The sequence below is a fragment of the Camarhynchus parvulus genome, chromosome 9 (assembly GCF_901933205.1).
Source record: "Camarhynchus parvulus chromosome 9, STF_HiC, whole genome shotgun sequence".
Lineage (NCBI taxonomy): Eukaryota > Metazoa > Chordata > Aves > Passeriformes > Thraupidae > Camarhynchus > Camarhynchus parvulus.
Genome location: NC_044579.1, coordinates 19,477,217 through 19,762,901, shown reverse-complemented (window position 1 = coordinate 19,762,901; position 285,685 = coordinate 19,477,217). Strand labels below are relative to the sequence as shown.

General features: G+C 49.1%; 7 protein-coding genes across 15 annotated transcripts; 4 read left to right on the top strand and 3 right to left on the bottom strand.

Annotated features, from left to right (window-relative positions):
* Positions 1 to 45,933: 45,933 nt before the first annotated feature.
* Positions 45,934 to 115,898, bottom strand: EPHB1 (EPH receptor B1). Its single transcript, XM_030954205.1, is given in 18 exon segments — positions 45,934 to 46,302; positions 46,915 to 47,070; positions 47,531 to 47,724; positions 48,255 to 48,404; positions 50,500 to 50,715; positions 50,962 to 51,209; positions 52,292 to 52,414; positions 56,200 to 56,264; positions 56,483 to 56,591; positions 59,037 to 59,199; positions 60,823 to 61,004; positions 63,247 to 63,379; positions 63,381 to 63,508; positions 63,511 to 63,582; positions 67,245 to 67,400; positions 86,426 to 87,107; positions 90,530 to 90,594; positions 115,718 to 115,898. Coding segments are annotated over 18 exon segments (3,009 nt in total). The 5' UTR covers positions 115,776 to 115,898; the 3' UTR covers positions 45,934 to 46,193.
* A 31,658-nt stretch (positions 115,899 to 147,556) lies between these two features.
* KY (kyphoscoliosis peptidase) lies at positions 147,557 to 165,235 on the top strand. The gene is made up of 12 exons (XM_030954622.1): positions 147,557 to 147,689; positions 148,645 to 148,707; positions 150,687 to 150,749; positions 152,735 to 152,809; positions 152,933 to 152,965; positions 153,545 to 153,595; positions 154,668 to 154,750; positions 155,113 to 155,221; positions 157,830 to 157,947; positions 162,143 to 162,331; positions 163,269 to 163,459; positions 164,325 to 165,235. Exons 1-12 carry the CDS (start codon positions 147,557 to 147,559, stop codon positions 165,233 to 165,235), a joined length of 2,019 nt encoding a protein of 672 aa, XP_030810482.1.
* A 4,349-nt stretch (positions 165,236 to 169,584) lies between these two features.
* Positions 169,585 to 193,765, bottom strand: CEP63 (centrosomal protein 63). 4 transcript variants are annotated; one of them, XM_030954750.1, is made up of 17 exons: positions 193,727 to 193,765; positions 193,495 to 193,602; positions 188,054 to 188,188; positions 186,319 to 186,499; positions 185,017 to 185,112; positions 182,759 to 182,878; positions 181,818 to 181,931; positions 179,995 to 180,042; positions 179,223 to 179,456; positions 178,837 to 178,982; positions 177,973 to 178,107; positions 177,082 to 177,196; positions 175,032 to 175,229; positions 174,762 to 174,848; positions 173,034 to 173,233; positions 172,221 to 172,509; positions 169,585 to 170,102 (listed from the first exon to the last, which is right to left on the bottom strand). In XM_030954750.1, the coding sequence occupies exons 3-17, from the start codon at positions 188,095 to 188,097 to the stop codon at positions 169,944 to 169,946; spliced, it is 2,166 nt and encodes a 721-aa protein (XP_030810610.1). In that variant the 5' UTR covers positions 188,098 to 188,188; positions 193,495 to 193,602; positions 193,727 to 193,765; the 3' UTR covers positions 169,585 to 169,943. The 4 variants fall into 4 exon arrangements, with proteins under 4 accessions (XP_030810610.1, XP_030810611.1, XP_030810609.1 ...); XM_030954751.1 differs by lacking the exons at positions 193,495 to 193,602; positions 193,727 to 193,765 and adding an exon at positions 190,675 to 190,862; XM_030954749.1 differs by lacking the exons at positions 193,495 to 193,602; positions 193,727 to 193,765 and adding an exon at positions 190,691 to 190,862.
* Positions 190,899 to 194,489, top strand: ANAPC13 (anaphase promoting complex subunit 13). Of its 3 annotated transcripts, none has more exons than XM_030954753.1 (3): positions 190,899 to 190,976; positions 191,803 to 191,928; positions 194,029 to 194,489. In XM_030954753.1, the coding sequence occupies exons 2-3, from the start codon at positions 191,830 to 191,832 to the stop codon at positions 194,152 to 194,154; spliced, it is 225 nt and encodes a 74-aa protein (XP_030810613.1). In that variant the 5' UTR covers positions 190,899 to 190,976; positions 191,803 to 191,829; the 3' UTR covers positions 194,155 to 194,489. The 3 variants fall into 3 exon arrangements, with proteins under 3 accessions (XP_030810613.1, XP_030810614.1, XP_030810615.1); XM_030954754.1 differs by lacking the exon at positions 190,899 to 190,976 and adding an exon at positions 190,991 to 191,154; XM_030954755.1 differs by lacking the exon at positions 190,899 to 190,976 and adding an exon at positions 191,322 to 191,422.
* A 2,132-nt stretch (positions 194,490 to 196,621) lies between these two features.
* LIPH (lipase H) lies at positions 196,622 to 209,265 on the top strand. The gene is made up of 10 exons (XM_030954566.1): positions 196,622 to 196,673; positions 201,054 to 201,421; positions 202,092 to 202,200; positions 202,279 to 202,380; positions 203,322 to 203,411; positions 204,474 to 204,641; positions 205,428 to 205,523; positions 206,422 to 206,533; positions 207,483 to 207,656; positions 209,193 to 209,265. Exons 1-10 carry the CDS (start codon positions 196,622 to 196,624, stop codon positions 209,263 to 209,265), a joined length of 1,344 nt encoding a protein of 447 aa, XP_030810426.1.
* A 388-nt stretch (positions 209,266 to 209,653) lies between these two features.
* TMEM41A (transmembrane protein 41A) lies at positions 209,654 to 213,039 on the top strand. The gene is made up of 5 exons (XM_030954384.1): positions 209,654 to 209,839; positions 209,916 to 210,069; positions 210,851 to 211,012; positions 211,521 to 211,659; positions 212,187 to 213,039. Exons 1-5 carry the CDS (start codon positions 209,742 to 209,744, stop codon positions 212,405 to 212,407), a joined length of 774 nt encoding a protein of 257 aa, XP_030810244.1. The 5' UTR covers positions 209,654 to 209,741; the 3' UTR covers positions 212,408 to 213,039.
* Positions 213,040 to 213,469: 430 nt separating this feature from the next.
* Positions 213,470 to 285,391, bottom strand: MAP3K13 (mitogen-activated protein kinase kinase kinase 13). 4 transcript variants are annotated; one of them, XM_030954380.1, is made up of 16 exons: positions 285,334 to 285,391; positions 276,614 to 276,728; positions 259,118 to 259,263; positions 237,984 to 238,558; positions 231,589 to 231,772; positions 231,227 to 231,418; positions 230,234 to 230,392; positions 227,313 to 227,471; positions 225,930 to 226,038; positions 225,236 to 225,345; positions 223,955 to 224,071; positions 223,359 to 223,496; positions 221,651 to 222,374; positions 220,427 to 220,497; positions 217,797 to 218,094; positions 213,470 to 217,130 (listed from the first exon to the last, which is right to left on the bottom strand). In XM_030954380.1, exons 4-16 carry the CDS (start codon positions 238,483 to 238,485, stop codon positions 217,029 to 217,031), a joined length of 2,865 nt encoding a protein of 954 aa, XP_030810240.1. In that variant the 5' UTR covers positions 238,486 to 238,558; positions 259,118 to 259,263; positions 276,614 to 276,728; positions 285,334 to 285,391; the 3' UTR covers positions 213,470 to 217,028. The 4 variants fall into 4 exon arrangements, with proteins under 4 accessions (XP_030810240.1, XP_030810241.1, XP_030810242.1 ...); XM_030954381.1 differs by lacking the exon at positions 285,334 to 285,391 and adding an exon at positions 285,285 to 285,311; XM_030954383.1 differs by lacking the exon at positions 213,470 to 217,130 and having other exon boundaries at positions 217,987 to 218,094; positions 220,420 to 220,497.
* Positions 285,392 to 285,685: the final 294 nt, after the last annotated feature.

Genomic DNA, 285,685 nt, shown 5'->3' with positions numbered 1-285,685 from the left:
GAGCTGGGCCTAGGGACGCTTCACAGTCTAACTCCCACCTGCAGTTAGCAAGAAGCTGGAGCCAGGGGTTTTCCAGCAAGAGGGAGATGGGAGACAAAAGGTCTAAGCAGAAACAAGCAGATATAAACACTGGGTATAACAGCAGGTGGGGAAACATGGTACAGGTTGTCCAGAGAGCTTGTGCAGTCTCCATCCTTGGAGGCTTTCAAACCCTGCTCTGAGCCCCAAAACTAATGCTGGTTCAAGATGTTGGACAAAAGGCTTCCCGAGTCCCTTCCCACCCAAACCACTGGAGTCTGTGATCCTGGGAAACCCTGTACAAGTACAGCTCAAGCTAACAGAAATGAAGGTTACAAAGAGTTGGAGGGATGTAACATCATACCTTGGCTAAGGTTTAATTCTAGGATTGCCTGTTTATAGCAAGATTTGGGGGGAAATAATAATAACATCCAGTTTTGGTCCAAACTGGACCAGAACCAACACTTGAAGAAATGCTGAGGAACAAACATCTGCATTTCAGCAAACTCAGCTACAAAGACTCATCATTTCAGACCTAGGGAAAATCAGTTTCCAGGTCTCATGATTACAAAGAGTAACTCAAGAGCTTGAAGAGTTCAACCAGAAACAGAAGGCAAATAAAAAGAAATCACAATTCATTATTCATCAAAATCTTCACCAATCTGTTTTAAGACCATGTCAGGATATTTTAGCACTGCAGGTATCAATAGTGCTAAAAAACCTGCAAATGTGACTTTGAAATTTGCTTTTTTTTTTGTTTTGTTTTCTGCCAGCGAAAATCTCATTGCTTGAATGTTCTTGGAAAGTCACCAGGGAAAGGTTGGGAATATCGCCCAAGCAAATTCACTTAAGAATTCAAACAAACACATCAGGACACAATTTTGCTTTTGTCACCCAGCTCTGAGGGAAAGCTTTCAAAACCCAGTTAAGGAGAGGGCAGTAAAAGAACAAATGCTTCATTAAACCTGGTTTTGGGCAGAGGAACAACAGACATCCCATTACTGGAACAGCCTCTCCTGCTCTCCAGTCAACCAGGAGCCTTTGAACACAACACTGAGCTGGACAGCAGCTCTTCATATCCCAATTATTTATTCTGCCACTCGGAGGGATGCAGCCAGGACAGCCCATCCTTCTAAGCTGTGCACCACTGTGGAAGAGGGAGGAATTTCATATTCTCATTCCACAAACTCCCACTCACTGCCAAGAGCAGCAAATGACACATGAGTACACCAAGCAGGCAGACAAAGAGAATCAAACAGGCTTTCAGAGACATCAGGAATTCTTTCTCTTACCCCTGGGACACTTTTTGCATCCAGAAAAACCAAAAAGGGCAGCAGGTGGTGCCTCTGGAAGGGCATTTTTCGGGGTTGCGCTGGTTTTTTAACCTTCATATCAGCCACGTTCATAGCACTGGGTAAGGGGAAAGATGAGGTGAGGCATTGGGGTTTCCATTCAGAGCTCCATGGCCAGGGCTCAATTTTGGATGCAAATCCATGTTCCTTCCTTGCCTTGAGGGGAGACTAAGCACCAGCAACCTTGCTGCAAGAACCACAGAGTTTCTCTAGGCTGAGCTGTCCAAAAGTTTTCCTACAGAAAGCTGTGTTGTCAGCCAGGCATGGAACAGAACCACTCCTCCACCAAGCACCCAGACCTTCAGCTAAGGGCTCCTCACCTCCTGGGGGATGTGAAAATGCCTCCCACCAGCCCATCTCTGGCCTCACAGAGCTAAAATAATTGGGATCTACAGCCTGAAATGAGATTTTTCCAACTCTCCATCCCTGGGAATTTAGTTTTTGTTAGGTGCCTTGGAGAAGTCATGCTTAGTTCCAAGGGGCTGCAATTGCTCCTGGATGTCCTCTAATCCCTGGCTCCATCTCTGCCTCAGCCTCTCCTGAACACTCCATAATGGACTGGCTCACTCTGGCTACATCCTTTATATCTCTTTAGCTCTGTGAGCAGATGGAGTCCAGGGACAGCAGAATTTATGCTTCTTGCTCAAGTTGCAGCTTGGCTGGGTGGAAATAAAAAACGGGAAAGGACAAGGAAATGGCATCGTAACAGCATTTACCTCCTGGGCTTTGGAGCCTCTGTCTTTACCCAGGTAGTGCTTGTATTGTCAGCATTAATCCTGCGCCTTCCTCCCCAGCTGAGGAGGAGCAGGCCCAAGGGATGGTTCTCCTCCCTCGCCCATGAGATGGATGGAAGGAGCTTCCAGAAGTGTGGAATACTCTGCTGACAGAGCCTGTGCATCAGTGCTGGTTTATACCGGCAGATAATCCAGCCCAGACCGTTTCCTTCAGGGCATGCAAAGGAAAACCAGGAAATGTTTCTGACCTCTGAGGGCTTTTAAGGGAGAGAAAAGGAGGCAGAGGTATGAAAGCAAGCAGGGAGATTGACAGGGGCTCAGGAAGGAGCAGCATTATAGGCCCCTAAACTCTTTACCTTTCTCCACGTTTCGTACAATCGAAGGGGAGAAACAAAACGAGGAGAGGGAGGGAATTATAATGAACGTGAAAGCTTCCCAGATTAATTAATTACCCCTTTTAGTTTGTGAAAAAGGAGGCTAGAAATATCCACGTCTGCTCCTCTTGGAAGGCAACCCTGGCTCTTGCTCCGAACCCCCCCCAGCCCGCCTGTGCGCGGGGATAATTAATCCATGACGGGATGGATCCTGCCGTGCTGCCGTAAAAAAGAGATCTATTTCTCCTCTGCTCTCCCCTCCTCCCAAAGAGACATCTGAAACGGATCATGTAATAAATGTTTCTTGGATGGAAGGAGAGGTATTGTTCTCTTGCCGTGGAAACAATCCCGGCAGCGGGGCCAGCCAGGAGGGAGCGGGGCCGGATACTTCACTCGGCAGCTCTTATATGACATCCTGTACGGCAGGGCGGCCTCCAGGGGACACGTTTTGTGATGTCCCCTCTGCAAAGCAGCGCTCAGGAAGGCAGGGTGAGCTAGTTCTGACCAAGGGGGACAAGCCCAGACTGCCCACCAAGGGCTGGAGGTGGCTTCCCTCTGTGGAGACATCCAGGCGGGCAATGGGACGCTCTGGAGACAGGGAGGGGCCCAGACTCCATCACAACGCACCCAAAAGAACACCTGGGACCACACCCTGCAAACCCTCCATCACAGCACCCCCAAAAGAACACCTCTGACCACACCCTTCCAGCCCTGCATCACAACACACCCAAAAGAACACCTCTGACCACACCCTGCCAGCCCTGCATCCATCCCTCTCCATCATGCCCAGGTTGGGAGCAGCTGTCCTGAACAGCTCCCGGCAGAGATCAGCCTTTCCACAGGCACCTCTCCTCCAGTCAGAGGCTTCCCTTTTGTCCAAAGGACCTGGAAACAAGCTGCAGTGGACTCGCTGTGTCCAGCTTGAATAGAACAGGTCCTCCTCCACCAAGTGTTTGTTATTCCTGGCCCACCATGCTGGAATAACTATCCAAGGTGAGATGTTTCACTCACCTTTGTCACCCCCTGCCCCACACTCGGAAGGGCAGGAGCTCTCCTTTGCTGCACACACAGCACAAAGGCTGCTGCAGCAGCATATGGATTTCCCCACCCTCTCTAATTAACAAAATCCATGTGCCATGCTCTTCATTCCCTTGGCTGGTGTTTGTGTGGACCAAAACCAGTGATTCCCTGAAGGGTTTCCCAAGGAGGATGGGGTGGGCTGCCCATTACCTGCCCAAGACCCTTTGCTCTGCAGGAGTTGGGTACCCTCAAAGCGTGGAAATTGCATGAGATCAGAGCTCCCCAGCACTGATCCCAGCATCCCATTCACATCAGTTTATCAGAAACATTGCCTCTTGCTGCTGACATCCAAATATTCCTTGCATGGAGGAGCTGCTGACATTTATTCCTGAACTGCCACATTGCAGGAGCTTTGGCTAAGACTCCTGTTACATGGGAAGAGAGAAGGGACCTTGTTACTTGCTGAAGATAAGTCTTCTGCAGCCTATCAGTCTAGATTAGATTTGGGTCACTTCCTTTATTCATTTCCCTGGATGATTTTTTTAAGGCTCTTTCAAAGAAACACTTGAGCTCAGTACAATGTTCTTGATTGCAACCAGAACTGCCTGAAAAATGCTGAACTAATTGAAAGAAATGTTCATTTTCATTCCTTCCTCAAAACATTTCCAGAGTTTCTGGTCAGTACTTGGAACTGTGAAAAACCCCCCTGGGCTCTGCTGTACAACAGCAAAAGCTTTTTCCACTGCATCAGCAGCATTTCAAAATCCTGTGAGCTGATCTTAGGGCAGCAAAGTGACTTCTCTGTCTATCAAAGACACAGGGATGTCATGACACCTGTGTGTTCTCATCACAACACCCCTCAAACAGACACCCAGGTCATGGAGAAAAGTTCCCCCTCCAGTTCTCCATCACCACATGCTCTGAGCTTACCCTGAAGTCTTCTAAGAGCAGTTGGCATCATTAATCCTCTGTTTCATGGGGAAACTGAGGCATGGGGTGGCAGCAGCTCCCACAGCATGGAATCATTGAATCATTCACGTTGGAAAAGGCAAGACCATCAAGTCCAAGTTTTGACTGAATTCCTCTTTGCCCACTAAGCCACATCACAAAGTGCCACATCTCATTTTTCAAATGCTTCCAGGAATGGTGGCACCACCACCTCCCTGGGGACCTTGTTCCAGTGCCTGGCTGCTCTTTCAGTGAAGAACTTTTTCCTAATATCCAGCCTGGACCTTTTCTGGAGGCAGAGATCTGTCACCTCCCAATCCCCCATGGGGATCTCCACATGCCATGGCAGGGGGGCCCTACCACACACAAACCTCCATGTCTCCCCCAAAGCCACAACAACACAGACCTGGCGAGACCACGTGTGCCTCCACCCCATGGCTTCCTCCTGGGGCTCTCACTGGCCCATTTCTCCTTCTCTGTGGCTCCCAGGAAGATGGCAAATTTCATCTCCAACAAGAAGCAAACCAAACAACTCCCACTCACAACACCCAGACTCTCTGGCAGAGGGGAGAGGTTTCTGCATTGCTCATTTTCTGTCAAGTTAACACCAGCTGAACAATCTCCTTTCCTCCCCTGGTGGTTCCTCCTCCCCTTCCTTTCTTTCCCCATTTCAACCACCTCAAGCAGAAGGCCCTCCGAGGCACTGGTGACTTCAAAGACACCAGGTCCAATGTGCAGCAAGAGATAAAAACCTACACAGCAAGCACTGGGCAAATTAATATCCCCTCCAGAGCCACCAGCTCTCCAGTCCCAGGAGCCCCATAATGAGATGCTGTACTGAAGGGGAGGGGGAGCTCGGTGCAGAAGGGGAGATGTATTTAATGTATGCAAATTGACTCGCATGCAAATTGCCACTAAGTTAAAAATAACGCATTGCATGAGGAGTCGGGTCTTTTAAAACATTTGTTTATTCATTAGGGTAATCTCTGTTATCAGTCACCTCTTTCCTTGCACATTAAGTGCTCAGTTTGAGGGAAGTTTGTGTATTACAGGTCTGGGAGGTAGCTGTGATTTCCTGCTGATCCCAACCACCACACAACAACTCCCATTTTCCTCCCCTTCCTCTCATAGACTACAGGGGTTAAAATCACCTTTCCTCAGAGGGGAGACACTCAAAGTGATCAGCTTCAAGGATAAAAGTTGTCAGAGCCACCCAGAGCAGCTCTTGACATCCTGAGCCTTCCCCAGGGACAGACCAGAGCATCTGTCCCAGCTGGCTCAAGGTGACCAAGCTGGATGGAAGGGGCAACATCAACCTTGCAGCCTCCCTTCCCTCTGCTGACCAGGGATGGGACCCCAGGGATGGCTGGAGCTGTGTCAGGGGGGGTTAGGTTGGAGATCAGGGAAAGGTTTTTCCCCCAGAGGGTGCTGGGGCACTGCCCAGGCTCCCCAGGGAATGAGCACAGCCCCAAGGCTGCCAGAGCTCCAGAAGCATTTGAACAATGCACTCAGACCCAGAGTGGGATTGTTGGGGTGTCCTGGGCAAGGCCAGGAGCTGCATTGATGATCCCTGTGGGTCCCTTCCTCCTCAGGACATTCTGTGGCTCCATAAAACCAGAGTGTAGATGCTTCCTCCCAGGCTGAGCTCTGCAGGGCAGCTGATCCTCCCCACACCCAGCACAACTAATTAATATTAGATCCTGCCAGTGATTCTAAGCACTGGGGTAGCTGCTGCCAGAGGCCAGCACATCCAACTGATCCTGGCTGATGGATCTCATGGCAAATGCACTGCTGCTCCTGCCTGGCATTAGAAAGGAGCCACAGGGTTTGAACAGTGCATGGGCAGTGGAGTGGGAATGGGTGGTGGATGCCACTTCAGGATGATGGGTGCAGTCCTACTGCCAGGGGAGTATTCAGAGACCAAGAGCATGTGGTTGTTCCATAGTTTGGTACTGAGCCTTTGCTGCAGGCTTAGGAAGGGTCTCAGGTGGGATCTACATGGAGAGCAGTTCTCCATCCAGCCATGCTGGAGTGTGTAAACACTTTGCAGTCTTTAGACATCCAAAGCCTTGGGAGATGGCAGGGAGGGAGGGGAATCCTCTGGACTGAAGCACAGAAGGAGCCCTGGTGTTCTGCTTTCACTGGGATAGAGTTAATTTTTTCCTGGTAGTTAATACATTCACCACCAATTGCAAAGGTCTTGATGGTGCAGAAGAGGAGTGGCTCTAAACAGAAGCTCCAGCCATCCCAAGCAAGAGAACAATCCAGACAAAACTCTGTTTCAGCTGTACCAAATTGTCATGGCCAGAGCTGCTGCAGCTGGACCATCTCCAGGTCCCAGAGAAGCTTGTTCTGACATTCCTGTTTTGATAATTTCATATTACTCAGCCCAACACTGATGAAGTTACAGTGTTAGCACAACCCTCCAGCACCTGCCAATGATCAGGAAGTTTCTTACTTCATTAGCTAACTCTGCTCCTCTTGGGAACCTTGTTCTTCTGTCCTGTGCATGTCAAGAGCTGTAAAAACAAACAGACTAAAGGCAGTCTAAGGACAGCAATAAGCATTACTCATTTTCCTTCAGCTGGAATTCTAAATCAACATACAAACAGAGATCCACCCTGCCAAGAACCAGGACTCCCGCTCTGGGCAAAGAGGAGCAGCAGGGCGGAGCTCCCTCTCCAAGCACTGCCCACTGGGAGCAGCCTGCTCCTCCTCTGCCTCACCAAGGGACAGACCTGAGCAGGGATGTTGATGGAAATCCCTCCTCACAAAAGCAAGGGCAGGTTTAAAGGGATTGGATTAAACTGCATTAACCTCTGTGTGGACATGGTCACTCCAGATTTAAGTGGCCATTGCTCAGTTTAACAGGAGCCACTTCAATGTGACCTAATTCACCCCCTGAGTAAATAAGGCAAACCAAATAAAGGTCAATGACTGTGAAGAAGTGGCTACCCAGAGGAGAGTGACCCTCTCAGAGCCTACCTATCAACACAGATTAACAGCAGACACCATCTCTCATCCCTCTGCCTGGAGCTCCAGCTTGGAAGAGCCACTGAGTCCTGGGTGGGAGCAGGACACCCAGAGTCAGGGGGTCACCCTTAATTCAGGCAGGAGCAAAGATCACAAGTCTTGTCAGCAAGAACAAACTCTCATTTCCAGGAGCTCAGCCCTTGCCTCAGCCAAGGAGTTACAGCTTGCCAAGAGATGGGAACAGAGAGGAGATATTCCCACACACCAGGATGTGGCAGAGCACCACACTGAGCTGCTCCCTCCAGGTGCCAGGTTATGGCCATCCCAGCTTAAGCTGGAGGAAGCTGAAGTTTGTGACCTGTCACAAAGATGCAGGTGATGATGAAATGGTGGGACCACCCTGCAACACTTCCAACCTTCCCAATCTCCTTCACCAAGGAAGGGTGGGAGAGGGAGGCTCCTGGACCCTCGTACAGAGGTGATGGCACAACACCAAAATCAGCTGGGGTGTGGGGAACGGGAAATCAGCATCAAAGCACAGGGTCAGCAGGCAGCAAAATGGGATTATACAGATTCATGCACTGGAGATTTTAAAAAAAATTACAAAAAAAAGAGATTACAGGGACAAGACAGAGATACTTTCTACTACCCCCTTCCAGTGACTGGGGATTCTGGGCACAACTGGAATGGATGCTAAGAGAGACCATTCCTGTGTGTTCTCTTCACAGAGCACCCACTGCTGCTGCTGGAGGCAGGGACCTGGGCTAGTAACCCACTGCTCTGTCCCAACCAGGCATTTCTGTCCCAAATGGCCCAGCTTGCAGGCTGCTCCTCCCCACACCACTCCATGTCCACAGCTCCTGGCCCCCAGGCAGCACATCCCCACTGCTGTTGTGGGCAGGAGTCTCTTGTCTGCTTGTCCGGAAGAGGATGGACAACAGTAATTATTCATGCAACAGCAGCTGCTCTTTCAGCTTTCACTGAGCTCAGCCAAGTCAGATGTTTCTTCTCCTTGTGCCATCCCCCCTCTCTCCACCCTGTGCTCCTTCCCCCCAGTTTGTCATTCCCAGTGACGTGCCCCACTGGTGACCAGAGCTGGTGGCCATCCCTTTCTGTCACCAAGGGTCAAGGTGAGTGATCCTGCCAGGTGCTGCATTTTCCAGAGGATGAAGAGCGACTGAGCCTGAATCCTAATGAGCTGCCACCCCTCCACTGGGGTTCAGTGATGCTTTCCCAGTGTCAATCAAGCATAAACAGATTATCCTGCCCAGCCTGAAGTGCAGGGACCACCTCCCTTTCCCATTTGTGAAGCCCCAGCAGCTGCTGGTGAAAAAACAGAATAATTGCTCTCCAGAACCACCTAAAAGGAGGTGGTAGCCAGCTGAGGGTTGGTCTTTTCTCCCAAATAACAACCAAAAGGGTAAGAAGAAATGGCCTCAAGCTGTGCTAGTGGACATTTAGGCTGGATATTCTGGAAAATTTCTTCACAGAAAGGGTGGCTGAGCACTGGCACAGGCAGCCAAGGCAGCAGGGGAGTCCCCATCCCTGGAGGGATTTCACAGACACACAGGTGTGGCACCTGGGGACGTGGGTGGCCTTGGCAGTGCTGGGTTAATGGTTGGACTCAATGGCCTGAGAGGGCTTTTCCAGCCTAAAGGATCCTGTGATTCTCTAAGGAGCACCACTGGACCATGTGTGGTGCTACACCTGCTGCCCTCACAGCACACTCAGGGCAGGGGCATCTTCTGAGTGTGGGAGCTTCTCCCAGAGCTCCAGGGCAGTGCCCAGTCCCACCACAGAGCTCACCTGACCCCAAAGGACAGGTCTGCTCTCTGCCATACCCAACTGATCTGTTTCCCCACAGCTCCCGGTAAGAGCTGCTGCTGCCCTGTTGTGCGGAGACCACTCAGAATTGGTGAGGAATTTGGGAATTTGTTTCCCCCTGAACCCAGCATCCTCCATCTTGCTCTGAGTCCTTGATGGAACACACAGCCAGCAATGCCTGGCCAAGGACAGACCAACACCTCCACTCTCAGATGATTCTTTCTTTTCTGTTCCCTGGTGCCAGTGATCACAGGAGGGTCTGCAATCGAGACTGAAAGGTTAGAGTATGGTGAATTTGAGCTCATCCCAAATCAGGGAGAGGTGTCAAGAATTCCTGCTTTCCCTGCAGGGTCTGTTCTCTCCTAGCATTGCTGAACAGCCTGGATATGCTCCCCACCACACGGCACAAACTGGAATGCTTCCTAATTAACTGCATGGGAGAGGATAAAAATTCCCTGCTCTTCCCAACCCTGCAGAAGTCAGGGATGTGAGGAAAGACACCAGAGCAGCAGAGATGGAGTGGCTGTGGTGGAACACATACCCATCAGCATGGAAACTACAGCTTAATCACCTACATTAGGTGTCCATTTCCATGAGATGGAGCACATACACAGGGCCAAATAGCAGGGCCTGAAAATTGGAAACATCACAGCTCAGGGCACAGGGATGTGCTCTGTGAAACTCTAATTGCAGGATGTTGGGCAGGACTGTCAAACAGCTGGCACAGCCACCCTGTCACCTCCAGACCTGCTGCTACCTGACCCGAGCCTGCAACCACAGCATCCCTTTCCAGACCCATTAATTCCTGCCAAACACTGCAGCTCTGAAGCAAGGCACAGAGGAAGGAAGGCAGCTTGCTAATGCTCATCACATCCCCAGCCCAAAGCAGCAGCAGAGCTCTCCACCAGCCCCACACCCAATTCTCAGCTGCTGGAGAGGATCTGATGTTTGAAAGGCTCTGCCCCTGCCCAACCTTTGGCTCAGGATCACAAGGTCACAGTTAAGGAGGCTCTGGGCTCCTCGTGGCTGTCACTGCTCCTCGCTGAAGCTGTTTCATCCCAGCTGCTCTGGTTGCAGGGGCTGTTGCTGGGTTCAGCTCCCAGTTTTCCTTCCCTCTGTCCAGGCACAGCACATCCCTCTCTGGCAGGGAAATCAAGGCGCCGCAGCAGCCATGAATTATTGCTCACAAAAAGGGCCTGGTGCCCTGCAGCTCCAGGGTGCAGTGACCTCCATGAATACCTGTGCACACACCCCCTTTGAGGATTTGGTGTGTGAGCACCAAGGCTGCACAGTAAACCAGAGATTAATACACAGCTGAGCAGAGCATTCCTAGGCAGGAATACAAAGCAGAACAAAGGCCTTGTCATGCCTTCAGTTTCTTCCCCATGGTTTCATTTATTTATTTCATTCACTTTGGAAAAAACTTCCTGTGCACAACTTCCAGCTTACAGCCCTGGCTTTGCAAAACTCCAGTGTGCAATAGGAGCCTCCTTCCACTGCAGAAAGCAAACCTCCTGAAAAGTCAGGTCCCCAGCAGACTTTTCAGGCAGTCAACACATTTTGGAAGCCTCATGCTGCTTCCAGGGGGTCTGTCCAGGCAGAGCCCCTAGGGAAATCTACCCCTTAAAGCCAGTGATCTGCACCAGGGAGGTCTAGAGAGCACCTGGTCATTCAGCAAAACCCATTAAATTCTTGGACCCTTGGCAGGGGCCAGAGAAGTTATTTTGGGATCACTCTTCCACCTGGCTTCAAAGCATGGCAAAGCAGAGCCAAGAGCAAGAGGGAGAGCACAGCTGAGTCTGGGGCTTCACATCACACCTTAGCAGAAGGAGATAGTCAGAATCACTGAGTCACTGAGGTTGGAAAAGCCCTCTAAGATCATCATTACCCCAACACTGCCAGGCCCACCAATGACCCGTGTCCCACACCGATGCTTATTTTGCCCTTCTCAGAACAACCTCCTCCATGCCTTACTCTACTTACAGAACACTCTGAATGCAGTTGCTACAGAGGTTTTCCTCTCAGAAGAAGGTTCTCAAGATCTTCTCCTTGCATCCAAGCAGCACAGAATCACAGGATGGTTTAGGCTGGAAAAGCCCTTTAAGACCATTGAGTCTGACTATTCCCCCAGCACTGCCAAGGCCAGCACTGACCCATGTCCCCAAGTGCCACATTCATGTGTCTGTTAAATCCCTCCAGAAATGGGAATTCCACCACTGCCCTGACCAACATTTTCTAATGCCTGACAACTATTTCAGTGAAGAAATTTTCCAGAATATCCAGTATAAATATGATTGCAAGGCAGGTTTCGGGATGGCAGCTCTCTGCAGAACAGGTTGGGTGCTGGCAGATAATCCTCTGAGAGGGGCACAGAGATACAAACACTTGTGACTCTTTTCCAAACAACAACACAGGGGGGAAAGCACTCTGCTGGATTTGGATGGTGGAGGAGCTTGATGCCAACACAACTGGGCCTGACCTATTGACATTTCTGCAGGCTCCCGATTCCTGCATGGGGGCTGTCACTTTAAATCTGAATTGCCTGAGTATTTTCTATCACAACAGCCTGATATTTTTTCCTCATGAAGAATAAATATTTACAAACCTTCACTCTCGCCAACAAAAGCATTCTGTTCCAGAATTTTCTTGGGGTTTTGTTCTGTTTTTTAACAGTTTCAGAAATCATTGCTCAATAATTTAATTTCTCTTACTAAAAGAAGAAAGACAGAAAAAAGATGCACAAACCAAGGGAAGGATCATGGCAACTCTGACTCACATTCAAGGGTTTTCAGTGATGTGTTGAAAAATGGCTGAGAGCATCTGTAGGAAATGCAAAGGATAACAGCACAGTAACTCCAGCCAAGGACAGGTCACCAGGCTGTAGGAAATGTGTTTTCTTGGTGAACTAATGAGGGTTCAACCACTTCATACAACATGAGGCTGTAAACAGATGAAACAAAATGCAGCAGCACTACTCCTCCAGCCAGAGGAAACAACTCCACTTTCCTCAAACATCTCAAGAGCTTGCAAACAAAAGCAGAGCCCAGCAAAACGGTGACCAGCTCACTCTTTATCCACCCCAAAGTCTGTCATCCCTAAGGAGCTGGCAGCCCACCCACATGCAATGTCCCTGCCAGTGCAGCTCATTTCAGTGGGACACGAGGGGGCTCAGCGAGGGAAGGTCAGGGTGGACACCTGGCTGAACATGAGCTTCCAGCACCAAGCTGAGCCACCCACACCCCCGGCCCAGTGGAGTACAAAGGGAATCATGTTTCACATCACTACCTGGGGCTGGTAGGAACATTGTGCCCAGCTTTTGTATTCACACCTACCAAAAAAAGTACTGTCAGAAACAGCGAGTTCAGACAATAGCTACAATAATAAATTTTGGGTGTGAAAAACCAGCCTCGAGGTGAGAACCTGAAAGAGTTCAGTCAATTCAGTTTGCTAAGGAGAAGGTTAAAAAGCAACTTGACTCCAGTCCAGGCACTGCTACCCAAAACAATGCTAGTGGCTCTTTGTTCTTGCTCACTGCAATCCAACAGCCGCAGGCTGGAGTTGCAATGTCCAAATCCAGACCTGAGGTGAAAATTGCTGCCATATGGGTCCATGAGACTCAGATGTCTTTCCAGAGGAGAGGTTCCTACTCAGTTGACCACACAACCAAAATTTGGTGATGTATCCTCCTGCCTGTGTGATGCTGAAGCCAAGACAGCTCTTCCTGATTTCCCCAGAGTCCCATCCCTCATCCATCCTGGCTCCAGAGGTGATGCTGGAGAGCAGCTCAGAGCCTCCATGGGCTGCAAAGCCCAGGGTGGGGAGGTTACCCAGACCTGGCTCCAGAGGTGATGCTGGAGAGCAGCTCAGAGCCTCCATGGGCTGCAAAGCCCAGGGCGAGGAGGCCACCCCACCCAGACCACACAGCCCCAGGACCCTTTCTGTGAGTTTGTTATAGGGTAACCCATGGACAAGCAGTGACATGGCCATGGCTGAGCTGCTGGGGGACAGCCAAGGGACACCCAGAACCAGAGCAGAACTCCAGCACTTTTCCATTACTGTCACTGCCAGAAGGCAGCAGCCAGAATGGGCAACCAGGCAGCTCTTGTGGACAGAGAGATGGAGAGCCCAGGCTGGGAGCGATGAGATAAATTCTGGAGATAGATGATTTATTGCATAACCCCCACAATATGGAGCTGCTTGACTCTATTAGGTGGATGGATGGCAGGGAATTTAAGAAGAGAAATAGATTTTTTACTCAGCTAATTAGCTAAAAAGGCTTGTCTGGAAACACGGGCCCCATTGTGTCTGAAGTCTGCTGACACACGGCTCAGAGCCACATTTTTCTTCCCTGTTATTACTCTACCTCCCAGAACATCCCTCAGAGACACAGAGAGTGGGGTGGGATCCCTGCAGCAAACCACTGGCACCCAAGACCCCCAAAAAATGTTAAAGTGACATAATAAATACATGAGTTTATGTGTCTATACATAAATAGCTGCATACACTTCCAGGTATATTCATGCACCTACAGATATAAACAAACATATTACTTATTAATACATTCTATACATGAAAATATCAGTACCCTAAAAAAAAATAAAGTCCATAAAAGAGCCAAGTTTGCCATCAAAACCAGTTTGCTGCCTCACATTAGCCTTCCCCATAATTTAAAAGCAAACTGGGGGCACCTGATGAAACAAAAGGGCTGTAGATTGAAGAGAAATAAAAGAAAAATATGACTTGACCCAGCACAGTCACTCCTGGAATCCACTACCCCAGGAAGTCATGGAGACGCACACCAGTGGAACAGACATTTTAAGGGACTGGATAATTTTATGAGCATTAATAACATTTGCAGCTATGCAAGCTAATAAAATGTTACAAGGGTAATCAAACTTCATGCTTCAATGTGTAAGTTGATCACCTGTGAGCGCTGGGAAGGAATTTCCTCTCTGGTGCTGTTGCACTGAGCAAGTAGCCAGCTGCGCCACAGGGGTGCACTTTTAATAAAAAAATTAAAATATTTAAAAAAAAAATAAGAATCAGTGTCACTGCTATATCTTTGCTTTGGTTTTCTCCTTCTGCAATAGCTAGCACTCACCAGAGACTCTGAATATCAGTGAGAGCTTTGATGTCAACTTCCTAAAGTTTCCTGGTGCAGTTTTGGGGCAGCATATCCAACACAATCCAACAATAATATCACTTTACTCCTGGAGGGTTGTTCCTATAAGCTGGCAGCAGGAATTACACCAAGCTTAACCTGTCATCCCCCACACCATGGATCCCACACTGACTCTTTATATCTCCATACTGGACAAGTTGTGTTGGCCAGCTGAGTACAGGCTCTTCCAGTAACTCTGAGCCCCATCACAGAGGAGCTCCAGGTATTCCCAGGAAAACCTGGCAGCTTTTGGAGTCTCTACCAATTTAAAACTATCCAACGAGTTATTTATAACATCCAAGCAGGGACCTTGGTGTTTCCAGTGTTTTCTAGCCTCGGAAGTTAATGCCCTTGTAATTAATGAACTGACAGCAAACACTGCAATCTGCTGCCACAAGCTTTGCAAAAGAAAGACAGACTTTGCTCCTGTGCCTACCCTTCTGTTCCAGGGAATCCAGGCTCAGTTCAGCCAGCTGGGGAGGAGGCTGAAGGGAGGATGGGACATAGCAGAAGCATCAAAATAAACCTTTCACTACAAAACAACAAGCACAGTGGGGTTATCAATACAAATTCAAAGGGTTGGAGGGGACAAGGGTGTGCTCAAACAAGGGAGCAGCTCCTGGAGCCTGTTCTCTCCAAAACAAAAAGAGAAAATTGGTATTGCATAGAAGGAATATTGGTAGAACACATGCTCTGGGCTCTCCACAACAGCGTCTGGTGAGCTCTCCTGTGAAGCACAGCCATTGGGAACACAGGGTTACAGCTCCCTGCCCCACCCCCTCCATGCACCATGATCAAAACCTGTCACAGTACATGTCACAGTTGAGATAACCACCACACACAGAGTATCACCACACAATTTCAGAAAGCTTTAAGCATTTCCCCATACAGAGTAACACCTTACCTCACCAGAAGGCTTCAGGCATCTGCCCATAAACACTACCACATCACCTCAGAAGACTGCAAGCTTTGGCCCTCCTTGTTCTTTAGCCCAGCCTTTTATCCTCTCCTGTATGCACTGCACCTGTGTGCCCTCTGTTCCCTTTGGTGGTTGGTCAGTGCCCCTGGGCACTCCATGGCTCATTGCTGTCAGTGCTGCTCACCTGCTGCTCACAGCTGTAACCAATTGGGGATGAGGCCCAGCCCCACTCCCGACCACCACAAACTGTGTGCCTCCAAAAACCCAGGTGTGTCACCATGGTAACCATACCTGAACCATTCCCCAAATCCAAGCAGCCAACACCCAGGCCTGGCTTTGCTGCTTGTGCTCCTCCTGCCCTTGGGAGCACCTTTCCCTGGGTCCCAGAGCCAGGGGTTGGAAGAGGCAAAACACACCTTCCTGGGACAGGAGGAAAATGCATCTCATCAGAACCAAGGGGTCCACCACTTATCGCCTGGGGAGGGTTATTCACAAATTCCTCTTTTGAGCACAAGGTGTGTTTGAAGGAGAACATGAGGATCCATTAACCAGCTGGCCATGCATGAGTCCATATTTCCTCTCCTTTCCATTTGTCCTTAGAGGAAAGCTGTTCCATATTCCTTTGGGAGAGAGGAGGCAAAGGACACAAAGATTACATGTGTCAGTCACCCTTTCATTCCCAAACAATCATTCTCACTGTGACAGTGTCCTCCAGGCCACAAAACCCATATTTTTCTGAATACACAGCACTGAGAATTGCACTCACTGCCCTCCAAAGACCTTTCCAAATGACATTCCCTCCTCAGCCTGGACAGCATTTGGCCTGGAACACGATATACCCCAGGAAAGCCATAACTTTTCCATCAGGACAGGAAAGCTCTTTAAATCACAGTTAGAAGAGCGCCGTCATCAGAGCCCGGAGCTGAAACCCCATGTGATGTCACACACGTGAACTCAGCATGCTGACAACAGCCATGGGGTTTAGAGTTACAGGCAATAAAGTATGACATCATGATGACATCATGGAAGGAGAAATTCAATTCCCAGCCCAGGGGCTATCAGTTACTGCTTTATTCAAAAACCTGTCACTGTGTGCGTGAGCAATGAGCAGAATCCATCATTTCCATGGGTTTTTATGGCCACCATAAATTTGGAACACTTAGGCCTCAGCCACCTCCCCATGTCTCTCCAAGCCCATCTGTCGGTTCCTGCAATGCTCACTCCAGATCCCAGCACTACAAATCCCATTTCTGGGAAAACCAAAGCAGCTCAGGGCTGCTATGAGATCACACAGGTTGGGCTTTGGGGTGAGCAGGTACCTGTCAGCTCTGCACGTGGTTTCCCTCACTGCTGGGCTGACACAGCTGGATGGTCCATGGACAAACCCTCTGACACTTGCACGACCACTAAAAGCCATTTTAAAACCTGTTTTGATGAGCACTCCCAGGCAGATGCTTCCAGAACATCTCCTGGGGCAGGCTGCCCATCTCACCCCTGCCAAGGCACTCACCAATGTATGTTAATAAAGGATTAATTTCACAGATATTTAGCAGGTCACAGAGGCAGAGGTGAGCGTGCTCTCCAGTGAGGCAGGTGGAATATTTTGGGGTGTTTTTTATGATTAGATGATATCAATCTGTCTACTCTCACAAATATGATCTGGCTCATGTGGTCATACACACATTTAACTCAGTCTTCATAACACCTCAGGCAGCGATAAGGGATGGATTTCTCATAAGATTCCTGACACAGAAGAGGTGTCCTTTGTCTTTGCCTCCTTTTATTGCTTTTATTTCACCTGTTCCTGCAAAAAACAAAGCAGTGCCATGACCCAACAGATATTTCCTGGAGTATATCAGAGACTCTTGCTTGTATCATTTCCAGTCATGAGCTGGGAAACTTCTCCAGTGCAATGAGCCCCTACTTCCAATTTCCTGACCTCCACAGCATTAGATTAGACCAGCCTGATCTCTACCAGATACCTTGAAAATACAGAAATGTCCTCTGCTTGCTCCCACCCAGGACACAATTTCCCAGAGTATTAAAATAAATTTTAAATTACCCATTTCCATCCACTGCAGCTGCATTTGTCCTACTCACCTCTCACAGGTCCCCTGCAAAAATGTCATCCCATGTAAAAGTGACCCCCCTGCATTATCAGTGTCCCTTGGGACCTTCTAGATATCCTTGACTCAACCCAAAATCCCTGCCCAGGATGCTTAAAGGTGGTGCCTTTAAGGGAGTTCAGCTGATAGACATCAAACACTATATCGAGTTATGACACATTTTTAACTGTTGTTGGTGCCCAGAATAACCTTGTTGATGCCCAGAACAACCTTGTTGATGCATAATCCCTGGGGAAAAAAAGTCACAGTGACAGCTGGGCACAAAATATTCAACTTCTGCTAAGGATCTGGCAATATCAGCTGATTCATAACCCAGAGCAGAGTTCACTTCATTTTCAAGACATTTCATGAGACAGTCTTTACACTATCTCAGTTCATTACTTCTGTGGAAAGATCAAGGATAACACTGGGGTTTGGAGATGAAAGAACTTGGCAAGTCACCTTCTCTTTTCTCACAAGCAGTGAATAACCAAAGAACAAAGCCACCTCGTTTAAGAAGGGCTGTTGGACAAGTCACTTTTGAGGGAGTCTGTTGGTACTTAGGGAGGGCAAAGAGCTGCTAAAATTCCTCACATAACCACCCCCTTCAGTTCCCAGGTCTTGCAGTCCCAAAATCCACTGTATCATTTCAGCTCTGCACCTCTGATTACTTGAAGCTTTTCCTGAAGTGTGAGTGTGCACTAATACCCAGCACTGAGAAGGATTTTAAAATGCCAGTGAGTTTTTCTTAACCCAATTTCCACGGTCCCCATCAGTTACACACAATTAACAGGTAATTACAGGCAGGTTCTGAGACAGCAGCCTGTGTGCAACACTCCCCCTGCCCAACGTGCCTAACACGCCGTGCAGCTCCACCTTCACCAGCCAGGAGACAGGAAAAATGGGAAAGGGATTGACTCAATAACCTGAGACTTGCTGCAAAAATGTATCTCTGAGTTAAACATTCAGAGCATACACGACCAGAGCACCAGCAATTACTGGATTTGTTACTGCCTCAACTATCATGACAGGCATTGAAATAAATCTCATTTATATGACATACAGTCATCTAGAAATGCTTCTTTTTTTTTTTTTAAAGAAATTCTTTTAAGATGTCAATGCACTACACATGGCTCCGCTTTGAGACCTCTCCAGACTGGAGATCAGACAAGATATACAAGCCTTTCAGCCTGCCAAGTTTCATACTTGTTAGGAGAAGCCTGAATTCGGAATTTTCTACACAGTGCCTCCGTGAATGTGATTAAGGAAGACCTCTTGCCACTAAATGTTGGCTGTGGGGATCCAGCTCCCCCTCTCCCACCATCCTGCAGTGTTCCCTAAAGGCAGGCTCATCCAGACGTTCGTGTTGCATTTCTCTCTCTAGCTCAGGCCTGGGATGTTTCCCTGGAACCTGAAGCACAGCCCAGATGTTTCTCCTGGCCCTCCAGGCATCCCCACCACATGTGGTACCCCCCATGCCCTTGCTCACTGCACTGGTACAACCACAGCAGGCAGAAGACAGAGCAGCCTGGGGAGTCTCTCAGTTGTTCTGGTCCGTGGATGCCAAGATCTGAGCAGTAGGTCACTGATGCCCAAACCTGTGCCAGGGAAGGGTTAGGCTGGATAGCAGGAAAAGGTTCTTCCCCCAGAGGGTTTGAACAGGCTCCCCAGGGAATGGGCACAGCCCCAAGGCTGCCACAGCTCCAGGAGCTTTTGGACAACGCTCTCAGGGATGCACAGGGTGGGATTGTTGGGGTGTTCTGGGCAGGGTTAGGGGTTGGACTTTGATCCTTGTGGATTCCTTCCAGCTCAGCCTATTCCATGGTTCTGTGAACCTCAAGAGCATCTCCCTCAAGAGGTCCTGCCTGCACTGGCATTCCTAAAAAACATGGTCCTAAGGCAACAGCTTCACCTTCACATCACTCTTTCCTTAAACGCTTTGGAAAGGGTCACTGGGGCAGATGCTGTAGCTTGGAATCATCACACCCACCCACCGAGCAGCAAAGAAAACCACTTGTTACCTTCCTCCACTTACATATCCTGCTCCCACAAATTACAGCTCAATTAGGCTCCTCTAGAATCCATCACACAGCTCCAGGAGAATGTGGTCCCAGCAACTGCCTCTACAGGCAAGCTGAGGCAGTAAATAGAAAGGGCTAATTGGGGAAGGGGGGAGACGCTGTTTCCTGATGTAAAAATAACTGACACTTCCAGGAAATAATGGTATAAATAGAAACTTAAGCCATTCCTCCTCCAAAAATATTTCATAATTATGTGTCATAAAAATAATTAGGTTATGGTGAATTAGTACAAATGTTTACAACAAAATTGCCATGCAAAACATTATGGGTAATAACATGCTAATTGCTGTAGAAGCAAAAGCTGATTATGTTTCAGCAATATTAAAAGTTGCCAACTCAGCGCTACCATCCAAGCTCCGACATCTCTGAGCAGCACTGAGGACACAGGGAGAGCTGGTGAGGAGAGAAGGACATGGCAGGAGGGCAGTCTGAGCCCGGCCCTGCCAAGCTCCTCCCGTGCTGGGTGGAAATTCCCAGAAAGCTCACACCAGGTAATCCTCAGGGAGCACCCTCAGAGGATGAGGCATCGCCCTGGCTCCCTGGTGAGACTGAGGGAACCTGGAACAGCCAGGAGGGGACTGGCTGGGGCTGCCCAAGGGGTGGCTGAAGTCTGGTCCTGCACAGCCAGCTCCCAGCCAGAGCCAGATGGGATCTGGATCCTGCTCTGTGCAGATCTGTTCCGGGCAGAGCAGCTGCTCTGCCCCCCAGCAGCCAGCCAGGCCTGCAGGACCCCATCCCTGAGCCTGGGCGGGACAGTGTGAGGCTGAGCTGATGTGGAATTTTCACCCCAAAGCCCTGCAGGGTGGATCACTCTGTCTCTGCACCTGCTCACTGCCTGGCACATCCCGGATCTTACCATCACTTCTGGTGTAGGGACATTCCTCCTGCTCCTGCCACACAAGTGTCCCAGAGGGGTCAGGTCCTGCCACCAAAGGATGATTTCAGCCCTGGCCAGTCCCAGGGCAACACCTGCCCTGCTCTGCCCTCAGTTTCCTCTGCCCAGCAGGTTCCACAGGTGTCTGAGGATGAGCTGCTTGTGCCAGGAGCCTGCCCCAGGATCTGTGGGATCTGCAGCAGCAGCAAACCCTGCTTGAAGATGGCTTTTGACAGCATCAGTGGCCTCCTGTGTGGCCAAGCCACTACTCACCCAAGCCAATGTTTTTTGGGTTGGATCCCCTTGATCCAAGATGTCTCAGGAGAATTGGGGTCTGAGTATTTCTAGAGCATGGGCAGAGGTTTTTCACACATGCCCATAAATCTGTTTGGTTCCTTGTCCCCTTGTCAGCAGATGTGGCAAGCTGCTCACGGGGAGCACTGGGTAAAGTTAAAGGTGTGAATTTAAAGCACATTTCTTTAAAGTTAGGAAATCCCTGCGGACTGTTCTCACTCAGAACTGAAGTGACACTAATTGGGTTTACCAAGCTCATTTCCAACACAAATGCTGATAAACCGGATTACATTTCAGTGGGGGTGTTCACACAGAACTTCAACATATTTTAGCTAATCCTCTTTCTGAGTAAATTTCCCTTAAACCCTCTAAGTGTCCCATATTACAGTTTCTACTCCAGGGGAGCTGCTGAGTTTTACCATTGAAAAGTTCATCATCTTTGTCCTTGTTGCATTAGGTTGGAAACAAGTGTCTTTCCAAAAGGTAGAAATTCCTCATTCCTCTTCTAGCAGTGCCTGGAGCCAAGGAGGTTCTCAGACTATTACAGACCTGGGAAAATTGTCCCAAGGGCAAGCAAAGCCCATCCCTAGTGGTAGATGTCTCTGCCTACGACTCAGGGGCTGGAACAGGATGATCTCTCAGGTCCTTCCAACCCAAACCACCCTGTGATTCTTTGTGTGGACCCCTGACACCTCTCCAAACCCCGCACATCTCCGCAGGCTCCAGCGATGACCGTCGTGTGACACCGCGGGCATTGATGCCGCTCCCGAGTTTGCAAATACTGGATGAAAGGCGCCATGGAAATGGTGGGGGTTATTTTTTTTTCTTTTCTTTTTTTTTCAACAAAGCGTCGTTTGAGATGTTAATTGGGACGCTGTTTAATGAGAGGCTGTGCGGTGAATGGGCTGGGAGCCGCTCGCTCGGCGCGGTGAGGCGCGCTCGGAGCCGGCCGTGCGCTGCGCCGCGCTCATTATGCACCGAGTCACACCGGGCAGCTCCCGGCAGAACGCCGAGACAGAGGTAAACCACTGTTTGGAAACAAAGGAGGGCTCTCTCCATCCTAATTAGCGGCAGGTTGCAGGGAGCAGCGGCGGAAGGCGAAGGTCACTTCCCACAAGGCTCGGCTCGGGATGCCAAAACACCCACTTAATTCAGGCGGCTCAGCGGGCAGAGTCAGACCAGAGCAATTACACTGCCTGGATTTCCCCACGGAAGGGTTTAACAATGCAACTCTTGGAAAGAAAGGTGACTGCAGGAGCTCTTTATTCTGCCACCTCGGAGCAGGGGGAAGCGCAGCCCACCGCGCTGCCGCCCCGGCACCGGCACGGCTGTGTCTTTGTGCCTCGGCACCGGGAGCCGAGCTGGGAGGGCCGCCTTTCTCTCCGTTTGCTTTCTCTCTATTTTTAACTTGAGACATGAATAAGAGCAGATTTTAACATTTAAAAACCAAAGACAAAAAGAACCACAAACGTGAAGACCCTCTGGAGTGGGTTGAGTTCCCTCTGAGTAGTCCCAGTTTTCTTCCAGAATGCTGCCGGTGAGAATTAACCTTTAAAGGAACCATCTGAGCATGAGCCCTGGGAGCCTTCTCGGGAGCAGCAGCTCCTCTGCTGGGGTCGTCCTTGTGTGGCTCAGCCCAGGGATTCAGCTGTTCTGTTAAATGGCTCACTGCGCCCCAGCCACCTCACACAGACAGCTCTTCCAAAAGGTCAGAGCGTCTTTTCTGCCCTCAGCTGATATTTCCTCCCTGCACACACCGCGGATGATGTGTGACCACATCTGCCCTCCTATCGCACCTCTCACAGCTCCCTCACACATCAACTCCCCCTCAAAGCAGCTGCACTGCCCTTGGCACCTTCTGCTGATGGCAGGAGCATCTCCTGGGGGGCTGTGCAGGAACAAAACCACCTTCATCCCTTCCAAGGTCTCCAGAACAGGGAATCTTCAGTGGGAAAGGAAGACTGAGATTTTTCTAAAGTTTTTATTTTTAGCCTGATAAACAAGGGATGCAGACACCATCTGGAAACCCCCTCAAAGGCTTCAGATCCAACATGTTGTCCAGACCCCTGTTCCAGCTAACGGCAAGCAATCACCAGCACACACTGGATAGGATCCACCCCAATCCATCCTTGGGTGGGAAACAGCTCCAGCCAGCAGCTCAGCAGGAGGCAGAGCAGCCATGGGGTTAGTGCAGCTTTCTTTGACTCATTTGTGAAGTACTTTTCAGATCACAACCTAGAATCCTAGCTCTTCTTTCCCTCCAACATGCTCCACACTGTTCACAATCATCCCCCAGCATGGAGGAGTCCAGCAGACCTTCTGCTTCCCACTGCTGAGCCACAGCTGCCTTCTGCTCCACAATCCCACCCCTGATGTTGGACCAGAGATGCCCAAAACATCTTTCAGAGCAGCAATCCCTCCTTATTTCCTCTCCCAGCTGCATCAGCAGTAACTAATACTGAGCACTGGCATTACAGGGCTTTCCAACTGTTTCCAAGCAGCCCATAAAACAGCTGGCAGTGCTTGAGAGAGCTCTGTGTCTGTGTCACAGCCATGCCCACTGTTCCCAGCACAAGGAGCAAGCTGGCCCTGGCACAGGGCTGGGGACACACTGGGTGGATCTCAACAACGTGCCAGTCCTGCTTGGTCACAGGCTGGCACCTATCCTGGCACATCTCTTGGCATCAGGCTGACTTTGCAGATCTGGGTGGCTGGAGATGAAAGTTGGAGTTTTCTTGCTCAGGGGATGTTTCCAGGTCCTTTCAGAGAGTGCTGAGACTGTTTTAGGTGCAGATCTGCCAGGAACAGAGATGCTCAGCGGGGAAGGGAGGTTTTCCAGCAGGGGTGTATGCCTCTCCACCAAGCTGGAGACCCCATCATGCCTCCCTCATTCCTGTTAAAATGCTGTTTGTCCTCTGGCTGCACTCCCAGTGCCCCTTGGCCACAGCACTGGCCACTGTTCCCACAGGGATCCCATGGGGATGTCAACAGCTGCCTCTGCTTCTGGAGGTCAGGTTTGCTCCTCAAACCTCTCCCAAGTGATAAAACCCTCAGTCAGGTGAAAGCACATCAGTACCACCACCATCCCCACCCCCAGCACACAGGGAAAAACACACCTTTGCTTCCAGGTCTCCCTGACTCCAGGTGAGATTTGGTTATGGCAAATCAACCAACACTCACAACTACCAAACTGCAGCCAGGGCCCCCTGTTTGCCTCTTCTGCCTGTTAAAAGCTAACTCAAAAAGTCACCAAGTACCTCACAACCAGCAATTCACAGAATTGGCCTCCTGCAGCTTCCTTCCCCTTGACATTCATTGCCAGCAGAGCCCAGATGAAGAGCTGTTTATCGCTCCTCCTCCTCCTCCACACCTCCAGAGCCTCTGCTCCAAGAAGTTTGAGCTGCTCCCTTTTTCTGGGCAGCACTGGTGCTTCTTCACCCGTGTTCTCCCCATCCCCACACGCTGCTGGGAGATCACTCAAGAGACAAGAAGCTGCTCTATTCACCAAACATCCTCCAAGCATTGCACAGGACATCTGCTGAGCACAACACCCCATCCCAGCTCCACTCATGCCCATTTTTTAGTGTATCTCTTGCCCCTGTCTTGAGGAGAGGGGACATTTGCAGCCCAGCTCCCTCCCTTTGCAGAGCACCAGAGCCAGGGAAAGCCCCTGGTGGATTTTTTCCAAGGACAGTGTTGGTAGGACACGAGCACCAGCAAGGAGCATCCCACAGTGGGCCAACATTTCCAGGGATATTCCTACACACCTGATCCACAGCTGCTGGAAACCACCTGGGACTTCCACCTGCTCTCCTGATGGAAAACACTCTGCCTGCTGTCTCCAGCCCTGCAGGTGGGAGGAGATGCCCATGCTCAGTGCTCTGCTGGCCAATACAGCCCTCCATGCTGATGGACCTCAGGAACGCCCCTTCTCCACCGCCCACTCCTGCTCCTGAGCAATTAAACCCTGTCTGCCAGGGCTGGGCAAGATAAATGGTGTTTATTGGGATGGCTTTCCTGTGTGCCAAACATAAAACAAAATGCCAATCAATAGAGCTGCCTCACCTGATGGTTTTATTTCTCTTCTCCTCCCGCCCCCACTTTTAACTTTGCAGTGCTCTGGAGCTCTCAGCGGGGTTTGCACCGTGGTGATAAACCAACAGATCCTCATTAACCCATGGGCAAGAGCAAGAATTTGCCTTTTCTCTCTCTTTCCCTTTTCCCTTTTTTATTTTTTTTTAAACTCTCCCTCTATCAATATTTGATGAGGGTAATTTCAAAGACTTGTTTAGTATGATCTCCACATAAGGAGTCCTTGGGAGTGTTTATCACGTTCGAGGTATAATTACATTCAAATGCTGAGACACAGTTGCCAGGGTTACAGCTGCTGGTGGTTCCTCCAGCTTTTGTGTGTCTGGGGTTTCTCACCGCCCCCCGTGCACTCCCACACCCCACGCGCTCCCCTCCTCTGGGGAAGCAGGGGAGGGGGATGGATGGATGGGAAGCTCAAGGAGTGGCCAGGGCAGGTCACCCCAGCACTCCCAGCCTGAAGGAAAGGCAGCATTCCCTTCAGGGTGTACCCAGTGCAGGGGTTTGGGGTCAGGGATGGGGTAGAGTTGAGCAGGGAGTTCAATGTTGCTGGCAAAAATATTGCAGTAAATCACTCCAGCCATTCCCTTGGGTCCCATCACTGGGGGAGGAGGGAGGTTTAGCTTGGATATCAGGAAAAGGTTCTTCTTCCATAGGGTGCTGGGGCACTGCCCAGACTCCCCAGGGAATGGGCACAGCCCCAAGGCTGCCAGAGCTCCAGGAGCCTTTGGACAATGCTCTCAGGGATGCACAGGGTGGGATTGTTGGGGTGTCTGCAGGGCCAGGAGCTGCATTGATGATCCCTGTGGGTCCCTTCCAGTTCAGAATGTTCTATTGAACCTCAGTGGCTGCAAAAGCTCCATGGAAGGAGAGGCAGCAATGCCTCTCCTTCATCCCTAGAATCCCCAGGAGCCAAGGCATGAATTGCCAGTGGCAGAGGCCTGCAGAATCCCAAGGGAGAGGTCCAATGGTGCCAGGACTGGGACCTCCTTGCACTCTCAGCTTTCTCCACCCTGCCACAAGCTCCTCTGTTCTCACCAGCCCAGGAGAATCTTCCCAAGAGGTGCGTGGTGCTCGAGGACACCAACTCTGTGTGCCAAAGTGGGGACACAAACTGCAGCTGAGACAATATTCCAGCTCAAACCTGGCTTAAAGCAGATACACACAGAGATGGGATGGCTGGATGGGTGATCAGGGCTGTCTGCTGGAGATCTGGTCTCACACTGCTGGCCATGCAGAGAGGGAAGGAGCTGCCAGCTCGAGCTCTTTGCTGTCACTTAACCAAAGCCCAGCCACAGCCCAGTGCTGTGTGTGTGAAGCCACCTTACCACCAGAGCTGGGAGCAGCCCCTGCCCCAGTCCCTGCTGCCAGTGTGGAGCTACTGGAATGTCCCCAAGACTCTGCTGTACTGGGAAAAAATTAAGACCTGAGCATTTCCACCCCAACACCACATCCCATCCCTGCTGCAGCAGCAACTTGGAGATCTCCAGGCCAGGGGCAGTGCTCAAGGAGACACTAACACCAACCCTCGGGGAAGGGGCACCCAAGGACAAGCCATTCCCTGCTCCTGGCCAGGCTCTGGGGCTGGACTCAGCCTGCCCAGCCAGATTCACCTCCCTTCCCCAGCCTGCACCCAGGCAGAGGCTCAGCTCCTACCTGGCACTTCCTGGACAGCGTCAGTAAATGCAGTTTCAGTCAGTAAATGGCAGCAAGGAACTGGGATTGAATTGCCTTTGTTCTAGTTCCAATTTTAAATAATATGAACCTTCCTACAATAGGCAGTGTTATCACTAATCCCCACAGTTGAGCCTGAAATAAGCTTACAAACCATGCAGTAGCACTGTGGGAAGAACAATTATTCCAACAAAGGATGGAGAAGGGAGGAAACAACCATGAGCTCCTTGGATTAGATGGAGGGTGAACACAATTGTTGTCAATTCACAATAAATAAATAATTGTATTTTTTTAAAGCCACCAAAACACAAAACAAACAAACACCAAGAACAAATGCAGCGTGAAGGCCTGGTAAAATATTCACAATTATTTCAATGGGAAAAAAGGTACCTGCTACAGTCAATAGGTTGTAAAACAAATTCAGATGGAAGCTATTGCTTACCCCTAAATCAGCTCTAATGCACTGGCAAATGTGATTATCAGCCTTCTGTGGGGAGCAGCAGCATCAGCATTCATTCCAGGTGTGCTCAGTGAAGGCTCTCTTGGCCACAGGTTCATTTGTAATTATTAAAATGCACCTTGTTAGCCATGCAGCAAGTCCCAAATTTCTGGGCAGCGGCACATGCAGTGTTTGCTTTAATTTATTCTGTGCAATTTCTGCATTATTTTACTGTGTCAATGCCACAGTGCAAATGAGAAACTCCATCTCAAAGGCTCCAAAGGGAAGAGAGCTGAGCACTCCCTGTTGCTGGCGACTTGGAGCTGGCACGTCCTTTGTTCCTGGGGAAAGCTTTTCATCAAGGACAAACAGCCACAGAGCTGGCAGCCACCGTGGCTGTTCCCACTGCCATGGGTGGGAAAGGGACCAGCTCAGTGCCTGGGCGCACACCAAGGGGAAGGCAGTAATGTAGGGAAGGGAAAGACTGGGTATCACCCAAAGGGCTCACAGCAGTGTGCTGCTGGGCCAGCCTGCTACCCAAAATTACAGCAAATACACAGACGTGACAGAAAAATGGGGAAAGAAGACTTAAGATAGCTTGCAGCATGAGATGTGAGAGATTACTAAATGCTTTGGGTCAGAAGGGACCTTAAAACTCATCCAGTTCCATCTCCAAGGACACCAGTTCCAGTTCCATCTCCATCTTCAAGGGACACCTTGCACTATGCCAGGTTGCTCCAAGTCATGACCAGCCTGGCCTTGGACACTTCCAGGAATGGGGCAGCCACAGCTTCCCCAGGCAATCTGTACCACAACCTCACCACCCTCACAGGGTAAAATGTCTTCCTAATGTCCCATCTGAATCTTGCTCTGGCAGTTCAAAGCCTTTCCCTCTTGTCCAGCAAACAGCCCCAAGCCCTTTTCCTCAGGGCTGCTCTCCATCCTGTCCCCACCCAGCCTGTGTTTGTGCCTGGGAGTGCCCCAACCCAGGTGCAGGACCTTGCACTTAGCCGTGTTGAACTTCACCAGAGGAATGCAAAATGCCTCACCTCACTTGTCCAAGAGGAGAGCAATGGCAAATCCAGGGAGTAGCCTGGAGCAGGTCTGCCTCAGCTGGAACCAGGAGCTTTTGAGGAGAGGAGCACCTGGGCACAGCTGCAAAGGAAAATTGGCTCTGTTTGTTAAAGGGTTTTGCATGGGGAGATAGAGAGTCATGGGATCCAAAATCCCCCAAAATGCCCATTACCATCCCCAAAGAGAGGGCCAGGTGGAGATCTGGTCCTAAGGGTTTTTAAATATGAGGTTGGGAGGATGAAAACGTTGGCCTGAGGGTCCAGAGTGGTGTGAAGAGCACTGCTTGGTGGCCTCACCTCCCAAGGCAGTGGCACCAGGCATGCCACTTATCAGGGGAAGGGAAGGGGATTGAGGTGAGCACGGAGCATGTCTGAGCATTCAAATTACAAGCAGGGCTTGTAAGGGACAGGATCTGACATTTAATGCCTCTGTTTGCAAAGTGCTTGACATTCACGATAACAGGAGCAGCACAGGCAGGCGGGGAGGGCTCTGCATTCCCGGGAAAGCGAGTGAAAAACAGCCTGGTTTTCCCTCTCCACCGGCTGGGAACATCCCTGGGAGAGGCAAAGGCAGGGAGCTGTGTGCCTCACACAAACACCTGCAGCACCCCTGGGATGGGCTGCCTGCAGACTCCTGGAAAAGTCACCTCATCCCCTGGTGCCTGAGCTTCCCTCCTCAGCAGATGGATCATCCATCCCTCTCACCAGATCCACAGGAGATGTGCCACATGTGTGGAGCACACACCCAAAGCAGGCAAGCTTTGTTTGATCTTATCTGGGGCTCTGAGGAGCCATTAGAAGAGAAATAAAGTTCAACACTCAGTCTTCTCTTGGAAAGCTGAAGACTGGATGGAAATAACTTACTTTAAGGTGCCTCTCCTGACAGCAGTTCAGGGAGGGAAGAGGGGAAATCAGAGTTACAGCTCATGCTTGGCAGGAGCTGGAGGCTTGGAACGAGTTTTAATGCAGGGCTCAGCCTAGAGGTGCCACCACTGGTGTGGGCAGCTGGGTCCTCAGCAAGAGGTGCCCAAATCCTGGGAGATGCCCAGATCGTCTGGACAGGGCTTGGAGCAAGCTGGGGATAGTGGAAGGTGGGACTGGATGAGCTCTGAAGCCCCTTCCAGCCCAAACCATTCCATGATTTCCTTCCCCAGGACAGCTCTTATCCCACATTGGCTTCCAGAGGTTCTCCTGGCATGGCTGGAGAGTGGCCTGCAAGAGCAGATCGGTCTCAGGCTGTCACCCTCCAATAGTCCCAGGTTTTATAGGGCAGGGCCTGGCAAAGCTGAGCTCAGGAAGGCTGATGACAAAACTACTCAGTGTTGACACAAAACACTGTTATCACCACATGTGCACACTTAATTCCACTCTGGTGTTCATGGACTGTCCAGCACAGAGACAGGGCTTGTGTGGTGGCAGGGGAGGGGACAGAGCCCAAGGTCCCCAGAGCACAGCACAGATCCTGCTCTCTCAGCCATCCATCCAGCCATGTCTGCTCTTAATTACATTAAAATAACACTCTCCCACCTCATTTTTTATTATTAGAAATGAACAGATTTAAAGCATTTCCTCTCAAATTGTGGTTCACCTGAGTAGATAATTAAAGGAGATACACTTTTATGTGTAATTACGCCTACTTCTGCTGCTGTATCAGGGCTTCAAAAATATTTGCAAAACAACTCAAAACTTTTATTTTGTCAGTGCAATAATTGCTGCTTGTCAGGGCTATCGGTGCCAGCGTCTGCTCAAACAGGAGCAGCATCTCACAGGCAGCCTTGCTGGGAGAGGGAGGAGTGTGGAGCTGCAAAGCATCCCAGGAGATCTGCTGGCAGAACAGCTGTGCACACCCTGCCACGGAGCCTGCACTGAGCTCACCCAGGGAACAGCTCCTGGAAAGGAGAACGATGTTTGTTTGAGTTCTGAGAGGAGCCAGGAGGCTGGAGGGAGGATGTTCAGGCTCCTGGCCTGAGCAGTGCAAGGTTTGTTTCCCATCCATCAGGTTGTGGAGACCCACAGGGACAAATCTCCACACACTGCTGGATGCATCTGGATTGGTTTGGCACACTGAAGGCTCAGCACAGAATCAGAATTCCAGGATGGTTTGCATTGGAAGTAAGCGTAAAGCTCACCCATTGCCACCCCACACCACAAGCAGGGACATCTTCCACTATCCCAGGTTGCTCCAAGCCCTGGAATGCTTCCAGGGATGGAGCAGCCACAGCTTCTCTGGGCAACCAGGTGCCAGGGCCTCCCCACCCTCACAGCCAAGAATCTCTTCCCAAAAATCTCACCTCAGCCATTCCCTCTTGTCCAAAGTCCCTCTCCAGCTCTCTTGCCCAGATCTCCCAACCCTATTTATTCTCTCCCTGCATTTGGTGCTCCTGCAGAGGAGCTGCACCTGTGTGCAGTGGCAGCAGCCACACCTGGGTGCAGGAGCAGAGGTGTGTCCATCCTCCTGACAGGGACAGGGAAAGGCTGTTTCTGCTCCTTGGGAGGCTCCCTGTGCCCCGAGGATGGAGCACTGGCCACCTCTTCCAGCAGAGAGGAGTCCTGGGCACTGGCGGCCAGTCCAGTGTTGGATTAACATTCTCTGAACCTGAGAGAAGCAGTGAGAGAAGCAGAGAAAACAATGATCAAAATAATTCTTATCTCATTCGCTGCTCCTGTGTTGTGTCAAGTAGAATGCAATGTGGAGATTGTTTACCCAGAGTGATGGTGTTTTGTTTCCTTGGCCTGTCAGGGCCAAGCGTGTGTGTGTGTCGGGACTGTTGGGTGACAGCCACGAGATTCAGTGCAGCGGAGTTGGGTCAGGTTCTTGTGCACATTCAGTTTAGATGTAGTGTAATATAATATAGAATAATAGAGTATAATAAAGTAATTAATTAGCTTTCTGATATCAATGGAGTCCTCCTCATCATTTCGCCCTGCCACTGGGGTTGCATTGAATCCTACAGGCCAGGGAGGGCACCGATCCCTCCGGGCACCCTGAGGGTGACACCACACACCCAGCCCGGCCGGGCTCATTAATTGAGGCCCATTAATTAATCCTTAGCACAGCTCAATGAGCAGGGCAGCGCTCGGCACTGCCAGCCCAGCCCGTCCCAGCTGTGCCTCACACCCCACTGCAGTCACCGAGCCAATCCTCCCTGAGGGCAGAGCAGGCCCGACACTCCCCCAGCTGCCCTCACGCCCCCGGCAGGGCCGCCTGGGCTCGGCAGGGGATGAAACCTAAAGGAAAGGGGTCCAGAAGAGGCTCTGGGGACACACAAAGGAAGCAAACGGGGACAGAGCATAGAAAAACGTTGCTGACTCAGCACAGCGAGGCCACCTGAAGAGCGAGGGAAGGTGGGCAGTGGGCAGGATGGGGAGCTTGGAGGTCCCAGGGGCTCTGCAGGGCAGACAGGTCCAAGAGAGCAGCAAGGAAACGCCTGGGGCCCCTGGTGCAACTGCAGGGGAGCAAAGCTTCTCCCCTGACTTATAATTACAGAATCATGGAATAGGCTGAGTTGGAAAGGACCCACAGGATCAGAGTGCAACTCCTGGCCCTGCACAGACACCCCAACAATCCCACCCTGAGAGCATTGTCCAAATTCTCCTGGAGCTCTGGCAGCCTTGGGGCTGTGCCCATTCCCTGGGGAGCCTGGGCAGTGCCCAGCACCCTCTGGGGGAAGAACCTTTTCCTGATCTCCAACCTGAACATCCACTGAGTTGTCCTGGGGGAAAGCCCCCAGTGGTGGATGAGGATGCTGAGGTGATTTTTTGCTGCCCCTGGTTACTCTTGTTTTAAGGTACTGCCTGGTGAGCCTCACTGATCAAACCAGGAGCCACGGCAAGAACCAGCCCTGCACAATCTCCAGCTGCACCCCAGCTCGGGGCCTGGTTGCCTTCCCAGAGCACACACACCGCAGTCCCCTGGAGGATAACCCACTGCCACCCACGGCATTGGAGCCAGGCAGTGCTTTCAGAGCCAAGTGACCAAACAGACACTGAACAGAGAAGGGAAGGTGGCTTCCCTGGGAGGATGGAGCTGCTGGGATGAAGGCTGAGCAGGGACCAGTAGCATGGGGCCAGCACCAGGCTGGACAGCCCCCCACCCTCTGTGCAGGGACACCCAGAACCAGCTGATGCCCGTGGCCCCTGCTGGGTGCCAAACACCCCTGGCTGTGGAACCCCAGCTCTGCAGGCCTCCCAGGGCTCCCCTGGCTGTGGAACCCCAGCTCTGCAGGCCTCCCAGGCTGCCAATGTGCTTTGAAGTCCCCAAATCCACACTTGAGCTCGCTGTGTATAAAGAAGATAAAATACCCCATCTCCCTCATAAGGGCATGGAGAAATAAATTCATTAGTGTTTATAAGGAGCTAAGAAACTCTCATTAGAGAGCCAGGGAAAGGGCCCACGAGGGAAATGAATAATTTGGCGTGCAGGAAGAGGGTGGTAAATAATGCATGGGCTGCCTTGGCATCGGGGGAGGAAGGGCTGGGGAGCAGCTCCGGGTGGGGCACAGGGCCAGGCAGGGAACACATCCCCTTGGCAGGGGTGGGGAATGCACCTCCAGCCCTGCCTGAGACTTGAACGAGGGGATGTGGGCAGGTGGGCATGACTGCTGAGCCTGCATGGGTCTTGAGCCCGGATATTGTGGAGTTTTGGGGAGCTTTTCACGTCCCATGTTCCTTTAGAGGGGCACAGCATCTCCAGTTGGGTCCACAAACAGCAGAAACAATCCTCAAAGCTGGGCTGACAGCAGAGACATTTTCCCACTCAGGTTAATGCCAGGGCACCTTACAGCGAAGCATTCCCACTCCTCCAGGGCCAGGGGGGTGTGAGGTGTTTCTGAGGGGCAGGTCCTGCAGGAAAGCATCCTGAACCCTCCCCATTGCTGAGGGCAGGGGCAGAGGAGCCCAGCTCAGAGCATAGGAGCAGCTCAAACATGTCCTCCATCCTGCCCAAATCCCAGGAGGTGGGATTTGCTCAGCCAGCTGGGTGTGAGTGTGTTAATCTTGGAGCTCCATGGAATCCTAGGATGGTTTGGTTTGGAAAGGACGTCGAAGCTCATCCAGTCCAAGCTCCCACTGTCCCAGGTTACTCCAAGCCCTGTCCAACCTGGCCTTGGACACTGCCAGGGATCCAGGGACAGCCACAGCTGCTCTGGGCACCCTGTGCCAGGGCCTCAGCATCCTCACAGGGAAGGTTTCCTTCCTCATATCACATCTAACCCTGCCCTCTATCAGTGTGCAGCCATTCCCCTTTGTCCTGTCCCTCCATCCCTTGTCTCCAGTCCCTCTCCAGCTCTCCTGGAGCCCCTTTAGGCACTGGCAGGGCCTCCAAGGTATCCCTGAAACCTTCCCTTCTCCAGGTGAACACCCTCAGCTCTCCCATCCTGGCTCCAGAGCAGAAGGGCTCCTTTGGGAGCATCTCCATGTCCTCCTCTGGACTCATTCCAACAGCTCCACCTCCTTCTTATGCTGGAGGCCCCAGAGCTGGATGCAGCACTGCAGATGGGGTCTCACCTGAGCAGAGCAGAGGGGCAGAACCCCCTCCCTGGGTGCTGCTGGTGGCTTTGGGGCAGCAAAGGGGGCTGCTGTGCAGGTTGAATCAGGGTAGTACCTGAAATCCAGCTAAAAGAACTGCCTGGAGTAAATCCTGCCCTGTCCCCATCACCCTGGAGCAGAGAGAGGATGTGATGTCACTTAGGGGGGTTTGTGGGGCGACCACAGAAACAGGAATGAGCCCCTTGGCTGGCAAGAGGAGGTGACTTTCTTGAGAGCATCCCCCAGAACCTCTCCAGAAGGCCTGGAGGAGATTTCAACACTGCAGCAGCCTCAGACCGGCTCGTTCCAAGCCCTCCTGGCTCTCCAGCACTGCTGAGCCTCCCTGGCTTGTCCTCCAGGAAAATCCCAGCACTCTTAATAGGCTATGAGGCATCTCCAATAATTCCAGCAGATGCTGCCAGTTAATGTGGGTTGGCACAGAACTTTATCATCGGCCCATATTGCTCCAATTACAATTTAGCCTATGGTCCTCTTGGGCTCATCTTTTATTTGTCTTTCACTGCCAAGTGTGGGAGGGAGGGGAGGTGGGAGAGGCCAGGGGATGTGTGTCTGACCTCTCCCTCCTTCCCTGCCACATCTCTGCACAGCCAATACATTCCCAGCCACTCTCTTCCCACGGGAAGGGCTGTCCTTGGGCCAGAGCTGTGCATTGGAACAAGAGCAAGAGTCTCTCACCAGAGCGCCCAGGGAAGCCCCTCATTGCACCCCATGGAGCTGAGCACAGTCCTGGCTCAGTTTGCTCCTTCCAGGGGAGGTAAATAATGATTTATTCCAGCACCAGGGCTGGAGTTAGGCTGGCATCACTCTGCTGTGCTGGAGCACCGGGTGCGTTGGGATTTCTGGGAGCTGCTGCGGGGCAATCGGAGCCAACACGCTGCTTCCATTTTTCAAACCTGAGTGCCATGAAGGAGATTTTTCATTCTGAGGGTTAGGCTCTGTTCTGGCAGTGACAGTTGCCTGTGTCTGTATTGAAAGCTCCGGGAAAGTTTCTTTGGATGCTGTGTGGCCTCATAAATGACATCTCGCTCCAGCTGGGACGCAGGCGGAGATGGAGACTGGTAATCCCCTGGGGGAAATCCAACACAGCTTCCAGAGCCTGCAGCTGCATAAACCTGTGTCAGGGAGTGAGGGCTTGTCAGGGACTGCCTGGCCATGTCCAGGCTCTGTCAAGGGGCTTTCAGCTCCCCAGGGTCCTTCAGAGCCCCATTAACCACCAACACTGAGAGCAGGGCTCCCCCAGACCCTGTTAAAAGGCTCTCCCAAGGCAAACTACTTTGGGAACATCAAGCACTGGCTGTAAATGTCTGTTGGTTACTTAAGGGGAAAACCTCAGACTGACCTGTGTGAAGGATACATCCTCCCAGCATCCCAAATCCCAGAGGATTCAACAAACAGGAACACTCATTTAAACCACACCAGAAGCCCATTAAATCAAGTGCCTACTCAATTAAGGACACAAACAACTTCACTCTGCCCTCCATCAGCTGCTGCCTATTTGCAGCTTGCATATCCAAAGATGGCAGAGACTCTCTGCTTTCATTTGTCGAGATGGGCTTGGCAAAAAAGCATGCAAAACACCCAAAATACAGTTGTATCCCTGTGTAAAGTGTGAGGCAAACCTCACTGTGGTATGTGAGTCTGGGGCAGTGGAGTCCTGCCTGCAGGGACCTGGAGCAATCCCCATCAGCACACGGAACTCACTCACTCAAAAATCCCTGTAAGGAAAACATCCCAGCTATAATGGCCCTGGAGAAGCAGAAAGGACTTGGAAATCTCCTGACAGGAGCCGGGAGAACACCTCATATCAACACCACCACTGGTGGGACAATTTACAGGATGCCAGGGCTCTCCCCACCTACAGCTAAAGCACTGCTTGCCTCCCTCCCCACAGCTCACCCCAAAACTCCAGCCTCGGGAACCCCTAACCCCACCTCCAGAGCTCTCCCAGTAGCAGCTCCCCTTTCTGAACCCCAAATAGCTCATTGGTGGCTGCTTATTTTTAATTTACAAAACCTTTAGCCCCGGTTTCAGCCCCTGTTGTCAGCTGGAGGATATTCCCAGTGCTAGCAGGACCAGCTGCTCTCAGCATCACCTGGATCAGAAAATCAGAATATCCTGAGGTGGAAGGGACCCACAAGGGTCATGGAGTCCACCTCCTGAGCCTGCACAGGACCACCCCAAGAGCATGTGTGACAGAGCTGGATGGGTTGTGTGATTGATCCCAGCAGGACAAAATGCCCAAGTGCAGCCAATGCACGAGGAAGAATCCATTTTCCAGCCATCAATTACAGTAATCCTTAAGGAAAGCAGGTTCAGGACGAGGTGCATGGACAGGCTCCAGCGGGACTCGGGAAGCTCGGAGCCAGCAGCAGGGACGGCACTTTGATCCCAGGCAGCACTTCCAGCGCGGCTTCCCTGAGCCATCGCCCAGCAGGGCTCTGAGAGGCGCTCCGCACAAACAGCCGCGCCAGGAAAACGCCTTCTCCCGGCTTTTTTGCTGCGAGCAAGCTCCGATAGGGATCGCCGAGAATAAAGTCACTTCATTTACAAACCGGGGAGCCAAATCTGATAGACATCAACATTCGAGGTAAAGTCAAGGAGCGGTGGAGCGCAGCCAGCTCCCCAAATGAATATTCATGGCAAACACTCCCCCAGCTCCGAGCTGAAGAGAAGCCGGCAGCAGGAAGGCTGCCCCTGGGAAGGGGAAGGCGAGGGACCAGGCTTATTTCATCCTTTTTATTGAGTGCAATTTTCTCTTTAGTACAATATTCTCTGAAAGATACTGTTACAAACTCCGACAATTTCAACACAATCAACAAATTGGGGAAGAAAGGGAGGGGGACGGGGGAGCAAAAAAAAAAATTCCAAGGGTTGAAATCTTTTACAGACATCTCACTGGTTATGTACAGGACAGGGTAGGGCTGGCCCGGGACATGCCGCGGCTCGGGGGGACAGGGACCGGGGCGCTGCAGGACCTCCCGGAGCATCCTGGGCTGGGGAGCGGCCCCTGGGGCCCCCTGTCCGACGCTGCTGCCCCGCTGCAATGCTGCACTCGACGCCCTGCAAGGCAAGAGGAAGACGAGGAGAGGGTGAGAATATGCAGGTCCAGAGCTCAGAGAGCTACGCGTCCTTCCCTGCACCCAGAGAAACCCAAAGGCTTCTTACAGCACATCCAGCCTCAAAAAAAAAAAAAAAAAAAAAAAAGAGAAGAAGAAGAGCAGGGATTAATTAATATGCTGTCAGAAAAGTGATGATTTCACTGAAAGCTCTCCATTTCTCTTCAGGGGGAAAAGAGATGGAATTCTTTGTGAAGCTGAGTCGCTTTAGGGAGCGGAGGCTGGGATGTGATTTTGGGGGTGGGAGGGTATCTGTGTCCCCCCTCAGCCAAGATGCCTTTCCACCCCCTCCCACTGCAAAATGAGCCCCCACGGGTGTAAAGCAGGAGCAAACCACCAGGCACCATCAAATTGCTTTTTCCAATGTAACAAAAAAAAAAAAAAATCCCCATTTTCTCTGCTGCCAGGGGGAAACCAAAAGGTCTGGGAACCAGAGGAGCAGCCCCAGGAGCACCTTCTCCACACCCTATAACCAACAAGTACCACACAGCAGCAAAATCCCATTATTTAGCCACTTTGGAGAGGCAAAGATGCTTTTAATATACAATTGCACCTTGGAAACATAAAGGCAGCACATTAAATAACAAAGCAATTGACTGCTGGGTCCTTTTGCTGGGTCACAAAAAAAGGGGGCTCACTGGCTAATTATTGCTGGGCATCTCTGTGCCTCTCCAAAATACCAATGCTTTCAGAAACCCACCCCAGCTGTGCCTGACATTTCACTCCTATTAAAATTCATCATTCTCTTGAATGGAAATAATTTTTTTCTTTAGCAAACCCAGGTAGTAATGAAAGTTTTATTTAGTAATGTAGTGTTTCATGGGAAAAGGGGCAGAGAAAAGGGAAGAGAAATTGAGATTATCTTTTTAAAAAGGGAACTTGAGCTGGGGGAAAAGATATTGCTGGATATTTCTTGGGCGCAGGGGGCCACTTTTGGTGCCATGCTTAGTTTGGTCTCACAGCTCTCATTAACGTTAGTGGGATCAGAACAGCGAAACACCTGGAAAAAAACGCTGTAACAGAAACACGACTGATGTAAGGATGCTGAACTCGCTGCTAGAGCCGGGCGGGTCCAGGGGCTGGGTGCACGTCGGCAGTGATTTCTATCGGCTCCGGATGCTGCCACATTAAAGCCGGACTCGAGCATGCCTCCGGCCCCGGGCGCCGCTCCCGGCCTCGCCACCGCCTTCCCCCGCGGCATTCCCGGCTCAGCCCTCCTTCCAACCCGCCCGGCAGAGCAGGGCTGCCCAAGGGTTTGGGGTTTATTTTCCCTGGGGAACCCGCGCCCTGCCGGGGGTGGTGGCTGCAGGCTCGGCTCTCCCACAGCAGCTGCAGCCCTTCTCTTTGTCGGGCAAAAATGATCCAGGGACAGCCAAGGATGATTTGAGCCGACCCCAAAGGATGGATCTCAAGAGACCCGAGGGACAGGCCATGAACAGCTGGATGAGGACTGGGGGGGCTGGAGGCAGCGCAGCTCATCCTCAGATACGCAGCCACCGAGTCACCCCCTCATCCTTCATCCCTCATCCCACCTCCTCCTCCTCCTCCCGGCGTGGGAACCCCTGCGAGGCGGGCAGGGCTTTGATCTCAGCCTCTGAGAGCTGGCGTGACACAAATAGCAATGAAAGGGCCACGTCTGTGCGGTGAGAAGGCGTTCCAAGAGGGAAGGAGCTGTCGAGCAGCGTGGCTGGGATGCAGGCACCGTGTCACCCCCCGGGCCTCTCCCTTTCCACACTCCTGGAAGGGGCAGAATTGCAAATACCCAAAATAATCAAGGATGGGTGGCTCTGCAAATGCAGCCGCTGTGCCTGTGTGATGCCATGGAAAAAGGTGGGAATGAGGAAGGATGGAGGCAATTCTGGGGGTGACCCAAAGCTGTCCCTGTATCCTGCAAGCCCCCCCTGAGCACCAGCCCATTTCCAGACCCTCTGCAAAAGGAGTCTCATCTCACCCCCTTTTCCCTGGGGCCTCCCAGAGCCCCATCCCCATCCAGGCACCATCAGGGACATGACATGGCACTGCCACACAGGCACTAACCCCAGCCTGAGTGCCTGACCACGGCAGCCTCTGGCTGGCTCCCAAATATTTAGGCTGTGGAATCTGAAGAGTTCAGCCAAAGCATGGTGGGGAAAAACAAGTAAACCAAGCAATATGTGCACATTCCACATCTGCCTGTCCATGGAAGCCCCACAAGGATGTGATGTGAGGCTCACCTGGCTCCTCAGACAACACTTGCCATGGGCTGCACCTCCAGCTGTCAGTCCTTCTTGGCACTAATTAGCATTGATAATTGCACTGATGGTGACCATAATTTTCCTGTCCTCTCTCCCTACCTTCACACAAGGGTTCAATGGCCTAATGAGGGCCCTGAGGATAATCAGAGAGAAGCAGGTTCCCCCACCATGATGGCAGCTCCTGCACAACATGAGGGGATGGGAGGGCAGAGAAGGGAAAGGCACAGCCCAGCTGCTGGATGGAGAAAGCTCTGAGTCTTGTTTACTTGGGGACACAGAGAAAAGTTCACTCCAATTAATTTTTTTAAGTGGACGGGCGTTAATCTCCTTACACTTATCTAGAATTAACGCAGCCTTAAGGAGATTTTTGCCTAATCCACTTCCACATGCGCCCCAAAAGGGCACTGTCTGCTTTGGGAAGGAGCAGAGTTCAGCTAATCCACTTAAAATTCACAGGGCTGGTTTGTTCAGATTAACCTCCTCCAGCATTAATCCTCCAGAGGCAGGCCAGGAGACCTCAACGCCATCCTGCCTCTGCCACTGACGGGGCCACCCCCTCCATGGCTGTGTCACCTGCAATGCAGCTGATCACGTGTTGGGTTCCACAAGAGATGTCCCCAAAACTGCCACTACAGCAGAGCAATGCAGCAGGGCGGGACAGCCAGGGGCTTTGGGGCTGTTTGAATTCCAATGGCCAGAGGAAGGAGAGCAGGAGCAGCAGTGATGCTCGCACACAGACGGGGAGAAGGGGGCAGCTGTGCCCAGGGTGGAGGGGTGCTCACAGTGCTGGTCCATGGAGGACAGCCAGCCAAAAGTGACAGCCCTGGGATACCACCCAAGTGCCAGCAGCTCTGACAACCCCAAAAGGCACAGGTGAAGGGCACCATGGTCACTGAGACAGGTGCACTTCCCTCCCCAGCACTGATCTGCTGCTCTGACAGGAACCAAGACACCACACTGATTGCCATGGATGCTCATGATTCCCACCTCACATCTCTTCCTGCCAGGTAAAGCAGAGGAGGTCCTCTCCTGATTGGAGCAGCTCCCCTTTCCATGTCAAACTCTGGGAAGGCAACACAGCCCATCAGGGCCCAGTGATGGACAGGAGCAAGCATATCTCCCCTGAGACACAGAGCCAAACCCTGAGGACATCAAAAGTGGGAGAGCACAACCCAACGGCAGTTCTCACACCTCCCAGACAGGCTTTGGAGGAGATTGAGCTCAGCTGGGACAGACAGAACCATTCCATCATGGCAGGAGGGTTGATGATCCAAGATGATCCCAAAGAACCCCTCCAACACCCCAAAAATAGGAAAAATATAAAACAGGAGCAGCAAAGAAATCACTAATGGCATGAAACAACCTGCCACAGGAGTCCTGTCATTGTAAAGCTAGCTTCTCCCCATCATCACTCAAGAAGCTTCTGGAACTTCCAAAATTCTGAGGAGACTCACTGGGAATGATCCAAGTACTGGATCACTATCCACCCTGGCAGGATCCTTCACAGAAGAGGCACCACAGCAGAAAATGACCTGAACACTAAATCCCCCTGCAGCTCCTCATGCAGTGGGGACACTGGGGCAGCAGGGACAAGCAGCACCTGGATGAGTGTTGGAGCTGGATGTGACTCCTAGGGCCCCCACCCTTTCCACCAGCAGCTCAAGGAGGACAGGTGGCCTTGGAGCTACAGAACATTTCTGAGTCTGTAAATCCATTCCTTGTCTCAGCAGTTGATTGATCCTTTTTTTTTTTAACTCAGATTCAATGTTTAAGAGTAATGATTACCAAGTGAACACAGAGTGGCTCAGATATATCGGCAGTTTTTATGGATCAGAGGCAAAAGCCTTAATTCAGACCTTAACAAAGGGAAACATGTCTGTCCCCATCTCAGAACAACGGCAGGGGCTGATGGCAGTGCAAAAAACCTTTCATAGGTGATGCCCAACGATTTATCCCAGACCATGGGCCAACCGGAATGTTCCAACAGAGATGTCCTTGGGATGCAGGCAAACTTATTGCTGAGATTCTGCAACCCAACCCCAACCCAGCCCTTCCCTCTCTCTGAATCAAACACCTGGAAAAGCAGAAAGCAGAAGAGATCCCATGGGACTCAGGCAAGGGGGGAGGGATGGCCCTGTTTTCTCCTTGGCAAAGGAGCATTAGAGGCACCAAGAGCTGACAGGCTCAGAAATAATGGTTTGAGATCACTCTTATTTAAAAACCGGCTGCCTGCTGTTTTCATTGCAAACCCTGCTCTGACTTGCAGAAATATTTAAAATTAAATATACATAAGTGCTTTCAAAGAACTGTTAATTTGAAGGTCATTAAATGGCATAAAATACATTCCTTTTTTTTATCTGGAAAGAGGCACGTAATTATACCATTAATACACGCTCTTCTTCCACACTCAAGCCTCAGAGATGCGAGGGGCTTGGGTTCACCTTCCCTGGCAGAGGCACCACATCTCCTTTTAATTACTGGTGTTGAGAAGCCTGCTGCTCCTCCATCACACCCAGGGATGGGTGGTGGAAAAAGCATGGAAAAGCCCCAGGGAAGAACAATGCAGCTGAATTGCAAATGGGGATTTTTGGGGGATGAGGGAAGTAACAGCAGGGCTGGAAATGTGGAGCCACTTGGCAATACCCAGTCCAGTTGTGAGGATCTTGCCACTGATTCTCACACAAGACCTTGGGCCAAGCTCAGAGCAGGGGTTTGGTAGCCAAAAGTCCCTTTTTTGATTTAACGCTCTATGCAAAAAGGACAAAGCCAACCCAGACACACACACAAAAAATCCCCTAAAAACACACAAAAGGGTTGAGGTTTTTACAGTTGCCATAGAAATGGAGAGAAGGAGCTGATGACTGCAGAGCACAAAGTGAAAGGCCAGGATCAGGGGTGAGGGTGAGGTGGGCTCACCCAGGCACGCAGCCACATCCATGCATGGATATTCACGTGGGCTGCAGCCAAAGGAGCAAGGCACTGTGACTGAGCTTCACTCAGGAGCAGTGGCAGGGGTCAGGATCCAACCCAGTGGGGCTTACCAGCAACGGGCCCCTCCCAGCACTTCCACATGGCACAAGAACCCATCAGGACCCTGTGTGATGGATAGAGCCCAGCTCAGAGGAAAAGCCTGTGCAGTTGGTCCTCTTTGATCCAAAACTCCTTTTTCTTCCCTTTAAACCATAACTCTGCAGGCAGAAAACAGCTTCTGAGCCATCCCTTCTCCTCTTTGATCAAAGAAAGGAAGTCCAACACCAACCAGTGTGGATCAGAAGATGTGAAACTGGAGTGTTCATCTTTACACCAAGGAAGAGGCTCTCACCAAAGTAGGAGCAACAGAGCAGCATCAAAGCGGTGCCACCCAAGTCAAGGTGAGAGCCTCTTCCTTGGCATCTGGAAAAGGAAAAGGAGGAGCAGGTCAAACACAACACTCCTGCCATGGCCAGGCAGGGATAGCAGTGTCACTTCCACACAGAAAGGCTTCACAGTTTGAAAAACTGATTTTATGTGGAAGAAAGGCCTCTAAAGTAACAAAATGATCTGTCAGAAATCATCTGAAATTTGTATACTGTTTTTTTTTTTTCTTCAATAAAAAGAATAAAAACCAAACATGGCTATTTTGGACTTCCCCTTTGTTTTCCACTAACAAACTGATGGCCTTTCATGAAATCTCCTGGTTGAGATGAAACAACTTTCAATGAAAGGCAAGAGAACAGGTGGCCCATGGTGACCCTCCCTCAAGTATCACCTAGACTGCAACTCCCTTGGCCCATGATGGCTTTTCACTGCAGGGATTTGTTTGAGCCCACCTGCATACTCTTTGCTCAGCCTGGAGCACCACCAGTCTGCTGCTGGGCTCGCATCACCCTGGAGGGGACACATACAGGTCCCAGAACAAGGCCAAGATGTGGGGACAGCTGGTGAGGAGTGATGGCATATGGGAATCATCTGCTCTAATGCAGCTCAGGAGACATCAGATGTTAGATAGCTGGGAAAGGGCAACAGAATGGAAAGGCCACCAGCCCTGGCAATGCCCAGGAGCACTGCTAGTGGCCCAGAGCCAAGGAGCATCATCCCTGGGAAACTGAACCAAGAGGGTCTTGGCATCTCTGATGGCACCTGAGCACCCTGACAGCCTGTTTGATCCCTCAGGGGTACTTGGCCCGCTGGGTGGGATGAGCAGGACTGATTCCCATTTCATATTCACCACAAAATGGCCTCAAGCTGTGCCAGGGAAGGTTCAAGTTGGACACCAGGAAGAATTTCTTCACTGAAGGAGTGATTAAACATTGGAATGGGAGGTGGTGGAATGCCCATCCTTTGAGGTGTTGAAGGAATGGCGCACATGGCACTCAGTTCTCAGGACTGGCTGACAGGGTGGGAATCAGTCACAGGCTGGGCTCGATGGTCTCAGAGACCCATTCTCACCCTGTGACATTGTGGTTCTGCATTAAAGGGTTTACACTAAACCAGGGTTGCTGTGGTGTGCTGGGGGCAGGGACAGCACCAAGCAGGCTGCAGCAGCTGCCTCGCAGGTGCTTGCAGGGCTGGCAACAGCGGCAGGGGAGCCATAAAGGTGCAGTATTGATATTTAGCCTGTGTGGCTGTCACTCGTTCCTTTAAACACCTTTAGCTTCCTTCTAATAAAAGAGAAATCATAAAAAAAATCCACAAAGGACCCTTTAGTGCCAGCGAATACCAATGTGGCGGGGCGGCGCATTAGCATGCGCGGCGCCTGCTCCATCTGCATGTTGTGTTCCGTGTGACAACATCCCAGAATACAGATTTGGGCCGCCAGCATCCCGAGAGGTATTAGCAATCGCCTATCACACAGGAAGAGGAGCAGTTCCTGCTGTTGTAAACAAGGGGGGTTTTTCTCTGCCTCTTTCTCTGGGGGGAGTTCAGTGAATTGAAACAAGCTCATTCCTGCATCTTGTTAGTTCCATTCTTCAGCAGAGCACGGGTCACCTGCCTTGGGCAATAGAAGTAAAAAAAACTGGAGGTGTAGAGAGCACCCCAAAGAGCTCCAAAGAGCACTGGAGGTGTAGAGAGCATCCTTCACCTGCTGGTGGTGATGAACCACGAGCACAAACGTGTTCCTCATGAACCACCATGAAATGAGCATGTGCTCCTCACGGGATACACAGGGGTCCACCCAGCCACAGAGGACCCTGACAGCCCCAACACAGGAGGGACAGTGCTCCCACTCAGGAGATGTGGACGGGTGCTAGCAGCAAGCAGAGCACAGGCTTTTCTCCTTGTGTTCAGAGGCAGCAAGCAAATCTGGTGAGGTATCTCCAGGCATAGATGGGAATACAATGGGGCAGATGGACACAGAGCAATCCCTTGATGTAGTTGGATATGGGCAGCCCCATGGCAAAGAGAAACATGGGGAAAAATCACAGCCCATGTGGGCATGAGCCATCCCCACAGCACTGATGGACACAGGACATCACCTCAGCACAGATAGATGTGGGCTGAAAAGTAAAGCAGCCCCTATAACACAGCTGGACATGGGGCATCCCTGTGGCTCAGGAACCCCCCCCCAGGATATGGATGGATGCAGGACATTCCCATGGCACTAGCAGATGTGGAGTATTGCCGTGGTGGGGATGGAAGAGTGAGAGGGATGAGGGTGAGTGAGGAGGACAGAGGATCTCCACGTACATATGAGCCACCACACCACCAAATCCCAGCTGGGACCTGCAGCCCCTGAGGCACAGCCACAGCCAGCCCATGCCACTGCTCTGCCACCACACGGCACAGCGCCAGCGAGAGCACGGTGATGGATCATTGCAACTCGCACACAGCCCTCTAAGTAAAAGCCTTATTAAGAGTTCATTCATTTTATAAACTCCTGCGTGATCCACAGGGAAGTCAGATGGCCAAGCCTTACAATATTCTGGGTAAACACTGACACGTGTTGGGCAATTTTAACCAGATCAATTTGCCTAGGAGACCAATGGAGGAACCAAAAAAAAAAGAATAATAAAGATCAAATTAAATGGGGAAACATCCACTGGGAGAAGCTATAAAGAAGAGCAGAAAAATACAGAGCAGGATGGATGGATGGATGGACAGAGATACACAAGACACTCAGACCTACCTCTGAAGCCATGAAACCTAAGTCCATAAATGAATATCAAAATCCTTAGGTCCACAAGATGGGGGAAAAAGTCCTCCATAGCCATCTTCCAGACATCACCGAGGCCCTGGAGGCCTGAGTAGTCCATTTCCCAGAGCATCTCTCCTCCAGCAGCCACCAACCCAGTCACAGCCAAGCGGTGGCTCCTCCAGTCCCGTCCCATCCCCACCGTGCCGGCCGGCCCTTGGCATCCTCCTCCCCACGTGCAGGATGCTGAGCGCTTCCTTCATCACCAGGTGCTTCCAGGCTGCCTCCTGCCCCTGGGGGCTGTGGGTACAACCCCTGGCCCCCCCTGGGCCAGGGACTGGCCGGCCGCTGGCTGCAGGGTCAGCGCTGGTCTTCAGTCCTGGACGAGCAGCGAGTCCACGGAAGGTTGACAACATACACAGGCGCATGAGCGCGCACACACACACGGGAACACCTCTTTCCATTTTCCAGGATGGAGAGTTTGTTTTTTTTTTTTTAAATCCTTTTTTTTCCTTTTTGCAAAAAAAATGCAAGCAAAAGAGAAAAAAAAAACCAAAACCCAAGGTTTTCTATTGAAGGTACATCTCTTCTTCAATATGAAGACATTAACTGGATTGAGTTGGATCCCCCATGCAGTGGTCAGTGAAGTCCTTTGGTAGTTGCCGGAGCGGCACCCGGGTGGGATGGTAGGGAGCTGCAGAGACATCTGAGGACACTTCCACCCAGTCCGTGAGCAGAGAGGGGAGCGGGGTGAGCCAGGAGGACCAGGGCAGGTAGGAAGGGCAAAAGAAGAAAAAGGAAGGTGGTTCCTCCAGACAGGATGCTCCATCTCGTGCCTCTCCCTTCCCCAACAGCCCCTTCCTCCTTCTCAGTTTCGACCACTGCTCACTAGTGGCAGGATTGGAGTCTGGTCTCTAGGGTTTGGGTTTGCTTCCCCAATGCACATTGGTTTGTCTTCATTGTTTTTTATGATTTTTTTGTTTTGCTTTGCTTTTTAAATATATGATTTGTACATATTTATACGTATTTATACGCTGTCCCCCATGACATTGGTAAGTGTGCTTCTGTTGGTGAGGAATGGAAGTCACCAGTCAGAGGTGAGTCCCAGGAACATCCTCGGGCTGCAGTGGCAGTCCCCAGGCAGCAGTGGCTCCTCTGGCAGCGCTGCCCCGTGCCAGTTCCTCCCCTCCCACCTTTGCCCTCCCCGGCCCCTCCCCATGGGACAAGGGACGTCATGCCATCGAGGTCGGAGACTGGCTCATCTGTACTCGCATGGACTGCACGCTGTTCAGGATCTTCTTCTGGTGCCCAGCCAAAGTCACCCCTATTCTCAGGAGGTCTCTGGAAGACAAGCAGACAGAGGAAAGTCAATGGCAAGCTGAGGGTGGTGAACCTGGTTTGCTGTTGCTAAGGGACCTTATCACTACAACTTCCTGAAGATTGGTTGTAGTCAGGGGGGTTGGTCTTTTTCACCAGGCAGCACTGACAGAACCAGAGGACACAGTCTCAAGCTGTATCATGGGAAATATAGATTGGATATTAGGAAGTTTTTTACAGAAAGGATGATGAAGTTCTGGAATGGTCTGCCTGGGAGGTGGTGGAGTCACCATCACTGGATGTGTTTAAGAAAAGACTGGATGGTTTAGTTGAGGTGTTAGGGCATGGGTTGGACTCAATGATCTTTAAGATCTCTTCCAACCCAGTCATTCTGTGAATTCTGTGGAGGTAAGCTTAACTGGAACATCCACAAAGCCCAAGCATGGCCCCATAAGCATCACTGAGAACAGGGAGACACCCACACATTGACCCCCGAATAGTGAATGTGGCCACCTCCAGACTCTGGGTGACCAATGTAAGGGATGCTTACACCTGTCCTTTGCCCTGAACTGACCTCCCCACCTCCACAGCTGGGCAGCACCCTGCTTTTGGGCAACCCTGGCATGGCCAACTCACTCGGATGTCATCTGGGCCACCAGCTGCAGGGACGTGAAGCCAGCGGTCAGGAAGCTGTCCCGGTACTGGCTCATCTTCACAGCGCTCAGCCAGTCATCTACTGAGGTAAAGGCAGTGAAGTCGGGGATGGAGCGGTCGAGGAGGGGCTGAGAAGGCCTGAAACAGGACACACCGCTGGGGACAAGCCTGGCTGGCACCACGGGGCCGTCCTGCCTAGCACAGGGACACACTCCCCAATCCACCCCCAGTATCCCTGTGCTCCCCCAGCACACATCCATGGAAGGCCATGAGGAAGGCCTGTCCCATGGGAACACTGCCGTGCCAAGCAGTGCTTTGCAAGCTCACACACTGCATTCCATCTGTGGGAGCCACAGGGATGAGGCGTCAGCAGAGCAGCTACCACACCCAAACGGTCACAGACCATAAAGAATCAATAGCAAAGAATTATTGCTGTCGCTTGGCTGAAAACCACATGTTCTTTGTCTGACTGTCAGGCAGAGTGAAGACAGAACCCCCCCACCCCCATCTAAGGATTTATGGATTCTCAAGCCTCTAGGGGAGCCTTTCCCCACAGCGTGGGAAGGTGGCAGGGAGCATCCCCACGCCCTGCACTCACACAGCGGTGATGGTCGCCACAGTTTTGAGGCTTGCCGGGTTGCGGATCATTTTGTCGAGGGTGTTGACAATCTCGGTGAAGCGCGGGCGGGTGTTGCGGTCCTTCTGCCAGCAGTCCAGCATCAGCTGGTGCAGCGCGGCCGGGCAGTCCATGGGCGGCGGGAGCCGGTAGTCCTGCTCGATGGCGTTGATGACCTGAGCATGGATGAGAACAGATGAGGAAGGGGGAAAGTGGATGAAGGGATGAAGGACTCGGGGGGCTCCCTGAGCTGTTTGTGCAGGCAGAGGGGCTGCAGGCAGCCGGGAAGGGACAGCCAGCCCGGCTGATCAGCAGCCGAGGCAGCGAGAGGAGCCGGGTGCTCTCTGAGGTTAATCTGCACTCTGATGCTCCGCGGCTGCAGTTCCTCCCAGCGGAGAGCTGCCACTCATTATCTCGGCAGATCTCGCCAGAGTGCAGCAGTCACACTTCCAAAGCTCCTTCCCCGCTCGTAAACCCTCTGAACATTTTCAAAGGCCCTGCAGCTTGCTGAAGTCCAATTACCAGCCCACTGGCTTTTCTTTCCAATTTCCCTCCTTGCATCCTCTCACTCAGCAGCCTGTTTCATCTCCAAACCGAGTGCTGCTGAGACTCCAGGAAGGAGCAGAGAGCCCTTCAGGCAGGGATTTCTTTTGAGAATGAGCACCCCCTGGCCCCCAGAGCAGTGCGGATGACCCCCAGTGCTTACATCTTGGTTGGACATGTCCCAGTAGGGCCTCTCCCCGAACGACATCACCTCCCACATGACGATGCCGTAGCTCCAGACGTCGCTGGCCGAGGTGAACTTGCGGTAGGCAATGGCCTCCGGTGCTGTCCACCTGACAGGGATCTTGCCCCCCTACAGAAAAAGGAACTTCAGCTGAGAAACATCTCCCTAGGCAGAGGAGGCTGAATGCCCATGAGTCAGGGCTGGGGCCATCCCACACACCCCAAACCATGGGTTCCTGGGGACCCCCACCAAGGAGTGCACCCCAGGTGGCACCTGATGGGACAAGGAGGCAGAAGCCAAAAACAACTGCATGAATGTACATGCATCTTGGTACCTGCCTAAATGGCTTAGCTGAACAAAACAAATGGGTTTATCCAAGGATTTACCCCACTGACTGACACCACCCCACTCCAGCTGCCCTGCAGGACCCAGCACATCAGTGGCCTGTCCCCAGGTCCCTTCCCAGGGAGTCACCAGGTGACAAGGCTAAACACAACTGGGCTAGGTGTCACAGGTGAGGAGCCACAAGCATCCCCATCCCTTGGCCTTCAATGGAAACAAGGTTGAACTAAAAGCATCCTCCACAGATTCATCTAGGCTTCTATAGCTGCCAGAAGGTCCTTCCAGCCTTACTTTTGGAGTAGAAGGCAAAAAGCAAAACACCTTTAAAAGCCAATGGAAAGCACTGGTGTAGGAAAATGCCTTTGACAGAGAGCTCCTCATTTCTCCCAAAGGCTCAAAATCAGGCTCAGCATCTCAAGCCACCTCACCAAGCCAGGACAGGTCCCAGGGCCAAAGGCCATGCCAAGGGCGCAGGGATGTGAGGAGAGGCAGCACACACAGAGGGATTGCTCCCTGGGAAAGCTCCATAAAATAACCACAGAAAAAGCCAAGGGATAAGGAAAACCACAGACACACGGGAATTTTCTGGGGGCAGGACTGCACTGTGAATCGTTTAGCACAATCATTTTCCACAGCCTTTCCGAGGACGCGTCAGCCGCTCTTGAAGGATGAATGGCAAAAAATTTGATTTGAATAACTACAAATGGAGAAATTAACTGCTAGGTTGTTTTTCCTGCCTTTTCCCCAGAGCGAAAAGCCTGCTGTGGGAGGCAGAGTGATGCAATCGCAGGCACAGCATCACTTCCCAGCTGCCGGGGAGATCTATTATGGCCCAAATTAAATAAAAACACAGATGAGATAATCTCTTTTTATCTCTGAAGGTGGGGAAAAGACTAATTCATGCCTCATCTCAGCAGCTACTGCTGGGGTCTTTGAAGGAAAAATAAAAGCTGGGTGTCTGCTCAAAGGCTGCTGCCTGCAGGAAGGGTCTGGGCAGGGAGTGAGGCAGGTCTGGGGGGAACAGGAACATCCCATTGAGCAGGGAAGGGACAGTGAGGGGCTGTAACTGAGCCAAAACATTGAGTCAGCCTTAAAGGCATCTCCCTGGCTTTCCCATCTTGGCAGCTGGAGCCAGCCCTGGCAGTTGGGCACAGCTCAGCAGCCCAAGGAACTGCTTTGGCAGGAGCTGGTGCAGCCTCGTGCCGGAACCCACCTCACACTCCTATTAATCCATTAGATGAGGCCAGCCTGCTGCTCATCCCTGTCCCCTCTGATCATCCTTAACACCCCTCAGGGGCTCACAAGCAGGACAATGGCCACGGTGGGGAGCTGGGGGCCGCCCCTGGGGCAGCCAGGAACAGGGGGAGAAGAGAGCTGCCATTACCTACAATGAGTTAATTAAGGAAGAGAAGGATGTCTGGGGAATGGCAGAGCTCCCGTTAGGCTTGGCTCTTTAATCAAGTTTCCAGCAGGAAAAAGCAGACCAGACCCGGTGCACTGGGGGAAGGGGTGTTAAAACACCATCGCTGTGCTGCCAGGAGTTGCTGTGATCTCCCTGCCTCACCTTCCTGTCTCTCCAGGGACTCCTCTGTGCACCTTTCCTCCACAGAGGAGAGGGAAGAGGCTTATCTGTAAGCTGCAGAAGGCAGAACGGTGCTTAGGGAGGAGGGAGGTGGAAAACTTCTAAAAAGGAGGAAGAGAAAGGAGGGAAAAGAGGATAATTTGTGGAAACTACAGCCAGGACCTCTGGACCATGAGCCTCTGTGGTGGGAACACTCATGAGGTACTCCCACCCATGGCAGACTGTACACCCAGCACCCTTCTCCCAGGTGCAGGACACAGGGAATGCTGGGCAGGAGAACATCCTGCAGGAGGTACCTACCAGGGAGCTGGTGTAGGTGGGGTCAGACGTGTCGTCCTGCAGGTAGCGCGAGAGGCCAAAGTCGGACACTTTGCACACCAGGTTGCTGTTGACCAGGATGTTCCTGGCAGCCAGATCTCGATGCACATAATTCATCTCTGCCAGGTACTTCATCCCAGCAGCAATCCCTCTGAGCATTCCCACCAGCTGGATCACTGTGAACTGGCCATCGTTTTGCTGCGAGCACAAAGAGCAGGCACTGGGGTGAGCATCAGATCCCACAGTGGGACCAGGGACCTCAGGAGGATGCTGCACCTCCCCAGAGGACTCCAGCTGCCCTGCCTGATTACAGACAGGGCTGAGATTTACAAATGGGGCACAAACATCTCATTCCCAAATCCCACAGCCCACATGGCCCCGCCTTGTGGGGCATCACAGCATCACTTCCCAGCTGCCAGGGAGATCCATTATGGCCTAAATTACCCGCAGGAAGGAGTCCAAGGCACCGTTCTCCATGAACTCTGTGATGATCATGACCGGCCGGCTCTTGGTGACCACCCCTTCCAGGCGGATGATGTTGGGGTGGTCAAACTGGCCCATGATGCTGGCCTCGCTCAGGAAATCGCGGCGCTGCTTCTCCGAGTAGCCAGCCTTGAGCGTCTTGATGGCCACGTAGATCTCCCGCTTGCCTGGCAGCTTCAGGCGCCCTTTGTACACCTCTCCAAACTCCCCTGAGAGCACAAGGTGGAAGTTTTTAGATTGGAAATGACCTCCAAGATCACTGAGTTCAGCCTTTGATCAATCAACACCAGAGCTATTACCACGTCCTCCTCCACACTAAACATTGCAAAGAGCAAGGAGTCTTTGCCTAGTGAGAAATGGCAGCCAATTCACACTTCACAACACTCTCCCCTACAAATCTGCCCGCCTGTCCTCTTTAAAAGGGCCAATGTCTGCTGCTGGGGACATGTTTAGGTTTGCAACCTTCTTCAAGGTGACAGAGCCCAACATCGACACAGGCAGCCACCTGTACAAACCCCCACAAGGAGGATTTGCAGGGAAAGTGCATCCACGCTTAAGGACTACGTCAAATATCAGGTGTCAGTGTTGTTAATCTCAGCTGCCTTTCTGCACATCACTTATCTTGGGGTGGGAAATAATTGGGCTGTTTACATTGCTGCTCTCTGATTTAAAATACAGAGAACGCAGGAGGCTTTCACTTCACCAAAGCACAACTTGCCTGTGGAGGGATTATATTTAAGCCATGTTTGCTGCCACTTTGCCTTGATGAGCAGCAAAGGCCAGGTGATACATTGCTGAACTTGATCCCAAACAAACTGACTCATTGCTTCCTCACAGCTTCCCCTCCCTGGCTTCTCACTTTCTCCTCTAAGAGTATGACACAGTTATTTAAAAATGGCAATAAAACAGCACAGATCACACACACACGCATGTGTGTGCATATATACATATGCAGGGGAGTATGGCACAGACTACAGTGAGGTCGAGCTTTTCTTGTTATCTCATGGAAAAGCCACATAGAAAATCCTAAGAGGCCCCGTGGTCAGCCAGCGAATACATTCCTGGAGCCTCTCCCACCTCACAGGAACATTGAAAGCATGAAACAACCTCATGCCCACCCTAACCCACCACAAACCCAGGAAAGCCTCATGTTTCAAGGCTTCATTGGGGCCTTCCAGTTGAAGGACCATGTGTGCTCCCCCACAAAGTTGCTCCAGGTGGGTGCACAACCACACAGGAGCAGCAGAGAGGGCTGGGAAGGATCGGCAGCAGGACACAGAGAGAGACCCACCTGCCCCAATGACTTCTTCAATCTTCACAAAGGACACATCGATCTCCTTGGCGAACTCTCGGACGGCTTCATTAGGGTCCTCGTAGGTGAAGGGGTCAATGTAGATCTTCATCCCTGGAGACCCTTGTCACAGGGAAGACAGGAACAGCAGCAAAAGGGAGAGAATTACAGAAACAGAGTTAATAGAATTATTTGGGTTGGAAGAAGCTCAAAGTTTACTCCAGACCATCCCTCATGAGCAGGGACACCTTCCACTAAACCACTTTGCTCCAAGCCCCATCCAACCCGGCCTTGAACAATGCCAGGTACAGTGGATCCCCACAGTCTCTGGGCACCTGGAAAACCAACAGCAGTTGTACCATGGCCAAGAACTGGAGACCCTTCTGTCCTCACACTCTCCACTAAGTGCCTACTATCACTGTACTCACCTACCCAGACCCTTATCGTCCCCTTCAGGCCACCAATTCACCCAACTCTCCCCTGCTCCTCCTCCTCTCTCATTATCCTTCCTCCTTCTCCTCCATGGCAATGTGAGCAGTTACAGACCTGAACTACAGCGTGCTGGCTTTACAGTGAAGGTTTTACGAGGCTCCACGTGTTAGTGAAGAAATATTTATTTACCCAAAAAGGCCTCTGATGGCTTTGTGGCTGCTACTAAATTGACAGAGTGCAGCAATTATGACCAACAACCGGTGTGGATCTGTGAAATACGGCTTGGCCGGACGCCAGGACACGCGTGCGGTCCTGAGCCCGGGGCAATGTGTGTCACAGGATCTGGCCACGCTGCAGGGACATGCACAAAGTGGGCTCTTGCCCTTTTCCAAGGGGGAAAAAACAAAAACAGGTCCCCAGATTTCCCAAATGGGTTTGCAGATGTCGGGTTTGGACGGCAGGGGCTTACAGAGCTGCCAAGGGCACGGTGAGGACACAGGGCTCAGCTGGACACCCAGGTTATGGTGCCACCCAAAAGGGACCTGCAACAGGCTGTGGTGTCCCTCTGGGGAGGTCAGCTTCCTGTGCCATTTCTCAGCCAAAAAGGGGACTGTGGATGGCATAGCAGCCCCTCAAGGTCATCTCTGGAGGAGACCAGGAGGGACATCACTGCCCAGTCCCCTCCCCAAGGTACTTCACCCTTATAGGGATTAACATCCCTCAGTTACACTGCTCAGGACCTTTCCAAGGCCATGTTCCCATCCCACCAGCGCTTCCCAGAGTCCCTCCAGAGCTAGAATACAGATGGATGCATGGACCACAGCATCACCTCTGCACCAGGAATCTAAATCGGCTCCCAGCTGTAAAATAATTCAGGAGGAAGCATGAAAGCCTCACAGTGGGCACTGCTGGTGCCAAACAGCCACCAAGGGAGAGCTGTGGGGCATTAAGGACTCAGGAAGGACCAGGCAGGAGCATCCTCACCCCCAAAAGGGGCCTTTGGGGCAGAAGTTCTGCACCTCGGAGGCAGGGGAGGCTGCAATGAAGCCATCTGTGCATCTCCCACTTCATAAATCCCTTTATGGCTCTGTCTCATACACTTTAACTGCCCCATAAATTCTTTTACAAGAGCAGCTGATGCTCCAGCCAGGATTACAAAGGGATTTACAGGATCGTAACGGAGACTAGCTCACTGATCAAAATATTGAAAGAACAGAGGAGAAAACAATGCCCAAGTTTCCTCTTCCCTGTCAACACAGGCTGGTTCTCAAACACCCTCTGATGTGTCCATAGGCTCAGTAATCACCAGGATGAGCTCCCCCCTCATCCTTATCCCATCCAAAATGAGGGATTGGGCACCTAAATCCACTCCTCATCTCTCCCAATGGATTGGGCACCTAAACCCACTCCTCATCTCTGCCAACATCAGCCCCCAGCTCATCATGCCCACACCAGCAAAAGCTGCATGAAATTCCAGGTACTGGAGCACACCACCAAAGGCACCCATGGTGAGCTTTGTGCTCTTAAAACCATCCCAAGAATCCGGAAAACTGGATTAGGCCATTTTTCACTACTGCAGACAAGGGCAATTTTTTTATCACCCTTCAAAAGTTGAAGCGCTCTGCACCACAACCCTGACTCCAGCAGCCAACTCCTTCTGGCATCACACTTCCTTGGCAATAAATATCATGGGGACAGAGAAAACCCCTTCCTGTTGAACTGCTGGTGCTTCAACAGGGCGTTTTTTTCTCTTTCCCCAATCTCAAAGCTCCCAGTGAAGCAATGGAAAGGATAAACCACAAAAAATTTCACCTCAAGAGACCCCATCTCACCCCAAAATGCACTTGGAGCATTCTGCCAGCAGCAGGTGATCCCAGGGGGCTGCTGGAGGGATGGCAGAGCTGTGCTGGGAGGCTGTAATTGCTGTGCCACTGAACACATGGTGATTTGTTCCAGAGGATGCTCTCATTACTCCATTAGTTGCTCACCACAAATTTCCCACCTGTTTTGCTCTGCACTGACAGAGTGCCCAGAGGCTCACTAACCTTGACAGGGTATTGCTGGCACCCTGGATTTCTGACACCAGTCATCAGAGCCCCCAGGTTTAGAAACACAGGACAGGCACATGCTGCAATTGCTTCCCTACCTAGATTGAGCATCCTGGATTTTGGGGTGCTTGGAGCCAGCTAGGGATGCATGCGTAGTAGGGAATGCTTTAAAACAGGGGAAAAAGGTGAAAAATCAGTCTGTCTGCAGCCTAATGTGAGTTTATCCATCAGGCATCAAATTAACCTTGCCCTGCCCCCCACAGTGCAGCAACATGGAGAAAAGAGGGAGGAAAAGCACAGGTCTGCCATCACCCAGTGATGTTTGGAAAACAGTTTATTGTTTCCCAGGAGGTTCAGGGCCCCCCAAAGTGCTGCCACCATGCTGGGAGGGTTCAATGTGATGCCAAGAGGGTCTAAAGAGATCCAGTGTGCTTTGCTCTCTTGGCTGGGCTCTCCTGCTTGTCTCCACTCCCTCTTTAGCTCTCTCCAGCCCCCTGTTCTCAGCCAGGCCAATTGCTCCATCCCCTTTCCTCCCCTCTGCTCACCCATACTGCTCCCTGCCTTCCCCACCCATCCTTCCTCCATCCCTGCATCCCACACCTCTTTCCCCCAGGGAGGCACCCAGGACCAAGATGGTTCTTCCCACAAGCAAATTGCACCTGGGAAGCAACTCTAGGAGAGCAAAAATGGGATTTACATCCCACAGCGATGGGGCATGGAACCAGCAGACACCAGGAAAATCCTGGCCCCCAAAGCTGCTGCTTTGCTGCTTTATTTTCATTTGCAGTGCTGGCTGCTGGAGGGGCACCAGAGCAGACATTACAAATACATCAGGAATTAATTCTGGTGCACAGCTCCACCAGCCACAGAGGTCTCCTAGGAAAAGCTCAGGATCTCCTAATTGTTTGCCAAGAGAATCAGCAGCCCAAAGCCAGTTAAACATTCCCAGTCACTGCCTGCACATCCTTCCCAGAGCAAGGTACAGAACAAGCACCAGCCACACAGCCAGGACAGCAGCAATGCCAGCAACCCCAGCCATGCTCCCAAAATCCAGAATCCCTCTAACAGCTCAGCATCGATCCAGACCCAGGCAGAGCCCATGGCAGGAGATCAGGGGCTCACCTTCCCTCTGAACACCACCTTTCTCCCTTCTTTCCTCCTTTGGGAGTCTTCACAGCATCATCTCCCCATCCCCTGTCATACCCCCAAATCCCTCCTGGTACTCTTCTTTCCCACCCACAGTGCTGCACCACTGCAGCCTGCCCTCCCCACACCCTGACAGACACATGTGGCCATCTCCACTCCCACCCTAAGGTCCTGTCCATCTGCCATGGGGCTCCCACCACCCCCCAGTCCCCCCTGGAAGGGGATGAGTGGGTGCAGGTTTGGGAGCGCCTCCCATCTGCTTTTCCCACTTTCCCTGCTCACCTCTGCCAGTGCTGTAGTGCTGCAGTTTATCACTGTACACGGCCTCCTTGCTGTAGGCACGCTTCCTGGGAGAACAGGGGAGACAACAGCCAGGATTCAGGCAGCAGCAGCTGCTGGTGGCCCCAAACCACTCCCCTGCCACCAACACTCCATGAGCAGTGGCATTGTGCTGCTCCCACTGGCCACACGGGTCCCCCATGCCAGCCCTCCCACCCCTAATCTGCACCTTAGCACCTCCCCCTTCCAGGGACACTGATCCCACACTGATCCCACAGGGACCCACCTGCTGCAGACGATGGAAATGGCCACCAGGGAGACGATGAAGACCACCCCAGCTGCTGCAGAGCCCGCGATCAGGGGCAGCTGCTCTCTCAGCTCTGACTTGTAATCGTCTGTGAGGGAAGAGGGACAGGGTCAATCCTCCCTGGCACCTCACAGAGTGAGAGCAGCCCTTGGGAAGGGGCCCCCTCTGCTCCCAAGGTGGTGGGACCAGGGGATCCAGGCAGAGGGTTCAGCTGAGGCAGGGGATGAGCCAGTGCCATGGTGCACTGGTGTATGCTTGATTCATACACCTTTGGCTTAAAGACAGGGGAGAGAAGATTCTGGAAATAACATCAGGCCAATGTGCATGGGCCCAGTCTCCCAAAAGGTGCCTTTGTCCATGGCTTTGGCATTTCTCTTTCCTCAATAAATTCATTTATTGAGCAACCTGATCTACCAGAAGGTGTCTCTCCACATGGCAGGGGGCTGGAACAAGATAAACTTTAGGGTCCCTTCCAACCCAAACCTTTTTGAGACTCTATGATTTAAACCTGTTGGCCATTTAGACCAATCTTAATTTGGGGTTTCACAGACACAAAATACCTACAAGTTGTAGGAGAGGAGGAGAACACCATTAATAAGCAAGCCAGCCAGAGAATGCTGTGCCAAGACTTCACCCAGATCAGACATCAGAGAGTTCACACAAATGATATCAAAGTTCATACAATGGTGAATTTTGGGAGTGAGGCTCAGGAGAACCTGGGAACCCTCACCACAGGCCTGCTTGTAGGTTTTAATATCTCAACATTTGCAGAGCCATGGTACCCACAGCATCCTTTCCCCACCAAGCATCTCTTGGAACCTCCTTTGTCTGCTCAGCCACTCCTGCATCCTTCAGCAGCAGGCTGGGGTGAAAGCCAAGGTGGCACCAGGAGGACTGGACATGCCTGGGGGAACACCCAAAAAGCTACAGGCACCCTTCCATGTGTCTCCTCCATTTTTCCTGCCCCATCACTGGTGTGGGTATTCTCAACAGGCAGTATCCAGCAGATCTTACATTCCTGGGGCTTCTGTAGCATTCCAGAAATAAACCTCTCTCCAATGCCCCATATCAAGATCTGCCAGGCTGTGCCAGAAGTCACATGCAAGGGTTAAAATAAAACTCATCCAAAAGAAAGCATTTAGCACCCTTTTATCTGTATTTTCTACTCTGCAGTTAATTACTGGCAACTAGATTTATCTCTTGCATGCTGCTTAAATCCTGAGAAATTCTCATCTAACAATCAATTATTATTTAATAAGCTACACAATCCATTCTTATTAAATTTCAATTAATTGCTTATTTGAGGCAGGATTTTTCTTCTCGCTTCTCTAATCCTGAATATTTGAGGCATCGGAGGGGGGTTTATTACCATTTCCTTCCCTTTGGTCACCCAGCATGGTTTTCCTCTTCCCACCCCAGCTGGCACTCGACATGAATGCATGCTTGGGGTGATCCCTTTTAGCAAAGAAGAAAAGCTTTAGGGAAGAAGAAAAGCTTTAGGGAAGACAGGCAGCGAGGCTGGGAGCCATGGGTATCACCTAAGCAGAGAAGGAACCACACCAGCAGCAACAGGAATGGGAACAGGCTCTCAGCTGCCTTAGGGGTAGGAGAATGTAGTTTTGGTTCACCAATTTAAGATTTCCCCAATTTTAAAATTTCCCTAAATTCACTAATTTCACTTCCCTGAATTTCCTCCCATTCCAAACCATGACACAGGACCTGCTTCACTCACCAACTTCTGGATAAGTCCTGAAGCTGGGATTAATGGAAAACACTCCCATGAGTTAGCAGCTTCTAAACGAAGCCAGTGTTTGTGGGTGGGGGAAAGGCTGGGGCCAGAAGAAGCCATGAAGGTCATGAGCTGGCCCAACACACTCCTCTGGCAAGGGGTCTGACCATCCCAGCTTTGCCCTGATGGCTCAGAGGGACTCCAGGTATCCCAGAGCCTTCCTCCAAGGTTCTACAACCCTCCTCCCACCCCATCACACCATGCCAGACTCACAGCTGGTGCCAGGGGCTTCTGTCCCCACAGCTCAAGGCAGCAGAGACAGAAATAAATAGCAGGGGAAGACCTGGAGCTGAGAGATTGAGAGTGGATCGCTCCTCCCGCCAGCGGTTAACGTGACACTGCCATAAATCACCCGGCTCCTGCCACGCTGCCTGCTGGGACAGAGCTCTGTGTACACAACACCCTGAATCCCATCAGAGCACATGGAGACACCACGGTGCTGCTGGGACAGAGCTTTGTGCACACAAGCTCCTTGAGTCCCATCACAGCATGAGGCTGGAGAACCCCACGCCTCTGGGACAGAGCTTTGTGCACACAAGCTCCTTGAATCCCATCAGAGCATGAGGCTGGAGCATCTCCACACCGCTGGGACAGAGCTTTGTGCACACAAGCTCCTTGAGTCCCATCAGAGCACATGGAGACACTGCCGTGCTGCTGGGACAGAGCTTTGTGCACACAAGCTCCTTGAATCCCAGCAGAGCATGAAGCTGGAGCACCCCACCCCACCGTGGCAGCCGCACTCACCATCGGTGAGGGTCTGGAAGCACATCTTGCCGCTGTACTTGCCGTAGCCGGCCACGGTGCGGGCGCGCACCTGCACCACGTAGACCATGCCGGGCCGCAGCCCCTCCAGCCGCGCCGTGTTCGTCTGGCTGCGCGCCATGGATGAGTTGTACTCGTTGTGGTCCTGCAGACACCCAGAGAGAGCCACCCTCAGTGGGACAGGGACAGCGGGAATGCAGCCCAGCTGTCCCTGCTGAGGGCAGGGATGGGGTTTGGCTGCAGGGGGATAAGGGAGAGGCTCTGGTTCTGTGTCAGACGTGTCCCTGACCCAGAGGATCCCATAGGAAAGGCTGGGAGAACTGGGATTGTTCAGCCTGCAGAAGGCTTTGGGGTGACCTAATTGTGGCCTTCCAGTACCTGAAGGGAGCTGCAAGAAGGAAAGGGATGGACTATTTATAAGGACCTGGAGTGACAGGACAAGGGGGAATGGCTTCCCACTGACACAGAGTACATTTAGGTTGGATATTCAGAACAGATTCTCCCTGTGAGGGTGCTGAGGCCCTGAAACAGGTTGCCCAGAGAAGCTGTGGCTGCCCCTGGATCCCTGGGAGTGTCCAAAACCAGGCTGGACAGGGCTCGGAGCAACCTGGGCTAGTGGAAGATGTCCCTGCCCATGGCAAGGGGCGGAACAAAATGAGGTTCAAAGTCCCTTCAACCCAGGACATTCTATGATTCTATGAAACAGGACCCACAAGGAACTGGGGAGGCCCCTGCAGCACATGCTTCCCAGGCAGCCCCCTGGTCCCAACCAGAGCAGGGAGCATGGAGTAGCAGAGGGAAACAATAAGATCATCCAGAGCAAAAATAATTTATGAACAACAGATTCCTCCTCTTCAAATGACTGACGTCCTTGTGCATTTCAGAAACATCCCACAGTTATGGAAACCTCATGTCCCTGCCCACAACATGGGGGCTGGAACTGAACGATCTTTAAGGTCTCTTCCAACCGAAACCATTCTGTGATTCCCCTAAACACCATAATGTGCCCTCTGAGACCCTGCTCAAGCAGGTTCAAGGGCAACTCTCTGCTGAGATCCCCAGCCCCTGCAGTCCTGCTCTGCTGGCACAGGTCCTTGGCCTAGACCTACTGTCATTTTTTACCACATTCCCCAGTGCTTTGCTGGTAAGAGGCTGCTGGTGAGATCATCTAATTATTCATACTTAGAGGAATTCATTAGAGCTGGCGAGACACAGGAGAGATGGAACAGCTTGGGCTGGGCACGGTTCATCGCAGGGGTTGGAAGCGTGTCCCCTGCAGGACAGGACAGCTGCCAGGGACAGGACCAGTGGCAGGCAGTGACCCGGGGCAGGGACAACCTCCATAACCTTCTCTGGTCCTCTGCAACCCCCTCCTCTCCTCCTGATGCCATCCCCATGATTCAGGTTCATCCTAGCAAACACCAGAGCCAAGGCAGCCACGGGCTCTGATGTGCTGGACAAATGCTGCCATGGGGAAGGAATGGCTCATGTCAGACAGGGCTCTGAGCAACCCAACCTAGTGAGAGGTGTCCTATGGCAGGAGGGTGGAACTAGCTGAGCTTCAAGGTCCTTTCCAACTCAAGCTGCTGTGTGAGTCTGATGCTGTGATTGTGTGCAGTCACAACTCACTCCCACCTTCTGCAGGCAGCTCGGGTGACTTGCTGCCTGTCCTGCCTGCCCATTCCCAGCAGAGCCTGTCTCAGAGCCCATTGCTGTTGCCTCTGCCCCCAAGCCCCAGCCCAGCCCCACAGGGCTCCCCCAGGCTCACCGGGGCCGGCCTGGAGCCCACGGTGCTGCCCACGTCGGGCGTGCAGATGCGGCTCAGCTTCTCGTAGTAGCGGATCTCGTAGTCCAGGATGATCCCGTTGGGCTGCTCAGGCTGGGGCCAGGACAGAGTGATGCTCCTCATAGTGGCACTCACCTGGTGCATGATGGGCACAGTGGAGGGGGCTGCCAAGGAAGAGGAGAGTGAGGGAAAATTAATGGAGAGGGGTAGGAAAGATGGCCTTGAGAGGGGGGAAATCCCCACGGCATTCCAGATCTCCCATGCCTGTGGTTGGCTTCCCCCTGGGACCAGCTCACTCATTAGCAGTGAGAAGACTGGCATCTCAGCAGCTTTACATGGAAGCAGAGCAGCAAGTCACTGAGGGAATTGTGCTATTTAAACCAACTGCTCCTTTTAATTAGGGGCTTGGAAATCCTTGGTGTTCCTTCTCCCTGGGAGTGCTTGCTCCAAGGATGTCTCCCATGGTGGGAGAGACACAGCAAAGCTCTCCCCAGTGGGGCAAACAAAGGTTTGGTGACAGGGTCCAGCTGTGTGTGACATCTTTTGCTGTAACAGCCTTTTGCTGGGAGCCAGCACTCAGCACCCAGGGAGCTGTGCCACAACTGCCACCCCCTGTGCTCTCAGAAATGGGATGTGGGAGCAAAAATCTGCCCACCCTGAGGACAGTGACAGGGAACCAGGCCAGGGACACCCAGCCCAGCTTTGGCTCCAGAGAAGCTGCTGGGGCTGCTCTTAGGGGCTCTCAGGGGATGCTCATCCTCAGCACCCAAATGTGATTCTCCCAGTAAAACAGCAACACTGTCCTTCCACCATTAGGGACAATGAGCCACTGAATCAGTCAGGAGACCCTTTTCCAAATGTTTTGTTCCCTCCAAGCTGCGCTTATAAAGGGCAGAGCCCAATACAGCCCTAATCCTGAACTTAATCCTTACTTTTCCAAAAGAAAAGTATCCAAGTCTGTCCACACCCAAAGGGGCACTGGCAAGTCCTGTCCACAGAGTCAGTTCCCAGTCCAGCCATGTCTGCCCTCCTCCTCCCCCTCACCATGCCTACAGTGCTGGGCAGGGAAAATGCCTCCCCTGTGTGAATCCAAGGAACACCTGAACCCAGCACAACCAGCCTGGGGCACGGCATCATGCCATGGAGGGAATCTGGGGGTGGCAGGAGCCCTGTTTCTCACAGTTCCAATGGAAGATGTGGATAGTTCAGCACTGCCTTTATTTACCCAGAATACTTAATCCTATATTATCTTTTTAATCTCTCCACATCTGCTCCAGGAATATGCTCATGGGCTGAAATTAAGCACTCTGATTGATTGCTGTTTCATTAACTCCCATTAGTTTGGATGGGGCTGGGGAAATGGTTGGGAAAATCCTCTGCAAAGCCAAAGAGATTTTAGAGGGAGAGCACCAACACCGTGGATACCCCTGGTGAATTTCCATCAGGTTACCCCACAGCCCAGCATTTTCATGTTTGCAATCAGTCTTTGCAAGACAAACAGGGACCACTGGGGTACAGACAGACAGATGAGGGTGACCTGGCTGTTCCTAGCTCCCCGTGGTGGGAGAAGAGCTAAGAAACACCCTAAAAATCCACTCCAGGAACAAAAAGGCCTGGAAACAAGAGGCAGGTTTGGCTGCACGTGGTTCAGCAGACAGCGATGCCAGCCAGGCACAAGTGTAGATTTGTATTCCCTGGAGCCAGGAGACTGAAATATTTACACTGAAGTATTTACACCAGGTTTCTCCATTGTGCTATCCAGAGGGAGCAGGATGGCAAAGGCTGCCTGCCCTGGCACAGAGCAGGAATTCCCAATCCCTTTTTAAACCCAAAGCACATGGATTTCCATCCCCTCTGATCCTCAGGGCAGCCCAGGACCAGTTGCCCCCTTGCCATCTGCACACCCACTCCCCCAGCATCCCTGTTTGACCCAGAGCTGCTCATTCATCTCCTGATGCCTGACTGGGGACAGGAAAGGGAGCAGGGGAGCCTGGAAAAGGAGACAAGAACAAAATAATGGGAGAGGGACATGCCAGAGGAGACAGAGCCTGGACTCAGCCCCAGGATGCTGCTCCCTCTGTGCTGTAACACTGTTAGACTGTGTTTCAAGGCTGGATTCACCCCATCTCCCTTCTCCCAACTGGAAAAATGGTGATGCCATTTCATCCCCAAGCAATCTAGAAGGGGATAAAAGCAGGTATCAGATAACCCTCCCACCCTGCCCAGGGCACAGGCAACCCTTCCCTATCTCCATTCCTCTTCCTCCCTCTTCTCCTGGCCATTCTCCCCACTCAGGGCCGGGGGCACCACAGCCATCACACACACCCTGGGAGCTTTTCCTTTTGGACACAGAGCTGGCAGCCAGCACAGGGACAGCCAAACTCCCCCGGCACCGCCTGGACTCACCGGCCTGGTTGGTGGTGATGTTGACAGAGACGTGCTGCTGAGGGAAGGGGCTCTTGCTGGACACGCCATTGACAGCCTGGATCTCGAAGGTGTAGGGGGTGTGAGCCCAGAGGTTGCTGATGAAGACGCGCTGTGTCGGTGAGGCCCAGCTGGCGGGGCACGAAGTCCACATTGTCGTCGCAGCGGGAGCAGGCGCGCCGGTCCGAGCGGCACTTCTTGCACACGATGTTGTAGGTGACGTCGTCCCGGCCGCCCGTCTCCGCGGCGGGTGCCACTCCAGGATGATGGACGTCTCGTTGACGATGGAGATGACGTTGCGGGGGCCAGATGGGACACCTGTGGGGAAGGAGAGGCACTGAGACGGGTCCTTGGCCTCCCACGGAGGCTCCAGCACAGGAAGGACACCCCAGGGCTCTGCAGTACCCACACCTCCTCTCTCAGGAGGGATTTGTGTCCACAGCTTGGCTTAGCTCAGGATCAACTTCCCACATTGGCAACACCAACCACCTGCACTGCAAACAAGTTTCCCAGATGGAGACAACAACTCCTGTGGTATTTTCGGGGTCCCCTGTCGTGGGGAGGAAAGATGAATCTGAGTCCATGCTCTTAGAAGGCTAATTTATTATTTTATGATATTATATTAAAACTATACTAAAGAATAGAGAAAGGATACTCACAGAAGGCTTAACAAGATACTAATGAAAAACCTGTGACTCCTTCCAGAGTCCTGACACATCTGGACCTTGATTGGTCATTAAATTAAAACAATTCACAGGAAACCAATCAAACAATGACCAGGTGGTAAACAATGTCCAAACCACATTCCAAAGCAGCAAAACACAGGAGAAGCGGATCAGATAATTATTGTTTTCATTTTTCTCTGAGGTTTCTCAGCTTCCCAGGAGAAGAAATCCTGGCAAAGGGATTTTTCAGAAAATATGATGGCAACAAACTCCCATGCCACAAACTCACTTAAGCCTCCAAAAAACCTCCGTGTGGAATGCACACAGATCCATCCATGAAGTTGGACTCATTTTAATCCCACCAGGAGATGCTGAGATAACTGCAGTGCTCACATGGAGAAGCACCTCGAGCAGATTATCCCAGCAAGAGAAAAATCACTTAGCCAGCACCATGGAGAACCAGAGAAGCAGCAGGAGAAGAGAGAGTCAAAAATGGAAAGTGGTTATTAAGGGTTCAACATCTCAAGTTGGAAACCAGGGAATTTCCCAGCATAGAGGAAAGCCAGCACCACTCCATGGTTTGCAAGCAGCTCCCATGTTGGACAAGAGATGAAAACTGCATTGATCAAAGCTGCCAGGAGCCATTGCAAATGCTCCAGAGGATGGGAATTGAATGTGGCTCCGATTGCAAGCGCTGCTGGATCAGGGCTGCAGTCCCCTCAGGAGGCAGCCAGGAGAGCAGCACTGAGGTACAAACACACAACTGCACAGATCCAGGGAAGGATCTGGGGTCAGCCAGGACAGCCCCACAGCCAAAACCACAAAACTCAGCTGCTTGGTTATATTAAATAAAGGAAGCAAGGAATTCTTGATGATGACTGGGCTGGGGGCTGTACTTTCAAGAAAGAAAAAGGACTTTGCCATGATACAGGGAGCAATAAAAATGATGGAGGACTTGACCTGCAAGGAAGGGTTAAGAGAGAGAAGCACACTCTGTCTTGGGGAAACCCATCCCATGGGAGCCCTCCTCATGTGTGTGTATGTGTGCCAGGGAACATCGTTAGGGCTGTGGATAAATCAGCCCTGTTGAGTGGCCAGGGATGGGCTGGACAGGGACAGATTCATCAGCACCATGCTGACGTGGCTGGTGGGATGGAGAGGTCATTCCGCATGGAGACACTCTGGGAGCCTCTCTAAGCTGCTGCCGTGGATAATGCAGGTGAAAGATTTTGTTGAAATGCCCAGAGAAATGACAGCTTTAAAAAAAATTAAGATAATAATATTCCATTCCCTTTAACCGTTTTCCTCTTTAGGAGTCAAAGTGTGTGGCATGGAGCAGCCAGCAGTGCAGCATCCTCGGTGGCAAGGGCTTTCCTGTACCTGAGGCACCACAGCATTGCCAGGCTGCCCCATGGTGGAGATGTCACAGAGAGTTATAGGAGGGTTGTAGGGGCCACAGCACGGACAGAGGAGAGAGAAGGACCTTGATTCCCCAGGGGAACAAGACTGCAGGACTCACAAAGGCTCAAACAGGATCAATATGAGTGAGTTACCCCCAAAAATCTGCAACCTGCCTCACAAGCCTTAATCCAAATCCTCCCTCCATACCTTAAGCTGTTAATATCTTTTCAAGAAAAAGGAAAAAATCCGTATTTCTTCCCCTTCCCAGCAGCAAAATGCTGCCTCCCCAGATTCCTCCCACTTTATTTGCAGCCCCTTCCCCTCCTCTGCAGGGGCCCAGGAACTGCAGGGATCACCCTTGGAAGGGTTCCAGTCCAGGGCACAGCCAGCAGCTCCACAATGTTATGTACTGACACAGAGAAACTTTGTGGGTGAACAGATGGCACCTCAGATTGGAGCACTACAAAATCAAGCACTGACGAGAAGAAATAAAAAGAGACTTTTCTTCCTGTATTCCTATAGCACAGCAGTGTTGTAAATCAGTTATGTAACGAGGCATAATAAAGATCTGTAGATTATCTGTAGTTGTGCAACCTGCTGAATACCTGTATGAGAGCTCAGGTGATCCAGCAAAACACACAAATCCTTTCCTCGTTTCCTTGATGTGTGCTTTGGGCACTTCCCAGCATGGAGGTTCTGGAGCATCCGTGTGCTAAAGCTCCACAACAGGCTGGTTCAAGGGCCTGGAGTGTATCTGGGTGGGATTGAGGCCTGAGTTTCCAGCAGGCTGAAGAGGACAGCAGCTCTTTCCCCTCTCCTGGGCTCTTTTCCCACCAAAAGACAGCCTTGAGGACACTGCTGCCGTGCCAGGCAGCTCGGGCAGGCAGCCGAGCAGCGACGCATCGCTGAATACCAATGCTTAATGCAGCCTTCCCCCTATTAAAAAATACTCCATCTGCAAGACTATGAACAAGACAGCCAGAGCAGATAACTTTAAATCCTCATTTATCCTGGGGACTATCTCCCTGCCATCACCACCGCTGCCTGGCTGATGTATAAATCCCAGAGGCTGCCAGTAAGGTGGGATGTGGAGCCACCCCATCCTCCGCCTTGCCCACCCAGCCGTGCTCTTCCTCCCATCCACAGCAGGACAGGGGGAAGAAAATAAAACAAACTCTGCATGGATTGAGACTTCATCCCTGCTGCTGCCCCAAGAGGGAGGGGAGTGTTGGGAAGGATGAAAGTTTGACAAGAAAGTCTCGCAGATATGGATGCTTAATAGAAAGATTTTTAAATGTAGAGTCTGATGAAGGGATAGAGATGGAAGCAAGTTTTGATATAGAAGAAAAGAATTGCTGAGCCAGTCTTACTGGCCAACCAAGGAGGGAAAGGGTGTGTTAGTTAGAAGGGGTTTTTATGACTTAGAGCAAAGGATAAACCCACCTCAAACAAGCTGTTTTTACCAAGCAGAAAGACAGCACAGGCAAACAAGTCAGCAAAGTTGCAAGTAGAAAAAAGGTTTCAGAATTTTCCACTGCAAGAAAACTGAAAACCAACTTCTAGCTTAAACTGTAATGTACTAACTTTTAGTGATTGGAGAATAGTAACATGAATATGGTAATTAGAGTAGTTATGATAGGCTATAGGTAATAGTTCAGGTATAGATTGGTTCTACTAAGATGCTAAGCAAAGAAAAGTCTATAATGCAATGTAACCAAAACCAAAGGGTCTCCAGGCCTGCCTGCAGCTGGAGCTGACAGCTGTGGGCACAGGCTCTGTTGCCCACGACCCTGGACTGCTGTAACCTCTTGGATGTAATAAACTGCATTCTGGAGAGCTGCCTGGAGTCCCACATCCCTCATTTCGGCTCTTACAGGGCAGGCCCTGCAGCGCCCAGCCCCAGCCCATACTCACTGGTGCAGGCGGCGGCGGGCGGGTCGAAGTCGGCTCGGTAGTAGCCGTTGCGGCAGGCGCAGAGCGGCGAGGCCTCGGCGCTGGAGCGGCTGTTCGGGGGGCACGGCACGCACAGCCCCGCGCCCTGGCTGGCCTTGAACGTCCCTGCAGGGCAGGCTGCAAGAGAGAGAGCACAGCACTTGGGTCCTGAGCTGTTCCAGGACAAAGGGGAAAGCAGGTCTTGTCCTTGGAATGGGGTGGAAAGGAAGGAGAGGAGACACAGAAAAGCTTCACACTTGCAAATGGGGTAGCACCTTCCCATGAATCTGGGACGGCCAGAATTTTCCATGTTGGCTGTGGATTATTCCTGAAGCCACTAGCACCACATGGCAACAATCTTTAGCCAGGCAGAGCAAGGGGGCTGCAGTAGCTGCTTTGTTCCCTACTGCTTGTATCCAAGCAGGGATATGGAGGGGGCTGGGGTACCCCCACCCCAGCAGCACCCATGGGGAGATGGACAAGCAGGGGCAGGACAGCTCCTCTTCTCCTGATCAGTCCCTTTCCACCACCCCCAACAGCCTGGCTCAGGACCCACAGCTCTTTTTTTCATGCAAAATTTAAATATTTAATTAAAAAGTCAGTGTGACACCCATAACAGTGTGTTATGGGTCCATCCTGTTCATCCCTCGCAGCCTGGGGCTGGAGCTTCCCAGCCTCTGAGTTCATTCAAGCAGGAAATGGCATCTAATTCATAACAGAGAAGATGTTCCAGTTACACTGAGGGTTTAATCAGCCACAGGGGAGGTTTCATTAATCAACCATCTCGCTGCTGTGTGGAGAGAGGGCGAGGATGGAGTGACAGGGATGGGGTCCCTCATCTCTGCCCCACCCCACCCATCCTCAGCGATGGGCACTGATGAATGATGCTCATCCATCCCTGACATCCAACAAAGTCTGACAGAACCAAAGGCTGCAGAAGGGAATAACTGTATTTTGGCACACGCACCCACTCAAGGGATCAGACTTCCATCCAGCCCAGGAGAGACTGTTCCTGGCCTCACACCAGGGTGGTGCCAGCCCTGCCCCTGTGATGCCATCCCCCAGGGCACAGCTCTGCAGAGAAACACCCGACGTGCCTCATAAACACGGCGATGATTGAGATAATGGAAAGTGCCTCTTAGCCCCTGTCTGCTGCATCAGGATATGAGGCATCTCCTAGCAGCCATGAAGAGGAAATTAATAGGAGCAAGCAGGAGTAACCACTTTGATGCAATTTCCTTGGGAGATAGTGGACCATCTAATCTTTATTGGAGCCCTTTAACCTGTCATTCAAAACTCATGAAGGCCTCCCGCTCACACAGCCTTCCCAGATATTAACAGATGATAGAAAAGAATAAATCAAAACAATCTTTTACAATTTTATTATTCAGAAGATTCCTCCCCCCAGCCTGAGGCACACAACTGGCTGCAATGAACTGTCTCTTTCCAGTGGCCCTGAGATGCTGGGTGGGGATGTGACATTCCAGAGGAACCAGCCACCATCTCCCACTGCCTTTCCTCTTCCCCATCACAGGAGGGCTGCTGAGTCCTCCACATCCCACCACAGCCATCCCATGCATGTGGCATCTGAAGGAAGCACTCAGGGCCATAACCCACCACCTCATGCAGTGTGCAGTGAGACACACAGGGTCACCATGCAGTCCAGAGGGTCTGAGGGGACCTTCAGGATGCTCCACAGCAGAAGGCAGAGGGATGCAGATCCCTCCCCAGTACACACACAGAGCCCTATTCCCCTAACAGCACAAGGAGGCACAGAGTTACACAGACACACAGGGCAGGAGACAAAACCACAAGTGGACACCAAGGCTTTGAGTGCATCTCCAGCTCCTCACCTCCCCCTCCTCACCATGTCCCAGCAGCTTTGTGCTCCCACAGGAAGGGGAGCACCCATGAGACAGGCAAAGGGGGACCTGTGGGCTTTGGAACTGGAGGATGTATCAGAACACACCTGAAACATGCCAGGTTCTTTGGAGGAGCAGGAAGGGGAGGGCAGTGGAACCAGGGAACAGCCACCTGAGTTTTAATGGAAGAGGATGGAGGAGGGAAGGAGGATGATGAGAGGACTGCAGTGCTATGAACAAGCCTCAGTTTAAAGCTTGAGGGCATGTTGGTGGGTTGGTTGAAAAGGTTTGTTAATGTTTAATTACAATTAATCCAAGTGATGCTTTGTCAAAACACCTGAACATGGCACCCTGCACCCCAGTGTCCACAGGCTTCCCTTATCACTTCGCTTATCCACAAATTCCTGTAATCTGCAAGCACGTGGCTCTTAATTGCTATTATTACCAATTAGCTTTTCTCTCCTGTAATTACACGGTGCTTGCCTAAAGCCTCCCACAGTTTCAGGGAGGTGGATGCCTTCTCCTCCCTCCCAAATACACCGTGGGCACAGCACTCCCCTCTGGCTGCTGCCCCTGTGTCCCCTCTTTCTGGGAGAGCTGAGCCATGAACCCAATACCAAAAACACAACACAAACCCCCAGGGCCCTGCAATGCCATGGTGGGATCCATAATCCTTCACATGGCAAACTTACAGTCCAAGTGCAAGGCTCAGATGGAGCACTTGAGCCCAGGAGGGAGCAATAAATCACCCCACTAATGGCCAGTGCAACATTTGCCCGAATTTAATGGCTGCTCCAAGAGCTTCCCAGAGCTGGCAAGGTCTGCATCCATGACAGGGTGTCACACAAGGGCAGGATGAGGCTCTGCCTCAGCTTTCCCTGTGGGAACAGGCTTTTTCTGCCAGTGCCCAGGCTATGGCACAACCTGCATCTCTTCAGCCCGGAGGAGAATTAATTGATTGTTGATTATGGGGGCTGGATAAGATTAATGACATGCTTAACTATCCATTTCCTCACATTTAGGCACCAGGGGTGTGTTTGTAAATGCTGAGGCACAGAACTCCTCCGTGCTGCTCAGCAGGGAGGATGCTCAGCACTTAACCCCCCCACAATCCAAAGCTGCCCACGGATCCATCATCCTGCCTGCACACCAGGAATGCTGCACATCCCAGGTGTCAGTTTGCCAGCAGGACTCCTTTGCCAGGGCTGACATGTCTGGGGGTGGCAGAGAACATCACTGAAACTCAGGCTTCTTGCAGCGAAATGTCATCAGTGGAAGTTTGGGGGGAAAATCGCAGCAGGTCGCTGTCACATCCAAGGGGTGATTGTAAGGACACAGGGATGGATACAGCTGGGGACTCCCAGCCAGAGCTGAACCTCTCCTATCCATCCTCAAAGGCTCAGAGGAGGGATGTGTCACATCTCTCATGCAAGCAAACACCCAGTGAAGGCACCACAAAGCTGTGTCCCCACTGCCACCTCCCTCTGCAGCTAAAGGAACCACAGAATCTGGGACTGACAGAACCTCAGAATCTGAGAATAACCAAATCACAGAACCTCAGAATCTGGGAATAACAGAACCTCAGAATCTGAGAATAACAACCACAGAACCTGGGAATGACAGAACCTCAGAATTTGAGAATAACAGAACCTCAGAACCAGGGAATCATGGAATCACAGAACCAGGGAATCACGGAACCACAGAATCCGAGAATGCCAAAACCACGGAATCACAGAACCACAAATATGCTGAGTTGGAAGGGATCCCCAAGGATCATCAATCCAACCCCTGGCCCTGCACGGACACCAGAACAATCCCACCCTGTGCATCCCTGGGAGCATTGTCCAAATGCTCCTGGAGCTCTGGCAGCCTTGGGGCTGTGCCCATTCCCTGGGGAGCCTGGGCAGTGCCCAGCAGCAGGATGGATTATGGAAGCATTCACACAGCAGCACTCCGAGGGCTTTTCACTGCTCAACATTCTCCCGTATCCTGCATCACCATATTCCAGGTGCCAGGAGTCCTAAAAAGAGCCAGAGAGAGATAAGCAGGATCTCTGGCTCATCCATCCCTGCTCCTGCCCAAGGCAAGCCACCATCACAGCCTCTGTGGAAAGGGTGCAAATGTGGGGATATTCAAGCATGGGGGTATCCAAGCGTTTCACTCTCAAACTAAATCCTCTCAGTTAGCACCTGGAACTTGCACTTTTTAATTACTCTCTCAGGGAAGCTTAAGTCAAAAGAGGAAAAAAAAAAGAAGGAAGAAAGAAAGGAGACACTGCCTCTACATTAACTTGCTCTAAAGCTCCCTGGGGAGGCAGAGTGGCATTTTTCCTTCTCAGATTTTAAAATAGGAGCTTCTCCAAGGAATTACAGATCCAGCAGCGATTCAGAGAGCCCTGACCTGCCCCAACCCTCACCAGCACCCAGCAAACCAAGTCAGCAGTGCCTCATCCATCCCATGCCCCTGTGTCCCTGCTGTGCAGGGAATGGGGCAGAGCTAACCCCATTTTCCAGTTATCCCCAAATTCACACTTGGTTTGGGTTCCCTTTTGGGTCCAGTGCTTTTCCAGGGCAATCCCAGTGTCTTTAAGCACACCTGTGGCACTCTGGCACAGCAGGTGATGAAAAGCTGTGTTAGAAGCAGCAATGCTGCACAAGATGATGCCCTCAAGCAAGCTGGAGGTGTGGAGAGCACTGTCAGGTGCAAAGGCACCAAAGAGCCTGGATGATCCAGCCTTGCTCCAAAAAGACCTGTGGAAGCACCAGCAGCACCCCTGGGAGATGGGCAGCAGGGTTTGAGGACAGCACAAGTCAGGAAAAAAGGAGAAACTGTGGCTCATTGCATTTGCAGCCTGCCAGAAAGAGATTCAAGGCCCCACTTTCTGCAAACAATAATTTATCTTTAAGAAAAAATACTGGCATCTCAACCCAACACCTTGTGCACAAGACTCATAATTTTTTGATGTAACTCCCCAAAAAAAGGGAGGAGATGCTTGCCAGAAACCCTTTGTGCATTTTGTACGTACCACTGACAGAGAATCTATCTTTAAATACATTAAAAATAAAATAAGAAAAAAAAAATCATTTTTTTACCCTTCAAACTGGTTAGCCCCAGAGATGGGTGCTTTAAAATGCTCTCCTTGCCATCCTGCTGTCACCCTGAGTGGCCGAGGGGGCAGCTAGGACACCCTCCCAGACACTGTCAGCTGAGAGACGCCATCCAGGCAAATAAACACCCACACGAAATGATGTGCTACAGCAAAGTGTCACCGAGAGGCTGCTGTGACTGCAGGGGCAGGCACTTGGCACAGCCTCCCAGGGCTCCTGCTTGCCCCCAGGGCAGTGCCAGGGGCTCTGCTGACACCGTGTTCCCTGGGGGCACACACAGACCCCAGGCTGCCACCCAGCCCAGGCATTAGGGCTTCAGTGCTTTGATATGATGCTGACACAGCCATCAGGTTGGGGGAAAAGCAGCAGAACTGGGCAGGTTGTCACCCACAGGCAGGGGCTGTCAGCTCCCACCTTCAAAGGGTGACAAGGGCGCTGCTTTCCCACCCTGCTTTCATCTCCCTCGTTATCCTCCCTGCACACATCCCTGGTGCCAGAGGTTTAATTGCGTGGTGCTCTCCTGTCCCCCCTTCCCTCCTGCCTCTCTGTTGGGGAGGGGGCTGGCAGGTTGTTTTGTGAGGATTTTGCCCCCATCCCTGCTTTCTAATGATCTGATTTCCTTTTCTATAAAGCCAAGTGTTTCTGCAGGAACATCTCAGGCTGGCACGGGGAGCCCAGCAGGCAGCCAGCAGTGCCAGGGGGGCTCTGCCATGCCACCCTCCACCAGGCACCCACAAATTCATCCAGAGAGCTTTCCATACTGGGAGCAATGCCAAGCCAGGAGAGCTGGGAGGGTACCTGCATCCTGCCTATGCCAAAAAAAGAGACTCAGCCCTTAAACACCCCATCAGCACCAAATCCCAGCTTCCAGCCCCAGCACAGGCAGAAGAGCATGACCCAGGTGGAGGAACAGGGAAGTCCAAGCATGCCAGCCCTGAAGTATCCTCCTGCTCCCAAGGAGGGAGCTCAGCACAGGACCCCAAGCCATGCCAGAAACCACAGCACATGGGGACAGGATGTCACTCTCATATTTTCTGAAAGATCCCTTTGCCCAGGATTCTTCTCCCGGGAGGCTGAGAAGCCTCAGAGAAAAAGGAAAACAATAATTATCTGATTTCTTCTCCTGTGTTTTGCTGCTTTGGAATGTGGTTTAGAGATTGTCTATCCAACATGTGAATTGTTTTAACTTAATGACCAATCACAGTCCAGCTGTGTCAGGACTCTGGAAGCAGTCACAGGTTTTTCATTAGTATCTTGTTAAGCCTTTTGTGAGTATCCTTTCTCTATTCTTTAGTAGAGTTCAGTATAGCATTCTTTAATGTAATATAATATCATAAAATAATAAATTAGCCTTCTAAGAACATGAAGTCAGATTCATCATTTCCTTCCTGCCACAGGGGACCCTGAAAATACCACAGACAGGACAGCCCAGCAGAGCCTTGTCCCCAGATCCTTGTCCCAAAACCTCACTTTGGTGCAAACTTCACCATTTTGTAGCCAAACACACCAAATTTTGGATCCCCCAGAGATGCTCCTGCCTTGGGGCCATCTGAATCACAAACAGCACCTGCTCCATTGTGTTCCCTTCTTTCAGCACTGTCTAGGCAGAAACTCATGAGATAAGCTCATGAGATAAACATGAGCTTCCCAGCACCGGGGCTGGCATCCTGCAGGCACGGGCTCCATCTCTCCCTGCTCCACATGATGCAGCTGCTTAATTAAACCAGCCCTGCACCTCAGGAGGAATAGGCTTAGATCCGCCTTGGGACACATGTAAATTAAAGTCAGAGCCAGCCTGCCATGGTTTATTCATGGAGGGAAGTAAAATTCAATGTGGTTTTACCTTTCTCAGGGCTTTTTTTTCTCTGCTTTTCTTCTCACGGATGAGAAATGAATTAGAGCAAGGCAGGATTTCAAAGGTGCTTGCAGGGTAGGGAGCTGTGCAAGGCATATTAGAGGCAACAGGAGTGGACGCATCCTTGTTCACCTCTCTCAAAAACCCACCCCTCTCCCCAGAGGAGCAAATACCTGGTTGATGGAGCAAGGTGCTCACAGACTGAAATGCTCACCAGAGTAAGCCCCACGTGCTTCACTGGAAGCAAAACACAGTCCACGCTCTCCCAGAAGCAGTTTTCCCCTAGAAAGGCTTACTTGGAAAAATTAGGGGTCTCTGGATGCAAAGGAGCTCCAACACCAACTGTTCAGGTGACTTCATGGCCCTAAAGGAGCTGAAGCCTCGAGCAGGGCAGGGAAGCAGCTGGTCCAGGCTCCCACATGCCTGGCTGCTCACTGCCTAAAGCAGCCCAACAGGTCCGTGCTCACCCATTTAATCACCACTCTGGGCTCCACTCTCTCTGTTTTTCACGGCTGGGAGGACTTTGAAGGTCTGAAGAGAAAATCTGCCCCAGATGGATGGGAAGAGAAGAGCAGGCACGCCCTGGGCAGACGGTGCCGGGGGGCTGCCAGCTTGCCATGGAGCAGGGAACTCACTCTGCTCTCCAGAACAGCCAGAGGGGGAAAAAACCCAACACTTGTCATGGCCACTTTTCCAAATCACTGTTCCCCCACTCAGGTTCTGTTCTGTTTTAGTTTCCACTTGGCTCCAGGCTCACTGCCCAGTCCCATGCCACAGCTCCACTTCCTTGCATAAACCAGCCACTTTGAGTGATCAAAGTGAATAAATTAATCAAACTCCCGGCAATTCACACACATACACAGGGAGGGTCACAGCAGAGCGAGCAGCAGACACGTGGCCATGGCAGTACCAGGCACAGGCAGCTCCTCACCATCCTCACTGCCCCAGCTCATTATTCTGAGTCAACAAATGAAAGGAGGACGAAGCTGTCATCAAGGATTTGATGCTATTTAACCTCCTCATATTCTTCTTTAAAAACAGATTTAGCAGCTGCAGCCTGACACAGGCTCTTCCCTCTGCCATCCCTGCAAACAGGAACTGCCAGTGCCTAAAGGGGCTCCAAGGGCCTGGAGTGACAGGACAAAGGGGAAGGGCTTCACATGGACAGAGGGCAAGGTTAGACTGGATATTGGAAATAAATTCTTGGGTGGGGAGGCCCTGGCACAGGGTGCCCAGAGAAGCTGTGGCTGCCCCATCCCTGGAAGTGTCCCAGGCCACTGCCCCACCACCATCTGTCATCCACAATGAACCTCACAATGAGTTTGGAGTAAAAAAATGGGGGACAGATTCAGGCCAGGACTTATGTCCCAAAATTACAATCCCCAGAGATGCTCTACCCCCACTCCAGGCAGCAGGCTCCATGGAGAAATATTTTTTTCCCCTCATGAACCACAGCAATGTTAAACTCCAGAGTTGCCAGACACAGAGTGGAAGAGCCAATACTTCCATTTGCCACCTAACCCAGGACATTGTGCTCACCCCTCAATGCCTGCATGAGCCATCAAGCCATCTCATCAACAGGGAAGTGAAAGGGCACAAAAATTCCTGGAGGATCTCCAGGAGAAGCTCTTCCCCAGGGACAGAGCTGCTGGCAGGGGCTGTGGTTAGAAGCCCCTTGAAAAAAGATGCAGCTTTCCTTTGCAAGGGGGGATTTTGGGAACCACCAATGTCTCTCCATAATTCCAGCCCCTCTTCTGACTGGGAAATTGGGGTGGCATTGCCACTGGGCTCCCCAAAGCACAGTGCCCTCCTGGCTGGGAAGCTAACATCTCCCATCCCTAACAGAAACCAATTAAGCACCTCTTCCTCCTTCTCCAGCTCATGCCACGCAGTGTCCCCTCAATCCAGAGAGCATCAAGTGCTCATTAATTACATCTGAAGTGGTTCCTCGTTAGTGCTGACACCGTGAAGGAAGAGTCACCCCAGGATGGGGCTGGGGACAGTTTCAGCCACAGGGCCAGGCTGGCACAGGCAGGGACATGGGGACACAGCTTCCCTGTCACAGCACTGCAGGACATCATGCCTCGGGTCACACTGGGGTGGGGAGATGTCCCAGCATGGAGCAGGACATTGACATTGCCATCCTGGTGGAGGTGAGCCCTGGGGGCTGTGGTTTGGCTGACTGCTCAAGGATTACATGCAGGAATAGATTTGCCTTGGGAGGACATCCCAACCAAGGCACATTCCTCATCCACCCCAAGAGTGCCATGCAAGGAATTAATTAGAAAAACAATTAAGAGAGCTTCCCAATGAATATTTATAGCAGAGCAAGCCATAATTACTATTCCTGGGAGGAAAGGCGCCCTCCTACCCAGCTGCAGAGAGGACACACAGCACCAACAAGGGTGGCACCTTTGCAAAAGCCCTTCCAGCCAAACCATTGCATGCTTCCCACACTGGGTCACCCCTGTGCCACAGTGGGGAGAGCAGGCAACCTGCTCTAGAGCTCCTGGACAGGAAAGGACCCCCTGCAAGCAGTGTGAACACTCTGGCACTGCCCATTTTGGTGCCACCACTGGGGACAGGACAGATGTTCAGAGCTGCAGGGTGGAAGAACACTCACTGACCTCACCTCTGAGCCCAGACAGCTTCTCCCTACCTAAATTTCCACCTGCGTCTATGCTGGTGATAGCAACAAGCAGGCACAAAGGAGTGGTCTCCTCCATCCTCAACATCTGCTACACATAAGTCAAAGCCACCTGAGATTGCAGGGATTTACTGAACATAGGCAGCTCTGGAAGCTTTTCTTAGCTGTGAAACATAATTTGCACCTTGGGCTCTCTAAGAATAAGTTGTCTTCAATAATAACACACGATTAAGAGCTCAGGAGCAGTTCCTATGTGAAGCAGGAGACCTGTGATAATCCCAGGTCTCTCCTGTCACCCCCCTGCAGCACTGCCACCCTTGCTTGCCTGGTGTGCTGAAACAGAAGCCCATGGCAGAACCAGGAGATTTGAGTTTAGCCAGAGAATGACAGTCCCTGGAAACACCCAGAGAACCCTTCTGCCATGCCCAGAACCGTTTCAAATTCCTGTTTTGTATCAGTGCAAAAACCATAAATATCAAAGTAATCCCTGCTTGTGACGAGGGTGACCAGGTCCCTCTGCACTATGAACAGGATAAATGCCAGTGAGCACCAATCCCTACAAAGCCATGTCCATGGTCAGGGCAGATCTGTTGAGCCTGGATGCAATATGTACTATAATAAAGTACAAAATAAAAAATAAAAGTGTAAGTCAATATTGTGTCTCTCCTCAAGGGCAATTTCCTCTCTGGGCTGCAGACCCAGGAGAGAAATTCAATTCATAATTCCCCCTGTATATAATTTTCCAGGATGCCCCTGCTTTTACAGACAAGTTTTAGGCAGCAAAGTCCAGAAACCAGACCTGAGGCTGGAGCCCTCCACCTTCAGCTTGGCACACAGTTCTGTGCCCCACAACTCTCCCCCAGAACAGCAAGGAGATGGGCACCATACACAGAGTAGCACCACACCATTTCAAAAGGCTTCAACCCATGCAGAGCAACACCTTACCACTTCAGAAGGCTGCAAGCTTTGGCCCTCCTTGTTCTTTAGCCCAGCCCTTTATCCCCGCCTGTTGATGCACTGCACCTGTGTGCCCTCTGTTCCCTTTGGTGGTTGGTCAGTGCCCCTGGGCACTCCATGGCTCATTGGCTGTCAATGCTGCTCACCTGCTGCTCACAGCTGTGCCCATTGGGGATGAGGCTCAGCCCCATCCCAATCACCACAAACTGGGTGCCTACAGCCCCTGCCAGAGCATCATCCCAGAGAGGCCCCAGGGAGGGAAGGGATGAGGAAGACAAGGACAGCATTATCCCAGGAACTGCTCCTTGCTCACAGGGGTGGTGCTGCTGGAAGCCCAGCCATGCCCAGGCAGGATGCAGCCACACTGAGAGCACCAAGGTGACCAGCCCCTACCCCAGCTCACAGCTCTCCTGCCTCAAATCCATTTCATACAATAAATGTGACACAAGCAGATGAGTCCTGGGCTGAACACAAAAACAAACCGATGAAGCTCCTTCCAACGCCATTAATGAAATTTTTGTGGCTGGAGTCTGGGGTGGCAGAACAGCAGTTTCCCCCTGGGGTGGGTGCAGAACTGAATTTGGGGTGCCCACAGCTCTGGTTTGATGCTCCCACACGAAGGCAGGGCAATTCCTTGGCCCTGAGTGTTGCTCTGGCTGAAGATGGATGGGTTTTCCCATGGCTCCTCCAAGGAAGGGCCTGTTGGAGAGCACGAGCCACGCTGTGATTTAATCTCCCCGCTCCTCTCTGCACACATCCCCTGCCATCTGAGGCACCAGGCGTGACAAATGGCCCCTTGTGCCACACTCAGAGCTGACACCACGGCACCGCTCCATTTGTCACCACCCGAGCGCGCGGCGGGGCTCGAGAGGGGAGCAAATTAAAACCTCCCATTCTGCACTGATTACTTCTCCCTCATCCCAGTGGGCTCCATCCTTCCCCAGCAGGGTCCCAGCTGGCACATCCAGCCCACACAAACCTCCTTAGACAGCCAGGGGAAAGCAGGGCAACTCCTTCCACCTGGGCGATGGATTTTTCACCACTCTGGGTCTCCCACTTAGTAAAACATCATCAGTGAAGGGCTGCTTCCCCAAGCAGGGCTTGCAGGAGACCCACGAAGCCCAACTGCAGCCCAACTCAGCTTCCAAATGATGCCTTGCACAGAGGAGTGGTGATGAGTTATCCCATGGCTTGAGGGGGAAAATCCATTTTTTTTATTATTATTGTTGTTGTTGTTGTTGTTGTTGTTGTTGTTATAGAATTACCAATTAGGTTGGAAAAGCCCTCCAAGGTCATTGACTCCAAACATTAACCCAGCACTGCCAAGGCCACCACTAAACCGTGTCCACAAGTGCCACATCTACACAGGTTTCAAACACTTCCAGGGATAGTTATTCCATCACTTCCCTGGGCAGCCTGTTGGCAGCCCTTCTGGTGAAGAAATTTTCCCCAATTCCCAATCTAAACCTCTTGAGGCTGTTTCCCCTTGTCCTGTCCCTGCTCCCTGGGCGCAGAGCCTGACCCACCTCAGCTGTTCCCTTCTGTCAGGAGCTGTGCAGAGCCAGAAGGTCCCCCCTGAGCCTCCTTTTCTCCACGCTGAGCCCCTGCAGCTCCCTCAGCCATTCCTGGTACTCCAGCCCCTTCCCCAGCCAGGGTAAAAAACCTCTTTTTTTTAATGTTTGAAATTATTACTGTTATCCTGCTGGCAGAGACACTGGCCCCACGGGCTGTAGGGTGCAGCACAGCCCCAAACACGGGTGAGATCCCCACCCCTTGGCAAGCAAACCGCAGCAAGAAGAGCCATTCCCAAAGGAGCTCTCTCGTGACTGAAAAAAAAAAAACAAAACACCAACAACCCAACAAAAAAACAAAAAGGAAAAAGTTATAGAAAGGCTTTAAAAGCCCCTGGCTGAGTCACTGGGTTTGCCAGGTGCTGGCTATTTGCAAACAAGGGTGAAACAATGCGGGCGCCGGACACGGGCCGGATCCGGCGCTTCCTTGCGGCTCTCCCATTGTCCAGGAGAACAATCCCTGCTCCTGCTGGACAGCACAGGCAGCAGGGTGAGAGCCAGGGCTCCTGGGCTGGCTCACTGGAGAAGGCTGGGAAAGATGGGTGGGTTTCACAGCCCACTCACTGCTGCAGGGATGTTCAGGAATACGCACACGTGGAGCTCTGCACCCCAAAATTCCCCAAAAAATTAATTTCCCCATGGTCTACAGCTACTACAGGAAGTTTCCTAAATGGATCTTTAACAGAACAAGGGTTTGGAAGCAGTTTTACACCTCCATTTGCAAACAGTCACAAGGAAAAACCCTTAGGTGAGTGGGAAAATCAAAGGAGGACTTTTTTCCTGTTTCAAGGCTGGAATCAATGTTATTAACACTCAGAAGTTCTCATGGTAGGGAAGAAAAATACATAAATGGCCCATGGAACAATTTAAGGAGGAAAAAAATTGATAAGCAAGAAAACAAAGCCATACATGGAAGCTAATCCCTAATCCCTCTGAGGTCACTGCTGTGATGGTCCAGCTTGGGAATCCCAGTCCTGCAATGCTCACTTGTCCCCACTCACACCTTGCCTGGGGTATTTTCTGTGTTTCTCCCTTTTTTCTCCTTCAGACAGGTCTGGATCACAGGGATGATTTGGGGACAGGGACAAGGAGTGGTGGCAGTGGTGCCCAAGCCTCCTCCCCGACAGCAGCCAGGCCCCATGGACCCTCCCCATCCCTGTGCTGGGGGAAGGAAAAGGGACTGAATCCATCAGAGACACATTTGGGCTAATAATGTCTAATTAAGAGTTTCATTAAAACCCATCACACTCATTAGAAAAAAAAGCTAACAAGGTTTTCTGGACATTTTCCTTGCAAAATTATTACGGAGGTTAATGGATGCCTTCACTAAGGCATAATTTAGAAAAAAATCACACTTTTTTCTTTTTCTCTCTCCTTTTTTTTTTTTCCTTTGTGATTCTACTGTTTCTCCTGCACAGTGTGGCCGTGGTAAAACTGGGCTGCCTGTTCCACCCAGTGGTGGAAGCCGGGAGATCGCTTCCAGGCAAAGGCAAAGCCCCTCCAACAAAGGGGAGCATCCCTCCGTCCCTCCCCCAGCAGGATTCGGCAGGAGCTGGCAGAGCTGCCACTTCCCAGCACAGCCCGAGCAGGGAGAGCGGCTCGGGCTGATGCAGGATGGGAGAGGGGCAGGAAACTTGATATTGTGCCAAAAATCAAAAACAAAAGGGAAAAGAAAAAAAAAAAAAAAAAAAAAAACCAAAAGCCCATTTTGAGCAGTCAGAGGTTTGTGGCTCAGCTAAGCCTGAAATAAAACACTCCCTGGACATCTTTGCTGACGTTCTAAAAGCAGCTTTTGGGATGGTTAGTGGGGTAGTGTGTCACAGGTGCCCAAGCCCCAGGGAGCAGAGGCACAGCAGTGCACAGGGAGGAGGAGAACCACAGCCCCAGCATGCTGACTGTGCCCAGCCGTGGGATGCTGGGCAGGAGGAAAGCCTGAAATCCCAATTCCAACCCTCAGGGAAACATTTTCCCTAGAAAAACACTTAAATCATGCTGAGCATCACTCATTTCTACCCAGCTGCCAGGCAGAGCCCCCAGTGCGCATCAGCTGTTTGTCCACAGGTTTGGAAAGGTTTGGGAGCAAACTGGTTGACCTAAGCCTGGTCCCCAGTAAAGAGCTTCAGGAAGTGCTGATGGTTTTTAAGCCCAAATATTAATTTTTTGTCCCCAGCCCTTGTTCTACCTGGCCTACTCTGGGATGCTGCTGGCCCCATCCTGAGCCCTGCTAAACCAAATCCAAGGGCAGGTGGAGGGAGAGAAGGTAGGGGAAGCACTGTCTTTTTACCTCTTTGTTTTTCCCCTCTGGTTTTAGAGGATAAAACCTAAAAAAAAAAAAGATCTCTTACAGGCCTGGAATGAGCTGGAATGAGATGCTGGAGTGGTGGGGAGGAGAGAGGTCAGCACAGAGGCTGGAAAGAAGATGATTTCCAGCCACGGATAAGTGCATGGACCAGCAGATTGGAGAAAAAATAAAAAATCAAGCCATCCTTAAAAACAAAAAAAATGGCTTTTCTGCAGCCCCTGCCAATGCCTGGTGTGCTCACCCTGCCCCAGGCATCCAGGCAGCTGGGCATGGAGCTGCAGCACACTGGAATGGGATAGATACAGCTAAAGGCACAGGGAGCAGGGTCCTGTGTCCCCATGACCTCCCTTGCTGCCATTCACCCGTGGGACAAAACCAACATCACCTTCATCACCAAAGAAAACCTCCCCTGGGCATCCCAAAATGGTGCAGGGGCACCAGGCTGGACCATGGAGCAGGGAAAAGGCAGGCAAGGGCACACAGCCAGAGCCCAGAAATTCCCAGTTCTCAATACAACAACAATTGCATTGGGAAAATTTGACAATTCCCTTGTTTTAAGCGATAGCAAATTGTTCTACTACTAATTGCAGAATGTTTGCAGTTATTTAAAAATCACTTTATAAATCACACTGTTTCCAATCTGCTGTGATGGATAAGGAGAGGGAATCAATAATTATCACCAGGGCTGCTCGGCAGGAGGGGAGGATAACAGGGGAACCAGCGTGGAGCTGCTCACTCCTCAACATTCAAGGTCGGACCTGCCCCTCCCGCTGCTCCTTCCCCGATCCATTCCTCCACACAAAAGGCAGAAGGGAAGGACAAACAGGGAACGGAGACAGAGCACTCAGAGGGATGAAGGAGATGAGGATAAACCCACACAGAGCTTTGGCAGAGGCTGGGCAGAGCCCAGCACATGGGTCAGCAAGTGAGGAAGGATGGGGAAACTGGCTGGAGATGGGATAGGGGAGCGGCTGCTGCGTGGAAAGCCTGGGGTGCCTGGAAGCAAGGCTGCTGGATGAGCAGCCTTTGCATTGCAGGCAATACAGCCCAGCTTTGCTCTTGTTTTGTGGGGTTTATTGTGATTTTTCCCCCCTGCCAGGTCAGATTTCCAGCTGCTGTAGCAGACAGGCAGCAGCGGCAGATTGGAGGCTCCCGAACCCGCCAGCACAGGAATTTACCAGGAGGGGAAAACTGAAAGTGAGACAAGGCCGGGAAGCAGCAGGACTGCCCTCTCACCCCTTCTTCCTGAGTTTATAAATACAACACAGAAATTCAGCACAAAGGTAGTTCAGTCCCAGACTTTTTCCTTCTCCCTGCACCCGAGTTAGTGCCCGGCACTGGGAAGGTCAGAGGGAAAGCCAGCATGATTCCAGCAGACAGAAACAGTGCCCAGTCCTCAAACTCAAAAGGAATAAAACCAAGAGACACAACGGCCAACATTCTAGTGAGGGGTTCCTTTGCCATCATCAGGTTTCAAACACCAGGAGAGAAAGGGTCTAACAATCTTCCTTGGGGAGAAAAAGCGAAATCCACCCAGCCTGCTCATCCAAGGTTTCCCCCGCCTCCCAGCGATCCCTGCTGCCACCTTCCCTCCCACCTCCTCCCCAGCACCATGATGCATTGCCCCTTGACCACACAAGGAAGCCATAAAGCAGGGCTGAGGGACGGGGCTGAGCAAGACAAATGGATTTAATATCAGCCCGAGGAGAGCGTGGGCTCTCTCGCACACCAAATGAATTATTCATTTGGGATTCAGGCAGAGCCTGCATCTCACACTGACCCACCGCCCCCACGGGCACAGGGCATCCAACAGGATGGGCTGGGCAGGCCACTGGGTTTTGGCATACAGCTGAGAGCTGTGCCAGGGAATCTGTGCCAAACCAGCCTGGGATGGGAACAAATAACAGGGCTGATCCACAAAGAGAATTCTCTCCCACACCCAGCCTGGCGCAGTGGTGGGAGCAGCCCCCCATCCCTCTGACCCCAAAACACAAGGATCATCTCCTCAGGGCTCTGAGTACCCTCAGATGACGACGTTGTGCCTGTGCCTCCCTCAAGCCCTAAGTGCCACTAAAAGCCAGGATTAATGAATCCCTGAGTGGCCCAAGCTCCACTGTCAGCACGAACCCGCTCTAGTCTAATGGCCCCATGATAGGCACAGCCTCCTTCCCAGGGGAGCGACAATGAGACAGAACTGGGGGAGCTAAACAATCCAACCCTATCTTTTTCCCCACCACACAGGAATTAAGCCTATTTTTTCAGCCTTCAAATACTGAGGGATTTTCTTTTTTTGGTTTTTTTTTTCCTTGGTGACAATTCCCACGGGCTTGCTAAGTGTCTCATCTCAGGCTGATGAAGGCTTGGAGCAGATGTCAGGAGTATGTGCTTCCCAGGAGCCAGGGTGCAATCCTGGCAGCTTCCCTGCCAGGCACACCAGGCAGAGGAATACAACCCCTTCCAAGAAAACAAAGTCAAACAGAAAACCAAGGAATTTTTATTTCTAAACTTTGCAATGTGCCACCTCCTGCCCACCAACCTTCATGAAGGGCAGCAGTGAGCTTAAGTCTTTCCTTGCCAGCTCCAAGGCCCATGGGGATCCAAGGAGGAGCTTAATGGCCAGTGAACTACCACGGAGCCAGTGTTCAACCCAAGGTCAGAATTTTTCTTCAAATGCAGTTAATTTTCCAAAATTCAAGATGTTAACCCTGGACCAAGCTTTTAGGAGGGGTTTTCGTGAACTTCCAGGGGATGGGGAATTTATAGGACTTGGGTTCCTCAGCAGCATTGAGCAGGGCTTTCAGACACACAGGTCTCATTCAATCCCAGCCTCTTCTCTGTCCTCCTGACATGGGAACTGGAAAATACTTGAAGCTCTCCTCCACAGACAGCATCTTACCAGCACCCATGGAGTCATCAAATAGCACATTCCTGTCATCAGAGACGTGCTTGGTGCCATTTAACACCTGCTTGCCCTCCACCCACAGCATACTCTGGTGCCTTTCAGGATCCTACATGCTGCCAGTCAATTTATAAAGGATATTCCTACTCCTTGGAGCTGCCAGGATCCCTTAATCTTCCCCTCAAGGAGTCTGAATACAAAGCACGCTCCCCATGCAAAGGCAGAATGCTCACCAGGAGCTCAGCAGTTTCTCCTTGGGGATCAGTGCTGAGGAGTGGGAGCACAGCTGGAGACAGGCACCAGGGCACAGAGAAAACCCAACAAACCCCCAATTTCCTGGGGTCTGCTTGGTGGAGCTTTGATGGCATGAACACTTCACCACCCTGCTGGAGTTTGCACAAGGAAAGGAAATAAGAAAAGCCATGGAGATGGGTCTAACACCCACTCTCAGTAGGTTTCCTCCCACTCTTCTCATCCTGCTGTTGTCAACCCTCTGCTCCTCCCCAAGCACTGAGAAGGTACATCACAGTCCTCCCAGGGGTCAGGAGCACTCAAGACCCCACCTTCCTCCAGCTAGCAGAAAGGTCAACACCACCAAAACCCACGGTTTTATATTGTCACTGTTTTCCTCCATTTCTGGTAAAGTGACATTACTTCCCAATTCCAGTGTTTAGCTAAAATTAGTATTTGTTTTCCCATGATGAGAAATGTCATTTTGCCATACAACCATGTGTGCTTTCTGTGTGTTGGTTCAATAGCAGAGGAACGTCTCGCCAGAAACGCTCAGTTTACAGAGAGCCCTCCCTCTGACTGAGAGCTTCAGCTCCTCACAGGAATCTCCTGGTGGGAACAAAACCACCCTAAAGCTCAACCACAGAACTCACAGGAATCCCCCAGCCATGCTGTTTGAGAAAGGATTCTGGGGGTTTCCTGGTTGTCAGAGCTCTGGCACAGGAAGGTGTCACCACCCCCACCTTCGCCAGGTGGGAACGAGGCTTTGTGCGGTGAAAACCTACACAAGTTCCCAGCTTTAGAGTAAACCATCAAACAAGCTTCTCCACAGCCTGAATCCCAGCTTTGCTATTTCCACATATCCAGAGTTACAGGTGGAGAAGAAACACCTTGATGGACTCCCCAAGGAGCATCACAGCCAAGCCTGGTGGCACACACATTCCCCCACCTGTATCAAAAGAGATCCAAGCTGGACCTCTTCCCATCACAACCTGCCAAACCAGCCCTTAAGCACTTCAACCTTCTTCTTCCCAACCCTTCTTTGTCAGGATGGTGCTAACCTTCCAGAAGCTATTTGGATAAAACAGGGTAAGCAAAAAGCCCCCAACTCTCCTCTCCTTCCAAGCAGCATGCAAAACCAACACCTTAATTTGGGAGAGGAGAAGGAAAGAGCAGCCTATAGAAAAAAAAAAAACAAAAACAACACTCCAATGGTATTTGGGAAATATCCACCACAAGGGCAAAAGGAGATGAAAAGCAGTGAGTACTGTATATTTATAATCTCACACTGCAGGACTCCAGCAGGCAGCAGCACACATGGCTGGGGAACCCAAAAACCAGCAAACAATTCCAATTAACACAGAGAATCAGAGCAGCCCCATTGCAGCCAGGCCTGATAGCAGCTGCCTGGCTCTGCCAGGGAAATAACGAGGCAGATGACAGAACCTGTCTGGCGAGCGCAGCACTTTGAAGGCACCACACCACAGAGGTGACTTCCAGCAGGGTGGCAGCAGCACCAGCACTGCCACGCTGCTCACCAGCTCTGGCCACTGACCAGAGCGCACCGAGAAACCACAGGCTGACCACTGCTCCCAAATTCCTGCTGTAATTTCCTCCCAAATTCCTGCCTGCTCCCTGGAGCAAAACCACATCAGGGGAAGTACTGCCTACCGCACAAGACGGTTTGTTTGGGGACAAACACAAAGGGCCTGTTGCCCAAAGCCAACCTTACCTTTGCAAGCCACGTTGTTCTCGGGCTCATAGCCAGCCTTGCAGGTGCAGCGGCCGATGGGCACCATCCACTCGCCATCGCCATTGCAGTACAGCTTGATGGGCACATCCACCTCCTCGGCGTTGGGGATGCAGGTGCCGCGCGCCGTCACCAGGGACGTGCTCTCCGCGCCCGTCATCGTCTCCGGGAAGATGGCGAAGTTCTGCACCACGCTGGGGCACTTCTTGAAGAAGACCCTGACAGACAGCAGAGACATGCAAGCCCCGTAGTCCTGGAAAGCCAGGTAAAAGCCATTGCGGGTCAGGGGCCCGAAACTTCTCACTTCTGTGTTCACCTTCATCAGCCGGCCCCCAAAGTCCACCTGGGAGAAGCTCTCGTCAGCAGCGATGGTGTCCACTTTGAGGTAGGGTGCCTCCGTCCAGAAGGCTGACTTCTTGGTGGCAATGACAGAGTCTGTCTCGTAGTAGTAGAGGTTGAAGGTCTCCTTGCAGGAGCCGGGGACGTTGGGGAGGCTGCTGCAGTCGCGCACAGTGAAGCGCATCTCGGTGTAGATGCGGTGAGCCCCACGCCGGTTGATGAAGGTGGTGAGGAGCCAGTTGTTCTGGTTGGGCTCGAAGACGTTGCACACCTGGTACGTACGGATGGTGTTGAGGTTCTCGTCGTAGCCACTGACTTCTTCCCACTGCAGAAAGGAGCAGGGAGAGGTGGTGAGGAGGAGGAAGAGGGATTGGCCATGGCTGCTTGCTCTGCACAGGGCAGGGCTGGGAGGACAATCCCAAAGCTCCAGAGAGGATGAGGAATGTGGTTATGGGCACACAATGCGATGCACATGCAGAAACACCAACCAAGCCAGGACCAGAAGAAATCTCCAACCTCTTACCCCTCCATGCCTCTCCCCATTGCTCCCAGTTGATGTTAAAATGTCTTTTCCACATGGGCAACTGCCTTATCTGCCCTGAGAGGATGTAAAAATGGGAAGAAAGATGGCCCAGGCATCTGGAGGCAGGAGGGAAGGCAGCACATGAGGCTACAGCTTCATTAAAGGCTGAGCCACCACATAGGCTGGAGAGCGAGCCTGACCCCAAGCTCCCGGCACAATGGGATCACTTCCCCCGGCAAAGAAAACCAACTAAATAAAACATTACTGCTGTGGAGAGAGGGAATATAGATTTGCAATTCGATTTATAGAAGGGCATTAATATAATCCAGGCTACAATTTCAATTAAGGGACAGCGGCAAACTGTGAACAGTCTGTGATGGCATTAGAGTCCTACAGACAGATTTATAACCTCATAATCCATTCATTTTAACTAATCCATGTTTACAGTCTCCTCATAACAGCATTATTCATATGGCAATCTTTAAGCAGCTCCCTCAGTATCAGGGATAATTTCCAAGAGCAATGCTGCAGCAGCGTTCATGCCTGTGTTTACACAGGGCACAACGGGTGATGCCACCCTGCCCTGTCACACTGAGTCCTGACAAGCTGATGCACCACAACCAACCCTGAAACCTCACAGATTTTTCCCTTCTTCCCTTTCCCATTGAACAACCACCTTTCTCAACTGATCCCCAAGCTTCCCTCCTGTGAAGCACAGCCTTGATGTAACAAAACACAGGTTTTTGTTTTGTTTTCAAAGCAGGGTCCTCATCACACTGCCAACAAGTGCAGCAGAACATTCATTCCCAGGCCCACCTACTCAGCTCTGCTACACTTAAACCAAGATCAGAACTCAAGGTTGTGCATTGTTGTTAATCCATGGTTACCAAACCAGCAACAAAGCCTCCATCATCCAGCCCAGTGTTCTTCCTTCTCATCCCATGTCAGGAAAATACTGCAAAACCCCCTCTCTCCCCTGTGCACAAGGCATGGGGATTCAGTGCCCCTTCATTACCAGACACCTTTTCAGAGCAGGAGCTGTACAAATCTCCCTGATCAAGGGGGTTGCCATTGTTTGCTGTTCCCACCTGGGCTTTGCATTACAGCCCTGCTTCCAATTAAGGCCAGACAACGAGCTCTCCTCCAGCATTAGCTCCAGCCCCACGGCTCCACTGTCTTCACTGCAGGAATCCTCCTCTTCATCCTCAAAAACCTCAGAGCCTCAAAACTCAGAGCCTAAACCTGCCAACAAAGGTTTCCTGCATTTAGGAATAACATGAAATGCCCTTGGAAAACCCTCAGTAGAGTCCAGGGCCAGATCCTGGCACTGCTTTGTGCAGCCCCTGGGTTGAGCACTCCAGGTACCAGGCACTGGGAGCAGCAGGTCCTTGTGGCTGGAAGGACCCACAGTGCCAGCAGCTGCTGCTACCAATGCTCTAACAGCAATAAATGCATCATTTTGATGAGATACTACTAAATAACTCACAGGGAGCTGGGGATTAAGTCAATGTTGTTTGCTGTCTCCACTACGATTTAAAGCACATCCATCAGCAAGAGCAGGAGAGGCACATCCTGCCACAGCCCATCCTGGGAGACCACAGTTTTTTACCCTGGCTGGGGAAGGGTCTGGAGCCCCAGAAGTGGCTGAGGGAGCTGGAGGAAAGGAGGCTCAGCCTGGAGAAAAGAAGGCTCAGGAGGGACCTTCCAGATCTGCACAACTCGCTGACAAGAGGGGACTCAGGGACCAAGGGACAGGACAAGAGGAAATGGTCTCAAGCTGTGCCAGGAGAGGTTTAGATTTGATATTAGGGAAAATTCCTTCCCAGAAAAGGGTTGTCCAGCTCTGTCACAGCTGCCCACAGCAGCGGTGGAGTCCCCATTTCTAGAGGGATGTAAAAGCTGTCCCTGCAGCTCTTGTGGCACTTGGGAACATGGGGCAGTGGTGGCCTTGGTTAATGGCCTTGTCATTTACCCAGGGCTTGGACTTGATGGTGTGAGAGGGTTTTTCCAAACTGAAGGATTCTGTGATTCAATGATTTTAGATAAAAGACTTTGCATTTTAAATACTTTTTGGAAGATTTAATACACACTCCTGCAAAGCAGAAGCCTCCCCAGGAACTCTCAGGGGAGTGAGAATTGGGTGGCTGCAGGGAGGCACAGAGGGATGGAGGGATGCACACAGTGGGATGCAGGGATGGGGCTGGGGAGGGGCTTTACAGAGCTGCTCTGCAGAGGGTGAGACCACCCTGCCTTACAACACAAGCTCCCCGCCTGCCTCACACAGGCTTTCAGTGACAGCAGCTGCAGGCAGCTATTTATATCCTGTCTCCATCACCTGCACGTGCCCCTCCTGCGTTTTTCCAGAAATTTATCTGGGCCCAGAATTTTTCCAAAGCAATTCAGCAGCAAAATACCCCAATTCAAGGGGCTCTGACATGTCTGGAGTGGATTTCATGTCTGCTGCAGGTGTGGCCCAGCTTTGGTGATGATGTCCAAAATTTCTTTTGCAGACTGAGCCAAGCCAGTGCCACCCAGTCAAAGATGCAGCCTGGGATCCTCTCCCCTCTGGTGCCACCACATCCTGGAGTCCCCAGAGATGGGCCCTGCTGCTGCTCCCAGCCTGCCTGTCCCACCGTGGTGCCCATCCATCAGCTCACATCCCCTCCCACCCGCAGCTCCATCTCTCACTTTTCCTGCCAGGAGAATGTGAGTCAGGTTATTTTATGCTTCCTTTCCTCAAAGGTTCATATTATATAAAAAAGATGTTTTAAGTGCCTCAGGGTGTTTGGTTCCTCATTACTTCATAAAAGTGACATTAATAGCCAAGGAAGAGCACTGCCGAGTGCAATTATGGATGATGTTCCAGGTATGAAAGCTGTTTGGAGCCTGCTAATGTTTCCTAATTATAAGCCTTTTGGCACAGGGAGAGGGAAGGCACGAGCAGGGGGATGGAGAGTGGTGATGGGGCTGAACCCTTCAGGAGGAAAGAGGACAGGAAGGGAAAGAGAAAGCATGGAGATGGAGACAAGCTCCATCTTCACCAAGCGCCAGGACTGGATCGGGGAAGGATGCTCAGTCTGGCTCAGCCATGCCCTGGCACCCCACACCAGCCCTATGGGGGCACTGCTGTTCCCACTGTGACTCCTCCCGCTTCCCACCAGCATTTTACCCCTCTAAATAGTGAGGTTAAAAGCATGGATCACATAAGGACAAGTGGAACTTACCCCTGAAGGTGGGTTGGCAGTCCAGCCCAGCTCGGCCGTTGCCGTCCGCGTATCCATCAAAGTTTCTGAGGAAACAGAAGAAAAGGAAAGTAAAGTAGTTATTCCTTAAGTTTTCCATTATTTTATAGCACAGAGATGAGGGAAAACACTCAGTTGCTTTCCCAGAGCACACAGCTGACCCTTGGAGAGCTCCGGAATGAACAGCAGGTGCCCTAGTGGACTCAAGGCAGTTTAGCTCTGGGGCAAATGGTGCAGGACAAGACTCTGCAAGGAGTCATGGCCTGAACCCAGCTCACACTGCCAGCTCTGACCCTTCCCTACCCAGGAAAGGAAAATATTGTCACCAACACAAAGAAAAACCCTAAAAACCAAAAGATGTTGTATTTCACAGAGTCACATCATTCTCTACTTTTAGATGTAAAACAAAAAACCAAAACAACAAAACACAACAAGAATAATAGCAAGAGCAACACCATAAAGAAACAGATGGGGAAAACCCTCCAGGTTTTATTTATTTGTTTGCAGCAAGCAGACATGCAGATTAATTGCCTCAATTCCTGCATCCTGACCAAACAGGAGGAGATGTGCCGCTGGCAACTGGCAGAGCTGAGCATCTCCAATCCCTCCCCTTTCCTGCCTGCTCCCAGGTACTCACAGCAGTGCCAGGAAAAGAGGTGCAACCAGAGAAATAAAGGTCAGGAAATAAAAATCAGCCCAGGAATCTGTGTTGCTGCCGGGCTGCTGCTTTTTAATCTCTCCAGGGCTGCTGCAGCAATCACAAGCGGGAAACAAGGCTCCGATTAATCTTCCAACCCCTCCCTTCACCCGTCGCTCCAGGATGCGAGGCTGGAGAAGCGTGACCAGGAACTCCCCGCCCTGACACGAGTGATAAACACTCCCAAAACCACTCCCAGGGCGAGCGTGGCCCTGGGGCAGGCAGACCCAGGCAATCCCCAGGCATGGAGTGAAAAGGGCTGGGAGCTGGGAAAGCTTCTGCACCCCAAACAGGTCCCAGGATGCTGCAGTGGCACTGCCAGGGGTGTTCACAGCCCCCCTGCTTTGCACGGGGCCAGGCTGCTCCTGCTCACAGTGCCCTCAGAGAGGACACGCTTCATTCCTGCTCCACTTGGGAAACAGAAAAGTGTGGTGACCTTCACGCTGTCACACGTCACTTCATAGTTTTGGTCGTTTTCCATTTGGCAGAAGGCAGCTAAAAATGAAGTATCCCAGCTGCAATTCCTCTCCAGCCTTGAATTATGGAATCCAGGAATGATTTAGGTCGGAAAGAACCTTAAAGCCATCCAGTTCCACCCCCTACCATGGGCAGGGATACCTTCCACTATCCCAGGTTGCTCCAATCCCCATCCAACATGGCCTTGGACACTTCCAGGGATCCAGGGACAGCCACAGCTTCTCTGGGAAGCTGTTCCAGGACCTCATCACCCTCACATGCAAAGATTTCTTCCCAACATCCCATTTAACCCTGCCCTCTGGCAGAGGAAAGCCATTCCCCCTTCTCCTGTCACTCCAGGCCCTTGTCAAAATGGGGCCAGGGGCTTGTGCTCCAGACCTCCAGCAAGCTTCTACTCTCACCACCCTTCACCTTCCCATCACCTCCACACCTTCCTTCTCTTCCAAACAGCCCAGCCCCTAATTAAACAGCCATTATGTTTTTCTTTATTGCAACAGCCCTTCAAATGAGCAGGAAGATGTGTACAGGCATAAATGGGTGTGGAGGTGGAAGCCACAGGCCATGCAAACATCTCCCTGCCAGTGAGCTGCACGGCAAAGGATGATCTGAGAGCCCCTAAACACTTGGTGCTCTCCCCCAAAGCAAACAAGGAGTCCTTGTGCCACCCAGGGGAAACTGAGGCAGTGCAGAGCAGGTTGACACAGGGACCATGGCCAGGCTGGGACCCAAGCTGGCTCATCCACCCTCTGTGATAAATAAGGTCAGGCTCCATTACAGGAAGGGCACTTCTTCCAAAGGCTTATTCAGAAAGGCTTTTCACTCCATCATCTCCCTTCCTGTCCCACACACTCAGAGCTTCCTTCCCAGCTCTGACAGAGGAATGTGCTTTTGATAAAGCACAGCCGCCCTGCGGGACGGCAGCACGCGAGGACCAGCCCTGCTCTGAGATGGTGCTCACCAGCATCCCTCCCAAAGCCTCACCCCTTCCCTCCTCCTCCTGAGGTCCTCCCCAAACGCTCCACATTCTGCAAGGAAAGGAGGAAGGCACAGCAGCAATGCTGAGGAAGACCTCAAAATAACTAAGTAAATAAATTAATTAACAATAAATGAATAAATTGAAAGAAACCCCAGGGAAGCTTTCACTTTGGATGTTCCTGGAGTCTCTGGGTGATTCTGTGGCCTGGGACCAGGGAGGTCACATTGAAGAAGTTTCCACAGCAGATGTGATGCAAAATGTGGAATATGTAAAATTTTCTTAAGAAAGGCTGCTCATTAATGTTTGATCTTCGTAAATTTCAATCCTAATCAACAAGAAAGGAAATTTAATCTGTGAAACAGCAGCTCACAAGCTCTAAGTAATGTCCAGGTGTTGGAAAGAAATTCCTTTCAGGGTAGAATTATCTTGCTAAGGTTTAGGGATCCACATGTTTCAGTGATCTCAGTCCTGGGGGGAGCATTGACAATGCTTGGGAAGAAGGATGTGTGTGATGCGCCACTGAGAGCGGGCACACAGAATGCAGAACTTAGAGGCCACAAGGACATTTGGCAGGACCCCCAAAATAAGGAAAAACTGTGCCAACCAGCAACTGTGATGAAAGCCAACCCAGCAACTGTGCTGAAATCAGCCCCAAGTGGGTAAAAGGTAATTCTGGCAGGGGCAGGTCATGACCAATGACTCACAGACCACTGACCCAAGAAACCACTGACCCAAAGAAGAGAAAGACTGATCATATGGACTAATTAGCATGAGAAACAAGATAGTCTTTAACCAACAGAAGATAGAATATTAATTAATAAGAGAATATTGTAGCCAATAAATGCTAATTCTTTTGATTGCTAAAATGTATAAATAGTAAAAAAGCTTTGATAGTTGGAGTGCTTGAACACCACCAAGCACCCAGGCTTGGGCAACTCTGAAATAAATAATCAATGTCTCTCTCAAGTGTATAATTACTGGCTTGCTGCATACTGGATTCCATTTTTGTGAACAACATTTGCACTTCCATGGCTCCGTGTTTCCAAAGCAATTTGCAAAGCAAAGAAAAAAGAGGGCTGAGAGCCTGGCCCCTATAGGCCATCTCCTGCACAGATCCTGCCCCATCTCCCAAGGGCACTGCCATAGACAAGATCCATAAACTGGAAAAATGGTTAATTTGGGAGTTTTTTGTTAAATACAATAAGATGATTAAATCCCCCTTCGAGTTCAAATTCCTGCTGAGTTCACCCAACCCTGTGACTGCAGAGGCACTGGCATCAGAAGGACATAGCTCAGCAACTTCCTATTGACCTCTCCTATTTCCTCTTGGAGGAAACCTTGGCTTTTACTTCATTTTCTGGAATGAAAACGTGACACTGTGACCTTGGTGGGGCACTTATGGCCAGGCTGCTCGGGGCTATGGCTGCTGAGCACCCTCCTTCAACAGGAGAGGGTTCACAGATCCTAAATCCTCGTAGAGAAATGGGGAACAAGACAGAGATCCCAGCACCCACATCTGCAAAATATCCCTACAGGCTGGGGGACACAGGATCCACCCCCCACGCATCCATCACTTGGAATTGGGCAAGGAGGACAGGCAGGAACACTGCTAATGAGGGGATTAGTGCAGATCAGTGCCTGAGCAGCCCTAATGAGTAGAGAAGCCACATGGACACCTTGCACGTCCCATCCCACCTGCCTCGCCCTTCCGTGAGGACCAGGCCTCGTTAATTGGCACGGGGTATTAATTAAACCCCCAGGGGAAGATCCTTTCCCTGCACCTCTGACATCCACCAGGTCAAGCGAACCCTGTCACCTGGATCCAGCAGTCCCACCGTGCCAGCTCCGTGCCCAAGACACTGCCACCCCCTTCCCTGCCCCAGGCTCACTCCTCCAGCATCTCCCTCCACACCTGCCCACCTGCACGTGGGCACAGCGGGTACCTGGGGGTGCTCATCAGGAGGGAGCTCAGGAAGTTCACTGGGAGAAGTCTCTGGGATCAGAGGCTCTGCTGGCCAGGCTGTGACAGCCCAACCCCTCATTAGGGAGAGAGAAGCTCTGCTACCGAGAGCTGAGCTCTCTTGGAGTGAAGAATCTTCAGCTGTATACAGTAGATTTTCTTTAATGGACACATTACTTTAAACTAAGCCTTCGCCATCTGTTCCAGTCCCTAATTATCAATACAAAAACAAACGTCTACTCACAATTACACTCGTAACAAGTAAAGATGCCAGCAATTAGAATGCACCAGCTTCCCTGCACGGAGCAGCACATCCATCTGGGATGGCACTCTGTGATCCAGGCAGGCAGGGCTCGCTGCTGTCCCAGGCTCCCCACACCCTCCCGGGCAAACCTGGGCAGAGATGATGCCTGCGGCAGGATAAGCTGCGCCTCGGAGGAGCGAAGGATGGGCTGGCATCCTTCCAACAGCAAGGAAAAAATAAGTTTATTTGGGCGAGAATAGCCTTCATCTCACACCAGCTGATGCCGTCTTGCCAACCACTCTTCCCATAGGATTGAAGCCTCTTCCAGAAAAACCTTTCTGAACTGTCCAAAATGAAGCAGAACTTATTTCCCAAAACTCCCAGCCTCAAACCCATATTTCAGACCTCCCAAGGGCAGGTTCTTGCCCATCATGCTGGGAGAAGGTTTCACTTTTTCCTAGAAGGGGGTGGGATCTGGCTGTAGGCAGAGACACACAAAGGAAGAGGGCCAACCCAAACTAACCCAACCTGATCGTATTTTGATGCTGTTATCTGGACAGAAAGAGATACAACAACAAATTTTCTGCTCTGGGAGGCCACAAAGACACATCTACAAGTGCATCACTCCTCAATAATTGCCTCGGGTCCCTCTCCCGAAGCAAGGAACAGCAGCTCTCTCCCTCCTGCACGAAGACAACGGCAGGAACCAGCCTCAGGCACTCGAAAGCAAATGCTTGGGCATATGTAGAGAGACACAGGCTTGTCTAAGACAACCAAGAGGAAAAAGATAGAAATTAAGCAAAATAAGGAGAGAGGAGGCTTGATAACAACAGATGGGGAGAGGGAGATTTGGAAAGTATGCCAGCTGCTGGAAATAAGCCCCCCATGATACGTGGGGAGCAGGGAGGTGGGTGCTGATAGCTGAGCCTTTCGAGGGAGGGGAGATGGGAGGGCAGGGCACACAGGCCTTGGGTCTGGGAAGGGGGGGTAAAGGATGCTCCACAGGTGGGATCCTCAGAGACTCATCCTGAGGTGCCTCAGTAAGTGTCAATGGGATCAGCACAAAATCCAGCCCCAGAGCACAACCCTGGGCACCCACAGCGTGGTTTTCTGAAGGGGAACAATAGCAAGACTTCTTTTCCATAAGGAAAGCACTATATTTTCCCCTCTATTTCACGCTCATAAATGCCAAGCTTGCTTCCTACCTCTTCCTACCCTTCCGAGAGCTTCAGCAAAATCAGCCCAAGGCGAACGCACAGCTTGGGAAGCTTCTGTCCAAGTTTGGTGACATTACCAGGGAAAGGGAATGACAGGGAAACTGCGCCAAGACGCTTTATTCTCAAGCCTGGTGCTAAATAACATTAAGTGCTATGGTATCACAAGCTCTGCCTTCCCAGGGCTGCTGTGACTTCAAGCCATGTCCGTGTGCAGGTGGCACCATGGCTTCCATCATCATCACCACTCCAGACACTCATGGTGTGCATCACACCTCTCAATGCCAATGGAAGGAAAGTCCCCCAGGTGCCAGCAGAATAATCAGAATTTAATTCTCACTGTTCCCATAGGTTAATTTATCCTCCACTCCACTCTGGTGAGATCTCATCTGCAGCACTGTGTCCTGCTCTGGAAGGACATGGGCTGGAGGGAATCCAGAGGAGGCCAAGAAGATACCTAGAGGGATGGAGCAGCTCTGCTATGAGTTAAGGCTGAGAGAATTGGGATTGTTCAGCCTGGAGAAGAGAAGGCTCTCATATATTGGTGCCTCAGTACATAAAGGGGCTCCAAGAGAGCCGAAGAGGAACTGTGGAAAAGGACATGCAGTTACAGGACAATGAGGAATGGCTTCCCGCTGACACAGAGTATGTTTATGTTGGCTATTGGGAAGAAATTCTTCCCACTGAGGGAGATGAGGCCCTGGCAGAGGTTGCCCAGAGCAGCTGTGGCTGCCCCTGGATCCCTGGAAGTATCCCAGGGATCCAGGTTGGATGGGGCTTGGAGTAACCTGGGATAGGGGAAGGTGTCCCTGCCCACGGCAGGGGGTAGAACAATAGGAGTTTTAAGGTCCTTCCAACCCAAACCATTCTGGGATTCTATGATTCCATGGAAGCATTCAAGCACACACCACGAAGTTGCCTCAGTAATTCCAGGTTCCTTTCTATGACCACACTTCTAACCACAAGTCCAGGGTTACCTGTGGAAGTTTTTAATATATCCTGAAATTTAGACTAAGCTGGGAAAAAGCAGGAGCACAAAATCCATACAGCTCTGCCACAGGGATTAAGGCAGTGAGCTGCTGGAGGCACATCCCACCCAAAATGTCTCTTCTACTGGGGGACTCCCCGTTTGGTTCCTGCTTGGAACTGTGAGGGGAGCGCTGCCGTGCCGGAGCCAGCACAGCTCCTGCACAGCAGGAATGCTGTGGCATCTCCCAGACGGTTTAATTACAGCACTGGAGTGGCAGCAAAGGTACGAGCAGGATCAGCCTCTCCCCTCCAACAAGAGCTGCTGCTCTTCACAGCTTCCTGAGAGTGCTGCCTTCCCCAAGCCGCTTCCAGCATCTCTGCGCCTTCAATCAAAAATATTACAGCAACAACTAATTACGTCCCATCATTCCCAGGGCTCTCTGCCTTTAATGGTGCATTTTGCTGCTACACAACTACGGTGGAACGGCTCTGGAAGTGCATAACGAGCTCTCCCCATCAATCTCCCGCGGGTTCGTTATGAAGGATTACCCACCGAGTAACAAACCCAGCCACGGAGGGGGAGGATGCGCTAAACAACAACAAGTCAACACAAAATATTGCCTTCCTGCATTTTAAGGGTCTGTGCGAACCTCTCAGGAGAGAGGAGCAGCTGAGCCTGCTCTGCAAAGACATCCCAGCCATTGCCAGCATGAGGAGATCTGTGGTGGCCAAAAAACCCCTCACTTCCAGCTGGAAAGGGAAGGAATTTCCATCTATCAGGCGAGAAGGAGTGTGCTGTGTCAATTTGTGATGGGATGCATTAAGCTGTGGCTGCACAGCACAGTCCCGGCCTCCTCCGGGATCCCCCGTCAATGCCATGGATTTCAGCGAGCAATGAAGATGCATCGCAGCAGGGCAGGCAATAACTTAATGAAGCTCAGATTTGGGGGTGTTTGCTCAGCAACTACAGAACAACTTTATCAATAAAGCGCTGCCTGCTGCGCCGCGGGATGAAGCGCTCTAATTGCAAGTGGCAAACGCTCCCCACATCAGAACACGCTAAATTGAAATATGCTGGTTGATGTGCCTGAAAGCACCCAATCAAATACCTGCTTCCATTTTTGCAAGCGCCCATGCATTCATACACATGCACGGCAAGAGAAAAACCCAAACCAAAACCCCAGCCAAAAAAAGTTCAGGAGGTGATGCAAAGTCAGGACCATATGGACCAAGTCCTGTTTACAAGTCTCACTCCACCTCCAGCCCCAGCATCTCCCCTTGGTTTCCAGGCTCCAAAGGGACTTGACCCAGCGTGGGTACGTGATGTTGGACAAGCTCAGACGAAGCCATACAATCCATTTATCATAATCCTACCGAGGAGAGAGACAGTAAATCAAAGAGACAACCCGCCTGCAAATAAATTACTGAGGGGAGGGAGAGGGGGAGAGGGATAGAGAGGAAGAGAGAGAGAACTGCAGAGGGAGAGATAAGGGAAAGGGAAGGAAATGACAGAGAATTACCAAAAAATGCATACATCACAGGAAAAAAACAAACAAAGGGGACCAAATCAAATGGAAAGATAAGAGAAAAAAGATAGGGCTTTCAATACCTTTTGTTTTCTAAATTGCAAACCTATTTTAGAAAATTTGGAAACAAGTTTTCAACTATCAGGAACTCATTTGCTCCTGTCATGACAGAATCAGTTGCTGATATCATACTTTTTATAATTGCACACAGGCCCTGGATACCCAAAATCCACACACACCATACGCATGGGTCACTGTCCATACATCATCATTTACAGTTTGGCAACTCAAAGTCAAGCAGGGCTGAGAGAGCACTTTAATGAACACCCTGGCCCCCCTCCCAAGACAGACCCTGCCATGCCAAGGGCCCATTCAGGGCAGGCAGATGATGCAGTTGTCTTTCAGGAGAACATTTTCCAGAACAATGTCACTATGCATCTAAATCCCCATCCTCGCTTTCTCGAGGCTGGGCTGCCAGCAAACCTCTCAGAACGCCGCAGCCTGCCCCAGAAATCACCATATGTCAGGCTTGGCATGTAACTCACTTCATCCTCCACAAGATGTGGAAGAGGAACTCAGCCAACTTGGGATGGGCAGAGGCTCTCCCAGAAACCTTAACCTCCAAAAATCTTTGTGAGACTACCTCAGAGAAGGTCCAGCTAAGTGCTGAAGGTCTGGTTTGAAGGAAAGATCACTTAGGTTGGGCAGAGCACTCATCTGCTGTTCAGTATCCATAAGGTCAGCCCTCAGGAGCACAGGGCAAAGCAGATGAAGGCTGAAGGTCAGGTGCCTGAGGACACTCTGTCCCTTGTCCACGTAGTCAGCTGGTTCCAGCACAGGCTGGGCACAGCAGCCTCACATCACTGGACTCTCTGGGTGGAGACCAGCTGGCTTGGACACCCATTTCACTAGCTGAGAGAACAAGGAGGAGCCAGAACCCCAACCCATCATACATCCTGGGGGAACACTGAGTCTTGAGAATAATCCAAACACTGTTGGGTAATAATGCCAACAACTTCCTGTTTTCCACTACTTTTCTGTAGCTCACATCTTGGTCAACGTCCAAGCACCCACATGGGCTGCATGTGGTGTGCTCCAGCCAGGTTCAATGGAAGCAAGTGGGCTCACCCATAAGGACATTCTGCCAGGAGCTCCCCTCTTGGGAAAAGGGAACTTCATCACGCTATCAGAAAGCAAGGAACTCCAAAAAGAGATAAAAAATAATAAATACAAGCAGCCTTGAGATTTTGCAGACAAGGGCCATTTGAAGCCTAATGAGTTCTGTGGAAGTGGGCTCCTTATCAGCTGGGATTCCCTGGGAAATGAGTGCCTCTAAATACAGAATTAGTCATCTGAGAAGATAGAGCTGCCATAAACATCAATAGCATCTGCAATTACACGTGCTAGGATGAATTACAAGGATACACAGTCTTCATGCCTGGATCCACAGCACCCATGGGATTGCAGGGGATCTCCCAAGCAGCAGGCTCACATATGTCTTACAGGGGCACACGCTTGACTCCAAAGCCAGCTTCCAATGCTGTAGTACAGTGGGTGCACTGAGCTTTGGTGAATTCATGTGCCAGACCTGTCCCTGCCTTTCCCCAGAGCTCTCCTTCCCCACTGGATTTATTTTGCCTTACTCCAGGGTAGCACCGCCTGTGAGGAAAACTCTGAAAATCAAAACATTTATCCTGCGTTTCCCTACACGCCTTTATCACATCTTTAGAGATTCAGGATGAGTCACTGTCTTGGACTATGTTCTCCAGAAAAGCTCCACGTTCGCTACAAACCAGGCTCTCAAGGAGCCCTAAATGTGAAATGCCAGCCCTGCTGTCAGAGAGCCCTCACACCCAGAGCTGCACCTGGCACCGTCCAGCTCCTATTTACTAGATCTTATTTTAAAATGTCACAGGGATTCTGCATGAGCCTCAAACATGACAGACTGCTCAGAGCTGGCACTGCCAGGGGACTCAAGCTTAGCCCAGGCACAACTGTTCCCAGCACAGCCAAGGGCTTGGTACTCCCCCAGTCACCAACACCTTTCACCCCAGCACAGACCAGCTGCAGCCACATTGATCCTCTATTTTTTAATGCAGCTTCTGACACATACTAAAGCTTTCTGGGGGGCCAGCCAAAAATTTCACAAGTAAGTAAGAACTAAAAAACAGCATTTCTTGTCCACCCACGCACAGGGGATCTCAGGGGGAGAAGAGGGAAAGCAGCAGTGCGAGAGTGGAATCGCACTGGGATGCTCCGGCTGCGCTGGGGATGACGAGCGATCCGCAGCTGTGGGAGCAGAGCCCTCAAGGAGAGGAGGTGGAAATATTGAACCTCAAACGGAGCAAGCTGCAAAAGCGCCGCCCCCCAGCCCGGCACAGGCCGTGCCGAGCGTCATCTCTCTGGCTTCTGCACCATATGGAGTCAGCTCGGAGTGCAAACGAGGCAAAGAGCAATAAATCTGTGCCACCACAGCAGCACGCGGCTGCCGGCGGCGCAGGGAAGCCTCCGTCAGGACATGGATGGGATGGGGGAAGGCTCTGCCTGCAGCCCTGAGAATGCCTTGGTGGAGAAGCCTATCATTCATTCAATCCCCACCAAGAAAAAGGGACGTGGCAAAGCCAACCAGTCCATTGGAAAGGGCACAGCACGCCATCAGCAGATCCTGCTGAGTTCTTTGCTCTCGTTCCACATATAAATGCCCTGGAATTCTCAAAATGTGCTGGAAACTCGTCCTGGGCTTTCCCAGCTTTGCCTTTTTTTTTTTTTTTTCTTCTTCTCCACTTTTACATTTAGACAAAACAAGCAGCAGCCAGGATCTGTAACCATCCTGCAACCTATCCAAAAATCTTTCCTATCAGTCTGAGCCGCCTTTAGGTATGTACACACACAGCTGGTCTGGTGAGTGTTTGCTGAGATTTCCAAACACCCATTCACACAAGGTGCCAGCTCCACAGGCCAGTGGGGCTGGGTTAAATCCTTGCCCAAATTCACCAACAACAATGAGCAACTGTAATCACCTTGGAGGACACTCTTCATCAACAGGGGTTCAGGACCCTTTGCTGTAAGCTCATGTGCATCATCCAAATGGTGCCAGAAGCAGTGGGCAAACAGCTGCCTGCCCCCCAGCTCATGCCAGCACAGAGACAGCACCAGGGATCCCTCCCTGCCAGGAGCCTCTTCTGTGAGAAGGGAAGAAACACAAGCACTACTCTAAGTCAAGCTTAAATCACAAGATTTTGCTCAGCGCCATTCTTAGGCCGAGCTTATCCTACAAGCTGTAGTGCCCAGCTGAGCTGCTGCACAGCCACAGCTCCCACAGGCCCTGGGGGTGAGGAAGGGGAGAAGGAAGAGGAGGATGCTGGCAGGAGGTGCCACTTGGCAGCCAGCCTGCCTGGCACACCCCTGCCTCCAGCCCCAGCGCCTGCGCAAGCTGGGAAAAGGCTCCAGCATGAGGATGGCCATCTGCGTGCCGGGAGCCGCGCCAAAGCGGGTTCAGGGATTAGTTCTCCCCCTCCTCCTCAGGACAGTCTCCTTCCCAAATGCTGACTTTACACACGGGTGACGCCTCACTAAAAAACTTCAGCACAATTGCAAGAGGTAACCAAGGAGAAGTCCCCCAGTCAGGCAGCCCAGTCACTGACCAGAGCCCAGGAGGTGCCTGCGACCTGCTGCAGGTGAGGGATGGTCCTGGCACAACCAGAACAGCTCCATTTCATGCAACACCAGCTCTGCTCATTTTTAAAGCATTGCTGGTTGATGATAAAGTTCCCCTGAAGCTCATCTCCATACCCACCTCTTCTCCTGATGACGGTGACCCATCCTCCCTGATTGTGGTTTCCTTGCTGAAATAAATCACCTTAAGTGCACATTGTGCTCTGGGTCTCATTACTGTTCATCATCTTCTGCGCAACAGAGCTGTCACATCCTCATAAACTCTGTCACCTGGGCGACACAGGAGCCATTTGGGAGGGCAGGCAGGTGGGAAGAAAGCACCCAGGGCTTAACAGGGTACCAGCTTCCCATTCCCCTCGTCTGCAGTGCTTGAATAGTGGGCTCACAGCCCTCATGGCACAAAAGCTCAGGAGAACAAAAGCAAGAAGGAGCAACACGTGCCCAAGATGGGATTGGTGCACCAAGGCTCCAGATGGATGGTAGCAGGAGTGGCACATGCACCTTGATGGCCAAGAGGGCCTTACTTCAGTGAGTTATGTCCCTGCTAGAAAACCCCCTCCAAAAGAAGTGGAAGAAACTCTCCTCCCCCCCAGTTTAGAGGAGAAATATCTAAAGAAGGGAAGGAGGAAGAGCCAGGTATGGAGGCAGCGAGACGGTCACCAGTCCTTCTCCAGGTGGATTCTAGGCAGCACCACGCTCATCTGTGTGATGAGCTGCCTCATCAAAAATGGGTGCTTCCAACTCCACGAGGTTGCTCCAGATCAATCCAGAACAGAAGACTGAGTCATGCTGCACACAGTAAATTAAAAGTTCTTTGCCAAAACCCCACAAGGACCCGCCAGACAACAGCAACACAAAGGCACCGTTTGCTTGCCACATCGCTTTTGAAAGGCAAACACTCAGAAGGAGAGAAAGGGAGTGATTAATGCTGCTGCTAATCTTGGAGTGTCCACAAAATGGGTCTGCTGGGTTTTTATCAAGGACAGAGTGTAAGTACCACCAGCCCCAGATGGCCAGTGGTCCTGTGAGGGCTGGGACCAGCCTGGAATGAAAGGCCAACTCACACAGCCAGGAAGGAGCTGCTCACCCATAGCCATGCAGCCAACTCCTGCATCCCCGTGCATAAGCACAGCTCCCTGTGGAAAGAGGCTGCTTCCCAGCCTGATGTCTGGGAGGCTGCAAAGGTTTGTGTTTCCCACCAAATACTCAACACCTACAAATATCCTGTAGTGCGGCTGTGGAGAAGACACACTGCTCTCACACCTTCCTCAAGTTCAACATTCACACTTATCTAAAACTCTTCAACTCACTCATCCCATCACACCTTCACAGGAAAACACCTCTCACTGCTCTGGTGACCATGGCAGGAGAAGATCCCCAGAAATGTAAGTAGGAGAAAAATCCCACAGATGCAGAAGAAGAACCCCAGAAATGTAAGTCGGAGAAAAACCCCACAGATGCAGCAGGAGAAGACCCCCAGACACGTCATCCATCACTGCCAGGAAGGATTCCCCAGGTGGTCCCTGGGGCTCTGCTCAGCTCTCCCAGCATCCCACCCCACCATCCCAGGCATCCTGCTGCAGGCTGGAGACCCCCGTGCCCCCTGCTCGCCCAGGGCACTCGCACACATGTTCGCACACGCCGGCACGGAGCAGGAGGGGAAGCCGGGCTGCAGGAATAACACAGGCACACAAACAAAAGAGCACAAGCCATTAATCTGGGTGAACCAGAGGAAATGAAATCATTATGTCTGCAGCTACAACATCCCAAGGAACAAATTTCCTGCCTGGATAATAAATGGATTCTTTTGTTTCACATTGGCCCCAGCCACGTGACTCTCTTGGCCTATTCCTCATCCAAAACATCTTGCTGTATAAATACCCAGACGGGTTTGAATTTCAGCTGCTAAAAATATGTTTTAATTATAATAATATATAATAATAATAATAATAATAACAAAAAAAATCTGGATCTACAGGCTCCCCTCGCCTCCTAAACAACCTCTGAAGGCTTTCCAGCAGGCAGGCAAGCAAACAAAAAGTCCCAAATTGCCAAAAAAAGCTGAACAGTACAAATACAGTCTTTAAAAAATGACTGAGGCACCTGAAAGCAGCTCCAGGTTAATGCTTGCAATAAATAATCCCTGCCAGAAAGAAAAATGACGGGTGCATGAAGATTTGAAGCACGATGGCCCAGAAGTATCTCCTAAGCACCTCCCAGCAGCAGGACGGGACCAAAGCCACAAGGCTTATCAACGACAGCTCCAACTTTGGGGCTGCGCAGCTTTTCTTCTGAGCCAGGTTTTCTTCTGGTGGCTCACTAGGGCTTGGGATTTACCCATTGCATGGATGGGGGGAATGCAAGATCTGGCCTCCTCTGGCTTGACAAGGTGCTCCTCAGCTGCAGGAGTCTCCAGGGATGCAGACCGTGAAGAGAGCTGTATGAATGACTGCTTCCAACTGTTCCTTTAATCTGCAACTCCATCACATCACTGACTTAAAACCACTTTTGCATCTAATTGCATATTTTGCTTCTGCTTTCAGCTTCTTTTTGCTCGCCTTCCCAGCTTCACCAACACATTGCAAGCACTGCAACAAGTTTCAAAACAAGAAGCGGTTTTGAAGCCAAACATCAAAGCGCCTTGGTGCATGAAGTCTAAATTGTTTGGATGTTAAAGAGAGACCTCCACACAGGGAAACAAGCTCAAAAAATTCCCTCCAGCTAGCAGGCAGCCATGGGAAGTAGATCCAATCAAGCCCACTATGCTCACCCGCAACTCTTACTCGGGGTTGGAGTTGTTCTCCATCACCCCAAACATCCCAGCACCCAATGACTTCAATTCCACACACACACAGAGGAAACCTCTGGTGCATCACACCAGCAGACCCTCAATTTTATTTTCCTTTTAGGGTCATCTTTAATTCCAATTATATTTTGGATGCTGGGGAAAGCGTCCAAGAACAGTTGCTGCCTCATTTCTGTTGCTTATCGCCGCTGTTACTTCAAGGAAGGGGAGGAGGAGAAAAAAAGAAAGGGAAAAAAAAAAAACAGTCCTTGGAAACTAAATATTTACACACCCACATAAGCTAATTCCAGCAGATCCAAGGGTGGGAAGCCTATTTAAAAAACATCCCTAATTACTTTCCCATTTTAAAGGGAATAATCTGGCCATTAGCTCAAATGCTTTACTTAAGTAATCACTTATTTTTCAAGAGGAATAATCTGCTGGTGTGTGCACAGACAGGACAGGGGACTGAGAAACCATTTTTATACCCTTTCCTCAGGTACAGATGCTAACAGCCAAGTGGCATGGAGGGGCTGATGGAACCGAGGGGAGTCAGGAACTCAACACATGCCACCCTTGGGAGGCCACCCCTGGAACATGGACACAGCCACCTCATGCCCTAACACCTTGCTGGTCCCTGCATTGCACCACAAGGAAACTGTTGGGAAAAGTGGGGGCTCTCAAGGCCACATGGAAAAGAAAAATGGGAACAGACACCAAACACCTCAAAAGGCCATCAGTCCCCTCACAACAATGCCCTGGCAAATGCCCCCATCCCTCCCAGCAGTGCCAGGAGCAGGGAAACACAGCAGGTTGATCCTGCAAAACACTGATTTATCAAGAGCATATTTCAGTCCCTTTTTGCTGATGTATTAACAAAACATTCTCTTATCAGAAAATAAAGTGGTTTCTGCTGGAAAAAAATGTCAGTAATCCAGACATAGGGATGTACTGAAGGATTCCCAAAGTCCCCCTGTAACAGCAAAGCAAAGAGCAGCAATTTGCTAATTGGCTGCTCGAGGAAAGGGTTGGAACCCTGAGGATGGGCAGAAGTTTGATTATAAGACACGCACGGTGGATCATTTAGAAAGATAAAACCGCGCTCGCTCTGCCGCAGCCAGCTATTAAAAGTGGAGAATGTTATTTCAGGTAATAAAGAGCAGGACCTGAGGACCAGCCTGGGAATTCAAATTTACAACTTGTATCAAATTCATCTGCTGTAAAACTCCACCTAGTTTATAAGTTTCTCACCAACTTCATAAAACATGTTTTATTATTATTGTTTTCTGACTCTCCTGCCTTAATAAAATTCCTCTCCCAGCCTGTGTGGGTGTTGCATTATAAACATTTGCACTTTGATTCATTCAAGACTGCAGAAAGCTTTCAAGGTAACCTATTAGGAATACTTTAAATGGTTCAAAGACATCCCAGTTTCCCCCAAATGTTGCAAAGCTTTCAAGAACAAAATAAAAACGTGCCTTGCTGCAAACCACCTCCAAAAATCTACGGGGCTGGTGACTCAGGAGGTGGGAGTGACCACGCAGACCAGCCAGGGGGGGTCCAGAGTGGGAAAACACATGAGTTATCAGGGCACAGGCTAAGGTGGGCACCCACCCATCATTCCCCAAGCCCCCTCACCAGGGAGCTGGAGGGACTGATTAACAAAAGATTCTCTTGGCGATGATGTGAGTGCATCCCACTGGTAGGAGGCAGGCAGACCACTTTTGGGGATGCTGCTGAGTGGTTCCCACTGGTGGGAGGCAGCTGGACTGTTTTTAGGGATGCTGCCAAGTGGTTCCCACTGGTGGGAGGTAGCCAGACCATCTTCCCACAAGTTAAGGATGTGACCATGCAAAAGCAGGGATTTCCTCAGCCCTGGCAAGCAGAGCCCAGCGCTGGCACACAAAGCAGGGCTGGAGGGAGCATCCTTCTCCAAGCAGCCCCTTTTCTCCTGCCTCAGCCACAGCCCACTGAAGTTAAGGAGCAGCTTTCCATGGCTTTGAGCAGGCTCTGAGCAGCCTCCCTCCCGTGGGCACGCAGCAGTGCCGCCAGCGCGGCAATAACCCACGCACGGCACGAGAATAAAAGCTGAGTTTTAGAGGGATACTGAACACAATGAGCTCGTGCCCTCACAGCTCCCATCAGCCAGCAGCCACCTCCTCTCCTCCACCAAGGTGGCTGCAGCATGCAGGGGTCAGGGGGCACTGCGAGCCCATGGACAGAGCACGGGAGGGCTCAACCTGAGCTGGATGCAAAGAAAAAGGCACTGATGCCTTTAATTCCTGCACAGCTGCTGCTTTTCTCTGCTCGACTGAGCAAGAGGGAGGTTACCTGGCACAATGCACACGGCCCAAGGAGTCACACACCCCTCCCCAGGAAACACAGTACAGAACTGATCCTCCTTTATTTCATTACACCAGAAATTACCACTTTACAGTCCATCTCTGGTCACAATAACCTCATTGTATGTGACTTCCCAGTGCTTCTGTTAAGAGTCTGATGGGCTCAAACATCTTAGACCCCCACCAGCAATTTCAGCTCAAGAAACAAAGCACAGGCAGCAAAGGCCAGGAGATTCACCCACTTGTGTGGAGCTTCTGGAGAGCTTCAGCCAAACTCCACAGGCTGGGGAAGAGCTCTGTGCTCCAGGTTCACTTGCAGCCAGGTCATGCCCATAATTTCCAGGACTAATAAAAACTGCTTTAAAAATAATCACAGAAGAAGAGCAGGGATGGAGTGGCCACGTGGTGAGGGCAAACACACCTATGGAGCAGCCTCTCCAGCTCCACGGGTACATCATGGGAGGGAAAGGTCCTGGACTAGTCAAAACCATAACAAGAAGCACTTCTGACAGCACAATTGTGACAATTTTGTTACTTCCAAACACATTTGTTTCAAATGAAAAGCAAAGCCAGCATCAAACGGAGCACTGCAAGAGCATCCCACTCGTGCTCTCTCCCTCCATGCCCATCCTGTTCCTTGGGCATTTGGAAATAAGAAGCTACAGATTTTTGGTGAAAACACCAAGGTCAGCCCCAGACTGCCTCCAGCACATCAGGCTGTCTCCCTCTGAGTTTCCCCCGTTCAGAGGGCAGGGAATGCCCAGAGCAGCCCCCCACAGCTAGCCCCATTCTCCTCCTGCCCCCTGAGGACAGTGTTTTTCCCTTTTAACTCTTCTGCTGAGTTCCCAGTTTTCCCGGGGAAGATGTAATTCACATCCCTCTGCCTGTTCCACAGTGATTTAATGTCTTTTGAGCAAAATGCAATTATCCCCATATCAACAGGGCCCTAGTGAAGATAATGAGGCGGCTCCAGCCCTGCAGCTATGGAAGTGGCTGAAGCCAGCGGAGGCCTCGAGTAATCAAAGGCCCATCCCCGGCCTCTGCTGAAAAAGAAATGAAAAACCTCCATAAAACTTCAAACATGTCCCTTCCCTGCTCCATCCCTCCACCCTTGGTGTGATTTTAGCAGCAGGAGAGAAGTGACCAACAGCAGCTCTGGGTACCCCCAGGTTCATCACAGCCAGCTGCATTTTGGGTGTCACCTGCCAGGTCACCTACAGCAGAGAGAGAGCACAGAGGGGCATCGACATGCTGCTCAAAGCAACCCTGTTTGCCCAGGTTTTGGGGCTCAAGGAGAAGCAGCCCCCACCCTGAGCTGAAGGCGACTTGCCCAGGACACACAAATAAAGCGTCCCCCTGCTCTGTGGTACTCACATGCCCTCTGAACGGAGAGAAGCAGAGAAAAGAATGACCAAACCAATTCTTATTTGCTGCTCCTGTGTTTTTGAACATGTGGAATGTATTGGAAGATTATTTACCTGAAGGGATTGCTTGATTGGATTCTGGTGGACATTGTTTATGTTAATTAGCCTATCAGGTCTCACTTGTGTCAACTATCTGGCCAGCAGAAGTTTCTTCAGTTTAGTACAGTTCTTGTTAGTGTAATACAATGTAAAATAGCTATAGTATAATATAGTATAATAAAGTAATTAGTTAGCCTTCTGATATCATGGAGTTCTGCATATCATTCTTCCCAGATGTTGGGGTCACCCTATTGTAATACAACACTGCTCTGCCCTGCAAACAGGAAGAAAATGGAGAAAGGGAGGGAAAGACGTGGATGTGCAACAGGTCTTGGGCTTTGCAGGATTCAGAGGCTTGCTGGGAGACAGTAAAGCCAGGAGCTGGGAGCATCCAGTGGGCTAAGCTGCCCATCCTCTCATAAAAATAATATATAGTCAGGCAAAGACACCAAAACCCGGCTGTGATCAGAGCAATCCAAGGAAAATGCTGGTTGGGTTTGAATTATCCAAAGCTTGGTTCCCAGTGGCTGCTGGGATGTGGCACATTAGGTACCAGTGCACTGGAGAGGCAGGTGGGATGAGAGAAGGGCTTTTGAGGAGGGAGTATCATAAAACAATCCTTTGAAGTTGTGATGAAACCCCCATCAAGGATGGCAGGAAACAGCCTGGAAGTGAGGATTTCCACAGCCCCTTACCTATTCCCACCCTCCACTTTTACTCATTGCATAACAAATTAGAGCTTCATCAGCTCCAACCACCAGTAACCCTGACTGGATGCCTCCCCAGATAATAAACATTTCCTTCACCAACTAATGAGCACATACCTGAGGCTCTACTGATGCCTAATTACTTGGCCTGGATATTTCAAAATTTTAAATAAATAAATAAAATCCTAGAATCCTAGAACGGTTTGTCTTGGGAGAGACCTTAAAGATCATCTCCTTCCAACCCCTTGCTAGCTATGGATAGGGACAACTTCCACTAGATCTTAGTAATAACCTAAATAACCTTAACACTGTTAAAAATTACCAAGATTAACTTAATACCATTTTTTTTCTCCCCCCATCCAGAAAAGCCTTGAAAGGACTCATTCTGCTTATTAAGGGGAATGACTGAGAAGAGAAAAAAAGCAAATTAACACTCATCAATTAACTAAAACCAATCTTAACCCTCACCTCCTCCAAACGACTGCTTGCCATGACCATCCATTGTGACATAAGTGCACAATATGGAGATGTCAACCATGGGATGCTCTAGGACTCCCTTCCTCCCAAACCAAGAGCATCCCTGGTTTAAGTTGGAAGAAGCGAGGTTGAAGGACACTCATCTTCCTTGTCCAGGGCTCAGCACAAGCCCCTTCCCCTTTGAACTGTTGCCTCTGTGATTTTTCACTGCGGGGCTCCCAGCAGGAACGTATTAAAGCCAGACCAAAGCACGTCTTGCTTTAATAGTAATTAGGTCACCCCGGGTTGTGGGCTTAGCAGGCAAAACTATAATTATTTAGAAACATCAAGTTTAAATGCCAAAGAATCTTAATGGAGCTGAGCTAATTAACCAATTTCAACTAAGTAACTGATTAGCTTAAAAAGAAAAAAAAAGATAAATCAATGATCATAGACAACAACATTTTCCTTTAACAGCCTTTCTTGCAGCAAATCTCAATTGCACAAACTGAGCCCAACAACCCCTGCTAACCAAATATTATTGTAATTAAATATTCAACAGAAAGCCTCTTCAATTATTCAAAAGACTGATAACACTTGGTTATAATTGGGGTGGTGGGAGAGGTTTCCAGAAGCAGGGATTGCATGCACCACCCAGCTCCGGCGGCTGACGCAAACCCACGGCTTGTGGCATCAGCACAGGGCACCCCTCCCGTGCCTGGACCCAACCTGGGGGCAGACGGGTGCTCTGCAGCCCCAACGTGAGCTAACAGACCAGATGGTGCACAGGCTTTCTGCATTCCTGTTATTAGAGCAGAAATTTAGGGGACTAATGGCCAGTTTCCAGGTTTCACACCGTTTTCCAGTGGTAGTGTTATTCCCCTGACAGAGGGCTGGGATGAAAAGCAGGCCCTGGTGTATCATTATAATTCACTAAGCAGCATTACCATAGGAAATTACAAATTAGCTTTTCAGCAAAGGATACGGACGTATTCAGATTAGCCATAGAGAAACTACAGAACCTTCCAGCCCATTCATCAAAGCTCTTGTAGCTCCAACTTTCAGGGAAATGAAACAATAATAGATATTGAGCAGGGAAAGTTAATCTCCCCTGAATGCACTTCAATAATTCAAAAGTTGTGAGAAATAAATAAATAGAGCACAGATCCTTTCATGCCTACAAAACACGTGTCCTGTTTTTCTCACTATTTCTCATGATGTGACTTGGTGGGAAAATGGATGGTGACCAAAATAAAAAAGCTCCAAAAACTCAGCTGTGGCTGTGAGCAACGCTTACAGGGAAGAAGGGAGCCCATCCATGCTTGCCACTTATCTGGAAAGCCATGGAGCTGATTTGGGCAAGAGTCTGCTCCCACTGTCCCTAAGGAAAAGGCTGTGCTGCCTCTACCTGCTGTGTGTCTGTTCCCTTCCCCGCACACTCCCAGGCAGCCTCTCAAGCTGCTCATTTTTGGAATGTCTGTGGGTTTACCCTTAAAAGCTGAACAATGCAATAACCAGCTCAAGGTCCAGGGGCCACCCAAGGTCCCAGCTCTTTCCTGACACTACTCTGCCATCCTCTTCCACACCCTTCTGCTCCCACACCAACCTGGGACTTCTGTAAGCAACATTCACTCCAACCATCCACCATTCCAGAAGGAGATTCCTCTCCAAATTGCCACCCAGCCAACATCCAACCTTAACATTTGCTTTGCCCAGGTATTGATGTAGGCATCAACACTCGAGAGCTCTGTTTGCAGCAGAACAAGGTCAAATTGAAATGTGCTTTCAAATCTTAGGGAATATTTGGGGAAAGCATTCCATCACACAACCCCAAGTATTTACCCAGCCTTGCTGTGCTGTTAAATGGCTCCTCACACCACCACTGTCTCTTTAGAGGGAACAAAGCACCACGATTTGGGGTTCCTGCAGAAAGCCCTTTCCATGTGTGCTGAGCTCGGAGTACCCCCAGCTGGGAGAGGTAGAAAAGGCCCCTGGAGCTGGCTGGACTCAGCCAGGGCAGGGCACACACACCACAAGAGCCTCAGCCTTGCTCTGAGCATCACCTCCATCAGCCTCATCCCACAGCACTCCCACTGCACCAGGACGGGGGTCTCTGAGACTTTGCTGACCAGATTAGCATCGAGTTACCCACTGCCCAAGGTACCACTTCCCCCTTTTCATCAAATCTGAGCATTTCTTTAGCTTACAGAACCCATCTCTGCTAGAAGCATCTATTACTCAGCACCATAGCTGGATCCAGATCCAGACAAACATATTTGGCCTCCTTCATCATCCAACATCTGTATTTTCTTCTGATTTCTAAGGCCAATGGAAGGGTTTTATTCCATCCTATTATGTCAGGAGCTGCACCCAAGATGGGTAAGAGGACACTTAGCAAACCCTCTGGCAGCTCATGCCACAGCAGACAGGGCTGCTTAACACAGAGGAGAACATGCAACACTCCAATATCCAAAAGAACAGGAAAACACAGTCCCCACCTTCTCCATGAGCAGAGATACCAGGAACTAGTCCAAAAAAAAAAGCAACATAAGCACCTGCAGTGTCAATCCCCTTTTCCATGACTTGACAAAACACCTTCCCTTCAGGCTGACAAGATCTGGGCTCACTCATCACACCAAGAATAAGGGTTCCCCCTTAGGGCTTTCTTTTTTCCTTTAGTTAGTTTGAGCAAAGAAAGCAAGAGTTAACAGACAGCTGAATAGTAGCGCTTGCAAATTCCCATGAAAGTTACCACTTGCATTTGCAAATTCCCTCCTGAAGACTTATTTCTAGCTTCTCCTTGAGAAGGGCTCAGCTCGGGGTGGAGCAGCTGGGCAGAGGTGGGAGCCCAGGGTGCTGAGGGAAGCTCCCAGCCTGCTTGGCACAGGCTCCGCTCCGGCGCCTGGCAGAAGCACAGGAAGCCCAAAGGATGCCTGCAACAGATGTGTGCATCCTGAGCCAACAGGGAGGAGAGGAGAGCAGGGCAGGCACGGAGCACGGAGCACAAGCCAGGGATGTCGCTCTGCAGTCAAACCCCATCGCTGCTCCTCTCCCAGGCAGCAGCTCTGAACCCGGTGGGTAAGCAGGGGAAGAAAACTAAGCCGGATTCACCAGCCCCAAGCAGAGCTTTTCACCTCCCTCCTGTGCTCTGCTTATCGTGATGCTGCAAGCACAGAGAGAAAAACCTGGGTTTTAAAGAGCAGGCGTGAGGCAGGGAGATGCTGGAGAGGCAAGCAGGCCCGGCAGGTGAAACAGAGTAGGTGGAGGAGCTGCACCGAAATGGTCACCAGCCCCATCTGACCTACCAACAGCTCCAAACCAAGTTAAAACACGTAATGTCAGTCCATTACCACCCTCTCTATATGCTAAATGGATTATATTTGGTTCAGCTGACATGAGAGAGAGCACGCAAGCGGCTCCTGAGTGATTGCAGGGTGTGGGAGAGACAGAGTATTTGGTGCTGTCATCTTCTCACATCCTTCTTCCTCTTTGCAAGCCACAAAAAAAAAATAATTACAAACATCCAGGTGTCCAGCAGAAAAGGGTCAGCTAAGCCACAAGATTTAGTAAAAAAATCAAGGAACCATAAAAAAAGTCAGGTAAGTGACTCTATTACATCCAGGTTCGTGCGCCACAGGCAATGAGTTAGCAAGGTTTTGTGGAGAATAGTGAGGGTGGTTTGGAGGCATCCCGTGCCCTGACTCCAGCTGCATCCTCCTCCCCCTCCAGCCGGGTCCAGACCCCCAGACGCCTCCCCCACCATCACAGGAAGAAGACTTTTTGTCTCGTTGGCTGATTTGGGATGCAGGGAGCCATGCCCGGCTCAGCTGTCTCTGCAGCCCAGGGCAGAGCAGGGCATCAGCCGTGGCTTTGCCGTGCTGTCAGAGAGGGCTGCCGGCTAATCCGGCCTCACCGATGCTCCAGGGGGAAAGCCAGACCCCAGGGCAGGGCAGGTCCTAGGAGATGCTCCAGATACATTAGAGGAAACCATGTTTCAATCAGGTAAATTCAACTTCTCTATCAAGAGATCCGGTAATATTTAAATAAACCCCATTAAAAGGCATTTTCTTTATACGACCACATCATTAGACTCTTGCCTTAACTCCAAACCAGATTCGATTGTTCTACCTCAGAAATCCCCCATCCAAAATTTTCCCTGATATCTGAGATCTCTCCTAGGATACTACTTTACTATCCAAGCAACTTCCTGAGCAGAGCAGAAATATCATCACAGCTCGACAGGTTCAGTGCTGGGGAACACCCTGGGTGACACTCAGGAGTGTCCCCAGAGCAGGAGGGAGCCGAAGTCTCCCGTGCAGCCGCAATTCCAGCAGTGCCTCAAGCCGCTGTCGCTGCCTGCGAAGCGCTGCTAACAGGTCTTGCCTGTTCACGTGCGGCGAGCAAACCGCGCTCGCTGCATCACGCTCCGGCATGGCACCAGCACTCCCACCGCCGGGTATTCCTACAGAGATGCCATGAGGCAGCCCAAGAAACACGAAAGGCAAACACGTGTGCCAGCCAAAAGCCAGCGGGAAGGGGATGCTGCATCGAGCGGGCCTGCCCGCCGCGATCCGGCAGCCGTGCTTGCGAGCGGAGAGGAGCTGCGGCCAAGCCCCAGCGGAGCAGCATTCCAGTTCCTGAACCAGCTCCTCGCTGCCGGAGCTGAGCCGGAGTCTCCTGCCATCAGCTTCCAGCCACACTCACATTAAACCCCCCAGGAGGGCCCAGCCGGGCGGGTTTGAGATGCCGAGCATCATCTCCCGCACCCCGCCTCTCGCTGCTCACAACCCCGGGGCTGCACCACGTCCCCTGCCCGCAGCCACCGCTCCGGCGCTGGGCAGCCCCTGCCACGAGCTGCTGCCGTACCAGGAGAAAAGGTGGCAGCGGCAAAATAAAGAGAAAAAATAATCGAAGCGATACTTCCAAGAGCCGTGCCGGGCACGGAGCCGCGACTCAGCACCAAGGCTGGGGCGGGCTGGGCTGCCTGTCCCACCAGGCCAACCGCCCGCAGCCTGGCTCTGGGCTGCAGGCGGTTTCCTGCTGCCCAGCAAATCCCACGACCAAGTGGGAGATGGGGAAAAGATCCCAGCGCACTTGCACGGACCGTGCTGAGAGGACGAGCACGCAGCTGCTCCGTGGCTCCATGGCCAGGCAAAGCGTCCCCGGGCTCAGTTCATCCCCAGAAACGGAGACCACCTGCCCACGGCTCCCGGCGCATCCATCCTCCGCCGGGGCTGCGACGAGGAGGGTGGGCAAAGGCGGCTCCGCGCACCGCCACGGCCCGGAGACCGGAGGAGACCCAGACGGGACTCCAGAGACAGCCCCACCGCGGCCCCGGGGACCAGAAGGGACCTCGGAGGTGACCCCACCGCGGCGCCGGGCACGGCTCCGCAGGGAAGGGGAGCCGAGCCGGAGCTCCCCCCACGCGGATGCGGGCGGGTTTCCTCCTCCATCCCCGGCCCCCTCCCGAGGGCACGGGCTGCCAGTGCCGCTCGCGGGCTGGGTAACCCGGGCTGGCACAAGAGGCCGGGGCCACGGGGCCACGATCCAGCCCGGTGCCGGCGCCTTACGGCGGGGGAGTCGCTCCTTGCCTGCTCCCCAGCCGCAGACGCCGCGGCCGGCGCAGAGACCCTCGGCTCAGCATCACACCCGCTCCCGGTAGTCCCGGTCGCCGCTCACCTTCCACGGCGGCCGCGGCGGCGGCCAGGCAGAGCAGCACCACCAGATCCGCAGCCATCGCCTCCTCGGGCCCCGCAGGCGTCAGCCGCTACCGGCGGGCGGCCGTGAGCGGGCATGGGCGGTGCGTCCGCGGGCCGGGTGGCTCCGGGGCAGGGCGGGCCGGGGCCGCGGACGGGACGGGCCGGTGGCGGTGCCGGTGCCGCTGCCCGCCCGCCCGGGTCACATCGCCGCCGCGAGTGGCGCGCGCGGCCACGCCGCCGCCGGCCCCCGCCGCCGCCCGGCCCCGCCCCCCGCCACCGCCCCGCCAATCCCCGCGCCCGCCCGGCCACGCCCCCCGCCACCGCCCCGCCAATCCCCGCGCCGCTTCCCGCCTCGGCCACGCCCCCGCCCTCCGCGAGCACCCGTGCGAAGGGGGACGGCGCCCCCTGGCGGCCATGGACGCCCCTCACGCCGTGCCTCCCCTCAGCGGCACCCGCGACGGGGCGGACCCGGCCCCCGCAGAGCCGGGACGCGGCAGGGGACGGGCAGCGACAGCTGCGGGGACGCGCCGGCGGGATCACAGCGCCGCAGTCCCGCTCCCCTCTCTCACCCCCAAAAGGAATCTGGAGCGAACCCACAGTCCCACAGAGACGGGCCCCCTGTGCCCAGCCGCCCCAGCGTGGCCGCTCCCCTCAGGCTCAGACACCGCGGCCGCGGGGGTCGGGCACAACGCGGGGCCCCCTCGGCCTCTTACCTTCTCCGGCACCGCGCTCCCCCCCACTTCGCTGGGCATCGCTCCGGGTGCTGCGGCCACATGGGCACCGGGGAGCAGCGGCCTGGCTCGGGGGACAGCGGGATGCTCAGCCCCTCAGCCGCAGCCCCGTCACTGCCAGCCCTGGGCCGTGCCCTGGTACACACAAACCCAGCCAGGAGCTATCTACACCCGCAGCCTCCAAAAGGAACCATCCAGGAGGATGCTCGCCCGGTCCCGCTCACCGCACGCACCGCCCCGGTCAGCCTTGGAGGGCTCAGCATCCCCCGCTGCTCCACTGCCCACCCGGCAAAGCTGAACCCGGCCCGCCCCGTCAGGGATCCCAGCACATCGGGGATTAGGGAAAGCAGCACACGCGGGTTAGGGAAAGCACCGCGGGCAGGGCACGCAGCACTGGCTCATTCCGGTCACGGCCGCACGCCACGGTGGGACCAGAAACCCTGCAGAGACACCGAACGCTGGAAAATCGTCAGCTTTTCAGGGAAAGAGCGTGGAAAAAACAGTCAGAGGTGCCACGGGAACAAGAGTTTTCCTTTTGCGGTTGTGCAAAATATATTTGCAAGCAGCTCCTATTCAGCTGAGCAAATAACAGAAAAAATTGCCAAGAAGCTTCTGGCTAAGTTTTAAGGAAATTTGCTTTCATCTTGACAACCCTTCTTCATTTCCTTCCCATGAATATCTCAGCAATCCAGTTTACTCACTCAGAGGATCACAGAAAGAAAACTGTGAAGTAAATGTCAGTATTATTTGCATCTTTATCCAGTCTGCCATAAAAGCAACACCATGTTATTTATCTGATCTAGCACAACTCAGTAACAGCTCAAGTATAGAATATTCATGATGTGCAAAGCAAAAAAAATGTTAATCGTTTGAGAATACAAGAGGCGAAGAGCTGAGCCTGTGAGTTATCCAGGGAAGTGCCTCATTTTGGGGAGGGGGGCTTTCCTCCCAAATAATAGTTATCAACTGAAAACCTTGCATTCAGAAACTAACATTTGACCAAAAAAAGCCTGACAATTTCTGTAGGGTAAAAAAAAGAATAATACATCAATATTCTTCTGATTTCTTTTCAGCTGGCCAAAGAGTTGGCTGCCGCTGGGTGAAAGCCAGCTGTGTTTGTTCAAAATGTTTTCTGTTCTGTCAGCCCTGCTCTGAGTCTCCCAACAGCAAGGCTTTGCTTCTCCTGGAGGACACATTTCCAAAAAAGCTGTGTACCATCTGGGGGTGGGAGTGGGAAGGTGGTAGCATCCTGTCACAGGGCCACTCTTCCTTGCACACCCAGTGGGATTGTCACCATCTGCCCCAGAGACAATGCCCACCAGCATCCCCTTGGAGGGCACATCAAGGGCATTAAAGCCTGATGGGGTTTTGGGCACATTTTGCTCTATTTTCCTCTCTGAGCAAAATATGTGGGAGGCAAACACCCCAGAGAAGGCAAAACCACCCTCTGGGCAACCAGCAACCTCCAGTTCTGCCCACCAGGCCCCTGTGAGGGAAGGACTGGGGCCCAGACCTGCTCAGAGCATGAGCAGCCCCACAGAGGGAGGGCTTTGGGTGGTGCTGTGGTGCCCGGGGTGCAGGGCTGGTCCCTCAGTGCTCACAGCCCACAGCAGCACATTGAGATGGCAGCAGTCGGGCTGCCAGACTTAGCTCTGTCTTAATTAACAGCTTTGCCTTTGTTCTCAGATGCTGCTTCAGGAAATGCCAAAGCCTTTGTGGAGGGTGAAGATCTGGGATTCCAGTGAAAGGAAGCATCAAGATTTATCATATGGCACAGCACAGATTTCCTTCACAAAAAACCCTTGTAACCACCTTCGAGAGCAGAGGGGTCACAGACTGCACCAGCCCCTGTTCATCCCCACCACACTGACTGTGACAGGAGCAGCTGAAGCACAACATGAATCCCACCAGGTCATCCTTGTGCTCTGGTGGCAGCAACCATGCTACGAGGGAGGCTCTAGAGGGGTCACCCCAAATTCTTTGAGCTGGGAAGCAGCAAGCCCACACTCTGGGAGCCTGACATCTCCAGAGACAGTAGATGGAGGGTGACCAAGGCTCCTGCCCTGCACCAGAGCTACCACCCAGCTCAGACCAAGAGCTCACTGGGATGGTGCCCTTGATGACAGGAGAACCCTGTGAGCCACACGCTAATGTAGGAGCGGCTCAGAGCAGGATAAAGGTCAAACAAAGCTCCCCTGCATCAGCCTCACAGAAAAGCAGAGCTGGCAGAGGACACAGGAGCCTCACCAGCCAGGACAAGCACAGAGCTAAAGCAGCCGTGACACTCCCGGTTTATTTTCCAAGCCGAGGCCAGGCCTGCAGGGAGGGCAGGAAGCTTTTCACACAGCGCAGGAGCACTGCTCCTGCATCCCTAATCCTGCCAAGGCAGCACAGGCTGCTCCCAGCAGCTTGCCTGTGCATTAATTGTAGAGGAAAAGCCTGAACCTACAGCATTCTCTCAAGAGTCAAAGCCTGGTAAATCCTCTCCCTGATAAGAGAGGCAGGTCCCTTCAATATTCCAGCATTCCAGACTTGTCTGTTGTGCACCACATAACAAGAGCTGGGTGATACAGGTAACAAGGGCAATGCTGGCAACCAGCATCCACCCCTGCAGCATCTTCTGCACAGTTGAACCCCTTCCTGTGCATCTAAATAAATGTAATATGATGTAATAACATTAATTAGCAGCATTAAATGTTCAGTGTATTCAAGGCACAACTCAGCCACTTGGCACAGTGCAACCCAAACTGCTTACTGTTCTCCCAGAGGAAATAACCTCAGGGAGACTTCTGCGCTTGAATACCATCGGGAAGCTGAAGGGAGAGAGGGAGGGATAGAAGTTATTGTCCTCTCCAGGCATTCACAGAAAATTCAGGTGTCTTATCAGAGCAGAAGAACCTGTAGGAAGGACAACTCCTTTGTCATGTGAACAATTCGAGGACTAAATTGAAGTGAGATGTGAAGAAAAAGTAGGTGAGATGAAGGTTAATTTGGAAACCAGAGTGAGAACAGAGGGAGCTGGGCTATGGAAGAGTCTATTAATTCCCTGGGCAAGAGATGCAGCCTGAGCCAGGCCACGGAGTAACTCCTAGCCCAGTACAGAAAGATAAATTGCAGGGTCTGCTGGTGGAATATTCTGTTTATTAAGTTCCAAAATAGGAGACAGTCAAGTGCCAAGTGCCTCGAGCCTCTCAGTGCCTGAGAACATATTAATCACTGGTGGGAGCAGTGTTCAGGCAGCTCAGCGTCGCACCAGGCACCATGTAACAGGATGGACACACCACACCCTCCCCTCCACGCTGCCACGGAGACGGGGAAGGAGGCAGGGAAGGCACCTGCTCCTCTAGCAATGGACAGCAAAGACAGATAAAGATCAACAAGCTCCTTTAGGAGCAAAAGAATTCACTTTGATTCACAGATGCTGCAATTTCTGCTACCTGGCTTTTCCTCTTAACCGGGTTTTTCAGGGCAGTTGCAAGTCCCAGCAAACCTGCCAGCTGTGGGACAGCAAAAGCACGGATCAGCCATGCCACTTTCTCCTCGTTTTCCCTTTCTTCCTAGGAACTCCAGGTGGAAGGATCTCTTTGTTCCCTTTGAAGGCAGAGGATTAACAAAGGCAAATGCAAAGGAGAAAAACAAAAACTCCTTTGTCTGAGGATGGATGACATCTTTTTATCTGTTTCTAATCTAGCTTCAACTTCCATTTCTTTAGGAGGGGAAAAAAAAATCCAAAGATTAAATTTTATGCCAAGGCAAGCTATAATAAGTGACAGAAACACTCCATCTCCGGGTCCCTGCTAGCTCTGTGAAGTCAGAACATTCACAAGGAAGAAAGCAAAATATAGACAGACAAACACTTTCAATGGAGATTTAAAATAAAAACTCTCCTCATGTTCCAAATGCAAAAGCTACAGAAAAATATGTCGCTTCTCCAAGGAAATTTCATTATCTTGAGGCAAAATGCAATTTATCTTTGGAAGCTTAAAAAAAAAAATAGCAGGGAGGGGAACCTGCCACAAGAGTTTCACTTTATCTCAGCGTTTGGTTTGTTGCAGTCTGAGCCATGTTCCCATATCTGGAAGCACACAAAGGGTGGGAAGTTTTAAGGTGCAAGTCCATCCAAAGAAGGAGGGAAGAGGGACAATGGTCCAGCCCACTCTATATCTGCTGCTTCAGGGTCCCATTCAGATATTTTCCTACCGAAATCAGAGTGAAAAGCTGGCTTGAATCAGGTGCTCACCTCATGCACAGGAAACTCACCATTTTTTCCTGCTTTATCGTGATGAATTTCCAATTGTCACCTTGATCAATGGTCCCATGAACACTATCATAAGGATAATATGATTTTTCCCCCCAATCCTATCACTCACTGGGTAATTACATGGCTGATTGCACTCAAGGGCAAGAGCATGTGTCCTGCACCCTTGCACAGAGCACACAAGTGCCTGGTACTGCTGGCATCACCAGGGCACTAACAGCAGTTTTCCCAGGTAAAAGGAGCAAAACCAAGAATATTCAAGGCTCAAAATCCACTACTCACACATACAAGGCAGTGAATGTCTCTGCAGGCATTGCAGCCTCCCTGCTGTACTGATCGTCAGTCTCACAGACACAGGAGGTGAAGGCCAGAAGGACCTGCTGCACACCTCTGGCCTCCCTGCACACCCCAAACCTCACACAGCGAGTTCTGCCCTGATCATTTCACTGCTTGCAAGAGAAACCTGCCTCCCAGCCAGGTCTTTACCAAGCCACTGCTTTGATAGCCCAGGGACACATGTGAGCTGTCCCAGCAGTGCCCTTGGGCCCCTCTGAACAGGGATCACAGGTAGCACAGGGCAGTTGGCAGTATCCAGGCAGCCCTTCCCACAGTCACTCCCAAGGGATCAGCTGCCAAGACCACGAGATGCCACATCCTGGCTCCCACCAGGCACATCCTCCTGCTCAGGCAGGGGCTCACAGTCATATGAGGAGCAGCTGAGGAGGCTCAGCCTGGAGAAAAGGAGGCTCAGGGGGTACCTTCTCACACTCTACGTTTCAGCAGGGTGGAGCCAGGCTCTGCTCCCAGGGAACAAGGGACAAGAGGAAACAACCTCAAGTTGTGTCATGGAAGGCTCAGGCTGGACATCAGGAGGAATTTCTTCCCTGTAAGGGTGATCAGGCACCTTCACTGAAAGGGCTATGCAGGGAGGTGGTGGAGTCCCCATCCCTGAAGATATAAAGGAACTCCTGGATGTGGCAGTCAGAGCTCTGGGCTGGGTGACATCACAGTTTGGACTCTGATCCTGGAGGTGTTTTCCAACCTCACTGATTCTGTGATAAGCCTGCCAGTGACCTGCACATTCCTAGCTCTGTTCCATGAATCTCCATCCGGGTAGGGGAGGAAGACTGCTTTCTTACAGAAAGGAGGACAGATAGCTTCCAGGGACAGGATTAGTGCCCCAGCCTCAGCTCCCAGCCCTCCACACCCCAGCTCAGGCTGTCCAGGCACTCCACAGAGCCATACACAAGTGCAATTCTTAAAGCAGGCTGCTGGAGAGGGATAAAGGGAGTCCTCACCAGGCTTGATTGGCAGGAGACATCAAGAACCCTTCAAGAAGGGATTTGAGGGAGTTTTGCATTTCAAACAGGGCACGCAGGCAGAGGTTTACCCAGAGTGAAGAGGAAAGCAGCCAGGCTGCTGTTTCATCGGTTAACATCTGGCAGCTGCAAAGCTCAGAGATAATTCTGCCTCCGTCCTCCAGAGAGTTCGGATCTGGGAGGGATGCCAGAGATGTAGCAACTGGGAGGGGATGAAATTCCTTCACAGAATCCAAACCAGGCAGTGAAACATCACAATATTCTTCTTCCCTTTAAGTAAGTGACTCTTTGATGCTGACTGAGCCTGTGGAAATGTTGGGGTTTTTTTGTCTAAGTGGAAGCAGGAGGAGAACAGAGGGGGTGATACAGGTGGGGGAAGAAGAAACACAGCAACAGCTTTTTTTTTTACCAAAATCAGACCTTTTTGATCAAAGCCTGCAAAGACTTTTGATCAGGGTCTGCAAAAAAAGCTTTTAATTGTTACCTGTATTTCTATTTTTATAAAGACAATAAGGACATCAAGTTATTTCCATTTAGAAATACCAGTTTACAGATAACCAAGAGGAAAATATAGATTTGGACTTAAAAAAAAAAAGGAGCTAAAAGAGATCTTTCAGCTAAAACTTGAAACTTATTCCAAGATAATTCTGAAAATTAGCTGTCATGTGTTATAACAGTTTGTGTAAGACCATCATCTGTGACCAGATTGTTTCATTGTGGTCACAAGGACAATCCCCACCTGAGCAGCGTCCTGTGCTCTCCATCTCTCTGCCAGCTTTGCACTTGGGGTGGCTGCAGCCAGCTGGGGACAGTGACAGTCCTCACCAGGAATGGGCAATAAAGCAGCAAGGCAGCTCTTCAATTACAGAGGAAATTGTCCTAATGAAGCCTGAACACATATGCCTCTCTGCAGGCATTTCTCCCGTGTATGCCACAGCTCATCCCAAGCCCTTTGCACATCTCTGGCTCCAGGGCATGGACAGAGGAAGAAGCAGCTCAGCAGGGCCATCTCGCAGAGAGGCATTGGAGGTGAATCTCCAGCTCCACACCTGAGCACAGGTTACTGGCACGGTCTGTCCCCACTCCTACAGTCTCAGCACACCCCGAGATCCCCAAGCCTGAGCATCAGCAGCCAGATTTGGCCATGGATCCCTTAGACTGGGGAACAGGCTCCTGGCTGGCACAAATTGGGGGAGAACCCGAGCAAGGAGAGCTGCTCAAGGCTTCAGCCAGACCAGCCATCTCCTCCCACCACTAACTCATCAACCAGGGCCGGGGCCAGACACCCCCCTTTGCTGCTGCCCGGGCTGGGGACCAGCAGGTCGTGTCCCCTCGGGCCATGCAGGTGGTTGAGGTTTTCCCCCACCAACCTCTGGAGGTCAGCAGCCGGCAGCACTGGGGCTCCGCAGTGGCTGCCGCTGGAGAGAAATAAAACCCGGCCCAGGAAAGCAATGGAACTCGGGAAAGACCCGGTGGCTTGGACATAAGATGCTCTCTACACACCACAGGTGACCCCAGATATTTGCAGGGGCTGGCACACATCCTCCCTGCACTGCTCTCCTTCCCTGCAGGCGTGCAGGAGCGCAGGACCTTCCTCATTAATAGGAAATGATTAATTTCCAAAGCCTGCTTTGCCCATTTAATATCTTCAGGTCTTCTGCCAATTTGTCCACAAGTGAGCCCCGTTCTGGGAAAAGGAATGAATCCCCATTTCACTTTGCCAGCCTCCAATGTCATTTGCTCATTTCATGTTTGAAGGACGCTACAGCAAACCTTTTACAGCTAAATCATTACTGATTTTACAGAGGTTACAAGTTGCTGGTAACGTAAAAAAAAAAAACTCTTGGTAAATTTATTACACGGAATCTGACATTGTTCTGCATAAATCTCCATGTTCCTGGCAAATAACAGAGGTTTCTAGATAATGTGAGACACCAACAAGAACTAAGGCAAGTCAACTGGAGGTATGGAAAGAAGCACATCCAGACCCCTTTGTGCAGAGCAGGAAAGGGAGTCCTTAACCTTGACCTGGTCCAAAAAGGTAAAAACCAAAAAAAAGCAGCAGAAATCCTCCTGCTTTCCCCAGCCAGGCAGAGAAAGGCAGCAGGTCTGTCAAGATGAGGCAGACATCTCCTCCCAGGGACTTGCTTCCTTGAGCATCACCATGACATCATGGGCCAACATCTCTCAGAACCACTGCTTTGCTATGTGCCAGAAGCTGAATATTGACCAAAAAGGTGGATTTTCCCCACAAATGAGGCTGTGGCAAGCTGTCTTCTGGCTGGGTTACAGCTCACTCTTGGTTAGCTAGAAACAAGAATTCCTGCCCACTGGAAAAAAGTTCCCATTGCTGTTTCCATCCTGCTCTCTAGGAAAGCTAAAGTCTGACTTTCAGTGAGGATCATTAATCTCATTATTTGTAGATGACATTTCTAGGTGTGTTCTCAGATCTCCAGGCTCACAGCACAAGCACAGACAAGTGGATGGGTCTATTGTGCACCAACACAAGATCACTCCCCAAAATGGATGGAAGTAGAGGGCAGGTAACAAGTCTGGGATTGTGGTGGTCAAAGAGGACAAATGCTCACCTGGCAGAGGACATCTCCCATCAGAGGTAGGCTATGACATCCCAAGAGCTCACTGACAGCTCAGCCACATCACAGCTCAGGGCAGTGGAGCCAACTCCAGCCACTACTCTGGTGGAAGGAACAAAAGGCCCCTACTTTGCCAGAGGGCATGATAAGCATCACTTCAGCTACTCAGAACCTCATGCAGCACACCTGGGCCCCTCTTTATCCCACAGCCACATGGCAGCTGAGACTCATTTCCTCCTAGCAGGGCTCCTCTGCAGCTGGAGAGCCCTGCTGGGGAATACCCACAGGCAGTGGGCACCACCTCTCCCTATTGTCCCACATCCAGCTCTTCCTCACCAGGGGACAGCTCTCAGACACCAGATGAAAGCTTTCCTCCTGCTCCATCAGGAGGGGCTCCTGGGCTTTCTGAGCTGAGGAAGATCCTTCAAAGTCAGGAGGAGGGGAGGCTGTGGCTATGTTATTCCTAGAAGTGTTGAAGGCCAGGTTGGACAGGGCTTGGAGCAACCTGATCTAGTGGATGTCCCTGCCCATGGTAAGGAGATCTGAGATGATTTTCAAGGTCCTTCCTAATCCAAACCATCCTGTGAGTCTCTGACTGGGTTGGGTTGATGGATCATGACATGCACCCAGCTCAAACTGCTCCACACTGTGGCTGTGGCCAGGCAGCCACAGGGCTGCCAGCAGCACCTTCATTGTCCCTATCCATCAGCATCTCCTTCAAACCAGCAACTTTCCCACAGTATTGCTCCCACTTTCCCTCCAGGAGCTTCAAGCATATCCTGGTGACATCATGCTACACCCCCTTCCCTTCCCTGCCCTTTCATTTCTTTCATCAAAGTTTCTTTTCATCTCCCACCTCCTTGCTCTGGGGTGTTTTGTTCACCTCTTGCTGCCCGCAGAGCTGAGCCACTGTGCTGGGAAGGGCTCTGCACCCAGTGTGGAGGTGGGAGCCCTCCCAGGAGGAGCAAACAGGCATCAAAGCCCCCCTGAGCCTCACAAGCTCCCTACAAAATCCACAGAGTTAAAACTCTGTGAGAGCTCTGTGGGATGAGCTGCACATCTTTGTCTATCAGACAAGCACATTGCCAGAAAATGGAGATTTATAATGAAATGTGTTTAACACGGGCTCAAAACACGGTGTTTAATCTGTGGGAGTCTCCATGCCCCCAGGCATGCTTGGGTCATGCCAGCACAGACAGCAGTGATCCTGAATGCTAAAGGAAGAAACAAGGAAGAGGATCCCCCAGGCTGGATGGGCAGACACAGCTGGAGGCACAAAGGTTATCTCCAGATTGCAGGTGAGATGCTCCCACCGGCGGGGTGTGGAGACCATACCAAACCAGAGCAAGACCTGGGAGAGGGAGAAGAGATAAACCTGAGCAAAGCAACACTTTTCAGCCTCTTTGGCAACAACAAAATCAAGCCTTCATTTCAGATTAGCTGATTTTCATGTGAGTTTGGTTTTTTGAAAGGTTAGTACAACCATACAAGTTTGCATGTGTATGCTTGAAGCAGAATACTGACCCCTTTTGAGGCTGTTCAGTGTTACATTTAGCTCATTCTCTTCATTTCTATCAAAATAATTTGGAAAAATCTTGCCGAGTGTGGCCAAGGCCCTTCAGAGGGATAAAATACAGGGTTTGCTTCAGTTTTGCTGCTCCAGGCCATGTGGCTGGTGGCCAGAGGCTGCAGCACTCAGGCCAGACTGAGCTGGGGGTGCTGGGACTAAAATACACTTTTTCCCCATTTGCACTGAATGTTGTCATTTTGCCAGAATCCAAGCCCCCACAGTTGGTTGCAAATCATCCATCAAAGAAAGAAAAAATCCTTTGCTCCCCCTCAGCACCAGTGAGCCAGGACAACACATGCCAGAGCCTGGGAATGGGGATAATGGGAATGGGAATATTTCGAGGCCAGGCAGCACCTCGAGGCTGACACGCTCCACCCCTACCTGTACCTGCAATTTTACAAACTTCATAAATGTACATATTAAATAATCTATTTACCTTTTTTTCTATAAAAATAACCAAAAGTTGAGAGGCACAGCACAACAGAAAACCTTAGCTGTGAGCCACTGATTTTTCTATGATATATTACATCCGAATCCACCGGTGCGATGAGCAGAACGTACCAATTTGGGTAATTGGTGAGGACCTGAGAGCATGCACACACTGCTGATCTGCCCTAAATGTATATTTACAGTGTAGGTTGTTTGCATTTCTGATGATCTGCGACACCAGAAGTTAATCAGCTCCTCCAGTGCACGCAATCAGCTCCGCAGCATTCTCCTCTCTGGTGTGGGGAAAGCCGCTCAAACCGTGATTTCAGAGCTGCCAAACACCATTAAACTGTTCAGTGGAGCAGGGGGAGGATGCTGCCAGGACCAGGCACTGGCCAGGTGCTCCCTTGGGCCAGAAGACACATAGGGAAACATGGGAACAACACTGGAACTCAGTGCTGACCAATGCTCCTGATGGGCCAACCTTGAGGCTGGTTTCAATTTAAGCCTGAGTGCTAGCTCAACTTTTCCCACTGGATGTTAGCATTCCCATTTCCTCACCTAAAATCCACTTGAGTAATCAACTGTAAAGCTAATGACTGGGGCACCAAATCAGCAAAGCACTTGAGCACATGCTGAAGTCCCATTGAGAGAAATTAGACCTAAGCAGACACTTTGCTCCAAGGTGAGGGGGCTTTGTATAAAAAGTCACAAGAAGCCTGTTCAAAGCAGGTGTAACAGCGTATGGAAGCAAGCCATTCCCACTTGAGTGGCTTCCAAGAATCCTGCTCAGCACCCACAAGGACCTGTCAGAAGCATGGCAAAACTAGAGCTTTAGACCTGACTTTATTTTTCTGGCAGCCAAACCTGAGTAGGCTTCAGAGGACAGTCCTGGAATGTTCAGGTGGCTCCCAGGTCCTAAATGCAGGAGAGCACCTCCTGGGATGCCCTGAGGAGGCAGCTGGGGCATGGATGAAGGGCACAGCACCCACAGGCACCCCAGACAGGACCAGCACAACCTGTATCTCCACACTGGGATCCCCCAGAGAGCCAGAGCAGGCCCTGTTCAGCCCTGTCCTGCAATGAGATCCAGCACTGCTGAGCAGCAGGTGGGCAGGGTTACAGCCCAGGGACCCCAAAAGGAGCCCCCCTGACAGCAGCACTGCCCCAGCTTTTCCAAGGAAGGACTGAGTCTGCACATTCCCCCTGTGGCCACCCTCCCACCCTGGCTACCCCCTCACGCCTGCTCCCCAGCGGGTTCGCAGAAATCCCACATCTCACCCCCCCAGGCACCTCCCAGTCACGCTCTGAGTGACGGGAAGAGCCAAGATCAAGTTTCCCTGAGCACCAGAGAACAGCAATGACGTTTGGTCCTGCCAAGGACAACACCTCTCTCTGGCAGGTTGTGCAGGTAACCACCTGGCACGGTGAAAGTGAGCTGTAACTTGCCTTAAGTGGGGGATTTTAGAGCCCCATGCAGTGTTACTGTGTGTGTATCAATATGTATGTACATCAATAACCAATGTGTTCCAAGGAGACAGTTTCCCTGGAAGTTTTCCAGCATTTGGATATCTTTATTACTGTGAGTTAGGTCAAAGCCCTAACTTGCATTAACTGGCACAGCTCCGCTGAAATCAATACCCCTACACCAGCTCCTGCTATTTGATGAGGTGGCCCAGAATCTTGGTATTGGTTTTACTGTCTTCCTTCATCATCTGCCCAGTTGCCCCTGCCCAGCTGTATTTTTTCAGCTGATTTTAATTTTACGTGTGGAGTCCTGGGCAAAGGCTGCAAGCAAAGAGCAATCAACCACAAGAGCTACACTTGTAAGTGAGCAGTCCAGTTGTGTTCACCATCTCAGGGAGGATTTGCTTTCTTTGGTCTCCCAGCAGTTGGAGATTACTCCTTGATTTCCTGGAGATCCCCATGTCTGACATTTCCCCTTAATCCCTCTTGGTGTCCAGCTTAAGGGTCGAGCACAAGACCAATCTGAGACAGGGAGTACCACGAGGCAGTCACGCTCTCCCACATTCAGCCAGGGTGCAGAGACACCTGTAACAACCAGCAAGAAGCCTTTTCTTACAACAGCTTCTTGCAGAAAGTCAAAAGCAAAGTCACAGACATCTTTCACTGCAGCAGCAGGGTAAGAGAGAAGGCCCTGCTTGGCCTCCAGAGGGGGAGTGAAGCAGTTTACGTGCTAATCCCAGTGTGAGCAACCAGAGCTGGCACCAGCCAGGGCCACTTGTCTGACTTCAGCACTTGGCAGGGAGGCACGGATGAACAAAAATATGTAGCACAGACCCTGGCTGCCCAAAGCCACGGGTCGTTTGCTGTCAGCAAATGGAGCCAGACCAAAGAATAAATACAGAGAACATCTTGAATTTGGACAGCAGCTCCTGCAGGGCTGCAAGGCTCAGCAATGCCCCTGCTCAGGCTCTTCAGTGCCCACCGCACATCTGATGGTGTGGCCAAAGGGAGGGACAAAGCTGCCATCCCTCCCTCAGCTCACATGTGTCCATGCAATGCTTCCAAGCTCAGGGATTTGTTATTTCTGGGGAAAAAAAACATAATCCTGAGGCCAGAGCAGAGAAGGAATGAGGGCAAAGAAGGGATTTTGGCAGGAGAGTGCTGGAGGATGATGCTGTGAAAGGGTTCTATTCCAGGGAAGGCAGCCCAATGCTCCCATGGGACAGACAGTGCTGTCCATGTTGACAGCCTGGATCCAAGTGTCTGTCCCCACAGATGCCTTTGGAAGCACCACCTGTACATGTGCAACATCCCAACACTCCATGCCAGTGTGACAGGGCTGGCACAGGGAGGGAGCAAGGATGGGATGCAAGGCAGCAGGCACATCTAAATAAGGCCACAGAGGTAAGGGCAGGACCACTTTAAACAGTTAAAGTTTCATTTTAGTAGATACCACAAGGGGGGAAACATTCCTGATGGTAAAGAGCAAAACAGGGACCTTCCTGCAAGGAAGTTTTTGCAGCCTGCCTCCCTGAGGAAATAAGGCACGTTTGCACCCAGCCCCACTCCCCACCCACAATTTTAGAACCTATTGGTTCATTTTAGCCAGGTCAGAGTGAGAGGGATGTCTGAAGGAATTTCTGCTCCTACACCTTGTGGGTTTCTCCACACTTCCACATTTTTGGAGAATTATGACGCTACTTGCTCAAACACATATAATATCCTTTCAGCAAAAATACCTAGCCAAGTCTGGACTCCTATTTCAAACTGTCCCATTAGGCTTGTCCAGCTTGAACATCATGGATCTACAAGCTTTTAGCAGGGGTTTACCCCACCTTCCACTCCAAAAAATCATTATAATTAGCATTCCTGTGACTGGATCACACAGCTATCTGCTGGAAAAATCAAGGCAGGCAGAAGATGGCAGTGCCTTGGTGCACTGGACTCCTCATGCAGTTCCATCTTTATGAGTCTGGACTTTGCATGGGGGTACACTCAGTACCACTTAAGCAAATTGGCTCAAGGACAGCAAATTAAACAAGGCCAAGCAAATCAGCTCTGAAGAGCCTCACATCCTCATATCCTTCCAAAATTATTGTGAGCCAGGCCATTTTCTCATGTGCTCGTGAGGGAAAATGTAATATATCATTTTTGCACACCATGACCTGCCCCCAACCCTTCCCGAGCGTTTGCTGGCAAACCATGGCACTGGGTGCACCTTCTCGAAAACCATCAGGGAGAACTTTCCTGTTTCCAAAAGGACAGTTCAGAGGATGGAAGGGTTTCTAACTCCTGCTGGGGCCAGTGGGAGTTTGGTATCACCCACAGATTCCAGCATTTTGCATTCCTGGAGTGAGGAAGGTGCATGTGCCCAAGGGAAAACAATGCTGGGTGAAACACCTGTGGGTCACTAAATAGAACCACTGCAGAAAGGATTTGGGCTTTCCTTGTCTGTCCTGAATCCCAGTCAGATTTGGGCTGGAGGGGCAGCAGCTTAAGCCAGCTCCTGTTCAGTACCCCAGCACAGGAGAATTAATAATTAAACACAGGCCAGTTGAGGAGTACTGAGTCTTGAAGGCAGCTGCAATATTTCCATTTTAAAAGGCAGGAGGGCAGGTGCTGGAATCTAGGTGCCAATTCATCTCCCTTCTGCACAACAGCATTCCAAAGTAAATTATCAGGGATGAACTAGTCATTGCCATTTACATTTCCCATGGTCAATGGCACATTCTAACTGCCTCAGGAACGGGAGGAATAGCACAGGAAACTCCAAGAACACACACCATTCCACCAGCAGTGAGTGAGTGGAAGGGATTCTTCCAACAGAGCTGGATGGAGCTGCTCCCCCACCAAAGCACCTCTTCAGAGCCTTCAGCTGAAACCCACTCTGAGCCTCTGAGCTCCCTCCACTGTGGCAGTGGACTTGCTCCAGCCTGAATAAGGCAGCCCCAGGGCTGGTTACCTGCAAGCTGGGCTGGCCCTGGGAGCCCTCAGTACTAATAAACCTGGTGGCTCAGCCCGCCACCCTGCCACAGGGAACATTTTACTCCAGTGTACAGGCTGCTCTTGCCTGTCTGTATTCAAACATCAGGTGTCCAAAATCCCACCTGGAGCCGCCATAAAGCCAATGGCTCTGAGCCGAGCCCTGTCCTGTGTGCGTTTTCCAAGCCTGGCCTGTCTGTGGTGCCCATGCACAAAGACAGGCAATGTCATCCTCCCGCGCTCCCTTAACTGCTTATCGATCCCAAAGAGCCTCCAAATGGATTTCTCTGGCCATCTATCATCCTCCATAACCCAGGAGATCCCCTCTATGTTATAGAGCAGACATCTCAGTTAGAGCTTTATTTACTGCCAAGCAGCAATTAAGCCATCCCGGTTCGATTTATGGCCGGCACAGATAACCCACTCAACACTAGGCAAGGCCAGTTTAACTTTCAGACACTCATCTCTTGCCACACACAAAAAGCCAGCTTAACTTGTGCATTTTTTATACCTCTAGCCCAAATTCAGACTTCTTCTCTTCAACTCTTTCCAGTACAAGCTGGGAAATTATTCTCTTGCAGGGTATCTAATAGATTTCCATTGTGTTCACTGCAGTCCTGAAGTCAGAGCTCAACTCATCAGGCTTTATTTTCTGAAAGCCTCATCCTGAAGCTGGTATTTGGGAGTTGGGGATTTAAATGTCCAGCTTCATGCTCAGGACAAGATATAAGGAATGACAGGAGCAAGGCACACCTATGATGCCATTCCACTTTACTGGCACAAGTGGGGACACCTTTGTTGGGTTAGGGGGCGGTTCCCCTTCCCTCTTTGGAGAGAGGGGGGGGGGAAGAACTTCCCTCCCTCGGTGCAGCAACCCGGCACACAAAACCTCTCACTGGTCTGAGCCTGGGCTGCTATTCTAGCAGTTTGCCATTGATAATGTTCATACTTTACAGCTTTACAGAAAGTCACCAAGATTGATACAGATCTTCACTTTATTAATTTTTCCAGCTACTAGCAGTGAATTAATCCAGCTAGAGACTGATTTAACTTCTCAATAATGCCCAGATTTTCCACATTGTCAAAGTGGTTTCCCATTACCCACAGTGGTGTTTGGGTAGCCAGGTGGAGCACCCCAACATCATTGCATTGCTCCTTCCAGACAACTGAGCTGCCAGGAGACACCGAGAACACACCAGGCTGACAGGTGTCCTCTCCAACTAAGAGTGTGTGGGTTTAAAAAAATCTCTTTTTAACTAATTCTATGTCTTGGCAGGACAGAACCCTAAGACTGGGGAGAGGGGAAAGTGCTACTTAAGGACTTACAGAGCTCCTGCATGACAACACCAGTTTTAAAGCACATCATACAAGTGGCTGCTTTTGCTCTCACAGCTCAGTTTAGGTCAGTAACAGTCTTAATTTCACATTCTCCCAATTGAGTTCTTCAGCCTTTAGACTCACAGTACATGTGCCCAGTGTCCTGGAATGTGACCTGTCCTTACCTGCAGCACTGCCTGCAGCACCTGGAGCTGTGGATGCAGCAGCTCCTGCTAAAGAGTCGTTGTATCGTGCCAGCTCTCCCTTCCTGCTGATTAGCTGGAAGTCTCTGTTCCTGGCCTCGTCCCTGGCATTGAGATGCTTCCCTGGCTGATGGCCTGAGACCACTTTTGATGCCTTACAAGGACAATGCCAGCACCTCCTCAGCTCCTCACACACTGCCCAGCACCCAAGCACCATTCAGAGTCACACTGCAACCCAGCAAGAGAGGTAAATGTCTCAGAATGCTGGTTATGATTAATCATACACTTAGAAAGGTTCTAAATAATACATAAAGAAAGAAAAATATCTACAATGATAGCTTGGCTAATTTTGAGCTAATCCTTGCAGACAGAGGTGGGCTGCACCCTGCATGCCAGCCCTGCTAAACCAATGTTGCCTCCCAACTCTGAGGTCTAACTTAAGTGAGGTTAATTTGGTGTTTAATCTAATCACTGTTCCTGGTGTCTACAGAGCACCTTGGTGATAACCCAAGAGATCTTTCCAGGCAGCCACAGCCCATGCCAGTAAACACCTCCTCCTGCCCAGGTGCCACCGCCCAGCACTCTGCTTTCCAATCCCACTCTCCCTTTTGCTTTCACTTCCTGCCCCAGCTCACTTCCCTGTTGTCCCTCTGTGCTCCATGGCACCTGCGCATTTGGGCATTTCTTGGCACATTCACACATGGACATTCCATCAAAACCACCACACCTGGCTAGGTAGAGGGACCTTCTCCTTTATGAGCATCCATAAATGATAATGACGCTCACTTGGGCTGGCAGGTGCAAAGATCAGCCCTATGTCCTATGTCAGGACTATGTATTTAATCTCATTTCCTCCTTTTCCCATAACTCATCCTGTCTACTCCACACAAAGCAAAGCTGCAGCAACTTTGACAGAGTACCAGAAGGTCTTGCTTGCATCCTCACCAGCATGGAAAATTTCCACAGCTTCTGCATCACCTGGGCAAGGAGGTAATGACAAACTCAGCAGGGAATGATGGTGTCTTGGCAGCCACTGGATTTTAGAAATATTGCAGTATCCATAGGTAAGATGGGAGCACTGGGATGGGAGGTGTGCTGGAGGCTGGAAGCACTGGGACATCCCTGGTGCTGCAGACTTACCCACTTATTTGCTCTCAGATAGTGAAAACTAGAGGGGAAAAAAATGAAGTTCCTTTCTAGCCCTTCAGACAATGTCTGCATGTTATTTTAGCTTCTTCCAGGCAGAACAGCATTTTTGTCCCTGCCCGGGGAAGGGGAGTTGGAACTAAATGATCTTTAAGGTCTCTTCCAATCCAAACCCTTCTGTGATTAATTCTGTGATTTATTGTACAGTGGCAAATTAATTTAGGAGGAAAATAAAACCATTCAGCATCTGAAATAGAGCATTATTTCCTGCAGCATTAATCGGTGGCATCAGTACCACGTAATTTGTTACCGGTGGCAAATTTCTGTATGGCTTCATTTCCTTAAAAGCATGGGAATTAATGAGGTGTTTGTGTTGGGAAGGGCCTGGCAGGCACTGAGCAGAGTGTGGGCAATCACCAGAGAGGCTTCCTGGCACAGAGGCACCGTGGTGGATTTGTAAAGCACGGGGTAAATACCAGAGCTCTGCTGCCCTATGGGATTCACCTGCTCTGAGCAGACGTGACTCCAGCAGCCAAGCACCTGCCCTGCTGTTTTTAAGTGCAGAACAAGAATTCACCTCACTTAAGTAATGTACAGCAATACTGAATCATCACTGTTTGTTTCTCAGTAACTGAATCACTGGGGATGTCTTTTCCCAGAAGGAAGTCAATCAGGGACCATCCAACCCAAGGGTGTCACTGGCCCAGGGATGTCACTGGTGCTGTGAATCACAGCCCTTCTGCTCATGCCATAATTGTGGCATCCTTATCTTGTGTACACTGAGGAACTCCAGGAGGGAAAACCCCCATCCACAGGCAGGGATCCAGCCCAGGGGAAGAGCTGCTGAGGGGACAATCTGCTGGTGGGGGTTGGTGGCTGACTGGTGCATACTGGAGTCATTCCCAGGAAAGGGAGAGAGCTTGAGGATAAGGTTGAGGAGGGTGATTCTGCCACTCTATTCCACTCAGGTGACTCCTCACCTGCAGTGCTGTGTCCAGCTCTGGTGTCCACAACATGAAAAGGATATGGAGAGGGTCCAGTGGAAGCTGGAGTCCCTGTGCTTTGGTGGCAGGCTGGGAGAGCTGGGGGTGTTACCTGGAGAAGAGAAAGCTCCAGGGACACCTTAGAGTCCCTTCCAGTGCCTAAAGGGGCTCCAGAAAAGTTGGAGAAGGACTTTGGACAAGGGATGGAGCGACAGGACACAGGGAATGGCTTCCCACTGGCAGAGGGCAGGGATGGATGGGATATTGGGAAGGAATTCTTCCCTGTGAGGGTGATGAGGTCCAGACCTCCCCCGACTGAGCATTAACATGGGTTACCCTAAAAAACCTTCCCATGTTTTACAGGGGTTCTGAATTTATTATCTATTTTATACACATGCATTATAGATTTGGATAAACTTGACCTTTTAAGAGGTGCCCTATGCACTTGCTGAGCGTTACATATAAACTGAGCATGAAATATTTCAACCAACAGCTTCCAGATGATGTGTGGCTAAAATTCAGGGCTAGGGAAAGGAGAGGCAGCCTCAGAAAGTCGTATGCTGCAGAGAAATGTGCTTCTAACCTCAGGTCTGCACCCTCAGACCTCAGTCCTCACTCTCCAAGACTTGGGCAGGGGCTCAGGTGACCTCATCAAGGTGTGCTGAGATCCCTGAGGATGAAAAAAGTGGTGCAATGGTGACTTCAGCTGCCAAAGTCCTAAATAATTAAACACTTTTGGGGCTGGCCAGAAAGCAGCAGGAAAGTTATTGGAATTATAGGAATTAGGGGAAAAAAAAAACCCTCTGTTTGATATTTGCTCATGGACATGGTATAAAAGACCTTTCCTACAGGTAACCTGGCAACTCCACCATCAAACCCCCACTAAAACAGGGCACAAGCAGCTCAGATCCCTGGGTCAGAGCTGGTGACTGTGGCAGTGAATCTCCCACCGCAGGCATTGCAGTATTAACATTTAAAAAATCACGAGACCTCAAATATCCCAACACTAAGTCTCATGACCTTTAAGTCAGCTAGATTCAGGTTTCTTTTTCTTTGACTCTTGCTGCGCTTTTGGGATAGAAATAAAAGACCTTTTTAGGTTTAGGGAACGTTACAGGGAGCCTCCACCACCCGTTTCTTCCCACATTTACATTCCTGGTCCCCTAAATTCAGTTCTCATAAGTGCTGGTTTATTTTCAAGCAGTTCTTTTTCATGTTGCCTCACTTTGATAATCCTTGCATTTAAGGCAATTCTTGACACATTTTTAGGCTCAGATTAAATGAGTCTCCCTTTGAGGTTTGCTCTGAGCTAAACCAGCATTAAGGGAGTCCTGAGGTTTGTCCAGGTGAGCTCACAAGGAGTTAGGAGTGGCCTTATGCATTTTATAGGTGACAAGGAAAGCCAAGGACTGCAATTCAAAGACAATATTAGAAAATTCCCCAATTCTGAGGTCCTAAAGCACAACCCCATGCTGTGCCATGACCGTGGGCACACAATACCCCAGCAGTCCTCATTCAATCCTCTTAACACGTTTCTGCCTTTGATAACACACTCCCCTGAAAAACCAAACCCCAGCTCAGAGAAAGCCATGCCTTGGGCTGCATTCGTTTGGTTGGCTCAAATGAAAAATGTAGAGTCAGGTGTTTGTCAGCTGCTCTATAGTGCTGAGAAAAGCCCTCTCCTGCTTTTCCTCTGCGTTGCCAAGGTGTGCACCTTAGATAAAAGTCCCGTTTCTGACCGAGGCACTCACTGCTGCTCTCCCCATCCGTACCACCATCCCAAGGCACCTCATGGTCCTGGCCCTTGGCGTCACCTGCTGCCACGAGCAGGCAGAGACCCCCAACCCCGCCTCTCCGGGCTGCAAAGAGGCACAGACCAGCCCCAAATCTGCTGCCCACATTCAGCAGCCCCCACTCCCCTTCTCGCTGCCCTGCCGGCCGCTCCTCACGGCCCCGGGGCCGATGGAGCCGCGGGCACGGGGACAAGGGACATCGGCTCAGCCTGGAACAGGCTCCCGGCTCAGCTCAGCGGGCGGCTCTGTTTGCACGTACAGATAAATATACACGAGGCAGAGCCGAAAAGCCGGAGTCAGCTCCTCTGCGAGCCCTGCGGCTCCGGTTACGGCGCTGCCCGCGCCCCGTGGCACGGCCGCTCCCGGCGCAGCCGCCAGCCTGGCACGGCACGGCACGGCACGGAGCAGATGGTCAGAGGCGCTTGGCCCGCGGCCGCCGCCAGCCCCCGGCTCCTCGCCACCTCACATGATGCTCACCGAGGCCACCTGGGCCTCCCGCGGGCCGGGCAGGACACCGCGCCGCCGGGGCAAAGCCGGAGCAGTTGCTGGCGTGGCAGGGGTCAGCACGGAACGGTCGCCAAAATCACAGCGCCCCTCCCAGATCACCATCTGCTGTGGAGCATCCTGCTCCCGCTCCGGGGTGAGCGGCAGACTGGGGTAGCCGCGGGCAGAATCTGGCGAGCAAAACACCCTTAAGTAAAGCTGGATGGCAGAGGGACCGCAGCAATTCAGGCAAATCCTCAAAAGCCACGATCACCCAGTAATGACCTACCTGCGGTGGCTGTTGTTGGGCAGGTTCGTCCTGCTGCCCAGAGCTCCCAGGAAGGATCCGCTGTCCCATTTGCTCCTCGGACAAGGGCACAAGGAGCAGAAGGGGCACGGCAGGATACATGTCCTGGGCTGCAGGGAGAGAAGCCATGTGCAGGTATTGGCTGCATGCATCACTTGGTGCTTCCCTGCCCTCCCCATCAGGGGCTTGCACCCTCACCAGCAAACTGGGAGGGTTCTGGCCAAGAACAGGGGTCACTCTGGGCAATGGCACGAGACCCCCCCATGGCAGGGTACAGCAGGGGCTTGGGAGTGCATTGGGGTGCCCCAGGGAGTTACTGCAGCACCAACATAGCCCTGAGCACGTGAGAGCCAAACAGCTCCAAGCTCTGCTCCAGGAGCCCCAAGCAGCGAGCACGGCCATAAAGAGCAGAGGGAGCAGTGCTCCAACTTCCTGGCACTCGGGGAATCTTCCTGGATCATGTTTCGTTCATGTGTCCTTGGCTCATTTCTGTACAGTTGAAAAACACTGTAAGGGGAGCCAGATAATTAGGACAGCTGAGGTCAAGAAGCAAAACCCAGGGAACCAATTCCTGCTAAATTGGAGACCTGCTGCTTTCACCAAACCTGTGTGCACAGCTCTGCTTTGCCGAGAGGCCCCTGCAGTCAGGGACAGCAGGACCATGGTGCCACCAGAGCTCCGTGTTGCTCCACGACATGGTCCCAAGGAACTGCCAGTTCTACTGTCGTGGGATGGTGGTGGAGTCACCATCCCTGGAGGTGTTTGAGGAATGCCTGAAGGCAGCACTCAGTGTTCTGGTCTGGTTGACAAGGTGGTGATCAGGCAGAGGTTGGACTCGATGATCCTGAAGGTCTTTTCCAACCTAAAGGATTCTGTGATTCTGTCATTTTGGGTCGCCAAATGAACCAGGCAGGCAGGCAGGGTGCTGGCTGGGTGCTGTCTCCATGCTGGCTCGGCTGGGGACAGGGGTGTCACTGCAGTGACACTCAGCATTTACTGCTTTGGCTCTGCATGTCCTGACCTGCACTAGCGGGAAAGGCTCCCTGCCCCAGGGGATGTTCCCAGGCACTGCCACAACACAAATAAATAACAACAACAATGCTCCCAGGGTGGCGGTGGGTGGGGCTCTCATCTGACCCAGCGGCACCCACCGATGGAAAGAGCAAAGAGCTGGAGCCTGGGTTTCCCCCAGCACTGTGAATGCCCTGGCATTCCATCACCAATGGGAAGGGCTGGAGGGCTCTTTGGAGAGGAGCTGTGCTGGCACCAGCATCCACACAACTCCAAGCTCTCCTGGAGTGTCCAAACACCAAACACACCAAGCACAACCCCCACACCTAATGACCAGGAGCTCTTCTCTTACCTTTTGTATGGCTGCTTATTTAAGGAGTACTTTTAGAGCGATAAAGATGCTTTGCCTCTCCAGGGTGTTCCTTTACTGAATGAAGACTGCTCCTCATTTCCTTGGGTCTTTGGGGTTGGATCATTTGAGCTTGAATAAGCCTAGAGCAGAAAGGGAAACAGATCAGGAAGGCAAGACATGCCCTCAGCTCAAGGGCACCAGCTCCAAACACAACCCTGAGCCAAGGGCAGGGAGAAGGAAGAAGCAGCTGCCATGTGTATGTCACCAACGGATGTTCCCTTGCCCCCCTGTGTTATCTGGCAGAAGAAGCAAAACACCGGTTTGAGGGAGCACCACTCCCTTGCAGGTCTGCAGCTCTGTCACTCAAGCACTGAGAAGTGACAGCCATGTTTTCCTTGCAGGCTCTGCCCAGGCTGTGCAAGTGAGGATGACAACAAAGCCAGCGACCTCAGTAAGTCAGTGGTGAGACCAGCACTGGAGTGACAGACCAGGTGACGCTGGTACTTAAAAATGTGACCTTAAATTCAGCACCCTAGGGTTCATGGACAACATGGCCTTACCTCTTCTGCTTTTCCACTTTTGGGGGATCTTGGGAAAAACAAAAAGAGCTTTCTCCAATTCTACCAATCAGGAGGGATAAACTCCAAGTGGCGTTGTATGGTGGATGCAATACCAGATTGCCACTGGCACCACCCCAGTTCCCCAGCTTCCAGGGAACTAATGAATGGTCATAGAATCGGGGCATGGTTTGTGGTGCTGTGGGCAGGGACACCTTCCACTAGACCTCTGTCCAACCTGGCCTTGAATACTTCCAGGGGTGGGAGAGCCACAGCCTCTCTGGGCAACCAGTTCCATGAAGTTATAAAATATTTCTAGAAAGACAGAAAAGAACCAAATGCCAGGCTCTGCTGGGCACTGTGAAAAACCTGGGACTTCTGTGGGCAATCTGAAGGGGCCAGAGAGAGAGAGGCACAGCAGAGCATCACTCCTGGGGTGACAGCCAATGCACACTCCTGCCCTGAGGCTGAGCCCATCATGTTTCCACAAAGAATGCTGAGGGAACAGCGCTGTCCTTGCAGTTGCCTCAATGACAGGAATAATGTGCTGCAGAGCTAAGGGGAACAATGGGATGGTGATAATGAAAGTACAGGAGAGAAAACTCATTACTGGAGATGCTCAGGAGACATCCTGAGGGATCTCCTTAGGCTTCCTGGGCTGCTTTAACCCTTTGGGCGTGGCTCTGGTACTCAGGCCAATGTGCTGTGCTGCTGACTGTGCTTTCCTCCTCTTTTCCTCTCACTTCTTTATGAAAACAACTTTCTCTTTCTCCACACAGAGCACTGTGCACATCACAGCACAGACCTGCTGTGCCCTTCAGCACTCAGCTTCCTGGGACTGTGCATGCAGAGCAAAATGCAAAATGGGGCTTCTGGGCAGCTGGTCCAGAAAAGAGTCCAATAATATTGTCTCCTATTCCCAACAGTTCACATGGAGATGGGAGCAGTGACTGGAGAAGACAGGCAGCCCAGCTCCACAGGTGAGCTCATTCCCTCCCAAGGGGAGAAGTCTTCCCTGACTGCTTTTGGGCCTCCTGGGGCAGAAGGAATGTATTTCAGCATTGTTAATGATGCTTAGGATGCCCTGGCATCCTGCCATGTTCCTGAAAAGTTAGAGATGCCCATCAGGCATCTCCATGGCAACTCTGGGATGCTGATCCCAGCTGGGTGCAATGTCCATGTTGGCACAGCAAGCTGAGCCCTGCCAGGTTCATCTTCCCTGCTCTTTTGGAAGGGCAGAAGGAACTGAGAGGGGCTCCGATTCCTCTTGATGCACTCCCAGGCTGCTGGAGGAGCAGCACATCAGACACCCAGGGGCTCTGACCTGTGGAATGAGCCAAATGGCTCTGCCCAGCTGGAGGCAAAATTCCTGGCAGAGGTATTTTGGGCAGGTTTTTTGGAAGGTAGCCAGAAAAAGAATTTTTGGAAGGTTTGGCTGGTACAAAATGATGTGGTGTTTTGGGCTTCTCCCACACCCTGGTGGGTGTTTCATACTCCAGCCCGTATCAAACACTCCAGCATCCCCATGGCAGGGCAGCAGGAATACAGGACAGCACTGTGGTGTTGGGATTTTGGGTGGGAATGGCAGCAAGTGCCAACCTGAGAGAAGGTGTGGCCTTCAAGGGAAGGCAGGAGATGCAGAAAATGAGGATTTCATCCATACCTCCAGGGCCTTAGCCAAAAGAAATGAGTTTATGTGCAGAAGAAATAGTCCAGCCTCCCCTGGGGACACATTCTTCCTACCAGCCAGCTTCACATGTTGTGAGGGACACAACAGACCTCCTGTGTGTCACCCCAGTCCTGAGGACACACAGAATCAGCAGGGTTCCAGGTCCAAGGATGCCCAAAGGCAGCAAAATCCAGCCTGACTCACCCTGAATTAAAAATGTATGTCTCCTTTTAGCATTGTCCCCACCCCTCATCCCATCCTGACAAGCACCAGATTCTCCACTCAAGAGCACCTGAGATGGTGTTTTGGTAGCCATAGATCAGAGTGGTGCCCAAAAAAACACCAGGGATACTTCTTCAAACAGAAACCTTGCAGTAAATTCCAACTGTTCAACTCCTACTCCTGACACTGCAGCAAATATGGATAGAGCTTCTCAAAAACAAGAGCCAGTTACCTCCACAATTCTCCAAGGCAGTGGTGAACTTGTTTCTGTTGCCAGCATGGTGTCCTCAGCTCATCCAAGAGCTCAGGTGCCCAAGATCACCATGAGAGCATCCAGCTCCCTCCACAGCATCCTGGCACCTTGGGTTAAGGAGAAATAACCCCAGTGAGGGCTGTTCCATGACCTTGCCCCCAAGTGACCACTCAGGTCCTTCAGCTCTAGCCCAGGTAAACCCAACCAGGGAGCCTGTCCTCCTGCAGGCTCCCAAGGAACAAGAGCCCCACTCACAGGGTGTCTCAGGAAGGTTTGAAGGTTCAGCAGACTCCCTGTCACTCCAGAAGAGTTGATTCCACTTCCCTTCAAACACCATGACTCACACTGAGCTCCAGGTATTTTTTCCAAACTTGCCTTCCATTTACCTTTGCCATTGTATTAGAGAGCACCAGGCTGGCTGGGCAGTCGAGATAACTCCTTTGTCCACTGGGTCACCAAGAAGGGCTTTGCTCAGCCCTGCAGCAGAGAGATGTTGATAAAATGCAGGAAAAGTACTTTCTGCATCTCCCAGGATATGCCATGCTGCTTGTTTAATTAGAAGGGGCAAAACTCCCTCCTGAATAAACCAGAAATAGCCTTCTAGGGAAAAAATAACCCTGCCTGGGTATTCTGGAGGATTCTTGGAAAGAACAGCTATACAATCTCCCCCAGTCTTGCACAGTACAAGAGCCAGAATTTTGGAGGAGGAATATGTCCAGAAAGCCAATCTGCTCTGCGGGAGAAACCTCCTTCACCTTTAATGCTGGTAAAAGGAAATAGAGTGTGTTTTCCTCTCCCCCTTCATTTCTTTTCCTATGTGTTTTCATCTGCCCATCTTGATGCATTTGGTGTCAGGGGGCAACTTTGTGGGGAGTGTTTAACAATAAAGCACATCCCCAAGGGCACAGCTAATGAATAACGCAAATTATCAGGACACCTTAACAAAAGAATCCTAAACCCTCTGCAGGGTCCCACAGGTCCCCACTGCCTTCAAAGGATGAGGTTTTTGAAGATTATACAAGGATTAATGTCTAATGACTGCGTGCAGCCCGGCCAGGACCACTCTCCTCATGCAGAAATGCCAGCAGCAAACCCCGAGCCAAGCAGCCGCTCAGGTCAATGATCCATGCTCGGACAGGCAGGGCAGGACAGCTCTGGAGAGCCTGGCAGCCTCTGGTGCCCAAAGCCCTGCCAGCAGCCCCCTCCTTTCTCCCTGCAGTGCTGGGCACAGGGTCCCTGCCTCCGGGTGCCACAGGCAGAGCCGAGCCCCATCCAGCTGCCAGGGCAGGAGCAGCTCCCTGCCAGCGCCACCCGGGGACACCCGGCCACTCCTGCAGGTCTCTGCCCCGGGGCATCCATGGGGCTTTTTTTGTTTTTAAGAAACCGTAGCAAAACACCTGCTGAATCCCCAGCTGCTTCCACAGCTTGTTCTTGGAGGAACAAAGCAGCAGTGGTCACAGCAATGTCTTTTGTCACTGAAGGAAGGGAGAGTAGAAAAACCAGCAGAAATATCTGCAGTTCTCCCCCGGAGCACTGAGCTGCAACACGCCCCGAGCACACCCCGCTGCTCACACAGCTGTTCCCACAGCTCTCTGCAGGCAGGGTGCCCCCAGGCCCCTCATGGAAGGAGTGCTAAAAGCCAGGGAGCAGCCAGGCTTGCCTTTTATCCCCAACAATCCCACTCAGAATGCAGGACCGCCTGCCAGAGGCTCGCCCATCTGCGGACAGGTATTTCCCCACAGGAGGCAGAATTCCCCTCCAAAGCATCACTCCCGCTGAGCCTCCCAGGGCTCTCAGCATCCACTCCGTTCTGAACCGGCCCTCATTGTCTCCCTGACATCTAAACATGTCCTTGACCTCCCTGGCAGGGCTGCCCCTGCCGTCAGCTAGCTTGTGTGGATACCAGGAAACTGAATACATGGGCTTACAGCTCAGTGGAAAGTTCTGCTGCCGTCTTAAATCATAAAGCACAGCTGCTGACACAGCAGAACTGCAGAATGAGGCATCTGAGCAGCCTGGCTTGGAGAACGCCAGCAGGAGAATAAGGGCAGGGAGGGAGAAAGGACAGGGAGGCCAGGAGGGCAGATTAAAACTCACCAGAGTGCAGCTGTAATGTGTTATCCACCATGGATGTGCCCCAGCCCTCCAGAGTGCATTTGCAGTTGGGAAAGGAAACAGGAGCTGAGATTCAATAACTGCAAATGCAAAGTAGTGGCTGGTTAAAAAAAACCAACAAACCCCAGACTTCAAATATATCTGCAAACACACACATGATAATGAGCTCAGAATGAGACATTCTGAGGAGGAGAGGGATCTTGGGAGTCTGGGTGGAAAGTGCAGTGCAAGCAGCCAGCTCCTGGGTGGTGAACAAAGCCAGCCTGAGGCTGGGGTGTCTCGGGCAGGGAGGGAACGGGGACCAGGACAGGAGCCACTGGCACATCTGCACGTGGAGCATGGCTGGCCTTGGTCTCCCATCTCAAAAGGGGCACAGCAGAGCTTACAGGGCTCAGAGGAGGAGGAGCAGCAACAGGGAACAACTCCTGCAGGAGCTGCTTCTTCTGCAGGAAGGCTCAGAGGTGGCACTGGAACTGCTTCAAGGACAGCACAGCTGGCAAAAACAGGGACACTTTGCTGTAACTCAAGGAATGCCAAATGAAGGGCAAAAGTTTCAAATAATGGGTATCAGCCATTGATCAAAGGGGTCATCAGGATATGTTAGTTCCAAATTACATTAAGGAGAGCTCACCTTTAGATGACTTTGATGTTGCCTCCAGTGGGGTTACAGGCCCAGGCTTTCTCTCCAGACAGTGGAGAAGGCCCTGAAACACCAGGGTGTAGCATGTGCCCCAAGGTAGACAGCCAGAGCAGGTCACCACAGCAAGGAGAAGGGCAGCCCTAACACTTTTTCCAATGCAGGCATCTACAACAGCCTTGGAAAAACATTTGGGCACCCTCACCCATGGCCCTGGCAGGACCAAGATTCCCAGCAGCCTCCCTTCGACAAGCAGAGGTGGAATATCTTCCCAGCACACCTTCTGCTAGAGCCTTTACAGACCTTTGTGAAGGCAAAACACCTGCACAAGAGTCAAAACCCTTTCCCAGGAACACAGCCTGCAATTTCCCTTTCCATCCAATGGGATTCAAATAACCTAATTCTTGCTCTACATTCATACACTCCCTCTCTTCCCCAGATCTCCCCTAGAGAAACACCAGCCATGTGGTAAATACATGTAATCATGGCACTCTGGTAGCAGCTTTTGCTTTCTGGCCATTAATTTGTCTCCCTGGGACCTTGGTGAGCATTTGAAATCCTGCAGCAAATCCAACAAGCTGTCTTTATTTGAAAATCAACATGGCATAAAAGATTTTCTCCTTTCCCTCCTCAAAATGTAGATATTTTTAGCTTGGAAAATATCCTGGCCCGTGGACAGATGTTGGTGGTCATGTTTTTATCTCAGGCCAATGAGGAGGTTACTGTTTTCCTTGGAAAACTCATGCAGCAGGAGGGCTCACTGCTGAGTGGGTAGCAGCACCCACCTCAGGCACAGCCTGTGCCTTCCTCATGGCACACACCACAAATCACCATCAGAAACACTCCCTTTCCCCTCTCCAGGAAAAACAGAGGATAAAACAGGAGAAAGGAAAATGCAAAAGAGCCTTTCAAACCCAACTACCTTCTCCCTGAAGCCTGGCATTTCTAGGAAAGCAGGAGCTCCCTGGAGATGTTTTCAGTGTGCTGGAAACACCTTGTGGCAGGACATGGGCATGCAGGAAGGAAGCAGGGTGTGCTCAGCCCCTGGGCACCTCATCACTGAGAGAGAGAAAAGGAGGTTTGAGAGATTTGTACAGCCTGGCAGGAAGGGCAGAGCCACCAGCCACCGAGGCAGCAACCACCACCACATGCTCAGCTGTGGAGGCTCCAGCTCAGAGCTGCCAGGGCAGAAACATCTGAGCTCCTCAAGCTGGTACCATCAGAGTGTCCACAGCGAGGTCAGCTCAGGTCCCAGCATGGCCTGGGAGCTGGAACTGGCTCTTGCCAACATCTCCAGATGTAAGCCCTCACATCACCAAGCTGGAGAGGAACAAGGACAAGAGCAGACCTGGAAGAGCAGCGAGGCCGGGACATGCAGGGAAATCCCTGCAGACGGGAGGCAGGAGCAGAGAGAAGAGGGTTGGAGCAGATTTTGGTGCAGGACCTGGGTGACACCGGGTTTAGGATTCAGCTGTGCCAATGAATAGCTCAGGAGAGCAGACTGTCTCAGCTGGGATGTGAGGGAGAAGGGACACCAGGAACAGGAGCTGCACCCCAGGTGAGTGGCCGGAGAGGAAAGGGTGCTCCGGACCAGGCAGGAGCTGTGGGGCTCAGTGACAGGTGACAGGGGGGTGCTAAAGGCCAACAGGCAGATGGTGAAACTGTGATTAGAAAGTCACTCCAGCCATAAATCTCAGGGACCTGAAATGGAGATGGGCAAGCCCCAGATGGCTTGGAAATCTGCTTGGCAGAGTCCAGCATGGCTCAGCATGCATCTGGCCCTCCTTCCTCCTCATCCTCCTCCTCCTTCTCACCAGGTTTAACCACCTCCAGCCAGCTCCTCACAGCCAGAGCTGACCCTGAAACAAAATGCAGGGCACCCCTGAAACAAAAATTCCTCTAATGCATGAGCTGAAGAACAAATCCTGGGCCCCAACAGCATTGTCATCCATCCTGCACGGGACCCTGGCCACATTGCTGGGGTTACAGGCACATCCCATCCCTGGTGCCCCTGTCTTGGCAAGAAAGCTGTGGCACCATCCAGGGGGCACAGGGGGCTCAGGACTGCACAGGACACCAGCAGAGCTGGATGGATGCAGGTTCCCTGCGGCCACACGCTATTTCTGGATATGCTGAGGAGCTGCTTAGGGCTGGATTTGCAGGCAAGCACGGCGGGATATCAGCTGTCCGTGTTCTGGAAGGGGCTCAGGAACAGAAAAGGGGCAGGAGATTGGGAGGGGACAGGTTTTATATAGAGATCCACGGGAAAACCCGTGTCTTCAAACACAGTAACATAATACCAGGCAGTAGTACCAGCTCCTGCCCGTGGATCCAGGACAACAAATTTCCCCACCTGCAGGCAGAAGAGCCCACTGCTCTCACACTCCTGCCCGGAAAGCACCAGCAACACTCACAAAAAGCCCCGCTGCCCATGCCAAGCTCCCGAGCCCCCTCTCTGCCCGCGGGTGCCTCCCACAACCTTTCCCAAGGCTGCCGGAGAGCCCTGCAGCCCACAGGTGCTGTCGCTCCCCCGGGACCCCCGGCCAAGGCGGGGGCTGGCAGCACGGCCGGGACAGGGGTCAGTGGTAAAATTAGAACGCGTGTCCCTGCCAGCCCCTTCTGCGAGCTGCAGGGACCAGCTGAGCCCGGCTAACCCGCACTGTAACCCTTCATGTCCCCCGTTTGGTGGGCTGGGACTGTTACTAGAAAGCCAGGGATTTGCAGGGCTTTCCTTTTTGATCAGCCGTGCCCAGCTACCCCAGACAGCCGGGCTCGCATGCTGATGGGGCACAGAGGTAGGGTTTTTTGGATCCTTTGGGACAGTCGGGATTGAAGCCTGCAATTCCCTTCTCTGCTGTCCCTTTCCACAACAGGCAGTCCTGCAGAAACCGATCCTCCCCACTTCAAAGGTTCGTGTCTCCTTTCCAGCCCCTTCTCCCCACCGCTGCCCTCCTCCTGCAGCAGTTATTGTTATTATTTACGCTCCTAAGCATCCTCTGAGTTCTGCCGGGGGACAGGATCCAAAGAGAAAGCCTTTTAAGGATTTGTGCCAGCGTCGGGAAGCGAATCCCCCCCAGCGAACAGTGGTGCTGGGGGATTTGAGTGTAGACAAGTGCTTAAAGCTGAAAAGGGCAGAGAGAGGGGAGGGAGCCGGGGGCACGCTCTGAAACCAGACCCCCCCCTCCCCGCCCGAAACGCAGCTCCTTCCTCTGCTTTAGGAAACGGATCCCTCCTGCGATTTCCTTTCAAAGGTGACTTGTAACCTCTTCATTAGGGTCGGCTTTGGCAGAGCCCCGATGGTGCAGCTGGCAGGGCCGGGGCTGCGCTGGGCGGGAGCGCGCTCGCCGTGCCAGGGCTGGGCAGCACTCGCGGCTGCTCCGCGGCGCAGCGGCGGCAGCACCGGCGCCCCGGCCATGCGCTGATGGGTACCATGGACTTTAAGACAGATGCCAGTGCAGTCACCATCAATCTGCTGCTTATTGTGCGCCCCGAGGAGGCAGCGAGCAAGGAGAAAGGGCAGCGAGAGGGGCAGACGGAAGGCGGCCGAGGCGCAGGTAACATCGCGCCTGCAGCGGGCGAGGGAGGGCAGGGCTGCGGCTGCACACGGAGAACAGAAGCAGCAGCTCTGGAGCAGGATTTGGGCTTCCTTCTCCTCTTTGCACACATGATGCCGAACTCCAAAATGCCAACTCTTTTGCAGAAGCCCAGCGTGTCTCCGCCGGTGCAGCAGAGCCCGGCTGGAGCCACGGTCCGAGCTGCAGCCTGTCCGGCTGCAGGGCGTGCAGCCCCAGCCGGGGACACACGGGGACACCAACCCCAGGGCTGCGTTTGCACCTCGCTGTACCCTGCGCCAGCCCCGAGGTGTCCCACGGGCTCTCTGGGCTGTGTAAAGGGAGCAGGGAGAGGGCTCAGCAGTTTCCAGCACTCATTGCCCTGGAGTACAGGAGCAGAAGTGTTTTGCTTGCAGCGTGCCCAGGCTTTGTCTCCGAGGCTCACTGTCCTGAGCCATTTATAGCTACAGTTTGGGACAGTGTCCCTGGCCCAACTCCCTGTCCTGCAGAGGGTCTTCCAAAAAGCTACAGCTGTGCTCTGCAATTGCAAGGGGAGCCTCCCTGCAGAAGCGAAGGGAGGAGAACGAGCATTCCTGCTCTAAAACCTGGGGGAGAAGCTGAATTTTCAGACAAGCAGTCCCAGGCTAACAACTAAAGGCAGAGCTATCACAAAGTTGTGTCCATGCTCCATCAAGCACGGCATTCAGCACCTGCTCAAATCAGAGCAAATCCCGCCAAAGCAGCTTAGGCCTGGACTGTTGCGCTTTCTGCCCCCGGTATTTCATACTCGAGCAACAAGAACTGCAAGCCAAGGCTGCAAATGAGACAGAAGGTGGATCCTGATGACACCTGGCACCAGCTGGGGTTGCATGAAAGGGTTCAGGGTGTTTGGGCTTCAGGCAGCACCAACACTTCAGTCCAGGAGGACCCTTTCCAATCTCCCATTTCTATCTTACAGGTTCCAAGGGTGATGGCAATGGGAACAGCAGATCACAGCCACCTCAGGGCACAGGCCTGAACGGTAGGTCACCCTCTCCTTCTGAGAGAAACCAACCCCAGCACACAACCCAAAGCCCCAAGCTGCGTCTCTCCAACAGAAATGTGCTTCACACAGCCCACCCCTCTCAGTGCTTTCAGGCTCCAGGGGAGGCGCATGGAGACCCTGGCAAGCGTCCCCTCCCTGCGTGCTCCCCATGCCCCATGGACAGGATGCAGGGGTGGCACTGCCGAGCCCCCACACCTCCATCCCTCTGCAGGGGTGGCACTGCCGAGCCCCCACACCTCCATCCCTCTGCAGGGATTCTCCTGCCACGGAGCTCGGTCAGATTACAAGTGCACAGAGCTCTTACATTTCACAGCCAGCTGATGGCAGGGGAAATTCAGTGCCCCCATTTGCTCAGGTTGCAGCTAGAGCTTCCAGAGACTTCCCCAGCACTCATACAGCTTAAAGGAGGGTCTGGGAGATGCAAAGAACCTTTTTGACCTTCTCTCCCCCCCGTCCTTTCTTCATCTCCCCCCTCAGAGACTGAGCACAAGGCAGGTGAGACTGCTGACCAGGAATTATGTGGATTCTAGTTCTCAATGTTCCACTGCCAATTCCCAGGATTCTGACCTAAAATAGTTGGGGAGGAACATCTCAGGAGGTGACCCCAGAACTATGGAGCAGCTCCCAGGGAAGGGACTCAGATCATCCCTTTTGTTTTCCTGGCAGTATAAGCCTGCCATGGCTTAGCAGAGAAAGGCAAGGGCAAAGGAAGAGCAAGACACAGGTAATTCTCATGGTACCAGACAGAGGATTTTAGTTACACCAAGGAGGAACTTTGCTTCCACAGGTCAAGCAAAAGCCGTGGCTGCTCCCAGCAGGATGCCTGGCAGGAGCCCTGATCCAAGTCCCTCTGTAATCAGTGGTGGCTGGAGGCTGCACACAGTCTGGGAGCAAACAATATTTCATGGCATGGCACTACTTTGGGGCTTTTTTTACAGAGCAGATAACAAAAGCCTCCACTCCAGGAAGCAGATAAATATCCTGCTTTCTCTCCCTCTGTCATGCTCAAGAGGTTCTGCAATCAGAGCTGCAGAGTCAGCCTCCTCTACGAGGCAGTAAGAGGCTGGTATTGATCATTTCCCACCCTGAATTACTGGCAGGGGTATTTAGCATGCACATGGGAATCCTTCCCTTGCAGGTCTACCTTAAGCACAATTTAAACTCCTGAGAGGGGGGAATTCAGGTTCCAGAGGAGCAGGCAGAACTTTGGCTCCTCTGGCACCACAAGGGTTAATGAATTGCCCTTTCACCAGCCATGTCAGTGTCCCTATGAGGCCTCTGACATCTCTGCTGCTGCCACAATATCTGCAAGCTTATATAATGCCCAGCCCCACTGAGTCAAAGAGGCTGTGGCCCACTCCACAGGATCCCATCGCTCTGGTCCTTGTCATGGCCACGTGGCACAAATGGCCTCGGACAAGCTGTGAGATCCAAGCTCCCCCCGGCTCCTGGTGGGATGGGGATCCCAGGACACCTTGAAAAGAGTGAGAGATCACCCTGGCCAGCACCCAGCAGAGCCTGGGGTGAGGGCTCCGTGTCCCCTGGCATTGCTGCCTCCCCAGGGCACAGCCTTTGCTGCCTCCCCTGTGTGAGCCCTGGGCACACCTGGGGCTGCCCACACCTCCCTCTGCCCCAGCACTCCAGCTCCAGGCCAGGCAGGCTCTCCCAGCAGGGAGAGGTGAGGATGAGCTGCTGACAGCCACACCAACGTTCCCACTCTGCCTCTGAGCCCCCAGCACGGCCCTTGTGTCCCACCCACCTCTCCAAACTGCCCTGGTCCGAGCCCCCTGCCCTGGGCTGGAGCATCCCTCCCTCTGCTGAGGGGTCAGCACCAGGAGCTATTGAGCTTCCTGAATGTTCCTCACCTGAAAGCTGAGCAGGGCAGATTTAACCCCATCCTTGCCGGCTGTTTGGCTCTCTCCAAGGCACTGAGCTGTTCCCCTTTGTGCCCCCAGGCCGGCGTGGCCCCACAGATCCCTGTGAGCAGACACCACCCATCCCTGCGGGCCCTGACAAAGGTAAGTGGGGAGCCAGGAGACAGAGCAGGGCTTCACTGAGCTCCCAACAAGCTTCTTCTGCAATAAAATAACCTCAGAATGTCCCAAAAGAGAGAAAATATCCCACCGTGGGACAGCTGCCCCTCAAAGCACTTGCTGGCCACAAACCACAAGAACAGCAAGTGCTTCTCTAAGCTTGGAGCAAACTGGTCTAGTGGCAGGGACTTAGAGCAAGAGGATCTTTAAGGTCCCTTCCAACCCAAACCATTCTATGATTCTTTATGAAGGATATTTCAATCAGGAAAAATTAAATAAAAGATCATAAAAGCACCAGCAACCATTTCATACCACCAGTTTTTAAAGCAATGATACAGCATGTTGAAAAATTCCTGTGGAATTACATTTTTCATTTGTTAAATGCCTTTTGAACTCATCAGCAGAAGGCATTCACCACCAGTAAGTTTGTTTCTTGAAAACAAATATTTTTAATTTATGGAGGGAAACTTGGAAAGTGAAAGTTGGGGAGAAAAGCCCACAAAAAAAGCAAAGTAAAAATAATTTTGAGCAATAAAAAGGACCTGGAAATATGAAAATTTTAAGGAAATCAAACCATTTGCATAAAGCCTTCTCTTTGAGAAACAACTTCATCCCATCTTTGAATTAACTGACAAAATACACCAGCCAGCTCTGTTCTGACACTCTGATATCTGCAACCATCCTAGAACTGGAGTCAAACTCTAAGATTTAGGTTTTTACAGCTTACACAGTTTTTCTTGCTTTCTGGTCTTGGGACTTAAAGTACATCAGATCTCTCTGCATAATCACAGGAGAAATTTCACTTTTCTAAAGGTAAAGCCAGCAGAAAAACTTATTCTTTGATGAAAATGCAGATTCCCACCTAATGAGCCAGTTCCAAGAGCTGCCTTTAAAGGAAAAGCCCAAATGTCATGAGGTATAGGTGTAGGAGGCATGGCTGATGGCAGCCCCGAGGTGCATTAACATCTTGACCTTCAGTCTCCTGAGTAACTTCTGCCTGATCCAAAAGAGAAGCCCAGGAGCACATGGAGCTCCTCCAGGGAGCCTCAAGAGCTGCAAAGCCTTCTGAAATACCTGCCAAAAAATGCAGCCTCTGTCAAAAAGTTCAGGTGGTTTTTATAAGAGATTCCCTCACTCTTTTTCTGGTATTTGCCTCTCTGAAACTTTAAAGACCAGAGCCCAGGTTTCCAGGGGAGGTTTTTCTGGGGCATCAGGGCATGCCTGGACCACAGCTGGCTCCTCCAGGATGCTGCCTCTTACAGGCAATGGCCTTTGCCAGACATTTTAGTGTCACAAGTCCAACCATTTTCATCACTTCAAGCCTTTCTCTGTTTAATTCCAAGAAAAATCAATGCAAGGCATTGATTCTCTGCTTGCTGAAGCTCCATCAAGAGCTCTTTATTATGGTGATAAACCTTGGCTATCACCAGAGCTGCTGGTGTGTCTAAAGCTAAGATCTGCCTTGGCAGGCACTCCTGCCCTCTCCTCCATATCTGTGGCCTTCACATTCTCTGGAAAAATCCCTTCACCCAGGATTTTTCTCCTGGGAAGCTGAGAAACCTCAGAGAAAAGGAAAACAATTCTTATCTCATTTGCTTCTCCTGTGTTTTGCTCATGTGGAATGTGTTTGGAGATTGTTTACCCACAGGTGATTGTTTCATTGGATTCTGGTGTGAGTTGTTTTCACTCTTTGGCCAATCAGTGCCAAGCTGTGTCAGGACTCTGGAAAGGGTCACAAGTTTTTATTATTATCTTTTCAGCATTGTGTCTGCATGTATCCTTTCTGTATTCTTTAGTATAGTTAGTATAGTATTTTTTAATATAACATAGTATTATAAAAACTAAATTAGCCTTCTGAGAACATGGAGTCAGATGCATCATTCCTGCCTTTGTCGGGGCATTCCCAGCAAATACAATACATATCCTGGTTAGTTTTCCCTTTTTAGGGGGTTTATCACTGTTTCTTGCAGGAACCCAAGTGACAGTGGAGATTCACCATGAGGACACCAGCCCCCAGCTCATCAAGAGACTCTCCTTGGGAAAAGGTACAGCCCAGATTTAAACCCTGGCAGAGGCTCAGCCCATCCTCCCTTCCCTGGAGCTCCAGGGGATGCTGCAGCCTGGGCAGGGCTGAGGGGATCCCACTAACCCTGCCTGCCTTGTTGCAGGTTCCCAGAGGCTGAGAGGACACGACAACAAAGGTGAGGCCCTGCTCTATCAAGTGTCTCCAAGCTCTCCCTCCCCTGGGAAGCTGCTCCCAGGAGCAGACAGGCTCCCCCCTGCCATGGGGAGGCTGCTAAAGAGCACCTACTGCTGGACCCTGCCCATGACTGGGCTTGAGGAGCAAAATCTTTCTGCTCTTGGGCTGTGGGTGTCTCCTCCTCCTCTGGCCCTGGGATAAGGTGGGTGGTGACACTCCAGGGTCCCTCAGCAATGCCCCAGCTGCTGCAGAGCTCCCACTGGGGTTATCCAACAGCTCTGGAGCCCAGCACTCTCTTCTTCCACACCTGGGGAGGTTTGGCCATGGTGGGCTGGGGTTTGATGTCCCCAGCCCTCAGGCTAGAACAGGAGATGCCTATCTGCTGGGGAATGTGGGCTCTGCAGGAACACACTCCACAGGGTGCTCACATCCATGCCCAAACAGAGGGGAATGGGCTAAGAAGAGCCTCAGTTCCAGCTTTTCCCACCCAATCCTGCTCCCCACAATAATTTATTTCTAGTTGCCTTTTTTTTCCTGTGGGCAACAACCTCCTCCCTCCCTCTCCTTCTCTGCTTTGCAGGTTTCCAGAAGACTGAGGCCCCACGACCACCAGGAGCAAAGGACCTCCATGGTAACTACTCATCAGCACCAGCAGGGCTCAGCTTCCCCAGCCCCTGACCTTTGGGGTGGCACAGGGGAGTGGCTTTGGGAATCCCACACGTGCCCAGCGCTGCCCAAGGGAAGGCAAACAGGCACAGGACTGTCACATGTGCTGTGGATCCCCCTCCTGCACAGAGCCTCTGCAGATACAACCTGGCAAAGACAAAACCTGATAACCACATTTTTTAAAAAAGACCATCCCCTAAGCAAAAAGGCAAGAAGTAATTTTCAGAGCTGTGGAGAGTGGGAACCTTTAAATGTGTAAATCTGCTTTTTCTCTTTTTAGGTCAGTGTTACATCTCTTTTCAGGGAAAATACAGATAAACAAACCAGCCTGTTAAGAAATAGGTGCTTACATGCTGATTTTGGCAGACAGGAGCCTGCATGCACAGGGATCTGTCCATCCATTCCCCATGGCCCCCTGATGGGAGGCAGCAGTGGCAGCTCATTCCAAGACTGTTTTAAAAAATCAGTTATCTGGTTAATTAGGGCATGTTATTAACCCTTTGTTCACACTGAGTAGAACCAGGAGCTCAGAACCTGCAAAGATGCAGAGGGTAGGCACAGTGGGTTCAGTCCAACTGCTCCCAGTGTTACATTCCTCATGTGCCTGAATTCCTGCAGAATTGTGGCCCTTTACCACACAACACTCCTAGAGAAACACAGCCCTTTCTTGCTGGGATTTTTTAGGAAGTCATGTGTTTTCTAAGGCTTGCTCGGTACAGATTTTCCCTGATATTTCTGCATTGTTCTCCTGCCCCTCCATGCAATATCCCAGGATTTTCCATGCTGTTATGCAGTGCCAAAGTTGCAGGGGCAGCTCATGCTCCAGCCCTGCACAAATCCTAGCAGTCTAGACAGGATGGCTCCTGCTTTCCATGCAGCTGGCAGGGGCCTCCTGTGGGTGCCCTCGTGTCCTCTGCTCCCTAAGAGCCTGCTGATGGATGTGTCCATGGGCCAGGCAGGAGCTCTGTCCCCTTGTTCCACCATACTGCCAGGAAAAACACTGCCTCCCAAAACAATGACAACTCGTTTCTTCCCAGCATATCCATGGGACAAATCCTCTTTGAAATCCATGCCAGTAGATCTGCAGCAATTAGAGAAGCTGGATGCCTACGCATTAAAAGTAAGTCTTGCTTTTGCCTCTGTCCTCCTCCCAGCTCCCCTGCAGCAACATTCCACAAACCTGGCTCCCAGCACCAACACCAGCTTAGGCTGAGCTATGGGACAATGGCATTAGAATCTCCCAAACAAGTGAAAAACCTTTCCCCTTTAAAGATTAGCAAAGAAATCCCTCTCTGGGAACTATAACTCGAAACTCATGGACCTACAGCACTGTAGGTATATTTTTAAGGAAGCCTGAGGCAGAGCAGCCTCTGGCAGGTGGGGCCTCACTGCCTTCAGAAGAACAAGAGATGGGGAGGACAGGAGATCTACCACAGGGTGGATCTTCACCATGACCTTGCAATGCTTGCTCCCCACACACAGGTGAACGTCACAAACAGCGTGGAGGAACTGGTCAAAGCCCTGCTGAAGCAAGCCCGGACTGACCTGGAGAAGGTTCGAGCCATATGGATGTGGATTTGCCATCACATAGGTAGGCTGAGCTCTCCAGCTGAGGATAAGGCTGTCACTGTCACCCCTGTTCCACTGCCGTGGCATTTTACTGGGTATTTGTGGGTTATTTCCATGTGGGGAGTGGAATGAAGGCTTTCTGAAGGCTTTTATCCAGAAATGCATCCAGAGGGTCTCTCTCCTCACACTGCCAGGCTCCACCAGTTCTGTGTGCCCATGATTAACCTGTAACTCCATCTGAGGTGTGACCAGACAAGTCCCTACCATCCAAGAGCCATCCAAAAGCCAGGCTGCCCAACACCAGGGGCCTGCTTGTTACCTTCAGAGCCGCCCCACACCACCAGGGCCCAGTTCTGAGAGGGTGAACAGGGAGCAGGTGATGATCCAGATTTCAGAAGCAACCTGGTCTAGTGGAAGGTGCCCCTGCCCATGGCAGGCAGCCTGGAATGTGATGATCCTTAAGGTCCCTTCCCACCCAGACCATTCTAAGTCTGATTTCCATCCCTGTGCCAAGTCCCCACAGCCCAATACAGCCCCTCCAGCACAGCCTGATGCTGGTGCCTTTGCTCTGGGAGGGTCCCAGTGTCACACAGGTACCACCAGGAACCATCCAGCTGCCTTGCCCGGCTCCATGTCCCACACTGGCACCTGTATGATTGCAGCTCCTGCACCTTTTCAACCCTCCAGAGAGCTGCACCCATTCAGGTTCTCCTGCCCTTTCCTACTCAGTCCAAAGGCTGGAGTTACACAATTATCAGGAGATGGGAGGAGGAGGAGGCAGCACTTGTAGCCTCTCCCATCTGGCACATCAAAAGGGCCTTCTTGCCACCCCAGTGCCTTGATGGATGAAAACTGGGTATGCAACATGGTGGCATTTTGCATAACAGAAGCAAAAATGTTTATTTCCCATTAAGTCTTGGGGGCAGAGAGGCAGAGCCATCCTTTCCCTCACCTCCTACACCTCCTGATGGGGCACTGCTGCACTGCAGGCCAAGTGATGGAGAGGAAAGGAGCAGTTTGGGCAGCACTGGCCTCACCTCACACCCACTGAGATCACAGCTGCAGGGTTAGCATGGTTAGGTCACTCCCAAACTGCTTTAGTCTTGCCCTGAAATATGGAGAGTGCTGATTTCACTGCATGTCCTGCAGCCAGGCTTTGACTCACCCAGCACTGGCTATTCTCTTTCCACTGTTAACCCATTTCTGCCCACACTACCTGGGCCAGGCCTGGTTGGAGTCAGTCCATACTCCTCAACATTCAGGGGATGTCTCTGGCCCTGACAGCTATGCTGGGATCTCCTCACAAGATCTTTTACACCACCTTGGCCCTGGCTCCCATTCCTTCCTGTGAGACTGACTCCTATTTACATACAAAGAAAAGAAACAGAGTTGGGAATTTAAATCTGCTGGCAAAAAGGCAATGTATCTATCCTGAAATTGCACTGATGACATAAACTCATTCCTTGGATGGATTTGAAGTGAGAACACTGCTCTCTGGACATCTCTTCCCACTCTGTTCAATTCCTGCCTGTGGTGGGCTGCCATGCCATGCAGCATCAGCATTAAAGGAAATAACTATTTCAGCTGCCATTTGCAGCACAAATAGAAAGGCCCATGGAGCCAGCACCCCTCCAAGTGCTCTGGAGCTTTGCTGGTGGTCAGTGAGCAGCTGGGGTGGAGCAGCCAGTCTTTCCCAGTGCCTGGAGCAGCACTGAGGGGACATTAGCTGAGTTCCTGGGATGAATGACAAGCAGTGGTGGCATTTCATCAAAGCACACACAGCCTGCTGCTGCTTTTCTTCCTCTGCCCCAGCACTGAGGGCAGGGGGAACCAGCTGATGCAGCATTCCTCAGAGCTTTGTCAGAAAAATACATCTGTGTTTTAAGAAAGCGGTTATGGACAGGGCCAAGGTTGGTGGTATTGAATTAACCTCCCCAGACCAGCTCTGCAAGCTCTGTCTGAAGGAGTCCTGCTGTGCTGCTGTTGTGTACTCATTCCAGCAAATCAAGATTTCCTGAGCTCCCAGGTATTGATATGACCAGACTGGACAGGGCTTGGAGCAACCTGGTCTAATGGAAGGTGTCCCTGCCCTGCCCCTGGCAGGGCACTGGAATGATATTAGATTTAATGCCCCTTCCAACCCAAACCATTCTGTAATTCTGTGACTCACTTGCAACAAACCACTTCAAGTGGTTCCCAACAAGCTGCTTTTCAAGTACTTTTAATATAAATTGCTTGTAAAGAGTGCAAAAGTCTCAGCAGTTTCTTTTGAGGTAACACCAATCTGACTCCTTCAAATACAGCATGCTCTGGTTTATACTGGGAACTCTTCAGACTCCAGATCCTCCACTTGAGGGCAATTCCTGAGGACACCCATTGTGTCCAAAAATCAAAGTTTTCCTCGCACTTGGATTCAACTGCTGACCCCCAGCCTGAGCTTAGAGCAAAGTGTGATGAGGGACAGAGCTGTCCCTCTGCCCAGCAGTGTCCAGGCCACCCTCCCCAGCACAGCCATAGCCTGTTCCCCTCTGCTCACAGTGATGAAAAGCAACCTGAGCATTGCTCCTGCTGCCCATCCGTCTCTCGCCTCAGGCTGTTGGATGAACTCTTGTCTGTGTTCCTTCCCCCAGAATACGACGTCGTGGGCTACCACAACAAAAGCCAGCTGTCCAGTAAGCCCAGAGACGTGCTTCAGATGGGCAAGAGCATTTGTGAGGGCTATGCTGAGCTCTTTGAACATATGTGCAGGTAAATGAAGTTCAGAAACATTCAATGCCAGGGAGAGTTAACATTCCCTGTCATACCCATGCCTATCCCATCTACCTTTGCATTGACTGATGTGACTTTAAGCAGGAGGTGGAACTTTAGCTTTCCAACCATGCTGTGGAAAAACAGCAAGTCCTAGAAAGGTCAATTTTGCTCTCTCCTCCACTCCCTCCACCCCCCTCCCCAGCATAATTTACTTGGTGCCATCTGCTGAGCTTCGCATTGCATTAACATAATGGCAGATGAAAACATGGAGATAATTTGATTAGAAGAAGTAGGATTTTCCTTGGGGTATCTGGATGTGAAGGTTAAAAGCATTGCAGGACTTGAACAAGGAGTGCTGTCTCCAACATGGTCCCTTGCAAGAGGTAAGCAGAGTCCCAGGAGAACTTTCCCTGTACCCTCTGGAATGCCCTGTCCCCTCCAGGAGCACCCCAGGGACACTGCCTTGCACTTGCCACTCTGTTCTGTGCCCAATCCCAAGGTGCAGCACTGTGGAGGCCAACACTGCAATTCCCATTTCGTATCTACCGCTGGCATTTAATGACTAAAATCCTTTCTTCCACCGACAAAATCTCATGGACTTCACTGGGGCTGAGTCACCTAAACTTCCCCACAGAGCAAGGCTTTGCAGTCACAAAGGCATTTCTAAGAGGCAGCCCCTTCCTTGGTAAGGAGACAGGGATGCAGCCCCAATCTCTAAGGAAAGGAGAAAAGGAGAACCACCAAAATCCACAGCAAAGAAAGCAGTTAAGGTGCTTGGAGGATTGGGGATCAGCCTTAGGCAGAAGAGTTGCCCAAAATGAGAAAACTGGACCTGACAGCTCAGGGAGAGGAGATTGGAAGGGATTTCCTAAAGTAATCCTAAGAGGGTGGGCTTGCAGGATGGCCCTCCCAGGGAGGGGCTTCCATTCCCTTGGAAAAATCCAGACTAGTGATTAATACCACATGTAAGTAACAATTGGCTTTCCACACCATCCAAAGGGATTTGAGAAGGTTTTTACCATGGAACAGACAAAATCTACAGGGAAAAGGAGAGATTAAATAAAAAAAAAAACAGCATACTGTGCCAGATGCTGAAGTGGTAAATGCTTCCAGCCAACAACATATCCCACAATATACATTTGGTCCATTCCAACCCAAACCATTCTATGACATTGATCTTGCTTTCTAAAGAGTAAAGAAATAGGATGGTGGAGTATGCATTTATAGCTGCAACCTATGGAACAGTTATTAGCAGTTAGGGGGAATTTGCATCTGTTCATTAAAAAGCATATGCTTGGTTCATTAAAAGCATTAATCTTTCCAAGGATATCTCTGACTATTTAAAGGCTCTGTTGATTTACTCTCGATTCCTCAGTTCCAGGATGATTAGTCACTATGTGATTCAGGAAACCTCCGGTCATCAAGACTATTATATTGTCAAATATTAGCAAAATGTTTAGCTCCTGTCGTGAAAAACTGTACTTAAAGACAACACCCCTTTCTTGCACAGAGATCCCCTCATCCCTTCTCCCTATGCTCTGCTGCTCTTCCACTGAGTCTAAGCAGAAAGGCAGGAGGCAAAGAGCACATGTCTTACAGAAAGGCTTTTCAGACACAGGTTTTGGGGGGAAAAAGGTGTTTTAATCTGCCCTTTTTTCCTAGCTCCTGTGAGGGAACTTGAACAAACAAACCAATTTGCCAGTCACCCCAAAATTCCTGCTGAAGGCAATGGCTGACATTGATTGAGTCCTACTTGTCCCGGTGCCAGAGGGAACAATTCCTGTTGCAGACACAAAACTGTCACCTCTGAGCACAGCTTTGGCAGCCAGGCTTCCTCCCATTAGCTGAGATTCCTGTCACAGAGGCAAGGTGGGCACGGATAGTGGGAAGCTGGCCATAAGGCATCACTTTCCAAACATCAGGTGTGATAGCAAGGAATGCAAACACAGGCTCCTGACCAATGTTTCAGCAGCACTTATCAAGAACTGGCTTCTCAGCTGACAAGCAGACTCGAGGAGTCTGGCTAAGTGAAGCACTGCAAATTCATGAATCCAATTTAGGGCAAACCTTGCAGCCTGGAATTAGGGAGACACTCGCTCACCAGGGTTAGTGATGAAGGCACAACAATTATTTTCCCAGGAGAGGTTTCAGCAGCTCTGGGAGCAAAGCTGGCCTCACTGCCTAAAGGGGATCTGATCAGTTAGCTAGCTGCTCCTTCTTCCTAACCAGCCTGTAAATATCCCAGATTTCACATCCTCTAGCTTCTCCCATTTCCTGCTTCAGGCAGTAGCTTTCCCTCTTTTCAGGCACAGAGGCGTACACCTACCTACCACAAGCATAAACCATTCTGTTCCCTTCTGGAGAAGCCAGATTTGCTCCTTTTTTAGATGAAATTATCAAAGTCAACCTAAAATCAAAGGGAAGAAGATGCCACTGAATTCCAGTGACACCTGTAGTAAGAGCCAGACTATTTCCTATGGTTTTTGAGGCAGAAAATCTATTTTGTGTTTAATCTCTTTGCTGCACCAAGCAAATGTTGCCAACTGTTTCTTAATTCAGTTCTTCCAGTCCATTTTGTATCTAGGTCATCTTCAGCCTCACACTGCCACTTCAACCAGTCCTGGAGATCTTCCCAGTCTTCTCTCTGCCTGCTTAATTTATCTCTATGAAGTCACTGACATGAGAGACATGAGCACCCTTTTCACCAATACAGAATTGCTCCTTTACAGGATGTTTTAGCTTGGATTTTTGTCTGCCCATTACTAGAGAGACCAGTTTAAATGCCCTGGTCTTTATTTTGAGAGCTTTGAACACATCCAAGCACAAACGCTTCTTGCTGCTTTGCCAACCTTCACTGTAATTGAGAGCACCCTGAGAGCAGAACTTGTCCCTTAATGTTCCCTCTGAATATCCCAGCTAACAAGAATGTCTAGAGAAGCCTGGAAGGATTAGATCCAATCCCCATGAAATTAGTGGGAATTTGGTACTTAGCTCCTTGAAACCCCTAGGATCAAATCTTCACTAAAGCTCCCAAGGCCAGCTCCTGGTCTCAGTTACATCATGCAAATCCAAGCTCTCACCAGTCTTGTCAGTGGAGTTGTTCCAGATTTACTGGCCAGCTCCATGTCAGAACTTCACTCACAGGGGCCTGCAGGCTGGCAAGGGCTTTCCAGACCACCTGGAGCACCAGGTTTCTCCATGGCATTCCTTCCAGCCTGGCCTGTTTGTTCTGGATACTCAGGAACAGGCAGTGCCTGCCATCACTGCTCCATCCTCTCCTTTGCTGAGGTGCCCACCTCCCCGGGAAACCAGCATCCTCTCCCCGGGAAAAGCAGCCCTCCTTAAAGCTCCCCTGCACTGCCAGTTGCCAGCCAGTATCTGTTATCAGGCCTCGACTTCTTAACAACCATGCTAATTATCTTCCCCATAAATATCACTTTTCGCCTGAGCTAAACCACATTATGCAGACAATCTCACTCTGGAAGCCTGCACACTTTATTACTTAAGGTAGTTGTTCCATTTAACACACTTCTCTATGAAGAAGAAAAATGTCAATGCTGTCCTACACAAAAGACAATGCTCCAAGTGAAGCAATTTTAGATTAATGGTGAAATAAGATGCCAATGTTAGAATCCATCAGCAGAGAGCTTATTAACACAGTGCTTATTTAAATCTTATTTACACATCCACGCAGGTATTCATCATGCTTTTAGAAAGACTATTTAATCATTTCTACCCTGGGCAGGCACAAGCTCATTCTGTCAGGAAACTAAATCAGCATCCACAATCCCGTGAGGTCTGAGATTTCCTAGCTGGTGTCAAACACCAGGCCCACTGTCAGGGGGAGAGAACAGCCTGTGCTTTTAATTTATAATTACATGGGCTAATTGTGGACAGCAGCAAAGGGATTCCACTGAGTAACAAGATAGAGAGCAATTAAGCACACTTTATCTTGTCATCCTCTAACAGTGCTGAATGGATGGTGCATCAGGCAAAAAGACAGGGAATATGCAAAACTGGGAGAGAAAAGGCCCTTCCTCCAGCAGGATGCTCTCTGAATCTCTGTGCAAAGACTACAAAAACAAACAGCCCCACCCAACGCCTCAGGCACCATCACCTTTTTTACTTCCCCAGAAGTACCTGACAGGTTTAACACAGAACCCTCCTGCTGCAGCTTATCATTTCCTTTCAGTCTTGCAGGGATTCAGTGCAAGAAGCTCTCAGGACATGCCAAGGGACACGGGTACAAAACAGGGCAGACCTTCACAGGGGACTCTGACCATGCCTGGAACGCTGTGTACCTTGAGGGAAGGTGGCATTTACTGGACAGCACGTGGGGGAGCGGGTCTGTGGATGATTCCTTCACCAAGTTCACCCACAGGTAAAGGCCCTCCTCTATCTGAACACATAAACCCTCCACAAAGGCAGAAGGAAAGCTGATGGGATTGGCAAACCAAACAGACATATTTAGGGCCACAGGAAGACCCAAAGCTGTCACAGCAGATGTCACAGTATGTGCCACAGTTGAAAGGGCCACAATACACAGAGTGTCACCATACAAGCACTCACCCAAACACAGTAACACCTTACCTCACCAGAAGGCTTCAGGCATCTGCCCATTAACAGCAATATCACTGCACTTCAGAAGGCTGCAAGAGTCTGCTCCTCTTGTTCTTTAGCCCAGCCTTTTATCCCCTCCTGTTGATGCACTGCACCTGTGTGCCCTCTGTTCCCTTTGGTGGTTGGTCACTGCCCCTGGGCACTCCATGGCTCTGCTGTCAATGCTGCTCACAGCTGTAGCCCATTGGGGATAATCCTTGGCCACAGCCCCACTCCCAATTACCACAAACTGTGTGCCTACACAAAGCCATGAGCAAGGTACCCAGGCTGTTTGTAAAAGGCATGGAGCCTTTTACAGAGAGGTAGTTGCCCTGAGCAGCTAGACACAAACTGCAAAAAGCCAACTGGGTTTGCTTGTCACATCTTCAGTTTAGGCAATAGTCTGTGGCACTCGAGTCACAGCTTTTGTGAATTGATTGCAGTCAACACCCAGCACCTCCCTCTTTTTCCAGGAGCCTGTGGGTGCAAGGGAATAGTGCAAATACCCAGGGTTTATCCTAAAGCTCAGCATTTGCCCTGGAAACAGAAGACCAAAGCTCAGGTTTCTTCTCTGCCTGGGGAATTTCAAACCCACGGATGTCAGTTTTTCAGCAGCTCAAACCACTCCAACATCCTCCTGCTGAAACCACCACCACTGTGCGGGGGAAGAATTCCCTGTTTGTAATTACTCATTTTCCCTAATTTCTCCCTTCTCCCAGGTACAATGAGTTTTACTTTCTGACTCACCCGGCCCTGTTCATTAACAATCACTTCCCAGATAACAGTAACTGGCAGCTCCTTAAGCCCACGCTGACGCTGAAGGAGTTTGAGAACAACATGCTGCACAACAGCAACTTCTACACGCTGGGGCTGCTGGCCGGGCGCCCGGACACTCCAATCATCCGAACAGGTAACGGAGAGGCCATGGAGCATCTGCCCTCATGTGCATCTTCCCACATGTGCCTCTTCCCACACCCAACACACACCACTCTGCACCTCTTCAGGCAATCCTGAGCAACCTGAGTGAGTCCAGCAGCTCTTTTAACATAAAACCACTCAGGTGCCACAACTGAACAAGGTGCACATTTAAAACCCCCTCCCTTGGATTTTTTCAAGACCTGCAGGAATTTGACTGGATGGCTAATTTGTGAATGCTAAAAACAGAGTTAAAACTTATGGACATCAACATTTTAGGATGTAATGAAGACTTCAAGCTGTTTGGGAACAGGCTCACAGGGAGGTAGATTAATCTCGTATCTACACACTGGAGAGTTCCTGCAATTTGAAGCTCCTGGAAGCAGCTACTGGGCTGGCAATCAGGTCTAATCACCTCTAATTCAGCCCTTCATGATCACAGAATTCCATAATGGTTTGAGTTGGAGGGAACCTTAAAGCCCATCTCATCCCAACCCCCCACCATGGACAGGGACCCCTTCTACTAGACCAGGTTGCCCCAAACCCCATCCAATCTGGCCTGACGGTACTTTCATTTATATTTCACACAGGCTTTCACATTCTAGCAGACCACAGCTCCATGTCAGGGTGTATCAGAACAGGATAAATGCACATCTCCCAAATAAAGGCCACTCTCATTCTTTCTGAGGGACACTGGTCTAAGCAGACAGATGACGAGCTGTGACCTGCCAGTTGCAGCTCTTGGTTTTACCTCTAGAGAAACTTATTGGGCCAGATTAACCTTCCCAGAACAGGGGGTACGTTAGGGTAAAAACTGTATTGACACTCCTGTGCAGCCTCTTTTCTTTTGTATTCCCCAGTAAATGGAAAAGCCTCTGTGTCCGTGGACTGCCGTTCTGGCACGTTATTTATGTTTAAGCTGAAGGGAACAGATGAACAAGGTTTGATGACTTTGAAAAGACACGGAATGGAGCTGGATATCTTCCCACAGAAGACAGGGAGCCACAAGCTGGAGATCTTTGCCAAGCCCTCCAAGGCTGAGGCTGTGGATGATGTCTACAAGTGCGTGCTGGAGTACGTGGTGGAGTGCGAGTCCGTGGACAAGGCCATGCGCTTCCCCAAGGAGCTGCACCAGCCCGTGGGGCCCAGCTGGTTCTCCGAGCGCCAGGGCTTCCTGCGGCCATCCCACAGCCAGCCCATCATACACACCAACGACGGGCGCTGCTCCCTCACCTTCACCCTGAGCAAGGACATCAGCGTGCTGACCTCGCTGCACACCGACAGCAGCAGCAGCCTCAGCGAGGACATGGGCAGGCGGCACGTGCTGCAGATCCACCGCAGGAACCAGATCGAGCTCAAGGTCCATCTCCCGCACGCAGGGAACTTCGTGCTCAAAATCTACTCCAAGAAGAAGTCAGACCCTGGTAATTATGATTACATCTTCAACTACCTCATCAGGTGCCTGAACACGGAGGTGAAGTGGCCAGCCTTCCCCCAGAGCTACACCAAGTGGCTGCAAGACTATGAGATCCTGGAGCCGCTCTCAGGGCTGCTGCCGGCGAACCGCAACGTGCAGTTCAAACTCAAAATGAACGGCGTTGCCAAGGTGCTGGTCCAGGCTGAGAACACCTACCCTCTGACCCAGAACAAGGACTGCTGGGAGGGAACCTGCAACACCTCGGGGTGCAGAGAGGTCTTTGTGATGGTGCACGAGAACGCCAACCACAGCTTCTACTCACACGTCCTCAAATACGAAGTTGAGACCCAGTAACACCCACTCCTTGTTCTTTCACTCACCTGCATGAACCGACCTCCCCAACATGCCCCAAACCAGCACACCTTTAGGAGATTGCTCATTCTCTCAACCGAATCTGTTCTTTCAACAAATGCAGGACAACACTTGCAGGCTTTTGCCAGACTGCAGGCTCAAAGATGGTCAAGGAAGCAGAAAATCCTGTTAAAAAAAGGAGCAGCAGTGGAAGACATGAGATAAAACCATCACCTACATTTCAGTAACACTGTCCAGACAAATATTTAGATGAAAACCAACTGTCTGCAGGGCATTCTGCGCCAGCAGGGATTGCTGGTTTCCACATTACGGACCATAAGAAAAGTCTTACGAGGGCTACTCCAAGAATTCACCTAGTTGTGGGGCAGGATGAAGAAAGTGTACCCTGGTTTTGAGCAGCAACATTGGACATGAGGAACTTCAGGATATTTAAATCAACTTTCATTATAACTGTAGTCAAGTTGCAAAATACATCCGAGGAGAGAGAAGAGTTAGGAAGAAGATAAAACATGAAGTTTCCTTGTGCACTTCACTGTCTTACAGATTTCAATAATACTGGAAAAATACTTTTTACACTGACTCTTAAATACAATCAACAAAATCATTTTTACCTTTTTATATTAGAGTATTGTAGAGACTTTTTCTGCTGTAATTATATCCAAAGCATATAGGTGTTTCCATAAGGAAAATTACAGTAAAAATGAGAATAAAGTTCTCAGAAATCACTCCTTCCTCCAACCTGTCTATGCAATACTGCAGCTATAAACTGATGGAGTTACATGGGACAGCAGGCTGAGTGACATTATTATCATGTAACAAACCATTTGGTGCTGTACTCTTGGAAAACACCTCCATGCACAAGGCAAAGAGGGGCTTCTACTGAATCCCACCACAACTGCACATCCTGAGATGGAGCAACATTTTCATAACTGATTCAGGTGCCTGTGAGCGTTAGCATGACCCAAGAGGTATTATGTTTGAGCTTGAATTGAAAATAAACTTGTTATGTTTTTGCACTCTGTTTCATTGACCAAACAATATGGATTCTCTTCCTAAAGCTGCTTTATTTTGCATGCAAAAGAGGTGGGTTATTCCTACATTCCCTCCTCAGTGACTGGGTGGCAGGAATTACTCACAGGGCTGCCCACCTGTAGCAGGCTCACTCCTACATTACTCCTCCGGCCCTAGCATCCCATTTGAGCAGGTTAAGTACCTGCAGCCAGATTCCAGGATCAGCACTCTCTGTGAGGATGCAGGCTGCTACAGACAGGAGCTGCAAGCATAAACACCACATGTAAGCTAACAGGGCTTACTCCAGGGTAAGCTGGGAGCACAGCAAAGCTTCGGGGTCTTTTTGTACTTGGCAACAAGAGGCTCCATATGCAACATAAAAGTAGGTTTTAAGTCCTCCCCTAAACAGCTCAGGGTCTTTGCCCTCAAAAACTGGTGGCAGCAGCTCCTCCCTGCAGGAACACTCACAAGCCGTGGAGCCCAGCAGGCTCCCACTCCCTGGGCATCAGCACAGACTGAGCAGCACAGATGCAAGGCAGATCTTTTGTTTGCCTAAGGACCTTGAAGGCTAAAGCAAGTATTGTCTGTCAGCACAGACAGTCCTGGTTTATTTTGGTGCCTGGCAGAAGGGTTCTTTTTTCTCAGATCCCACTTTTCAGATCAAGGAGGATACACTGCAGTAGTTTTCATTTCGCAGGTCAAGCTGATCCAGTCAAGTACGTTACTTCTTACAATGGCAGGATAAGAAAGCATCCCAGAGAGTTTAGTGACTAAAGAAAACAACTTCTTCCACCAAACAGGGTCAAGGATACCAAAGTACAGACACTGTTCATGGAACCACACATTTGATGTTCACAAATAGACACAAGCACACAAACAGACACTTTGGTAAAGCCTCTCTGCAGGCGACACTGCTATGAACGCGGTCCCTGCTCCTTGTCTCAAAGACTCACTTCCACAAGCCCTCTCTCTAAACTCTATTTCTGTCTCAAGATGGCAGGGGGAACAAAAACTCACCCCAAGAGAGCAAAGAGAACAGTTTATTGCCCCCTACTTAGCACAACCTCGTGGAGTATTCCCTGTTCCTGCAACCCAAGTCTGCAAAACCCAGGCACCTGCAATTCCACACATCTACAGAGTCCCAGATTCTTTAACCTCTCAGGGTAATGAGTGACCCTCAAGCATTGTCACATCCACAGCAGAACATCTGTAACACACTAAAGACAGATGAAGCCTGCACAGCCTCCCACTCTACAGATGTACAAAAGGAAGTGCTGCAAATACAGTTCCACACTTTTGTCTCAATCAAAAAACAAACATTGGCTCTGCCCTGCAAGTGTGCAAGAAATTCTTTAGTGCTATTGAAGGCATAAGTTCAAAGACACAAACCCCCTCTCCAGCTTCATTAATTATAAAGTTTCCAGGGCCAGGTGATTATTCCAAGGGAGCTTTGACACTGCAAAGGCAGACAATGCCTGAGAAACCCTGCAGCCCCAGATAAAAGAACCTCAGAAGTCTGCACTTGCTGTGACACCTCCCTCCAGGATAAACACAGCTCCTTCTCCTCCTCCTCATAAAAAATGCACATTCTTTAGTGCAGCCAAGGTTCCAACACCAGGAGAACAGTTCTGGAACAGACTTCTCAGTTCTCTCAGGGTATCTGCAATGACAGAAAGGGGGAAAGACAAAGCACACACACACCAACATAGGGAAGTAACTCAGCAGTTCCCCTGCTGCAGATGCTACTTTAGTTACATTAGTTCAAATTTTTAGATGAATGAAGCTGATGAATGAATTGTCCCTGAATGAAGCTGCTTATTACAGGTATTAGAAATTGATAAAACTGTAGGATTATAGCTGCTAATTAAGCAAATGGATCATCTTCAGTCTTGCTCTTCCCTTCTGCCAACATGAACTGCCAAATATCTCTGAAGGGATATGGAAGAGCACATCAGAAACAAGGCAAAATGTCTCCTGAACTGCTGAAAACACCAACAGCATGATGCAACACTCAGTAACTAGTTTGAGAAATCATCAGGAAATACAATACTACTTGCCACGTATCATTTAAAAATTAAATTGGTGGCCTCACTGAAGGCTGTGAGGGATCTCTAAGGGTTCTGGCATATCTCACACTCAGTGCATCTATAGGTTCATCTGCAAAGAGGAAACAGTTTGGTGCATTCTCCTGTTCAGATCTTATCAAAATGCCCCACGCCCAACAAGTCCTTGCGTGAGATCTGGACAGACAGGGAGGATGTTCCAAAAACACCCATGGACAGCTCTACAGAGGATCCAAGGCCAGTGCTGGATGACCACAGTCCAGCTCCAGCTGGGGCCAGTTCAGCACCTCAACACCAAAGCTGCACAATGAGAATCCAGAATGGATTTGAAGGTTTTATTCTCATGCAAGGAACTCCTCAAGAAAGCCAAAACACAAGGACTTTTGGATTGGAACATTTCTAAACTCTGGGATGCAGAGGTGCATGCCCAAGTGCAGTCCCAGTCTGCAGCCAGGCACCCCCCCTGGCTGAACTCACCTGTCTGACACAATGGTTGGGCTCTGTGTACGTGATGCTTTTGAATTCCTGTTCCCTGACAGCATTAAGCTGCTCTAAGACAAGGTGAAGCTGATGGAAAGGAACAGGAAACTTATGGACATGGAATGTCCTTATCACAAGATTTGCCTGCACAAAGACCATAAAGACTCAGCCACAGGAGCACTGTAGAGACCCAAAAGAAAACAAGTCCATAGGGAATAGGTCCTGTTCACTCATTAACAACTTACTTCCCTCGAGGAAAGACTGAGTATTTTCCCCAAAAGAGGTCACAGATGTATTTTGATGCAGCAGTTCCACTGGACTGTCCAGATTCAACCCAGGCTGGCACCAGCTCACATGGCAGCTGCAATGACATGTGGATGAACCTCACTTGCTTGTGGGTTCTCCTCCCACCCAGTGTCATTTCTCATTCCTATTTCTCTTTTCCAAGAGCCATGACCACATCCAGAATTCAGCCACTCATTCCTCAGCTATCCTGCAGTACTTCAAGCATCCTGTATAGCAAGATAAAGACACTGGATACTACACAAATTGGAAAGGGCAGAAGCTACAAGAACCAGGAAATACTAAGAAATTCCACTAAGGGCAAATTAACTGAGAAAAAATGCAGATAGCCTAAAGGAAAGAGGAATTTTATTCCCTGTTCTTCGAAGAACATAGCTGTGCTGTGATGGAAAAGGTATCGATCCAAGTTCCTGATGAGAAGAGAATATAAGGCACAAGAGTCACTTTATGTATTTGTATAAACAAGAAAAGAGGTGTTTGCCATTCTGATTTATTTCAATGCTTTTACATGTATAAAATATACTTTAAATACATAAAAACTAGGAAATGTTTTGCTTTTAAAAAATACCATCAACTTTGTGAGTGAGCACACAGCTGTGATGCAGCTCTCTGACCTATGGCAAGCTGATTAAAATGTTTGTGGTGTAACACCCCTCATCAGAGCAAGCATGGAGACAGGAGCTCCTTTTCCTCAACTCCCATCCTGCTGATTCAGCTCCAAGTGGGACACGTGGCCTCTCACTCAAGCTCCAATCCCAGCTGGATACAGGCACCTTCCCAGTCACAGTTTGGAAGCACATAAGGAAACCAGCATTCCAATTCCACAAGGAACATTACTCCTGGTGCTCAAATCGTCTCACTATCTTTGCACTCTCTTTTTTCAGTTCCTCAATGTGAGCATTTAGGCACTCCAGGATGTGCTGGGATCTCACTTCTTCATCTTCCAGGTATCGTGCAGCAATGGATCCCACAGAAGCTGTAGGCAAGGGGCACTAAAGGGAAACAAAGGGATTATCAGGCATTCCTTCATTCCAAGTTTTGGCCAGAAACACCACTGATCTTCAAACCACACCACTGAACATGCTCCTAGAGGGCTCGTTTCCATCTAATGGGCAGACTAAGCACTCAGGTCTCATACTTGCATCACAGGTCACGTCCCTCCCAATAGCCAGCAACGATTGCTGCACGAAGCCAAGACTGACAAAAAATCACTACTCAAAAATCACAGCTAGAGAAGGTCACTACAGAATACCAAGGAGTTTTCCCTGGGTGCTGGTGCAACATCATCCTGCTCCTTGTCTCCATAAAAATCCCAGTGAGTGGGAGCCCCTCAGAGTTTGGGTCCAGGGAAGGGAAAGCACTGCCAGACTGGTTTTTTTTACCATATATTCCCCACTGGGAATATCTCTGCTTTCTTTCATATACCTCCTCTTCTTCCCCGAAGTAATAGGCTCCTGGTACAATCCCACAGGCAAGTACAGGCCAAACTCCCATTGCAGCTCACAGAACAGCACTTCAGTCCAGCCAGCAATGGCCAACAAGCTAGTCCAGATTCTTTCCTTTACAGTCAACAACTATTCCTGCTCCTCACATCACTTACCCACAAGTTATTAACTTACAAAAACAACACTGTAAACCAGGCTTAATGTACAAGTTGATGAAGAGAAGCCTCGTGCACAGGGGCTGGCACGTGAAATATTAAGGTTACTAAGGGGCTGCTTTCCATTACAGACAAGTTGTCTCAGTGTGTTGGCAAGAGAAAAGAACTGGTTATTTCCAAATCCTGGAGTCTCGTGGTTTTCAGGTCTTGTCAACAGCCAGGAACAAAGGGAAACAAAAAAGGCTACAGACAACAAGCAAATCTCTCCCACCCCACTACTGCCTACTGATGGGAGTTCTGCTCTCTTAGTGCTAAAGGAATTGATTTAAAGACACTGGAGCCTGACCCAGTCAACACCAGGAGAAATATCTGCATTTCCTTAGAAATCTTATTTCTACCTCTCAGAATAAAAAGCAGCCCATTCTCTTCTATTAAACATCAAGCCCTAGAGCTTCTCAGGCCCTAAAGGGGAATTGTTCACACTTTGGGTCCAGTCTTGCAACCTGAAGAGTTTCCATTCACAATACTGTAGTTCCCTAAGTTCCCAACACTGTTCTCTGGGTATGTGCACAAGCTATTTTAGTCTTGAAAAATCAAGACCTGTTCTTGGTCATAAACCTCATCAAAGATCTGGCAAGCCTCCACTTATCTGTGCATTAGCCTTTGAGCCTCTTCTCTGGACTCCTACAAAAAGATAGCTAATAGTTGTCACTGCTATCAATGCAAAAACAGAAGAGAAACTGCTCTGAACACTGCTAGGGCAACACATCTGGAGCAAGGACCAGTGCTCACCATTCTCCCCTCCCTAAACATGACAGGAAGAAGTGATTCAGTGCAAATTTTCTGTATGTTGGTCAGTTTTCTTGTAACTTGCTTCAGCAACTGAGCTGAGGTAGGACAGAGAAAGTGCTAACACTGCTCCTGATGAAAAAAATACCATCAGCAACTGGGAAAAAGAGCAGGCTCCCCTTGTGCAGTGAAGCAGGGATTTCAGGCTTTGTCATCTGCAAGCATAAGCAGCTTTAAGTTCAGTGTGCTGACTGCTGCAGCCTGTTTGAAAAGGGGTAAAACTCACCCTGTGCTCTACAGATGTGCAGCAACCAGCCACCCAGAGGCCTGTGAAATACTGACATACTCAGCACTCCACATCCACTCTGAGCCTCTACTACAGGCCCAAGCCAAAAGCTGAAGCAGAATTCTGAGGGGACAGGAGCAGATTCTGGTACACACTGAGGTACAGCACCATGAGCTCTTGGAATTAACTTAGCAAGCACACAAACACAAAGCTGTTCTCCAAGGAGTTCTGAAGAGCCTCTATATGGATCTTCCTGGCCAAGTCTTACCCATCCAGCAGTGGCTTTCCTTCCCTGTTTAACATTTGATTTACTTAGAGGATCACACACAACATGCAGTTAGGTCATGCATTCAAATGCCCATCCCCTTTTGCCAGATAAGAACCCAGCTCTATTTTCAGCTGTTGAGCAGCAAGTAGCTCCTGTACACTGCTTACCAAAAACACAGATTCTCTGTGATGATTTAAGGCAGGCTGCTTAGATGCTTCATCTGCAAAATCTTTGTTTTCATGCACCACATGAAGCACAGACTCCATTCCCAGCCAGGCACGTGACTCCCTGCAGTTCTTGCTGCTGCTCTGGGAGGGTGGCTCACCCATCTCAGGGGTCACAGTTCCTGTTTCTGCAGCCCCACACCTTTGGGAGTCCCTGTGATGATGCTGAGCAGTCCTGTCAGGCTGGAGATGTGTCCTCCCTGTGTGTTCATCCTGCTTGTGCTGTGCTTCCCTGGAAGGCAGGTTTGAGCACAGAACTGAGTTTGTCTCTTAGCAGCTGAACTCCAGCAAAAACTCACACAAGAGGCAACAATTAACATAGATGTTACTAACAGCCCTGGCAATCCAAACTTGTTTCCATAGCACTTCCAGACACACATTCAGTCCCTGTGGAATTCTCTCTCTCTTCTGCTACTGTAGATATCAAAAACCACAGCCTGCACATCCTAGCACAGCAACAGAAAGGAACACAGCTGCCTGGGCCACATCTAATCCTGTTACCAAAAACAGCACAGACTGCTGCTCCAAAGAGAGGCAAAGGCAGACAAAAGACAAACACTGCTGGCTTTGCAGAACACAAACCAGCTGGGACTCAAAGCTACTGCACTGCTTAAGGCACAAAGGCAGATTCCCAACCAGTCCTTGTGTTCTCCCAGACACACAATGCACTGGAGAGACACCCAGCATGCCCTTAAACATCCCCACACCTTCTGCTCTCCTTCCCCCTGATGAAGCAGCATCCCTGGGGTCACTCACCTGTGCTGTACATCCCTGGGCTCTCCGCCTTGCCCCTGCTGAGCCATGCCCTCAGGTTCACCTGGGCATACCTGTGCAGTGACCCCCAGTTTTGCCCTGGTCTCTGCGAGGTCCTTCCGCAGCTGCTGGTTCTCAGCTATTAATTTCTGGAGCTCAGCAGTGTAGTCCTCCCTGAGTGCTCTCAGGGTGCCAGCACCCCCCTAACAGACAAAGAAGGGCAGAAGTCAGAAGTTCTGGTTTGCAAGATACCACAGTCACATCCAGAGCAAAGGCCAGCTAGAGATTCCTTAAGGCATAACCCCAACCTCACTTGACTGGCAAAACCTTCAAGACTTTCCTAGGAGAAAATTAATTATACATATACCTTACTGGGTCTTCATCCAGATTCACTAGGCTGATCTGCCTGGGATGGTCAGTCTCTCTCACCACTGGATTCCTTTTAGAACGGGAAAACATGGACCTAGGATAGCCCAGATGTACCTGCCTCTGGCCTTTCTGAAACTCTGAACAACTTGCTTCTTCCCATCATCTTCTTTTTACTAGGCCAGGTGAGTATAATTTCCACTGCTTCTATCCCTGTGACATTCCCACTTGCTTTTTGCCAATTCTATTAAATTTAGATGCTTAATTAATTCTCATCAGCTCAGTATCTAAGGCCTTTCCAAATATGCATTAGGACTGCCAGGCCAAGATCCAGCTCCTGTGCCTTAGGGCTGTAGGGCTTTTTTTTAAGGAAGATTTCCTGCTTTTCACACTGCTGCCACATTTTTGGGAATTCACACAGGCAAAAGCCACCAGGCACTTTTCAAGCAGAAAGCAATGGGCCTTAAGTTATTTCAGTTTCAAACCAGCCCTCCAGAAAGCTGTGCTTTTAATCCATCTCACCAGCCACAGGCTTCTGTTCAGCACTTTCCCAGGAACTTGGCACAACTGACAATCACCCCAAACTAATACTAAGAGGTATTTCCTTCCCACAGATCTAACAGGAAAAAAGCTCTGACATACTCTCATGAGCTTCTCAGCTGTCTGAATCCAGCCCTTGCCCCCTACAGGGAAGCAGCCATTCTGCTTAAGTTGAAACAGAACTTGCAAACCAGCCACTTCTTCCTTCACAAAATGAGCCAACTCGTTATTTCTGCCAAAGCTGCACCTCTGCCATGCAGGCTCCTCTTCTCCCCTCTGCCTCAGGAGTTTTGGAGGTTTTGTTCAGCTGTAGGAGCCCACCACAGGGCTCTTTCCAAGAACACTGCCCCAACACATCCAGCCCATATTCCCAGTCTGCATCCCCCTCATGGAGAGCAAAGGAGGGCCCTGCTGAATGGCTCCTCACTAGGGGAGAACACACTCTCACCCCAAGCATTTCAAGGGCCAGAGCAGTTACAGCTCTCAGACAGGTCAAAAGGACATCACAGGTTGAGAATCAAAGGTTTGAGGTAAACTGGCTTAAAATGGAAGCGTAATGAAATGTACTAAAAAACGTGGGCCAAAGCCCATGGAGAAGACATGGAAATTATGGCTGCTTCTGTAGTTCTCTTCACCACTCTCTGACTGAACAAATGCTTGATATTTCTGCACCTTATTTCCTCTCAAATTGCCTCTTTTGCTTGGGTTTAAAGTTCACTGAGCTCTATTCCCCATTTTGAGAGGCCTGGGCAAAGACTCTGACTATTTCCAGGCAGGCACACAAGGCTAGCCCCTTCCCAGCTCCTGGTCCTCAAAACCTCATACCTTCAGCTTACCACACTCTGTTTTTTCCAAAATCTCTGAGAGATGACGGTTTTCCAGCCTCAAGGTTTCCAGCTGGACCAGAATTACCTGAGGAGACAGAGGCAACCAACAAGCTCAGAAAAAGAACACAATGCAGGCCCATAACACCCTCAGCTTTTGTACAGAGGCTAAAGATAGAAGGAAATTACTAATGTAGCTAAAACCCAGGATGGTGTTCCAAGCCTTCAGATCCCTTAAACAGATAGCATAAGAGTCTTGTGCCTTTTTTACCCTGTGCTCCACTGCTTTCCTCTCTGCTCTTTCAATCTCTGCTCTGAGCTGCTGCTCCAGGTCTGAGGTGGAGCCGCTCGCCGATGCAATGGTGATGTCCCGCTGCTGCAGCTCCTGGGTCAGCCTAGAGATCTCCCTTTTCATCCCCTCCAGCTCACTGCTGTGCATTTGTTCAGCCTGAGAGAGCTGGTCTTTCAGCTGGAGGAAGACATGCACACATCATTAATGAGCTTTTAAAACACGTTTCAGCTAAAAAAGCAAAAGTATTGCACATGGGAATGTGAAATCTCAGTCCTGGAAAACAAAAAGGCTCTCTGTAACAAACCCTCTGCACGTGCTTGTCCTTCCTGATTGAGAGCCGCCTCATCCCAATCCCCTCCCACACCACACACTGCCAACTGGAAAGAAGTTTCATGCCATGAGGTACTTGAGAAAACCCACAATTTATCAAACCAACAGCCTCTTCAGCTCATCATTCAACCTCTGTAGGCAAAGGTTCACCATGACTGGGGAAGCACAGTAACCCTTGGGAAATATAACCCTGCAATTGGCCACTCTGCCTTCCTGGGGTATTTGAAGATACCATTTAAATATGGTAACTTTAAATAGCTCAAGCTGGCTTTTTCTTCCAGGAATTAATTTGCCCTAAGTCTTTTGAATCAATATTAGAGTTGAATCAATGTTAGCTCGTAGCAACTAAAGCTTCCCATGGCAAACTTCCACCAGCCAGCTATGCACAGGGTAAAAATACATCTCTTTGTTTTCCTAACTCTGTGTGATGACCACTAGGCCCTGCATGATGAGAGAATAATCATTCCCTATTTACTTTCCACATGACAGGCATGATTTTATTTTCAGTCCATTCAATCTCATTTATCTCTTTTCCAGTTTGCTAAGTCCTATTCCATTCAGCTGTTGCTTGTATAAAAACCACTCCATCCTTTATGGCCATCTTTTTCCATACCTTATCTTGGTTTATTCAATGCTTTTTGAGGTGGCAGACCTGCACCACATACAATATGCTTGTAGGCACACTTAATATTTATTCAGTGGCACGACAGACCAACAGCAGCATAATTCCTTCCCCAGGACTCCATTCCATTAGTCAGAAATATAAACCACCCAAACACACAGGATTTTTCTGAGAATTACAAGCATTTTAGAAAATTGAACCAGATGATCTCTGCCTACCCATGTAAATACCGTTCACATGGTGATTTATCTCCATGTCACCTCAATGCCTCCCAAGTATATAAAACAGAAACAGCCTTCATAAATCTCTCCCTCCTCCCCAGCAGCCTGTGGGAGATTCATTTACTGTGTGGCTGTTTAGATGTGTAACCAAGCACACATCTCTGGCAAGATCTGCACCTCTGTATGTTCAGAATAAAGGATGAAGGATTTCCACACAAGTGAGGTTTTTCACTCAGGTTCAATGAGGCTTCCACTCTACCAGGCTCCAGTGAAAGCTCTCACATGAGTTGATGCAGACCATTATGAAGAGCCAAGCTAGTGGAGGGCCTGCCCCCCTTGGGTGCTCAGAGCTCTGGGGTGAGCCCCTCGGGGCAGGTGAGCTGCTCCATTCCGCCCAGCCCCTGCCCTCATGCCCAGCTATCCAGCCTGAAACACACTCCCTTATTCACACAGGGACCAGGACACATTTGAAGTCCTGCCTCAAGTGTGACAGGACATATTACAGCAAACTCACTCCTCCTCTGCTCTTCATCCTGCTGGGAGCCTGTATCAGGCTTAAACTCAGAATTCTAGACCTTAATTTCTTTGCATATTTTCCCCTCCAGCAGTAAGTCAAGCATCAGTATCAAGCATACAGAAGTACTGGGGGAGGCCCAGGAGATGCTCACAAAGCCAGGTTCAGACACCTGCACACAGGTGTCCTCTCAACCCTTCCTCTGCCAGGTGTGCTCCTTACCTCCAGCAGATCCCTGCCTGCCAGCAGCCCTGCCCTGGTGCCACTGTTGAGGCACTGGCACACAGGGATCAGCTCACCCCACCACTGCCATCCCACTCCCCAGGAACAAAGCCATGTTACCTTTTTAATCTCTGCCCTTGACTCAGTCTGGTCTTCTTCCAGGGACTGCAGCTCTTTGATATTCTCCCCCAGCTCCTCGCTCAGCTGCACACACCTGGCATTTGAAGACACCAGGCTGGGTGCCAAATGCAAAAGTATAGATTAGAATAACCCAAGGAGGAGGAAATGGTCAGAGAAACTTTGATCTTCCAGGCAGTCCTTTATGTCCATTACAACAGAAACTAAACTCAGCCTACAAGTTCCTTACCAATCCTCTGGGTTTGTTTTCCAAAATCATTTCACAAGAGATCAGGAAGCTCATCTAACAGATAACAACTGTTTCTTGCTTGTTTATTTACAAAGTAAGATTACAAAATTTATATGTAAACACAAGTCTGAAAACCACAAACTTGGAGAGGAATCATAGAATCACAAAATGCTTTGGGTTGGGAGGGACCCTAAAGCTCAACTCATTCCACCCCCTGCCATGGGGAGGGACACCTTCAACTGGACCAGGTTGCCTCAACCCCCATCCAGCCTGGTCTTGAGTACCTCCAGAGACAGGGAGCCCCCAATCTCTCTGGACAGATTTGTTTATAACCCTCACTTCACAGGAAGGTCTGGATCTGGTTCTAACCAGCTGTCTAACAAAGACTCCTTAGCCTCAGTAAAGGTGCTCAGCCTAAGGAAGCTGGAACCCTGAGAACACCCACCATGTGCAGAGAAAGGCAGCCAACCAATTAGCAAAGCAGTCACTATTACCCTGCAAAATGAATTGCACTTGATTTCTTTGGCCCTTTGATATTTAAAACAAGCCTACAAACATCACTAGTTAACTTGATGAACACAATTAGGTGCTGTGTTATTATCCAAGACTACTTGCACTTGCAGAGGGAGCAAGCAGAGGGTTACCTGTTCTCAAGACGAGTCACCTCTGACTGCAAGTGCTGCTCCTTCTTCTGGGCAACATCCAGCTGCAGCAGCACCTGCTCCAGCTCCAGCCCTGCAGAGGACAATGGCTTCCCTTGCAAGCGCTCCTCCAAGGCCCTACACAGAAATAGCAGCTTTACAGAAACATGCACAGAATAACAGCACAGAAACATGTCTGAGTTCATTGGTACAGGGAACATAACTGCTGGAGTTCTCTGAAAAATACACAGCACCAAAAAGCAGGTGACCACTGTGTGCAGTGTGAGTAAGTAAACACAGCAGCTGGATGACAGCCCCTGCTTGAGTTAAGGCTGACTGAAAAAGACTATCTTTTATTTTGATGTTGGCCTCCCTGTCAGAGACTGGTAGGTGACCAACATCCAAACCTTCTGACACAGCCACCAGAACCCAACAGCCTCTGCACACTGCCTGGGCAGAAGGCTAACATGATTTTGTCACAGATGTAGTTACCTGAGCAAGCCCCAACCAGTGAGAACTTTCACCTAGGTTAATAAGCCATGTTATCAAACCCTGAAAGGCCTCCAGCACTTGGCTGAAAATGCCTGGGAGAAACATTCTCAAAAGCCCTGCACTGCCTCCAGAAACCCAGCTGAGGAAAGTGGATTCCCTCCATGCTCTTCACTGATTATCTGCTAATTCCAAAAGCAATGCAAATTGAAAAATGCTGCAAGGCAGCGCAGTGCTTGTGATAAACTGCAGTGCACTATGTTAAATACAACCAATACAGATCCAGCTGCATGAAAATGCTGCTACTGTCCTCAGTGAGAAACCTGGAACATGGACCTGGATTGAAGAGCCAAAGTACCAGCAAGGCACAGATGCTACCTGATGAGGAGTTCTTTTGTGTGAAGAGTTTCAGTCATCCTGTCCAGCTGTTTCTGTAACTGTTCCTGGTGCAGTTTCGAGCTGCTAATGAAATCTTCTTGGGACTGCAAGGTGGCTCTCAGTTCCATCTTCTCATCCTGCAGCACCTGCACAGGAGGTAGAAAGAGTGACTGCTGCAAGATGGACCAAACCAGTTAGTTGCAATGTGACAAGAGGTTGATCAGATTTTTTAGGACCCTTTGAAATACTGCAGAGCAGCACATTCCTACAAAGTCAATTTTGATGCTAATCAGGAACTTTACAAAGGCTCTAGAAAGAGACAGACTCCAGGATGAAAAGCCTTCCCACCACTTCAGACTCGATTTCTTAAGAGTTCCTCCACTGACCTCTAACATTGTCTTGGACTGTCTTAATTCCTCTTGAACTCTGTGCTGATCTTCCAGAATGATGCGATTGTCCTCACTGAGGTCATCCACCCTCATGCTGAGCCTCTGCACCTCCAGCTCGTTGGCACTGATGGTGTCCTTGGCCCTCTCCAGCCTGCTGCTCAAGTGCTGGATTTCCGAGCGGCTCGCCAGCTCCACCGAGTCCAGCATCTGCTTCCGACTGGCCAGCTGGGTCTGCAACAGCAAGCACCTGCTAGAGCTAAACTGCAAAACCACCAAAGTTCTACCAAAGCTAAATTCAACACAGCTACTGATTTCTTGGTCTAATGAGCCACATTCTCATTCTCAACAATACCTTCCAGGGAATTAGGGAGAGTATTGTTCCAGGGTTACATGATGGATAAAGCTTCCCAAGGCAAATAGAATAAGTAAAAAATAAAATGAAAAAAGAGGGAGACATTTGATTCCAAAAGCAGTTCAAAGAGAATCTGGAAAATGAGAATCTGAAATCACTCCAGCTGCCCAAGTATGATTTGTCTAAGAACAAAGCCTCCTGCTATTATTTTGCTCATGAGCTCAAGGCTAGACCAGGACTAATGGCTGCAGGTAAGAAAGTCTGTAAACCAAACAGGGCAGAGATTACCCAAGCATTAATTCCACACCAGGACAGAAAGCAGCTCAGGGTGCTCAACTGCAAAACCACAACCACCAAACAGCCCCAAAACAAACCAGTTTGTAACAGCCAATTTGCTTTGCTCTCTGCAGTAAATACCTGGTTCCAGCAGCCTGAGGGAGTGCTCACTTTGAATTTTTCAGCGCTCTAATGGCAGACAAAAAAGTTACAAGGAATGTATGAGTAGCAGACAATATCTGCTCTATAATTTATAGGCACAATACTTTATTTCATAGCATTTCTTTCCACACAGCTAGCTGGTGAAATTTAACAAGCCAGCTCTCACATAAACTTCTAGGAACATTCACTTCATGTAGCCCCTTACTGTATAAAATCTTTGAATTTTTAAAGGCTCAAACAAAATATTTGAGCAGTCCTATCCTCCCAGTTTCAAAGAGCAGCAATGCCTGCCAGCTTCAGAAGCATCACATGGCTTGATTTACACAAACTGTAAGAACTGCTCATTTGCAAGGCTATGGTATAGTTTTGATTACAGCCTTTTATTATTATTAAAATAGTCATGACAGAAAAGATAATCAAGAGGGCCAAGAGTTTAAAGCAGAGCCTTTCTTCACCCAAGAAGCCAGAGTATCAGACTGCTTGAACATTTATTTCAGCATTAAGAAAACATTTAAGCTGTCTCTTATTTCCAGCCACACAATATCCAGGCCAGCAGACGATTCCAGGTTTTTAGGAAAGGCTGACTTTAAAGGCTGAAGGTGTTCCAGAAGGTGGTCTGTACCAGGGAAAATTTCAGGCTTCCCTAAGCTGCTCTGCAAGAGCTGAGTGGATGCCAGATGAAAGGAGAGAGAGGGGAAGTACTCCATGGTCATGGATCTCAGCTTGACCTTGTGCTAGAAAGACAACTGAGCACGTAAAATGTACAGAAACGTCCAAGGCAAAAAAATTAGCACTTCCATGCTGGGCTTTTCAAAGCAACTGAGGATTCAGGCAGTCTTTTCACAGTACCTGTGCACCTAAGGCACCTATACAGCTCCGGGAAAACCTCCCCAGCCTCCTGGTTTTCTGCTGCACAGTAAGACAAGTTCCTCTGTGCCCCAGTGTCCCAGCCTGAGCTCCAAGGACACATCTGTTCCCAAACAATTGAGCTATCAACGACACACAGACAGCAGAGCAGCAAGACCTTCTGCTCAAGGACTCTCTCTGCATTTGTACATCTCCTGGTGTCAGCCTCTCACAAAGCCCCTGTCAGAGCCAGCTTCAATCCTGTCATCACAGTCTCCCTCCTCGCAGGAGCTTCCACTCAAGAGCAACTCAGGAGCCCATTAAGGCAAAGTCCCCAGCAAGAGCTTCTTATCAGTGTCTGCTGTGATTGTGTCTGTGTGACTTCACAGCTGTGCTCTAGGTCAATTCATCTTGCTCTGCTGCAGCACCACTAATTCACTGAGCCATCAGCTTTGCAGAACAGCAGCCCCACTACTTTTTGCCTTTGAGAGACTTAAAAAGAGGGGTGGGGGGCTGGAAACTGCTGTTGCTTCAGTATTTTATGGACATCTCTGCTGTAGGGGAAGACTGTTTTCCAACAGTACCCTCTGAGCTGGACCCACAAGGTACATATCTACCTGCTGGCAGGTACACAGCTTTCAAGTAGACAACATGATGTAACATATTTTAAAGTGTTATATGCTGGGGTCTCTGCCTCTCAGGGAAATCTGCATCCTACTCTCTTCTCTGCTAACCAGAGTGATGGCAGGGAGAGCTGCACAAGGTTTATCTAATCTCTGATGACAGACTCCAGACCTTTTCTCCATACAGCACTCGTACAAGCAAACCTTATTCCACCAGAACATTAAAAGTCACTTCAATGGCAATCTGAACTGGATGGGAGCCTGAGAGATTTCATTAGCCTCTCCCTCCCTGCCACAAACAAAGCAGAAACTTCCAGCACACGTTAATTGTACCTGCATGAGCTCGGAGTGCTCTGCCAGAGCCTTGCGCTGCGCCTCCAGCGATGCCACCTGCTGCTGGTACTGCAGGCGCTGCTTCTCCCAGTCAAGTGATTTCTGACGGAACTCCTGCAAGGACAGCAGGGGTGGCTTGGAGCAGTACATCCCCCTCCAGTTCACATCCATGTTTGCCTTCTCTCCCCACCATATCCTCACACCTTTCCCCCAGCAGGGAAACCATTAGCCAGTCACCTGATGAAGCAGCTCAGCAGTGCAGAGCCCTCACACACCGTGCTCGCTGCACTCCTTCCCCACCTGACGTAAAGCTCACAAATGTTAAGTGCCAAAACATTCATGGCTGATTTCATGGCTTTGCTGTCAGGGGTTTAACAATTCAGACTGGCTTTGGCTTCCAAAACATGCTGCTACTGAAATCACCAAGATGACAAGAATTAAATACAGAATTTGACTGCTAATCTCTGCTCCAGAAATTGGATACTACATCAGGCAGATGTCTGTTGTTACCACATCTCTCAGGAGGAGAAAACTGAGTGGGGTTGAGCTCAGCAAAGCAGAAAGATTAGAAGATGAGACAGGGTTGAGAAGAAGTTTGACATGTAGCTCCCTCCTCCTCAAAGAAGTGAGAATACAACCTCCCCACACTGGGATTCATTCCATTCACATAATTAGTTACTCTTCCAGTACCTCCTTCCTTTTATTTAGTCTAAGGGTAAGAACAGCATTAAGGTTTATGCAGTGCAGTCAGAGGCCCCAACACACGAAACTGCCTTTATCACACATGCAGTTGAGAAGAGCTGCACCTGGAGAGTTGATGGGCAGTGCTCCTTAAGCAGGAGTCACTGTCCACTTCCTAGTGGACAGTTCAGTCACCAGTGAAGCCCAGTAAGGCAGTTAATACATACAAGCTGGTCAGCACTTGCTTTTTCACCACATACCTCCAGCTTCCTGGTCAGTCGGCTCAATTCAAACTTGTCCTCCTCTTGTCCCTTGTAAGCTTCTCCTCTGCTTCTTTTTTTCTTCTGCAGCTTCTCATAGCTCCTCCTCAGCCGTGACAACTGCAGGATATAGTGAAAGAGAGAGCTTTGCTCAAGGCCTCAAGGCAAGAATTAAACAGCCCTTTGAAAGTGGTTCACACAAACAATGCCCTCATCAAGGCCACACAGCTCCCAAGTGAAGGCTTCTATTTGGATAATGAGTCTTTTATTCCAACAGCACAGCAAAACACACGAGTTGTATGAGAGTAGCAAGATGCCACTGAAGTCATGACATCAGCAGCTTTAACTAAAGCTCTGTCTTACCATAATTAAAGCATGACTGAAATATTGATCAGATGGAGGTTTACAGGCAGCTGTCAATGCAGCAAGAACACAGCAACCCCCTCTCTACAGGTGGTTCCCAGCCCCAGGAAGACCTAGCAGCACCTGTGGCTGATCTGCTCACCCACAGGAGCACACCCACCACACCACACACAGGTAAATCTTGTGTGATCAAAATACATTTGTGCAGCTCAGGTGGGAACTAGAACTCTCCTGCTTAGTGGGAGAAGGAAGGTTTGAGAATTGCCATTACCCATAATATCAACACCACTTCATCTGTCATTTTCTGCTTAGATACACTGTGTATTTCACAATGAGTGGAGAATGCCAACAGAAAATATCACTCCTACGCCTGCTGCTAGGATGCTGAAGTTGTATCAGAAGCAGGAATGAGGAAAAAACTCTTGACATTTAAATGACCCTCCGTGCAAATAATCACTTGCAACTAGCGGAGAATTTTTCATATGATGAGCTCCCCCCTACTTAACCATTAAATAAAAGGCTTCCAAATAGCCACATGAATTTGAAAAGCCATCACTGCTGTTTTACTGATAGACAAAGCTGAGCCCATGGATGAACAGAAGGACCATGAGAAGAAAAAATATCTGATTCAAGACCTGATGCATTCAGTAGTTTGGTGTGTTCAGTGGGAACAGACAGATGTTCAGGCTTAGAGTTAATACCAACATCTTTTGCCAAACATATCAGGAGATAAGAGGTCTATTCTTTCGACAGTCTCAGTAAGTTAGACACTGTACCTGTAACTGCACTGGAAATGGTGGTAAACAGAGACAGAAATAATTTCCCCAAACAGTACTAAGAACAGAAGACTGAGGAATATTGGAGCTCAATGTCATCAGCATTAATACTGTGTAGGTAAAATACCCACAAAATGCAATTTAGGCCAAAACACACAGGCTGTATTTCAGCCATAGCAATTTAGGCTGATCTGCCAATGTACCTCAGCTTTGCTCTGCAGCTTATCCACAATTCCAGTGAGAACAGCCAGCGAATGAAGCCTGTTAGTCATATGGAATAGTGAGGTGTTTTTAAATGAGAAAAGATGCCTTCTGTCATCAGAGCAGAGACTACCAAATTAATTTCACTTATGGCTTACAATGAGCAGGAACTAGGCCCAGCCCTCCAGAGAAAACAGGTCAGGGCTCTATGAGCTGCTCGTGCCAGTTCACTCCCTGCTACTGGCAAGTGCAGACAGGCAAAGAGTTCAGGATAAATCTGGAATGTTGTTATACCACCTGCAGGACAGGTATCACCTTGCATTGAGTAAGAGGCTTTGAGATGGAAGCTCTGATATTACTGTCAAACAGCATTTTCTACATACACTTGGTTTTCATAAAAGGTATTAAGACTAATATTCCTTGAGAGTACAAAATCCCTACTAAAGTCATCAGTGTTAACAAAGGCAAAAAGATGAGACCATACACCACCGTTATTTCCTGATCTCACACAAGCCAGGTCAGTTACATCCCCACCCTTTTTGAATTTCAGAAATGCTGAAAGAGCAAACTGCTGCTGCCTGTACCTGTGGCAGCTCCAGAACCAGCACTGTGGTGACTGGGATGGGCAAACACACGACATTCTTGCAGTGAACTTCTGCAGATGTCCAACATATAAAAACATTTCTACTCCAACAGTTCTCTGTCTGTCACCAAGTTCCTCCAAATCACAAAAAACAGGCCAATTGAGCCATACAAATGTCACTTTATCTATGCTCAATGCTCTTTTGGCTAAGCACACAAACACTAACAGAGTGGGCAGTTTTAAAACCACAGCATTGAAACAAAAACAATGACACAAAGTAATTCATCCATCATCAACTGGGAACTAGAAACCAGACTTCTCTTTTTGCAACTCACCTCCTCCTGGAATTTCTTCAGCTGTTGTTCATACTCTCTAACCATATCCTGCTTGGATTTTTCCACATCCTCAACCTGGCGACGCAGCATGCCAACCTGAACAAAGGGATAAAAAGCAAATAAATATAACAGAAGTAGGCTATATTGCCAGTAGATACATGGATATTTCAGTGGGGCCCATCATTATGAAATAGATCGAGGCTGTGCCTAAATCTTTGGCAGGCTGGGGCCACAACTGTTTCTGTTGTGGTCTCTTGTTTTGAGCCAGTTTCTGGATTTCACTCCTGGGGACAAAGCTGACGTATTTGGCTTGTGCCTACTTCTATCCAGTATTTTCATAAACTCATCACAAATACACATTATGATTTCAAGCTATCTACCAAGAGAAAAGTTGGCCATGTCATTATCTTACTATGGTCAGAGAAAGGAGAGAATCCTAATAGCAAGGAAAAATAAGAAAAGGGGTTTTGAAGCTCATAGAAAAGACTTCCCTGACACTGATTCAACTGCTCTTGTGACTCATTTTTCTCCCTTTTTTTTTTTTCTCCCATCTTTTTCCCAACCACAACCTGAGTGGTCACAAGCCAACAAATTAAAATTAAAAGAAAACCCACAGAAAATTCATATGACTAAACCAAAAGCATGAATATACTCCAGCAGTGACTTCAAACATACTTTACAGTTCAGTTTGAAATCCATGTTTGCTTTTGGTGGTAAGAGACATTTCAAGTGTATTGAGAAAACATAATTGATAATAACAACAATAACCTATATGATAAAAATCATCATTCTTGCAAATGAAAATCCTATGGCTCAACTGTACCTTATGGTCCACATCCTGCACAAAAACTTCACTTACTAATAATTTTCCACCAATACAGATTTTTTTTTTGCGCTTTCCTCAGGCTTTCATTTAAAGATCACAAAACCAGAGCTCTGTAAAAAAGACCATGGAGAGTTTCCCAGCAATATCTTGGTGTAGTTCATAGTAGGAAATGGTTTTCTTGGTGTAGTTTATATAGTAGGAAATGGGTTTTTTCTACCAATGACTGCAGGTTGCTGGGCTGTCCATTACTGCTGTAGCCAGAACCAGTGCCCCTGGGTTCTCTCTAATATCTCTAACAGTTCAATATGTGGACTTCCACCAACCCTAGGGGAGCAGATCACTTGACCTGGATTGAGTTATGAACCAGACACCATGTTCCAACAGGTCCTTTACAAATTCTATTCCTGATTTCCTGATTCTAACAGGTAAAACACACTGCTGACTCCAACCAAAAAATAGTAATGAAACCAAGGTACCTCCTTTTGTTTTTCTTGCAGAGCTGCCTTGGCAGAGGAAAGCTCCTGCTCCCGAGCACTCAGACAAGCTTCCAAAGCCTGTGTCTGCCCTTCCCATTCGGATTTCTTGTGAGCCACCATGATGTCGATCTGCTTCATCAGCTCCTGCAGCTCGGCCTCACAGGAGGTCAGGAACCCACCACTGGAGGGGAGAGAGCCTGGAGTTAAAGCAGGTCCCACCCAACACATTCAGTGTCCCAAACCAACAAAGGCAGCAGAACTGACTGGCACCAAGGCACCAACTCTGCACAAGCAGTGCTTTAAACTCTCTTCAAATGAGCTCACACTGAATAGAATCACAGAATCATTAAGGTCAGAAAAGACCTCCAAGATCATCAAGTCCAACATTTTACCCAATACCATCCATGCCCACTAAACCACATCACTTCACGATTGGGCATTCAGCCTTTTGCCTCGGGTACTAGGCATGATGTAAGTAAACCAAAGCGTGTTTAATTCATATTTTGTATTGCCTTAACTGCTCTCCAGGCAGTGGCACTTTATAAGCAGATTTCAGGCACCAGAGGAATCTCACAGCCAAGCTATGAGCTCCCAAAAACAGAAGTTTATCACAAATGCAGACAAACCCTGAAGCAGAGGGGGCTGCATGACAACATGATAATGAAGAATCAAACCCTCACAATCCATCGGGGAGCAAAAGCTCCCTAGCGATGCCCAGATTTCTAATTTGGTGCAGTAATTATTGAAGCCAATTCAAGTAACTCCTCTAAAACTTCCCAGCTGCCAAGACAGGGACAATATTAAGGTTTGCCAGACACAGCCCTAGAGGGTGGTGAACTCCATAATGATCTCTACCCCTTTAATTTGCCTGTCAAAGAGAAGAACTGAAAAGAAATGGAAATCAATAGGTTAAGGGATGGAAATTTTTCTGTTCCCCCAGGGCATATGCACACTTCATTACTTGGCACTTTTTCTATAGGAAAAGAAATACTTCTTAAAGGAGCCAAAATCAGTCACATTTGAAGTTCACCCTGTCCTGTGAGTTAACCAAAAATTAGCAGCTATTATGCAGAGCAGGAACATTTCCTTCAGAGCATCTGCTAATATGTAGCAAATTCTAAACTCGATTTCTGCAACCAGCTCTCTAAAGAAGATACAGTATCAAATAAATTTGTGTCACATTCTCAAGGATGACTAGGAAAATGGCACCAGTGACTTTTGCTTCACGGTTGTTTAACACATAAAGCATTTTGTTCTGTTATTGTCACTACAGTCTCTCTCGGGTATTGAAAAGTCTAGAGACTCTCACCTCAGACAGAGCATTAAGGATTCACTCAGAGCTGAGTGGGACTCTGCAGTTTCAACACAAGCAGGAAATAATCAGATGTTTTCAGTGAAATCAGATAACAAAGTCACATCTCATTAACCCTGCAAGGCTGTTACAAAATAAATATTTATTCACAACTCTATTTACTACTGCTCCTGATGTTGGACAATAAGAATAGTTTACAACAACAACTGAGGAAAAAGGAGGCTGAGGTTTCATTAATATGTACAACTAAATACAATTAAGACTATAAGCAGGGATTAGCGCAGAGCCAGCTCCCCCAGTGACTTCACCTCTGCAGCAGCTGAAGGCCACTGCACACTTACACCAGAGGATTTATTCTGAGTAAGAGGCAAGGTTAATACCTAAATCATTTGGAATGACTGCTGGGTACAGTTGCATACATACCTTCCCCGCCCATTTCTTTGCATCCCTTCCAGCAAAGCCTCCATCACTGAATCCTGGTGGCTTCAGTACTAGGGAAGTACAGGAAAGCAGTGGTCACCCATGGCAATGCACAAACCAGGCTGCTTCTCCATCCAACTGCAGGAAAAGTGGAAAACCACAAAGCAAAGAAGTCAAAAAACATACAAGGAGCATGCAATTACAGGTGAGGAAAACAATGGCACCTTCATGAACTTACAGCCAAATAGGGGAAAACTGATTTTTCTACCAGCAAAATATAGCCAATGCTATCATCCAGCACTATCAAATTGCAGTGATATAATAATGTGATCTAATAAATTCAGAGAGCAGCAATGAGAATCTGCACTTGTGTGAACTCAGCACAGAGGGACTGGTAGATCTCCTGGGAGCACCAGCCTGTGGAGAAATAGGAACACCTGGGCTTCAAAGGGGCCAGCCCAAGATCCACCTCTGACAGGGAAGTAGTCACTTCAGAGAGAAAATACCAGCAAGTAGCAGTAAGAATTCATCCATAAATTACATATTTTCCAGGCCTCTGTTACAGATTAGGTTAAAGAGACCATGCAGGTTACCAGTACACTCAGAACACACTGGCTGTTCATATGGTTGTGGGAATTTTAAGAAAACACAAACTCCTTAAAATTTCCTCTTAAATTATGCCTTAAATTATTAAAATAAGTTGAACAGCTTTACAGTAGCAGTACATTGCTCCAGTTATAAATTACACCTTTTAAGTAACAAACACATGCATACTCAAAGAAATTTCACATCTTGGTGAAAGTGAGAAGGGTTTACATTAAAGCCAAAAATGGGGAATAAAATATTGCCATGAAACCACAGCCAGGAAGCCAGAATTTATTTCAATGTCTCCTTCATGAAACTGCATCAAACACAAAAATGGTTAAACTTGTCCAGAGCTATTAGCACAAACTTCTGTTTCCAAAATCTACACACTTTCCAAGTACTGAAGATGAATCCTTCCACCATCTTTCCTCTAAGATTAATATGGCATTATTATGCAATCAGCAAAAGGGGAGCAGGTCACAGCAAGGGAGACTTTCACAAATGCAGGCCCAGCTTTGCTCTCTTTCCCAAAGAATCTTCTATCGTGCTCCTACAGCACTTCAAAACACTATTCAGGGATTAAAACCTGTCCTTGGGAGCTGTGTTTTAAACCACAAGCATATAAAAATGCACAGAAAAAATCCTATCCCTATTCTGACAGTGTTTTGTCTGTCTTTGGTCCTGTTTGTGCTTAGCAAAACTCAATCAGTATGCAGAACAACCTCGTGGTTCTGCTGAGGGCAGGGTGCTGAGGAGAGCAGATGAGCAGATCCCCTGAGCTGCTGACAGCGTTCCAAGAGCTCTCCAGGTGGCAACAGCAGATATTAGACAGTAGCAGCTCTCCTCTTTCATTCTAATCACACCTACACAGAATCAATTTTCAGTGGGCAGAGAGATGAGGAGACAGACAGCACAGAATTCCAGAACAGTTTGGGTTGGAAGGGACCTTAAAGCCATTTCATGCCAAACCCCTGCCATGGGCAGGGGCACCTTTCACTAGCCCAGGTTGCTCCAAGCCCTGTCCATCCTGGCCTTGGACACTTCCATGGAAGGGACAGCCAGAGTTTCTCTGTGCTTCTGCCTTACCACCCTCACAGTCTGACAGCTTTGCTAACTTTGCTGGCATACCCAGATTTTGGGGAAAAGCCTCAAAATCAGACACCTCTAGCCAGTTTTATGCTACATAAAGTTTGCTGATTTAGTATTAAATTTTGGCCTCTCATGTTTGCAAGTTGCAATGTGCAAGTTACAGGCACCTGAGTAAAGACCCACAAGAGGAAACAATCTCCTTCATTAACTACAGCTGAAGCAAGAAGAGTTGGCTGGTCACTTCTGAAAGTGAAGAAAATTGAAGTATTTGCAAAAAAATAAAGCCCAAAACAAGACAACACATTTAAAAATAAACAAGGCTTAGCATCCCAGCTCAAGGCAGAATTGTAGCAGAGTTAAGTGGAGAGAACTTTACAATACGCAGGAGGAGTTAAGAATAGTCCCCATGAGACAACACTGGGATTAGTTCGCATTTGAAAACACAGAAAGATGGGATCTTCAAGCGCTGCTGGAAGCACGTTTACAATGAACACAACAGGAGCAGAAACCTCCCACAGACAATACCACAGGCGAGCTCCACTTGCCAGCGGCAGGAATGGCACCTGCGGCAGGAGCCCGGAGCGAACCGCCCCGCGCCAGGGCGAGAATCCCAGAGTCACTGAGCTTGGAAAAGTGCTCTGAGACCATCAAGTCCAATCTGTGACGGATCCCCACTTTGTCACCCAGCCCAGAGCGCTGAGTGCCGCGTCTAGTCTTAACACCTCCAGGGATGGGGACGCCACCACCGCCGCCCTGGGCAGGCCCTTCCAATATCTAATCACTCCTTCTGTGAAGGAATTCCTCCTGAAGTCCAACCCAAGCCTGCCCTGTGCGGCTTACGTCTGTGAAGGGGCCGGGGCCAGCGTGCTCCCCGCTCCAGCCCCCGGAGCTGCCTCCGGCAGGCGTTCCCCATTCCCGCCGTGCCGAGCTGCTCCCGGCCGAGCCCTTACAGAGCCTGCCCCGCACCTGCCCGGGGCCCTTCCAGCGCCGCGCCCCGGGGAGCAGCCCCGAGCCACCGGGCCGAGCTCCGCTCCGGGCTGCCCGACACCCCAGCTCTGGCTGGCTGGCTGGCTGGCTGACCGCCCTCCTCCCTCGCTTGTTTCCTTCCTTCCTGCCTGACCTCCTTCCTTCCTTCCCTTCCTCCTTCCCGCCTTTCCCACCCTGGCGGCGGGCACGGCCCGGCCCCGCGGCGGCAGCGTTGAGCATGCGCCGGGGCGGCGCCTGCGCAGCGCCGGCCCCGGAGATGGGCAGGGTAGGGCGGGCAGGGGAGCGCGGGGACACCGGGGGGACACCGCGGGGACACGGGCGGTCACGGAGCCGCGGTGGCCGGGAGAGGCAGCGATCGCAGCGCGCCGCGGCTGGGATGCGCTCAGCCCCTTGCTCATCGCCGCCCACATCGCGGCTCCGGCAACCGGCGAGTGCCAGGCCTGGCAAGTGCCAGTTCTCCCATCATACCCGCCAGGATCGAGCTGCCTGCTGCTGCTGCCCCGCAGGGGGACACCGGGGCGAGGGCCTGGGGTGGCCCTTCCAGGAGGGCAGAGTACAATGAAACACTCTGGAGTAATTATAGGAGCTGGGGGTGAAAGATAGGTCTCGTTTTGCTTCTGTTTCATCGGTTTCCTGAACTTCGGGTTCAGGCAGAATTCTGGGTACCTTGAAGCCCTTTGTTGTGACTCTCCCAGACATGTGAAGGTGTCGGTAAGACATGGCACTGGTCAAGGGCTGTAAGCCAGCAGGCAACAAAGGGTTCTGGGCAGTTCTAGGTGCTCAGACTCACTCAAATTAGACTTCTAAAAGTCAGTCAGTAGATATAAATACATATCAACATAATCAATAATAACCAGCTGGTTTTATATATTCATCTCTGCTGCTTATCAATCTGCAATTCACTTTGATAGAGTTCTTTTCAGATGAAGTTGTTCTCTGTGGTTATAACTCCTTTTTGAGTGGATTAGGGAAATCAAAGTATTCCTTGTAACTTTAAATTTCATATGGATTGTGTCAAAACTGGAGCATAGTCCAGACTCCAGGTCCTTGGCTGGGGATGTTGTTAAAACAGCATCTGCTTTGTGTCACAGATTTAGCTGCTCTCCCCTGCTGTGACGATGGACAGCGAGGTGCAGAGGGATGGCAGGATCCTGGATCTGATCGATGATGCGTGGAGGGAAGATAAATTGCCCTACGAGGACGTGGCCATCCCTCTGGTAGGTGAATTGGTACTTATCAATCTGAGTTAAGGCTGCTGCTTTCATCACAGTCCCTTCCAAGAAAAGGCACACAGTGTTTCTTGTGGTGCAGCTAATTTGTACAAGAGGCTCCTGGTTCTGACTCCTTCCTTGCCCTTTATGCCAGTCATTCCTGAGTGCATGAGGACATGGATGCTTCTGTCCCTTGTCCCCTGAGCAGTTCCTGAATCCTCTCAGAACTGTAGTGCCCTTCCCATTGCACTGTTCTGGGTTTGGCATCAGGGAGAAATAGGATCATCCTTTCTCTCTGCATCCCTTTTTTGTTCCTGGTGTTTGAGGTACTTTCTGGGTTGGTTTGGAGAGCAGAGGATCAGTCTCACACGGACAGTTCCAGTCTTGGTTACACTTTATCTCCTCTTCCTGCCATGCCATTAAAAGAAGCTGAGACATTTTCATGATGTTTCAAAGCAGTCTTTCCCAGATACAGTGTTACTGTTGGCAGTTCCTGGACAGCAGTGAAGGACTGGCAGGTGCAGCAGGACTCTTGCCTGCGGTGCTGTATCCAGGGTACAGCTGCAAGGCTGGAGAGGGGCAGCAGGGGAAAAGCTACTGCTGATCCCACAGAGCTCAGAGCTGAAACTTCAGATCTCCCACACTGACACCTTTCCTTAGCTATTTTGAAACTTCCAGGGAAGTCAGAGGTAGCTGAGGATTTTCCCTTCCCTTTTTCACTCTGGTACACCAGCTTTACCCCACTAGCACAGATAAAGCAGCCATGGAGATTGTGGGGTGCTGGTTTCTTTCAGCAGAGAGACATTTCCAAATTTGTGACATGGTTCAAGCTTTAGCCCTGCCACCACTGGCTTTTCAGAGAGAGCGAGGAGCAGCTGCCCAACTCAAAATCCATATGTCCAGCACACATTTTCCTGCCAAGAGTTGGGCTTGAGGGAAGCATCTTGCAGAAGCATAATTCTCAGCTAAAAGAGCCCAAACCCTCCTTTGCTTGGGATAACCTTTATTAGGCAAGCTGAGTATCATAAACATGTTCCTTGTTGACAATTGTCTTCACCCTGGGTCCAAACATTACTGTTTGTTCCCTTAGAGCCATCTCACAATGGCTTACAGTCACATACAGATAGCAGCCTCAGACAAGGAAGCCTCACCAACTACCAAGAGAAAGAAAGGCCTGGCTATGGTTATAAAGATCCCCAGAGATGGGATTCGTTCTGATCATGTAGAAAAAACAGCATGGATTCACAAGGGAGTTACTCAGGGACATTGCAAAGAAGCAACCAGAATAGCTGTGAAAGTGGTATTTGAGCCTGTCCCGAGAGTCTGCTCCAATGCTCACTCAAGGCATTTCTGGGAACTCAAATGGGTTTGAATCATTCATTGTTTTCAAAGCTGAAACATTTTATTTAGCTCATGCTGGCATTTCCAGAGATCTAGAACTCTGAATTCCTGCCCAAATGGTATCTGGCAGAATGGCACACACTCAGTGTGACTACACCAATACAGCAAGACAGAGAACAAATAATAAAAGGAAGGAAAATGAAATCTCAGTTAAACTTTCCTTCCACTTACTGTGCTGTGAGCAGCTCTGTGGCACACCTGGCAGGGGGTTCTGGCTTCTGCTGTTGATCCAGCACAGCTACACCTGAGTCCAGCATGCAGACAGGAAGGACTTCTCACCTGCCATAGGAAAGTAACATTTTACAAAACCAGTTGTCTGCAGTATTTGTATTCTTGGCAACAGCAGAAGCAGCACATTGCAAACAAACAATGGAATAATTGCATTGTACTGTTATTTACTTACTTTGCATTTGCTGTATATTCTCCTTCACTGCGTGTGCAGTCTGAGTGTATAGCAAGGCCCCAGGGTCCTGGAAAACAATTTACCTTTCAGATTAAGCACCACATTCAAATGAAAAGAATACTGTTCATGATGGGGCTCAGCAATATTTTTAAGTGGATCAGTATGTATGATATTTATTGTTCAGATGCACCCTCTGGTCTCGTTTGTGGGGTTTTGTATCTATCCATACAAATCATAACAACCTGCTGCTTGCTGGAAGTGTATTACATGTGGAATGCATTCTACCTGTGTTTTGTTCTCAGAATGAGCTCCCTGAACCAGAGCAAGACAACGGTGGCACCACTGAGTCTGTGAAAGAGCAAGAAATGAAGTGGACAGATTTGGCTCTCCAGTATCTCCATGAAAACGTTCCACCCACGGGAAATTAGTGAATTAGAGGGATTTCATACAGCGGATGCATAAATGCAACATAAAAACATTTTTTGGCTGACCATTGCTGTCATAAGCTGCCCTAAGAAAGAAACATTTCTGAAACTTTCAGATTCCAACAGTGGTTCTACTCACAATGAAGAGTTTAAAATGATTCTTTCTTGAATGTAAAATAGCAGAGGCTCTGACATCTCAGAGCCAAGTGCAAAATGTTCCATGCTTATAAGATTATTTCATGTTTTCTGTTAATTTGTTCTTAAGTTGGTGCCAATTCTGATCTTAAATGTTTTCTACACATGATTAAAAAGTTTTTACTGTCTCAAATTGCATTTGATTTCAAAGCTCACAGTGGGATTATTGTCTAGAGTTCAGTGTACAAAACCCAAATAGCTGTGAGTCGTTACCATCTTTAACAAGCGTGTGGCTGAGGCAGGATGTGTGGGCAGGCGCAAAAGGCTGGTCAGCAGAATCAAGAGCAGGGAGTAACCTGTAAGCACTTGAATTCCTGCTCTCAGGATCTGATGGTGGTGGTGGACAGCATTTCCAGTGCTGACATCCTGGGAATGTTTACCAATGTGTACAGTGAACAGACAGTCTAGTCTATGCTGAAATGGTGGTTACTCAAAATCATAGTGCTCCAAGGGATGGTTGAGAGTTCCAAGGAAGAACCTGCCAGTCCCATTGTAGGGCCTCTTGACGTGCGAGCCACTCAGATGAGCAACCTCAGATGGGAAATTAAAATTTTAAAAAAAGTGATGGGGAAAAGAAATGAGGAGGGCTTAGCTTCAGGCAACAAATTGTTACCTCTTTTTGTATTGAGATGAAAGACAAGGCCCTCAAGGACCTTATTTTATCTCTGATTCTCAGATGCCTTTTGCAACAGGTAAAAGCCTTCTGTTCTTCATGTTTTACTGTTGGACCAATTCCGTCTCACCATTGGCAGAACTTCTTGCTAAGGGAAAATATTTTGACAGAGTTTATGATTACTGGTAGAGGTGAGAAAGGAGCTGGAAGGAAAACAATGTTTAAATTATATTCTTTTGTCAGTGCAGCAGAAGAAGCACTGTCCTGGAGCTTCCAGATCCACAAATGTTATTTGGTGTCTTTTTTCAGAGTTTATCATCTTCAAAATAACAAGCCCCAACTTTTGCCTGGGTGATTATCAGCATGGTACATGTTCAGTGAGACTCAGATTGCTGAGCTGCTTGAGGCTGAAGAGCTCAAGGTTCTTGTGAAAGAATCATGCTAGACACATGCTCTGCCTCAAGTGTGATCCATGCCTGCACCAGAGGAGCAGCACACACTTGTCTGAAGGAAAAGCAGCTGCAGACAGCAGGAGGAGTTAAGGATTAACCTGAGAATTAGCAAAGTCAAAAAGTTTAATAAGTACAGCATGGACCAAAGAACGAGCTACGCCACTGGGAGCTCTTATAGTTCAGCTCCTCATTGGATCATCACCAAGGGAAAGAAAGCAGAGCCTGGGCTTAATGAGGTATTTCTAATCCACCCCATGTTCCCTTTCCCTGGCCTATGTTAGAAGAATTTGCTAAGAAAACACCAAGGAAAACCACCACCCTACTTCTATCCAGCAGCCATCCCTGCTCCCTCCCTTCTCATCCCTTTACAAACTCCCCACCACTCTCATTTTCCCAATTTTGCCACTATACATTCCAGCTCCAATTTCAGACTTCCTTTCCTGCCCCTGATAGTTGCCTTTCCTTGGCAATCTCCTTCCTCCCATCCAGCAAAAAAAAAGCCTTCCTTACTTGAATTAGAGCTGAATTTCTGAGGTTCCAGGAGGTCTGTGAGAAAATGTGGGAATGCCAGTTGTATGAGTGTTATCCAAGACAGCAGTTGCTTGGGAGCCCAGTGGAGAGCCAGACCCCTTGCAGTGGTACTTTCCCTTTGTCACAACACAGTGCTGTGCACCTGTCTCCTGCCTGAGGTGTTGTCAGGATTTGCAGAGGGATTCTGGACCATGGCACTCAGGAGAGCAGGAAGGACATGGGAGATATTTGGGATCATCATGAACTCTCCAAAGGCAGGGCCCTGTGAAACCAAGCACCGGCCCCACCCAGATGCTTATCAGACTTGCAGTGACATCTGCAATCTTCCTGTCATTCTTTGCAAAAGACAAATAGGTAATAATTTCCTTAGTTTCAACAGGTGTAGTCAAATTGCTGCTTACAGCTACCAACCCATTTGTGTCTTTGATTAGTCATCCCCCGAGGCAAACTATATTTAAATTAAGGAAACCTGCTAGAATAGAAGGTGCCCCACCTTCTTAAGAAGCTTCATGTCACTGGTCTTCATTTCTTGGCTGGTAACTTCCTCCTTTCACCACACCTACTGTTAGTGGCAGAAAAAAAAGCAAGCAAACTGCTGTCAGAGCCAGCAGACACATGCCAGAGAAATTGTGGGATCCTTCAAATCTCCTATCCATAGAAGTTCCATGTGGAAGTCCATATGCTGAGGCTGTGTGTTGTGTTCATCTGCCTTTTGTATGGGGTGAAAACAGGTAAGAACTCAACCATTTGTTTTGAATGTTTTTATCAAATATAACACATTTTCTGTGCTTTACAGCAACATGAATGTACCTGCCCTCTGCATTTACAGTTACTGCACAGGGTTTCTCACTAGCATTATTTATTTTGGCAAAGCAAATTATACTGGTTACATGAATGTAGTCAGTTCTAAGAGTTTCAAATGGAAAACCAGAACTATTTTTTATTTTCTTTTCCTCCCTTTGCAAACATTTCTCTTATATAAGTACTATCCATTGGCACTGAAAATGTCATTTGAAATCTTCAGAGAATAATGATTTCTTCTCAGGGGTGTCATGTATGGCAGAGGCAAAGAATGAATTACCATTTATGAACAGTAAGCTCCATTTGATAGCCTCACAGCCATACCAGAACAAACCTGTGTAACAATAAACAAATGTACTGCCTTGTGTTAGCATACACACAGGAGCAAGGTAAGTTACAGCTCTCTGCTTTGTAGGGAAAACAAACAGAGTTTAAAAAAACCAATGTTCTTATAAATACTAACTTGTGTTTCATCGGGTCCTCTGGAGTAATCTCAGGGTCGCCTTTTCCTCGGTTTGTTTGGTTAAGACTCTGTAAGAAATGCAGTCATGAGAAGCAGGAAAAGAGAACGCTGTGAAAAGGCACCAATGAAATGCTGTGAGCTATTGAGCACCAGTTTAGGAATGGAGGGCACACCCTCTCTGTGGAAAAGTGATGGAAATCTGCACCACTAATGCTCTTGAGATTGGTGGTGTGGTAGTCAAGTGTGCTTAAAGGGGGATAAAGATATTGTTGGTGGTTAAGGCCAACAGTACATTCTGATACCCTCCCTGTACAAACCCAGGCAAGGTAGCAGGGGCTGGTGGGCCAGAGCTCCTGCAGACAGAGAAGCAGTGACAGGTTCAGCTGAGCTCCATGCAGTGGAGCAAGCAGCTCTGTGTCCCAAGGACCACAGCTGGGACAGCCACACACCCAGCCAAGTGATCACGGACCCACTGATGTGATCTGTTGGAACTTCCCTTTGCAAGAGGACAGGCTGGTAAAAACCTCAGCTGCTGCTTTATTCATGTAGACAGCTCGGTACCACAGCCCAAAATGCCACCATGGCAAACCCTGCCTGTCCATAGGATCAACATCAAAGAGAAAGCCTCCAAACACCATCTCCTAGAAAAGAATGAGACACACCAGGGGAAGCCAGGCCTGAAGAGCACTGACTGCAGTAAATACCAGGAGTCTGCCTGGGACTATTCCACTCCCTGCAACACTATCACCTGGGAGTACCTAATTTCAGAATATATATATATATATATATAAAACTTCAAACTAAGTTATTCTGAAGATGCCTCCACTGCTGCAATAGCACCTTGGAGGCTGATCTCAGACTTGAGACCAAACGTGTCCAGCTCCCTGGCAGGTACATGGATTTAACACATTTTTATGCTCCCTGCTATGGGTTCTGAGAGATCAGAGCATCTTGCCCAGCAAATCAGTGTTTGCCTCCTATTTTACATATCAGAAAACAGAGCAGAAGGAGAATGGGGATTGCCAGAGGCTGTCTAGCAAGCTAAGGCAGGGATGCTGGGTTAATGGCCATGTTCATTCCCCTTTACTGGAGGGAAGTGACCTGTTGGACATGGGTTAAGTACAGTGCCAGGGGATAAGTTTCTACCTCATTTATTTGCTTGCAGAGTAAATCTCACTAAGCCACCTGCCCCTGTCATTCTGGAGTTTCAAAGACACTTCAAGCTATCTGGGTAGGAGTCACTGTGCTCAGCAGAAGGAAGAGCAAAGCCAGGTGAACTGGCCCTCCTCATGTGTCAGTTTTTGAACACATGGTGGATGAGGCTGGGATTGGCACCAGCTTGCCAGAAGAGAAGCTGGCAGGTTTCCTCCCCTTATTAGCACTGATTTGATTTTGTTAATCAAAACAGAACCAATCTAACAGACCTGGTGCAGATATAACAAAGCTCTTTATACAGTCCCTGTGTTAGTTATCAGCAAATGCTGACCAGCTTTTTGAAAGCACTGCTGTACCAAAAGGTTTGGGCTGTTCTGATGACAAACATAGTGCTCCTCTGGGCAAGCCTCAGCACAGTGCAGGAGATACAGAAACAAATTAAGCAATCGGTGCAATCTTGCACCATATAGAAGTAATTCTTGCCTGGCATTTCTGCCTGTATTGCTACAGCTTCTGTGGCAGTAAAGATAATTAACAACACTACATAGTGCTACTATACAGTAACTGAAACAATGCCTAGTTATTAGTAAAATACACAGTTGTATTTTTTTATGCTGCAGTAGCACCTAGAGGACAGTCACTGAGTCTCACTGTGTGAGCTCATGTGTGCATGAGCAAAAAGTGTTAATTTTTCTCTGCTAGTTACTTTGGGATCTCCACAAGAGCAGTGTCACAGAACTCTTGCTGCTATTTCCCTGGAGCATCTTGGCACTGTAAGAATGAGCTGGCCAGGAGGGAGCCACCCAGGCCACCTTTCCTCTTGGGAGCAGGGCCCAGAGTAACTCTGCTCCTGGGAGCTCTGAGTGAAGCATTGCAGAGGCAGGACACCCTACATTCAAAGACCTCTGATTTCACTGGGCCTGGCTGAGGGCTCATTTCCTACCACTCCTGTCACACCATTCATATGTTACCATAGGCTTTAAACAGGAAGGACTCAATGGATTTCAGATGTTAAAATTTATTTCTGGATTTATGGTAGCAATTAAAAATATTCAGTTGGACTTAACTGCAACATCCTTTTAGCCTATTAACTTTTATTTCTAGAGCTCCTGGGGCTTCTACAAAGTAATTAGCAGAACTGTGGCAACTGAGCAGATTGTTTTATGTGCTGGGCACATAGAATTTATATCACTCTCATGCTCCTGATTTCCTGAGGAGGAGAAAAGGGAAAGTTGCTCATAGAAACTGTGAGAGTTTCATCATGCACAATTAAAATGCACAGAGCATTGGAGATTTGCTAGAGCATAATTAAGTTACAGCTGCAGGTTTTCTAAACCCTGCTACCTACTGAACAGTCCTTGAAGCAACAAAGATCAGGGAAATTCCTCTAGGAACTGTAGCCTGAACAATTACTGCAGCCCAGGACATATGTGTGAGAGAGACACTCTCCCCCACAAGGTTCTTCAACAAGATTATGAGGATTTAAGGGAAAGGATTGTGAGCCAGGAAGAGGCTACTAAACCTGGGAGGGCTTCATAAGTAGTGTCTGTCTGGAGACAGTTATTCCATTCCCTGCCAGTGCCCTGTTGGAGACTGTATTGGGCTCTGAAGGCTCAGCTGGTGTTCTGCTGGAAAAGCAAAGAACAAAGAGAGGCTTTCCAACGGCACAGGCCATCCCATCAAGCAGTACTTACATAAAATTCAGCTACACTTCAGCTGTGTATAAAGCACAACTACCATCTCACAGACCCAAGGGTGCCCCATTTTGCAGTCTGGAATGCCAGGCCACATCTGCACATACAAATGAAGCCTTGAGCTGCCCCTCACCACGGCAAGACTCTGCAGCTTGGCAGCTCCAGGCTGGAGGTACAAACCAACCCCAAGGACACCTGTTTGGCTGAGAACCTATTGATGCAGGACAATCCCCAGCCAGGGAACAACGTGCAGTGACTCCAATGATTCAGAAGGCCAAACAATTGCTTTATTAAGCTATACTATATTAGATACCATACTAAACTCTATACTAAAGAAAAACCCATAACCCCTTACAGACAGTCACAACACAGCTTTGACCTAATTGGTCAATCAATCCAAACTACCATCACCAGAGTCTAATTAACAAATCTCTTATTTGGTAAACAATCCCCATAACACATTCCACATGTGCCAAACAACAGGAGCAGCAAGTAGAGATAAGAATTGTTTTCTCTTCTCTCTCTGGCTTTCTCACTGCCTTCCCCAAGAAAAATCCTGAGAGAGAGAATTATGTCTCTCTCTGTTCAAAGAGTATGTGAGAGAACCTGTCTAGAGCATCTGGGTGTGCTCACAAACCAGTACAGCAACCATCCCACCTGTTAGTCTCTTAATACCTTCTTCACACCAGTGAGAGTTTTGGACAGAGTCCCTGCCAATTCCCAGCTGCCACAGGAAGCAGGGCTGTGGTGTTTCAGGGAATGCTGCTCCAAAAAGGTGTGATTGCTCTCTTTGCTCCAACACAGCAAGAAAACCTAAGTTCCAAAGTAACTTCGGTCATGAGCATGAGAGAGTGGAGAGGGAGAGAGGAGACAGGAGCAGCCTCTGTGCTCAGACAACTCACAACACACTTCCCTGCCCTGTGCAGGGTTGGCAGGTACAAGAGGCTAAAGAAAACCCCCTTGGTGCCAAACTCCAGTTGCCACTCTGCTCCTTTCAGATCCTCAGGAGACATGTCCGGCATTCACAGCCCTCGGCTTCGGGAATGCTTTGATAGGGACAGATCTGAAAGTGAAGCTGCTGCTCTACACCCGGCAGAACCCAACCTGTGCTGAGGAGCTCCACTCAACAGCCTCCAAGTACCTCAACGTGACCAAGAAAACGACCTTCATAGTCCACGGGTACCGATTCACAGGCTCTGCCCCAGTCTGGATCCCTGACCTGGTGCATCTCCTGCTTTCTGTAGAGGACATGAACGTCATCGTTGTGGACTGGAACCAGGGGGCAACGACTCTCATCTACAACTATGCTGCCAGGAAGTGCAAAAGAGTTGCTGAGATTCTAAAGAAACTTATAGATGAAATGTTGGTAAGCTGGACGCTCATGCTACAATACAGTCATTAAGGCACAGTATGGAAAGGGCACAAAGGAAGTGCTTAAACCAGCAGGAAGTCTGGGAATAGAAACTCCTAAAAAAGGAATACATTAATTTTTGGAAGTGCCTGTGTACTGCAGTGCCAAATCTACCCTTGGACTCCGTACAATGGTATTTTGGTGTAATATTCAGTTTACACTCTAAGTCTCTGCATTTCTGGGTACAAAGCTCTCCAGAAATGTTTTCCCATACATAGAAACTCTACTTCCACTTTCTGTATACCCAAAGGCAGCTTAAGGGGATCAGCTACATTTCACAGCTCCTCTAAGGTGTTGCACAGGCAATGATGATGCTGGATCCTTTAGGATCTGCTAATTCCTTGCAGGAACCACATGTGGGGCAACTGGAATTTTACTCCTGGGGCCCATCAGTGGTTCCTGTCCACACTTGTAGTCTTTGCCCCAGGAAAATACAACCATTGCCTGAACTGTTTTCATCACAGCTCTCTGAGATATAGGCCATAAACAGCAATGCTGGCTGCTCTGTGGGATGGTCAAAGGGGAAATATCTACACAGAGTGGAATAATGGGAGATGTTCCATTCCTCCTCCTAATTTTTTTAATTTTCCAAAAACACATGACCATGAGTACTTTTATATCTCAGATTCATGGAGCATCCCTTGACTCCATGCACATGATAGGAGTGAGCCTGGGAGCACACATTTCTGGCTTTGTGGGACAGATGTTCGATGGCACACTGGGAAGAATCACAGGTAAGCCCTCCTCCAGCAGTCCTCCTGCCTCAAGGAAGGGCAGCGAGGTGATGCCACGCCCATGGCTTTGCGCTGCAGGCCTTGACCCCGCGGGCCCCCTGTACAGGGGCACGGCACCGAGCGAGAGGTTGGACCCCACGGACGCACAGTTTGTGGATGTCATTCACTCCGACACCGACGGTAGGTGGCATTCCAGCTCCCTCCTGCGCACGGAAACCGAGAGAATGACTGGGAGGAGGGGAAGGGGGGCTGTTGGTGGGCAGCAGCGCTGGGGTCCTCGCTCCTTTGGCCCAGGAGCGCAGCAGGCTCCCTCACTGAGCCTGCGGGGCGCTGTGCTGCCCACGCTGTCCCCAGCACTCCCGCAGGAGCTGCTGGTTTATTTGCATTCCAAAACGTGCTGCTGACACAGCATTATCACCTGGCCCATGACTTATGAGGACTTCCTTAGGAACAGGTGGAGGAGGTCCTGCAGCACACAGTCCTGCCAGAGCAGGACACACCAACACCTCACCACGGGGTCAGGCTGCATTTGAGCACACAGCATTTCCAGAGCTGGTCCCACAGCTCAATGACATGCACAGCAAGTCAATTATCCCCAGCCATGTTTCCCTGCATGATGCTCCCAGTCTCACCTCTTAAGAGCTAAACTTTCCTCTAGGGCAAATCTGGACTTTCCCTCAGCCCTGTCCTTTTCCAGACCCACCAGCCAGGCCAGCAATGTGCTGCCAAGCCCCCCATGCTGTTCCCATGGCCACCTTACCCCTAACACTTGGCTTTCCCACCTAATTGCTGCCTCTCTTCTCCCAGCCCTCCCAAGAAGTCATATTTCAGCAGCACAGCAACATCCACGTTTCACATCCCTTTTCCTCTCCTGCACACATTTTGTACTGTTGCATGCACAGACTTATTTTAGGTAGTTGATACCATTGTTAAAATGACCCAGTTGGGTCACAGCTGTTTGGCCTGCTGCCTACACAGAGGGATCACATTAGTATTCCTGTACAAGCAGGCATCTTAGAGCTAAATAGCTACTATTTTTCCAGTTAGGTTGCTGTATTTCCTTCTTGTGCATTTTACAATTTAATGTCCCCTCCCTGAGCCCTGGTATTCCCTTTTGCTAGGACTGGGTTATGGAGAAGCACTGGGCCATATCGACTTCTACCCCAACGGCGGGACCGACCAACCAGGCTGCCCACTGACAATATTTTCTGGTAATTAATCCTGCCCCGAATTGCACAAACCCTCACAAAATGTTTCTAATCAGAAAAAGAGGAGAAAGCCAGAGAATCATCATCACTGTTTACAAAATACATGAAATCCATATTCAGGGAAAGCCATGGCAGCAGCAACTTCTCAGCACTGCTCTGACACAGGTTTAGCTGATGTGCAACAGGCAGAGGTGAGGGTCAGGGTGACCTCTTTGTGCCCCTGTCACAGTGAAAGAGGGACTAATCCTCTGTGCAAAAAGTTATCAGGTAGATGTGTGCCTTTGTTTTGTGGCTATGTCCAGAAAATCTGTGGGATTTTTTGTTTCTAATTACTTGTAGCACACGAAGCCCAAGGACTAGCAGTGGCAAGATCTGTTTGGAAAAAAGTCTCAAGATGAAGGTGGAGCAGGCAGTTTTCCCAAATCAAAGACACCTTCCTTGGCAGTGACAGAAGGTGCAGTCTGGAAGGCACAGCCCTAGTCCTGAACAAAAGAAAGCTTTTTTCCCTTTCAGCCTGGCAGCAGAACTGGTTTGATGAAAGCTGGGTAAAGAAGATACCTTACAGAAGGAAATGCAGTATTGTGAATTCAACCCTTATCAGACCCAAGAGAATCTACATAGGAGAGCAGCCTGAGCCAAAAATCCCTAGGAAATGAGGGTTCACTGATTTTGCTGCTCATGCAACAACTCATTTTATTAGTTATGTCTTTCTAAAGACTTTTTTATACCAAAATGGAAAGTCGTGCAAAGCTAAAAGCAATATCCAGCTGTCAGGCCTGAGCTCAGAGAGGAGAGAGCACCAGAGACAGAAATTGATCCATAGTTGGATCCTCTGGAAATGCAGCAACCACACAAACAAATGTTTTAAGACCAAAAAGACAAGAGGAAAAGCAAAGCAGACACAGGCAGAGCTAAGTGCACTCAAAGGGAGAGGCTGCTGTTCTGCTACAGCCCAGTGCTCCCCAAGGCCATTTGTTGGGTTCAGACTGGTCAGTGACTGTCCACTGGTGTGTCCTGAGGCATGAGGATTGCTAATGAAATATTTCTTCCCTGTACATGATTAAGGGTTGCAGTATTTTAAATGTGACCACCAGAGGTCTGTTTTCCTGTTCCTGTCCTCCCTGACACAGAGCTGCAATATCACCACATACCCCTGCAACTCATACAGGAACTACAGGAATGGCAAATGCACCAGCTGTGAACCCTTCTGGCCCATGCCATGCCCCATCCTAGGTAAGGATCCAGGGAATGTCCATGCATCCTCAATACTGAGCTGCCTGTTGGCACTGTAACTCAGAGGGTGATGTTTTGCTGGAGGACTAACATAACGTGGCGCTTTGCAAAAGCATCAAAGTTATTTGCACTGAGGTGTTTGAGGTATCTCAGGCCTGCTCCTTGTAATATTACATCATGTTATGATCTAGAACAGAAATCCACAAGCAAAGGATCCAGAACTAGGAAAGCCAAAACTAGACTTGGGATCTTTACACTAAAGTCAAGGAAACAGTGAATTTAACTCCCTCAGTTGCAGAGTTTGGGGGACAGGGGCCTGTTCTTGCTAAAATAAGATTTACAAGTAAATTCCCAGCACCACAAATCCCTCTGTGTTCAAAAAGGAATGGCAAATGGGTGAACAAAGGGAATTCTGGACTTGTCTGCCCCAGCCTGGGTGTGACAGCCCAACCTCAGGCTGGCAGCTCTGAAATGTTGATGCTAAAACACCTGACACTTCCAGAAAGAAACTGGCAAAGCCAAGGGGATGATTTTCATTCTGCACTGCAAAATGAAACCCTTGACCATGGATAGCAGATGTGGAAAAAGATCAGCTTGACCAAAGTGCTGTACAGTAACCAGGCATATTCAGTGCTAAGCCTTTGGCGTACAGGAGGATGTGTGTCAGTGCTACTTGGCAGCTGGCACACAATGCACTATTTCTTAAATACTTGCTTATTTTCAGCCATTTAGTGGCTCATCTACCTGTGCAGTAACTTGGTTTCATTTTCAAACTGTCACCTGCAGGTTATTATGCCTATGAGTGGAAAAGCTATTTAACACAACAGAGCCATCCAGTGACAAGTATGTTTTTCGACACAGCGGACAAAGGGCCATTTTGCAGTAAGTGACTGAGATTTCTGAGATTATTTTCTTTGTGCATTGCCTCTGTCAGCAGCAGCCAAGCAGAGATAGTTATTTGCTGGTGGTGTTATAGCCAGCATTTTAGAAACTCCAGTTGCTGCTGGATGGAATTGTGTCCATCTGTGGTTTGCCATAACCTTCTTTTATCTGCCAACCTGTCCAGTGCTGGGAAAGCCAACTTGAATACAGTTCGAGGAAATTGGTTGAGAACTTTCAAATTAAGTATAAAAGTTCCCAAATCATGTTTCAAAGCAACATACCATTCTTTTGAAACTAAGAGGTGTGTGGGAACAATAAGAGAGAAAGACAGGTGAAAAAGTTACCCTGAAGAAAAGTGAGATGTGTAGGGAGAGGAAGAGAATCCATGGAAAAAAAGGTTTCACCAAGGTGAAAAGTTTCATCTCATCCCTGTGATTACCAACATACCAGGGCACGGGCTGGGATTATGGCCTGAGCTCCAGTGCTGGTCAGCAAGTGAATTCAGACTCACAGATCAAATAACAGAAAATTCTGCTCCGTGACAGAGAGGACAGACACAAAGAACAGAAATGGAGGGGTTCAGAGTGGGACTGAAGAAAGAAATACAGTCTGGAAGTGAAGGGGGAAGGCAGGCAGTGAGAGGCAGCGTGCTGGGAACCATACAGAGAGGCCATCCTGCATGGATAACCCTTGCTGCAGTGCTCTCCTGACACCTCCTAGTGTTTCTGGTTGAAATCTCTGCAAAGGGAGATGGAGAGCAGCGAGGAGAGAGGGATTTTCCAGATAAACTGCAGGGGCTGTGTCCATCCTATACCCAGAGCTCTGCTCCCAGACAGTGCACAGCCTGGACAGCAGACTGAGCCCACAGGGTCTAACCCCACTCTCTCTCTCCCCTCAGTCTATCACTACCTGGTGGACATTATCACATGGAACAAAGACACCAGGAGAGGCACCTTCAGCATCGTGCTAGCTGATGAAGATGGGAGGAAGGCAGAATCAAAAGTTAATCCGTAAGTTTTACTAGTCTGAGCTTTTCTAAGTGTTAGTGCATCCCTTGGTACAACTGCATCTGGCAGGAGGTGACACATCCTCCCCCAGTTTCTCTGCTGATAGTTGCTGGTGCACATGGGATTTCCTGGCCCTAAGGGATTTCCACAGCCTCCCCCAGCACACAGCCCTGACAGCCCAGCCTTTTGGTTTGGGCCCTTCTCTGTCATTCAAGAACTGAAGTGTACAATCTCAGCCAAGTACAATCTCAGCAGCACAACTGCCCTAGGTTTCCACTAAATCAAAAGGAAAAACATCTCCCTTCTTTCCTTCCTCTTACAGGGAGTGTTCTCTTCTAGTTCCCAGTGCCCAAGACAGCTGGGGATTAACCTGGGCCTGAATATGTCACATCCAAAATCAATTCGTTCCACTCAGAGAGACAAATTAATGGTGTTTATGTGACATGCTGATTGACCTGAACTACACTTCAGCCAAACAGACCTGCACAACTAGTTTTCCAAAGTTTCTCTAAGTGCACATTCTCTCAGGCATATCTGACATCTCCTTGCACTGGAGCAATCAGCATTGATCCCACACCAAGGCCAGAGCAGATTTCATGCATATCTCAAAGTGACTCAGTGTTCAGGCCTGCACAGACAGCCAGGCACAAATATCACATGAGCCTAATCCACTTGGGATAAAAGCAGAATCACAGTGAAAATTCTGGTTTGGGACCAAATGGCATCCAACCTCTGTATCCCCTCTTCCACCCCAGAAACCTGAGGGCAGAAGTGGCAGAGCAGGTTGACACCAGGAGACCTGAATCCAAAGCCATTTCCTGTAAATCAGAAACTAATCACAAGCTCAGGCCTCCTCCCCCAGCCTGTTTCTAATATTACAGTGACTACATTAAACCCAGTGCTATTCCCTTGGTGACTCTCTGACACTTTCTCTCGTCTGCTTTACCTTTAGAGAAGCTGCCACCTTCCAGAAGTACAAACAAATCACTTTGCTCATTGGGTTTGACCAGGATCTTGAAAATGTGGAAAGAATTTCCTTGACATTTTCTACAGGATCTGTCATTGGCCCAAAATTCAAACTCAGGATTCTCCAGATGAGGTTCCACTCACTGACAAACCCAGAAAGGTGAGCAGATGTTTACAAACAAACTTTTTCTGTTGGTGCAGGCTGGACAGAAGTAAAGGAATCTCCCAGATTCCTGGCCTGGCTGAGTATGTGCAAAAGAATTAGATTTATTTTACATTTAGTAATTCACATACACATATCTTGGGAATAAATTCCCCCTTAATGGAATCCCACAGCTGAATACTTACTTGAACACAGGGGCTGTTTTATTGCACTGGGAACATGTCACATGTGATGTGACTGACGTGGCCTGACACCATAACCTTTGGTCAGGAAAATTACCTTTGGGAAGCTGCCCAGGCCTGGGCTCTAGGATGGAGGGAAATACAGCATTCTGGGAAGAACAGATGTTCAGTCCCAAATACACATTTTATATCCCAATCAATTTGTATGGTTCGTGAAGCAGGGAGATTCATTTATTCCTGGAATTCCAGCAAGTGGGAGCTGCTGGCTGCTTTGCCCCAATGCCCTGGCTGGTACCCACAACATCAGGGGATACCTCTCAAACATTGCTGATGAGATTTCTATCACCTCATTAGCCTCTGTCTGCTCTGCTGTCCTACCCCTAAGCTTCCCACCTCTGGAGTCTGGGAGCTCTGCCTGAGCTCAGCAAGCACAGAATCTCTTACCCGGCCCCTGTGTGCAAGGGCACTGAGGACACCACACCATGCTCTGAGTATGGCTTAAAATAAGGAAGATCACAGGGTCAGGAGGGTGAAGCAAACAGACATACAGAGCTGCAGAACATGCTTCTTGCATTTCATGAGGTCTGCTACACTTATCCTAGTCTTGGAACAAGGAGAAGATTGTACATCTACTAAACAAGGTCCTGCAGCTCTCCCTTGCTGCCACCTAGTCTCCTGTCCCACACCTCCACAATCACTTCCAGTCCCAGATACACATTTAGTCTTTTAAAAAGCAGACACAAATGCCCCAATATTTAATCACAGGATGCTGTCTCTCCCCAAGGAGGGGCTGCCACAGGCCATAAACACGGTTCAGGACTTTCAGCACATCACCTAATCAGTCATTGCCACAGGGAGCGACGTCCTGCCCTCTCCCCTTCCCTGTTGCTCAACCCACTACACAGGGCTAATGTTGGTATTTCCCCAGTGAAAGCCCAAGTATTTCCTCAGGTTTTTTGGCTGAACTAGGTCCAGACCAGATCTGTGTTTGGACCCAGGTCAGAGCAGTGGCAGAATTTCTCATGCCTGGAGCAGGGAAGGGGCAGGAACAGGCAGGTGGGCTGGAAGGACCACCTTGTTTTGTGGACTGGATTAAAGGGAACCATAGACTCTGCAGCCAATGCCTGCCTGTTTGTTGGATTTTTTGTGATCCTTTTTTTCCACAAGCAACAGGTAACGTAGAACAGAATGGCAAAATGCTCAAGGCATCCCTGGCTTAAAGCCAACCTCCCTTCAGGTAGACTTGGAGCCAGTTCTCTTGAGATGACTTATTTTATGTAGGCCTCCAGCAGGTGGGGAGATGGCAGAAAAAAGCACCGGTTTCTTCACTTTTGGCCGTGTTTTCACACAGACCCCAGCTGTGCCGGTACGACCTGGTCCTGACTGAGAACACCCAGAAAACTTTCAAGCCCATCCCATGCTGAAGCAGGAGCCGAGTCCCGAGGACGCTGTGCCCGGACGGGGCAGAGATATTTCCCCGCCGTGTGGGGACTCACCTGGTGGGCCCCGGGCGCCTTCTGAAGGGGCCGAGCAGCGGGACCGCTCTCCACGTAGTGTACAAACGGGCTGGGGAGTGACAATAAAACCATGGCGGCGCACGGCTTTAACGCGTGGCTTAAAAAGCGGGGGGCTTAAAGCGAGAGTTTCAAACGGGGATTTTAAGCGTGTGCCCGCAGCTTGGAGCCCTCACGAGCAGCAGGTGCAGCAAGCCCCACTAATGCCCCGCAGCCCCCTGACACCCACGCCCACCATCACTGCCCCGGCCCCACCCCTTACAGAGGCCCCGCCCCGCGCCTGCGCACCCGGTCGGGGCGCTGAGGGCGGCAGGGCCGGGCCGGGAGGGGCCGGGTTCGCTCGGCTCGGCTCTGTCCGGCGGCGGCAGCGGCGGCCCCGACCCGGGATGTGGCGGCGCCCGGCTGGGCTCCTGCTCGTCTTCGTGGCCGCCACGGCCGCGCTGTGGCTGCTGTCGGTGCGGCTGAGCGCGGGGCAGACGCGCAGGTGGGTGTGGGCGGCCGGCGCTGCCCGTGTGTCCCTCCCTTGCCCCGGCGCTGCCCGTGCGTCTCTCCCCTCGCAGGGCGCTGCGGTTCCCGGCGGACCTGGAGGAGCTGCGGGATCTGGCCGAGGCGCTGCGGGACTACGAGCGACAGCACCGGGGCGCGGCGCTGGCCCTGTTCTGCGGCGCGTACCTGTACAAGCAGAGTTTCGCCATTCCCGGCTCCAGCCTCCTGGTACGGGGCGGGCGGCGCGGGGCGAGGGGCCGGGGACTCTGTAAGGGGATGGGACAGGAGGAGCCGCAGGGACCGAGCGGGCCCGCACCAGTGCAGGAGTAACCCTTAGGAGCAGTACGGGTCGGGGCTGACCTGCTGGGGAGCAGCTCTGCTGGGAAGGATCGGGGAGTGTTGGTGGATGATGTGCCCTGAGGGCCAGGAAGGGCAGTGGGATCCAGGAAGAGTGTTGGCAGCAGGTCAGGGAGTGATCCTGCCCCTCTGCTCAGCCCTGGGAGGCACAGCTGGAGTGCCAGGTCCAGATCCAGGCTCCTCAGGAAAAGACAAGAAGAGGGTCCAGTGGAGGCCACAAAGAGGTGCAGCTGGAGCATCTCTCTAATGAGGATGGTTAGTCTGGAGAATACTGAGAGGGGAATCTCTTTAATGCCTATAAATATCTCCAAGGGATGTCAGAGGATGGTGCTAGACTCTGTTCAATGGTGCCCAGCAACAGCACAAGGAGCAATGGCCATAAACTAAAACACAAGAAGTTTCACCTCAATATGAGGAAGAACTTCCTCCCATGGAGGGTGGGAGAGCACTGTGAACAGCTGTCCAAGGGAGGGCAAAGTCTTCTCTGGAGACATCCCAAACCCACCTGTTCCTGTGTCACCTGCTCTGGGTGACCCTGCCTTGGCAGGGCATTTGGACTGGATAATTTCCAGAGGCCCTTTCCAACCCCAACAGTTCTGTGGTTCTGTGACACACTGTGTCCCCCAGGCCTCACCCCATGTTGTCCCCACAGAATGTCCTGGCTGGAGCACTCTTTGGACCATGGATGGGGCTGGTGCTGTGCTCAGTGCTCACGTCTGTGGGAGCCACCCTCTGCTACCTGCTCTCTGCAGCTTTTGGCAAGCAGCTCATAGTGCACTTCTTCCCTGAGAAGGTGGCTCTGCTGCAAGGGAAGGTAAGAGCTGGCAGTTCTGCTCACACCCACAGTGGCCCTGGGCCAGGCTGCTCTTGGGGTGACAGTGAAAGCCAGTGTGTGCAGGGGATGCACCAGGCCTGCTGAGGGCACAGTCTAGAGGCTGGCTGCTCTCTTGGAGCAAACCTGTTGGCAGAGGGGCTGCCAGGAAAATCCTGGATCCTAAGGAAAAGCAGATATGAAACAAAGGAGGATTTGGGAAGCCCCTGTGCTCCAGAACTGCCTCCATCCATCCCATGCTGTGTTGTACACTGGAGGTGTTCTGCTCTTCACTTCCTGGAAACGGGTGAGATCCCATTTCCACCCCTTCTTTGGAGATGGCTGGCTCACCACTAGGCTCCATACAGACACAATATTGCTGCTTTCCCTGAGTTCTGAACTGATGGTACACTGTGGCGTGTTAGAAGAAAAATTCACTCGAGTATCATGGCCATTTGAATGTTACTGCTGTTTGAGGAGCAGGAATGATATGGAACATTTCTTTTGGCAGGTAGAAGAGAACAGGAGCTGCCTATTTTTCTTCTTGTTGTTCCTGAGGCTGTTCCCCATGACACCAAACTGGTTTCTGAACCTCTCGGCTCCCATTTTAAACATCCCCATGTCCCAGTTCTTTCTCTCCGTTCTCATTGGTAAGGCCTGGGGACACAGCCTGAGGGGACAGTGTGACACTGCTGCTCTTGGTATCACTGAGCCAGGGAGGGCAGAGCTGGGACTCTGACCCTTGGTCTGTTTCCTCTGTGCTGCCCTTGAGCATTCTGTAGGTGTCACCAATGCTGCAAATTTTGCTTTACACCTCGTTCTTTCTGTTACAAGCATAAACCCCAGTGTCTGTGTAATGGCTGTACATTAAAACACTGAGTTCCACCTCAACATGAGGAAGAACTTTCCATGGAAGGTGGCAGTGCACTGGAACAGTGCCCCTGCCCAGGGAGGGTGTGGGGTCTCCTTCTCTGAAAATGTTCCAAATTCCCCTGGACACATTCCTGTGTCACCTGCTCTGGGTAACTCTTCCTTAGCAAGGGGAATTGGACTGGATGATCTCTAGAGGTCCTTCCAACGCTAACAATTCTGTGATGTCTGTGTCTGGCTTTGGGCATATTTAGCTAATTCTCTCTAGAGGGGAACTAACAGCTTTTTTCTGCTCTGATTCCTTCAGGCCTTACACCATACAATTTCATCTGTGTGCAGACAGGGGCCATTCTGTCCCAAATCACCTCTCTGGATGCCATCTTCTCCTGGGACACACTGCTCAAGCTGCTGGCCATGGCTGTGGCAGCGTTGATTCCAGGGACCCTCATCAAGAGATACAGCAAGAAACACCTGAAGCTGGATGGTGACAAGCAAGCTCAGACACTAAATGGCAGAAAGAGCTTGTGATGGCTTAGGTGCCCCAGTTTTGGGGTAAAAGCTGCAGGACTCTCTTCCCAGGGGTTATATTCTGCATGCTCTGTGCCACCAAGGACAGTGGCAATTTTTAATCATCCTTCTCATCTCAGAGGAGGTGTCCGTTCTTATTTTTAATGAATGTTTATCTGTGCATGTATCTGCACGGAGAGAGAGATACAGGGGTTTTGTGAACACTCAGTTAATTTGCCTGTTTCATTTAAATCAGTCTCCTGTGGGCCTGAGGCTGTGGGGAATAAAAGGAATACTGGCATCCTCTGGGTCAGGCAAACCAGAACCCAGCTGTGGATCACTGGCCAAGCACAACCCTGCGGGCAGTAGGCAGGCTCTGCTCCCTCCAACTGCAGACAGATTTAGAATTTTTGGCCTGAAATGATGAGCCATGTGCTCCTGTGCAGCTGTACAAGCACCAAGTTGAAAAAATAATGGTGTTTCAGGGTGCAGTTGTAGAAGATTCTTCTTTGATTCCCATGTTAAACCAGCACATTCTGCAGCAAAATGCTCAGGATTTCAGCTGTCTAAATCAGTCATGTCAAAACACTTGAGACAGCTTCTCTGGTCTGCCAGTGGCTGCTATTCCCCATAGAGAATAAAGGGGAAAAGAAAGGAATGGATGTGCCTGACTGGCAGAGATTTGTCCTTGAAAAGCACCTTGAAACCCACACATTTGCTCCTCTATAACTAGGAGGATTCCAAATAAAGAGGTGGGCTCTGTCCCAGCTGTGGAGAACTTAGGATCCCAGAATGGTTGCGGTTGGAAGGGATCCTAATGCCCATCCTGTTTCACCCCCTGTCATGGGCAGGGCCACTTCCACTATCCCAGGTTGCTTTAAGCCCCATCCAGCCTGGCCTGGGATGATACTCAGCTCTTGGGGTTTAGGTATTTGCTCTCCATCAGGAGATCCACTTGGAGGATAAAGTAACCTTCCTGGTATGGAAAGGGGCAGATGGGACACCCCAGAGCTTCATGACATCATCCCAAAGTCCATGAGAACCCACTCCCAGATCACCAAACCAGCCTGCAGCATTGAAGTACACTGGCTTTTTATTCCATGCATTGTTTGCTTTGATAGTCATTCTTGTTTCCATCACTGTACACTGGTCAATACAAAAAAAAAATCAAGTTTGTCTCAGGAATCCACAGAGCAGGGAGGAGGGGATGAACACTACTGGACAGGGCCAAGATGAAATGGGTACTTAACACGACAGTGGGGAGGGCAACATTCAGCTCTGGGAGAAAATCTAGGCTAGTGTTCAGGAGCTGTCAGCAGCCACGAGAACAGGATCAGGGTACTCGGGATGCTGGAAAGGAAACCCACAGTTTACTCCGGCCCTGGAATGCGCTGTTACTACAAGGAGTAAGCAGGCTCACCTGCACCTCTCAGCCCAGACCCTGCCAGGAGAGCAAGTGCAAGGAACCGCAGCAGAGGTGCCCATACAGCGGTGTGGGGACTGTGTCTGTGCAATCCCAGGGAGGTGTCACTAAGGAAAATCCTACACAACCTCCCCAGAACTAACAGCAACCACCCCAGGAATGTAGGGGTGCTGAGCCAGCTCTGCCCACACAGCGAGGCCATGGGAGGTGTGCAGGGGAGGCTGGGGTGACACCTCCATGGGCAGGGGAAGGGGCTGCCCTAGTGGCATTCCCAGAGGGATGCAGGGGCAGGAGCAGCAGGAGGAGCAGCGACACTGGACTGGAACAGTGCAATGACCCAGGGGTGTGAGAATAGGGCTAAATGTGGCAGGCTGGAGGGGGCAGATCTGCTTGCCCAGGCAAGGATGGGGAGGGATCAGCTGCATCCAGGACAGCTGGCCCAGAAGGGTCTCAAAATCCCAAACACCAAAGCTCTGCGAGCCCACTGGAGCTTCATCCCATGGTGGAGCCTACGAAGAGACCACAGGTGTCCAAATCCCTCAGGGACTGCATCACCACAGGCCAGAGGCCCTGGGGACAGTGACAGGCCTGAGCTGGAGGCAGCTCTGCTTTGGGGCTGTTTGTGGGACTGCCCGAGGATACCAGTGCTGCCCATGGGTCTCCCAGAGCCTGCCAGGTCTGAGCAGAGTCTATCCAGGGGCACAGGACTTGCCATCCTCTGATGGGGACACCTCATGGCAGTTCTCCAACTCTCTTTACACCACAAGGTGTTACATGCACACAGTTCTCTCCTGCTAAATTCCCACACCTTGGCCTCCAGCCTCCTGAGTAACCATCTGCACCACCAAACCCCCTCTCAGACCACAACAGCAAAGCCATCTCTGGCCCTGCTGGCTCCTCCTGCCACTGGCTGAGAGACAAAGAACATTGGGGAGGAGAAACAGAGGGTGGGAAGAGAGAGGGAAGGAGCCAGGAAAGAGCTTCACTCCTCACATGGTTCTGCCTCTGCCCAGAGCAGGGTGAGCAAGTCACTCCCCCTCCAGAAGCCTGTTTGGTCCTGCCCTGGTGATCCACTACATGGACCCACTGCCCAGGGCAAGTGTCCTCCTCCCTGACATCGTTTTGGATGCTCTGGCCAGGGAACTCTTGTCACAGTTATTCACTTTGTGATCAATTCAAAAGCGCCTCACTTCCTGACCACCCTTCCCACATTCCCACCAGTTCAGTGGCTGCCAACCATCAGCAACAGGAGCAAACTGCAGCTCTGCCCACGAGGAACCTGACTGCAGCCATCCACCCCTCTCTGTTCTCTGCCCTGAAGTAACAGCATCCGTGGAAATCACGAGAGGCAGCAACTCCTGACAGCCACTGAGCCCAGCTCTGCTCCCACCCCTCTGGCGAGCAGGGAGAAGGTAACATCACACACAGAGATTACAATTGTGCTAGCGGTGAAGCCAACCTTCTGATCTACAGAAATGATAATAAATAATAAAATAACATCATAACTTAAGATCTGTCTGTAGTCCAGCTACAAAAATTTAAAAATATGGGATAATTTAACTCATACAATACTGCTCTCTGTATAAGACATTTTCCTTCACTTTGCCATGAGGCTATAAATTACCACAGTTAAGTTCAAACCAATATTTTAACATAAAATGTAAACAAACAAAGCAACAGAAGTACCTGTCCATGGTCCATTCCTGCCGTTCACCTCTGGCTGGCCATGCCAGCACACTGGGAAGGGCAGAGGGAGAGCTCTTGCAGGGGGACATCAACTAAGGAAGGGGAGGGGAACGTGCTCTATCATTTTGTTCTCTTTCAATATCGTTTTAGAAGAGTAGTGTTTGAAGGGAAGGCACTATGAGTTCTATCAGAAAACAAATTTTTCTCATCTGCCAATGCCTCGGCCTGTCACATACCAGTACTATCCTCACTTGCACCTGCAGAGTTTCAGCTTGGAGGAAGAAACAGAGGCCTCGGGGCACACCCGAGACGCAGCGGTGCCACAGCCATGTCAGGATTCCCTGCACAAGGCCTGCCATGAAGGGCAGGCAGCTGCTAATGCTTCCACGAATGTACAGTGAATAAGGAGACAGGGCAGGGCTGATGCTCTTAGCCAGGCCAGCGATTCCCAGTCTTCCCCCTCAACACACAGCCCTCTGCTGGTTCTCGATGCTGCTGTAGGTGAGAGGCTGCTTCTCCCAGTCCACTCCAGGCGTCTCCAGCGTCCTCCCCAGAAGTGCTCGGGCTCTGCGGAATGTGCTTTCCATGCTTTGCAAGTCCTGGCTTGGCCAACACTGAGTTGATTGATTTCTTTGACTGACTGAAACAGACAGGAGGTAAGAGGAGGAAGTAAACTGGGAAATGGCACACTGCATCTGAGAGAGGTTTCCCTGCTCAGCTGGAGGTTGACACTCCCAGAGTAAAGCAAGGACGGTGGTAAGAAGTGCTCTGATACCAATTCTCAAGAGGACGAGGTTAGAATACATTTGCAGGATCTCACAACAAAATGCTGATTAAAAAAAGAAACTAAAAATCCTTAAAATAAAACCCATCATTACATTCCTGGGGATGTATCGACTCAGAAGACCCTGGTTGTTAGCACCTCAGTACCAGTTTTCTCCAGGAACATGTCCACCTTCTGATTAAAAATGACCCAGCTGGTTATACTGAAAACACTTTGTTCACAGGTGACCCCTACAGTCAGGTCTTTTTCTGCTTTTCCTCATTTGATAAGACTGAGTGGTTTAGTTTTCTTGATCTGTTCTTCAATCTTCAGGGCCATGAGGCCTGGTCCCCTGTGCAAGCAGCAAGAGAATCCCCCGCGTCTGTACACAAAGCTGTCCAGGCAGGACTCCCAGGATGTTTCTCTGTAGTGTGCTTGCTTTCTGAACTTTTTTTTTTGCAACAAGTCTGTGTGTCTATAAATACAATCCACTCTTTACAGTAAAAAGTGTTAAAATGTCAAAAAAATAAATATCCATGTTACAGTAACTAGATTATTCAATAAAATACATCCCTGCCATTCTTGATTGAAATGCTCAAAGAGAATTAATTTCATTTGGACATTTTCCAGAGATTCGGGTTATTGCAAATCACTCCTGGGGTGGGAAGGAGAAGCATCTTCTCTTCCTGTAAAGTGTGATGAAGGGGAATGAAGTGGAATCTCAGGGAAATCAAAATGCCAGTACCAGGAAGCTTTGGGGGAGATCTGTATTACCAAGTAGCAGAGCTGCAGGGCTTATTGGTCCTGACCGTGGCATCAGAACACTCCCCTTCAGAAGAGTCACAGTCTGATTCTCCAAACTGTGGTGGGTTCTGCAAGACAAAAGGAAAGGGGGAGACTTGAGCACCATTCCTGTACTGCACATCACCCACACATCCCAGCCTGTCACAGCAGCCCGGTAAAGGTCACCACCTGCAGAGGAGGAGAGTGGCACACATGCAAGAGGGCACAGCACACAACTGCACACAACTGCCCCACCAAAGGTCACTTGTCTCCCCTAACAGAGGGGACAGCACAGAAATACCTGGTCACAGCACTCCCAAACACAGGGTTATGAGGAGATCACGCAGAATGCTCTGCCCTACCCCTCCCAAACACTTGAAAGGCAGAGAAAGGAAGAAAGTCATCCCAGCTTTGTCAGCAAGGCTGCCGATGGATACGTCTGAGGCAGTTTATATCCACTCCATTTCATTACGTATTTTTATCCCACGTAATGCAACTGCAAATCTGATGGGCTCCCAAGATCACACTCATCTTGACCAGCACATTATGTTCAGCTTTGTTTGTGCTACTTTCCCCCACCCACTCTTCTGCCAAGCAGGAGGAAGATTGGGTATTGCAGCACTTGCTTTGCCACAGTACACCTACCACAGCATTTTCTAGGCAGTGTTCCAACTTTCTGGTCCCTGGATTCCTTTCCATAACATTTATGCAGTTTTTTTCCACTGAGTGGAAGGATGAGGGCATAACCAACTCACCTCACAGCTGTGTTCATCTGCACAAAGTTTGCCCAGAGACATCTGAGTCTTGACCCTCCGCACAGCACACTCTTTGTCCGAAAGCCCATCCGACTGCGTGGAGATTTCAATGGGGATCTCTGGAGTCTGGGACAACATGTCCTCCAGCTTTTCAGCCAGCTCATCCTCCAGCTTGTTGGCCAGCTCATCCGGGCTGTTCGAGTGGTCGCTTGTGTTCCCCTCCTCTCCATCCGACACAGAGAAGTTCTCAGAGCTGAAGGTCGAGTAGGACTGGCAGCTACTGATGCAGCGGTGGGGTCTGCAAACAGGGAGAAGTTCAGTGCTCACCTTGGATGGCAGTCATAGGGAACTTCCTGGGTGCTGTGTTCACTGCTCTGCTACACCAAGCCTTGTGGAGTGCCTTCCACATCCTGGAGCTGCAGAATTCTACCCCTTCTGAATGATATAGTTCAAGACCTGCATCTTTAAATTCATCTCTTCTATCCTGTCTGATATGTCCATGTTAGCTGATCTGCCTTGGAGCATATTTTTCTTGGATAGTGCATTTTCCTAAAGTGCTAGGCTGTACTGTGGAGTTCTGTTTAATATTTTTATTGATGGCATGGATGAGGGTTTTGAGTCTTTCATCAGTAAATTTGCAGACGACACTAAGCTGGGATCCTGTGTGGATCTGTTGGAAGGTAGGAGGGCTCTGCAGGGAGACCTGGAATGGTTGGATGGGTGGGCAGAGTCCAGTAAGATGAAGTTTAATAAATCCAAGTGCCCAGTCCTGCATTTTGACTGCAATAACCCCCTGCAATGCTACAGGCCGGCGACGGTGTGGCTGGACAGTGCCCAGGCAGAAAGGGACCTGGGGGTACTGGTCAACTGGGAAATTTAAGTTGGATGTTAGGCAAAAGTATTTAATGGAAAGCATGATAAAGTACTGGAATTGTCTGCCTGGGGAGGTGGTGGAGTCACCATCACTGGATGGATTTAAAAAAATACTGGGTGTGGCACTCAGTACCATGGTTTAGTTGAGGTGTCAGGGCATGATTTGGACTTGATGATCTTAAAGGTCTCTTCCAATCCAGTGACTCTGTGAGTTCAAGCTAACTCACCTGGGAATTGCTGCATCACCTGGCAGCCATCCCAAAAGCCAGGCAGGATTTAGGACCATCCACTCAAGAAATAAGCTCACAGTTACTTGACTGTGGAAATGGCCTTGTGCCAGGATTCAACAGCAATGGGACGGCACATCAGTTGAGGGAACATGCCAGGAGACCCACAACTGGGCATCACATGGAACGGGCAACTTGTCCTCCTAATCTTCCAAGTTAGTAAATCACAGAGGAAACAACATCCCACAGGAACTGTATGAGTCACATAACTCATCCAGCCCAGCATTCTGCCTTCAACCCCAGGCAGGAAGGAATAATCTGAGAGAAGTATGAGAACAGGGAATGCAGACAGAGCCTGCTTTCTCCTGGCATCTCTTCCTGGCCTGTACCATTCAGCAGATCTGAGTTCCTAGCAGAAGCTCAAACCCAGATGACAATGCTAACAGTCACTGATGGATCCATACTCCACAAATTTTGCATTTACGGCTCTTCATGCTCTGATTTCCACAGCACACCTTGACAATGAGCTGCACATCTGAAAATGTTCTGGATGGAAAAAGCGCTTCCTTTTGTTCATTTTACTGTGTTTGCTTCACTGGCTGCCCCTAACATGAATGTGAAGAATCATTCCTTGTCTATTTTCTCCACATAAATTACAATTTCATGCACCTCCGGTGTTGCCTTTCCTCCTGCTGGAGAAACATTTCACATGAGTTTAATCTCCTCTTCTACAGAAACCATCCCTAACCACTCCTGTCACACTTCTCAGTACCTTTCCAAACTTTACTGTGGCCTTTGCGCTGGGGCAATGAAGGGAGCATTAGGATTTAAGCTTCAGGTGTGCTGTGAATGCTCACAACAGGAGACAAGATTTTATTTTCTTCTCTGCTGCTTTGAATCAAACCTTAAGCCTGCTTGCCTACTGGATCACTCCTGCACTTGAATCAGCTGCTTTCATGAAACTGCAGCACCAAGTCCATGATGTCTTCCCTGAGCACAGCACTGTAAATCCTGCTGTTCCCCAGGCTTATGTAGGAACACTCCTCCTAAGTCTTATTTTAAAGGCAACACCATCAAATTTGATCTGCTGTTGTCATTCAGCTCTGCAATCTTATCTGAATTCAGCTACAAAGCTGCTGGGCTGGAGTCTTACCCACTGCCACAACATTTTATAAACAACACTGGGAGTAGCCCACAAAGGGTTCCCACATGCACTAAGTCTGATCCTGGTGAAACAGATGCAGCAGCTCATTTACAGAGGCAGAATAACATTACCAAGTGTGATCAAGTCATGCTGCAAACAGCCTGCAGGAAAGCCAGCAGGAAAGCTGGGCCAGAGAGAACAGCTCAGGATGGGCTGGAACAGTGAGTGGACATGAGGGATCAGCTGAGGGTGGATGGGACACACTGAATGGGATTCTGCTCTTTTGCCAGCACCTTCACCACTTTCAGTGCTGGTGTGCAGGTGTTTTGAGAGTTCTCCTCAGTTTTGTCCCACCAAAGAGAGATTAGAGTGAATTCACCTTTTACCTTTGTCTACGAGGAAACTCCACTTCGCTGTCAACTTCGCCCTCCTCCTCTTCTGACGACTCATCCCCACTCTGGCAAAAAACAAGGACAAAAAGGGTGTCATATTTGGGGAAGTTCAAACATAGCTGACCCCTTGGTCCTTCAGGACTAAATCACTGGAAAACAGTGCAAAAATCTACAGGCTGCAAGAATCTAGACCAGAAAACAGCCTGTGTGTCAGGAACACTGACTCAGACATTGCCAACAACTAGGAGGCTGTTTCAGACAGTCTCAAGGCTGCTATTCCCAAATCTGGAGTGACTGACTGGGAAATACACTGGAGTATTTCAGCAGGTATGGAGTACAGAATGTTCCAGATTCTCACTGAAGCAAATCAAGTAATGAGTATCACATGGAAACCCACATTAATTATGGAGCTGATTTGGCACTCTTGGCTCTACCACAGCCCATCAGTAAAGCAGGATGGAGGATGACACAGCCTTTGCCAATGGGTTTCCCCAACTAGGAGAACCTGGAATTTGTTTCATACTCAGCGAGCACAGAGCCTTTTATTCTCCTTCTCCCATCCAAATCTACCCCCACACTGTTGTTTCTTTACAGCCTTCTTCTAGCCTATCCAACCTGTCAGCCCCTCATTCAGATTAAGCCTTTATCTCATCCCATCCGCTCGTTTTACAAGGTCCTAGTTCCATCATGCTGGGGCCAAACCACACCCTTGGTTTGATAATTACACTATTTTCCTTGACTCTTCCAGCCAGGCTCAGTTTTCCTTCTCTTTGAACTCAGACTGGTTTGTATTTCTCTCACCACCTGGATGGAAGCAGGAGGAACAAAGAGCTGCTTCTGTACAACTGTGTCATAACCTCCTTTTTACTCTTGCAAAATCTTCACAAAATACAGAACTATAACTTTCAGTGTAGGGGGACAATTTCTGGCAGGTGCAGCAAAAGGGATGTCCTCAAGACCATGGCAAATGTTGAATCTTTGCCCTGAGACACAGCAGCATCACAGATTCTCAAAGCAACTCTCACATGATATTACAGAACAATTTAAAGAATGCATTTATCCCTTCCTTTGGAGAAAGGCTTGAAAGCATTTTGAGACTGTTTCAACATCAAAAACTCAATAGAAAAAGCTGCAACTCAAATCAATTGGCGAAACTGCACGTAACAGAACCAGGCCCTACCAAAACCACATCTTCAAACCCCAGTGCTCCATCCTCACCTTTTGGAGGGATCTTGCTTTGCAGGGCAGCCCTGAGGAAGCCAAGTGCTGGGGAGTGCCCAGAGCAGACACTGCCGTGCCCTGCTCCTCCAGCTTCTCCATGAACTGCGCGCGCTCGTAGAGGGACGCGGGGGACTGGGGGCGGCTCCCGCCCGGTTCCACAGACGCCATCTGTGCCTGGCCACTGTCCTCATCCCTGCACTGCAGGCAGGGGTCGTAGGGATCCGCCTGGCAGCACTCCCAGCGCTCGGCCGTGCTGTCCCTGCTGTCCCGGCCGCGGCGGCAGTCGGCCTCCATGGCGGTGGAGATGAGGTCGGGGCTGGAGCCGGAGACGCGGCGCTGCGCGTGGTTGCTGAGGGGGCTGCGCAGCGCGGCCGCGGGGCCGAGGTAGCGCAGGTTGTTGGCGCAGGTGGCGATGTCCTGCCCGTGGGCGTGCAGCCGCGAGTGCTGCCCGTGGGGACTGTGCCCGGGCTGCTGCGGCACCGCGGGGGCGTGGGGAGGGTGGGGAGGGCCGGGCTGGGGGGCATCATCCTGCGCTGGCTGGTTTTTCAAGATCCCTGCAAATTCATTGTAGCTGCCTTTGCTGTTCCCCCGGCGGTGCCGGGGCTTGCTGCGGTACCGGCTTTTGCCACTCAAGGTTGACATCTTGGGACTTCCTGAGACTGGGGAGCCATTGGATGGTGCTTCTGTGCTGGGTATGCCCTCTGACTTCAGTAGATCTGGCCTGGGAGACAAGGAGAAGAAGTTACATGTCAAGCCACAAAGAAAGAAGTGACACCGGCCCAGAGCCAGGATGAAGAAGCAGCTGGAGCCGAAAGCACTCTCTGCTTCCTAAAATCTGCAGGCTGCCCTCCCCTTCAGCTGTTTGACTCTTGCATTTTGGTCCCTGTGATTCTCTCCACTCAACATCCTCTCCATTCAGCCCATCCTGCTCGACACTCTTGTCTTGCTGTTTTTTCCAACAGCTGTCACACACTCTCCTTTTCCGTTCTTATTTTGATGTTCTCTCCCAAAATAGCTCCCTCTCAGGACCTTGGGGTAGAGCATGGCTCTCACTCTGTGCATGTACAATGGTGGTGATCAGGCTGCTCATCTAAAAGCCATGTGGGGATATTAATTCAGAAGTGATTATTCACTTGTAATCAGGACTAACTCCTGGAAATCCCCAAAAAAGTAAAGACTAAGACAACTCTTTTAGAAAAAAAAAAAAATCTCCCTATCTAAAAGTCATGTAGAAGAGAAATAACTTAAAGGACAGCATGAATTCCCAAATCTCAAATCCCAAACTAATTCCTCAACAATGAATCCATCCTTCCTGAGGCCTGCCTGATTTCTACAATCCCTTGCCCTGCTTATTCCCATCCAAGTCAAGGATGAACTTGGACAGTTAAGAATTTAAGAAAACACAAGAGATATCTCCTGTCCAAGCACCATCATCTGTTCAAAAATCACATGGACCAACAATTCATTCATTCAACCAACACATCCTGTGATTCCGTGGTTCCAGAGAGCTGCCCAGGTGGCAGGGATGGCAGGATTCATCCCTTTCACCTTAAGATAATTAAACAATTATGGTCTGAGGATCAGACCAGGCTTAAGTGTGAAACCCCTTTGTCCCACCCTGCATTTCATGAGGCTCAAAGGGAAGGAACTGCCCAGTGGGGATCTACCACTGGCTCTGGCACAGGACTGGGTTGTTACTTCTCACCGTTTGGTCTGGCTGCCTGGTTTATGGGAGACCCCTTTCCTCTTCATCAACTTCTCCACTGTATTGGGGTGGATGATTGGTCTGACTGGGTGGCGTTTGTAAGTCCCAGGGTATTTCTTTTCCACTGCTTGTTCCCTCCTGAAACATCAGGGAAAGAAAAAAAAAAAAAAGAAAACCACATCAGTTGTGTCTCTCCCCACTTGTTGCTCCCCCTGGACAGGAACTAGCTCTGCAGGGAACATGCTGCATGCCTGATTGCTCTGCTGGGAAAGCACACAGACACTTCTAAACTCCTTTTAAATTAGGCAGCAGGCACAAGGCCCTGGCACACAGTCCAGGAGCAGCACTGCCATTCCCTTCATGCATGGGCCAAAGGATGCCAGCCCCAAATGGGAAGGTGCCTTTCTCCAAGTCAGTAACCACTGACAGTGGTCTGCAGGAATTCACTCCTAAGGGACCTCTCCCTGCTCACCAGCAATTCCCTAACCTTTGTGTTTAGTCAGGGGACACTAAATCTGCAATCCAGTTTAGAAATGAAGTGCTGTTTGTGCTGTGCTGTGTGCAGACTGCTCACATCACCATGCCCAGACACGTACTTGATGAGCTCCTTCTCCCGCACCTCCAGCTGCAGCATGATAGCACTGAGCTCCATGTACAGGTTATTGGCTCGCTCCAGCTTCCTCTCGTAGTGCTCACGGATATCCAGCGCATGTCTGAAAGGCACAAAAGGCTTTAGTCCAGCCTGACTTCCATGGACCAAGAGAAGAGAATGAGAAAAAGTACAGGTGCTTTAGGAAAAGGCCTTTTAAAAGTCAAATTTGCCAGCTGTACTGCACTGAATCCCAGATACAGCTAACAGTGAATGATGACTGATTAAGAGCCTGACACAGCAATAAATCATGGTATGGTTTAGAAAGTGTTTAACAGCCTTGAAAGTGTGGCAACACTTCTCCCTAGAAGAGCTGCAAATGCATCACACACACCCAAGAGCCCTCTGGCCAAACCCTGATCAGCCTGTTTGCACAGAGAAGGGGCTAAGCCAGCCTCTACAGGAACAGGAAAGAAGTCCTGTGTCTGGATTTCATTAACAGCAGGGTGTCCACACAGCTCCAGTACAGCTGAAAGACGTGGCCAGCCCAAGCTCCCTGGGGACAGAGAACACTGAACAACCACTGCATCAAATTCCCTGGCCAAGGGCCCCTTTGGCTCCTCAGGTTTGACACAGAACTGCTTCTCAGAGTTTTGTGTTTCTCTGTCTACTCTATTTACAAATTTGTATCACAGGATACAATTTCCCTTCTTTAAATAAACCCTCTGCTTTCATTTTTAAGCTGGTATAATCAAAATGCATTTCAGTGGGCTGTTTATATGAAGTATGTTCACTTCTCTGTAATAACTAACCCAAAGAAAGTATCAGGGCAGAGAAAGCTCACAGCCAACCTCAGGATGGATTTCCCACTGAGATGGATGTCTCTGCTTCAGTGCTGTTATCACAAACACCAATTCTCAGGCAGAAATATTTCCTGGGAAACACACAAGCCTTTGCCAGCTAGTCTGCAGCAAACTGTTGAGACTGCCCAAGAACAGCAACAGCTCCCACTGCTTCTCTCCAGCTCCCATGAGCTGAGCAGTGCTCATGGCCTAGGCCAGGCCCATGGGAATGTTGGTTTCCAGGTTCACAAGGAATTTAGGCTGCCCAAATTTATACCACCAGGAATAGTGGGTCCTGTTTTGGGAACCTCAGTACAAGAGGAGAATAAAAAGAGTCAGGGGCTGGAGCAGGAGGCCCTGTGAGGACCAGCTGAGGGCTCATTTAGCTAGGAAGGGAAGGCTGGATAGGAAAAGCAAACAGTACACACAACAGACTGTGAACAGACCTCAGCTCTTCTCTCCGACGGCGAATCAATTCTTCATCCAGCCGGTGGATACAAGTTCCTTCACTTTTAATTTTCTCAAAATGTTTCTTCACTTCTTCTCTCCATTCAGCCTAGGAAAGCAATTTACTTCTAGCTATTTACAAAGAATTGGGATCTGTAGGTGCACCACAAAAAACTCTTGGGCAATGTTGTTTGTGTCTGCAGAAAATTACAGCTTTGGGTTGAGAATGTATTTTTGTTAGCTGAATTATTTTGGGTAACAACACCGCAGCGCATTTAGTGCCAACATTTTCAAATGGTATTTACAATTTTGTGCTTCAAACAGAGAATTTACAACATACCTGCATTTTCTAAGAAATATTTTTTTTAATTCCTAGAGTTCTGTTTATACTAAGACAACATTTTCTTTACTTCTGGCAGTGAAAATAATTAGAAAGTTTCATGATTTTGAAAGCCCCATGATGATGCCTGTCTAGAGTGATACTCTATTTGCCCCTTGAAGCCCTGGTTCCTGCAGCAGAAGTCTCAGCATGGGAAAGTTCGGATAAAAGATTTCCAAACACCCATCAGGTTGCTCCTCCCAAGATTAAAACTGAAATCATGGATCCAGACTTTCTCTACTCAGTGCACCCTCCAGAATCAGATGCTTGGAGCTAATTCCAGCACTCACAGGCTACAGCCTTTCCCCAGTTACCTGGGATTTGAAGTAGGTTTCCTGAGGAGTAGCCAGCACATCAGCAGAGGCGATGTCGAGGTGCATCAGTGTCTGCCGGAAGGACGGACGGTTCCGGGGCTTGCTCTGCCTGAAACAAAACAGAAACAGCCAGGGTGAGGTGGGATGGGCACTGCCAGCCTCTCCTGACCTTCTGGGATGAGGGATGGGCACTGCCAGCCTCTCCTGCCCTTCTGGGATGAGGGATGGGCACTGCCAGCCTCTCCTGACCTTCTGGAGTGAGGGATGGGCACTGCCAGCCTCTCCTGCCCTTCTGAAAGGGTCTCACTAGATCCTACTCTCTGACCCAAGCAGCTGACAGGTTAGAGCAAAGGAGCTTTTCTGGTCTTCTCTTTTGCTGAATATAATTTAATTATGCTAGAGGTGGTTTATGATGAACCATTCTGAAGAAACAAAAGAGGTGCGAATGTTTAAGACCAGAAAATGAGACTACAGAGTGAAAGATCACAGAAAAGTACAAAAACGTTTGGATTTTTGAGAAAAAGAACCAGCATTTGAGTTTCAGGACTGAATCCACCTTGCACAGGGCAAGAGCAGCTTCTTGAGCCTCCTCTGCCCACCAACCACCTCCTTCCACTAGGTGGGGATACAAGTGTTTGTAGGTACTCTGTTGTACCGAGCTGCACAAGCTGCCACAGCCCCACTGCTGCAGCTCAGGGTGAACAGCCACTGGGAGAGATCCACACATGCTCTGGCCTGTTGTCCCCTTTGTGCCATGGGGACAATGGCTGGTAAAACCCATGGAGTGGGAAAATGCTGGAAGACCCTTACACTATGTAAGATGTAATTACAAAGATTTTTACAATTACAATTTTTACAATTACAAAGATAATTACAATTACATCAATGTGAAACCCAAGACAAATAATTTCAACTCTAATCTGGTACATGGAGGAAACTGAAAGCATTTTCCATATCTGAACCTGGAAAAATCTGTGTTCCAGGAGGAAAGCTCATATTTCTCTTTGTCCAGTCCAAAAGTCAATTGCTCACAAGGGGTTTTCTGAGTGAAAAAATCAGATCCCTTCACTCTGGATGTGGCCTCAAGGAATTTTACCCCTACTTTCCTTCCAGCTCCTTTTGTCTTCCCACAGAGCCACCTTTTATAGCCCACTTTGCTACAGCAAAGCAACACCCTCTGTGAAGGCTCCTGAAGATGTCCTGACATCCAGGCCTGCTGCCACAGGGAAGCAGAATCCAGAATGTTAAAACTTATTGCTCTCAGGACAAGTGTGAGGGTATCTCAGAGCCCTCTGCTCTGGGCTCCATGCTCCCACCCTGACTTTCATGGGTTTTGTTGGGAGCCAGCCCCAGGTCTGTGCTGTGTGGGGTTCAGGCTCTTACCAGGTTTGCTTCATGAGGATTTTGAAGCCATCTGGGCAGGTGGAAGGGACAGGAAGGTGGAGGCTGTTACTGCCCACTCCCCAAATGATGGCTGAAGAGTCCACGTCCTTGTAGGGAATCTCTCCTGTGAGCAGCTCCCACAAAACTACCCCAAATGACCTGATGAAGAAATAAACCAGGATAAATTGAGTTCACACAGAAGCTGTTAACAGAAACATTTGGAGCTTGAAAAAAACAGTTTGTTGGGTAAAACAGGGAAACAGGGATGTCCGGTCCAACACTGCAAGTAGGTGCAACAGTGGTTTTTAGCGCACCAGGTAACTCCTCTGCTCCAGTACAAAACCACACTGGTTCCCACCCACCCTTTCCTGCTTCTTTGTGAGATTTTAAAGACCCTGAAAGCACATTTTGTGTACAGATTAAGTCTTGCTCCTCTTAAATGAAAAGACTCCAAAGTCTACTCTCAGATAGACTTTGGACTGTTCTTGCTGGTAAGAACAGATGATTGACTACTGCACAGACTGACAAGTGTCTTACAGAGACAACACAACAAAGGTTTTGCGGATTTTTTACATTTCATTTAACTGGTTTTGTTTTCTTTTCCCTAACCAAAGGCTCCCTCTGCTGTTACCTGTAGACCCAGGCAAAAGTTTCAAGGTTTGAGACTCAGCACTACAACTACTGCAACACAGAAATTAGGAAACAAATGCTACTTGCATAACTGTCAGTACCAAAAGCACATGAGGTCTCATCTGATATTCCTTTTCGTCTGAAGAAAGGAAGGATAAAGCAAAAAAATCTAATTAAGAGAACTCAGGGAAAGAATCTGCCACAAGAACTGAAAGATGTAGTTAAGAAAACTCACTTTCATTCTCTTCCTTAGTGAAGTTGCCAGAAAGAACCAAAACCTTAATTCTTAACAGCAAATACGTGTTTTGTATACAATCATCACCCAATAAAACACCAAAGAAACACCAAACCAGCCATTACAGAGGTAAACAAAATGCTGCTGAGAACCACCACCACCACTGTTACTGCACATCAACAACTGGGCTGTGATACAGGTGAGGCACCACCATCTCTATTTCCAAGCCAGATGTGCCACCTCATTCTGTCCCATTCCTCTGTGGGACACCAGCCCTGCCAAGCTGCAGACTACAGCCAGGTGAAAGGTGAGAAGGATGCTTCTGGCTTGTACCAATATCCAGTGCTTTTGTTAAGCACAGAAGAACTTCTAAAGGACAAACTACCAGGTCTGAACAACCATCAGTCAGGAAAAAACTTCATGTGAAAAACAATGCACTTTCAAAGCCCATTGGTTTCAAATCATGAGTAAAAAAAACAAGCAACAAACAAGAAGATTTTGAATACTTCTCGCCTCAAAATCCTTTCCTGTGGGCTGCAGGAAAGCAGGGATCCAGGAGGGTGGACAAACTACCAGGGAAAGCTCATCTGGTTTCTTATTTGTTATGACTAAGGACTGACAAAGGATTTCCAAGACTCCTGATAAGATTATAGATTTATTTTTCTGCGTGCTGTTAGAGATGAGAGAGAGCAGACATATAAGCAGCTCAGGAACTGGTCTCATTTGTTGGCAGCATTCATGAACATCATTTTTATTCATCTTGAAGGAGGAATGGATGGTAAAGGAGAGTCTGAGCAATCACCACTGTTGTGAACTCCAGAGGAACTGGCACCAAAGAGCAACACCTCCATGTCACTGAGGGAAGGAGCAAAGGTTTTCTTGGACAGGATGTTCAGTGAAATATTCCTCAACATAAACCACTCTAAAGGACAGAAAGCTGAGGGTGGAAATCCAGCACCACTGGTGCTCACAATCCTGTGATTCAAAGGGAGGGGTTCAGCAGACAAATGCTGGGTGTATTTTCTTTCCAGAAAAACCCAAGTGTTCTCCCAGAGGAGCTGGCTGTGCTGTGACCTGGACATCCAAAATAAACACACAGGACACCATGGACACAAGAGCAGCTGCACACCACAGGTAACATCACCTTCCCTGCAGGAAATCTTGCCCTTCAGGTCAAGCCCAGGCCTGAGCTAGAACTGCAGTAGCAGCTCCTGACTCCACTGCACCCTGGACCACCCACAGCTTTGTCCAGCATCTCCCTGCCCTGCCAGGGAAGAGACAGCAACTGAAGCTGAAAAACCAAAGGAAGCAAAATCCCTCCTGGCTGTAAAGCAGGGAGAAGGGCATTTGTCCTGGCTGCTGACATTTAATATGCAGAAAAAATGAGGCAGAAACAGAGATGCAGATCTCTTGAGGGCTCTGAAACCTGTGGAGAGGCTTCCCAAAGGAACTCCAAGGCCAAGCCCTCTCAAGCATTTTTAATAGCATGGACTGAACCATTCCTTGTGTTCATTTGGACACAGAGCATGTTCCACATCAATGGAAAAAGGCTCCAAAACTCTTACAACCTATCCTGGTTTCCTCCCTCTTGGATCTGGGATTGGATTCACTGGACTGTAATCCTGTGGGTACCCACACGAAAACCACCCTGGTGTGCAGGAAGCACAAGGGGTGGGGAGCAGAGCAGGGGCCTCCCCACAGCTCCAGAGTGGCCCTGAAGAGGACCAGAAGTGATGGAAAAACCACCCTGACTATGGAGGCTGCTGAGGGGCTCCTGAGCACAGCACTGGGAGAAAGCTCTGGGCTGGATAAGGACACAGGGAAGAATTTCTGCATTTGCTTCCTGCAAGACACAGACTGCACTGAGCCTTAGCTGGAACCTGTGTCATTCCCTTTCCATCAGAGCCCACCAAAGTTCAGGGCACCAGGCAGAAGGAGAAATGAACAGCCCAACACAGAGCAAACCATGCTCAGGCACAGGAAAGGACATGGAAAGTGCTGGGAAACCAAGGGACTGAAGAGAGGGTGAAGGCACATGACCACAAACAGGACTCACCAGATGTCCACCTTCTCAGAGACAGGCTCGTTCCGTATCACCTCCGGGGCCATCCACGCCACTGTCCCCGCAAAGGACATTTTGGTACTCTTGTCACTGAGCTCTTTAGATGTACCAAAATCTGAAATCTTTACTGCATCTGTGTGTGTAACCAAAACACTGGAAAAAGGGGAAAAAAAAAGTCATCTCTATTTTGTGATTTTTCTTGCACCACAACAGCCACAGGAGTGGCTTCTTAACCAACACAGCCTGTTGATGAGGCCACACTGCTCACAAGTGCAGTACAAAAGAAAATATTCTGTATTTTTCTCAGTAAAAGCTCTCACTCTCTTTTGGGTGGTTGTGTTTTGTGCCTTAAATGCATTTCTTAATGCTACGAGTCAAAAATCCATCTCAATAAAACTGCAAATTAACAAGTAACTGAGGATCCAGAGGCAAAGCTGTACCTTAAACTGTGCTGCAAATCATCTGAAAGTATTATCTTAATGCACTGTCACAGACTAAAGAAGTAATAAACATCTAGGGAATAAGAATATAAAGAAGCCAGAACATTTTAGTCAGAAAGCAACAGAGAAATGAGGAAGACACATTCCAGAAAACCAGGGAAATAATAGGAGAATAAGAAAGAAAACTAAAAAGTCAGGAGGCAACAGAATACCCCACTTTCCAAAAGACATCATCAGGTCATTAAATATTTCCTGACTGCTATTTATCATGGAAGATACCAGTAAAATTTCCACACTTGTTAAGTGCCAACAAGTTGCAATAGTTTCACTCCCATTAGTTTTGAGTCAATGTGGGGCAAAAAAATAGTAGAGCCTTTTGACCAAACTTTAAACTATTTCTCAAGAAAAGGAAAAAATAGCCCCAACCGAGGGATGTTTAAGCATCTGAGACTCACTTTGATGACCCGAAGAGCCACAACTGGGGGATGTTTAACTTTGGTGACTTGAGGAACCCAAACTAAGGGATGTTTAAGCAGCTGAGACTCACTTTGGTGACTTGAGGTCTCGATGGATGATTTTGTGGAGGTGCAGGTAGTTCATGCCACTGGCAATCCCCGTGGACCAGTCCACCAGCAGCCGCGGGGTGACCTTCCTGCCGGCCCGCAGGACCTCGTAGAGCTGCCCGTGGGCACAGTACTCCATGATGATGCAGTAGCACGGGGCCTGGGTGCAAACTCCCCTGTCAAAGAGAACACACAATGAGGAGCAGCAGACAGACAGCTGGACAGGAAGGGTGGCCACCACTTTGTCCTAGACACAGCTTAGCTCCTGGATTGTAAAAATCTTCCCAGAGAACTTGAGCCAATGGCTCTTGCCTGGACAAAGCTCCTGACAAGGGTCACAACCTACTTGAAGGCGATAATGTTGGGATGCTTGAGCTTCCGCAGGTGCTTGATGTCCGTCTCGTTCTGGTCCCTCACTTTCTTGATGGCCACCTCCTCTGCGCGGAACTTGCCCAGGAACACGGCGCCCTGAGCCCCGCTGCCCAGCCACTGCAGCTCCGAGATCTCCTCGAACGGCACCTCCCACGTGTCTGGGCACAGGGGAAACAACGGCATAATGGAAAAGGTCAAGAACATGGAAACTGTCAGAGCACACCAGGGCAGCACCTGCCATCTCCTGCACCACACAGTGGGCTCTTCTGGAAGGAGTAGGTGACATCTTCTCCTGGCACACACTGCATGTGCTCAGCCACAACAATCCTGTCAGCCACCTCAGCCACCTCCAGCCTGCTCATTCCCATCCTTCCAGCTTTTTCACCACCCTGCTAACCACTTGTGTGAGCCACTCCAGCTTGGCAGGCAGCAATTTACCATACCATGGATTGGCAGTTTTGGGAGGAGATCCTCTACCCCGACACTGAACAAAGTGAGTGAGTCCATTGAAAAGCATAGATCAGAAGAAGCATTTAACATTCACAAGTGATATAAAAATATCGAGGGTCTTTTTCACTCCTTGAAATAAATAAAAATAGGAAATGAAAGTCAGGCTGTAAAACACAGGGCAGCAACCACCAAGATAGCCAACACAAAGCATATCAACCACCAGCAGCAGGCACAGAAATAGGTCCTTCCCACAACAATATCGTGTATATCAACGTCAAACAGGCAAGACAACCTTAAGCAATTCCTCCTCTTTGGTACCCACACACATTTGTAGGGATGGTGCTGGAGAAGTCCAGTGACACTGTATAAACTGCTTCAAGAGAGCTGCACCCATCAGAACAGAAAGCCCTGTTCTCTGTCAGTCACCTTGAAATTACCTTAAATCTCATAAACAGCAGGATAAAAGGCAGGCAACTGTTTATTTATTGTAATTCAATAAAGATCTACATTTGGAGAATTAATTATTTAGCAACAAGCCCAACAAGTAACCCACTGATTTCTGAAATAAAAGGAAGTCACACCTGTACAGATCTCCGTTTCAAATGACTACAAAGGTTGTCTCATCCAGACTCTGAGCCTTTGGGATGTTCCCAGGGCTGCAGCTGGGATTATGCCAAAGTGTCCATTCTAGATACTGTTATCACTGAAGGGGAACTTGTATATCCCAACTGTCAATGGGTTGATCCCAGTTCAAATCTTTCCCTGGGATCATTTCTGCCACAGGCAGGCAGGGGCTGCTGTCTCCTGTTAAGCGAGCGCTCCCCAGGCACAGCCATGGAAAAGCTGCTCTCCTCCAGAGCCAGACCCCAGCACTCCTCCTGCTCACTCAACTAAAAACAAAAACATTGCTCATCCCCAGCAGAAACTCCCTCCCCCTCAGAAGGGCAGAGTTCAACCCCCAGCACATGTTCCTTCCCAGACACAAGGCTGTTTTCCATCCTCATGGATCTGCTCGCAGCTCTGAACATAAACTGGCGTTTAAATCTTTGGACATTTAAACATTAAAAGATTTTAAATACAGAAAACAATTAGATAATTATTAAAATTCATTCATGATTAAATCAAGAAGATCTGTATTTCAATTTAATTCACACATGCATCACTTCTGAAAGGAGGTGACAAATAGAGGTGATTTTTGTGCATGTTGATGAACAGTATTTTTATATGGGCAACATCAAAACTATTCTGTTGTACTGAAATAGCTGTTTCTTTCATAGAATCATGGAATGGACTGAGGGGGAAGGGAGCTAAAAGCCCATCCACTCCCACCCCCTGCCACAGGCAGGGACACCTTCCACTAGCCCAGGTTGCTCCAAGCCCTGTCCTACCTGGCCTTGGACACTTCCAGGGATGCAGGGGCAGCCACAGCTTCTCTGGGCACCCCATGCCAGGGCCTCATCACTCTCACAGGGAAGAATTTCTCCCAAGTATCCCATCTATCCCTGCCCTCTGGCAGTGGGAAGCCATTCCCCGTTGTCCAGAATCTCTTTCCATCCTTACCTGTGGGAAGTCTGTCTTTCCTGTACAGGACACTGACATTAATTTCCATGAGGCATTTTCAGTTTGTGAGCACTAATTGATAACTGTATCCCCTTGGAACCCTAGTTTGCTCCTAGTATTTCCTAGTATTCCCTATCAGGTAATATTACCTTCCTCTAATATTCCCTCTACAATGGCAAAGGCTGAGAGAGGCTGTAAACAAAGTAAGCAAAAGTTCATGTAGTTCCTTCTGCAAAGTCATCTCATGTTTATTTCGGAACACAGATGCTCTTCCATATCCCATTTGCATCCTGACTGTCAGGGGCACAATTCAGGAAAGAGGTTTCAGTGTAGTGACAGTGAAATATCCCACATCTTGGGGAATATCAAGAAGAACAAAGAGCCAAACCATAGGTAACATACAGTGCAGTAGTCAGACTCTCCTGGGCCTTAAGAAATCAGTGTGATACTTCCCCTAAATAAATTACAGTGTAATAGCAGCAGGAATTGCACGAGAACTTGCGTTTCTGAGGTGATTAAGAACCATTTGAGTAGAATGATGAGAATCTATTTCCCATGGGGAAGAAACGCAGGAGCAGCCTGAGCCACTGAACCAATCTCTTTGGAGGAAGCTTTTCGCAGCACTGGCTGCTCTCCAGCACTGGCACTGTGACAAGAAGCATCTCTGGTTTACACAGACCCCCTCTGACAGGCACCTTGCTCTCCAGGTAGACACAAAAACTCTCACAATGATGGTAAACACACAACTTGTGAAAGGGAAGGTGAAAGCAGCTCCTGGAGACAGCTTCTTAACCCAAAGGAAATGGCTGGGAAGTCTAATGAGTCTCTAGGAAACACAAACAAGTCTTGCTTTAAAGTGCTGGAGTCCCCACAATCCCAATTAAATAACTGGTAGATGCAAATTAAAGAACTGAGTGTGTCTCCCTGAAAGCATTCACCAGCAGCCTTTAGAAATCAGCGTAAACAACTGGAAAAACATAGGAGGGAGGGATTTTATGGGTCAAACCCCAAGTACTTAAACCCCAGATAAACAGCTGGCACTGAACAATACAAGAGCAAACTCTCCCCACAGGAATGACTCCTCACCAAGCAGTGATTGGCATCACTTGGTCAACCAGCACAGAGCCTGTGGCAGCTCCCAGCTGACCAAGGCTCTGCCCAGCCCATGTCCTGCAGGGAAGGACAGGCACACCCCTCTTGTTGACCATTTGGGTGTCAGGAAGGACACTCAAGCAGTAATTTCAACAAGAAGATAATGCAGAATCATGTAAAAGCTCTTCTTATCTTTTCCCTCTTTCACCAAGTCATAGCCAAAGCTTCACAGGCAATAGGGGCTCAAGGATATGAAATCTATTTTCTTTTACTACTTGCAACCAAAACACCACCACCATGTCCCAAAGAATGGCCTGCAGGACAGCCAAAGCAGGTGGGCAGGGACACCAGGGGGCAGCAGAAAGTACCACAAAGCACCTGCAGGCAACATAAAATGGTTTGGGTAGGAAGGGATCTTAAAGCCCATTCCCTTCCACCCCCTGCCACAGGCAGGGACACCTCCCACTATCCCAGGTTGCTCCAAGCCCCCTCCAGCCTGGCCTTGGACACTTCCCAGGGATACAGGGGCAGCCACAGCTGCTCTGGGAAGCTGTGCCAGGGCCTCAGCACCCTCATAGGGAAGGATTTCTTCCTAATCTAATCTTAATCTCTCTTCTATTAGTTTAAAACCATTCCCCCTTGCCCTATCACTACTTCCCCCTGTAAAAAGTCATTCCCCCTCTTTAAGTTCTGGAAGGCCATATAACTGCAGATCCAAACTGGACTCCTACCCCTGTTGTCGATTCAGCCCAACACAAAGGATTACTCCTGGATGAGGCTTTAAGTAGTTGTCTCATAAAGAAGGGGGAAAAAAATCATCTGCACAGATCCATGGCAGCAGCCCAAAGCTGTAAAGCAGCTCCCAGGGAAATGAAAAGCCACCACAATCCTCTCCCTGCTGCTGAAAGAGCCCCAGACATCTCCTCAGCCACACAGCACTTGCACAAACACAATCCATGCATCCTCTGTGCTCTTGCTAAAAGACAGCAAAAATAAAAATAATCACATACATCAGTTAGTGAACTGCTGGCTTGTATGTAGCTGATGAAATGCACACAAAGATGATTTTCTGGTGGCAAGAAGCAAGAATGAGATCATCTGGAAAAGAGAACATGAATATTCTCACAAAATCCTCAAGTTTCAGCACAGAAGCCGTTTGAAAAGGTTTATCCTTGGGTAACAGAAGTGTAGTACTGCCATCAGGGTAACAGATGTCATCAAAACAAGACAATAGAGGAGCTCCAGAAGAAAAAATAATATTTTTTTTAAATCTTATTTTCACTCCCATTTCTAACAATTAAGACACTGAAAATGCAGCTCAACCACACAGCTACATATAGCTGATCCAAATTAATCCTCAGCCTTACCACATCTGTAGCCAGTTCAAATCTGCCCTTTTAGAAGGGCCTGATGCCAGCAGCAAAGAGCAGAGTGCCCCTGGGTGTGTGGCTCTGAACATGCTCCCACCACAGGGAACAGCAAGACACCCTGTGCACAGGAACGAGCTCTGTGTGTGCACTCTCCAGCCCCAGCACTGCCCCCAGCTGCTCCTTTTCATTCATTAGCGCTTCCATCTTTTAGTTTGGTGTGTGAGTGTCCCCTGTGGGTCACCAGAGCACAGATTGCACTATGGGCTCCAGTGCAGCTGCTGGCCCTCCTCTATGGAAATGGGATCTCTCTGTTCCACAGGCAGCTCTCCCAAAGCCACTGTTGAGAGGCAACAGGGACACACCAGCACAGGAGGGCTCAGAGACAGCAGTGGGGACAGGTGTGGGACACAGAGAATTGCTGGGAGTGGCCACTGCCACTCTGCACCTGTGGCCCTTCCTCAGAAATTTTTAGCTTCCCTTACAAACACTGAGCATCCAACCCAAAGCACACACAGACACTGCCCAATGCCTGCTCTGAACGCCAACTGACTGCTCAGAACCTCCTTTTCCTTCCCCAGGGAGACTCCCCACCCAGACAGCCCTTCCAAAACTGTTCACCCTTTGTGCAATCACCCCAGCAGCCTTAATTCCCCAGGGAATTTTCTGTCACTGTTTTTATTTATAGTCTGAACCACATGTGCCACACTGAATTTACAACATGCAAACAAAACACAACCAACTGTGCCAGAGAATTTCAAAGCAAGCAAACCCTTGCACAGAGAACTGCTGTTTAGGAGACACCTGGAATGCAGAGATGCCTTTCCTGCTTGCTTATGAACAGGAAACAACTGACTCTAGGAAGCTGATTTCAAGGCAAATTCATCCAACATATTATTTAACAGCTCTGTTCCCTCATATTAGGAGCTGTTCCCCATCCCTCTGGGGTTTAGATCTGAACCACTCAGACAGGTTTCTGACCTTGTATCTTATAATTTGTCAGTGCCAAAAAGCCATTTGATTATTACTGAGTGATGCTCAAAGGAGACTTTGCCCCATGGTACTGCAGTGGCCAGGCTGTTCCCATTTTCCATAAGCCTCAACCATTTCAGCTCCTTAATTCTAATGACAGCTTGTTCCTTTCCCATCTGCCACCTCCCTCCCCCTGTGCTGGGGAGAAATCAGACGCCAACAGCAGAGCATACTCTGCTCTTTGGTTTTCAGTATCCCCTAAAATATATATAGAGATAGATATGTAGATATATATGCAGTCAACTGGGACACCACTTATTTCCAAACTGCAGATTTTATATGTATTTATACTCACATACACTTACACATTTACACTTACACATCCAAATGGAAAAGGTATAAATATTGAAGAACATATTTCTGGAAAGACAAGTACTAAATGATATTTTAAAGAGGAAAATTACTCCTGAATAAAAAGAAATAAAAGCCTTTTTAAAAGAGAAGCAATACTCCTGCTATTTGGTGGTCAACTGGGGACAGCCTCTACCTGGAGGTTCTGAAGTGGAAGTGCCTATGTCAGTGTTTTCCATCTGGCATAAAAATTAACACAGGGATTAGAAATTAATCCCTCAGTACAGAGATTGTACTGAGTACTTCAACACAATTCCTTCTGATCCCCATGCTCAGCTCAGATTCAGGCCTTGCCACAATGGCCCAAGCCATGGGGCTGAATAGGTTTTGTCTCCTTCATGAGCTGCCTTTGCCACACATGACGGCTGTTGGCTCCACAGTGCAGGATTTATCCCTGGAAACCCGTGACAGGGCTGGACAGGACGAAAACAGCCAAAAACGTGGAGAGCTGGGGAAGAGTCCAGGCTCTTGCCCCACCTCATCCCAGAGCAGTGAGTGCTTCCCCTCTCTCTCTCACCTTGCTGCTGCAGTTTGTAGTCCGTGGAGTAGGCCTTGCCGATGATGTTCCACACGGGCCGCAGGCACCCGAAGAGCCCCTCGAGGAAGCCGCCGCTGCCGCTGCCCGTCCTGTTGAACTGCACCTTCACATCGTCGCCGGCCCCGTTGGTGTCGCCGTCGCCGGGGCTGCGGGTGCCCTGCGGGAGCCCCGGCTCGGGCTCGTCGTGCTCCCGCAGCTGCAGCACGCTGTTCTCGAAGTGGTCGCGGGCGTCCTCGCTGACGCTGCTCAGCACGGCCGCCGTGCCCGGGCTGCTGACGCCCTCCAGCAGCTCGGCCGGCAGCGAGCCCCGCTCCCGCACGTCCTCCAGCAGCTCCGGGGACGGGCGGCTCCCGGCGGCCGGGGGCTCCTCGGGGAACCTCCCCGAGTCCTGGTCCTCACAGAACGCTTTGCCGATGGAGCTGGGAGAGGAAGACAGGCTCAGGCGCTCCTGAGTGCTGGCCATGATGCCGTGAGTGTGCATCAAGGAGACGGCCCGAGAGGGTGCTCAGAGCATCTGTAGGACACAACTCACATGTGACATGTGGGCCCAGTACCTGAAACAAGAGGAAAAAGAACAACTTTCAATTTTTTTATTGAAGTATTTTCACTACGTGCGGTTTCACAGAGGTGAGCTGATAATTAACTAGACTTTCCAGACAGCTGCTGATACTTGGTAAATAATTACTGCCCTAAAAGAAACAAATAAATGGTTCCAACAGAAACTCCACTCAGGCAATACTCTCGGTAACATACTGCCGGAATTGCCCAGGAAACAAACACCACAATTTTAAACAAGAGCCTAAAGGTCAAAATCATGAAAGATTCTTTGCAGAGAGTTCCCATAGCATTACCAGACTGAAGCTGGCCCCAGCTCAGCTGTGGTTTGAATCCCACCACTGCTCCTGGGCCTGGCACAGCCCACAAGATCAGGATCCCTCTGCAAACCCTCGAGACAAAGTGTTAGAGAAACAAAGCCCTACGATACAGGTACCTTGATTCCACCAAGGGATGGTTTGTGGCTGCTCCCTCAGAGCCCCAGCTATTTATTACCATCCTGGACCTTTGATTGGCCCTCCACGTCCATTGTGGCAAGATATGTTCAGTTCTCTAGGCACATCCATGCCACCCTCATAAGCAAGTAAAACTCTGAGTTTCACAGAACAGCAGGCCCTCCTTGCTGTTCTCCCAGCACTGCTCTCCCCTTCTCCCCTGCATGAGCTTCTGGGAGGGTGCACATAAAACAAGAGCTGAGATCCCTTTTAAGAAGTGCCCCCATCTCTTGCTCCATGCTCCAATGAGAGGTCTTTTTTCCACAACCCATGATGGTGCCACCTTCCCACAGAGCCAGGTTGATGGCTGGGGGTCACACTGCCAGAGCTGCCCACCACAAAAACAGTTTTGGGATAGTCCCTTCTGGAACAAGAGGCTCTAACACTGGGCCACAAGCAATTAAGTGAATTCAGCCTGCAACATGGAACAAAGTCCAGTTTTAAATTCCACGAGAAGCTGAGAGTGGGGTAAAAAAAACTGCCTTAACAGAAAGTACTTTGTTAAAAAGTAAGATCAGTTATAGTGGGTGCAAATTTCCAGGCTCTGCAAACAGCCATTGGAAGGGACAAAGAGGTGGCCAGGTAGGACACAGCCAATGGCAAGGGAACAGCTCAGTGCCATGACTCCTCAGGATGAGGTCACTGCAGAGAGGAGAGATTAGCCCTTCAGCCCACAGGATGAAAAGTCCTGGGCTTCAGCCCCTCTCCAGCAGCAAACAGGAACAGCCAGGGACCTGGATTACCTTCCTGTATCCTGCCTGATCACATGGGGCTTGCATAAAAGCTTTATTTAGGTTGTAAACTTTGTTCTTTAAAAGAAAGCAAAACAGCAAGTGAGGCAGAGGTTGCAGCACAGCCCAAACCAGTAGAGGAGCTGAATCAGACCCATATAGGAAGCTGGAGAGTTGGTTATTCCTGACCTGCTGGTCACCAGCACTACAATGACCAATTCAGCAGTGTGGGAAGCTGCAGTGTGACCTCAAAGTACAATTACTACTAGCAGCAGTTGTTCTATTATCACAGATTTTGTTATTGATAAGAAGATGCTTCAGACCTGAACAGAATTTCAGAAAAACACCAGGCCAGGCCCAACTCAGTGTTCCTGGGCACAGCCCCAGCTCATCACCTAAAGTCAGGGAGTGACAAGTGATTGTTTAAACAAGAGCAAAATGTGACCACTGCTCCTACAGAGAAATCTGCTTTTTGTAGCACAGAATACTAAGCAATGCAAATAAAACATCAGCCAGGTATCCTGCAAGAAACTCCAATGTAAAGGCTCAAATTTGAGGTAACAGTGCTCCAAAATACCTAAAATTTAAGCCTTGGGAAGTGCATTAAGGATTAAATCAGACTTGGAGGATAAAATAACTTTGCTATTATGTGACTCTCAAGAGTACACTACTACAGTGTAAGTTTTTGCTTTTACATTTTTACAGTTTTCTGCCTCTGGAATGTTTGATTGTGGAGGTTTAACAGGGAATGAACAGCTTTTCACTACACAGCTCAGCCAGGAACAAAGCCCCAGATTCAGGGATATCAGGTCTGTTTTCCCAGATCAAATTGCTTTCTCCAACACTGAGATGTTTCAAATAAAAAAAGCCTTCAGGCACAGTGTCCTGCCACTTCACATGCCCCTTTATGTGCTTCATGGGGAGAGAAGGCATATAAAAGTTATGAAATTATTTTCAAACTAGCATGATACAGCCTTATTTAGGCCCTTACATAAGCAGCCTAATTTTCAGAGGTGTAGCAAACTCATTGTTTGGAGAGCATGAAACAGCAGCACTTCTTTTAAAACAACTTCCTCTCAAGCCAACTTGAAGCGAAGTGGTGCAGAAACCCTGGGAAGGGGATAAAGTGGTTTCTGCCACATCACATCAGTGCTGACTTGTTGGGGGAAATTTATTTTTTTAATTCTCTTCTATTGCAGTAAATTCTGCAACATGCAACCTCTTGCCTTAGCAAAATGTGATTTAATCCAATGAAAGTAGGCTGGTTTAGATCTCACCATCTCTTCAAACAGGAGAAGAGCATTTCCCAAGTTTTATTGTCATGCTGCTGCTATTCTTTCAGTCATAGTACCAAAAGGCTGAGATTTTTCATGTTGACCTCTTCCCAATAAAAGAAAAGGCAAATAAAAACATTTTCTTGAAAGTTTTAGGTTTCATTATATCCAGATTGCCATTCAGGATGTACTCATAGGGGCATGCAGTGACAAGACAGGGTGGAATGGCCTTCAGCTGAAGGAGGGCAGGTTTAGTTTAGATATCAGGAAGAAATTGTTCCCTGGGAGGGTGGGGAGGCCCTGGCACAGGCAGTGTCCAAGGCCAGGCAGGACAGGGCTTGGAGCAACCTGGAATTGTGGAAGGTGTCCCTGCCCATGGCAGGGGTGGAACTGGATGATTTTTCAAGTCCCTTCCAACACAAAGCAGCCTGGGATCCCACTTCTATGATCTGCATGTGCATCATGAGCTTTCCCAGGGAAAGGCCTGGCCAAGGCTGTGCTATTTCTATCTGAGTGATGCTCCTGCTGCAGCAGCCTCCCAGTCAAAAGCTGGAAGCTCCATGTGTGGGAGGACTGTGCATATTTAAGAGATTGAGATTTCACAAAGTGCTGCTGCACACACAGACTTGAAGGCAGACCCTTGGATTTGAACTGTTTTGATGAGTTCATGCACTCTGCACTAACAAATTTCTTTTCTGTCTGGAAAGAGAGTCAAGGCTCAATGTAATTTTGTACAATCACAACTTCTCATAAACGACTCCATTTCCATGCAAAGTATTTTTTCCAGGCAAAATCCCACCACCCTCAGGCAAGAGGAGCATGAAATGCACCTCTTCTCAGAAGAGTGAGGCTGCTCCTCAACATGTCAGACAGTCCAAAATTCAGTTTGAAAGCAGAGAAAAGTGAGAGTTTACCTGAATCACCAAGTGGGTGAATGAGCTACCAAGGCACACTCTCACCTTGCCTGATATTGTGCCTGTCCCTGGTAACAGCCATCCAGGAGTGTCCTCACACTCCTCCAGAGCCACCAAAGCACGTGGCTGCCTATACAAGTTCAATATTCCTAAAAGTGTCAATACAATGGTCAGGTTTGCAGCTGAGTTAAGCCAATGCCTTGTGTGAACCATGACTGAAGTGTCTCCTTTAAAGACCCATGCTAAAAACTGAGTGGCAAATCAGACACAGCATTGCAGACACAGCACACAAACCAAACCAAACAAAAAGTCAGTGTGCTGGAAAGGTGGTGTAACCTCAGAGGCCACCACTCAAGTCTTGTGACAGCCCAAGTCTCCACTAACACTAAGTTTGCTTCCTTTAACACTATTTCTATCTTAGCCAGTGAAGCATAACCTCTGCTTGCACTTCCAACATGCAAAGGGAATAAAAGCAGTTGTCTGATCCATCTTTAGGGGCTGAAGCAGAGCTGCTGGCAGTAACTATCCAGCTGGGACATGGAACTACCACAGACAGAGGAGATTCCTGCCCAGATCACTACTTACAGCCAAGCCCTGTGGTCCCCTTGCTCTTTCCTGGTACTCAATGTGATTTCCTCCTGGCTACAGTGGGCACAACAAGGTAACTGCACATCTCCTCACTGATAACACAACTGGAATTTATGGGTGTATCATCTCAACTAGTAGCTTGTGACAAAGCCTTAAAAATGTTCTAAAATTAAACAAAACCACAAAAAGCATATCTGTAAGGCACAGACATGATGTTCTCCTGCCCCTTGTGACTCTCTCTCAGATTCTACAGGGAATTTTTACAACACATTGATGCACAGTCCTCTCCCATTGCTGTACAACTCCAGCACAGGAACAACTGAGAGTTGCTGAATTGGCAAGTCCCAGAGCTTTTGTTGTCACTTCTGACCTTTGGGGTTTGAACTGTGTGGTTTTACTACACAGGATTTCAGCAGACTTTCTTTCCTGGTCTCCTGATGAAGAAAATATTACACAAATGGATTAGATACTCCTCTTCTGCCACACTTTTTACCTTACTTGGAATACAGGCTTGTGTTTGGCATGGTTGCTTTGAAAACAAAAAGCAAAATCAGATTTATTAATAGAGAATGAGTTACACATCACCAAAAGGCAAACTCTTTGTTTTCAGGAGGGTTGAATTTTTAAAGTTACATTATTACATAAATTAATTACATTACATTTTTATAAGTTGCATTATCTGTTTTGTTAGGCTGTAAAAAAAGAAATCCCACTTTGAAGCTTGCCCACATTAACTTGGTATAACCCAGCCCAGGCTATAGGCAAACCTTTAAGCCAACTATGGAGTAGCCCAAGCAAAAGCTTGGGTGTTTTTAAGCCATCAATCTCCTTCTCAAGACACTGCTCCTTCAGGGAAGAACATTTCTTCCCATCTTACACCCACATGAATGCTCAGCCACAACCCAGCCTTATCTTTAAATAGTACAATTACATAGCCAAAACATCATCAATTGCTGATAAAACAAGTGAAAATTCTTCATCTGACCTGACTGAGATTTCCTGTCACTGCAATAGCTCTGTTTATATAAACATATCTCTACAACAAGCATGTTTACCTGGGAAAGTGAAGTCTTGTCACATTGGCTTTTTTGTGCTTTACACTGCTCCTTCAGGTTGTCAGATAAACACCACAGTGCTTCTGCACCTCCTGCAGAATCCTGACTTGAACACACACTTTTACTTCCTTTCTCCAATAAGTATGTGGATGTCACCTCAACATAAGACAACTTTCTTCTGCAGACACTGTAATCCCCACCTGAGTGATGTGGTAGCAACTGCTTAGGGCTCACAACTATAATAATCATCATCAATTAAAAACATTAATAGAACATTAACAGAGCCATGGGCATTAAGTACGTGAGACCACGGACATGTAACTATGTTGTGTGTAGTCTGTGTTATCACAACAAAAACCTGACTTTGTGATGATTTAATTTAGCTTTTCAATATATTCCATCTATCTGAAAACAATATATTCCATCTATCAGCATTCAATATATTCCATCCATCCGAAAACAGAGATATATAATTTTTGGAAAATTATTTTAGCTGTGCTGTCCTTTTGTCTGTGGCTGTACCAGTGAGAAAGAGAACCTTGTCTAGCTCAGTGGCCTGAACCCTTTCTGACAATGACAAAAATAGCAGCCAAGAAACACCCCTAATGGCTGAACTCCTGCTCTGTGCAGAGCCAGCTGCAGGTTTGCTGGCCACCTTGCACATCCCAAGCAGGTCTGGCTGAGGAGAAAGAAATAGCACCTGGGCTGTAGCAATGGGATGAAGCCACAGAAGCTCAGGAGGTCCATCCATGTCCCTTTCCTGCTGCAGAGCCAAGGGAAGGGTGTGCAGGCAGGCAGAGCTGCCCCCAGCAGTGCCAGCAGCTGCCCTGCCCACAGCACACTGGGCTGGGTCTGTGCCTCTGCACACAAAGCACTGGGCCTGTCTGTGCAAATGGGTCAAGGAATTTCTCAACCAGAACACCTCAGCAAACGCTGGGCTGTGGCAGGGAGTTTTGTAGCTTAACTCTGTGTGGTAGAAGGTAACACCAGCCCTTCTTCATTCTGCATGCCTTCAATTCCTTTCTTTCTTGGAACAGCCAGTTGTTCACTGCTTCAGTGGCACCTGAACATATTATCTCTTTAATTCCAGCTGTGATTTTAAAAATTATCCCATCCTGCGCTCCAACATTCTTTCTCAAGTCTAACAATTCTCACGTGACCTTCTCACTCTCCATATGAAACTTGCTCTGAGTCTTTGATCACCTCTTTTCCATTTCTCCTGTATCATCTTAAAGTTATAGAACGTAGAACCACAGAATAGTTTGGGTTGAAAAAAGCTATTAAAACCTTAAAATTCATGGGCAGGGACACCTTCCACTAACCCAGGTTGTTCCAAGCCCCACCCGACCTGGCCTCGAACATTTCCAGGGATGGGGCAGCTCCTCTGGGTAGTTGAGGGAGTCGGACCACAGCCAGGATTCCCAAAAAGGACAGGATGCCACAGAAATGCACAAAGGCACAATGATCATTTTGGCTCCTCAGGATGCTGAGCTAACTTCCATGAGTCTCTTACTCTAAGATCCTATTAGTGAGCAGAAAAAGCTATGTCAGAGCCTAATTCTGACTGTTAAGACTCATGTTAAGACTGAATTGTGCTTAATCAACACTAAATTGAACTGGTATTTTATCACCCAAGTTCACTGGAGCCTTCCACTACTCCCTGCAGGTGGCCTCCATAGTTATTACCCTCAACACCTTCCTTGTGAAGTCTCGCAGCCTAAACAGAATATTCCTAAAATATCTGGATAAGGGAAGAAAAGGTGGGAAGAGTATGAGTAGTGCCATCTCCAAAGCAGAGAAAAATGTTTCAACATTACCATCCTTTTATCCCTACTCTTATTCCATATCACTTAACAGTAATCTGTCTGCCAGCCTGGTGTCTCAGTTATTTAATAGCTGTTTAGCCTCTTTAAGAGCCTCTGGTAAGTATTCCTGCCAAAATCTCAACAGATTGTATCAACCAGATCCCACTTCCTACCATGCTCCTGTCTCCTCCAAAGATATTTAATAGATTTCCAGGGCAGATTTCACCTTAAAAGAACTGGTGACTCTTACCCCACATGCAATGTGTGCATCTGCCCTGGCTCTCAGCATAGGAATGAATTTCTACCTCCTGCACCATGCGACAAACGTTTCACTAGAACCTCCTTCAGCATAAGGTCACAAATTTGTGGGGGGTGGTGAAGCAGTGCTTGATTTGGAAAGAGAAATCAAGCATCCACTTCTTTTATTTTTTCAAAAGGAATTAAAAAAAAAGAAGCAATAAAAATTCATCTTGGTGAGGAAGAGAGACAGAGAGCCCACCCAGCCTCCTGTGAGTGCAGGGAGACCTTTCAGTGGCAGGGAGAGCACGTCCTGCTCCACCTGGCAGCCCAGCCAGCGCCGGCTGGGAAATAAGCACCTTACGTAACGGCGTATTTTCAGCACTACACACAGAAACGCTGCCTCTACCCTGCAGAAGGTATTTTTGGATCTGCTAAAATGCTACTGTGTTCTTCCAGGGCTTTGCATTCTTCTGCTCAGAAATTGCATAATCTGATGCCATAGGAAATAAGTGGTGTTGCATAATGACTCTGGTATTGGCTGCAGGGACCAGGGACTGCCCGTTCCTGCTGGAGAGCAGCCCTGCTCCGAGCCCAGGTGCTTGGGGAGAAAGGGGAACCCACAGCCACCTGCCCCTGGGGAACAGGGGAACAGACCAAGGACCATGCAGGTACCTCACAAAAATCAGGGTAACTAAGTCACCCATTTGCTCTTTGTTCCCCTCCCCATGGCTGCTGTGTGTGCACAGGGAACACCAGCAGCCCCACACTCCATCTCACCACTGACACCCTCCACCACAGGCCCATCAATACACTGGAAAACATTCAGCTGGGATAAAGACAGAATAAATGCTGATCAGCCTTTTATACTACAGAATTACTACTGAAATCTGTCCCAGACTAAAATGTAGAAATGACTTTAAGTTACACTCTTCTCTTTCACCTTTCTAGCTGTCTCCATAGCAGGAAACAACTTTTCAAACCCAGTCACAGGCTTCAGGCTCTTTTTATCCTTCCCAGTTCTGTACTTTTACCTCATTGACAATCCCCATGCTATTACCAATCCATATGTTATTATATTACTATATAATTACTATATGTTGTCATATTACTATATAATTACTATATGTTACTATATTACTATTACTATACAACAACAACAGATTTAAGGATTCAAGCTGAAAGATTTTACAGCAACAAACACCAGTAAAATTTCCAGTTTAGTTCACAGAGGCCTTACAGCCCCATATTTCCACATTAAGGCACTAAATGTTCCAGTCCTACCAATAAACAATATCTTGGAATTTCCCCCCCCCTTACAGAACTGAAACACCCTATTTTCCTCCAAAGAGTAGCATTAAAATTAATTAATGTCTGAAAGATCTTTGAGGATGAAGATCAATATCACAGTGCTGCTTTCAGGAATCCAGTGAATGAATCAAAGTCTCACTTTAATTCACGTGAGGTGTCAGACTGGTCTCAGGTAAACTCGCTCACTCCCACGCTTGTTTTTATTTTTATAGTAGATATGAATTATTCAACATTTGCAAAGCACATTCAACATGTAAATGCTACTCACACAAACTTCTCAGTACTAAGAGCTTATGTGCTTCACACCCAGTACTAAACTCAACAGCTCTCCATGAAAGTACAACAATTGCTGGGGTAGGTGCAGTGCTCTGGTCCCTGTCACCTCACACCAGGTCCATGCCTGGGTGCACCTGCTGGGAAAGGGAAGGACACTCAAAATCCACTTGGCAGATCTGGGAAAGGAAATGACAGCAGTACTAAGTTGTATTTAGCAAGCACCATACACAGCAAAGAGGATTACTCCTTGACAGAGGCACACAATGCCCTGCTCAGGAGCCTCTCGTAAGCCTGTATTAGTGACAGCGCAGGGTTAGAGGTGTGAGCCTGCTCCACTACAGCTCTGTGTGCTGGTAACACACAAACAACACTGACCTGGGGCTGCTCCTTAGGCCTGGCACAGCTCCTGCCACCCAACCCTGCAGGGACCAGCACTCAGCACACCCCAACTGGACCACTCTTGGGCTGCAGCTGATGGCCCAACACCTGAGGATCTCCTCAGGCCCAGAGGATGGTGAGGCTGGACTTCCCATGTTTCAGCAGGAGAGTCACAACTGTACAGCCACATTACTGATTTTGGTGTCCTCCAGAAGGCAACAGAGATGGGGCACAGGAGAAGCATCCCTGGAATGAATAGAATGTCTGCACAGAGACCTCCATTCCTCCAGCCCACCAGCCTCTCACCCCTGCCAGGAATTTCTCCTTCCTTCCCTCCCAGCACCTCGGTGCTATGTTACCAACAGCTCCAGAGGGAACAGCACCAACAATCACATCTTCACCAGGGGGTTATAAATCACAGACTTTACACAGACAAATCTGCTCTTCCTCCTGGCCTGCACCCAACTGTTGCCAAAGCCTTTGAACACCCTCCAACCACCAACTTCTCAGCTGAAGTTGTAGCAGGGAGAGAGCACAAAGGTCAAAACACACTGAGTATTTATAGGGATGGGAGTAACACAGAGCTGCTGCTCCTGGCCCAGCCACAGCTGCCAGCTTGGTATTCAGCCCTAAGTGGTCTGTGTTTTGGGTGAAATATTTACCCCCCACTACCCAGGAGATGAGACTGATTTGCTGCAATGACACAAAACAGGAGCCTACAAAAGCCTCTGCACGGGATGTATTTTTGCCAAGGAGGGATAAAAGACAAAGTCCCATAAGCTGGACAGGGCTTGGTGAAGTGCCAAACTCCTGAGAGCTTCAGAGGTAGCACTTGCCTCAGTTGACTCATTTGGATCCAGTTATGGCTGAGAACTCACTGGAAGTTGTACAAGCAGTGAACTTCCTGCTGCCTTCCTCCACTGGGATGTCAGGTCAGAGCTTGGCTAAAAGGCTCAATGCACCTTCCCCTGCCTGCCCTGGCCCCAAGGACCAGAGCTAAAGGGCAACCAGCACTGATTTAAAATCTGTTCACACAAGCCATGCCAGATTTCTTTTATTTTTATATTTAAAAAAAAATTATAACTCTGCCATCTTGAGAAGCCCAACTCTTGAAAATCCATTCTCCACATCTCAACTACAAACAGCCTGGAACAGGTACCAGGCAGGAACAACTCAAGCCTAATCAGCCATCTCACATTTGCTATAAAAAAAGTCCTGAGAAAACAGGAATTACTTAAAACTTTTCTTATCCTGCCAGTGCTTAGAGCAGACCCATGTTTAAATAACTCCTAATTGTGAAAGGTCTTACCTAGGGAGAGATTTTCAAATAAACCATTACTCAATTTTCTGATCCATTGGAGATTAGCAACTTACCTAGTCTTTACAATAGGAGATGAAAAAGAGAGGTTGAAAAGCAACCAAAAAGCCCCCAAACATGATTAAACCTAAGTTCACCTATAGCTGGGGAACAGTGGGAGTCCCTACCATTTATTCTGTGCTAGAAGTTACTTGCTAATTCCAGGCACAAGGGTCAAAATGAATGCCAGCTATAAATTTAACTATCAGGCAGCAGGGGACAAAGACAAATCTGAATGACAGGACTGTTCCAGATCAAAGACTCAGACGGGAGGCCCCAAAGACAGAAAACAAAACTGGTGTTAGAGCAAAACAAACAAACAAACAAAACCCCCACTACATCAAAATCTGGATTTATTTGTGTTTCTCAGCGGAAGGCTGTCACAGACAGAGAGTTCAAAGGGCTGCCTCTCTCTAGAAACAAAACCCGTACACATTCATTCAGGAGCACAAAAAAAAGGGTAGTGACAAAAACTTTTAAACCCATGACAACTCTACCCTCCCCGTTCTAGGGTATCCCAAGGTGTCTGTGGCTACCCACACAGCAGGTACTGTGGAAAGTGCCCACATTTCCAGCCAGACTGACTGCATCTCTCTCCTTTCAAACATTTTCATGTTTTCTCCCTCAAAATTATTGATCCAAATACATTCCTTCATCTTCTTCTACTGAACAGATTGCCTACTGCTAAAATCAGTATATCCAAACACATGGGCCTGATGTCATCTTTCTCCAGATCTACTTAAAATATCCCATTTTTCATTTACTTAAGGGAGACATGTGGTTTGATATGATTAAGCTACTGCAGCACCTAAACCACCCCCCAAAACAAAAATAAATAGGAGCTCTTCTTTTCATTGGGAGAAAACATGACATCATGCCCATTCAGGTGAGCAGGAATATGACAAATCTTGCCCCAGTGAACAGTATCATTAACTGCAAAGGTACTCCCAGCTCCCTCGTTTATTAGGAAAATGAGGGGTGAAAATTGTGTTCAGCACATCAGAGACAGCTCAAACTGCTATTTTCAATAATACAGGAGCAAATTCCTACCTAGCTGATTGAAAGAAAAACACACCTCCTTCGTCTCAGAAATAAAATTAAATTATTTAACACTGTAACACACAAGAGGAATTGTCTGATTAGCCCACAAGGAAAAAAAAATACAATTCCCCAAAAAAGCAAAAATTACAATTCTGCCTCTTTACACTATCTAGTAATTCTTAAGTCATTGGATATAAATGGAATATACAGACATTCTCCATTGCCATTCCCTTCCCCTTTAAAAGGGGGGCACAAGAAGATAACGTGCAAAATTGCAAGTGAAAAATGTCCAGCACACCGACAGGCAAAGGCCAGGCCAGCTCTCAGATTCATATGCAGTGATGGATAAATTAAGGTTTCACGTTTCCTCTTCCCTTTCTCAGCATCATTTTTTCAGCCCTTTCCCATCACAAATGCAACATCCATCTGTCCTTCCGAAATAAATGGCGAGAGGGGAACGCTGACCATGAAACACCACACACAAACACACACCCCTCACAGAAACACACTTCCCCCCAAATACTCACAAGGATGAAGATTTCCTATGTGATGCTCCATTTTCTTGTTTTAAAAAGATGGAAGGCAAAAAAAAAAAAAAAAAAAAAAAAAAAAAAAAAAAAAAAGGAAGTGTTGCAAAATAAAAGGAAATTCCACCCACACAATCCTGCAGCCTGCTGCAAAGAAGCACCGAGCGTGCTGACGTCACGGATTCATGAATGGATGGAAATGGGGCTGGATGGAGCCCGGCGGGGGCTGCGCACCGGCAGCGCGGCCGGCAGTCCCCGCCCGCTCCGGGCAGAGCCCCCCGAGCGGCGGCGCCGGGCCCGGGCATCTCCGCGGCCCCGTGCCCGCCGCTCCCGGGAGCAGCCCCGGATCCAATAACAGCCATCTGCCGCGGGAACCGAACGCGTTCGGCAAGCACGAAAGGAGCTCATCGCCGCCCCGGCTTCTTACGGGATTACAAACCACGCGTATTATTATTAAAATAACTAAATATAAACACGGACCGGGAGGAAGGAGCGGGGAGAACAATAGGAGGCTTGTGTTTGATTAGCGATGCAAAAGCACCAGTAAAATAAAAATAGGAACATTAACAAAATCCCACATTCGGCTCCAGTCAAACGTTCCCGGCAGCGGGAGGACAAGCTCTCAACCCCAGTGAGGTCCGGGAACAAAGATCAGAGCAGGCAGAGCTTCACTCGGGCTATGTAAGGCATGGGGGGCACATCACCCACTCCCATTTCCACCCCAGTGCCAATTCCAAACCAGTGGAATACACTTCACTGTGCAGAACATCCAGATCTTTGGCAGAGTCCTGGTAACCACCTGCAAGAGCAGCTGTGCTGCTGGATATGGACAAGGAAGGAGCACAAATTCTGCCAACCCCAGTGCCAATCCCAAACCAGTGGAATACACTTCACTGTGCAGACCAGAGGCAAGGACACCCAAATCTTTGCCAGAGACCTGGTAACCACCTGCAAGAGCAGCTGTGCTTCACCTGGATGTGGACAGGGAAGGAGCACAAGTTCTGCCTTCTTTTTGTACCTTTGAAACATGAGAGAAGGAATGGAGGGATGAGCATGACAAGGAATGAAGGTCAAAGTTGGAAGGATAACCTGTGCTGCAAGCTCTACAATTATACCATCTCAGGGTTGACCAGAATTCATCAATTTGGCCTCAAACTCCTTCTGAACAATTTCCAGCATCAAAATTATTAAGAGACAGAATTTCTGTATTTTCACCACACCTCTTCCTAGTCAGTAGGAAGCAATTATGCCAAAACAGGGTGTCCCAAAACTTACTTTGGTGGGACACATCTGAAAAGAATGTCAGGGACAATCCTACCTTTCCTTACGGAAATTGGGTAACATCCCCAAATAAAGCAGGACTCGATGTAACAACAACACAGATCTGAGATGAAAAACCAAGGATTTTGTGCCTACTTGATCCCATGTGGACACCACTGATACCAGCTTCTGCAGAGGGAGGAGGAGGGCTTGGATTTTGGACTGTGGTTTCTGAATTGAGACTTACAGATCTGGCTAGGGAAAATGAAAAGGAATGCAAATTTCTTATTACCTACTTTCAAGATCAAAGAAACCACAAATTTAGTTTTGCTTTAGAAATGTCTCTTCTTTAAGAGCTGAAAGTCACCAAAGCACAAGATTTCTGCCCAGACAGCAACACTGCTGCAGCCTGAGCACTCCTGTACCCAAGGGGAAGCAGAAGTGGAGGGATAGAAACATCTCCAAAGGGATCACTTTGTGCCCCATTTCAAATCCCAGCTGCACCTGCTTTGACTCCCTGCCTTGCTCTCCAGAGCCCAGCACTCAGCTTTCTACCACCAAGAGATGGAGACAGCTTTCAGATTTCCTTGGCATTTTCAAAACAGAAAAAAATGTTAATTTACTTTCTTACCCTAAAGGGATCAATTCAGGAACTAGAAGGGGGAGTACAGTAGCACATGCAAGATGTGGAAGAAAAGGAGAAATATTGCTATAGAATAAGAAAAGTCAGAATAAAAATAAAAGGAAATAATTTTCAGAGGTTTCCAAGGGTTAATTGCAGTGACATTTATAAAAAAAATAACCAGCAGAGAAAATAACTGGGAACAAAACCTCAGGAGGACTCCAGGAGAAGAAAAGAGCTAGCACATAGAATTTCATATTTTTTTGTCCATGGTGGCTTGGTTCAGTACCCCAACACATGATTTCATCAATGCCTCAATGGCTCAGGTTAAATTTTTAAACACAAAGGTCCTGAACTTAATACAAGGTAATATCTCAAACCATTGTGAGACAAAAAACCAACCCACATTGTCCTAAAATTGATGGCTGCTACACGATTATGTTGTGTTGCAACCAGGTAAGTATTTTCATAGTACACATTACACAGCTGCCTTGATCAGTAACTAAGTTGATCAATTTTAAGAAAGAGAAATTATTCTCCTCCCTCTCACTCAGAAAAAATCATTGGTAAAAACAGGGACTCAATAATCAGATGCCAAATATAATTTGGCTCAGTATGAATGTGAAAACAGAAGAAAAAATGTACTATATACAACAAGGGTATAAGATACTAAAAATCCAAAGTTCTTAAGGGACCACAAGAGTGCCAGTGAAAAGCTGACAGGCAACAGGATTTCTGAAAGGAATTATGGGCAACCAAGTAACTAGACCAGTAGGAGAAATTACAGGCTAAACTGATGGCAATGGGTGCAAAAGGAAAGCTAAAAGTATTTTTAAGAACTAACTAGCTCACCATATTTGAAAAATACAAGATAATTAAGTATTTCCAAGCCAATTAATAACTAATAGGAATGTTATACAGCATCTGCTAGGCATAACATTTCTAGTTGGCACATCCTATTGATTTGAGCCCAGTCCTAAAGTAATCATTTAACAAGTTCTCCAATCCCGTGACCTTCAATTTTAATAAATTGGTGAACAACTAAAATTGCAGAAGACTGAAATACCAATATTATGCCAATATTCAAAAATAGCATACGTTGTTATTTGCAGGCCTTGGCAACTTGGGAAGAAATCCTAAGCCAACCTTTGACAAGGAAGGATGATTCTGCTGCCCTGGACCAAGGGCTGAGTTATCCCAGACTATGCCTCTGCCAGTGGCCCGTGGCAGCCACACAGGGAAGCACAAACCCAAAGCAAACACTCAGTGCTTCCTGTGGCATACTCCTCTGACAGCAGCAGAAAATTAGAAAAGAGATGGGAGTGACTCAAAGGTTAATTTCACAATTATGCAGCACTTGGGCTGTTAATAAACCTACTCAGCACACACTTGGAGGTACAGGAGGGACTGCTCTGTGAAAAGTTCCTACCTGGATGAGTAAATAAGTAAATGGAGACAGCAAATGATGCTCTAACAGGCAAAAGCTTGGGTGAATATTTGCATAGATAAGGTGGCATTTCATTGTCAAGTCCTAAACACTTGTGAAACCTTGAATTCACTCTTCCTAGCCCTAGACACACATCCCTTCCCTGAGTGTCCAGGAAGGAAGGAATCAGAATCACAGAATCAGAATCTTGTTCGTGCTGTCATTATGTCCAGAGCTGACCTGGTGCAGCTCACCTTTCTCTTTTGTAAGGAGCAAAGCTTCTATTTCACATCCTTCCAATCTTGCTGTTCACAGAGATTTATGACTAGACCTTATCTGATGCCCCACACATTCCAGAAATATCAGTTACAGGAGACTGGAATGTTGTGAAAAAATTGAAAAATTGAACATGCAACACAGTAGTATAGGCCAATTTATTTTATTATTTTTCCTTTTTTTTGTAATTTTTTATCTCTCTTACATACTCAATAGGGCAAATACAACACAATTGTCTCAATGGCACTTTACTAAGACCAGAAATGAAATGTATGCATTTATCATACAGGATTTTATCCTGAATGTGCCCAGACCTGGGACTTTGAGAAGTCCTCCCTGCAGAGGCAGGTGAACAAAACTGTAATTTGACAAGACCAGCATTGAGACCTGAGAAGCTTGACCAGAGGAAAAGAGAAAAAGCTCCAAAATGAGACATGTGCAATGTCCAGAGAAAGGTGAGCAGCAATTCCAGTCAGGAGCCCTGTTTGGAAAGGGAGGCTGTTTACAACAGGACAGCCCTGGTGATTTCAGACCCTGTTCCTGAGTCACCACAGCCCAGAGCCCATAGCTGGGAGAGGAGTCCCACACAAATTAAGGGGTAAAACAAAGCTGGGGATAGGTTTTGGTGCCAAATTGCTCCTCCACAGGCAAAAGGGCTGTGCCCAGAACACGGCTCAGAGCCTCTCAGAACAGAAACTTGCGATGTGCTTCTGCTCTCCGAAGAGCAGCTTCAGTGAGCCACCAAGAGATCTCTGAATCTCAGAATCACAAGGTTGGAAGAGACCTTCAAGATCATCAAGTCCAACCCATTCCCTGACACCTCAGCTCTCTGGGTCTGCTTAAACACGAAGGCAGGGAGCTGGAAACAGGCACAGACTCACAGATCTGCAATACCCCAAGGGAAAGCTCCCCTTCTCATAAGTGTATCCCTAAAAGCTACTCAAGAAAACTCAGACACTTGTATCACCACTGCAGTCTCCAAATCCAAGTACTACAACTGCTGTTAGCCAAGAGTGAGGTTACTCACACAAACCACCTTCCACACTGTTGCCTGGTGTGTTTTGAGCGTGTTCACAATGGGTAGGAGCACATAACTACAAGGACTTCCTCTAACCTTGGATTGCCTTCAGCAACACTCCAGGAACTAAGAGCAAAGTAAAATAAAGACATTAAAGGCACTAAATGACAAGGCAAAAAGCACTATGTGTTTAGGCATGGGGTTAGTAAGGATTCCTTTTTTAAGGAGTTTCTGAATGGCTTCCCCTCCTCTTGCCAGGTGAGCCCTGCCTCTGCAGTTCCAGTCTGTGCAGTTTTAGGAGGAGACATAACACTGGAATGTTCAGAACACGCACTGATGAGGCTGGCAAAGTTCAAAACACTACATTTGCAGACTACCTTCTTCTGAAGGACGGCAGCCCAGCTCCTGGGACATAAAGAGAAGCTCTGGAATTCCATCAGGAAGGAAAATGGTGCTACATAAGAGACATTACAGCTGCTGAAAGGGCAACTAATGCAGCAAGTGAGCAACAGCCCTCCCAGACTGACAGTGGTGGTGGCCAGCTGAGCAGAAGCCATGAGAGAAAACAAGATGTATTTATTCAGGGAAACAGGCACAAAATAACATCCCTCCCAGAGAACAGGCTGAAATCAAGTCTTCCATAATAATAATTAACTCTAATAGGGTTCCCAGCAGTGAGAAACACAGAAGAAAAGAATTTTAAAAATAAGTATTCATCAATAGCAGTTATAAGGGACACTTGTAAAGCCAGCTGAGCCACTGTCACTTTTCCTCTGGCAGGTGAGGAACCCACAAAGAGCAATGAGAGCTGACAATGAAGCCTCAGTATTAGTGCCATGTAGAAAGAAAAGTCCTATAATTTATGTTGTTGCCACAAAAAGACATGCATAAATGGGAAGCCGTTGCAGGGAGGAATTAATGAAACTGAAGAAGTGATTAAAAAATGCAGTCCAATTCCCCAAGGTCAAGTGTTGTTCAGAGAAAAAAAAATCACCTGCATAAATATAGAAACAACTGCTGAGCAGCTGCATTGTAGATAAGGATTGGGGATGGAGAGGATCAGAGACTGAGCACAAATTATAAATATCCAGTTGTCACAAACAAGGCAACTTCTATCCATTGACAGAAATACAAATTCCTGATCCTCTCAGATTTGATGAAGCCTTGGGGAAAGTCCACTTTTGGGAAAGGCTTGCTGGGAATGTGAGAAACCACCCTAGAATGAAAAGCAAAGGCAGCCAGGTCACCAGGGGAGCTCTGAGGGATGGGGAGGTAACTCAGTGAGGTGGCTCGGTCGGGACAGAGTGAATTAGAAGCTAAGAATGAGATATGGTGTGTTTCTACTAAATGCACAAATGGTTTCTTCAAAGACAGAGGGAAGTCCTGCTCCACATCTACAGTGACCAGGAAAAGCAATGGACTCAAAGTGCAAAAAGAAAAAAATACTTAGGCTGTGAGAAGAACTTTTCTAAATGGTAAACAGTGAAGCTCCAGCCTAAGGAACTTAAGTTGTTTCTTCTATTAGGAAGGAAACAAAAATCATTTCACAAAAGCTGTCCAGCAATAGTGATATTGCTTTGATGCAAAAGATCAAGATGAACTATTGGGATCTTCTCTGAAGATAGTGAGGCACTGAAAGCTTTACAGCAACAGCAGAAGCTGAAAAATTCCTCTGACCTTTTGCAGTGCAAGGTCTCACCAAATTTAATCTTTCTTGTCCTTGCTACTGTTACACAACCCCTTAGGAGTAATATTGTAATATTCAGATTTTCTACCAAAAAAACCTACAAAAACTGCAGAAAGCCCATTAAGATTGCAGAACTCAAGTCATGAGACTGCCAGAATAAGGCTCTATATTTAGTACCAACAGTTTTCTCTGTAGTACTGTGATAAAGTTCCTTCAAAGAGTGGATCAGCTCTATGTAAATATTCCCAAGGCAAATAAAACCTGCTCAGCATCTTCCTCCCAGACCCATGTCACTCATGAAGCTTCCAGTAGGTTTTGCTTTTTTCCCTCCCTCCCAAGAGGCTTCTGCTCCCCAGTGCTCACTGCAGACCAGAAGAGTCCTCTTGATCTGTGTGAGGTATCACAACGCAGAATTACTCAGTTCAGGAGCTGTGACATCACTTTACATAGTAGAATATTGGAGATTAGAACACTGAACTTGTCAGCAGTGGGGTTTGGTCCTTGTTTTCAAGCCCAACATTGGACACTGCAGTATGATGGAGAAAGCACCCCAAAGGGGTCACTGAACAGCGCCCCAAATATTTTCTGAATTAAATCACAGAACTGATCTTAAGGGACAAGCAAAAGTTAAACAGACTTCACCCCAGGGGCACATCAAACTTTGCCATTGTCCTAGTACTCCAGCTCAAACCACCAGCTTTGTATTGCACAGCTTTGTATTTGCCCATCCTGGGAAAAGCCAGCACATCTGTTAAATTCAAGTCATGGCTAAGAGAGGCTGACTGAGAGCCATGTTCAAAAGCACATCAGCTGAAGCATTAACCCTGGGACCCTCCAGAGCTTCACAGAGTGTTTTATAACCTCCAGTCCTCTGTAAATGTCACAGTCCCCCTGAGGGCCAGACCTTCCATCCTCAAGCCTCCTCTACTCAGCACCACCATACAGAGCACTCCCATATCGAGTGCCTTGCCTATTAACCACAAAGAATCAGATCAATTAGAAGCAGCTGATGAATTGTCACTGATGAAGCAAGGACAGGGTGGTTCAAGCAACTAATTGCTTTCACAGAGATGGAACCAGGTCCAAATCAAGGGAGAATTCAATTCTCCAGCAAAATACTTCACCTTAATTATAGCTTGTAACAAGAGACAGCCAGAATCTAAATATATGGATGCTCTGCCTCTACAGCACCCACCACTCCTCACAGAATGGGTAAAAATTGACAGCTTTTATATTAAGAAACAAATCCCAAAATGTAGCTCCATCTCACATCTTCCTGCAATCCCACTCAGAGGTGGCTCAGGCACATCCTAAAATTATGTATCTGTAGCTTTCTCTGCATGAAGCATCTCTGTACAACAAAGACCACACAAACGTAAAGATGTGTAGAACAAACCCATTTTCAGTCTCCTCGAGTGAAACAACTACTTTTTCTTGCATTACACAGATACCCAGCCACTAAGTAAAGAAAACTCTAGACAATTTTATAGACAAGAAAAAAATATTTTCTTTCAAGCAGCATCTACAAAGAAACAAGCAACTATTTTTTACATATTCTTCTAAACTTAATTCCCCAAAGCTTACAGAGTTTTTACAGAATTAGCTCCTTTTCAGTTCTTCATACAGACAGATATATGTGGTTTGCTAACATACAAGTTTTTTAATTTTTTATTTTTTTAATACATAAAATAGATATAGTTAAATTAAAAAATAGCATATATGATACAGAATCAAGAGATGATATATTCCTAGGAATAGAATTTGGAAGAAATATCCAAAACAAACCATGAATTTCTGCTTTTCTGGAACTTTGCTGGTGTCTCTACTCCAGCTACAACAGCCTGGATTCCTCTGAGAATCTGCATTCTCCAGCCAGGGAAACACCATGAAAAAGTACTCATAAGAATGGAAAATAATATGCTAAAGCTGTCCCCTCACAAAATCAATACACCTGAATTAATAGATTCAAATGTTTTCAGACTCCAAGTTGTATTGGAAAATGTAAACACTAACTTCACCTCCATCTATGCACCCACCCCTTTGGCACTTATCCCTTCCTGTTATTCCCATGGGAGCTGGATCCCATCAGGTCTCTAAAGGTTCAGCAGGGAAATGGCTTTGGACACAACATAAAACAAGAAGGTGAACTCAGCTCATCCCTACCTTAGAAAGGCAAGTGTATTTAGAATTTTAGGACAACTGCAGGAGTGAGCACATTATCATTTGATATCTCTTTGAGTTTCTGACTGGTTACAATTTGAATATCAACAACTGCTGGTACCTGATCATTGTTCCAGATGCACTGGAAGCCCATGTCCTCTTGGCTCACTGCACATGTGCCTCCTCTTCAAGTCACAGAAATCAAGCTGTCCTCGGAAGCTGCACCATGGGTAGTGTTTAGGACAGTCCAGCACTGAATTCTTCTCTCTGGAAAGAACAAGGAAGCTCAGAACCCTGCTGAAGTGCATTGAGAAAATGCTCCCAAGATCAAGCCAACACATCCCCGCAGCACATCGTGATGTTACGTGGCACATTCGAAGGCAGCAGAGAACATCCAAAATTAAGTATGCAGTTTCAAAAAGGAGCTGGGAGTAGAAAAATACCTCAGCATATTTAGTACATCCTTTCTTAGCACAGGCACACACTCTGTAATCCTTTTATGGTACAATTTTAATCTAAATTAAGCAAGTAGCTCCAGTAAAAGAGCTCAGAGCTTTCCACATTACAAAATTACATCAGGATTGGATTAGCCTGTAAAATAACATACATCAAGGTAATCTATTAATGATATTTTACACTTAATTTTATACTCAAACTCCAAGCTATTTGTTTTCCTAATTTTAAGCAAATTTTAGGAAAAGCATAACTTACTTCAGTCCTCCTACATACATACAACTCAAAATATCATTATTCCTGTTACTACCAGAACCATGCAAGGAGAGAGACAACAACTACTGAGACTCCCAGTCCTGAGCCCACTGCACTTTTTCCACCCACACACCCATCTCCCCAAATTTAACAGGCTGCAAGACTTAGCCCAGCTCTACATAAAATTAAAGATAAATCAACACCTTGAAACTACAGAACTTTAATGCAAACAAGAAACTACCTGGTCTTAAAAGAGTTTCTCTCTACCCACACATAGGGTTTTCCTCATATGCTTCAGCATCCTTCAGACAGAAACCAAGCTACTACAACACTGAGGAAGAGGGTTAGAAATACCAGCACAGTCTCCTGCCAGAATTAAGAGACTTTAGACAAAAAAAAAAAAATCCATGTGGCACCACCTGCCTCATGTTCTGCACCACAATTCAGCTCCTCTCAAGGCCACTCCCAATGTTTGGGAAGTTCAGCACATTTCAAATTTTTTTTCTGAAGAGCAAGGGCCAATTCTTTGAGAAAAATACTAAGTTTTGTCACCACTGTCATTTCATTTTATATCTCTCCTTATCTTTGCTGGTTTGCCACAAAAACAGGACAGGCAATTCCATATTCCCAATAAGGAGAAGCTTGTGAGGTCTGGGTCAGGCTACATTGACAGGAGGATGGTGATATAACAAGATTCTTGCACAGGAAGGTACCAATTTGCAGAACCTGTGCCCCGTACCAGGCCTGCATTAACTATTTTAATCACAGAACAATTTCAAAATAAACTCTAGAGTAAACATACATGTATCTCAACAGTTTTATTAGACAAACTTTAGAGTTTACACTTTATGTATTAAAACATAAATATTTGCCTTTATTCACAAGAAAATTACATGGTTCTACTAAATCAATGAAAAAAGCCTCAAAAGAAAGTAATTATAATTTTCCCCACTATTTTAAGACAGGAAATGGTACATGTAAGTACAAGGTTTATTTTCTTGCTTAAGAAAAAATTCTGTAAGCAATACTACAGATGAAACAATAATAAGATTGAAAGAATCAAAATCACACAAAATAGGAAAAAATACATTAGAATACCTTATCCTTGTAAACACAAATCATATACATGTATAGGAAACAGCAGAGAAAATTGGAGAGATGTTCATAAAAAACATGAGACACCAGATGCCCAAAGTTGGCCAAATGCCACTGGAATAAATTACTGTATTTCACATGAAAAAAAAAAAAATACAGGTTTTAAGGACTGGTTTGAAACCACCATTTATCACTGGCAGCCAAGGTGGGAATGGTCAGTGCCTAAATGGGAAGGGACTTGTGGAGCTGGAGGACTTTCAGCACCAGACAAGTTCAGCTCTTCCTGCAGTCCCATTTACCACCACCTTTTATAGCCTTGGATTGGCTTCTAGCACTTGCTTCCCACATCCAACCTGAAAGATTTTATGCCTCTATAATCCAGTCCAGAAGCCAGCATGGTGTGTGGCAGCTTCAAGCTCTTAAGGATGCATAAAAGCACTTACAGTGTAAAAACTGCCAGTGTGAACAGGAGAGACCCAAAAGCCAAAGGTGTGCAATACAGAAACCACCCCTGCTGGGAACACGGGTACAAACACACCTGCTGATTGAATTTTCTTTTTCTCCTATAACATAATCATTGTGGACCCAAAGAATTCTTTCAATCTAGTATTTCTCATCCTACCAAAATACCAGGAGAATTCCAAGTATTTGGATTCAAGTGCAAACCCCTGCAGATGGATTTTTGTTTAACAAACTGAACAAACATAACATTATTTGCTTCAAAATTCTTCTACTTGTGATGAAAGCCAAGCTGTGCTGAAATCAATAGGACTGTTGGCATTGTTTTCCACTGAGCTGGAATTTCATTTCCTGTACCCCACTTCAGATCTGCTAAAAACCACTAGAACAGAGTTTTGACCTTTCACAACAACATCTACAGCTCAAAATAAAGCGTTTTGTGCAAAATAAATACTTACAGGGCAGGTTACGTAAACAGCATGAAAGCAGCAGCTGTGGCTGCTTTCTTCAGAGAGAAAACTTTGCCCCCAGCCTGGCTGCTCTGGATTAATGATGTTCCTGTTCCACACCATGGCTCTGAAGCCTTGGAAAGTCCCTATCCCAACCCAGCAAGGTGGAAAGGTTTGTTATTTTAACTGTTGGCTGATAACAGCTTATCAGAGAGTTTTCAAAGGTTAAGCTCAACACACACCATAGCAAAAGTGCAAGGAAAGGACAAAGGAAATGTTGAATTAGTGCTCCCTCTCCTCCTGCAGCAAGGGACAGAACTCTCTCATACCCACAGCAGTGTCAGCAAAGAAACTTGAACCAAAACTCCTGTTTGAACTGAAAACATCTGAAAACCCAACAAAAGTGCCTTCTTTCAAAGGAGGAGCTCGCTTTGCCTGCTGCATTCCCACTGGCTGCCACACGGGAAAAGCTAACCAAAATCTTTAAATTTGGTTCTTAAATACAAGGCAGTTTTATTACTGCTGTCAAATTTATCACTCACACCAAGCTCCATGACAACTCACTGGAAAACAAAAACAAAACAAAATCTTCAATTTAGGGCATGCTATGATTTTTATTTCTATCCCAATCATGTTACTGAACTATAAAGGGCTGATGCAACCTTAAACCAGAAAAAAAAAGCACCCAGTTACAGACTCATTACTAATTCATCCTGGCTGAAGCTGCATACCAGCAGCTGCTGCCTCTCTCAATTAACAGCAAATATTGAACAGTATTGTCATTTAACGGTGTTTACTGCCTGCTGCCCTGTCCACTGCTGCATTTTCAAATGCTCTGGCACAATTTAAAGCATCAACACTAATAAACAGAGCTTAGTTTAACCCCTTATGTATCACAGCAGAAGTTTTACTCCCTTCCTACATTAATTAGGTGCTTGGCAGAAGCTGAAGCCCAAGGATGCAAGGTGCCACCAAAATGGGATGTGTAATTCAGAGGCCCACAGGGTGCTTGGCTTCTGTAGAGGGCTGAGCACAAGTCTGAAAAATGATGGCAGTAACTCCAGCAGAGCAGCTCTTTAGGAATTATTGCCAAAAACTTGAAACAAAAGACAAGAAAAAGGAGGAGACCACACATTCAGCCTCTGCTGTTGAAAACTTAGAACAATAAAAACCCAAAACAAATGGGGTAAAAAACTAAAAATAAAGCCATTCTTCATGGAGAGCATATCAATGCTGTGATTCCTGACGACCCCACCTGTGCACAGGGGAGTAAAAAGAGCCCAAATTTGGACCTCCCTTCCCTCTACTGTGCCCACAGCTGCCTTTTAGCCAGGCTGGGTAGGAAGTAAATGATTATACAAACAGAGCAGCCAGAGCAAGCAACTGGAAGTGCAGCACTTCCACTGCAGGCACCTCCATGCCCTACTTGCTCCATAGTGTGAAGTTTGCCAGAAGCCACTGCTGTGTAAGGGACTGCACAGATTCTACATTTCATTTCCACGCCGTGTTCCCAGCACATCAGCAGGAGGGAGCATCTCCAGGCTCTCCTGGGAGCCCACTGCCAGCTGGGCCAGGGCCAACACGTGGATACCAAGGACCAGCTCGACTGCAAGGTGCACACTGGCAGTTTAGATATACAGGAAAAGATCAAGCAGCTTCTGCACTGCATTTATTAGAGCAGAAGCTAGGATAATGTCATTCCAGCTGATCCTGAAATTGGGGAATTCAGTTATTTCTGAAGTACCTGGACCTTTGTTGGACCCCTTGTGCAGAGGGAACAAAGCATGGGAGCCCCAAGGAGTGATGCTCTGAGGGCTTGTCAAATACATGAGGGAATGGCTTGGAAAACTGTGCAGATAAATGCAGGCCCAGGCTCTGGCCAGGGCACTCTGAACATATTTTCCTCAGGTTAGCATCTGGCTGCAAGTCCCCTCATTTTCTCAGGTCCCTCTGCCTGTATCCTGTGCCACTCCAACAGCCAGCCTGGTTTGCTGGGAGGATTCCTTCCCTCTAGGTTCCCCCAGCACCTTTGTGCCATGGGGTCTGAGGTGCTCAGATATATCAGGTGATATGACTAATACCTGCCATCTGCTCATTGTTACCTTCCCTCTCCTCTCCTGAAGAGGAGTCAGCACTAAAGTGCTCGTTCTACTCGATCTATTTTAGGAGCGTGGGCTTTCAGCATCCATGCAGCACTGCTTCAAGCTATCAAACTCAAATCAAAGAAGTAGACCATGCTCTGGAAGGGTAAATTGAGCACTAGGTCCTCTAGAAGTGTCTGGCAAGGCTCAGGAACAACCCTATTTGTGCAAAAGTTATCTGCAGTCCAGCATGCCCAAGGAACAGAACTATTGTCCAGGTTTGACTCCAGGCCACAAAGCAGGGGCAGATGAGATGCAGGCCTTGGGAACATCCCACCGCTCTCCATGGAGACCAAGTCAGCAACACAGCTTGGAGCATCAACAGGCAATGTGCTGCAGCATTGGGTTATTCCCTGCTTCCAGCAGTGAGGAGCTCCTACACAATCACACCACCTTGGAACAGACCAAGAAACAGGCACCAATAACTGAGAGCACATCTCTGCCCATCAGACTGCAGGGAAACTTCAACTCAGCCTCAATAAAAGCATTGATTCTACCAACAGCTGCTCCCCATATGTCATGGTCAAGGGAAAAAAGCAAACTGGGGACACAAAGGAAAGGTGGGGAGAGAGACAAGTGGAGAATAATTTGATTTCACTGTATTTCTAAGAGGAGCTGTGTCAAAATGCAAAGAGAAAAATCATCATAGTGTAGGAGGCTGAAAGATTTGAGATGGAGCAGTGAGGAGTCTCTGGCCCCATAAATGTTTAATTTGAGCAAAGCAGCAGATAAGTAGTAAGCAGAGTTTTGCTGCTGTTGCTTAACTGCACACTCCTGCTTTGATTTCTAGATGACACACAGTGAGAACATAAGTATAAAATAAAATAGCAGAACAGCACCAGGGAGATTTTCATACCTGACACTACAGACAGAGCTGCACAAGCCAGTCCCACACTCAGCTCCCTTCCCTCTGCTTGGGGCAGCAGCACCAGGGTGAGCAGCACACAGGGAGGGAGCTCTGGAGTGCTCCCAACCCTCAATTTCACAGCTCTGCCAGCCCAGCACAGTGCAGGGGATAACAAGAGCTACTGCACCACACCTGAGGAAGCAGCCAGGGCTGCAGATCACTGATAAAAGGCATCATGCTGCCTGCTAAGAACACTGTGAAACTGGAGAACCACAGAAGGAAGATGCACATGGAAACACAGAAGAAAATGGATCCCCAGAGCCCTAGGAGCAGAAAAAGGACCCACCTGGAACTGTTCCTCTTGCAAAACTACCCCTACAAGGACTGACTTTCTCCCTGTGCTCCTTTGCTAACAAATTAAATGTATCAGTAAGGATCATTCTTTCCCCATCATTTCCTTGAGTTATTCCCATCGTACTCAAAACAGTAAGCTCAAATTGGTTAGATAAATCCTGAAGAAAAGTTGCTAATAAGTGTTTCTTCCTGCCTAAAGTGCAAGAAGAGTCTGAAAAAGAAATTAATGCGTTCCATGACCCCTGTGAGATCTTCAGCTCCATTCTTCTTCCCTTTCTTGCTCTTTGATTCCCTTAGACTGCCACCTGGTCACCATTATCTGCTTCTTTCCCCTTCACCATCAGAGAGAAGGCTATTTCCTTTCCCTCCTTAAATCTCTCTCATCTCAAACCTCACTCTTTTCCCTGCATCTATATGCACTTGCTGAAATCCAAACAACTCCTCTGCTGCCTCCACCAGCATAGCTAATCTTCCTCCCAGTCTGCAATCCTAAAGAGAAATGTGGCTTTGCTAAAACCAAGCACAAAGGTTCAGTTAGACCCAGATTTTACTCCAGCAGCATAACTGTTTTACTGGAATTATGTCACTTACCCCAAAGCCAGCTATGCCCAAGAACTGCCTGGACAAACTCAGAATGAGAACAGGAAACCCTTTGGCTTAGTCTTCCTCACTCCCAGTAGGAGAGGCTCATCCAGCTGCACACACTGCTAAGGTAGGGAACAGGGCACAACAAATGCTACTGAAATCTGCCCAGCCTCTGGAAAACCTCCACATTACAAGTGAAGGTCATCCAGGAGTACAGATTTTTGTCTTTTGAAAGCACAAAACATTTAAAAACATATACACTAGTATTCTTACATTTTGCATTCATCTCAAGGCTGGGAGGAAGTGACAGTGAGATGTGACTCCAACAAGTAGTCTTCTGCTTGTGAGAAAAATTAGGAGGAAACAGAAATCCACAGCACAGCCCCAATTAACCTCCAAGGACACAACTACTCACTGTAGGTATAGACACATCACAAGTCTCTTTTTCACTGCATTTAGCTGCTGGGAAAAACCTTGCAATGCCAGGACAGCACCCTGGACTCTTCCACACACACCTGACACAGGAAGGTATCACCTCTGATAAAGCAGGACCTCAATTGTGACTGCTGGCTGCTCTGGATTTTCAGCTTCCCAAAAGCTGATGTCATGGCATTTCTCCTTGTAAAACAATGACCTTTGCAGGCCTCTGGAGAAGAAGCTAAGTCCAACACTAAAAAGATACAGATGACAAGGAAAATGCTGGTGTGCACTGCTACTCAAATGACAGAAAGCATTAAACACTTGCACTGACACATTATGATACAATTCCACTGTAACTGCAACCTCCTGTGACACACACAATGTGATTTTTTCTTCTGAGAAACTCACTCTGAATATACAAGGTAGATGGCACTGAGTAGGGGAAGCAGCTCCATCTCTTACCAAACACTGCTGACTTCACCCTGGTATGGTACCAAGACTGCAGAAGGGAGAACACTCCAGGGAATCAGCTCTAGGACACACTCACAGAACAGCTCAGGAGACTCAGCCAGGCATCCTTTGTGCCAGGGAGGCTCCCTCCTTACCAGGACAGTTACCCCCCAAACCAGGACCCTCTGCCTCAGAGGAAAGCACAGACACATTAAATAGCTTGAGCCATAAAAAAAAACCATCAAAACCTTCTTCCAGCCATCACCAGAGCTGCATTTTACATCTTGCTTCTCACTGGACAGTCAAAAGGAAACTTCCCTCACCTCCACCGACAGCAGCAGCTCCATTCCTCTAGGTCAGAACCAGCTGTAAATATTGGCTGGAGATGTGCATTCCCACTGGGGACTGGCACCTGTCTGTAATTGCTGGCAGCAGGGAGACATGGGGAGTCTCTCTTGTGCCAAACAGCAGACAAAACAAACCAAAGGAAAAAATAATGCCACATGTATACACTGCAATACATGAGCCTACACAGCACTGATGGGGCCACTACATCTGTGTTTAGGCTGAAATGAAAACATTTTAGAACAGCTACACTAAACTAAACTACAAAAGCTGCTTATAAACAAAATGACTAAAAAGATGCTGTGTCCTTTATGCTGGAGATCCAAGGTGAGGAAAGGCCACAAGGTATGTGACCAGGCCATCAGAGATGGATCACAGGCCTGCAGGCCTGGATGTGGACAGTAGTCCTAGCAGAGATTTTTCCATAAGTATTACAACACAGTTCATTCCATAAATACAACCTCAGCTTGCTAGAAATGCATTTCTCTCTGAGCACAGTAAAGAAAAAACACACTGTGAGCAGAAGACTCAGGTTAATCAATGCTCTGTGTGTATGTGTAGTTCAGCCACATCAATATAGACTGTGAGATGTTTTTCTCCATTTCCTTCAACCAGAAAATGTTCAGGAGTTCATTTAAGTTTTTCATAAGAAATTCTTTACACAAGCTGATCAATAAACCAAGGCTTGGGGAAAAAACAGACAACTATTAGAATTTTACTGTGGGACAGTATTTTCTACTCCTGTCTCCTGTCTCTGTAAGCTGGGTTGCAAACCTGAAGGTCAAAGCTACATGCTGACATGGATTTGTTGACTGACATCAGGAAAACCAAGAAAATAGTAAGAGAAGCACACAGGAAGAAGGCCAAAAGACAACTCAGTATGTCTTGTGAAGACTAGATAAAAGTTTATGCAGGAGGAAATTTCTGGCTGGGATACAAATTTGAACAATTCCCTGAGAAATAGCCCAGCTTACCTGCTGAGTACCTACCAGCCATTCTGTAGGAACACAGGATGAATTTATAACCTGGTAATTTAAGGCTGAAGAGATGGAGAGCAGTAGCAGGTGGCCTTTGATATCAAGGTCTTTGCTATTGCAGCTTCAGTACCTTCTCTTGCTCCAGGCAATCACTTGATCTCACATGATTCCCAGAGAGACCAAATTCTACTTAGGAGGTTGCAACAAAGCTCAGGAAACGTTTTCTCTCTAAAGACATCTTGGGAAACTGAAGCAATCAGAATGATGAGGCTTTTTGCTCCTGCCAAGTGCCCAAGGTAACAAAGGTAATCAAAATAAAGGCACAAAATAAGATTCTGACTGTAGCTGGTCAGTGTCTAATACAGGGATGATATTTTGGGGTCGGATTTTGTGAATATAATCATCTGAGATGACAAGAAGAGCAATTTCCTTTTGCACATGAGAGGAGCTTGCAGAGAAGAAAAGAACATCTAATGGTCCTTTCTGCCTCCCCTCTGGGTTTGCCTTTCCTCTGTAACAAACAGGTTGATCAAACTTTTTCCTTCCCATGTGCTCTATGGGAGGGAGGCACTGCAGACAGAGGCTCATTGCTCTCAGTAATTTAAAAGCAAATGTGTTGTACAGATAATGAATCTCAGCTACACAGGAGCATATGTATTTTAACCTGAAAACCACAGAAACTAACCCTGATGTTGCAAAATACCAACCAGGGAGACTAAGGGAAGGGACTATATTTTTACCCAAGTGTGAGAAGAGTTTCTCTTGCTGCAGACACATCATGAGTTCAGAATGGGCAGGAGTATGTTCTCTAGGCCCTGCAGTACCTCCTGGAAGCCTGAACACACTGGTCCATCTTCTTGTGGTCACCCCAGAGACAGAACAAGCAAATGAACTGCTCAAGAGTATTGCATTCAACATTCCCTTGGCCAAGGGAATAATGGAATGAGGTATGGAGGGTTCTGAAGCCAGACTGCTGACAGGAGAATAAAGATAAAGCACTACCAGAAATTAGTTCTGAAGATCAATCCTCAAGCACAATGCTGAGTTAGAGCCTTGCAAAGAAGAGCGGAACAGAACATCTCCTTTAGCAAGGAGCCCATTTCTTCTTACAGGTCCCTTATTGATGGTCCCCTGGGACTAGAAGACTATCAGCCAGAAAAAATAAAGGTTCCTGGTTGTGGCTACTGGGCACACAGCCTGCACAGCTGCATATGGGGCTGTTGAGTAACATCACAACACCTTCTCATTCCTCCCAGTTGTCTTGTTACCCTTCCACTACTTCCAAAAGAGACTAGAAATTCTGCTTCCTGAGCAGTTCCCAGTAAACCACCATGGGGTGCTGCAGAGAGAAGGTTAAAGATTCCTCTCACACAATCCCTGTCAAGGGCCTGGTCCTTCACTATACTGCTCAGAAATGTTACTTCTACTGCAGTGTCACAATCCAACACCTCAAGACATGACAGGAGAAAAATATACCTTAGGAAAAGGTGGGAAAGGTACATTTAAAAAGCACTTGATGCCATTCCTCCAAACATTTAAGTATGAGCTAGACAGTGAAAGGGGTTTATTGGAGCCTCTGAGCTGCTGTGCCCTCCCTGCTTCCAGCACCAGGGAAGCAAAGCCATGGGATGAGGGTCAAACTCCTGCATGGCCAGTGGTGTAGCACAGTTTGGTGGGACTTGGTTGGAGAGAAATTACTCAAAATGGCTCAAACATCAAGTTTGAAAGCAGAGAAAAAAAAGCCTTTCCTGACAAACATGCAGGTCAAGGAAAATCCCATATTCCTCTAACCTCCATGTCTTACTGCAAATATTCATCTAGCTTTTTTGTTTGTTTGTTTTAAAAAAGCACCAGAAAGAATGAAAATCATTCCTAATGCATTTACATGCAACATTAGTCTATTTTCACTGGTAACTGCTACTCACCCTTCCATTCCAAATTCTGTTACTCTCCCCTCGAACCATCAAGACTGAGAGCCGACATGTCCCTCACCCTTTCTTCCCCTCTTGCTGAAACCTTATTTCCACTGCTCTAATAGTTCTTGACTTAACTGGGACAAGGAAAATTATTCTGGGCTTCTCTGTCCTAGCAGTTAGTCTATTCTGTATTAACCATCCAGAGCACTGCAAAATCACACTGAAGCCCCAGGCAACCATTCTAACGCTTCCCTAAATTCCTGCTTTAATCAAATTGCCCGTTTTTACTGGACACATCTCTAGTCATATATATATATATATATATATATATATATACACACACATATATATGTAAAAAATTCATATATATGAACTTGTTTTATAAAAATCCTTCCGTGTTAAGAAAATTCAGAAAAACTCATTTAACAGCATTCATTCCAAGAGCTCACAATAAGCTAAATTTCTATCCAACCTTACAACAGAGCTATTCCTTATGCAAGATGGATTTTTTGCCCAAACATTTATCACACTTAAGAACAGAAACTTCAGTAAATATTACACATAAATGAAATGTATAATTGCATCCACTAGTTTAGGCATGGAGCTAAAAGGCCTGGCTTTCAAAAGCTGGCTACACAATGGCTCCCTTGGCCTGTTTTAATCTAAATTATCACGTTCAGCCACCCAAGCCAAAGGGGAGGAATTTTTAAGTGCACTCATCTCAAACTCTGACCTTTACTCTGTATCACCTGATGTCCAATACTGGCACAATTAATTTCTTTAAGGGATGCAAATTCATTTCTGCACAAGCCCATTTTTCACACAAACTTCAGTTGCCTGATGGCAGCAGCAGTTTTTGGACAACACCAAGAGCACCTCTCAAGGGATAAGCTCTTTTCAGAGTAAAGCAAAATGCAAACTGCAGTGACCTACACCTTACTCCATTACAGAGCTGTGTCATTTCTGGCGGGGAAACAGCAAAGGGAAATTTTCTGTACTGTACCAGGAGAAAGCAAATCCCTTGCATTTTTCAGATGGCACTTCCCAAAAACTGCCAATCATTTTAACTGCCAGAGACAGCACACTACATAAATGTATTATGACTTTCTAGACACATGCATCCAGAAAAGTCTTTACTTGGAGACACATAACCTGTTTGGAAACTCTTCTATCAGGAAAAAAATCAGGGCTGGTTTCCATTTCCTGCAGTCTGTGCTTGAGAGAAGCAAGCACAGTTTGTGTTCACCACCAAGTTACTCTGTCCAGTTTCTCAGTGAACACTCTGCCATCCATGAGCAAGGCATTAAGCACCAGCTCATTGTGCAGCCTCCACTCTGCCTGTGCTGGGGCTGGAAACAGAGAGGGCTGGCTGAGGGCTGGTATCAGCACAGGGCAGAGCAAATAAAGATACCAGTGTAATCACCTCTGAGATAAGGCAGCCAGTGCAAGCACAGCTGTCTACAAAATACACAGAAGAGAAGCAGGAATACAAAGTGTAAGCAGGAGTTCTGTTAGACCTGAAATTACCTGGACTGAGATACAACATCCTCCGCTACTGTTTCAACATTCTGTCAAGCAAACATTAAGCTTTCCCCTTCTTACCTTCCCTCTCAGGACAGAGCACAACCATTTAAGAGAACACAGCTCTATTTTCCAAATACAACAGAAAATTCAAAGTAGCAGCACACAATCAGGTTTTGGATGGTAAACTATGCACACTCTTTTCCCTCCTAAGTTACAGCTGTAATGGAGAATGCCAGGACAAGGGGGAATGATTTTAAACTCAAAGATGAGAGATTTTGATTGGATGACAGAAAGAAATCCTTCCCTGTGAGGGTGAGGAGGCCCTGGCACAGGTTGCCCCATCCCTGGAAGTGACCAAGGCTGGGATGGACAAGCCTTGGAGCGAGATGGGATAGTGGAAGGAGTCCCTGTCCATGGCAGGGGTGGAATGAGACGATTTTTAAAGTCCCTTCCAACCCAAACCATTGTGGGATTATATGAAACCATCCAGTTTACTGTGAGTCCTCTTTCTGCTCCATGTCATGTACCAGTGGCAGAGCCCCTGATTTCAGCCAGCCCTGCCCAGACTCCACCCAGGGATGCTCTGGCAGCACCAGCAATGCCAGGAGAAAGGCAGGACAGAGCTCACCAAAGGTGTGTGGTACCCACTGAGAGCCAGCACCCCAAACCTCTGCCACAGGGCACTTCACAGATGGACAAAGCCTTGAAGGTGGATGAAATAGCAGCTGAGATTGCCTGCACTTGCCTTCACAGACTGGGACTTTACCTGGAGCACACTAGAGCCCATTAGTAACTATTTTAGAAGAAAACAATACTGACTTCATTTACTTTTATAAAGCCTTTGCCCTCATCTTTGCTGACTGCAAGTGTCAAAGAAAGGTCAAAATAGTTTAATTTTCTTCTGCCCTGGACAAAAAGGCATGAAGAATAGACAGTAAATTCAGCTTTCTTGATTTGCACTGGGGCTTAAGGAAGGAGAGAGAGGAATTTATTATAATCAAATCGACCCCAGCATAAACTGCTTGCTTTTATCATCATCGTGTAAACCAAAAAAGAGAAAACCAGAGAATAAAGTAGAAATTAAAAAAGATGCATCACCTCAAAGACAGTGGTTAGGATTTCAGTGCAAAAAAAAAGTGGTAACAGACATCAGAATACAAAAAACTGAGCAGTTTTCTAAACACAGCTACTCCAAAATAGCAAGATATGAAATGCTCAGGCACCAGAGAATGGAGACCAAGCCAAGTGGTTAATGAATTAAATAAAAGTGGATTGTGGTCCTTATCAGTAATGCTGAATTCTCCTTTACCTAGAAGCACTGAGCAAACATTCTTTTAACAGAAATGTAATTCTGCTTCAAGATGGCAAGTGCAATGTGCTTGAGAAACAATATAATCTTATTTGATAAAGGGACCTGCAGACAAGCAATGCTACCTGGCAAATTTACAGTTTCTTTATTACTGCACCTGTATCTACTAATCAGTATCCAAAAGTTACACATGACCAGAACATAATCAAACATTTTAAAATGCATCCACACAATATTTAAATGTAGGAAAAATACATCTTGAAAGAGAATTGTTTTACTCAGGCAGCTAGAAAAAACACCATGGGAATCTGAAACAATGGCTCCTTTTCCCTCCAATGTGATTACAGGTTTTTACAGTTTACCATAACATCCCTTCATTAAATGTCAGCCTAAAGTTCTCTGCTTAGTAAAAATTATTTTCTTAACAGCAGATCTTAATAAAAGAAAGATGTGCAGTGGTTTTAGTCTTGACACTTTCTAACTAAACTGGGCTGCAGACATCTCCTGGCACAGAAAAGTCCCAGACCAGGAATTCCTGAAGTTTTCTTCAAGGCAAGTTAATTACAGTGCAGTGGGCAAACAGCTCACCCCAGGCTGATGCTGACTGTACACTGTGCCATTAAGGGAATCCATCAGGCCACCATGGTGATATTTCACATCCAGTTAAAGCAAAACAAATGGTTCCCAGCACAGCAGCTGAAACATCCCAGAAAGGCCACGTACATCCAGCAGCCAAGCTGTCAAATCCACTGCTGTAACACTGGCTGTAAACTCAGTGTGGGGATGAATCTTATGGGTCTTCCTACAGCAAACTTGGTGTGTCTCAGGCTGCTCACACTGCTTGTGCCACAGCTCAGCAGCTCCTACTGGGCTTGCAGTTTGTAATGTGGAACCCTTGGGATCCCCAGGAAAGAGAGAGAACCACACCATGAGCTGGACTTATTTGTCTTTGGAGGTTGCTGGGAGGGCTTCCCTTGGCAGAAGGGAATAAGCAAAGCCCTGAAGGAAGCATCAGTAAAATAAAGACGTAAATAGAAGTTGATGCAGCTCTGCCTCACAGCTCTGATCTCCAATGGCCTGGTCAGCTCCCCCAGAACAGTCTCAGCCATGCAGCACTGTAAACATTCTCTCTCTCAGAGAAAATAAGGATGGTAACTGATTCTGGCTGGACAGCATCATCCAGTTTTTGTCACAGGTTCAAACTGTCCATATTTTGTCAAGATGCAGGTTAAATTGATGGCATGTTTTTGTCCTAATGAGATAAGAATTTCATCCACAAACACCAAGGCATTTTCAAATCCCACAAGGCCATTAGCGATGACATACTGGGGCAGACAGGCAAGGAGAGATTCTCCCAGGGACCTCTACACCTATTCAAGGTTTTATAGTTAGGATGGAAGCCTGATACAGTCAAATCTCCACATGAAAAACAGACACAAATCCAGACTCCAGACAAAACCCAGGGGTTATCCAATACCAGAACATGTGCACACTGCAAGTCACTCTCATGGTGCATGGGCCAGTGGATAACGTGCCCCTGTCCCTTGCTAGTAGAGCCTCCCAGTGAGCACAAACACTTGAAGCACCTTGTCCCTGTCCCCAGGGAAGCTGCAAATCTCCTCCAGGAGATGCACCATGTCATCATATGTTACCCAGAGAGGCTGTGGCTTCCACCCCCCTGGAATTGTTCAAGGTCAGGCTGGATGGGGCCCTGAGCAACCTGATCTAGTGACTGGCAGGGGGGTGGAACTGGATGAACTTTAAGGTCCCTTCCAACACAAATCATTGCATGGTTCTAGGATTCTACAATCATCCTGCAGCAGCTGCTGGAGGAGCACGGCTCCCAGAGGTGCAGCCCTCCCTGCAGCAGCCCAGCAGGAACAAACTGCTGAAGGCCCCAGTGACAGCTCAGAACACTGTGTGCTCCAGTGCCCCATGGGATGCACTTCCTTCCCATGCCCTGTCCTGCAGGAGGGATGAGCCGGAGCAGGCACCACATCCAGCCCACAGGCCACCTTGCAAGGTGCCTGTGATCAAGAGCCAGGAACCAGAACTGTTTTACTGGAAACATCTCCAAGTATTTCCCAGTTACTGTTGAAAATCCCTCCATGAACAAGGCTGGAACAGCTCCTGGCTCCAGTGCAGGTGCCTCTCCCCAGCTGCACACCATGAGAAGTCCCTGTGCTGACAAAAGCTGCTGGGGTTGTGATAGCAGCAAAGAAAACAGTGAGTAAACAACACACAAGAAATAAGAACAAGTACTCAGAGCAGGAATACCACCACAGCCTGGTATTTACTTAATGACTCATCCAGAGGAGGATCTGTCCCTTTAGGCTTCTGGCCAGCATGAGAACAGGTAATAGGAGAGTGTATGAAATCACTGGAGCTCAGCTCCTCCTGACCTCTGAGAACAAAGAAGCCTTAGAACAGCAAAAAATATCCTCTTTTCACTCTTCACTCTGTTGCACAATCTTTCTCCACAGAGTAAAGTTGCACTTTTTACAGACTGGGAAAGGAGAAAGCAAGAGGCACAGGAAATATTTGTGCTCATCCACACAACAGCAAAACACAGACTACACCAGAAAAGTATTTCCCAGTGAGATTCCTAGCTTTACAGGGTTTTTGGCAGAAGGTTCACAGATAACATCTGAAGAGGACACTAGGAAAACACAAGCACTTAGGAAAGACAAGAGAGCTTTTAGAACTCAGTCACACCTTTTGCTTTGGGGCTTTTAGGTTTCCATCCTTTTATGCAGAACTGTGCAGATCATTCCAGACACCAAAGAGCACCAATGAATGTGAACAGTATTTTTCTCTCCAGCTACAAGACTTTTCTTCCTCAACAAGTAAAATCCCTGACACTGCATCCTCTTGTACCTGTCAAGTCCTACATTCCTGAGAGGCTCTCCTGCTACCAAATATACAAATGTTCAAGGAACTCACATGGCTAATGAGCTTCAAACATACAAAAGCACATGAAGAGTTCACTCTAGGTTCTACTGGGATTTTTACCTCACATGGAAAAGCATTTATGTACAAAAGGCCTGTGACACCAGTGCTGTACATTTTCAAGCAATTTCTGTGCAGGCAGAATGACAACTGACAACCACCTATTTTTCACCCTTTACACTCCAATACTGCTAGTTGGCTCATGCCAAAAAACAAGGGAAAAATTATTAACAAAGTAGCCATCAGAAAGGCAAATTTATTAGCCTAATTAAAAAAAATAAGAATTAATGCTGCTAAGTGGGCAAACTTGGGCCTACATAGCTAATGGCTTCTTTTTATATGTTATTTATTAAAGTGAGAGTAAAGTCTAAACCAAAATATTTTAAACCCTAACTGTCTCAGAAATGCTGGTTTTATTTCAATGTTGAGTGCAGGACTTATGTAACATTTCCCATTTTGATTTCTGTTACTAAAGGATTTTAAAACAAAACTGTACGGTCATTGCCTACAGCCCTAAGGGGCTGAGTACAAAAATAACATAAAAGATATCCCAAACTCTACAAAATACAATTCTGATTTAATTTCATTCAAGCATTATGTTCTTTACTTTGGGGAAATTACTTTATCATCTTTGATAGCAAGCACTCTCCTTCAGCTCTTCTGAACACTGAAAATATCATTTGAGGTATGACTGGAACAAAACTTGAAAATGCCTTATGTAATTTAATATCCTTGCCAAACTAAACCAAAGTTTGTCTTACAAGCTTAACTTTCTCATGCTGCAAATAAAACACCTAAATTTTCTCCACTCACCAGAAAATATCCATGTTCCCAAAGGCTCACCTCTTTCACTAAGCACTCTAGCTTCTTCAAAGGCTTCTGAATCAATGATAATTCATTAGTGGAAAATATTCCCCGCTTCCTCCCTGTTTCTCCTGATGATAAACTACGCATTTTCACAAGCAAGTTTCCATGGGTTGTGTCAGCCCAGAGAGGCAGTGTCAGGCCAAGCTGGAATGAGGGTGGTTCTGCCTTTGGGCAAGGCCCAAGACAACAGCAGCTCATCTGTCACATACAAAACCTACTCACCTTCAGGACATGTTATTTTCCAGTAGGAAAGTGTGAAAAGGCTCATTTCGGAAGATGTAATGGTCCATCAGTTTTTGTCCTTAACACTCTTTGCTGTTCCTCCCAAAATGGTGTTCTGGAGATATAAAAAGAACTTCAATTTAAAATACAGCTCAGATAAACACTACCTTTTTCCTGCTTTTTACCAAGTCCACTGAAAGGTCACCTGAAACCCATCTGATGATGCAGTCACTGAATTACTGCTGTCTTATCTTAAAGGAGGCTGTAAGGAATTATTTCCTCACCCTTGCCACCCTCACAGCTTACACATCTACCATCCACAGCAGCATACTGAGAATTCATCCTGAAGACTGGGAACAGGCAAGGGACTTATTTAAAGTCATGCTGGTGCCAGAACTGAGAATTACACTGTGTTATCAGAAGTCCCTTTTCAGCTTGCCTACTACATTTGACATACTGACATACATTTACTAAACTCAGGTTTACCTCCAAAGCATAAACACTGAACTGTTCTGCTGAATTTTGCTACAATTCCCTCCATAAGAGATTACCTTCCTTCTCCTCACCATAGTGCAGCACAACCAGTGCACTTCTTACCCTGCTTGGAACTAGAAGGAGTTGGACATATGTTTGCAAAATTAGGCTGAAAAGGCAAAGCAAAAGCACTAGGAGTGCAAATGAGTAAATGCCACGTTAGAAGCAATCTCCCTGGCAGTCCCATTTCACAGCCAAAATAATTAGATCACTAGCAAGAAACATCCCAAGTAGCTAAATGGCGTGTTATGAGATTAACCAAGGTCACTTCTCTTACATCCAGCTTTCTAAAAAGATGCCTCCCACAAAAACTTAACCCTAGGGCTCCATCCAAATTAAAAATTCACTGTTGATGTACATCAGTACAAACCAAATCAAAGTATTCCAGAGCCTGCCAAGTGCTGACTGCCCAAGGAAAGGCCACATGCCTTCTAAGTGAGAGAAATCTCCATTTGAGAGCCACCTAAACTCTGAGACTGCTGCTGCTGCTGGGTGTTCAGAGATAACTGCCAACTCATTAAAATCCCACATTAGAAGTTTATTAAATATGCAAACATTAATGGAATTGGACTAGCAGCTACTTAGGCAGATAAAATTTCAGCGTGGCGCATCCCACAGTTCCCGTTATCAATGTTGTTCCTTTTGGAAGCATCTGTCAAAGAGTCACAAAGTTGCTAAGGGCACTGAAACCTTCAACTCTTTGAGATTACTCAGGTCACCCTCTGAACGTTCCCACTAGCCTAGAAAAGACTCTGCTTCCCAATAATTACAGCTCAGTTCTACTGTACGTTTCCACTTTCACACTTCACTGCTGGAGATGCAAAGTATCCCCAAGGGTTCCTCTCCTTTTGGGAATATCTGCAGGACAAGTCCCACACCTCTTAGCAAGCTCACAGGTATAGAGGTTTGTCACATATCCCAAATTCACAGTCCTTGTCAACTTGCTGCTGGAAGAACTACAAAGGGAAGAGCAGAGTGTCATGCAGACAACAGGGATTAAAGAGAAGTGCTTAAAAAGCTGCTCTCCTGAACTTCAGGTGACTCCACACATGCAGGTGTGTGTAGAGCTCTGCTTGGAGCTCCTTCTTTCAGCTCCCTCTAACACAAGCATCAGTCTCTCACACCACTCTTAGTACATTTTGCTCCACAAAATGCAGTTTCATTCCTGGGTTACCCTGCAAAGTCCCAGTGCCTGGTGAGTGTGTCAACAAACCTCCAAGGTTTTGCTGTAGAGTGACATCAGACTTGGAATCGTTCTTCACTAATGCTATCAGTATAATCTGAGTTAGCCCGAGAGAAAGGAGGACAAGAAGTATCTCTCATCACACAGAGAATAAAAGCCCCTAAGAATCCCTAATGTACCTCCAGGTGACTGGCAATAGCCTTGCTCTCTCAGTGGCTTCAAAGAATGTCTGGAAGATTTAATCCTCTAATTATGGAAAACTAAAGTGTGGTCTAGCACCACCTTCTTGGAGATGTGGGGTTTCAGCAAAAAGAAGGAAATGAAATCTTGGGGAGCAACCTTGGAAAAGGCATGATTTATCGGGGAAGAAGGGAAATGAAGGGGTATGAAGTGACCTCCAAAGAAAACACTGAGCTCAAAGAGGCTGAGCAGGCTCTTTACCACCACATTTCCTGGTTCCAGTGACAGTCTGGAGAAGTGAGGGCTCTTGTAATTGTCAACAGTTTCCCAGAGCCAGCACATAGGATGCAACACTAAAGTTTGTGTTTCCTTCAGTCCTGCAACCATATGGGCCACTCAAAATAGAAGGTTCAAGGATGTCTTGGCCAAGAGGGATCAACAAAATCCCCCATCCATCACCTGATGCAACACCAGGCATCACATGTTGCAGAACCTTGAGCAGCAGCCAGTTTGAGGTCAGGCACGCAATAGCCTCCCACTCCATGAACCAGGAAGCCAGGGCTTAGGTTTAGATTTTTTTAAGGAGAACTGAATTATTTTGGAAATTAAGGCAAAGAGGGACTTCAAGGTAGTCTGGGTTCTGAAAAGGGTCCTGACTAAATCTCACGTGGATTCTGGGGACCGATTTTTGCTGCTACAGTGTGTTCAGAAACACAGAAAAGCAGCCAGCTCATAGCTGGCCCCAAGGTCAGCTATTCCCTGACATAGCAAAGGAAAACACATACAAATCCTTTTACCTCTCAAGAGACATCATGATGACTTTCTGTTGCAGATGGTACATTCTGGTCCTAGACACAGGGAAAAATGACTGTGCAAACATTCCCTAAGGCTCTGAGCACTAGGAGGCTTCTACACAGGTATGTGCTGTGTCAACTGCCCATTTGGTCAGTCCACTGAGCTCCTCAACTTGACTGCACTACACAGAGCACATCAACAGTTTGGATTATCTCTGCCCAGAGAGCTCCTGCCTGCAGGAACATGCAATGGATGACAGAACACAAAAATAATACTTGTAGCTTACAGCCAGCGCCCCTGCTCTGCCCACCAGGCTGCAGGAAGAACCTTTAGCCACGAGAACACACTAAATCAGTTAACCAGCAGCAGTATTTCCTCCCAGTACAGACAGACAAACACAATGAAACTACAGGACACTATGCCTTGGGGAATGTAAATAACCCATTAAAGAAGAGCTCTCTTTGTAAGGGAACCAGGGAGGCCACAGTGCTCTGTGTCAGGTGTATGACACACTGACCTGTGCCCAGGGACACAGGAGTCCTTCCACAACCCTACAGCTAAAGCAACTGCTAAACATTCTTATTCCCAAAGTGGTGTCCCAATGCTGCCAAGCAATATGGTGAACTTTAGTGTCCAGGCTGTAAGGAAAACAGGTAGAAAACAAATTATTCTATGAAAACTCAGCCATCCATCTGCCACCACCTGCTGAGGTCCATGGCACCACCAGCATGAGAGCCCAGCACTGTCTCCTCCACCAACATGGAGGTGTCAGGCTGACCTGAGGGTAACAGCAGTGGGTACACAGCATCAGTGGGAAACTCCTCTTTGAGGGATACCTGAGTAGCCCAGACACAGGGAAGGATAACATTGCAAGGAAATTTCATCCCCCTTAGCACTGAGCCATCCTGCCACAGGCCAGAGGTCACAACTCTAGTGGCACCAGCTAAGAGTGACAATGGAACCTCACAAGACAGGCTGGCACACAGATCCAGAGGATGCTGGAGACAATGCCCTCTATCCATGAGTTGTAGGGCAAATCTGTTGAGCTAAGATAGAAGCAGCCAAAACTCACAAGTCTTTGAAATGTGGACAAGGTGTTTCCTGGCAACAGCAACAAACCAATGGAGTAAAATGAATGTTTTCTCAGCACTTTGCTGTCGGGTGACCTCGCTACCACCCTTCTGCAGGAGACAGGATCCTCTGTGACAGAACCACCAGCAGCAGCTGACCCAGCACAGTGACCAAAGCTGACACTGCTGCGCTCCCCTCTGCTCAGCTCCAAGGTTGGATTCCTGACCACCTTCTCCCCGAGGGAACTCCAAAAATAGCCTCTGCTCACTCAAGGGAGGCCATGCCTGAATAAACCAGAGGCAGAGGCCCTTGTTCAAGCCCACACCACTGCAGCTTGCCTGCTCTGGAGGTGGATAAGAGGAGAAATGTAGGCCACACATGCAGAGAGAAAGAGACATCCAGAGTTCAGAGATGCCAGAGATCCCACGGGCAGAGTCAGCAATGAATGCCCATTAAAACAGCCTGCAAGTGCTGGGGTACAGCTCAACACGAGCCAGGCAGGCTAAGGGCACAACACACCTCATCAGAAAGTTAAAAACTTGTGGGATATTTCCCCCACTAAACTGCCTGATGAATCATTAAAGAATATCTTTGTGATGTAACTATTCAGACTTACACAAAGAAGCCTTGTAATTAGCTCTCAAAGTAATCCTCTGGCCACCATCTGGAGCTCAGCCTAAACCTTGACCTCAGGCACAGCAGACAGGCACACATCCGTGACACACACCTGACAGTGAGTCACACTGCTGCACTGCATTCACTAAGCGCACCAACTGCACAGGAATGCTAAAAACTCGAGCCACTTTTTGCTCTACAGGTTCTTCAGTTCACACCCATCACACTTAAGGAAATGGCTTCAAAAATATCAAATTAAAAAGCAGGAGTCATCAATCCAATCCTGCATCTAAAACAAAATGTTTCTTCCACTGAAACCTCAGTTTATAGTAAACAAAGTTGGCACTTGACATACCCAACCTTCTTCCAGTAACACAGGAGGAAAATCTTCCTAGAACCAGATTCTGACAGAAAACAGACTTACCACAGATATAAAATAACTTATTCCCCCAGGTATAAACAGCTCAAAATATTTTACTATTAAAGGATGGCAAAATTCTTCTACCTAAAGCACCACAGATGACTGGATGTTCTTTTTTTGCTAAAACCTTCTGATTAGTTTGAAATTCCTGTTCCCCACAAGCAAATAAAATCTAAGATGGCTATCACCTCTTCTTATAAAGACTCTTAGCTAGAGAAAAATTAGTTTTCTTTAATATACAGCTCTATGTTGCTTTTTGAGCTCCCCACAGCAAAGCAGTCAAGAACAATACATGCCACATCACCAAGAACAAAATTCATCTTGTCAGCCCCAGAGGAATTCTATTTCCAATGAAGTTTAGCAAGCAGATTTTGAGACTTTTGTAAAAAAAAACCCACAAGACAAAGAAAGATGGATGGAGCAGTGAAAGTGCTGAAACAGTTATTGCTTAGTTCATATCTGAGAGCAAATCTCTGCAAGAATGAGAAATGTTTATTTTTTCTAGGGATCACGTGTCTATAAAGCACAAAGAGCCTTCTGTAGTAGGAGCCATGGTCCCAGAGCAGAGACCTCCTACCAGCTGGGCTCCTGGCACACACAATTCCCTCCAGCTCCAGGGATGGTTAAATACAAATAAGAGCAAGACTGGAACAGACCACCAGACGTGGCACCACCAGGAGACCCCAGATTCCGGTCATTTCACTACACAGAGACACACCGGGGCTGTCACCACCACCAGGTACAGATGTGGTTGTCCCCTCACATCATGCAGACCCCCAGCCCTGGCCATGGGGACACTGTGGGGGGGTTCTGAGCCTCCTCTGGGACCACTCCCCACAGCCAGATTGACTTCAGTTTGGCAGGGGGTGGTTTAAAGTGATTATCTTTGCCACAACACCTTTCTCCTGGCTGCAGTTTCAGCAGGGATTGCTCAAGACCAAAGTTCTACACAAGTCAATATTTAACTTCAGCTCCGCACTGCTGAGACCCACCTGGAATATTGGATATGGTAACTTATTAAAGCTTATGCTGCCATTTCTAACAAAAAATAATAACAGGCAAATTCTCTTCTTCAGGAGAACTTGTGAAGAAAAATTCTACAGGAACAGCAGTTAAGAGTCAGCACAAGTAATTTTATAAGGGAACTAAAGGAAAATGCTTCCAGGAAAGGAGATCTAAACAATGGGAGGTGTACACTGCAGAGCAGGTTCAAGGCAAGGGCAAGAGTCACACAGCAAAAAGCATTTAAAAACAAACCACACCAAGGTCTGGAAATTCAGCATTTGTCCCAGAAGCAGTGTTTTAACATTGCACTTAATCTATGTCACAAAGGCTTATATATGTCTTGCACATTACAAGGAGAAGCAGTTATTCTCTGATTACCACTAACTATGACCTGCCATACTAACACAGACTTTAAAATAACACAATAAACAAAAATGATTTTTTTTCCGGGTTAATTGTTCCTAGTCTTTGTGAGGGTAAGAAAACTGCTTATATTAAAAAAAATTCTCTGCATGCTCCTGATATAAATTTTTGCCAATAGTCTCACCTTTTATCTTTTTGGAGAGCTTTTTGCTGTGAGAAACAGCTCTTAACATACAAATCAGGCCAAAAGTGAGCAACTGAGAGTAATTCCTTCTTTCCTACATCTGTTTCAATTCTTTATCCACCTGTTCTCTGTGATTTCTTTATTTGTTGTTAGCACTCCCACCTTTACATTTAGCAAAAGCTGTTTTTGTTCTCTAAACCAGAACATCTGTTGTAGCAATGATTCCTGTGGAGTTATGGGTGAAAATCAACACAGACACCATTCCAAAAATGCCCCAGTTCTGCATTTCCAGCCCTTCACAGGCACCAGTTTGGTCAGCAACCAAAAGGAAACTTTGTCAGGAAACAAAAATATTTCTGCTGGGAAAGAGTGGAAGGAAGAGGCTGAGGATATTAGGAACATCTGGAAATAAGGAGTAGTGCACAGCTTTCAACCCAAAAAGATCCAAAACAAAACAACAAACACTACCAAAAAGCCAAACCACAAACACCAGGACTGTCCAGCAAAGTGTAGCCTCAGGGAACATTTTCAGGAGCAGATTAACTGGTTTTGATCCCTGTCACTGCCTAATGGGTGGCCTCCCTCTCCCTGCTGGATGCACAGACACAGGTCCATGGATTCAATTTCCATATGGTGCTAATTGCCAGTGGGTTTGGCCCCTGAATCCAGCCCACCACTGACACCTGCACCTGAGGAGCAAGGGAAACAGACAAGCAGAGGGATGGAAAAAAGGTGCACAGGGCTCCCCTTTCCAGCAGTAATATAATATCAAACCTGTTCCTGAAATTCCATGCTTCCAGATCCATACAGTTACCACAAAAATGCAAGCTTTCACAGCTCAAACACCTCCTTGGAGCAATGAGATCACAACTCCACTCCATCTTGGAGTGAATGCAGAAAGCATTTACCTTTATTTTTCTGCTCTGCTTCAAGAATGAGACCAGTATACTAAGAGCAACCTACCTCTGAAGCAGTAAAACTACAGGTTAAAAGAACAACTGCAAGTGAAGTCACAGCAAGGTCTCAGCACTTTCCAGCAGCAAAATTCCCAGAGAGCTCAAACAAGAGAGGAGGCAGGTTCCTGTCTGGTTTATCTAAAGGTTTTATTTCCATTGCACTACACTTGCAAGTGTTACACCCAATTGCCATCCATTTAGCAAAAATGAGACACAGTACAAGATTGTTCCCGGGGCAGTGCCCTTCCCTACAAGGAGAAAAGAGGAATGGTTTGGATTGGAAGGGTTTTTAAAGCTCACCTCATTCCAGCCCCTGCCATGGGCAGAGACACCTTCCACTATCTCAGGTTGCTCCAAGCCCTGTTCAACCTGGCCTTGGACACTTGCAGGGCTGGAGTAGCCACAGCTTCTCTGGGCAACCAGTGCCAGAGCCTCACCTCCCTCACAGGGAGGAATTCCTTCCCAGTATCCCATCCAACCCTGCCCTCTGGCAGTGGGAAGCCATTCCCCTTATCCTGGCACTACGGTTCCTGCATTCCCTCATTAACGTAAGAGCTGCACTTCTCTGGGCTAAGCCACAAGTGAAGAATCCACTGAAGTCATCCCATCCACTCACCCAAACTTCTGCCAGCTGAGAGAAGCATTAAAACTCCTATACTTCTTTTGTTTTTACTGGAGCGGGCACAAAACCATTGGAGCCTGCTGGTCTTTGTTGTTGCCAACAGCCCCCAGACAAGATTAGGACAGACACCAGAGGCTTAGCCCCAGTGGGATTTGCTCCAGGTTGTCTGGCGAATGACTGAAACGCTTCCTGCTGCCCGGAAAGCAGCGAGAACACCCTGGGACTGCTCACCTGCCTCCCAAAAGCCACCGCCAGCACCTCGGCGGCGGCTCTGACCGCTCTCTTAAACTGGAAAAAGTCCCTTTTTTTAATATCAAATATACAAGCGTGAGGACTCCGCGCCTGCAAATAAGGAGCGCAGTCTCCTGAGCATCCCGAAAGCCGGGCACCCCATTCTCCGAGCACCCCGTGTCCCTCAGCCTTCCCATTCCCCGAGTACCCCGTGTCCCTCAGCACCCCTAATTCTCCGAGCACCCCGCGTCCTTCAGCACCTCCATTCCTGGGCACCCCGTGTCCCTCAGCACCGCCATTCCTGAGCACCCCGTGTCCCTCAACACCCCTATTCCCCGAGCACCGCGTTCCTGGGGCACATCATTCCCTCAGCGCTCCGTCACTGGGACACGGCGTTCCCTGAGCATCGCGCTCTCTGCGCCCTCCGTTCCCGGTGGCTCCCGTACCCCGCGCTCCCCGCTCCCTGCGCAGCCCGTACCCCCGAGCCCTGCGCTCCCTGCGCAGCCCATACCCAGCGCTCCCCGCTCCCTGCGTAGCCCGTACCCCGACCTCCCCGTTACCTGCGCAGCCCGCTCCCTCAGCTCCGCGTCCCCGGCCGGCTCCGCCCCGAGACGGACCAGCAACGTCACCTCCGGCAGGGCGCCGGCTGCGGGCGGGCTTTAAATCGGGGGCGGGGCCTGAGCAGTGTGGGTGGGGTGACTGGGCGTGGCCGAGACCTGCAGGGGCATGGGAGGGGTGTGAGGTGCCGGGGGCGGGATTTAAAGCGTGTGGGCGGGGTCTAGTGCTGCATGGGCGTGGTCTGATGATGTGTGGGTGCGGTCTGATACGTGGGCGTGGCCTGTAACGGCGCGCGGGCGGGTTTTGGGCGGGAAGGCGTGAGGCGGCCTCGGGCCGAGCCCGTGAGGGGCCGGG

What these genes read in the sequence shown, in the direction of transcription:
- CEP63 (XM_030954750.1), bottom strand. Translation starts at nt 188,097, where the DNA reads ATGGAGGCTTTGCTGGAAGGGATGCAAAGAAATGGGCGGGGAAG. An exon ending in GACTGACCAGGAAGCTGGAG is followed by an intron (nt 181,932 to 182,758) that starts GTATGTGGTGAA and finishes CTGTCCTTGCAG; the next exon opens with GAGTTCCGTCAGAAATCACT. An exon ending in CCTCAGGCTGCTGGAACCAG is followed by an intron (nt 179,457 to 179,994) that starts GTATTTACTGCA and finishes TTGCTGTTGCAG; the next exon opens with ACCCAGCTGGCCAGTCGGAA.
- ANAPC13 (XM_030954753.1), top strand. Translation starts at nt 191,830, where the DNA reads ATGGACAGCGAGGTGCAGAGGGATGGCAGGATCCTGGATCTGATCGAT. An exon ending in AGGACGTGGCCATCCCTCTG is followed by an intron (nt 191,929 to 194,028) that starts GTAGGTGAATTG and finishes TTTTGTTCTCAG; the next exon opens with AATGAGCTCCCTGAACCAGA.
- TMEM41A (XM_030954384.1), top strand. Translation starts at nt 209,742, where the DNA reads ATGTGGCGGCGCCCGGCTGGGCTCCTGCTCGTCTTCGTGGCCGCCACG. An exon ending in TGGCTCTGCTGCAAGGGAAG is followed by an intron (nt 211,013 to 211,520) that starts GTAAGAGCTGGC and finishes TTCTTTTGGCAG; the next exon opens with GTAGAAGAGAACAGGAGCTG. An exon ending in CTTTCTCTCCGTTCTCATTG is followed by an intron (nt 211,660 to 212,186) that starts GTAAGGCCTGGG and finishes TGATTCCTTCAG; the next exon opens with GCCTTACACCATACAATTTC.
- MAP3K13 (XM_030954380.1), bottom strand. Translation starts at nt 238,485, where the DNA reads ATGCACACTCACGGCATCATGGCCAGCACTCAGGAGCGCCTGAGCCTG. An exon ending in CGTCGGAGAGAAGAGCTGAG is followed by an intron (nt 224,072 to 225,235) that starts GTCTGTTCACAG and finishes TGTGCCTTTCAG; the next exon opens with ACATGCGCTGGATATCCGTG. An exon ending in CAGATGAACACAGCTGTGAG is followed by an intron (nt 217,131 to 217,796) that starts GTGAGTTGGTTA and finishes TTTGTCTTGCAG; the next exon opens with AACCCACCACAGTTTGGAGA.
- LIPH (XM_030954566.1), top strand. Translation starts at nt 196,622, where the DNA reads ATGCTGAGGCTGTGTGTTGTGTTCATCTGCCTTTTGTATGGGGTGAAA. An exon ending in AACTTATAGATGAAATGTTG is followed by an intron (nt 201,422 to 202,091) that starts GTAAGCTGGACG and finishes TTTATATCTCAG; the next exon opens with ATTCATGGAGCATCCCTTGA. An exon ending in TCACTGACAAACCCAGAAAG is followed by an intron (nt 207,657 to 209,192) that starts GTGAGCAGATGT and finishes GTTTTCACACAG; the next exon opens with ACCCCAGCTGTGCCGGTACG.
- KY (XM_030954622.1), top strand. Translation starts at nt 147,557, where the DNA reads ATGGGTACCATGGACTTTAAGACAGATGCCAGTGCAGTCACCATCAAT. An exon ending in GAGACTCTCCTTGGGAAAAG is followed by an intron (nt 152,810 to 152,932) that starts GTACAGCCCAGA and finishes GCCTTGTTGCAG; the next exon opens with GTTCCCAGAGGCTGAGAGGA. An exon ending in GAGAGGACACGACAACAAAG is followed by an intron (nt 152,966 to 153,544) that starts GTGAGGCCCTGC and finishes TCTGCTTTGCAG; the next exon opens with GTTTCCAGAAGACTGAGGCC.